At 41.1% G+C, this 288,358-nt stretch overlaps 2 protein-coding genes, 1 long non-coding RNA gene and 1 pseudogene across 7 annotated transcripts; 3 read left to right on the plus strand and 1 right to left on the minus strand.

The window, feature by feature from the left end:
* The first annotated feature begins 20,878 nt into the window (after positions 1-20,878).
* Positions 20,879-163,152, plus strand: HMGA2 (high mobility group AT-hook 2). Of its 5 annotated transcripts, none has more exons than XM_036454829.2 (6): positions 20,888-21,922; positions 24,622-24,708; positions 35,221-35,271; positions 145,839-145,871; positions 157,426-157,503; positions 160,209-163,152. In XM_036454829.2, exons 1-6 carry the CDS (start codon positions 21,812-21,814, stop codon positions 160,254-160,256), a joined length of 408 nt encoding a protein of 135 aa, XP_036310722.1. In that variant the 5' UTR covers positions 20,888-21,811; the 3' UTR covers positions 160,257-163,152. The 5 variants fall into 5 exon arrangements, with proteins under 5 accessions (XP_036310724.1, XP_045444176.1, XP_036310722.1 ...); XM_045588221.1 differs by having other exon boundaries at positions 20,889-21,922; positions 157,426-157,488; XM_036454831.2 differs by lacking the exon at positions 35,221-35,271 and having other exon boundaries at positions 20,879-21,922.
* On the minus strand, positions 161,485-187,182 carry LOC123653201. Its single transcript, XR_006742866.1, has 3 exons — positions 187,169-187,182; positions 176,510-176,517; positions 161,485-161,559 (listed from the first exon to the last, which is right to left on the minus strand). It is a non-coding gene; the product is annotated as an uncharacterized LOC123653201 (long non-coding RNA).
* On the plus strand, positions 172,647-174,028 carry LOC118729511 (annotated as a pseudogene).
* A 21,308-nt stretch (positions 187,183-208,490) lies between the features above and the next one.
* LOC118729512 (26S proteasome regulatory subunit 10B-like) lies at positions 208,491-210,051 on the plus strand. Its single transcript, XM_036457034.1, is given in 1 exon segment — positions 208,491-210,051. A coding segment is annotated over 1 exon segment (1,194 nt). The 3' UTR covers positions 209,685-210,051.
* Positions 210,052-288,358: the final 78,307 nt, after the last annotated feature.

The raw sequence follows: 288,358 nt of genomic DNA on the forward strand, positions 1-288,358 counted from the left end.
AGCTTCTCTCCCGATCCCAGACTCTGCATCCCATGTCCCTTCAAGCTCTGGGAAGGGAGAGAAGGAGAGGAAGATGATATAATGGGGAAGAGGGCAGGAAGATGGGAAAAGAGTGGGGAGAGCAAGTAGTGGGGGTGCTCAGGAGTGTTTAAAACAAAAAAAAAAAAAGGGAAACAGAATAGAAGCTTCTGTGAGTACTAGAGACAAACAAGGCAAATTGAAGATTTCTGTCTCATGTATGATGTGCTTTACCTACTGTTTTTGCTACCATAATCTAATGGATACCACGTATAGGCAGGATTCTAAGCATTTTGCAGACATCACACATTTAACTTCATTCAACCTATAGGGTGAAAGTCACAAAAAGCCTGACCTACACTGTCAAACAAAACAGGAGATGTGATGGGTCATACCTATGAGCAGTTCTTCAGGCAAGGCACAGAAAACATCTTTTTCCATTTCTTTGCTCTACTGCACAAATGACCCCAGGCTCTAGTAGTATACTTGTATTTTCATATATGTGTGTGTATATACATGTGTTTGTATCTAGATTGAATTGCAAGCAAGAGAAACCAATTTAGCCAGAAAGGGGATTTTTTTTGTTGTTGTTGTTAAAGGGTTGACCGGTTCGGAGTCTCGGGAAAGCTGGCTGTCTTAGGTCAGATGCTGGCAAGTGGCACTTGGAAGATGGTGAGTTACTCATGAAGCCAGAGAACCTGGTAAGGGTCTGGGAGTCAGGGAAGGGGAGGGGAGGAAGCCCAACCAGGACGCCATTTCCCCTGGTAGTTTCAGCCTGATCCACAGAGAACTCTGTAGCATCAGTTACTCCTCAGTGTTGTCCCATCATAATGCCTGGGGGCTGGGCTTTCCCACTCTGCACCTAAATGTCACTGGTTAGGACAGCTCCCCAAAGGCAGAGTCCCAGGGCTTTTGGGTCTCCATGCATTTTATCAAAACCTAGCTCCAGGAGCCCATAGAGAGCTACCAAGAAAAAAACGTATACACAGTGGTCCTGTGGTTTCATTTTCGTGGCCTGAAAATATTAAATGGAAACTTTCAGAAATAAATAATTCATAATCCCTGCCTGTTTGGAGTAATGTGATAAAATCTTGCATCATCCCTTTGTCCCATGTAGCCACACTGTAGACCTCCCCACCTTGTTAATCACTCATTGACCTAGTATGGCAGTGCTTGTGTTCAAGTGACCCTATTTTACTTCAGAATGCCACCTTCACATAACTCTCATTATAGAATACAAGAGGCTTGGTGCACGAAATTTGTGCATGGGAGATGTGTGTGTGGGGTGGGTAGGGGCACGATAAGGTCCCTCAGCCTAGCCTGCACCCTCTTGCAATCCGGCAGTTGGACATCTCTCTCACAATATGGGACCTCTGACTCCTAACCACTCACCTACCTGCCTGCCTGATGCCCCTAACTGCTTGCCTGCCTGCTTGATCACTCCTAACTGCTTCCCTGCCTGCCTGATCACCTCTAACTGCTTGCCTACCTGTTTGCATGCCTGATTGCCCCTAATTGCTTGCCTGCCTTCCTGATTGCCCCTAACCACCTCTATCTCGCCCCCCCTCCTCCCCCCCCCCCCCACACACACACAGAACCCAGGCTTTCCTTCTTCTGGCTGGCCATAGGCACTCGGGACATGGGTAACTTTATCTGGGCTGACACCTGAGACCCTGAGCAGCACCACTCGGGCCCCAACTTTGTCAGGAAGGACACCCAGAATGACATCGGGTCTATCTGGTCATTAACATATGGGGAGATTCTTCCCATTTTATATCTTCCTGTAGTATTTGAAAAATTTAAAAGGAATATGTACATATATCCCTAATTTTAAAGAACTGGTTTGATTTTTAAAAGATTTTTCTTGCCCTGACCAGTTTGGTTCAGTGGATAGAGCTTCAGTCTGTGGACTGAAGGGTCCCGGGTTTGATTCTGGTCAAGGGCATGTACCTTGGTTGCAGGCACATCTCCAGTAGGGGGTGTGCAGGAGGCAGCTGATCGATGTTTCCCTTTCACTCTCATCGATGTTTCTAACTCTATCCCTCTCTGTAAAAAAAAAAAAAAAAAAAAAAAAAAATCAATAAAAAATATATTTTAAAAATATTTGTCTCTTTTTAAAGAACTGCTATTATGAGGCCACAATGCTTAATTATATTACATATGTTGTTTTTTCAGATTTGGTGGCTATCATTCACTGCTTTCATTCATTTATCAATGATTCATTGAATTGTATGCAAGGCCCAAAGAATATAAAGATAGAAAACAGCTTCTGCTCTCAAAGAAGAATGAATGGTTGTGGCATGAAATGGAAATAAGATGCTTTTAAATGTTTGGGGGTTTTATTTCCCTAACTATTGGCCAGACTTTAGCTTTAAATAGTGAATGCCTCAACTATTAGGCTTTAACTAGCTTTACTGTTTTCTTTTGCTATAAAATAGAATTGGGAACTGTAAGTTGTGTATCTTTAAGATGATTTCCAAGCTAAATACATTGAAATTGGGTCTCAAAAGAACTGGTGGCTCAGAAAGAAACTCACTACAGACTGATTCATCTGCCTTTCAGCATAACGATTATTGCTTGCCTTATTTTTTATTCTTATAAGTATATTTCCAGTAGGACATGATCTCACTCATCTAGGGGAAATTGTGAACAACATAGACTGATTAACAAGAACAGACCCAGAGATAAGGAGCCATGGGTCAGACTGTTGGATCTCAGAGGGAGGGTGGGGATAAAAGGGAGAGATCAACCAAAGGACTTATGTGCATACATATGAGCCTAACCAGCAGTCAAGTATAATAGGGGGGTGGGGCATGAGTATTGGGGGGAGGGTTGGGATGGGGGGCTGAGGACAAATATGTGATACCTTAATCAATAAAGAAATTTTTAAAAAATAAATAATGTTGGTGTCTTTTAAAAAAGTTGTTGCGGAGGTATTTTATGCTCTTGAATTAAATTTTTTAAAGATTTCACTAGAGTTTTGTAACATTCCCTTATGTTTTGTGTTGGAGTGTAAACAACAATTGCTATCCAGAAGTATCCCTTTTGCTGACAGTAATATAAGCATTATAAAAGTTCATATTTCTAAGAGTGGATTTTAACACATAGGTAAGAAAGATGTATAGCCGAAACCGGTTTGGCTCAGTGGATAGAGCGTTGGCCTGCGGACTGAAAGGTCCCAGGTTCAATTCCGGTCAAGGGCATGTACCTTGGTTGTGGGCACGTCCCCAGTGGGGGGTATGCAAGAGGCAGCTGGTCGATGATTCTCTCTCATTGATGTTTCTAACTCTCTGTCCCTCTCTCTTCCTCTCTGTAAGAAATCAATAAAATATATATTAAAAAAAAAGAAAGAAAGATGTATAAAATCTAGCATCTGATGACTGTTTCCCTGACATCTAGTTTTGATCTATGAAACATTTATGACATGGTCAAGTCAAGTGGTGGCTTGAAGAGGGATGCTTTATGGGGCCTCCAGCATCATCCTCAGCTCCCAAAGCCACCTCCAGCAGAAAGCTATGTGAATGCAGCCACAGGACCTGCCCCTGCTTGCCAAGGGCTGCCTGCCCAGCCCCCCTCTCTAGAAGCTCTGGAGCCGCCACTGCTTCCGGAAGCCATCCTGGTTGACAATGGTCCAATTAGTTGATTTAAACATAAGAGTAGCTAACATACTTTGATTTTGGGATTAATTTGTTATGTCAACCCTGTTTGAAAATCCATCCTTACATTCTGAAATATAACCTGTGAATTGGGTTGATTAAAACATTGGTTTCCAACCTGAACGCTGGGACCTAGGGCTCCACGAAGGTGCCTTGGGGTGGTGAAGGCAGAGGTTGAGAGTGACGCTGAGGGGCTAGAGCTCCAGGGCTCTACTTCCCGGTTCCAGACCCATGCATTTCCTCTCTTCACTTTCTATATATTGGGCTTCCATGTGAAGGTTAATTTGGAAATGTTTTCGACTGATAAACAAATAAACAAACAATGACCTATATTTAGAACTCGTATTCTCTTCAACTCAGAAATGTAACTTTCTTAGAAACTGTCCCACAGATATACTGTACACATGCTAAAAATTGGCTATATCAAGAGCTCCTTTATCATTGTTTTGTAATAGCAGTGCATTGGGAACAATCTAATGTTCTTCTTCAGGGATATGGACAATCAAGCTGCGGTAGAACCATACTATGCTAATACAATACACGTGATAAAAATGTATAGAAAAAAATCTTCCGAACATGTTAAGTTTTTAAAAGCAGGTTTTAGGACATCTGCATAGTATGGCCCAATTTGTGCAAAACAGGGCTGTATATTTGCCTGTGTATTTATGCAAATACTTAAAATAAAAAAATAGAATGCTATCCATCAGCTGTTTCCAATGGTTACCCCTGGGAAGGAGAATATTTAGTGTTAGTAAGTTGGTAAAGAAAGACTTTCCCACTTCCATGTTTCACTTCACATATTTCTGAGCTGTTTGATTGTTCTACAGTTAAATTTTATTTAAGTATGGCTTGTGTGCATAATTAAAGGAAATATTTATTACATAGAGTTAGATAATGGTGCTAATGAAGCCATGAGAATCCACTAGTATATGCCTTTCTCCAACTAAGGCAAGTAGGTAGGAGAAAAATCTCTGACAAAGGTGGTATCTGCTAACCCAGCCAGGTTTTATAGTCGCATCTGCCATTTGCCACAGTCACATCAGGTGAGTGAGTGGGATTGGTTGCTTGCTCCCAGCTCCCAGCATGTGTCTTATTGGTAGCTTAGGGGCTTTTTCTTTTGTTCTTTGTGTTAAACCATACCATACATTTTATCCATTTACAGTACACAATTCAATGGTACTTATATCAAAGGGTTGTGACACCATCACCACACCAATTTAAGAACATAAAAAAGAAGTCCCTTACCCATTCGTAGTCATTCCTCTTCCCTCCCCCCATCCTCTGCAAACCATAAATCTATGTTTTTGTCTCTTTAGGTTTACCTATTATGGATGTTTTATGTAAATGGAATCATACAATATGTGACTATTTTGGTCTGTCTTCCTTCAGTTCACCTAATGTTTTTAAGATTTAAACATGTTGTAGCATGTGTCAGCATATCATTCCTTTTTATTGCTGAGTAATATTCCACATTTTGTTTATCCATTCACCAATTGATGGACATTTGTATTATTTTCACTTTTTGGCTATTATGAATAATGCTGCTATCCATATTCATGCATAAGTTACCAATGTTACCATGTCTCTAGTAATCTAGGAGTGATCTTACAGGGTCATACAGAAAATCTGTCTTTAACATTTTGAGGAACTGCTAGACTATTTTCCAAAGAGGCTGTCCCATTTTACATTACCACCAGCAGTATATGAGCATTCAAGTTTCTCCATGCCCTTTCCAAAACTACTTTATCTGTCTTTGATCATAGTCATCTTAACGGGGGTGAGGTAGTTGCCATATTTTCTTATGTCTTTGAGAATGACCAGCAATATTAATTAGGCTTCTCTACAATAGCATTGCATCACAAAACCACCTCAAACTTCAGTGGCTTCAACCACAAGCATGTATTTCTCCTCATGGGTTTGCACATTGAGTTTGGCTCTATGGGCTTGGTTGGGTATTAGTCCTGATTTATTTTATGAATCTTTATCCCAGGACCAGGGAGTATTCTTTTCATAAGTAAGCGTAGAATGAATCTCAAGCAGAAACATTCTAGCCTAAAACTGACACATGTCATTTCTGCTCTCAAATCATTGTCCAAAAAATTCATGTCGCCTAAGGCAATTTAAATGGACCTGGTAAGTGAATTTGGTTTACAGTGGCAAAGAGCATGAGTGTATAATTTTCTTAACTATGAAAAAGAGTTGGAAACAATAATCCAATCTATTTTATTACTCAACCCTTTTTCTCCAGTTCTATCTTTTTTCCTATTTTTCATCACAGCTTAGCCATTATCACTCTAAATTCAGTATGTGTCAAATGTCAGAAATCCTCCTCATTCTTTAAATAACTCCTCCTCCCAACTTCTCCACCTGGACAACAGCACCCAAATATAAAATTACTAGACTAAAAATATTAGAGTGCTTTCTCCCATCAAGCTTTTTCCTTTTTAAATCAAATGCTACTAGATTCTACCCAATAATATTTTCCTCTTCTTTCTTAAAAAACAAAAACAACCTAATTTTATTCAGAGTAGCCATGTGCTTTTTCCTAGCCTCTTTCTTTTGCATGTGAGGTTAACCTTGTGGTGAAAATCTGCTGTGGATTTCTGGAAAAGTTTGGTTTCTTGGTCATTTTCTTCTTCTTACTTTGGTCTAGAATGGAGATGAGATAAGACATGGAGTGGACAAATTTTAGCCACAGAGAAGAAAGCCAAGTGCTCAGAACTGGGGTAGAAGATGGAAGAAGAAACAGGAACACTGACAACAGCCTGGAATTCTGCTTCTCAGGGCTTGACCACTTCTGGAATTTTTGTGACATCATCCTGTTGTTAATAATGGATCAGTGTCTCTACGTGAACTATCAAATAATTTAGAAATGTTTTAATTCGGTAATTAAGAAGCTCCAAAGTCTTATGTAAACTTCCAATCTTTCCTCTCATGGTGATTCTTTGCCCTTCTCTTCCCTGTCCCATGCCCTCCCTGGAGGCTGATGCTGGTAGCTTAAGTCACCCAGGATCCCTTGCTTGTCGCCTTGTTGAGTTTGGCCAGTGGGATGCACTGGCTTAAGAAAGCAGAGCAGGACAGAAGTCAGGGCTTTTCTTCCAACCTACTTCCTGCTTTGGTGCATCTTCTCTGGCAGTGGTCACACACCTCCCTGACCTCAGCTCCTACCAGTCACCCCTCCTCCAGGGTTCTCACTAAAGTCTTTAACACAAATTCCCCATGCTTACACCTTCATCCCTAGAATGTTAATGGCTCTCCAGTATTGTTAGTGTCTGGGTGCCTCAACATTCCTTGTTTGTTCCTATGACTCTGGCCAATATCTACGCATGGTCCTCGCAGTCAAGTGCCTTCGTAAGAACCATCTGCAGTGAATTGTTTCCAGCTGGCATCTGACTGATGTAGTAAAACCTTCCTTGGTATATGCGTTTCAGGTTTGCATTTCAGCAACTTTTCTCATAATCCCTCTGCCTGAAATCCCTTTCCTCCCACCTCCATGTCTAGCTGTCCTTCAAGGCCCTCTCAAACACCACTGCTCCCGAGCAGCCTCTCTAATCCCCACACCATGGAAAGCTCTTCTCTCCTTGAACTCACTCAGCACATACTTGAGAGTGATTATCTTTCTCTGCTTTAAATTATAGTGACTTATGTACATGTAACTCTGGCCCGTCTGTAAATTCTTTGAAGTATGAACCCACACCCAGGTCTGGTTTGTTTTTGTTTTTCTCTCTCTCCTTTGGGTTCCTCCCTGAACTTTGCCTCTCTTGCGAAAAACACCTGAAACAAGGCTTGGTACCAAATGACTGTTCTACTATTTGTTTTTTTTGTTGTGGTTTTTTTTTTTTGTATTACTTTCCTTGCTACTTATTGCTGTTTCTTATTGTATTATAGTAGATACTAGTTACTGATTGATCACAAATTTTGATTTATCAGAAAAATTATGAAAATGATGGCACAGGATAAAATTTCCCATTGGTGATAATGCATTTAAAATATGCAATCATCATTCACCTCTGATACATATATGACAGGGAATTTTATTTAAAAGTTTTCAGGTGATAAACCTAGTTTTCTTTCAATACTTTTTTGGCGTATCAAAGAAAAAAATTAACATATGGGCAAATATTCATTTGTAACTGAGGCTATCTCCAACTTGGAATCAGAGTTATAGAGTTATCTTCTAATCTGGTCTTTTTAGGCTCTATTCTGAGAAGTTCTAAAGTGTCTTTCCAGGAGTGGGTATAGATTGAGAAGTCCTCAGTAGTCTTTCACTGGAAGAAAGGGTTCCAGTCTTTAAAAAGAGTGAGAATAATTTCTCTAATCTTACCTCCCACTCCAAACATCCCCACAATGTTCCTCTGTTTAATGGCTAAGTCTCGGCTGAAACATCACTAACTGGAAATTTACCCACTACATAGCACAATTATACGACTAGAGGCTCAGTGCACTAAATTCGTGCATGTGTGGGTGGGGGTGTTCCTCAGTCCAGCCTGCACCCTCTCCAATCTGGGACCCTTCAAGGGATGTCCTACTGCCAGTTTAGGCTTGATCCCTGCATACCTGTGGGATCAGCCCTAAATCAGCAGTTGGACATTCCTTTCACAATCCAGGACTGCTGGCTCCTAACTGCTTGCCTACCTGCCAGCCTGATTGCCCCCTAACCGCTTCCCTGTCCCTGCTGGCCTGATTGATGCCTAACTGCTCCCCTGCCAGCCTGACTGCCCCAAATTTCCCTCCCCTGCCAGCCAATTTATTGCCCCCCAACTTCCCTCCTCTGCTGGCCATGCAATCTCACAGACTTTGAACTCAAGAGAAAGCAACATATAACTGACCATATGCAAAAATGGGTTTAGGTAGGAATATTCCTACTCTGTCTAGAGTTTGTCCTTGTGATTTATTAATTATCATTGCTAATACTGGCATCATGGGAAACTGTCTTTGAATTAACTTAAATGGGAGGCAATGTCAGACTGGGATAAATCAATTCTTGGAATCAGAGCAACCTCTCCTTTGGCAGATCCTATTAATACTTCAGCTTTGATTATGTTAGGTCACAATCATTTGATAATAAATATAGTACCGTTACAAAGACCCCATTTACTATTAAGATTTCTCAGTAGCATGATGACTGCACCTACTTTCTTTTCTTTTCTTTTTTTTTTTAAATATATTTTATTGATTTTGTACAGAGAGGAAGGGAGAGAGATAGAGAGTTAGAAACATAAATGAGAGAGAGTCATCGATCAGCTGCCTCTTGCACACCCCCTACTGGGGATATGCCCGCAACCAAGGTACATGCCCTTGACCGGAATCGAACCCGGGACCTTTCAGTCCCCAAGCCAACGCTCTATCCATTGAGCCAAACCGGTTTTGGCGACTGCACCTACTTTCAATGTTAATCAGCTTAACAATAACCCATAACCTTTGGACCAACTTGCACCTACTTTCAATTTAATTTATGACATGGCATTCCTGAAGCAGTAATACTATTAAGAAATTCGATGGGAAATTTTTCCTTTTCGGAATCATCTTTTGAATCGATGGAATCATCACTCAGATAGGTTTGAAAATGTCCATTGAGTATATCCAAAATTTCTTCATTTAATTTATTAATGTGCTCATTTTTAGGACAAAGAATTGCACATTTAGATATATTTTAATATTATCTATAGATATACTATTTTCAAAGGTAGCTTTAATAACAGATCTGTTATAAATCCTTTTATGGGGGTTTTAATAGTATCCATTTCTAAATGAAAAGTGCTATTAAGTTTACCATCTCCAAGTTTTAGTAACCATTCACTATTAAGCAAAGTCATCTGATCTCATATTTGTTTCAAGAGACAACTTTCTGAAACATCCCCAGACACTACAGTACTTTAAACTTGTTTATACTATGGGTGACTGCATAGCATATGGCACAATACTTAGACACTGTCGAAAATCCCCTCCAAGAAGAACTTTCTCACCAAATACAACATTCAAATTCATAATTTCTCTTAGTAATCTATGGCATTTATAACATGACTGGATGCCTTGGTGCATTCATTAATAATGAGAAGTTGGGTCTTTTCAATGGTTTTAGCAAGTTCCTTCTTTATACTAAGTCTAGAAAATGAAGTTTCATTTAATGAAATTGGTAATTTATATTGGGAATGAAAGGTTCTTCCACTGAGAAGTAAATTTGCAGCAATTCCTATAGATGCTGGGCTTGGGGTGCCAGTGCTTTGAAGGCTGACCATGTCCCCGATCATTGCAGGGGTCCCCTCACGGTGATCAGTTGTTTGGTTGTTTTGGTCGTGATGCCTCTTGGCCTTTTATTATATGGCTAGAGGCCCAGTGCACGAAATTCATGCATGGTGAGGGTGTGTTCCTCAGCCCAGCTTGCACCCTCTCCAATATGGGACCCCTTGAAGGAGTCCAACTGCGCATTTAGGCCTGATGACACCTAAACAGGCAGTCAGACATCGCTCTCACAATCCAGGACAGCTGGCTCCCAATCACTCACCTGCCTGGTTGCCTGATTGCCCCTAACTGCTTCTGCTTGCCAGCCTGATCACCCCCTAACCACTCCCCTACCAGCCTGATCAATGCCTAACTGCTTCTCTGCCAGTCTGTTTGGCCCCAACTTCCCTCCTCTGCTGGCCTGGTCACCCCTAACTGCCCTCCCCTGCTGGCCTGGTCACCCCCAATGGCCCTCCCCTGCAGGCCTGGGTCTCTCCCCCCCGCCCTTAACTGCCCTCCCTTGACAGTCTGGTCACCCCTAACTATCCTTCCCCGCCCTTGCAGGCCTGGTCACCCCCAATTGCCCTCCCCTATTGGCCTGGTTAGCCCTAACTGCCCCCCATTGCCAGCCTGTTCTCCAATAACTACCCTCTCCTGCTTGTCTGGTCACCCCCAACTGCCCTCCCCTGCAGGCCTGTTTGCCCCCAACTGCCCTCTCCTGCAGGTTTGGTCCCTCCCAATTGCCTTCCCCTGCAGGCCTGGGTCCCCCTCAATTGCCCTCCCCTCCAGTCCTGGGTCTCCCCCAACTGCCCTCCTCTGCTGGCCCAGTCATCCATAACTGTCCTCCCCTGTAGGCCTGATCACCTCCAACTGCCCTCCCTAGCAGGCCTTGTCCCTCCTAACTGCCCTTCCCTGCTGGCCTGATTGCCCACAACTGCTCTCCCATGCCAGACATCTTGTGGTGGCCATCTTGTGTCCATATGGGGGCAGCCATCTATGACCACATGGGGGCAGCCATCTTGTGTGTTGGAGTGACAGTCAATTTGCATATCACCTCTTTATTATATAGCATGTTTTTAAACAATCCTAACTTTGTAATGTTCTATCTTATATTTGGCTACAATCTGGCTACCCATCATTCTCTTACTTGAATCAATAAAGAATATATCTAAATGAACTTCCTCGAAATGGCAGTACTCTGATGGTGATCATATTGCCACAAATCTCTCTTTAGGCTAAAATCTCCATTTGTGTCAAATGGTCTTCATAAGACATGTTTGGAATACCCACTTTGGTCACATGTTATTTGTCAAAATCTCTCTTAAAACATGATGCCTAGAATTGAAGATAATTTTCCTGATGTATATTGACAAGGGCACAATGGAGTGATATTATTACCTTTATTTGGGGGTATTTAAAAGCCCATTACAGATACTGCAAATATCTAATCTGTCACATAAGGAGCTTATACGTTGCCACTCTATTCTAAGGAAAAACCTAAAAAAGAATTATTCTGGGATGCAAAAGAGAAGGAAACCACAGCACAAACAGCTGCCTCAAAAATTAGAGAGACAGGTGAGTACAAAGAATCACAACATTGCAGAGCTGAAACCACTGCAGAATCAACCCTGGGGTAAGGAAACTTGAACTGTAATTGTTATGTAATAAGACAAGAAAAGGAAATAAGAAGTATACATATTGGGAAGAAACAAAACTTGTCTTTACACATGACATGATTATCTATGTAGAGAATCCAAAATAACTGACCAAAACACTCCTGGAACTAATAAGTGATTACAGTAAGATAGCAGATTCAAGGTTAATATATAAAAGTTAATCACTTTCCTATATACCATCAATGAAGAAGTGGAATTTGAATTAAAACTCTTTACTATTTATATTAGTACACCCAAAAATGAAATACTTAGATATAAATTTAACAAAATATGTACAAGATCTATATGAAGAAAACTATAAAACTCTGATAAAAGATATCAAAGAAGTAAGTAAATGAAGAGGTATTTCATATTCCTGAATTAGGAAGACTCAATATAGTCAAGATGCTAGTATTTCTAACTTGGTCTATAGATTTTACATAATATTTATAAAAATCACACCAATTTATTTTGTGGATATTAACACTCTTGTTCTAATGTTTACATGGAGAAGCAAAAGACCCAGAATAACCAACTCAAAATTAAATGAAGAGTACAAAGTCAGAGAACTGACATTAAGCAACTTTAAGACTTATAAAAAGCTACAGTAATCAAAACCGTGTGATATTCACAAAAGAATAGATAGCTCAATGGAACAGAACAAAGAGCACAGAAACAGACCCTCACAAATATAGTCAGCTGATGTTTTACAAAGAAGCAAAACAAATATAATGGAGTAGAGGTAGTACTTTCCCAGAAGTACTTTTCAAAGTCTTGCTTATATTTCATTAAAGGGAGGCTGGGAGATGCAGTTTTATGGTTGGGCATATTGCCATACTCAACACTGTAGGTGTTCTTTTCCTAAATTAGAAGGGCAGAATGAATACTAGGTGTAAACCTAGCAATATCACTTCTTAGATATATATATTTTTTTTCTTTAGCTAAATTTAAAAGAAAATGAGGCATTGTTGACATATAACGTTGTTGATTATATATATATATATATATATATATATATATATATATATATATATATATATTTGTTTTGTTTTGTTTTGTTTTGTTTTTACAGAGAGGAAGGGAGAGAGATAGAGAGTTAGAAACATCAATGAGAGAGTCATCAATCAACTGCCTCTTGCACACCCCCTACTGGGGATATGCCCGCAACCAAGGTACATGCCCTTGACCAGAATCGAATCCGGGACCTTTCAGTCCCCAAGCCGATGCTCTATCCATTGAGCCAAACCGGTTTCGGCATGTTGACATATAACATTGTATTAGTTTCAAGTGTACAACACAATGCCTTGATATTTGTATCTGCTTCTTAATCTTATGTGTAATATTAGGAATTATTTTTAAGTCCCTTTTCCACCTTATTCTGGTATGGCTGATCCCCCTAACCCCCCTTATGAAATAATTGCATACCTCATACTCATCTTTTTAAATTGCAGTATAGCTTAAGATCTTTTTGAATCTTAATTTGCATCAATAGAGTGAGCTATCCCTTCTACCTTTAGGATATCTGAAAATTAGAAAATTATGCCAAGATGCTGATAGAAGAGACCACCTTTGAAGTTAATGTCAGCAGAATGGAATGCATAACATCCAAGCTATATTTCTTCATCTTTTCACAAGGATGTCATAAAAATTTTTATCAAATGCTTACTTAATTCCAGGTGTTCTAATCTATGTCTATGTCTATGTCTATGTCTACGTCTATGTCTATGTCTATGTCTATGTCTATATATCTATATCTTTATCATCTATCTATCTGTCTACCTATCTATCTATCAGCTTTCTAGATATATACCATAGGAAACAATGGAACACTAGAATATTCATTGACCTGAAAAAATATTCATGAGACATTTTTTACACAAAAATAAACATGCTTAGAAAGAGGGAGGAAGAGAGAGAGACAAAAAGAGAGGTAGGGGAAAAGAGAGGGGGAGAGAGAGACAGAGAGAGGAAGAGAGAGAGAGAAATATCAAAGCCATTTTGGACAGGTTACAATGCATTTTATATTACATTTTGGTAAGAAAAAAAGGATAATAAAGATAACTTATTTTAAAAAGACATTCTAGAAGCATTGTAGAGAATGGATTTTTTAAAATGTAAGACTGAAGGCTAGGAAATTAGGGAGAAAGACATTGGAGTTATCTAAATGAGAAACTGAGATAGCTCTAACGTAGTGACAGTGGAGGTGGAGAGCAGATAGATTCAAGAAATAGTTAGAAGACAGAAGTGGAAGGACTTAGTGATTATTTGAGGTGGAAAGAGAATGAGGATTTAGAGTGAATCCCAGGTAAGAATGGTTTCTAGCAAAGCAAATTACCCATTTATTAATTTGGCTGAGGTAAAAGGAGAGAAAGAGAGAGAGACTGATTTTACCCATAAATCTGTAATTAGGGCAGCGCTTAGCAAGAGTCTCTCCACTCTGATCCATTTCACATCAGCTTGAGGTGGTTTAGAGGTAGGGATTTGGGGAACCCGGAATTACCTGAATGTGTGACTTCTCTCTATGTGTGGTTCCAGCATGGTGGCTTAAGGAATTCTAAGGTATTGAGATAGATAGAGACAGATCATAGCTGACAGATAAATAGGTGATAGATAGATAGATAGATAGATAGATGATAGATAGACTATAGATAGATCGAGAAGAGAAAGGGAGAGAAGGAAAGGGGAAAGGCTGGAAAGTAATGCAAGGTGATGTGTTTTCATGCTGGTCATTGCTTCACTACAAGCCCAAAGAGACACAGTGAGTGGCTTGGTAGGTAGGTGTGGTGCAAGCACTTGGGACTTCTCCAGAAAAAGTACATGCGTAATTTGTTTTTGGAAGTAGTCCATCAGATGCAGAAAGGAGGGGAACTTTATTGACCAGATCCCTCTTATATCAGCTTTCTATTAGTGTATAACAAAATTACCACAAACTTAATGACTGAAATACGATTAAAATATTCATTTATTAGCTCATAGGTTTGTGATTAAAATATTCATTTATTAGCTCATAGGTTTGGCTGGGTCCTCAGCTGGGGGTATCATGAGGCCAAAATCAAGGTGTTGCCCCAGCTGAGTGTACTTCTGGAGGCTCTGGGGAAAATTCCACTTTCAAGCTTATTTTTGTCAGCAGAATTCAGTTCCTGTGGTTCCAAAAAGGAGGTCTCTGTTACCTTGATGGCTGTTGCCTGGGGCTTCCCTCAGCTCCTATAGCCGGCCCACATCCTTTGCCATGACTCCTTTTTATCTTCACACCAATAATAATGAATCAAATTCTCTTGAGCTCCAAATCTTTAACTTTTCCCTAAAACCAGCTACAGAAAACTCTTTGCTTTAAAAGTACACATATGATTAGGTCGAGCTCACCTGGGTAGTTTTCTTATCTTAAGGTCAACTGAAACATAGTCTAACAACAGGAGTAAAATCAATCCTATCTAATAAAAGAGCAATATGCAAATTTACTGTACCTCTGCTAAACCCACAAGCCAAGCCCATCAACCAATCAGGAGTGAGTATGTAAATTAACCTAATCAAGATGGCTACAGCCACAGAGAGAGCAGGATGCTTGCATTTCCCTGGCAATGGAAGAAGACAAGCTTTCTGCCTGCCCTGGCCTGCCTTGGCCTCCACTTAAGGCTAGAAAGTTTCAATTATAGAAGATAAATAAATCCCCACAAAAATGGCAGCAGCCATGGAGCTGGAAAGGCTTGAGTTGCCCCGGTGATGGAGGAAGCCAAGTTTCCACAGCCCTGGCCTGCCTTGGCCTCCGCTTAAGGCTACAAAATTTCAATGATAAAAGATAAATAAATCCCAACAAAAAAAGCTGCAGCCACAGAGCGAAGAGGAGGTTTGGCTCTGCTGAAGGCTACAAAGTTTCAATTATAGAAGATAAATAAATCCCATATACCAGGGCCTCCACTTGGGTTGACAGGGGGTGTGGCCCACCTGCAAACTACCACAGGCCCCTAGCCCAGGCTGCCCCACACCCTAAGGCACATGTGTCAAACACAAGACCCGAGGGCCAAATCCGTCCCGCCAGGCCTTGCAATGTGGCCCGCACCGCGCTGTCATCACTGCACTCCGCTGCGTTTCCATCACAATGACAGTTTATGACTGTTCAGTAAACCATTCGGCCCGCGATTTAGGCTGGATTTTAGATTTTGGCCCCTTCTCTGATTGAGTTCGACACCCCTACAAGGGAACCCCCACCCTGATCTGGGACGCCCTTCAGGGCTAACCATCCAGCCCCCATCCATGCACCAGGCTTTTGTCCTACACACAGGATGGCCACCACAATATGGCTAGCAGGGGAAGGCAGTTGGGAGGGGCCAGGTCTGCAAGAGAGGGCAGTTGGGAGGGATCAGGCCAGTAGGGGAGGGCAGTTGGGAGGGATCAGACCTGCAAGGGAGGGAAGTTGTGGGCGATCAAGCCTGTAGGGGAGGGCAGTTAAGGGTGACTAGGCCTGCAGGGGAGGGCAGTTAGGGGCAAACAGTCTAGCAGGGGAGCAATTAGGTACCAATCAGGCTGACAGGGGAGTGGTTAGGGGGTGATCAGGCTGGCAGGCAGGCAGGCAAGCAGTTGGGAGCCAGCAGTCCTGAATTGTGAGTGGGATGTCTGATTGCCCGTTGAGGGCCTAAATGGGCAGTCAGACATCCCTCAAGGGGTCCCAGATTGGAGAGGGTGCTGGCTGGGCTGAAGGACATGCCCCCCCCCCCCAATTATATGATATAGTTCCAGGAATTATGCACATTTAGTACACCAGTGGGGCAGGAAACCTTAGGGGCCATTTTATCATTCTTCCTACCCCCCTCCTACCCCCAAATCTGATTTAAAAGCCCATGTTCATCCAGCTCTTCAAAGCTGCTTAATAGTATATCTAGACTAAGGTTGTTTGGGGCTGACAGTATAATGTCAACAGATGAAGACAGAAATGAAATCATTCCACTTTGGTTCTGCTTCCATGACTTTCATCCAGAAGAATGTTCTGTGAATTCTAGCACATTGTGGGTACTCAATAAATATTTGCTGAATGAACTATGGATTGGATAGAGTAGAATAAATATTTGTAAGAGTAGATTAAAGGTTTAACATAAGAGGTAAATAGATTTTAAATGATTACCTCACTGTTTCAGAAGAGATTCTTTCCATTTCTGAATGAATTACATTCCTGAGTCCTGAGAGAAAAATAGGTGAGATTACTGCAAAACCAACTCAATATTTCTTTGTTGAATAAGTGAGTGGACAAATTCATTTTGTTTGGTGATCTTCTGTCTGTGGGACAAGAAAGCCTGTTCACAACACTCTCTCTTTACCAACCACCAAAATGTTAACTTGACAGCATATATTCTTTCTTGGTGATACCTGTACTGTAGGAAAACTCTTACAGATGATCTCTCATACAGCTCATTAAATACTAATCACATTTAAAAGACACAACCTTTAAAATTGTGAGCTTGAGCAGTACAAGTGAGTTCCTGTTAAAACACTGGAAATGTTTTTCAGAAATATGTATTTACCTTATACTATACTGAGTTTTTATATATTATACATTCACACATGTATTTTTATATGTGCTATGCATTGTTCCATAAATGTTATAGTTTTTCTATGGCCTCTATAAATTCACTTTCAAAACTCTGGTTATAATAAATCTGTTTAATTACATAAAAAACACATCGATCCAAAATTAATTCAATCAATTTTAATCGGAGGGAATTCTCAAATTATTCTTTAATTTATGTATAAATATAATGTAATAAAGTGTAGTTTGAGAACTTCAACCACTTCATCACAGATACATCTTCCTTAGTCCAAATAATTTTGAGGATATTTTAACATATATAATGCTTTTCTCACCCTGTGGAACATTTGTAAAATGGTAACTTAGTAAGAGTAACTTTGTCATAGCAATCAATTAATAAGGACGAAAAGTCTATTGTGAATGGAACACTACCAACACACAACTAGTACAAAGAAGAGGCATTAGAAATACTATCTAGTTCCATGGAACTTCCATGCAATTTGTATATAGACAATATATATAGAGAATAGAGAATAAGGTAGTATAGACATGTCTTAAAGGCTATTAGAACTGAAGAACCTTCGAATTATACTGATCTCGCATTTTAGAGATGGGGGCCTGGAAATTCAGAGAGGATAAATGGTTGACCAAAGGCTGCAGAGCTGGTTTAGTGAAGTCATGAGGAACCCAGGTCTCCCAACTGTCTAATTCAGCGTCCTTGACTCATGTCACACCACAACCCACACTAAGAAATAGACTTGACATACACGTATTCTCAGATCTATGGTGCTGTTGGTTATAAAATACATCAGTATTACATATACCACCAAAATGGAAAAGAGACTGTCTAGTTAGTGATAACACAGTGCTAAGATTCATCCCACTTTCCAAACTGTAAAAAGATGAAAACAAGCATCTGAATACAACTTTTACACACATATGTAAAACAGAACTTTTACATGTGACATTACCTATTGCATTCAATTTATTGTTTCTAAATGATGTTATGAGTCTACTGAGCTCATTTACCACCCACTAATGAGGAGAGCCGATCTAAACACTAAATCATGTATTGCAGATAATAAGAAATCTTTAACATACACAACCAAGGTGTGAACTGTTCAGTTTGATAGTAAGTGCAGAAGAAGAAAAAAATATAGTTTTATGCGGACTAAACCCAGCTGGAAAATTTTCAAATTAGAAATAAGACTTTAGCTTGAAATATGTTGAGATAAAGAAGTGGAAGTGAACAACTGAGCAACTTAAACTGGAAAAGCAAAACAAAAACTCAAATGTAAGAAAAAAAATCTATTCTTTAAATGAAAATATAACCATTTAACTTAAGATATATAAAAGCATTTTTAAAGTTTCAAAAATCTTCCTTAGAGAAAATACACAGAAACCCGAAAAAGTTAAATAGAAAACTATTTAGACAAAACTGGATACAATATTTTCCCCTCTATTCTTTTTAAAAATATATATTTTATTGATTTTTTTTTTTTACAGAGAGGAAGGGAGAGGGATAGAGAGAAACATCGATCAGCTGCCTCTTTCACACCCCCTACTGGGGACATGCTTGCAACCAAGGAACATGCCCTTGTCTGGAATCGAACCTGGGACCCTTCAGTCCCCAGGCCAATGCTCTATTCACTGAGCCAAACTGACCAGGGGTTTCCCTCCAATACTTGTTACAAATTCAAAAGGGGTCAAACAGTCTGATAGCTAAGTGACAGGGGCCTGAAAACAAGTGGCTAGACAGTCTCCCAACTCCAATTCTTCTGTGCTTTTCTTAGTCAAGGATAAAAAAAAAAAAAAAAAAAAAAAAGTAAATAAGTAAACACAAGCATCTTGGAATCCCCTCCTTGTGAATATTTTTTTTTTTAAATCAAACAAACAAACTAAGGAAAAAAAACTAAGGCTATAATGTATCCAGTATAAAAGTTGCTGGCTGAAATCTTCAATGATCACTCTTACAGTGCTCTCGGAATGGTGTCTACAGTCCCAGCAAAAAGGAAGCAAACAAAAACATACCCAGAAGCCCAGTTAGCCTGTGTATGTAAAACGTGCACCCCCCAATGCGAAAGCGATCCAATGGGAAAAAAAAGAAAGAAAAAAAAGCATGCAAACTTGGCAGTTAGGCAATGTCACTGCAATGGTTAGAACTCAAAATTTCAAACCCTTTGATGAAGATACCATCTTTCAGCCAAGCCCTGGCAGAAAGAAAACCTTTGATTCCTGTGAAGACCCTCCCTCCCCAGTCAGCTGCTGGGCTCCATCCGGAGGGATGGGGGCTCTCCCTCCCTATCACTGCTAAGCGTTCCCAGACCCAGGAGAAACCCTGGGTTTCTGCAGGGCACTCCACGTGCAGCGAAGTGTCCCAGCTCTGCAGAGGGCAGCTGGAAATGAATTTAAAATGGCAACGCGGACCAATCAGCGCTGCCTCACCGCAGCAGACGTGTACACGCACCTCCTCCGCCGGCTGGCGGAACCTGGCGGTGCCTAACTCCCTGCTAGGGCTATAAAGTAGGCGTTTTTTATTCCACGGTGGCCTGTACTTAAAAAAAAAAAAAAAAAAAAAAAAAAAAAAAAAAAAAGAAAGAAAGAAAAGAAAAGAAAAAAATTGGGGGAGGAGTGTGCAAGTTTTTTTTATTTTTTATTTTGGAATTAGTCCAAAATAATTTTAGGTTTGATGTATGAAAATCTAAACCTGTTTTTGGGGGTGTGTTTTGTTATTCAAGGATGAAAAGAGGCACATTTTAAAATGTACTCCACCTTTGTAAGCTGGACTGTGGTCATTATAGTGTTCACGTAACTCTGAAACATCCTAAGTTATAAAATGAGGACTTAGCAGAAAGGGAGTTCCTAAAGAGAAGGTTAAATCGAGGTAAAATGGAGAGAGGGTTGGGCAGTTGGCACAATTGTGATGTTAGGCAGCGTAGGAGGTCCTCTCTCGGGGTAACCCCTCCACCCTGCTAGCGTTGGGTTTAGCGCCAGCTGGGTAGGGTAGGGTGGGGGGGAGACTTCCTGTTGCCTCTCTTCTTTCCGGGAGAAAAAATTTTCAATGAAGAGACTGGCGCGCTCGGCGCGCGCGTGTGTGTGCACATTGTTTGCATATGTGCATGTATCCGCTAATGCGCGGATATACATCCGCGTGCACGGGTACATGCAAGTTCGCACATGTTTACGTGTGTGCTTATTGCACGTATGTGCCTGTGCAAGTGTGCACATGTATCTCCGTGCACGCAGGTATCCGCGTGCATATCTGTGTGTGTACGGTCCTGTGATCTGTGATGAGGGCATTCCCAAGCAGAGCCGGGCTGCCAGGGGCCAGCTCCTACTCCCCTTCAGTTCCTTCTCACTCACGGGGACCCAGAGCTCCGCGGGGCGCGCAGCTAAACTCTTCCCGCAGAGTGCTGGCTCCGCATGGTGGAGGCGCAGGTAAAGGCCAAGCCCCTGAAAGGCTCCCGGGCAGTTCCATTCCCGCGCCTTTCCTAGGACAGCCGCCCAGGGGCGACCCCGGGCGGCGGGAGGGGCGCGGCCCGCGGCGAGCCAGCTCGGGACCGCCGGCCTGTCCCTTTCACCTCGCCGCCGGGCGGGAGCACGTGAGCGGGGCTCCGGGTGGCACCCGGGCGCCGCCGCCGCCGCCGCCGAGGCAATTGTATGGAGAACGCTGCCGCTGGCCCGCGGCCAGGCGCCTCGGCTCGGCGGTCCGCCCGGCCCCCCTCCTCCCTACACTGCTCCTCCCGCGCAGCCCCCTCCTCCCCATCCGCCCACGATTAGAGGTGGGCACTGCCCCCACCCCGGCCCGCCGCCCCCTCCCCAGGCGCGCGCGCACGCATACACACACACACACACACACACACACACACATCCCGCTCGAATCCCGGGGCAGGAACTCAGAAAACTCCCAGCCGGGGCAGAGCGCACTCGGTGCAGGACGCAGGAGCGAGCAGCCGTCCCCCTCCAGCTCCCGGTGCCGCCGCCGCTCCGGCCCCCGAGGAGGCGCGGTGCCCCCGCTCCCCACCCTCCTCCGCGCTCCGCGCCCGACCCGCTCCCGTCCCGGCAGACGCTCCCCGTCCTCCTCGGCTTCCCGACTGCCCGGGGCGCTACTTGTTCGTTCTCTCTCTCTCTCTCTCTCTCTCTCTCTCTCTCTCTCTCTCTCTCTCTCTCTCTCTCTCTTTTTCTTGCTCTGCGAACTCCGCCGAGCAGGGGGGAGAAGAGGAGGAGGAGGAATTTTCTCCCCCTCCTAACATTTCAAGGGACACCCTCATTCACTACAAGTCTCTTCCCTCTCCGAGCTCCTGGCGAAGCGCTCCCGGGGATCGCAACTCCTGATCCCCAAACCGAAAGGGGTGCCTTCCCAACTCCAAACCCTCTTTTTCTTTTCCCTCGCTTTCCTCTTCCTCCTCCTCTCGCCACCACCACCGCCACCTCCACCACCGCCACCAACACCTCCACCAACACCACCTCCACCTCCACCTCCACCTCCGGCACCCAACCGCCGCCGCCGGCAGCGCCTCCTTCTCTCCTCCTCCTCCCTCTCCTCTCTCTTGGCAGCCGCTGGACGTCCGGTGTGGATGGTGGCAGCGGCGGCCGCTTAAGCAGCAGCCCTCGCAGCGCGCCGGCTCTCGCTCCCTCCGCCTCCTTCTCCAGCCCCAGCGGCTCCTCTCCCCGAAGGTGCCGGGCCGGCCGGGGGCAGCGGCGGCAGCGGCGGCAGCAGCGGCGGCGGCGGCGGAGGCAGGATGAGCGCACGCGGGGAAGGCGCCGGGCAGCCGTCCACTTCAGCCCAGGGACAACCTGCCGCCCCCGCGCCCCAGAAGCGAGGACGCGGCCGACCCAGGAAGCAGCAGCAAGTCAGTACCCCGGGGGGTGGGAGCCCCGCGCCCTCCGCGGGGGCCCCCGCGATGTGCAGCCGCTCGGATGCAGGAGTCCCGGGCGTCCCGGTCGCTCTGGTCGCTCCGGTCGCGCCGGCTGTGCCACGCGCTGCCCGCCAGCCGGCCGGGGGAGGGCTGCGGAGTCCCGTGCGCGGCTGAGCACCTCCGGGCGGGGAGGAGGGGAGCCGGGCCGAGAGGCGGGATGCAGGCGGGAGGTGCGGTGGGGGGTGAGAAGGGGAGCGGGTCCTCGGACTTTCGCTATTGTGCACCGTCCGGAGGGTCGAGGTGGCTCCAGGTCCCTGGAAGCGGCCGGCCGGGGTCCGACCCTCCGGGGCTCGCGGGCGCTTTCCTTAACCGCGTTGCAATGGCCCCGGGGGAAGGAAGGGCGAGGGGCTAGGATGCTCTGGATGGGGCTCAAGTTCTGGGGGGCCGTTCAGGGCTCTGTCTCCCGCCATCCCGGGCGGCTAGCGGGCCCGGGGCTGGGACTCCGCAGCCGCCCCCTTGGCGCCTTCCCCGAGTGCCTGGTGGCCGGAGACCCGCGCGCTCCCGACAAAGAACTCGCGGGCAGCCCGGTCCCCTCTGCGCTCTTTGAACGCGGCGGCGCCGCCGAGGGATCCCCGGGAAGGGGCACCCGGAGGGGCTGGGTCCGCCGGGGACGGGATGAGCCCGTTTGGCCCGTGGTGCGAAGGAAAGTGAATGTCGGAGGGAGAGTGCCCTGAAGCTCTAGGGTCACTTCCTCGCCAAGCGCCCAGGCTCCCTTTTTTGCCCCTGGATCCCGCGCCTCCTCAGCGCTTCAGACATTCAATGTGTTAGTGACTCCAGGGCCATTGGCTGGGGGGTTGGGAGGGGAAGATCGAGGGGCGCCCGGGACCCCGCGGAGTGGAGGGTTTTGTCTGCGGATGCAACCAATTAAGCGTGCAGCCGGCGCTTGCAAGGCTTGCGCGCAGCAGCGCCCAGGGCGGGGGGTTTTGTACGCTGCAATTTCCAAGCCTTGGCGGGCAGGGCTCCGGAGCGGGACATGCCCATGGAGAACATTTAAACTTCGCTTCCGCGGGCTTTTAAAACGTCTTCATCCCTTAGACTCAAAGAGCTTCCTTCATGGCACAGAGGCTGGTTATAGAAAATTATCCCGGAGTCGCAAAGCCGCTCGAGAGAGCGCGGTGGGGAGAGCGAACAATGTTGGCTGGCCTGCGCGTTTTTTTGAGGAAAATGGAGAGGGCTGTACCTTTTTTAAATCATCAAAGGAAACAAGCCCATCTAGAGGCCCCCGGGTTTTCCCGCTCTGCCTCAGGCGACACCTCTTACCGCGCTCGGACCCCGTTTTCCACCTCCCAGCTAGTCCCTGCCGGTCCCCTCCCGCCCAGTTTCCCACCCGCCACCCAGCTCTCTCGAGCTCTTCTCCTTGCCTCCCGCCTCCAAAAAAATAATGGAAAAGAAATTGCTGTGTGGTCTGGAGGTGATGGGAGGTTTTTACCTTTGAGTTAAGGCAGAGTTCACAAAGAAAGGGAAATGGGTCTCCGATGTGTGTGCTCCGGATGTGCCCACTGGCGCTAGTGGTCCCACGGAAGCTTTCAGTAACCTTCCCCAGATTCTCTCAGTAGGACGCGAATTTTCATTGAAGACTTTCACGAGGAGTTTTAAGTTAATTAGTCTCGTTTAATCATCGAATCTGAATGAAGTGTAATTTGATGATGCACTAGGTAAATATTTAGGAACTGGAATATTAATCATCACATTCTCTTAACCACTTGAGTATTTACTAACTTGGCATAGAAGCCATTTAAAGTTTTTGCTAAAACCTATTGATAGTTTCAATTTCTCCTTCCCAGACACTTCCATTCCTCCTTAAGACTCCCCACCCCCTTATTTTTCTCCAGTTCACCCCCATAGCAGTTTTCTCAAAAGAAAGTTTTGGGGAGTTTCTTCATTTTTATCAAAAGATATTTAAATTTAGACTAGAGACCATGCCTGAATCTCTAAAAGGAAGTGGAGAATTGAAGCAATTATCTAGATAATTCAAGCAAAACCTCCCACAACAGATTTAACATAATTATTTGGAAATTTTAAGGGGAATGGAGTTGTTTTGAGTTGAAGAACTTGGATAATTGCTCCAATATTTCACTCAATGTGTTGACTACAATGCAGATATGTAGAGATGATTAAAAACCATCTTTCAGTAGGGAAGATTGTTGAAATATTTATGATGTTAGCTTCCTTTTTCTGTTAGAAATTTTGATTTCTAACAGAAAAAGGAAGCTAGCATCATAGTATTTGTGTAAAATGCTTATGGCCAGTAGTATTTGTGTAAAATGCTTATGGATGAATTGCCAGATGCATAACCATGCAACCTTTTCACCTTAATGTATGCCTTTCCTTCTAGAACATGCAAACTTGTCATCCTTTGTTACCTTGGTAGGGTTGAAATGGAATCTAGGTTTCATATGTAAAATATGTTTCCTCTTTGAACCCTTGGATTTAAAAGGGTCCTCATTGCCCCTTTCTGAAAACTCTGCATCATCCCTACTATTTAAGCTTTAACTGAATGTGTTCCAACAGTTCAGTGGAGCAGCACATGCAGAAAATGTAACTATGGGGTCAGGGTCAATTTCTTGCAGACCTCCTTGCCACAACAACATTTTTATTTTTATTTTATTTATTTTTTTCTTCTCCACAATTAGGAGCCAACTGGCGAGCCCTCTCCTAAGAGACCGAGGGGAAGACCCAAAGGCAGCAAAAACAAGAGTCCCTCCAAAGCCGCTCAAAAGGTGAGATTTCTCAAGTCAGGTCCTCCCAGCTTTCCCAACTCCCACAGGAACCTCCCTGCAATTTTCCCATCCTACATCCACACTCAAGGATTGGTCTTCACTGGTCAGCCCAAGACGCATTTCCAACCCTGGAAAGGAATAAGATTTCCAAGCAAGTGCTTAGCATAAAAAGTTCATAAAGAGGCTTCCGTGTTGTGTTTAAACAACCACCAAATAAGATGAAACTTAAAATGGGGTTGGGAAGGTGGGGAGGGGGAGGGAGTGGCGAATGACACATTTAAGGTTTGGGCCATTTATGAGATAGTTAAATACAACTCAACACAATAGATTTTGTAATTTTCTTGAAAAGTAATAAAGATTAATTTACTTTGTGCTTATTTAAAAGACTACTGTAAAACCAAATTCCACTATTAAAATTAAGCACTTTATCAAATAGATGGTAATTAGAAGTAAATCCAATTATCAAATACTGGAAAAAATAGGACTTTTACAGCTTTAAATTTGATGATAAAGTATATTGCTTGCTTACAATAAGCTTGCAATATATTATAATCTCTCAAAAAGCCTTTCCATCAGGTGATATAGAAATGCACTCAATGGAACAATGACAAATTTTCTAAACAAATCTTTGACTCACTGTATTTTTTTGGGCAGGATAGAATCCAGTCAAGTATAATTTCCAGTGTTATCCTTTATAAACATTGAATTGTAGTGTAAAATAACTTATGTTGCTTTTATTTGAGCTAGAAAAGAGAAAGAATCTCAGTATCAATTCATATATAGAGGGTGACTATACAATTTACATGTTTTAGCCTTATAAATAAATCTGAAAAAAAAATTCTGTATTTTATCTTTAGGTTTGTATACTAGTTAAAAACAAAGATTCAAAATTCAGGAGTACATTTGAGTGTATTTGTTAGAAAGGACTCTATGGTCATCTTTTGGGGGTTAATGTTTTATGTGGTTTTTCTCTGATTATGGGCACTTACCATCATATATGTGATGGTTTTCATATTATAAACTGTCATAGCAACCAGTGATACATATAAAGTTATTTAGGGTATAGCTATTATGTTTTTGTCTGTTTTATTTTAATAGTCTTAAACAGAGTTGAAGGAGCAGGTTTTTAATATATTTAAATCTAACACCTCAGAATGAAGATGGGTGACTCACATTTAAATAATAAACTTTCAAGTAGCTCTAAACTACCTACTCATTTAAAAGTGACAATACATAATCTTATATTCCTGACCTAAATACTTTCAGTCACAATTTTATTGATTTATTAAATTAACTAAAATAAGGCTCATTTAACAGGTGTTTTGTTTTGTTTTGTTTGTTTGTTTTTATGTAGCATAGTGTGGGATTTACCTAACTTGATTTCACTTAAATGAGATGACAAAGGGATAGCTTGGTAGATAGCTAATGTACATTTAGACTATGATGTACTTGCTCTAAAAGATGCATCGTAATAACATCTCCCAGAAAGAAGCCTGTTAATCTCATCTTAAATTATTTAAAATATAATACAAAAGAAGGAAAAGGAATTACCTTTCGGATTTCATTGTATTACATGTTTTCCAATGTAAAGAGATGCTTCTATCACCATTCATTTTTAACAGTTTAACATTGACTAACAAAATCTTCATTGACAAGGAGAGCTGAGACTTATGCCTAATTTACCACCTAAAACCATATAACAAAAATGTTGATCTCTTCCAAAGTAAGGAAGGTTTTTTTTAAAATTACTTTTATGATGGGCATTTACAATGACCCAAATTAGACCACTCATCTCTCTGTTAGTTCTGTATGCATACATATTACAACTGCCAAAACAAAAGTGGACTTTCTTTTTCCCCAAAGAAATGCTTCCCTGAAATCTCTTATTCTTCCAGACAAAATTATTTCACACAATGGTTAAAGTCCCCCTTCTAATAAAAGTGAATAAATATATTTGCCAATAACATGACTGTTATATTTCTTCAGTTTTATTAATTATGCTTCATTTGGAGAAGATAATACTTTGCAAAACAGTGAATGACATTGATGAATTGTTCATGGCATGTGTAAACTTAAGGTATTTTCACTTTGAAGTCAGTATTTATCAAGTTTGCTGCTACCCAATATAAACATAATTATCAAACATATTGTATTCTCACAAAACACAAGTTTGTAAGTATTTTGAAAAGGACTCTTTTTTAAGAAATAGTTATATTGTTCATAATGTGTAAGATAAACATATCCTGCTAGACTGACCAGAGTAGATATGAGCAATCTTCTATGATTAATAAATTGGTTATTCTCCTGAACACTGTGACTCATCTAAATGAAAACAGTGTAACAAAAACTGGTAAGTATATAAGAGAATAGATTCTAAAACTAGAGAAGCTACAGTGAGCATTAGAATCCCATGATGTGTGCTTAAACTTTCTTGCTGCTTGGAGTTCCTTTACTTACAAAGTTTATGTTTGGGCTCAGTAATTGGCCTTGGGGCATTTGAAAACAAAACTGCTCCTGGGAAAATTAGCAGTGTGAAACTTGACAATGCATGCAGAGCCTGGCAAGACCAAGTGCTTGACTGCTAAATTAGCTATCACTTTAATTGCAGGCCATAGTCAATATAAAGTTGATCTGGTTAATATAAAACAAACATTTCTAAAAATACTATGTGTTATGCTTGGAATTTTTGGGAGAGAAGATAATTCTTACATTTGCTTCTATTCCATTATGACAAATTCCCATAGATGACCATTATGTAGCAATTCTAGTCCTTAGAATTCCAATCTGAGTTCTCAAAATTTGTCCCTGAACTAGTTTCGTATTGTTATCTTAAAAGAAACTGGGAGCTAATGTTTTCCTGAATACTTGATTTGTGTGTGTGTGTGTGTGTGTGTGTGTGTGTGTGTATTTTACCCTTTTATTTATGTTTTAGTTTGAGATATACCTGTAACCAGTTGCCTCTGAATTTCCTTTTTGTTTTGTTTTGTTTTCCTCTCATTTGTGCTGGACGGAAATATTTTCTATTTTCACATTACCCACGTTTGGGGAAAAGAAAGAAATCCTCTCCTAATGTTTGGTTTAGGGTTTTTGTGGCTCTTTAATTATTTTAATTATGAGAGAATACTAGAGGGGTTGTCATTAATTCTCTAGTGTTTAACAATATAGGTCAAATTCATCAAGTCTCAAGCCAATTCTCATTTATGTATTTGTAGGGGGGAAATTTTTAGATTGAATTACATTTTTTTTCTTTATTGATTAGGGTATTACATATGTGTCCTTACCACCACTTCCCCCCCCCCCCCACGCTCATGACCTCACCCCCCTGGTATCTTTGTCCATCGGTTAGGCTTATATGCATGCATACAAGTCCTTTGATTGATCTCTCCCACTTACTCCCACCTTCCCCTACCTTCCCTCTAAGGTTTGACGGTCTGATTGGTGCTTCTCTGTTTCTGGATTTGTTTTTTGTTCATCAGTTCATGTTGTTCATTATATTCCACAAATAAGTGAAATCATTTGGTATTTATCTTTCTTTGACTGGCTTATTTTGCTTAGTATAATGCTCTCCAGGTCTATCAATGCTTTTGCAAATGGTAGGAGTTCCTTTTTACAGCAGCATAGTATTCCATCCTGTAGATGTACCACAGTTTTTTAATCCACTCATCTGTTAATGGGCACTTAGGCTGTTTCCAAATCTTAGCTATTGTAAATTGTGCTATGAACATAGGGGTGCATAGATCCTTTCTGATTGGTGTTTCTCTTTTCTTGGGATATATTCCTAGAAGAGGGATCACTGGGCCAAATGGGAGTTCCATTTTTAGTTTTTTGAGGAAACTCCATACTGTCCTCCACAGTGGCTGTACCAGTCTGCATTCCCACCAGCAGTGCACGAGAGTTCCTTTTTCTCCGCATCCAGATTGAATTAAATTTTAATAGAAGGAAATTGCATACAAAAAAGATCTCATGTGTGAGGTAGCCCCCTTCATAATGTCATAGATTTTCTTGAGTTGCATTTTGACCAGACCTAGAGAGCAAAGCGAGGAATGAAAATATATGGGTAAAGGATGTATGTATGATTCAAATAAAGTGTTCAGATTAAGATTTAATATATCTTCTATTTACCTGATATTAATTGGGTACTATAAAAGCAGATTTGTGCTCCTTCTAATCACATTCCCAGAAGTGTGCTTTAGTTTTGATAAATGCTTACTAATGCTCATCATAGATATTTACACGAGGGTGAGAGATTGTGAGTTTTACTTGTCATTTTAGATAAATATTGGAGCATAATGCTAAGTGAGGACAAGATTCCCCCCCCCCCCCCCCCAAATATAGTAGGCTCAATTAAAGAGAGTAACCAAAGGCGTCATTAGAGGTAAGTTGGAGAAAAGATGTTTTGGGAAGTTATCATAGAATTCCAGCCAATGGTTTCTATGTTACTAGTATGATTTTGTTTGATTCCTTTGTGTTTTAGTGGGGAGGTAATTCCCACTGACCCTGATATGCAAATGAATCCAGGCAGGTAGAATTACGAAAAGCCCAGTTATTGTCTCCATTGTGATGATACTTTAGGCTGACCTGCCTAAACAATTGACTCATGTTTTTCATTTCACTTTTCCAGGGAGGACCAAGCCTTACTGCATCAGTAAATTTTGTCTGGCAATGCCTTTGAGTCATCATAGAGTATGAAACAAATATGAGAGAGTCAAGTACATCTGAATTATTTCATGAAGTAGTGTAATTTCAGGGAAGTCATAATTCCCATTCTCTGCAAGCTATCGTTCTTCTCAACTTTTTTTTTTTTTTTTTTTTCATCAATAGCTCCTCATTACTTTGACTGACCTACAGACAACCGTGGCTTGTCTTTACCTCCCAAGTCTCAGTAGATCATTTTGCTAAGGAGGTACAACATACCAGATTGGTATTCTGTTGCATTTCAGTTCTTCCTTGAGAATAGATGGATGCTAGAGAGCATTTTAGTAGTATGTCAGTTAAGTCATTCAAACCTATCTTGTCTTGTTAGTGACTTTCCAGAAAGTCACCTTGGGACCACATAGCTTGGCACAATGGTGGAACAAATGAATTTCACTATTTTAGATTCTGAATTTTTTAGTTATGAATTCTTGTTCTGCCAACAGGAGGAGAAGGTGAATGAGAACTTATATTTTAGGCTGTTGTTGTATTCAATATTGCTTGAGTATACTGCACAGTTTTGAATGACACCTTCTAATTCATTTATCGAGGAGTAGTGCAGTCATTTTCTTTTTTCCCAGGATAAAGCAAGGGGCAGTTTGCTCAGAAGGTAACCCCTATAAACTCTTGCATCATTGATGCTGATTTTTCTGATTACAAAGGAGGTGGAGGGACAGTATAAAGAAGAGAATCTTAAACTTCGAAGATATTTTTTCTGGTTATTTTGGCCTTGGTTTAATTTAGGGTTTGCATAGGTGAAGATAGAGGTGTGTAAATAATGATATGAGAGTTGACTATTAGGGCTTCCTTGGTTAAAATGAGCACAAACTCCAGTGGAGGATAGAATGTACTGACAATGTCTATTGGAAAACATGGAGTGATTGCAAACTTGCAGTATCTTTTTAAGACAAAAAATGGTTGGCAGTTAAATTTTGGAAACCCATAGGACTGGATTATAAAAAATGTAAAATAAGAGTTACTCAGTGCTTAGTCTGACCAATCAGTCCAGGTGATTTTAATGCCACTGTTTATATTTGTAAAGGAACCACTGAAAAAAAAACAAATGTGTCTTTCTAAACTTCATATAGTTGATTCCATATGCTCTTCAGTCTGCAGGTCTTAGTCTAAACTTTTCTACATATCTTCTATCTATCTATCTATCTATCTATCTATCTATCATCTATCTATTATCTATCATCTATCTATCATTGATCTATCAATCATCTAGCTATACCTATATACATGCATACAAGTACATTAAAACCAAACAAGGTGCTACTACCCCTAAATAGCTCTTTTTTGTTGTTGTTCAGATGCACTCATTGATTAAGGAAGGGAGAGTTCTGGCTTTCATGCATTATCACAATACATATAAACTATGACGAGAGCATTTAGATTAGCAAAAAATTAATAGCTATCTAAATTTGATCCAGAAGTTCCCAATTCCAGCTCCTGTCCATGTCTTTATAGGAAACTTAGAAATGTTGTACTTTTAACTACTCACTTGTTTCTCACCCTAGAAGGTCTTTATTTTTTTTAATTCACCCATGGCTGTTTTACTTCATATGGGAACATCTCCCAAAGTAACAGACCCCCGATTGCCTTGAAATCAGATTGGGTCTCAGTCATACTTACACATGTAGGCAGGTGGCTTCACCTCCCATTTGTGAAGCAAGGGGAAGATGATGCTCAGGAAACCACTATGGGAACATACAAAACTGCGAAGTACTTTCTTAAGGTAACAGTTTAAAATGTGGAGGGCAGAACAGATTACATTTGCATACCTTCTAAACGTTGTCACTCATTTTACAATATGCTATGTTAGCTCCTTTCATCCTCTGATGTAGGCATTTGGTCTTCATTTCACAAATGAGAAACTGACACATCTAATGTTCAACTCGAGCAAGTGGCAGTGCCTGGATTTGAATCCAAATCTCCTCCTAAAGCTTGTGATCCTTCCTGTATTACATGCAACTTGTCAAATATTTTATAAGATATTTGCCAGGAGACTGTTATCTTCAGTAATCGGAAATGCACGTTGAAAGTTGGGTTTTGAGAAACCTTTGGATGGCAGCTCTTTACAAACTTATAAAGGGGTTGCAGATGTGTGCCACAGAACTCTGTCCCCCAGTTAAACCCAAGGGCTATGCTTTTGGAGGTCATTAGACACCCAGAAATTTTCTTAACTTGTTAAAGATGAAATGCTTTTTTAAAGTCTTACCCACAAGTCCTACCAAGCTGAAGAATTCTGAAAGCAAGAGGGAAACAAGACACATACGTGACATAAACAGCAGTGTTTCTTTCATTCCTTCTTTCTTCAGTAAATACATAGTAAGCATGTCTTGTGCACCAGGCAAAGCACTCATTCAAATTCAAGAGTTATACTTGCTAGATGAATTTCCTTCATTATTTTTTAAGTACAGAGTGCACTTAGAAGCTTGGAGTATCAGAACTCATTAGGGAAAGAAAGAATTACATTTCCCATTTAGCATTTCTCCCAGCTCTTATGAACTTGCTTCTGAGTATATAATAAAATTAAAGATTCAGGTCTGAAGCTAAACTTTTTGAACAAATCAGTATGAATGAGGGCAAGCATTAACACTTTTAACAAGATAGGATATGATAGTTGCAAATAGTATAACAATGCCAGTCATGGTCTGAAATTTCAGTTCTCACAAATGTAGAATTTCTGCTTTCTCTCCCAGATAAGCAGGAAACATTTAACATGAGTTTTTGTGTGTCAAATTATATGTGTTTGCAGCATAGAACCCAATTCCACTCTGGCAGAGGAAAACCAAATAGACCCCTCCATGGTATACACATATTGACATATTAAAAACAAAACAAGATCCCAGAATGTTTTGTTTGTCTTCTATGGAAAAATAATATCCCGGAGAGCATTAAACACAGGGCGGGTAGGGGGACGGGGGAAGCTAACGCCTGTGCTTTGCATTATGGAAAAGCCCCGGATTGATGCTGGTTTACAAAAGAAAACCCTAACCTGTTTTGCAGCGTCTGTGAGGTTTGATCGGAATGATTAAATAATGTGGGTTGTAAGGAACAATGAAAACCTCCCAGATCGAGGCCACACAGCACAGCTAATGTGTTTCTTCTAGATGGAGTCTCAGAAGAGGGTTTCGGTTTACATGTAACACTGGCCTGAAGACACGCAGCCATTCTGCTTTTTTACAGGTGACAGTGTGATATTTTGGCCCTTTGGAAAATGGTGCAGAATTTTTTTTCTTGAATAGGCCTTTCGTGAGATGCTCCCTTTAAAGTCCTCTGGTTTGCAGGGCTTTCTTTCTGAGAGATTGGCTTCCTCTGGCTTTTGAAGTGCAGTGAAACCCTTTTAGGAAACAGCCCTCTCTTCCACAGAGTTTAGTTAGATGCATCCGGACCCCACCAGGGCCCCTGACACCTCACAGCTGAGCTGGGAAAGCCTGGGGTGCAGCTAGCCTTGAAGGTCAAAAGCCCCCTCCCCTCAACTCCACCTCTCATCACCAAGCCTATTAGGAAGGGTTTCTATCTTCCATGTTGGCGAACTTTACCACTGGGTAAGTTATACCAAATCAGACACTGCTTCTGTATTAGGCAATTTTTGTGCTTGTGTAGCTCACTATGTCCTAGCCAAAGGGTTTCTTAAAAGCTTCATTCTAAAGGTGGCAGGTGGGTGTAATGGAATATTTGCATTGACCGAACCTCCTGTGAGATTGGACCAACCTGAAGAAAAACTTTCCCTTCAAGAGTTCCATCGCCTTAGGAGGGAAGGAACATTTCTCAGCACCTCATTTAGGGCGGGCATTTAGGGCGGGCAGGGCACTCCTCACAGGAGGCATTATCTCCAGTTCACATAGGAAACCACATGGGGGTTTTTCAGGGACCTGCCCAAAGCCCTAACGCTAAATGTCAGAGCAGGGGCTTGGGTCTAACCTTCCCAAAGAGGAGTCTGTTTCTGTTAAGATACTACCCTCTCTCTCTGAGAGCCCTCCCAGAAAGAGCGTGTGGCTCACTGGGCACTCCAGGCTCTCACTTATCCAGTTCATGCCCTTATGATTGAAGTTAAGACACCACCACTAACCCCTGACAATAAGCGATGCCTCTGTGAAGCGACTAGAAAGTAGGAGACGGCGATTCAGAGCAGTCAGTCCCAGGGGTATAGAAAAAGGCTCCACCGGGTTTCCTTCTGTTCTGGGAAATTAGCTGAATCTGTGAGGGCTTTAGTTAAAGTATCTCCTCCTGGTAGCAAATGCCTGTGGGAAGGTTGCAGCCCTGTTGGGAGGTAGGAGCCAAGTCCTTAGAGCCCAATGGAACTGTGTTCAAACCCCAGATCTGCCATTTACCAGCTTTGTGTGTGCCCTTGAGTTGTTTACCTCCCCTATCTAAAATTTAGTTGCTCATCTGCAAAATAAGAGAAGAAAGTAATACTTACCTTGCAAGGCTCTTGTAAGGATTAAAATAATAAGTGAGTGATTTAGCCCTTTGCCTGGGGTATTTTAAATGCTAAGTCAGTGTGAACTAACATTATAATTATACAGAGTTTGAGTTAAATGCATGGGACCTGTTGGATACTAATGCCAGGCCAGGGAGTTACTATTTAGTGAGAAATCGTGTGGCTTATTCTGTATCTATCTATCTATCTATCTATCTATCTATCTATCTATCTACCTACCTACCTATCTGTCTATCTGTCTATCTACCTATCTATCATCTGACTCCACCTATTTTTACCAGGCAGATTGAAGCGAGAAAGAGGAGATTCTCATTTGGCAGTGTAGACAGTTATATCAGGTAATTTTAGTATCATTGTATTAAGTGCCTACTGGCTGCTACCCCAGGTAACAAAAGTAAAATGCAAAACAAATTATTATGGCTCAGCTTACCTACATTTTTGTGTTTAGATAGCCTTGGAATGATTCTCGTACACAAAAGAGTATGAACTAACTGTTCTTTATCCTGTTTTTATAGAAGGTGTATGTAATGTGTATGTATGTGTGATGTGTGTGTGTTGGTGTATTTGGGGATTGGAATAGGGTGATTATAGGGGGAAATACTTGATAGAAAATTTTAAATTTTGAGTCAAAGGGAAAAAATAACCATGATACCAGAAAAAAAATCTATGAAGTAAAGCAATAAAACAAACTTAAAATAGAAAATATATTAATGCCATCTTTGTGTTGAGTGAAGAGTTAATGTGCACATTTATTATTATTTTAATATCCATAGTTTCCAATTCAAGGACAAATACGGATGCTTTCTCCCAGCTACTTTCCCCTCTGCTGTAAGTGAACTTATTGACAGGTGATTGTTTTTTGGTAAGGAATAGGAAATTAACTGTAGAAATAAGCAAATGTTTAAAAAAAAAATCAGCATCCTACGTCTTATATATGTTTAGACTTGTTTTTGACTAGCAATGTAGATTAGAAGTGCCTTGTAAATTATAAAGCAATACACTAATATTAAATTTTGTGACTTTAGTGACATGGAAAGGAAATCATCGCTTAAGAAACATTAACTTTCTAAAATACTTGACGTAATTGTGGATATGTGGGAATCATTCTTTATTATGGATGGAAACAAAAGAAAATCACTTTAGGGGAGTTTTTTGTGGTGAGGGATGTATCTATTGACATCATACAATGAAAAAAAAAGAAGAAGAATCAAGAAAGGAGAAGATGAACCTAAAAAAAGAAAGAGATGGTTGAAACAGTTCTTAATATCGCCTCTGCAAGTCAGGGCAAGCACACCTCAAATGTGTGCCTTGTGAGTCCTGGTGCATGGTGTCAGGTAGGCAACCATTTGACTTCTTTTTTCATTTTGCAGAAAGCAGAAGCCACTGGAGAAAAACGGCCACGAGGCCGACCTAGGAAATGGGTGAGTAATAAGAAACAATTTCTACTTTTGTCTTCTAATGAAAAGTTTCTGCTTATTCAAATGAAAGTTACTTTTACTTTTTCAGTGTCATGCATGTCTAACTCCAGGTGCCATGAGTCTTGAATGGGTTAAGGCGAGCAAGCGAAAGATTATCACCACTCCTTACCAGTAGGCTCCAGGAGCTGATTCAGAACACTCCCCCCCCCCCCCCCCCCCGGGAGTGACTCCTTTTCCTATCTCTTATCAACACGAAAAGAGTCTCCCCTCTTCCTTCAAGCCCGGTAACAATGAGATGACTTGTTCAGTGGGTTGCGTAACTAAGGTTAAAGGGTATTATGAAACCTCAGAAGTTGATTACAAACGGTGATAAAGTTCAGATGAAATGTGCCTGAGATAACTTTTTAACGTTTTCTTTCTTTTTTGTTTCCTTTGTGGCTTTGCTCTAGACACATCTCATTTTCTAGGTGGTTTGTGAGTGCTGTTTTTTTTTTTTTTTTTTCCATATTGGCCATTGTTTTAGAAAACCAAGTTTTAATTTCCAGTGTTTCTTGCTTACCTTAGTCTTTCTTAAGTCCCGACGTTTATTATCCACAGTGGCTTCCATGCCTATCACTTGACCCTATAGGCACACACATCTATTTGAGGCTAGACACTCTGTGATCACTAAAGAGCTTCGCTCATTTTGCCACTTGAACCTCCTCCCCTTTGCTGCTACGCTGCCATGTTCTGGTCTGTCTTTCCCACAGACAGAAGAGAAAAGTCTTAGAAATGAATCAAACTGTTTGCCAAGAAAGAAAGAGACATCCTCTCTACATGGTATTGCCACTGATGGAAATCTTTGTCTTTCCTTTTCTCTCTTCCTTGGTTTGTGCTTCAAAACATTCCTTTGCTGCTGTGCTGGATTCTATTTTCCTGTTAGTTTGCCATTTCTACCTCTGAAGTTCTGCATCACGTTCTATTTATACCTGGGTATTGCTTTTCATTTATCTTATTCATCTTGTATTTTTTCCCCCCTCTGCTCAACATGTGTTGGGATTAGATTTCTTAGAACAAGGAAATGGGGTTGATCTTTAGATTAAACACATCTCAGTGTTACAGCATAACCTTAAAGTAAGAGCATTTCATTCAAACTTCTGGTCAATAAATGAATTCTCTCCAAACCCACCCACCGGGCGGTGATCATCTATGTTTGATTACCTTGAATGTTAGGGAACTCACCACCTCCTAAGGCTGCTTTTTCTTTCCGGAGAAGCTCAGAACATTAGAGAATTCTTCCATCTGACTCCCTCTAGCTTCTGCTCATTGTCCCCAGGCCTCTCTTCCTTGAATACACAGAGTAATTGTTTTGATTTTCACTCATGATAGCCTTTCCAATATTTGAAGACAATGGACGTACACCCTTTTTCTCTTTTCTGGTTTGAATATCTCCAGTCCTTTCATTTATACTTTCTTCCCTCCATAAATGAACATTCTTGTTACTCTCTTCTGAGTATGTTTGATTTTTAATCTTTTGAAATACACCATCCAGAATTAAGAGTCTGGGCTCTACAACCATTGGTTTATCACCTCTCTTGTACATAGGATTCTAGCTATCTATTATAACTTAATCAACCACCCCCAAACTTAATAATGTAAAAAACAAAAACAAAAACAAAAACCCCCTTTTATTATGCCCGGGGGTTCTCTGGGTCAGGAGTATGGGCTGGGCTAGCAGAGAGGCTTGTCTCTGCTGCGTGATGTCTCAGGCCTCAGCTGGGAGGGCTCCAGCAGCAGGGGTAATGTCAGTGCTTAGAGCCTGGCATCTGGAGGCTTCCTCCCACACAGTCTGGTGTTTTCGTGGGATTTGCTGCAAGTCTGGGTGCACTTGGGAATCACTGGAGCACCCACCCATGTGCCCTTCCAGCCTTCTGACATGCACCCAGGCCTGCTGGAGGGAGTGTTCTGACCAGTGAGAAGGAAGCTGCAAGGTCTTTTTTTACTGACTCAGATTTCAAAAAGTGCACCTGGCATTCTACTCTCATGAGTTCTCTGTTAACTAAGGTGGTATTGGCATGCATATTGAATATAGATCTGCCATTTTCAAGCATCAGAACTTTGAAAGGATATCTTATCCCATTGAACTGATCAATAAGAAAGACCTGTATAAACTTTCTAGTAGGCAGAAAGAAAATAGAAAATAAACTCTTTGAAGTCATGAGATTAATTTTGCTAAAATGCAGTGAAATAAATTATAAGCAAATACAATGGAATTTAGCACAACAGCTGTCAAGCTCCTCCAGCTTTATTGTGATGTAATTGACATATAACATTGTATAAGTTTAAGGAATACAACATACTGACCTGATACATTTTATACATATTGCCAAATGATTAGCACAGTAGCATTGGTTAATACCTCCATCACCTCACATAGTTACCATTTCTCTTTTTGTGGTGAGAACATTTAAGTGCATAATACAGTGTTGTTGACTATAATCACCATGCTAGATCCCCAGAACTTATCCTGTAATTGGAATTTATGCCTTTTGACCAAATCTTCTCATTTGCCCCCCACCTACCAGCCCTTGGCAACCACCATGCTACTCTCTGTTTCTAGAAGTTTAGCTTTTCTAGATTCCACATATAAATGATATCATACAATATTTGTCTTTTTCTGTTTGACTCATTTCACTTAGCACAATGCCCTCCAGTTCTACGCACCAAAATGGAAGGGTTTCCTTCTTTCTTTTGGCAAAGACAGATAGATAGATAGATAGATAGATAGATAGATAGATAGATAGACAGACAGATAGATAGATAGATGATAGATAGACAGACATAGGTATATACATATCTACACACCCAAACACACTACAGCTCCTTTATGCATTCATCCATAGACAGACACTTAAGCTGTTTCCAAATCTTGCCTCTTAACTGTTCTTTCTACCTTTCATCTCCCCTACCTTTGGGCTATCCTACACTGTTTTCCCATTGATCTCCATAGGTGACAGTCATGTCACTGCTCTTCTCAGAATCTTTCTGTGGTTCCACAGCTGCCCACTGAGTTAATGACAGCCTGCCTTAGCATTTTGAGATCTCTACAGTTTATTCCTCCTATCTTTACAGCTTTATTTTCTACTACTGATCTCCACACAACTGATGTTTTAGCCAAGCTGGAATAAAACATGGGCTTATTAAAGGATCTGTGTGTCTTTTCTTCAATGAATTCTTGCTCATATGGGGGAGATCTGGATTTCAGGCTGCTCATCTTCTGCTGGATAAGAAGCTGATGTGAGGCATCCACCACAGAAACTCTTGCCTTTCTGAGAATCATTGGGTTGTCCTCATGGATTCTCCTGGTTTCTCATTGTTTCTGGCTGTCAGAATGGAAAATGTTATGTAGTGAATTGTTATATGCTCCTGACTTGTTCCCTAAAGAAGAGGTGTTCTACTCAGAAGGGGAAATAAAAGGAAATTGTATATTTTTTTTAGACAGCATGTTTCCTCTTTGCTTGTATATATTCTGTTGGGTAGAGTATGCAGCCAGTCAGAGCAATACATCCAGTTTAATGGCATTCTTCACTGGAAAGCTTGTACCAAGGAAATAAATTACTGCATTTTCCCTAGGAAATGGGTTTGTACTTTATAGTAAGTTCAATGCTTTCCAACAGTGTCATTCACTGATTTCCTTGTGTTAAGAGATATATTTTTCAATTGACTGGATTTACTAAGTACATGGTCTAAAAGCCAAACTGCTCCCCTGTTATTCTTTTGGGTGGTTTGTTTTGTTTTCAAGTTCTTTGCTTTAAAAGAGATGTCTTGTAAATTTTACAGTGTGGTGTAATGGGCCTGGAAAAACATGCCTACAGTGTAACCCTCCCATCTGATGTGATTGGGATCTGTATTTGATAGGTTATTCAAAGGTTGATTAACCAAAAGTGTGTCCTAGTCAATGTAGAAGAGAAAGTTGTGTGAAGGAAGGAGAGAGAAGTAGGACCTAACTTTTCTCCTGCAACTAACAGTTGGGAACTCAGGGTCTAGATTCCGATGGTTTGGGTTCAAAGTCTAGACCTTCGAGTAACTAGTTATAATCTTGTGCAAATTGCATGCCCTTTTAAAGGTCCAGTTTCCTCATCCTTAAACATTTGGTAAGAGCAGTACATTTCTCAGCATTGTTTAGAGGACTAAATAAGATAATGCTTGCAAAAAACAAAAAGTCTTAATAAAAGGCAAGGCACATGCCAAGTGCTCAATAAATGTTAGAAATTATGCTTACTGCCAGCACCGGTTTGGCTCAGTGGATTGAGCGTCAGCCTGTGAACTGAAAGGTCCCGGGTTCGATTCCGGTCAAGGGCATGTACCTTGGTTGAGGGCACATCCCCAGTAGGGGGTGTGCAAGAGGCAGCTGGTCAATAATTCTCTCTCATCGACGTTTCTAACTCTCTATCCCTCTCTCTTCCTCTCTGTGAAAAATCAATAAAATATATTTTAAAAAAAAGAAAAAGAAATTATGCTTACTTCCACCATACACTTTTATGTTTTAATTACTTGTAGCTACTGGTAGTTACACATGGGTAAAGTAATAATAGCTGTGCTTCAAATTAACCAAGTGCCTTGGTGGTATCATATGTCTTCAATATATGCTGAGCATCATCAAGTTTAAGAATTGCTAATAATACTTAAGTACATTGTAAGTCTATTTACAGTTAAGGGAAACATTTTAAATTACAGTTTATAAGCCTTCTAATTATAGAGCTTTGGTGTCCTGTGTTGTTTGTCAATTTGAAAAGAAGTAGTTCTGCTGTTTGCCTCACTACGAGAGATATTCTGGTTTCTCACAACCTGTATTGGGTTCTGCTAGTCCCTTCTGCCAATTGAATCGATGCATTTAATATTTGCATTTCTCATTATTTGCCTAGAAAAGGGATCTCCTGACCTGTCTGAGTTAGTTGAGAGTGTGTCCCCCACGTCCCACGTGGTTCAGGGTTCAGGTTCAGGGTTCAGGTCATGGAGGAGGCCACAAACAAATGAGAGACAAGACAAGAAAACACTAATTTGGGAATTGGGGGCCAGGTGGAAGCCCAAGAGAGGACTCCACTTGGCTCAGGCCCCCTGATCCTTTCAGGTTTGGGGATATACCTATAGCCCTTAGGCAGGCACTTTCTAGCAACAGGCAACTATCTTATCAGTAAGGATTCACATGAGACTAAAAGGTGGAAGTTGCTTCAGCTCCCTTTGTCTCACTAGACAGTGGTGTATGCCTCTGACCCTTGCCGGAGCCTCAAGGTTGACCAGCCTTCCGGACTCCTTGTCCGCACCTTTCTGCTAGTGGAGGCAATAGGCAGCTTCCAACGGTTAGTGATGGAAATATTTGGAGAATGTTTTTAGACAGTGAAACTAAGGCTCAGGATACAATGGAATAAATAATAAAGATGTTACCCTCATATATGAAATGCTCCATCCAGATGTTGCTTAGTGAAGCAACTGTTACTTCTGGGGGAAAAGAAGCAAGGACAAAATAATAAAGAATAAACCAATGAGAAAAAGATGTGTTTGGGTGTTTTGTTTTCAGAATATCTTTTTTTAGAAAGGAAACTAATAACCAAAGGGAAATATTCTCCAATATGAGTGAATGGTTTTTAAAGAAAAAAAAAAAAATCATTCTAGGGATACTGAGATTGACTTAGACATTGACCTAAGGACCAGATGCTGAAGTTTAACTTTGGTCACTAGGAACTAACTAACAGACCCCAGCTGTTTCCTGGGGCTGCTGACTTTGCTAATGGGGTGTGTGCACTAGCATTTCTCTTTATTTGCTAATGGGGTGTGTGTGCTAGTATGTCGATTTAAAAATATGCATCCTAGTTCATCTGTTTCTGGGGACAGTTGTCTTTCTTTATTAAAGAGCTTGTGATATACAGGAAAGTGATGTAATTTCATTTGTCAGTCAAACATATGAGGATTCCAGATAGCACAATAAGGGCTTTTTGTTCTTCCAAGTTTATGGAAATCTAGAAATGTAAGTGATGATTTGAAAATCAAGTAAGGGGACTGAATAAGAATTCACACCTATTTAACTAGCCTGATTGAAACTCTGGATTTCTTCTAAATATCCCAACCATTAATGTTTTGAAAATTTAATGTTGAAGTTAAAACCTTAGGTCTTCCTTCCTATTACTTTTCCCCTCTAGATGTTTGCTACTTAAAACAAACAAACAAACAAACAAACAAAAAAACTTTTATCCATTTGTAATTCAACACTGAAATATAACTTCGATGTTTAGAATGGAATATTCAATAATGCATACTGCAAATAATTATAACTTCTCACTGGAATCAGTGAGGAAAGAAAAGACTCTCCTAGCTTCAAAAACTGTCTGCTAATGGAGTTTTTGAAGGCGAAGTCATTTCCCCTTAGAAATGTGTAATAATAACGTGCTTTAAAAGAGGGAGATGGTCCCTCTGAAACACATTTTGGTATATGCTTAGCAAATAAAATATACATATATATAACGTGCTCAAAGTTAGTGAGTGGTATTTTCTGAAATTATCTCCTCCTTTGCAATATTGTGTGATAAAGTGAAATACTTTGCAGAACAGAACCCTGTGGGAGAAAAGTGACCTGTTTATTTTGCTTTTGAATAGCATACTGTAAAAGTCACTAAAATGATTATTTAAAATTGCAGGATTAAATGTGAAGACACTAATAAATCATACTCAGAAGGCAAGAATTGGGTTTGATTCTTAACATTTTGTCTCGAGATTACTCTCTTTTTTGTTTGTTTAAATATTAAAGTGCTGTTCTTAATTATCCTGTTAAAAGAAGTCTTAAACAAAGAGATGGATAACTGTCCTACTTGGTCATCCAGTGCTGTTTGGCATGGCCAACTCCTACCAGATCCTTTAAATTATAAAAGCATTGGCCTTGGGGTCGGCTGCTTAAGTGACCCCACCACAGGACCACAATAGCCATGTGTTACTAAACTATGACAAAGGAAGAACTTATTTTCCTCCCCACAGTGGTTGAATGGCAAAATAGACAGGAGGTGGTTCCGATAAATGTCCTGTTTCTCCACAAAAATGTAATCAGATCGATAGAATGTGGGCCATGAAAGTTATCTCAATTTCATTCTAACTACGTGACAAGTATTATGGAATTCAATGACCATTTTATATGACAATAAATGTGTTTAAGATTTTATGCTACCGTACGTACACATATTTACGTATGCTTATCCAAATCCAAGTATTCATGGTAAATGTTTCTAAAATTGTATACCCTCATGCTCTATATAAATAAAATTAACATACGGTATGTCATATATTTAACTAGGCAAGATAGGTAAAACTGTTACTCCATATTTAAGAGAACACTTGTTCTTTTTTTAAGAGTGGAGTCTGCCTTTAAGATTTTTTAAAAAAATCAAAGAATTTTTCTAAACTCATCAGTATTTGACATAACCATTTTTGGGGGGCAAAATTTCAATCCCATGGAATTTCATCTAGCTGGACTGAAATAAGGACCTCTGCAAATGAATGAATGAGCTGAGCGCCTCTGGGCAGCTTGCTTAATGTACCCATGCTTTTTCTCCTGTTTAAGTGTCTGTCAGGAATGTTCTATCTGTAACTGATGGCTTCCAAGTATTTAGGGGTGTAAACCACAGACACCTTTCTTACTACAGCCAGCTCTATTATCCAGGGACTGCTGATTGGGTTTGTAGATGATCCAGCCTCCTGTCCCCTTCTTTGTGTTGTTTTCCCTGCTCCCACCTGATGCCTGCCCTTTGGCTGATTCACTGCTCATTAGCGCTTCCACCAGCTGAGGGTGGGGCCAAGAGCCGGTTGTCAACTCTGGTAAAAGAGGTTTGGGGGAAAGAGGCTGGGAGTCTTGGCAAACATAAGGTTTCCAGATTATCTGTCAATTTGATGCATCCAGGCTCCCCCCAAACTCTATCCTCTGGAGGAATTCAGTGCAGCTAGGACACCGAAATGTGACTTTCATTCATTATTTATTCATTCTTATAATAAGCATGATTTGGAAAGATAAGACATCTTTTTCAGGTGTTGATGAGTGGCTGCAGGATAGGTGTGGTTTAGCAAGTCCTCACCCCCTGTTCCAACCCATAAAGATCACACCAAGTTTACTCTTACATTAGAGCCAGGTGGTGGAAGGATAGTTCTTTCAATGCAGGCCGAGGAAGGCTGCCGTATGATGCTGGAACAGTCCTGTTTGAGTGTTAAAAAGATCATATAACTAACGCTAGCTGTGTGACCCGGGGGAGCCCATGTTACCCCTTCGTGCTGTGGCTTCATTGCATTAACCCAGAAAATGCACGTTGAGTGTCTCCTTGAGCTCAGTATTGTGCAAGAAGGCTCAGCATGTAAGACGGACACCTGGGCGCGGCAGATGGAGAAGAATCTGCTTGAACCCCTTTGTGTTGCTCATTTGTTTGCTTCTCTCTTGCTTGGCTCACCACAGAAACACTAGGGCTCTGGTTGTGAGGCCCTTTGTTTCTGTGATTGTCCATTTGTCTGAAGGGGTTGCTCAAGTCTCTGACAGTATCATGGGTCAAGCCCTGCGGTAGGTCCTGGGGGCGCAGAGGCCAACTGGCTGCCTTGGGGGCGCTTACAGTGTTGGGATCTGACAAGGAAAATCCGATACCAGCCCACAAGATTACTGCGTGAGAACTGTGTTTTGAAGTTGGGAAGCTAAATTAAATCCCATTTTTCAAGTATTTTTGAACGCTTTAGAATTTAACAGTTCCTTTGATAGAAGTGATGATGTTGCTTTCCAAATGTTAGCAACGCTATCATTATTTGAATTTAGCTATATATAATCCATGAATGTGTTGTGCTAGTGAGCCTGAGGTTACATTCTCTCATATACAGATTTGATTTATCGAAATTGTGGCCAAATTTTATCTGATTAAGAAAAGCTGTAAAAGATAAGGTATTTCAAGCAGAAGACAGACTCATAGATAGAAACCAGGCAGACAGCTCTGGTGGTGGGAGATGGGAGGAAGAAAACGGGGGTGTTGGGAAAGTGGGAGAAAGGATTGCACAAAAAAGAAAAAAAAGAGAGAGAGAGAGCCAGATCTTATGGACATATTCAACTGTGGTGATGGTGGGGGTGGAGGTGGCAGCGGGCATATAGGAGGTAAATGTCAGATAATTAAAGTGTCAGTTCTCTTTGTTCATACTGCATACAATTCATGTGTATCAAATCACTTTTAACATCACTAGGTGTTAAAGCAACGAATTATATACTTTAATATTTCTGAAGCGTGTCCTTGGTATTGAAAATGAGCTCTTGGAAAGTGGAAAGCATATCATTTCTGTTTTCCCTGGGCACCTGTAAGACATAGGAGGGAATTCAGCAGAGCGATAAAGAGCTCAGGCAGCCTGGGTTTAGTTATCAGCTTATCAAGGCAACTTGCTTATTGTCACCAGCTCCGGTCTCCCCGTGTGTAAAGCAAAGGGTAATAATAGTTTTCATTTCATAGGATTATGTTGTAAGGACTAAATGACAAGCCATCAAAAAGCTTCATTCAACGTGTAGCAAGCACTCCATAGATCACAGTTGTTGATGTTAGTACAGTTCCAGGCTCGTAGCAGGATTTAATAAACGTTTGGCGAGTGGAAGAGCACTGCAGCAGTGTGCATAAAGCGAGGTCTTTGCATTTTTGTTTTCTGGTAGTGAACGTGGGTTTGAATGGCCTCCTTTGGCTTTTATTTTTAACGGGATGACTTGTATTTTTAAAGACTCCGCACCAGGGTTGAAAGCACAACCTGGGTGCATCAAAGCCGTGTTTGTAATAATTTTGAATCCCAGCTTATGACTTTCCACTTCAGAGGTAAAGCTGTGAGCCACTATCACCCAGGCCCAATACAGACGCTGAATGCCTTGCCCTATATCCGTGTTTCCATTCCCTCACTCCTGGAAATAGCATTCTGCTTTCCAAAATAGACTGCGGTACTGCACCTTAAAGGGATTTTTGTCGCCGCGTTGGATCATCAGAGAAACAGAAGAGAGCCTTGTAGGCATAGAATCATTTTCTAAGGTAGTTCCTATTTTTTTCCCCCTACAAGAACACATTTTAATTGCCTGTCTTCCATTTCCTTTACTCCTAATTTCAGTCCTAACGTGGAAATAAAGAAAGGAGGAAAACCAGCTCATAACGGTTGCCTCTTTGACTTCTTTCAAGGGCATTCTGAAACCCTCCGAGTGACGCAGAGAGCGGCGGGGTTCACAAGTAAGGCTTCATTGAGGGGAAAATCCAATATCCGAGGCTGACGTCACTGCAGGAATAAGGACCTCACAGTCAGAATAACATAGGTAGCAATATCGCATAACTCCGAAGTTAAAACATTAACATTACCAATAAAGGAAGTGCAGACCTGCCAAGTTTCCAGACAGTACAAATATTTTCAGTCTTGAGGGAGCACCCTGTTCTAGGAAGCACCAAAGCCCAGGGAGGCGAGAGAATTACAGTCTGGAAGACCAGGGGCTCCTTAGGTGATACCTGATGATGGTCTATGAAGTTTGGCGGCTCTTCATCATTTCCTGTTCCAAATGATTCTGATGTCAGAAAGGACATAATTCAGAAGCTGATCCTGGAGTGGAATTTCCTTGTTACAGAGTCTCTGGCCTTCCGTTCCCTTTCCCGCTCTTCCTCTCTCCGGTGGTCCAGCGGTCGGGTTCTCTAGATTCGCTGTTGGCACTGATGGAGCATCTGCAGGCCTGGGCCCACTCTCTGTGGGTAGGTGTGCGGTGCTGTTGGACTTTCTGAGCATGGCCATCTCTGCAGCTCCCTGTTCTCTTGAGAGATTGGCATGCAGGAGGCAGGGCTGGGTGTGACCCTGGGCATGCCCCTTCTGAGTTTAACGGAAGGAACAGAGAGGCAGTGTGTGATCATGCTGTCCATCCTGTACAACATTATGTACAACGTTTCAACTTTCCTGTGCCCATGCTCTATTTTTAATTTGTCTTAGGAGCAAATAAAGTTTGGTTTTGTACAGTCTGCATCCCTCTTTCTTATCTTTGGACACTGTATTTCCTCTATGTATAGGATGCAAATGACCTCATTTCTATCCCCAATCCTCTTCCTCAGCTCCTGTCAGAGCAGCGGTGTAGGGCTTAATGACGTTGTGGTTGGGGTGGCCATTTAGAGTGCTCGTTTCCAGGCCATCAAACCAAAGCAGCGGTGGGTTATGTGTTTTCATTTAGTCATGTTCTCTCAGGGACAGCCTGCTTCTTTGGTGGACGTTGACATTGACCAGTGAACCAGCCAGGCTTGTGATGCTGTGCCTTGCTTTGCCTCCTGCTGAGACCATTGATGAGCTATACGAAATCATTTAAAATCCATAATCTTATAAACATTAAAATGGTGGCATTTTCCAATACATAGTCTTAATCTTTTGCTGTGAAATCACTAAGCTCAGTGGTTATCAGTTGGATATCATAGTTAGCACTTCCAGGAACCAAACAAAATCTTTCAAACTCTTAGGGATTCCTTCGTGTTCACAGGGACTGATTCATGCCATACTGCTTTGTACCCCATAGTGTCCTGCTGTGATAAAGCAAGTGGACTTATGCACATGATGGGATTAATCGGATGCTCAATGTGCAGGGATCGTATACTGTGACAGGGCTTGGCCATACATGGTCACAGTTTAAAGAATTCCCTTGTGACTGAAAATTTTTTTGGTTGTTGTTGTTAAAAAAAGTTTTCTGCCCAGGATCCTTATAATGTGGTATGCAGTCAGCATTGCTATTTGTGATTATTTTAAGAGATGTAGATGCTCCCACCCCCATTTCATATTCATAGGAAAACTTTCAAAATTTGTGTGAAAATATAGGTGTCCTATTTTATGGTTTTATTATTTTTCGAGTCTGAGAAAATACTTAGATTTATTTACTTACAGTTCTGCAGTTATCTTTGGTAGGAAAAGCTGCTTATATAAAAATACCCTTCAATATCATAGAGAAGTCTCCTGTACGTGTAGAAAGGAGATTTCATGAGAAGCCTAGGTAATGGTGTGGCAGGAGGGTCTCAACACACTCACACTGAATTTCTCCTTATATGGCTCTAGGGCCATTTCCTCTTGTCTCAGTCTTAGTGGTGACAGAGAACATCTGGTATGTCCCTCTTCGAAATAAATCTCCCTCCTTGGGGCAAAGTATACACTCTTTAGGTCCTAACAGACCTGGGTTTGAGTCTGAGCCTTGTCACTTACCAGCCTTAGGCCACTGTTACCTCTCTGAGCCAAAGTTTCTTCTTTTGTAAAAGGAGACGGGTAATTTCTCCCTTACAGTTTTAGCTGCAGTGTTCAGTTCCTAGTAACTACTCAAAATATGCCACCTTGTATCACTATTGTTGAGATCTGTGAGAATTTATTAAGTCGGGTTTTCCATAATAACATTTCCAGACCTTTCTGGCTGCGTCCTGTTTTTCGAATCCACTATAAATGGTTCTGAATGAGATTTCAGATGGTCTGGTAGATGGAACACTGGGTTTGACTTGCTTTCTGATTTAATGAGTTTCTTCTGTGTGACCTTGGACCAGTCTTTTAACATCCCTGAGCCTGTTTGCACGTGTGTGAGACGCGGGTAATAATTAGCATCCCTTCTGTGCCTTTCTCTCTGGGTTGTAGTGAGGATGCCATAAGAAAGTAATTTGTAAGTCACGAAGCGCCATACAATCATAAGGTGATACCAGTAAATATAATCAGCAATTAAAATGTAATCCTTCACAGTAGGGTTGATGGAATCAGTCTTGCTATATATATGACTTTTCAAAAACATCGGTCACCATCTTCAGCCTCACCCTTGTCCAGCATGGCAGTTATGAGGCATTTACTCTCTTTTTAAATATGCATTAGTAATTTCATTTTATTTATTTATTTTTAATTTATCTTTATTGTTGAAAGTATTATAAATTCCCTTCCCGCCCCTTTTCCCCCCTCATTTCCCTCTCCACCCTCCTCCCACACCTCAGGGCTTCACCACACTATTATCTGTGTCCATGCATATCAGTACTTTGGTTAATTTCTCTCACCCCCCCACCCACACCCCTTTTCACCTGCTTTTATGGTTGGAAGGCTAAAACTGACTTTCAGATGTATGACTGACACATATTTAAATAGTTCCAACATTAAAGGCATCGAGTTTGTGTGTGGAGAGCAAGTCAAAAACAGAATTGAGTGAGGCTAAGAGAGGGCCTTGTAATCTGAGTGGGAACCAAGAGGCGAAAAGTGACCTGGGAGAGGTAGGTGAGCAAAGAGATCTCTTCAGGGATGGACATTCGCAGAGAGGAGTGTAGGCCTGTGTTTCCCAATATAGTCACTGCCAAGTTCCAAACAGAAGCATGGCACGGTCAGAACATCGGGATAAGAAGGGAACTCTGGGACATGGGGGATTACTTAGAGTGGCTGTGACCTTGGAGGTTGCTGTGATCCCCGGCAGGAGAGGGCAGTGGCCGTGTCTGCACTCTAAGGCGGGAGGTCAGGCAGCCAACTGATGGGTGGAGAAGTGAGAACGTAGTGTTGGAGAAACCAGTTCCAGTGGGAAAGTTGAGTGTCCTAGCCGTGTGAGCTGAACCGTGCGGACTGTTCACAAATGCTGAAACTGGGGGGAGGAGGAAGAAAGTACATTTATATAGTCATGCTTAAAAGAATCTTCACATGTGCTGTTGGGTTTCGTTTTAAATCTATGGAAAATAGTGACAGTTTGTAGAAGCAAGAAACTTCTCCCCATATTTGTACTGTATATTTGTTGTTATTTTGTTGCCTCCATTCAGTTTGGTTTCCTATTTAATGGTGGGGCTGAAAGTACTTAAGTTTGAGTAGAGGAGAGTGGAATTTGTTGAAATATCCCTGTTGTTCACTTTCTATGCTTCTATATTCTAAAAAAAAAAAAAAAAAAAAAGCTAGCCACAGTTATCCAACTGTCCACTTGGGATTTGTAGATGATGTTGCTTCCCTGCGGCCCTTTCCTCCTGTGACCTTGGCCATGTCATTGGTGTTGGCCTCCTGAGTCACTGGCTCTGAGTGGGCAGAGTGGTGGGTAGTGTGATGTCATGTCTGGGGCATGAGCCTGTACCCTCCCCGCACATGGGTCCCTCCCTTCCTGGTCTAGGCAGCTCAATACACAGTGCTTGGTCCTTTGAGGGTGCTCAATAAATTTAGTTGTTTTTCCTGTCGCGCTCTCTGGATTTCAAATAGGAATATCCAAATCTGAGAGCACCACCCTAGGATTAGGTTCCCCAATTAAAGTCCGCAGTGAAAGCCGAGGCAGATGTGTGGGGAAGCATTTCCAGGCTCTCGTTAGTGTAGGAGAGATGATTGCCCTGGGTTTACAGCTAGGCTTCCGTGCTCATGAATCATAATATCTCTTCGGGGATTAATGAGTTTAACTTAATGTAACGCTGACCAACTGTGTGTAATATTGTGACATTTGAAAGTATTCAGTATAAAAAGTAGCTGCTGGGAGTGTGTGTATATATATATATATATATATATATATATATATATATATATACATACATACATACACAGACTCTGTGTTCTACCAAGGTTGATTGGGTTTTATTGACCTCTGCCCCAATCCTCCACCCCCACCCCACAAACAAAGGTCAGAAGGAAGGTTCTCCATATTATCTCCAAATTCCTAGATAGGAAAAATATCAAACTATTGAAAGTCTTGCACATTTATATTTTTTAACCGGTTTGGCTCAGTGGATAGAGCGTTGGCCTGCGGACTGAAGGTCCCAGGTTCGATTCTGGTTAAGGGCATGTACCTTGGTTGCAGGCACATCCCCATTGGGAGGTGTGCAGGAGGCAGCTGATCCATGTTTCTAACTCTCTAACCCTCTCCCTTCCTCTCTGTTAAAAATAAATAAAATATATATATTTTTAAAAACTATCTTGCTTTTTCTCTGGTAGTCTTCCTTTCTCCTTTACCTCAAATTCCAGCAAATATATCCTCCTCTCTCTTTTTAATTCAGATAATTACAGATTCACATGCAGTTGTAAAAAATTATACTTAAAAAATCTCCTGTACACTTTGCCCAGTTTCCCCTCACTGGTGGCATTTTATAAAACTATATAGTTCTGTTTCTCAAATAGAATATGGAGTGAACACAATCCACCCATCATGTTCAGGTTTTCCCAGTTTTGTGTGTACCTAAGTTCTGTGCGGTTCACTACCTGTGCTGATTCACGTATCCACCACAAGAGGTATTCTCTTTGAAGACTGCAGCTGCTTGAGAGTTTGGGCACATCCTGGGCAGACAGACATAGAGATGTGTCTTCTCCTCTAAATACACAAGAGCTTTGCATGGCTGGAGAAAGGTGGGGAGTGGAAATCTGGCCCGCGGTTCCTGTCTGTGGCTGGGTGGTAACTCTTTCACAGCCCCTCATTAGAAAGGGCTGGCTGGCCCAGGCAAAAATCATAGGTGGGCTTGGCACAGGGCTAACTACTCGCCTGGAGTAACTTAGGCTTTTGTACTGTGTTAAGAGTTCTGCCAATTTCAGAGGCCAGGAAGCAGAGAGTTGGCCTAGGCGTGTAACACACCTGCTTTTCCTGAGGCCACGTACTGCAGGCTGATTTGAATGCCTGTTTGCCCTTCTGGGATATGTATCTCCAGAGGCCTGAAGATGTGGAAAATGGCCCCCGTCTCAAACCCCCAGAAATTTGTTTCACACAGATTTTAAATGTCCACCAAGACTGATATTTATTGGGGGGAATGTCCTGTGAAGTGTACTTTGCTCTCTGGCCCAGTCTCTAGAATGGACTTCAGTGGAATTCTGCTATGCTGACACCTTTAGGGACAATCCCCATTCGACAATGCCACGATAACATTAGGTTCCCCGGTTTTTAAAAATTTGCAATTATCAGTCTCTCTCACCACCACCCCCGCCAAGCTGTGCTGAGGTGCAAACACTTGGCAGATGGCCAAGCTGCCTCACCAGCTAGGTATCTCAATCCTGTCTGAGAAAAACTGAATTTGCAAATAGGTCAACCTATGGTTATCAACATTTGAGATTGACAAAGATCTGTGCATACCACTCAGCGCTCCTGCAATCTGTTTAGTTGAGCAAAAGTTATGATGATGCATAGTAACCAAATGATGAGCATATACCTATATTTGATCACTATGGGATCCTTTCAGAGTATACATTTTATAAATTTTTTGTCAATGTCCTATTGGATTCTAAATCTCAACTACGCCTTGGTATATAAACATTTATATAAGCATTTCTTTTCCTTTTTGGATTAATACTTTTCCTGTTAGCACTTTCAGATTTCATGATTTACAGGTGACAAGTTTATTTTTGGGGGAGATGATCTTATTTAATCATGATCTTAATTTGTAGTCAGCTGGAGACATTTTGCAAATCTTAGAAGTACAGGAAAAAAACACAGTTGTATTAAAGGAAAAATTATAAAGGATTATCTGGGTAGCCTGCTATTACCTCCATAGCATACTTCTTTGGGCTTTACTTGGTCCAAATAAATGTGGTCGAACTGCTGGTGTGGTCATGGGAGTGGCCATGGGAACATAAAGTTCTGTTTCCTGTGTCAGTTTCGGTCACTGAGGCCTTGTCTAAGCAATGTCCCAGCAGGAATTTTTTAAAAAAATATATATTTTTATTGGTTTCAGGGAGGAAGGAGAGGGAGGGAGAGACAGAAACATCAGCGATAAGAGAAAATCATCAATAGGCTGCCTCCTGCACGCCCCACCCTGGGAATCGAGCCCACAACCTGAGCATGTGCCCTGACTCGGAATTGAACTGTGACCTCCTGGTTCATAGGTCGATGCTCAACCACTGAGCCAAGCCAGCTGGGCACAACAGTGATTTTTAACTATGAAAATGTTCATCTGTTTGGTGTTTGATCTGCCTAACAATAACCCTAGAGTTAGTTTTAGAGATTTTGTAGTTGAATTCTCTCATATTCTGCAGGTGACAAAATGAAAATGGGGAGGGGGGCGCGCAATTAAATGTGTCCAGCTCCAGGTTATACAGCCCCATTAGCTAGGACAAGCCCCAGTTTCCTGGCTCCCAGTCCATTGCTTTTCTGCTATAGGGAACAACTTCCTGTCACCCTACCCGTCTTCCCTGGGTTTTCCATTTGTAGCACTGACAGTTGTGACAAACCTCTTCCGCCAGGTCCTGTATTGTTTTCCTGAGGCAGCTGTAGCAGAGGAATGCAAACCTGGGTGCCTTAACATGAGGGAAATGTGTTCCCTAATTCCCGCAGCCAGAAGTTCTAGTCAAGGTGTCGGCAGCTGTGCCACCTCTACATGCCGGGAGGAGAGGCTGTCCTATGCCTTGACTTTGGCCCCGGATGTAGCTGATGATCCTTGACGTTTCTTGGCTTTTGGGGGCATCCCGCCACGTTCTCCCCGTGTCCTCCTCCTACGGTCTTCCTGTGTGTCTGTGTGTCGCTTCTTCTCTTAAGAGGACACCAGTCATATTTGGTTAGAGCCTACCCTGAGGACCTCGACTTAACTTGATTACATCTTCAAAGATTCTATTTCCAAATAAGGTCACATTCATAAATACACAGGGGGTTAGGACTTCGACATTTTTTTCTGGAACACGGTTCAACCCATAACAGGTCTCGTTAGCTTCAAAACCATTTTTAGAACCAGTCAGGTTATTTGTAACGCAGAATGAGAACCTGCAATGAATTTCATTAAATGTAGAGCATCTTACCCAACATTTGTAGTTTGTTACAATAACACATTGAAAAGATTTATGGACTGTTTTGGGTGTGATTTTTGGATTAATTCCCTGCTTTGAAACCGTTTGTTGGACCCCCGTTTATTTAAAGGAGGGAATGAATAGACCTGAAAACACCTCATTTTCATTTTCATTTCAGCTTCAGCCTGGAATCCAGTTTAAAAAAAAAATTTTTTTTTTAAATGGAGAATTGAAAACTGTTGCAGAATACCAGCAGGTTTTTCTTTCTTTCTTTCTTTCTTTCTTTTTTTTTTTTTTTTTTAATCATCTTGGTCTTCAGTTATTAGATACTAGTTTGCATGTGCTAATCCTTTAGCTAAGATTTTTTTAAAAACTACTGAACTTAAACATTTTTTATAGTCCTAAAGTCTAGAACAAAATATTTGCTATTTAATATTTAATGGTGTATCTATATATATTTTTGGGGATTTCTTCTTTTTTATCTTTATTGTTGAAATTATTACAGATGCCCCTCTTTTTTCCTCCAGCTCCCCTCTACCCGGTTCCCACCCTGCCCCAGGCCCTTGCCACCTATTGTCTATGTAACGTGTACATGCATATAAGATCTTTGTCCGATCTCTTCCTGCAGCCCCCCTCATCCCCTCCCCTCTGAGAATCGTCAGACTGTTCCATTTCATGCCCCTGATTCGTTCCATTCACCAGTTTATTCTGTTCATCAAATTCATTTGATTTTTAGATTCAATTGTTGATAGGTATGTATTTGTTGTCACTTTATTGTTCATATTTTTTATCTTTACTTTTTTCTTATTCCTCCTCTTCTTAAAGAATACCCTTCAGCATTTCATATAATACTGGTTTGGTGGTGATGAACTCCCTTAGCTGTTTCTTGTCTGTGAAGCTCTTTTATATATAATTTTTAAAAAGCCCTGGCTAGTTATGCTCACTGATTAGAATATCAACCCTTGGACTGAGGGGTCACAGGTCCGATTCCAGTCAAGGGCACATACCTTGGTTGCAGGCTCAAACCCCACCATGGTTGGAACATGTATGGGAGGTAACCAACCTGTGTGTCTTTCTCAAATAGACACTTCTCTCTCTGCTTTTCTCTCCCTCCCTTCCACTGTCTCTGGAAATCAATGGAGAAAACATCCTCAGGTGAGGATTTAAAAAACTACAAGAAAAACAACCTACTTGTACTCAGCACTCTCAACTGTTTGCTTTCCTTTGATGGAGTGTAATAATTTGTACTCATAAACAATCTTTCTGTCCTCATTCTTTTAAATATTATCTAATCAATTTGGGAGGCCATGTTCATACAACCTTAATTTGCATCTTTAAAAAAACATTTTAAAACAAAGTAATGAGAATGGGTGCCATATCTTTTATTAACTTTTATAGAGGTGATTGCAAATCTCCCTTTAAATTAATGTCTTTTAGCTTCAAATACACCTCTTTCCATAAGGCTAGTCCCCATTTCCTATAACCTTACATACCTAGGAGAACAATATTTTCCCTTCTGTCGTTTTGATAATTACGTCCTCTGTGCTCAGTGGTGGCCTGTTAACTAACATGAATACCATGGGCTTGCATAATAGCCTCAAATTTCCATATATTGGAACTGTGAGAATTTTCTGTAATGGTGCTTTAGCAATAATGATGGAGGTACAGGCATTTCCTGAGGATTAATGACCAGCTGGGAGGAATCAGTGGCCCTTGGCTCTGCCTCCCAGCCAGCCATTAATTTGAAGGAAATGTCTTTTGCTGAGGTCGTTATTGCTATTACAAGCTTAAAATGGAAAAACATAATAGGCGTATGAGTTATTTTTATGGGTTGATGCAGTTTCCAATGGTATAGACTAATTTGAGAAAATGAATGTGTATACATACAGTAGTAAGTCAGATTGTTTGAATCATCCCTCAGTATTCCATGTTTTATGACTGACTTTACAGTTCTCTACCTTTTCCACTTAAAAAAAAAAAAGAAGAAAAAGAAGAAAATTTGATTCAGTAAGTTTTGCATTGGCTCAAGGCTTAAAAGTGTTGAATTCAGTGACATATTTGGAAACACCAGTTTCTGTTATCAACTTCAAGTAATATTCAGGCTTCATGTATGGTCTGAATAGAAAAAATGTCTATTTTATATTTTTATAAAAATTCTTTTTCTGTTAGAATAAAATGTTGCAAGAATTTTTTAAAATTCTGTAATTTTTTGTTGTGCTTCTTTGATTTTTCTCTCACTTATTTGTATAATAGGCAGCCTTAGATTTATGCTTTTACATTTGAATCCAAGAGAAAGCAATGCACAACATTCCAGGGTGTTTTTTAATTGTACATTAAGTACTGCAAAAATGGGGAACCCACCCAGCCATCATGGCTTAGTGATTGAATGTCAACCTATGAACCAGGAGGTCACAGTTTGACTCCCAATCAGAGCATATGCCTGGGTTGCAGGCTCGATCCCCAATGTGGGGTATGCAGGAGGCAGCTGATCAATGATCCTCTCTCACCATTGATATTTCTATTTTTCTCTACCTCTCTTCCTCTCTGAAATAAATAAAAATATATTATCGATTATTCTCCTCTCTCTCTCTCTATCTCTCTATCTCTGTTGCCATCATGCTCCTTTCTGATTCTTTTTAAAAAGCTAGCCCTTTTGTTTTTTAAAAGACTATATTTTATTGATTTTTACAGAGAGGAAGAAAGAGTGATAGAGAGATAGAAACATCGATGAGAGAGAAACATCACTCCGCAGGCTGACACTCTATCCACTGAGCCAAACCGGGTCAGGGCAAAGCTAGCCCTTTTGTATTTCTAATTATGTTCTTCATCAACTGACCTATTGAATTCTTTTTAGTCTACATTACTAACAAAGCTAATCTAGAAATATTCTTAAACATCATAATAGGGGGAAATTGTGAGAATCCTGAAAATTGCCATCCTTGACCTTGTTGATGTAGAGAGCATCACCCAGGCATGATCTTATGACCATTTTTTATCTCTATCACCAGTTAATAACTCCACATGTAACAGGCTTCCGCTATGGAGGCTTGGCTCTCGGTAGGAAAGGTAAACAATTACAGGACACATATCTGCACAAAAGAAATAGAGGAGTCACGCTTGGAAATCTTGTTCTGCTGGGCCCTCAAGTTCTGGTCCCACTTCTTCCCTTATCACCACTCACTCCCAAGCAGCTGTTCACACTGGTAAATTCATTTGCAGTCAGACTTTCTTGAGCCCACTTTATCCAAGTGTCCCCAGCCTGCTTCTCCTTCCTCTCTCCTGGCGTTCGATGTCCATGAGATGCTTCGATGCTGCTCTGCCTCTCAGACCTACACCTCCACCTTCTTCCTTTTTGTTGAATGGGTGCTAGGGTTCTCCTCAGTTCTTCCGGAGCGACCTGGCCCGGAGAACTTTCTGCAGTAGCGGGAATGTTCTATAGTTACGCCATCCAGTACGGTAGCCACCAGCCATGGGTAGCTACTCGAACACTTAAAATGAGATGAGTGCGACTGGAGAACTGAATATTTGGTTTTTTTTTTTTTTTAATTTGTTTGAATTTAAATAGTGCCACGTGACTAGAGACGATTGTATTGGCTGGTGCAGTCACCTCTGGATCCATTTCCCACACAGCCATCCTTTTTACCTTCATAGGACTTTATATGGACTCCCTCCTGTCGCTTAACTCACATCTTGCTATATGCTGCCCTTGGTCTTTTGCTTAATTCAATATGACAAAATCTAAATATGCAAGCCTCACCGTGCATGGTCCTGGAGGAAGGACAGAGATGTCCTCAAAGAGCTTACAGAATAGGAAGAACCAAGGTTTTCTTGGTGGCAGCGAGGAGCCAGGCTGTGATTCATTAATAGTCCGAGGGAAGCCAAGTGTGCACTGTTAGGGCTTGCAACTGGGACGTCTTGGGGGAAAAAAAAAAAGAAAAAAAAAAGTGACTTTTCTGAAGAGGTTAACTTGCAAACAATTTTAAATATTTTTTTAAATATATTTTATTGATTTTGTACAGAGAGGAAGGGAGAGAGATAGAGAGCTAGAAACATCGATGAGAGAGAGTCATCGATCAGCCGCCTCTTGCACACCCCCCACTGGGGATATGCCCGCAACCAAGGTACATGCCCTTGACCGGAATCGAACCCAGGACCTTTCAGTCCCCAAGCCGATGCTCTATCCATTGAGCTAAACCGGTCTCGGCATCTTGCAAACGATTTTAAAATAAGGTACTTTATACCGAGATGATAAAACTCTTTCTTACAGTGCCACACTAGTGCCCCATAATTGAGATGAACACATGCTATGGATTGATCAGGACAGTCCCAGTTTATATCCATTGTTGCAGTGTGCCTGCTAGTAGCACCACTTTCACTCCCCAAAGTGCCCTCTTTGGGGAAGAAAAAGTCTATGATCACCCAGCCTACTGTCTCTCTAAATTCTTCTCACACACCTTGCCCCTCCCTTCATTTACTCTTGTTTTCTTCCAGGGTGTTCTTCCAGGGCCTTTTCCTACCAGGTCATTTCTCTGTCCAGAAACTGCTCCTCCTTAGTGACTGAGTAAATTACTAATTGTTCAGTTCCTATATAGAATTATTTAGTGCTCTGTTTACCATTTTCAAATGTGTACATGTAAAACGGACGCCTAGGTAGCAGAGTGAGTAAACGTTCTATTCCATAAACAGAACGATTTCTCACCATCACTTTCACATGGGATTTCTTTGGCCACCTTCAACCGCTTAAAATCTTTCATCTTCCATGTCCAGTTTGGTCAAAGAAATTCCATGTGAAAGTGATAGGGCTGTCCTGGAAGGAGAACACACATTAGTGCCTTGTTTATAACATGCTATCCATTTTCCTTGCACTGATAATGTTTGAACTCTCTTATCTTTGTTTACCAATTAAATTAACTTTGAGAAAAGTTACCACATGCTTTGAATTTTCTTCAAAATCTATGACAGTGGTATACAGTAGTTGCTTAACACACGTATTTGTTGAATGAAGACAAAATGTATATGGCTAGGCTACTTTACATCACTCCTGCAAGATAATTTCTTAAAACTATAATTAGAAGCTTTTTTTTTTTTAAAGAAGTATTTCTACACTATTATGTCATTAATTACTATACCCTAAGGAATTACTGCTGCTGCTAATCTCTTGGATCCAGTACTTAGGGACATAAATGTAAGTGACATCAGCTCTGCTACTGCATTCAATGAGATTACATGAAAGAAAGTTGGCTTAGGAGCAGATGTTGAAAAGTACCTTCAAAGCTAACAAAATGGAGAATGTGTTGCTAGGGTTAGCTCAGGGGTAAAGATTTGGTGTGGTATTGACAATATGCTGGCATGTTCTTCTGCACAGTTGGAAAAAGGTGTGTCTATTTGGGGAGATTTCCTCCAAATACAACAACAGCAGCAATGTGTCTATGATTGATTTTTTAGAAGATCATTTAGAGGAATAACACTTGCTGATTGGGATGGAAAAAAATTGTTCGCATACAATGCAAAGCTTGTATGTGAATGTATTTCTTATTTTTTTAAATTATCTTTCAATTTGTGGAAGACTATGAACACTGAGTTCAGAAAATAAGTTAGTTTTCTTTTTCTAAACCTCACATCAGTAGTTTATCTCTTTGTGGATTATGTCAACTTATCTCAAGTGGGTAAAAACCTAGATACTCTATGTATTTAATTTAAGCACCTTGTATATCTGTGGTAACAAAATGATATAATCTTAGAGTAAATTCAGAAAAGAAATATTGCAACTATTTTCAAATAGACTATACTTTTATTTTAATATACCAATATAATTTTTGAAAACAAAAATTAATTTATGCATGGGCTTGTTCCTAATTCCATGCTGTGACTTTAAATTTTAAAGGGTGATAACAAAAGAATAAGTATTAAATTTCTTTATTTTTTCTCAGAAGCAGGGCTGAGAGGATTGGGCATTGCCATCTTGTGGCTATGGGCACCACCATCTTTGTGATAGAGTGACAGTTAATTTGCATATTATCCTTTTATTAGATATGATAAGAATTAAGGGAAGGCTAAATATGGCCCTGATCAGCATGGCTTAGTTGGTTGAGCATTGTCCTGTGCACTGAAAGGTTCCTGGCTCGATTCCCGGTCAGGGCACATACCCAGGTTGCAGGTTCAATCTTTGGTCGGTGTGCATGTGGGAGGCAACTGATCGAAGTTTCTCTCTCAAATCAATGTTTCTCTCCCTCTTCCTTCCTCTCTCTCTAAAATCAATTTTAAAAACTATATAAGTTAAAAAGAAAAAAATAAATATGTCTGAAAAGCAAATTTAAAATACCTTTTTAGAACAATCTGTGTGGTTGTATGAAGAAGTTGGAAGCCAGTTGTTAGAAATATCTTGTACTCCAAACATTTGAAAAGTGGTGTCAAGGACTAGAAGCATGGGTCACTTGGAGGATGGCCACATCCTCAACTAAGAGAAAAAGTCAGGAAAAAGAAGAATGGGTTTTGAGTTCCAGGTGGACACGAAACACTCATGTTCTTAGTTATGAAGTTTAGGAGAAGGAGCTGAGCTTCAGATAAAGATGTGGGAGTCACTGATGGTAGTGGTTGCAGCCATGGTTATGAATTGAAGATCTCAAGAAAATGTGGGGGGAAAAAAGGGATGCAGAAAGTAGAGAAGGAAGGGAATATGGGGATCATTGTGCACAAAGGATAACATAGGTGGTCAGCTGCCAGGAATGATACATGAACCAGTAGTCACCACTTCATCCTCCCCCAGTTGTCCCACCATACCAAGAGCCTACAGTGGCTCTTCTGCCCATTCCTGCCCCATGCTCAGCTCCTGATAATTACATGGTTGTTACCTCTCCATTAGCTCACTAGACTAAGCTCACCACTGAGGCATGCCATGGACAGCAGTGAACCCTAAATCCTGGCCATGCTATCAGTACTCAAGGAGAACAGGAAATGAAACCAAGGAGAGTCCGTTTTGGGCCAGATCTTTAACTCATATCGAGTGACATCCTGTTTCCCATCTGAAAAAGTTAAAATTCTGTTGTGCAATTGCTACGCAGAATGGAGCATGTCTGGTGGTTTGCTGAAACTGTTTAGCAAGGTAGGGCACAAGTGCAAGGCCTGTTCCCAGCAACTGACAGCACCTTCCTTTCTGAGGAACAAAGCGAACATCTGTAATGAAGAGTGAATTGTTCCCGGTGTGTTTAAACCAACAACCTTGACTTCAAGGATCATTAGATTTCAAAGACAGAAAGAAAAAAAGAAAAAAATCAAGGTGATATTCATTGCATGGATCAGGTGATGAGAAACCCAGTTGTAATTTGGGATTCATTCACAAGGAAGTGTCTGAAAGGTTTTCACATGAATAGGACCGTAAGAATCATGAACTCCAAGCTCTGTGCCCAGCTCATGCTCTCTGACACGCGAGAGGACATGGTCTTCAGGCCACTCTGGTTGCCAACCTACACAGAGTGGGCAAGATGAAGTTTTCAAAGCGTTTGAAGGGTGTGGAGCCTCCAGTTAAGCTGGCTGGGCACAGGATTTGTGGTTACACCCGATTTTAGCTGAGCAGTTTTAGTAATCCACCAAAAATGCTCCATTCTGTAAAGCTAATTGCAGAACAAGACTTTAAGGTCTCCAGATGGAAACTGGGATTAGTCAAATCCACGAAGGAAAGAAACAGATTATTTCATGAGCTGTGCCTCTGCCATCTTAGAATAGTCCCATCAATATTATGTTTGCGCAGTAAACATGTATGACCATATACGGGTCCAACCAGCATGTGGGGTTTTGCTGATGAGTACAACAAATAGAAACCCTTTATATCTACGCATCCATAGTGCCTAACGAGGCACATTTCCAGCTTGCTTACTAGCTTCCAATTTGCCAGCCACGCTTAGGCACTGTGAGCTACAGCATTCTTTTTTTTTTTTTTTTTTTTTTTTTTTATATATATATTGATATATTTTATTGATTTTTCTACAGAGAGGAAGGGAGAGAGATAGAGAGCTAGAAACGTCCATGAGAGAGAAACATCGACCAACTGCCTCTTGCACACCCCCTACTGGGGATGTGCCCGCAACCAATGTACATGCCCTTGACTGGAATCGAACCTGGGACCTTTCAGTCCACAGACTGACACTCTACCTCTGAGCCAAACCAGCTTCGGCGCATTCTTAATTCTTATGACAGTGCAGAGTCGTGGGTGAGTGCTTGTCTGAAAAGCAAACTCAAGCAAGGGATTTTAAGAGATTTGAAGAATGCCACAAAGTAGCCAAGGTGGTCATCTCACATGTTAATTGAACTGAACAATGTTTAAAGCCAAAACTAGAATGATGAGTATTAAGAAAAGATCAGTATTTTCTTGCACTTCTTTAAAAACTTCTATTATGTTACAGACTCCATTGCTGGCTGTTTTGTAGATAGTACACATTCAGCTTGCATTTGTCAGAGCTCACCTGATTTCCTATGTTCATGATTTCTTAAATAGAGAAATATTCAATGTACTAGAAAAATCACTTAAATTAATGGCATTAACATGGTAATGTTATTATGTCCTCTTTTTTTCCCTAGGGCACACGACAAATGATTCCATAGTGTTCAACATACATGGTAGATTTTCCTTAATTTGTATGGGCAATGGCCATTTGAACACCAGCATAAAGTTGTCTGAATTTGTTAGCTTACTTACCAGCGATTAGAAATATTGTGATCCATTTTATTCACTTCAGCTCTTTTGTTCATTAGTGTATTTTTATTTAATTGCATGAGGCTGAACTTTTTGTACTATATGTTTAACAGGTAGAAATTAAAACACTTTCTACTAATTAAATGAATATACACTGAAAATATTATAGCTGTAGTTTTAAATAATTGTTCTATTATATTTAAACCTATTAGTCCTCAGTCTTTCTAAAGTTTTCATATTTGAATGGAGTACACCAGAGTGACATTTTTTCCATTTCTCCACTGTCAAGATGGGAAGGCACTTGTTCCGAGCATCTCTGTCCCCATCTGTTTTTCACTAATGTTCAAGCTGTCGTTCCTAGCTAACATGATAGAGAATCAAATTTTCAAACTCTAAGGATCACACCAAATATATAATTTCTATGTGCCCAATGTGGGTGGGCCTCTAGTTAGGAGAGAAAAGCACAGTTCACTAACATGGGAGAAAGAATGGAATCTGAGAACTACCCCTAAGGAGACATCTGTTTGTTTGCTCAGCTAACGTTCATCGTGTCTAGGCTAATGCTAGGCCCTGTGCTAGATATTGGAAATACATGGGTGAGCAGTTCGAGGCCCCTGTTCTCATCGATCTTACATTCTAGAGAGGAATTATGAGCTATGGTCTAGTTGTTGAAAAATAAAGGTGATCATTTCCAACAGTGATAAGAGTTATGAATGAAAGTGAACCAAGGTAATATGAGACAGATTATTGGAGTGGGAGAGGTGCTTTACACTGGACAGTCTGGGTGGGCATTATGGCGGAGGTGCTGTGTGAATTTAGAGCCCCAAAGACAGGAAGATAGATTTATCCGTTGGCTGACATTAACAGCAGATGGGGGGAAGGAATTGGGAGAGGCTAACTGAGCATTCAACTTTATTTTTCTTCTCTCCTGGGTTAGGAAAAATGTGACTGGGTAGAACACCCAAGGATATGTTATAAGTATTGTAAAAGGCAAGAGAATTCATTACATCTATTCTTGTGATACCTATATAACTGTCAGCTTCAAAGTGAAGTAAATATCGCCTCTGCCATTTTGGGCCACTTTTAATCCTTCAGCACAGATTTTTTTTTTTTAAGCCATCAATGTGATCATTAATGAAAATAATCATTATTTTTAACAGTTCTGATTAGAAAAAAAAAATAAGTGCGCTTAGCCGAGAGGTAGCCAACTTGTATCAGCACTTCTTGGCCTGGTGCTCTCTTGACCTGTCTGAGTCATATTGTTGTTTCTGCTGCTGCTTTCCCTGTAGAAATGAAAGAGACAGGGAGAGAGTGTGTGTGTAGGCCTAGAGGGAGAGAAATCAGTTCTGCTTTTCTGGTTTCTAAACACTGCAAAAAATACAGTAAAATAGAAAACAGAAGAAAGGTGAGAAGAGATGCGTGTGCCTCCTTCACTGTATGTTCAATTACTAGTTCACATAACAAAGAAAGGTTGACTTGGTGAATTGAGGACGTGCCCGTGTTCACTGGTTCTCCTGAATGTAGTTAATGGCACAGACTCGGTGGCAGCAGCCACTGAGCCTGTTGTTTTGAGGAACGGAGGTCCAGCCCACAGAGGCCCTGTTTCTAACTGTTTACTCTGCTGAGAATCTCTTTTGTTTTGGATACAAAGGCGGCATGAGAACTTGGAGACCTTCTCAGGAAGGGAAACCTCTTGGAACGTAAGCAGTCACGGGGAGGAACTGGCACCCTCGGATTGGTGTCTGAGCAGGAGGCCTCAGAATGGGCTGGCCCTCCCTCCCTGAGTGTTTATTTTGTTTAAGCTACGGAACTCATTCCTGTGGAAGGACAGAAAGGAAAGAAAACCCAAACCCTATCCTCATGACGCTGACAAATCGGTTGGACTGAGCACACTGGAATCCACTGATGAGCACTTCTGCCTTTGGTTGTGTGAAAGGGGAAGCTCTGGGCCTTGTGGGGAACAGAGTGAGGCAGGAAAGAATGATTAGTGGGATTGCAAGGCTGCCTGCGGGAGACCGATTTTGGGTGATGCTTTGAAGGAAGTCAGGACAAGACTGGAGTTCCTACACACAAAGCTTGTCACTTGGACAAGACTGGAGGCACCTGGAGGGCAAGGATGTGGCTTCTCTTCCTTAAACATTTCCCAAAGACCCTTGCTACTCCGTTGCAGCATTTCCCCAGAGCTTGAATGACTGGACTTCATGTCTCTAAATGGATGAAAGGTTGACCATCCACTCTGCCATGGAGAGGCCACCACGCAGAACAGAAACAGATGTCACAGGCACCTGTAGACCTGTCTGTTTTGTCTTCCAATGTCCTCTCCCTTTTGAGCTCTTTCTCCCTCCAACATTGCTCACAAAAGAGTCCCTCCATCTGAGAAGGAACGCATATCCAGTAACCTCGTGGGCCTCCTCCCTGAAAGGGGAGACCTGCTGAATGCCACTGGAAATGCAGGCTCTCTTGTGACAGTGAAGTCTCAGGAGGAAGCGGCTGGTTAAATTGCTAAGTTCTTTGAGTCCGAAGCTTTTTTTCACTTGAAGTGCAGATAAGTGCCTGATCTTGCAATCTCAGGTTTCCGACTTTGTTCTCTTTTTTTTTCTCTCCAAAATGCCATTTTCATTTGTTGTTAAGAGTTGAAAACATGTTGAAGAGCTTCTCGGAGCGGTAGGTGGTATTACAGAGCACACGGAGAAGGAAAACTCAATATCATCCTGGAGGCGGTCGGCTACCATCAGGGAGGAGTCGGGTTACTTTCCAGTCTTGGCTGTGTCTGAACTTGAAACAGGAAAAGGAGAGCCGAGGCCAGGAGTCACCTCATTTGGGCCCAAAGCGCCATTTACCTTGATGGAGAAAAATTGAAACAAGAGTTTCTCTGCTATTTCCTCCATGGTTCTTTTCCAATTCAATATATCATAAATAATGCTTCAGGGAATGGTGACAGGGCAGAAAAACCCAAGTAGTGTCAGTCAGTCTTGCTTGTTCTCACCTAAATCTTTTACCTACATCCTCATCAGTATCTATGGGAATGCCAGCATCAATTTTAGTAAATTATCAATAGGTGAATAATGGTTTTTCTTGGTTGTTCTTGATGCAATAATGGGATTGTGGTGTTTTGAAATTTAAGAATTTGGGTCCAGCCTGAGCAGCGAGGCTCGGTGGCTGATTATTGACCTATGAACCAGGAGATCACAGTTCCCCTTCAGGGCAAATGCTTAGGTTGCTGGCTTGATCCCCATTTGGGGGTGAGGGGGAGGGATGTGCAGAGGCAGCCAATCAACGATTATTTCTCATTGATGTTTCTCTCTCTCTCTCTCTCTCTCTCTCTCTCTCTCTCTCCATCTTCCTTCCTCTCTGAAAGCAATAAAAATATTTTTTTCAAAAAGAATTTGGGTCGAAGCTGGTTTGGCTCAGTGGTAGAGCATTGGTCTGCGGACTGAAAGGTCCCGGGTTCGATTCCGGTCAAGGGCATGTACCTTGGTTGTGGGCACATCCCCAGTAGGGGGTATTCAAGAGGCAGCTGGTCGATGTTTGTCTCTCATCGATGTTTCTAGCTCTCTATCTCTAAAAAAAATCAATAAAACACAATATATTTTAAAAAAAAGAATTTGGATTCAAACCAAATTATAGACACAATCATATTAAAAATAAAAGTGCTGTCCCAAACCACCAGCATATCATGATCTAGTGAGTCTAATAGATTACCGCTGATTTCTTGTAACATATTTTAAGAGACAAGGTATTAGTAAGCTGTTATACTTCCTTGAGCAAAAAGGCAGAAACCTTTGCAACACATTCTGTTGATAAAATGGTTAGCTAAAATGAGTCTGGGCACTATTTCCTAAGGATTCTACTTACTTAACTCATACCAAATAGTCTTTGATTCATTTTTGTGTGAGGCTCACTGGGCCAACTTAGTTTAGATATACATCATTTAGAATCAGGTACTATAACCACCATCATCATGTATATATACCTAACTTAAAGCAAGACAGGAAAAGGAATGTGATAGATCACAGAACAACTCAAGAAGGTGACAGTGATGACTAAGAAGTGAAACACAGAGGTTGTATTCCAGGGGTCCTACCCAGCAGATAGTTACTATGGATCTTTAAGTTCCACCTTATAGATTGATGGATCCTCAAGTCTGATCTGACACCATGGTCTGCACTCCCCTGTGGCTACCTGCTGAGGTCAGCAGGAAGAAGTCAAAGAGGGCGCTGTCAATAGGTAACTCCTCAGAGATCACAGTACACTACCCTCATTGTGCTGGCTCTTCCCCACTAATGGACTGCAGATCACTGTTCTACTTATGTATTTAAGAACAAATGGCCAAGAAATACAGTTATCATTTTATTCTGGTACATACTATTTTGAGCATCAATTCTCACTGTAGTTAATGAATGGGGCAGCTAAACGCAGTCCTGCTTAATATTTAATCTTTGTAAGAGCTTTATACAGTAGGTATTTTATAAATATTTTGCCAAAGTGTAAACCATAAATCATGAGGCCTTTATTCCAACTAGGTGAAATAAAGAAAGCTTTATGAAGAAGATGAATGGCACTTCACCTGAGCCCTACAGGACGAATAGGGTTTTAATAGGATAGCTGGAGAGGGATAAGGGAGTGGGGGGGTAAGGGAGGGAAGAGAGCCTTCCCTGTTGTGTGAAAGTATGAACAAATCAATGAGGCAGGCAAGTGTTGGGCATGCTCATGTCACACAGCTAGTTTGGGTTGCATAGTTATATTAAGGCTGTCGCATAGGGAATAGGCAGACGTGAGCAATGAGCCTGAACACTAGTGATGCCAGATCATCAGAGCCACACATAGCATGCCTAAGGAGACTGGGCACCATAGAAAATGGGAAGATTTCTGAGAAAGAGAACGATTGGTCAGATCTGGTTTGATTTATAAAAAAAAATATAGGCTCACTCAGAAGTCCGCATCACCAGGCATAGACATTCCCATGACAGATGCAGTAGAGTTATAGTCTTGCAATGCGTAAGGACATTTTGATCAATGACAAACCGCATATATGACAGTGGTCCCAAAAAAAGTATAATGGAACTTAATTTCCTATAAGAAATGAGAAGATATGTAGTTCAGGAGGAATTTATTTTTCTCTGATGGGAGCAGTGTCTGTGGAGCAATCGATCTGCTCTCACTCATAATACCTTAATTCTGAGTGTGCAGATTACATCCCAATCAGTCAGCACCCAACATATTTCATCACAGAGGGGCCTAAACCCACAGTGCTGCATATAGTGAGAGGATGCTACATAGTGAGAGGGTGTACAGCCTCTCAGATGTAGCTTGATGGGCTTCAGAGTACACTGTTATAAATTCCCTGTCAAGGACTGAAGATCCTCTGCAAGGACACAGGCCCACAGGAGCTACCTTAACAAGAATGAAATGCCACTTCCACTTTGGTAAAAGCTCTCTGCTGTGTATGCAGCCAACCTGACCCTGGGCTTTGTGAGTATTTTCAGGTTGCAATGATGTAAAGCACAGATAAGTTAAAAAAAATTTTTTTCCCCCATTCAATGCCAAAGAAAGCTCTTTGGCCAGATAGAGTCAATGGACTAAAAACACATTTCCAAAGTCAAAATATTCAATCCTCAGTTCTATACCCTTTCCATGTGAAACGAATACAACAAAGTTCCTTAATCTGACCACTGCTCCAATGTGTAAGAGCCAAAACCACATTGCTGTGGTGATCTCCTTTAATTAATGAACTTGTATTGAAATTGCACCACTAGTTCAATGCAAGGGGTCCATTGTCTCAAATAGATGTTGACTTCTAGAGGACATGGGCCTCATTTTTTATTTATTTACCGTCTCTCACAGCGCTGGAGAAATTATTACTAAGTGAATACTTGTTAAATGAATGGAGAATTGAATGGGTAGCCCCCTAGCTTAAGTATAACTTTCACTCTTATTATCAGGGTGAGTGATTCACCCAGGATCACAGTGAAAACAACTTTGAGACTTCTAAAGAATTATATTTCTATAAATTGCCACATATATACATTTCATGGTATCTACGGGTCAGTGGGTTCCCCAGCCAGAAATTATAAACTAGGAAATCTGGGCTGATGGAAAAGGTTGAAATAAATGAGGCTCTTCTAGCATAGGAGTCAGCAAACTGTGGCCCACAGGCCAAATCTAGCCCATTACCTGTTTTTGTATGCTCAGCAATCTAAAAACAATTTATACAATTTTTTAGTGGTTGAAAAAATCAAAAGAATAGTGAAATCGGTGACATATAAAAATGATACGAGATACAAACTTCAGCATCTGTAAATAAAGTTTTCCTGGGACACAGCCATGCTTATTTATTCATGGGTTGTCCGTGGCTGCTTTCACATTGAGCGGCAGAGTTGAAGATCCTAGTTGCCTCAGGGGCCACCTGGCCTGCAAAGCCTAAAATGTTTGCTGACCCTGCTCAAGTGTGTCTTCCTGGCCCTTTGAATCCATTTCTATGCAGTTCTTTCTTTAGTGTGCAAATGGAAAATGAATTTACGTTCATTAACAGAAGCAAGACACCTTTTGCTTTGCCTCCAGATGTTATTCTTTCCCTTCTCTTGAGAATCTTGAATGTTCTGTATCTAGATTCTCAAAGCTAAAGAATAATGAGGTAGAATATGTTTTATCCATTACCATATTGCTTTACTATGGGGATCTTGAAAGTGTGGTTTTCCCTGTAGGGTTAGAGAGCTACAGTCTTTTCCTGGTCACACTCCATTTTTAGTTCACACTCAAGCTGTCAGCTCTGCAGAACAATGCCAAATGAGCTTCTTAGGATCTCTTAAAAATCTCTTCCGGTTTGGTTTCTGTCCATATCTCATTCAGGTAGTTTTCCTCAGACAGCTCAGGAAGAGTGGAATGACCTTTGGTTATGAGCAGTGTATTGAACTTCTCTATGAGGTGTGTTAATGTCACAGTAACCTACCAGCTGTCTTCTGTGCTCAGCAACATCATGGCCCCCTGGTTCGGGGCTCCGTGGGTACAGCCAGAGGAGGTGGGACAGCCTGTCCTTAGTAGACTGAAGCCATTATGAAGTGGCAGGGAGCAACTGGATGCAAAGTGAAAAATAGTCTCCCCTCTCCATGTCCTCTATTCCCTCGTGAGCCCAATGTGATCTGGCCACCAAACCCTCATCCCTCCAGTCCTTTAAATAAGGTCTCCGGTAGCTTCTTAACTTTCACATCGAAGGGACACGTCTCAGGTATCATGCTGATTCTGAAATATCCGACACATTAACCGCTCTTCCCTATTCCAAACTCTCCTTCCTTGGACCCCAGAACAAAAACCAATCCTATTCTTTCTCCTCTTCCTGAAAGCTCCTTGTATCTGGTAGGCTCTTCTCTGTATACCTGCCCTTTCCACATTGTGCATCTCCAAGGTCACAACGGAGGGCCTCTGTATTTCATTCCTGGTGCCCATTCTGAGTTAGCCCAGGGACGCTCTACCTACACTTCAGTGACTGTGTTCTTAGCTTACCTGGAGTGCCACAATGCATCTGGTCATTCTCCACTCTTTTCTTTCTTCGTTTTCAACACTCACTGTTGTTTCAACTGTCATTTATTGCTCCATATGTTGGAGCTTTCTTATCCTCAGTTCCCACTGCTACCCCTCTTTCCAGCGCCTTGTCATCCCTCCCTTACAAATAGTCACTTACGAAGTTAGATGTGGGAGGAATAGTATTTATTTTAATAAAACGGTAAAGGAGAAGAGAAACTTCCAAATATCACTATTAACGAGTTGCATATATTAGAGATAAAGTTTAATTTCACATAGTAATATTAAGAAAGCTGGTATGAAGTCAGTGTCTTTAAGTCATATAAAGAATTTATAAAATGGGGAACATCTGGCAAAAAAAATGTATTTTTTAAAAGAATTTATATATGTGCAATATAAAGTATATGTATTTCAATATGACCATTGCCACATCACTCTATTTTTCCCCCTCACTTAATTATAAGAAAATTCTCATTTTAAGTTCAACAATAAAGACAAGGACTGGGCAGGACACCCCTGGGGTTTGATATATGTTCCCTGCCTTAATGGAATTCAGAAATCTCAAACATAAAAAGGTAAGTAATAATGTAAGGCAGTTTGAGGTATGCCAATTAATAGCAAATAATAAGTGAGATTCCATTTTGTATCTCTTTACCCTACTATACAGATTTACATATACTGGGTGTTGAATAAGTATTTGCTGAATGAATGAAGTGAAATGAAATGGAGGCCACTTTGCAGTAATTTTTCAATTGCTCTTTCTTCGCTGTGTGCATTAAAATGGAGTTGGGTCTCGGTCTATATTTATTGACACCAACAAGCGGTGAATAAGAGTAAGAATTTATTTTTAACACTTTCATATATCTCCTTTATTACCTATGAGGATAAGGTTTATTTTTATTTTTCAAATTTAAAATCAAAATTATTTTTATAAATAATAAAACATGCATAAGTAATAAATATATAAAATGTGTATAATTTAAAGCTATGTAAAATCTGCTATGTAGATGAATGATTTGTCAGTGCTGTTGAAACCCACTGGGTAAAAATATAGGTAAAACTCTTTAAAGATATTAGTCAAATACTCATGAAATTTTAACCATCTATTTTTGGTGGGAACAAATTGTTTTCATACAACAAAGCCTACCTTTCCAGTAGGAAGGAAACCATCTGAAGATGTGGTTTCTTCTAGAAGTTGTGTCAGTCTTTATCAGAAGGAGGTGTAGGTGATTTCAGATGCCGGTGCAACTTCGTTGTAGTGGAGCACAGGTGCCCTGTGTATCATTTTTCTTTGGGCTGGTTTAGTACATGCAACAAGCTGCCCAGATTTACCCACAGAACCTACGTAAAGCTTCACAAGATACCTCTTTAAAAACAAAAAACAAAACAACAACAAAAAAAACAAAACACAAAGAATGGGTGATCATGATTCTAACTCATCTTTTTTTCTGCATCTACATGTGGAGATTAATATTTTCACAAGTTTGCTAAAAAAAAAAAAATATCAGAAGATTTTAAATGGTCATCCTTCGCTCTCATCTTTGCCTTATCTAGTTTTGAGCTCCATCTCGGGAGAATAGTCACATTTTTAAGCAGATGTAGATCTTTCTACAAGTCTTTCCAGGGCAAGAAAATTAGAGTCTCACAAATCTGCATGTACTTATTCTGTCTTCTCTTCTCCCTTTATTCAACCAGAAATGTTTTATCCCCCTAGTTACTTTCTTGTAGAATTACCATGTACCTTGACACTATGGCCATAGTAAGTTTTGTGTTTTCCAAAATCACACATGTGTAAAAATAAAAGAAGTGTTTCCATTTAAGAAAAGTTCATGCAACAAGTGATTCTTGCAACGTAGTCACAAATTGAATGTTCGCTCCTTCACTTTCATCTTAGAAGATGCCCTGGCAGTGGCTTAGTACATACTTTCTTCAGTTGTGTCTTATTGGCAGTAAATACCAGATATACTTCACTTAACTGGATAACAGCTGTGTCTTGAATGAGTAGATGATATTCACAGTGTCTTTTTTCATTCGTTAGAAGAACTTGCCATTTATAACAACCTTAGATGATTATTTCAAAGATCATACTGCAAATTATTCTTTATTCTGATTTTCATATTATTTAGGTTTCTTTTTAATACCATGGCTTACATCAAAAGTCAACTAGCTTTCTATGAATTTGAACTACCAACTAAGTGGATGTGACTATTTTTTAAAATTTGCCTTTTCTTTGAATTATTTTTACTATCCTGAGAGAATGAACAAGGTTGGTTAGCAGATAATGGACTCCTTTCTGCTGCTCCAGCTATTTTTAGAATCTTTGATTTTGAAAAAGTGGTTGGAGGGAAGAAATGGACCTGCATTCAACCAGGCTGACCCTGGTTTCCATTAGCACAGCATCGGGGAGCTTATTCTCATTTGTTTTTGTCTCTCGTTTCCAATTACACTGTTTCTTTGGAAGTTCCTTCTTTTCATTCTGAACTTGTTCTGTAAGAATACAGCGGCTACAGGTCAGCCTGTCATATGAATACATGTTTATAAATGATTTACGTGGCTGTTCTAGTCTTAGTTAAATACGTATCTAAGATACTATTTTTTTTCTTTACAAACGAAGTTCTGTATCATGTTTTTCACAGAATAGATTTAAAATTGCTGCAAATTTAGTCACTCCTTTGCAATGAAATATTTTCAGGAGTTTTTGCATCAGGAGTTTACACTGTGTACTGATGCCCAAATAAATCATGGTGTGAAGTATAAGTCAGACATAGTAAAACAGTGAAGGAAAACGTCTTATTTTGTATTTCTGTATTTTCCAGTAAGTTACTTTGCCTAAGACAATGTTAAATACTCCCATTCCCCTCCTAATTTTAGTATATGCAACTATATATCCCGCTTTTCCTTCAAGAAAGCCGCATCCTTGGAACCCCGAGAGGCATTCCAGATCGGTAATTCTCAGTTTCTCTTAGTATCATTCAAAAAGCAGACAAAACAATTTCTGGCATCCAGTCTTTGAAAACCATAAAATCATTTCACCACTTAAGCCCAAACTTTCTAAATCAAATTTTGACTTAAGCACAAATACTTTTGCCATTTATAAAACCTTTGAAATTAGGGTTTCGAGTTAGAACTTTCCAGACAGCCTTCCACAAAGCCAGGTCAACACACATCTCTGAAGCACATTGAGTTATGCAGAGCTCCTCCGTGTGTGAGACGCAGAAGGAAAAGAACTTAACCCTTGAGCAGGCCGGTTTGGCGGTGGAAGGGTGACAGGTGCAATCCAAAGGGTGCCGGAGGAGGGCGGGTGTGGGGTGTGCAAGTCTGAGGGTGCAGGGAGCTGGCATTCCGGGGGCTCCGGGCGGCGGGGCTCATTCTTTGCAGCTCGGGTTTGTGAAGTGATTTATGGGCATTGCAGCCCATAGGCCATACATCACCTTCCTGGTTGGCTTTGTTGACACCTTGTCACATTCTTGCAGGGCTTGAGGAATTCATTGTTCTTGTTTGAACTGATAAGAAAAAAAAAAAAAAAAGGAGAAGAAGAAGAAAAGAAAGGTTTTCTCACTGAGACCTTGGGAAAGGCGGAGGGGTGGAATGTTGACACGGAGCCGGAGCCACAGGGCTGCACTTTCCCAAGCGACGCAGCCCAGGGCTGCGTTGGCCACATTCTTCTGTCCAGGGACGCCCTGCCACGAGGCGTGCCAGCTGCAGTGTGTGTGCCCTCTGAGAGGAGGTTTCTGGTTGCGAGGGGTTGGCACTGTGGAGAGGGGCTTTGGGAGGAAGAGAGGAGGAAGGAGTTTTCTCCGAGACCAGACGTGGGAGATAGAGTGGCTGGGAGGAGACTGCAGGGGGAGGTAAAATGACCCTGGCCGCTGGGGGAATGTAAAACATGCGGTGACTTTCGATGTGAGCCTGTCTCCTCGAAGTTCATCCTTTGTACAGCACGCTCCTCGGGCATGGCGCCACGCTGACCTCTCCCCTCCGATGTGTAGTGCCCCATTGCGTCACTCCGCCTTTTGGCAGCGGCGGCGGGGCCTGGCATCTGAGCCCAGCCCTGGAAGGCAGCGCAGTTTCAGAAGGAGAGCTCCTCAGCCACTAGGTAAAGGGTGTGTGATGTGTATGGAGGGTGTTATCTTGCACTTCAGTGGAGCAAATGAATCATCTGCCTGTTTTTCTTAGATATATTTAGAATCATATTTTTGCTTCAAAAAATAACGGATTAAACTCCTTTTCCAATGAAATGTATTGAAATGGTTAGTAATTGCCGAAACCGGTTTGGCTCAGTGGTAGAGCGTCGGTCTGCGGACTGAAAGGTCCTGGGTTCGATTCCGGTCAAGGGCATGTACCTTGGTTGTGGGCACATCCCTGGTAGGGGATGTGCAAGAGGTAACTGATTGATGTTTCTGTCTCATCAACGTTTCTAGCTCTCTATCTCTCTCCCTTCCTCTCTGTAAAAAATCAATTAAAAAAATAAAATAAATGGTTAGTAATAGTGTGTAGGTTTTGAGAGTACAATTCACATATTGTGTTGTGTGCCCACCACCACCCAAGGTCTAGTCTGCTTCAGTCGCCATGTATTTGACCCCCCTCTACCCTCTTCAGCCTCCTCACCCCCACCCTCCCCTTCAGTAACTACCCTACTGTTGTCTGTGTCTGTCTGTGTGCATTTTTGTTAAACTTTTCATCTAAGAAAAGTAGCAAGTCAGATCGTAGGTACCACAATCTGCGCATGTTCATACTTTCTTTGTGGAAATATTTGTTTTCTTTGAGAACGGTTTAGCACCCACACATTTCAATATTCACTGGTCTTCTCTGTCCTCAGTTTTGTTCACTGGGAGGAGAAACCCATTCACACCCCCACCAAGGGATGGGTGTCCAGGGAGCGTTTGCATTTTTGTGTAGCACTGTTAACAGGTTCCTGTGTAAGGACATAAATCACTCTACCTGGAGGTGACATTCACACATCCCCGCTGTGAGCCTCATTTTGAATGGGAGCCATAAGGAGCCATTTTCCAGCTTCTTACATGGCTCTGTGCAGCCCCATTCCTGTGGAGTGCCTGTGAATGAGCTGCTATCCCACAGGATTGGCCAAACAGTTACCATGCTGCGGACAAGTGACAAGGAATGCTTGAGCTGCCAAGGTGGGTGGCCTGAGACTGGGATGGAAGAGCTGACAGTGATAATGCTGAATGTAAGTGACAGTGACCTAGTAAATATATAATAACACAGTAGTTTCATGATTAAATAAGACACTCATTAGGGAAAGTATGTGCTTCTTCCTTTCTGACATTCGCTTTGCTACAAGGTGCTGTTTTGACATTTCAATGCCCCAAATCATGCAATGTTGTCAACATTGGCATCAAACTTAACACATCTCCAGTTTTTAAAATCTCCAAGCCCAGTCCTTACCGCCTCCACTCCCCACTTTTTTTTTCTTTTCTTTTTTTTCAATTCTGAGCCTACCAGTTCTGTCTTTGCCTTTTTCTCAGCTTGAGGCGATGTTGGTCTCCAGAATTACGTTTACTCACAGTGTTTCACTGCTCTCTGCTGGAGGAGCCCAAAGCCAGGCCAGGCTCCTGAGCCCCAGTCAGTCACTTGCTAGGAATGCAGGTGAGATGGCTCAGCTGATAAACCCTGCAATCCAACTCACCAGGAGGCTGACTCATCTGGCCTCAGATCACAGTTGAAGGGCCATGTTGCGCAGGTGGGTGGCAGGTGTCTTAGAGAGGAGGATGGTTAAGATGAAATGAAGCATTTCCCCGTCTCCAGCCTCTTACTACATAAAGTTATCCTGTGTAATGATGTACAGACTGGGAGGTTTCCCCGGCCAACTGTCTTCGTTCTGTTTCTGACACTAGAGAGAGATTTTATTCTGTTACGTACACCTGAGATGGTAATCCCCAATCCCCCCCAAAAAAGAGAGGGAGCAAATCTCTTTTGATCTCAATTTTATATTTTTTTTTTCTAAACTTACTCTTGAATATGTGCATGACTGGAGAAAAAAAAATCAAGGGTATTTACCAAGTAAGTTGTGAATGTATTAGGATATTAAAAAAAAAAAAAATTTTCTAGGCAGGAATAATTTACATCTCCGTTTTCATGAACACAAAGCTTTACCTACTTCTCAAATAGGAAACAAAAGTACAAGTACAAAAAACAACCCAGCAGACACTTTAGGCAGATATTGTTTTAATATATGTATGTACAGAGTCTGCATATGCATGCACATGTGCATGTGTGGTTATACATATGTGACACGTATATATTTTGAAGGGCCCGGGTGAGCAGATATAAGCATAACACATCTCCAAAGCGTTTTTATGTGCTTTTCAGTCTGGCATCTTTTAACTAGAAAAAAACAAAACAAAAAAAACCAACAACAACAAAAAAACCGCTTGATGAATAGAAGTCATAAGAAGCGAGCCTTCCAGCAGCATTAAAGTGCTATTCTATTCTACAGCATTCCAAGTGAATTATTGCTGTGCTGTCAAAGAAAACAAAAACATTTGGGAAAGACTGTTTATTTTACAGTGGTTGACCAAAAGTATGCTGAGTGGTTATAAAAAAAAATGTAGACAGCTAACGAGGGGAGGTGCCACTGGCACATTCTGAAGTCCATTCACAAACCTTCCGCACTCGCTCCCCATCACTGCGGCTCAGGTCGGAGGCGAGAGCATTTTCCGTGGGGACATTCCCGGCACTTCCAAGCCTCCACCCCCCTCTGTCTCCCTGGCATTGCCTCACTCCCAGAGCCTGGTGGCACGATTTTTATTTTTTATTTTTTTTCCCCCAAGAAGAGCAAGGGACATTTTGCAAAACTATTTCTCTCAGAGGTTATGGCAGGGGGATATTTGTGAGCTGCACAGCACGTATCGCCTTTGTGTGTGTCAAGATTAAAATAAAACTGCCATGGACAACATTAATAGATTTTTTTTTTTTCGCTAAACAAATACTTCACTTTAGAGCCAGATGAGGAATTAGAAATCCCTAACATAGTCCTTTCATAGTAAAGATGATAAAATGTGCACTCAGAGAAGATAAATGACTCGCTTAAAGCTGCCTAGCGAGGCCACGAGGAGGGAGAAGAGTTAGAAATAGGAGGTTACTGTTTGCGTGGTAGTGTGTTTCACCTGAGAATCGGACTCTATATAGTCAGGACCTCACTGCTGTCTCCTGGTAAATGCTTATTTTAATATTGAAGGATCTCTCCTTGGTGAAGAGATCCTTTTTTCCGAGAGTCTAGGTCTTGAGTTTTAGGTTTCTTCTCTTTTTAAAAACATTCACTGATAAGTCGGGATCTATTGAACTCTCTGGTAGATCATTAGATAGGTGTTTTTATCCTTATCACCGTGGGAGTAAAAGATATGAAAAGCTCCTAGAGCTTCGGAGCTGGATTCTAATACACAACACCACTTAGTAGATACCGGTGGGAAGAATGCCTCCAGGGAAATGCTTCCGGTTTCCTTTCCTTGTCCTCTGGGTGGTGTGTAAACTGGGAGGAAGGCCGCACGTTTTAAGTGTCTCCACGTGAACTGACAGTTTACCACCCCTCACCCGGATGAGATAGATGCTCTGGGAAGCCGCTGGCCTAAAGCTTTGCCCCCAGAGTGGAGAGAGAGAAAGGAAGGGAAGAGATGGAAGCTGGACTGTCTGCCTCTGTGCCCTACCTCAGCAGCTCCTCCTCCTCCTTCTTGTCTCTGAGGGTCTCCAGAGTCTGAGAGTTTTGTGAGGTGTTGGCCCAAGAGACAGTTGTCCTTGCGACAGCTCAGCTGCTGGTGTCTTCTAAACGAAACAGCATCCGCTGTGTGTGTGTGTGTGTGTGTGTGTGTGTGTGTGTGTGTGTTTTCAGATGTAACATCTGCCTTCTTCCCTCCATGACACCCCTGGGTCAGTCATGTGCTTGCTGGCCAGGATATGTAAATAGAACTTGGCTAGAAAACATTTAAAGGATTATGAAGCCATCTTGCTTAATAGTAGCAAAACAAAACACCACTCCAGCAAATCCTCCTGTGTGCTCCTAAGAGGTGGAAAGATCCAGCCAGGACTGGTGGAATTGTCCCGGGCCTGAGTGTTGTCCTAGACCAGGGGAGTGCTGGGGAGAGTGGCAGGGAGAGGAGAAACTGCAGAAGGACGGACCCGCCGCACACCGGCGCTAATGAGATCAGCCTGCGGTGCAGCGAGCCTGCCACCCGGGAACCGCCTCTCACACATGTGCTGCGATGCCTGGGTCACTGCTGCTTGTGCCTCCTTGGACCTCACACCTTTCCCCCTGAGCTCACAGGTGGCCCTGGTCCTGGGTAGGTCCCCGAGGAGGTTCCGGGCAGCAGGATGCCTTGAGAGATCAAAAGATGGTGGGGTTCTCACAAGGCTTTTGCAGTCGAATGTCTCCATCTCCTGTCCCCGGGCAGCCCGTTGCAGGTCTGCCTTGGAGTTGTCTATCACCAGCGCTGTCTGCTCGGGCCGGAGGGAAATGAGCGTGGAAACCCCCGGTGCCTGTGCGTGCCAAAAGCAACCTCAGTCAATGAAAGAGCTCTCGGCAGACAGCGGTCCCGCCTGCAGACCTTTCCGCCGCTCCTGGGAGAATCATGCGCTATTTCTGTGGCTCCTGCCAGCTGGCCCCTGCCCACCTTTTCTGTTCTTAGGAACGCGGCCAGGCACTGAGCGAAAGAGGAAGCCTCGGCTGTGCTCAGCAGCGCTGCCAGGAGTGCGTCTGTAGTAGGTCCAGCAGCAAAAACAAAACAGGGCAGAGCCCAGCGAGGCCAGCCAGAGCAGCTGAGCGTGGAGACAGAGGGGCCTGCAGCAGCAGCAGCAGCAGCAGCAGCCCGCGCAGGAATGGCAGGGGACTTCCAGAGGGGCTGCGACCTCTCCAAGGTGGGAAACGGAGGCCCGCAGAGGACATGCCATGTCTGAGCAGTGGCCCAGCAAAGATCTCCTGAAGGCCGTTTGACTTTAGGAGCTCTGCTGTTCATGATGGGATGACCCTGGGCAACGCACTCTGCCTGGCCTCAGTTATCTCATCTGTAAAACGGGGGTGAGAATATTGCCTTCCTTAACTCTAAGGGCTGTTATGAGAACTAAAGGAGAAAGAGTACCGGTAAATGAAGGCCTGGCTCCTAGGAAGCCTTCAGTAAGTGTCTGCTTGTCTCGGGTGCAAGTGATGCAGGAAAGGGAGGGAGCTGTTCACACACACCTGGTTGGTTAGCAGAATGATTTTCCCAAACCAGGGCAGCTTTCGCCAGGAGAGGTAAGCACCTCTGAATTGAGATCAGGCTAACTGCATGACTTGGGTTTAGTGGCCGAAGTTACTGGAATGTTTACTAATCAAATAGCGGGCATGCCTCCCCCTTTCAGGAAGAGCCTGACTATAATAAGGAGGAAGCAGGTAACGTGAGCCGTAGAATTGTTGCCGTTCAGACTTCCTGAATCTATGTTTATCCCCTTTGTGAGAGCGCTTTCTGAACCTGCCTGCCCCAGGGTTTGCCATGTTCAGCTTCCAAGTTGTATTCTGTGGGAAAGCACCTCCCCGGAGACTGAAAGGTTGTGCTGGGGGCAAAAGAAAAGAGGACGAGGCGCATTATGCCACGTTTGAGAAAGCACCAGTGATATATGATTTTTCTTCTTTAGGCCCAGGTATATGGGAGAGATAAGGAACCAGCTTACAATACCACTTATCCCAAAAGTGCTTACATCCAGGTAGGATACTAACTGGTCATGAATCACCTAATAAAGATAATGATACAGCCCTAACCGGTTTGGCTCAGTGGACAGAGCATCGGCCTGCAGACTGAAAGGTCCCAGGTTCCATTCCGGTCAAGGGCATGTACCTTGGTTGCGGGCACATCCCCAGTAGGAAGTGTGCAAGAGGCAGCTGATGTTTCTCTCTCATCGATGTTTCTAACTCTCTATCCCTTTCCCTCTTCTTCTCTGTAAAAAATCAATTTTATATATATATTAATATATATATATATATATATATATATATATATAATTTATAAAGATAATGATATAGGCTGGCTGGTATGGCTCAGTTGGTTGAGCATCCTCCCATGCACCTGAAGGGTCCCAGGTTCAATTTCAGGTCAGGGCACATACCCAGGTTGCAGATTTCCATTCCTGGCTGGGGAGTATACGGGAGGCAAGTGATCAATGTTTCCCTCTCCCTCTAAAACCAATAAAAACATTCTCAATATTGATACAACAATGACGACCATTTATTGAGCCCTTACCAGGTGCCAAGTGTGCAAAGGACTCTAATATTTTATGCAACATTTCACTTCATTTACACAACAATCCCATGAACTGCTTCCTGCTTAGCAGTGAGGAACGTGAGACTGAGAGAAGTTAGGTAGCTTGCCCATGGTCATTCAGCTAGATGCTCCTATTCTCTGAGCAATTGGGCTATGGCCTGCTCCCCGCTTAATGTGAATCCTAACCTCTTTAATGCTAAGCCTAACCTGAACTTAATCTCTGTGGGTCACTGTCTTCTCCCATGTAAGCAAAGGCTGAAGATATTATTGCTACTTCTTCCAAAATTCTAAATGTTTCCAGAAGGAGGCAGTTTCGAATAAGCAATCCTGCTTTCCAACTAAATTCTACTCTTATTTTAATCAAAGAGCCAATTGTCTTTTCCTATGAATGTATTATTTAAGTTACAGAAGTCAGTAAGGGATTAAAAACTGGGAAAAATAGTTGATGTTTTGATATCTATGTATGCCCAGTAGCCAATGGTAAAATTTAACATTTTTATCAAATTGTAGCTGCTCAGTCGATAATCACTGGTCAAGTGTGTTTTCTTTTGTTGTCAAGGGCAAATTTTAAACTTTATTTGTGCTGGCTTTTCCTCCATTTCTAAGGAAGGTTATGAATCTATGTATATAGGGTGGGGCAAAAGTAGGTTTCCATTGTGAATACTAGATACAGTTTATTCTTATGCTATTCTTTATTAATTTTTGTATTTTTTTCCAGACAAACTACTGGAAACCTGCTTTAGTCCCACCCTGTATAATTTGTATCCCTCAAAGAAAGCAGTCCAAATAGTTCAGCATTATTACTTTACTAAGCAAAATTTCTTTATAAAAATACTAGAGGCCCAGTGCATGAAATTCATGCATGGGGGGAGGGTGTGTGTGTTCCTCAGCCCAGCCTGCACCCTCTCCATTCTGGAACATCCCTCTCACAATCCAGGACTGCTGGCTCCCAACCATTTGCCTGCCTGTCTTCCTGACTGCCCCTAACCGCTTCTGCCTACCAGCCTAATCACCCCCTAACCACTCCCCTGCTGGCCTAGTTGCTCCTAACGGCCCTCCCTTAACTGCCCTTCCCTGCAGGCCCAGTTACCCCTAACTGCCCTCCCTTGCCAGCCTGGTCCTCCCCTAACTGCCCTCCCTTACAGGCCTGGTACCTTCCAACTACCCTCCCCTGTAGGCTTCATTCCGACCCCCCAACTTCCCTCCCCTGCAGGCCTTGTCCCTCCCAACTGCTCTCCCCCACAGGTCTGGTGCCCCCCACCCAATTGCCCTCCCCTGCAGGCCTTGTCCCTCTCAACTGCCCTCCCCTGCAGGTCTGGTCCCCCTCCCCCCCGCCTCGCAATTGTCCTCCCCTGCAGGCCTTGTCTCCCCCCCACCATAGCCCTCCCTTGCTGGCTCAGTCACCCCGAACAGTCCTCCCCTGCCAGCTTGGTCACCCCTAACTGCCCTCCCCTGCTGGCCATCTTGTGGCAGCCATCTTGTGTCCACATGGGCATGGCCATCTTTGACCACATGGGAGCAGCGATCTTGTGTGTTGAAGTGATGGTCAATTTGCATATCACCTCTTTATTATATAGGATTCATGTTCTACTAGAATGATGCTTCTAAATTACCGATTTTTATTAATATCTTTGAAATTTTGTTAGCCTCAACTAGATTAATATGTGCTAATAATCACTGCCTGTGTAACCTTGGACATGCTTCTAGATTTGGCTGCCTCAACTATAGAATAGGAATGGGCGTGGAATCATCATATTATTATAAGGAGTTGTTATGAACATTAAATGATTTAATTATGTAAAATGCTGCAAATTGTGCCTGGTACATAATAAGTGCTATCTGTTAACTAATATTGTTAATCACTGATGATTTCCAAACTGGAATTTTCTTTAAATTGTTCCAAATAATTTTTAAGTCATAGTAAGCCTTCCAACTGATGATTCTATTTTGAGTTAATATTCAGCATTATAAAATTTATTTTCATTTCTCTCTGGTAGCTCTGTATTATACTTGCACAGGAAGTCTTTTTAAAGAAATGCTCATCTTCTACTATCCTCTCTTTAGTACTACAATAAGTGGTGACTTACTGTTTGATTTTTTCTTTAGAACTTTATCTAGAGAAGTTTCTTATTTTTAAGCTGTGACATAAAGTGGGTCACATTCTCCTCATCAAACTGATTTACTTGGAACTGCAGGTTATTTTAGGTAGAATTTGTCCTCTAGTTCTTTCTGAGCGTCTTGAGTTTCAGAGAAACATGTTTCCAGCCCTAGTCATGGTAAATGACATCACGAGACACATATCTCAGATACAAAAGTTTGTTGTTCTGTTCTTTTGGCCAGGAGAGACTCTTCTTCCTGGGAAATGTAGCCACAGAATGCCTCGTTGGAGTTTTATTAATATCCTTGCAGATTGAAAACAAAATGTTTTCCCTCCCTGTTTTTGTTCTTTTCCACTTGGTAAACCCGGTGATTGGCCACATGAGCCAATGTGTGTTTCATTTGCTTATTTTTTTTGTGCACCAGCAGCCCTGGTGATGTCATCTGGAATGTGTGCAATCCCTGGGAATACATAACAGGCTGAAAAATAGTTTGTTTTGAGGCAACAAGATCATTTGTGCACCTGACAGCACACTCCTAATATCTCAAACCGATTTTCTTTTCCAGAAAATAATGCCAAGCTAGGTGACCTCTCCCACAGTTCTTGATTCAAATGATAATAGTCACAACAATGGATAGGAAAAGATTTTTATAACTAATGACTAGGAGAGTCACATTTTCAAAATTATTTTGAAATCTGATTTGATGATAGCAAATATTTATGCCATGAAAATGACTTTTTTTTAAAAAAGGCAGGTTACTACGTTAAAAGATCAGACTTCTTAAACTTGGCTCACATTTATATTTTTGTTCTATTGTCACCATTCTTTACAAATGTTTATTGACTGAAAAAGAGTGTGAGTGTTCAGAGATCAGATTGCTGAACGGAATTTAAAGTGGATTGTCCTCAAAACGCTTTCAAGCCTACAGTGCACTAAAGGTTAAAGATTGTCGGGTACCCTGAGTTCTTCGGTCTCCTCTAGTGAGGAGCATCTTCTGACCTATCGTTCTTGCCAGGAATTCCTGCGAAGGACATTGATCCAAAGACAACACAGGTGTTCTGGGAAAAGGGCATACATCCAACCAGGGAAAACCATTGAGTTCAAGGGAAATTTCCAGACAATGCATTTCAGTCTGCCAGCCAAGAGCCAACTGGCAGTGGCCACGTTCACTCTCTGCCTTATCTGCAACACACTTTTGCTGTAGGAAGGCACAGTCCATTGAATTCTTCATTTCCCGTTTTATTCATTGCCTTCCTCCCCCAACCCCTCATAAGAAATAATAATTAAGCAAGACTCTCTTCAACTGTGGGTTGGATTATGAAATTCTTGGGCTTTTTAAATGACTTTGAGCTCTTCCAGAAAGTAATGCACGTTCCTTGTGGCCCAGAACTGTAGAAGGCCAATTACCTCACTCTATTTATTTGGCAATTTAAATTATGCCTTTTCTATAAAGGGCTCATTACGCAAATGGCCCCCTGTGCAATCAGGGTTGTTTTAGTGGGAATTTCAAAGACGCAAGTTTAGTGACTCGCTCTAAGGCCAATTTGATGAAGGCAATAAAAATCTTATCTTCACTCTTCTTTTTAATGGGCATTCCAGTGAATCACCATATGGAAGAGTATTTAGAAAACATTTAATATTTGAATCTGTGAAATTCTAAAAGTTTTAGAGAGGGATAAGTCTTAACTTTTATAATTAAAAAAAATTAAACAGTAAACATTCTTTGATCACTAGGACCTCTGTAGGAAGATAATTATAGGCAATGTAGTCTACTATCAATCAGCTGCTTCTGCGTTTATGATTCTAATTGTGCTTCCTTGCCTTTTGCTCCAAGGCATTGTGTCTTTGGGTCTCCCTCACTTACACAAGCACACACATACACACCTGCTCACACCTTCACAAAGTGGACTTCCTCAGGTTATCAGTGCCCTTTTCCTTAAGGGATTAGGGGCATAGGATGTGTTTGTGAATTAGGACGGCACAGATATCTTCTTAAAAAGAAACCTTTGAATAAAACTTAGTGTGCACTATTGACTCGTTGATTCACTTACCAATATGTATAGAGTGCCTACAGCATGCCAGGCATTTTGGTTAGATTATATCACTCAGCACACAACAAAGATGGCTCAGGGACCCAGGGGGACCATCACCCCCTTCTAGAGATGCTTGTCTGACTTCAGAGTCTGCGTTCTTTCTTCCAGTAGTGAGCTGCCTTCCAGGTACTAGCAAGAAGGTCCACACGCTTGAAATCTTGTTTTATTATACTTTTGAATTTTACTGTCACCCTACGCTAGGGGTGTTGAACTCAATCAGAGAAGGGGCCAAAATCTAAAATCCAGCCTAAATCGCGGGCCAAATGGTTTACTGAACAGTCATAAACTGTCATTGTGATGGAAACGCAGCGGAGTGCAGTGATGACAGCGCAGTGCGGGCCACATTGCAAGGCCTGGCGGGACGGATTTGGCCCGCGGGCCTTGTGTTTGACACATGTGCCCTACGCCAACCAACACCAAAATTTCCAAAGTATTACACATTTCTTAAAAGAAATATTCACTGTGCTCATTTTAATCTCCTAAACTTTTTTATTACTCTTGTCACATAAACTCCAGTATCCAGCTAGATATTTAAGACTTTTACTTGGATTTTATAAGAATTATTATTAGAATTAATATGGTATTACCATTATTTGTTTGTTTGTTTTTTCTCAAGTTTCAAGAAAGAAATGGGATTTTTTAAAATAAAAATCAAACAATCTCAGACCCTGACCAGTTTGGCTCAATGGATAGAGCGTCAACCTGCAGACTGAAGGGTCCCCGGTTCTATTCCAGTTGAGGGCATGTACTTTGGTTCTGGGCACATCCCCAGTGGGGGTGTGCAGGAGGTAGCTGACTTATGTTTCTCTCTCATTGATATTTCTAACTCTTTATCATTCTTCCTTACTCTCTGTAAAAAAATCAATTAAAGAAACTTTTTTTTTTTTAATCAAACAATCTCAGCTCATCACAAGCTGCCTTTTATCTGGCATTTATTCCTTCTCTTTCCCAATAAGATGACCTGAGCACTGAGTTGATGGTGCGCAGATACACTGCAGGTCTGCAGACAACCTGTTACAGAAGACATATTCTAAACACATAGACAGTACAGGTGAGTACTCCAGAGAGTTTCCATTACAAGAATGCTAACTGAAAAACCAGTACCCAAGGCCAACAATGTGTGTGTGGGACAGAATAGTCTAGTTGTGCTGCACGGTGAATCAATCAGAGTATATGACTTTAAAGAGAAAGGTGGAAAGCTATTGACAAATCTTTGTTTGAATGTGGTTTAGGTTGTGGGAAAGTACATAGCGGGATTGTTATGAGGATTGTCGTCTCATTTCTTTCTCATAGTAACTTAATGAGATAGTACTGTTATCATGCTGGTTTTCTGATGAAGAAACCAAGGTACAGATTGAAAAGGTATCTAGAGAATTCAACAGCTACTACCCAGAGCCAGGCAGGGCAGGTTGGCTCCAGAAATGTTACTTAACTACCCATTTCTTTCTAAACTATAGACCCACTTAATGGCAGACCACCGTGAAAATTTCTTCTGCCTTCTTCACTAAGGAAGGTTCAAGCTGTCTTCCCCCTAATTCTTACCCACTTTCATTTCTTCCATATAATTATTATAGATATGGATCCCTACAGCAACAGCATCACCAACTCACAGAGTAGTTAAATAGCAAAGAACCTTAAAATTTTATCTGGCCTATTTTATCAGCAAAAACTTTTAAGGTTAGAGTTACTCAAGTCCAGAGAAGTGTCATAGCACCAAGGTTAGTTGTTACCAAGTACAGGTCACTAGTTAAGTGTAGCACTTAAAACATTGTTTTATACAGTTGTACTCCACTCCAGTAGGTCAGAGATTTTATTTTATCTATCTTTATATATCGAACCCTCAGCATATGTATGAGACATAATAGCTGCACAATTCATGCTTGTGAATGATGGAGTGAATAAAGTAAAAGGCCTTGGTTCTGAGTCTTTTGAGAATCCTACTTAATCTTTCATTCATAGATTCTTATGATTTGATCCATGCAAGACAATCATCTAGCATTATTCAAAATATGATAGTCCTATAATGCTGCTTAAGATGTAAATCCTTTCCTTTTATGGCAGCCATCCTACTCTACTGACTCAACCCAGCTACCTAGGCCATGGAAGTCCACATTCTCCATCCCCACCCCACCCCCACCCGGCTATCAGGTAGACCAGAACTCCTTTCTTCACCGCCTCTTTCATGTTTTTCTCTTCCCAGCCATCAGAATAAGTTGTCCTTTCCTTGTGAGGCATAGAAACTGAGCCCCTCCCACACTGTTTCTGATTCCAACCCCTTATACCTTGCAGGCCTTTTACAAGACTAGGATAAACAAGCATTGTAACTCCAGGGAGTTTCCTGATTTCCTGATCCATTTCTGCCTCGTAGGGGCCAGACAATGCTAGGCTTATGGGAAGCTCGGCCAGAAAACTGGCAGGTGGACTAATCGGCAGTTAACCACAGCAGTAAATGAACACGAAGGAAATGCAGATGTAAGTAGGGGATAAACGTTCCATCAGCAGTGATTCATGATGTTGAGCTACAATCATGTTTCCCTCCACGCACTCTCCCAATTTCCTGTCTGACCCAGGCAGCAGCTGGGGAGGGTGGGGAAGCTTCTGTGACTATGGAAGATGGTGGGTCCTATGGATGTTTATCTGGCTGACCAACGGGACAGATAATTTCATAAACCTGCCTTGTTGAAAGTGGCCCTATGTGCCTTTAAGAGACAGTGGTAGTTAAAAGAAGGACCTAAACATTAAAAAGCCCCCAACAGCAGAAGAGCGGTTTCTCTCTTCTCCAAGTCTGAGCTGCTGATCAGAGGTGGCGGGGTAAAGAGGGAAAAGTGGCAGGGACACCAGGTTGGGTTTCCTCAGCATAGCCGCCTTTTGCTATGTGATATGGGTCTTCGTTTCCTCGCCCGTGATATCAGTGATCATTTCGCAAGAGTATGCATGTAAAGGGCTCAGTCCCATGCCTGGCATTGGGGCCACCCACACAGGAAAAGGGACCACCACACAGGAAAAGGGACCACCCCTCTTCCTGTGTCCCATCCTTTCCCTCCAGCCTCTCTGCTTCATCTCCCTGCGGACTTTCACCCCCTCCTGCCCGCTCAGTCACTCCAGCGATTACAGTTTTACGATAATGTGCCTCCTCGTTTCCAAGTTGGTGAATGGGGAGCTGAGCGTTCCGCCTGCCCGCCAGCTCGCTCACTCGCTCGCACTGATGGTCTTGGCGAGGGGACAGAGGCTGCTGGCAGAAGCCGGGAGGGAAAGCACTGTGGTAGCAGCATGAAAGAATTTGGCAAGGAGGTGCTCGCCACATGACTGTGATTCATACTGTACTCTCGAAATGTGGCAGGAGGTTAGGAGAGGCTTTTCATGCCAGCACATAGAGAGCAGACACGCATTTTCAAACATCACATTCTTTTTATAGTACGGGCATACCTCAGAGGGAAAATATTGAACTTGGCCTGCCAGCACCAGAGAGTCATCCCAACTGTGATTTTATTGCCTGAGTCACTCGCTGAATCAGATACTGGCTGCACGGAGGAAGTCTTCTATTAGGGATGCTTTGAGATTGTTTTTCATTCATTAACACCAACTCTGGGCCAGTGTTTCATTGACGTCTAAACTGACTCTCTTTTTTTTTTTTCCCCCCCTTGTCTGAAATTGTTGGAGACATTTCCTCACAGTTTCAGTTGGGTCATTTTTAAGGATCTTGATGAAAGAGTCATCTGTGTGGGGTGAATAGTGCAAGGGACCTCTTCAAAGTGGGCTCCATCATCCCTGAGTGAATCAGATCCTTGGGAACAGTTGGGCCGGGGCAGGGTCCCTCTGAGTCCGGCAGGACGCTTTCTCATCCCAACAGCAGTCCTCCGCCCATTCATCCCATTGTGCAAACTTAAAACCAGAGCTGACCAGCTGTTGGGAAAAGTCCTGGGTTTTATTTTAACCAAACGGTGCTGCCTCCTGGGGCTGGAAGAGGGCTGACTGCAAGCCCAATTATAAACGTGTAGCTCTTGGGAGCAGCAGAAACCTACAAAATGGCCTTGGTTCACAGGGCCCCCTGGGCTCAAAGGCGCTCCGTTTCCCGTGGGCCATAAATCTGTGTCTGTATCAGAAAGTGTGCAGGCTGCAGTGTGTGGAAGTCCCTCTTCCTCTGCAAGTGTCTGTGACAGATTTACACCGGTGGCCCCGCAGCCCCGCAGTCGCAGATTCCCTCCTCTAGTCATGCCCCACTGCCTCAGCCGCGTTTCCTGTGGAAGAGGGGGGCTGGGTCCTGCAGAGGAAGGGCGAAGCAGCCCCACTCTCTAATTGCTAGGAGGACAAGGGGACCTCCAAGGGCCACAGCAAGACCCGTTTGTTCACGGCAGCGTCCACCACCTCCTCTCACGGGTGCAGTTACAGCCGAGGTCCAAGCCCCCGAGTCTCAGGATAGGATCTGCCGGGGCCGTGCTCCAGGCGTGAGCATGGTGGGAGTCCAGGCCCAGTGCATACATTCCAAAAGAACAAAGGATCGATCTGGGCATAGGTTTTATGTCGTCAACGTGATTTTTCTCTTCCAGAGAGCACACGTTTAAGATGTGAAAAAGCAAAAGGTAGCCTTCCATCCACTTAGGTTTTGTGCATTGGTATTTGTCAATGGACGCAGAGCAGAACTTGTTTTTACAACAGCCTGCTGGTTGGAGATGTGTGTCCTTAGTGAAAATGACCGTGTTATAGAGACATGGCTGGTGGGAACCCTTGTGTGGCCTCCACCTCCTGGTTCATGGCTGGCTTGACAGTCCCTACTGACACAAAGCTAAGTCAGAGCTCTCATCAACCAGAAATGTTGTGAGCCACCAAGCGACAAACTGCTTAATTCATCTAATTTGGGGGGAGGTGGGGAACGGGGATCAAAAAGCAAAGATGCCGGAATGGTTTTGAGTCTTCCACGAAGAGTAACAGCCATTCTGATGTCTGACTTCTGGCTCTCACAGTCGAGCCTGCACAGCGTATCTGCTCCTTATTGTATGTGTTTTTGCTCAGCGTACCCAAACACGACACTGGCCGAGGTAGAATGTTTGTGATGCCATTTCTTAATTCGCTATTGTTTATATCGCAGTCCTACAAAGAAGTGTTATCAGGGAATGCAGAGTTACACAGCTAAAAATTAATGCCCTGGTTTTGAATTCTCAATTCTTAATTTTTCTTCTCTTCCATGGGCTACCTTCACACCAGCATGCTGTGTGCCCCTGGTGTTGGTATTATATCCATCGCACATTCTTCCTTTTAACATGCTAAGGATTCTGGTTTAAATTGAAAATAAAATTGCAGTTAGAAAAATGTAGTTTTAAAACTCTACCATCTGCTAGATTTTTGAAAGAGGGTCTGCTAAATGAAAATTGTGTGTGTGTGTGTGTGTGTGTGTGTGTGTGTGTGTGTGGTTTATTTTATAGGCACTGCATATTTCTTTGATGATCTATTTTCCAAGCCCATCCTTATCTCTTAGAAGATGTTTTCAGTATTTATGCATTTGGCAAGATTTCAGAGAACTCGACAGTGGTGGAGAGGAGAGGTATACTCCATTTATAGGGGATCCTGAGTCAGGGTCAATGAGCATTTATTTTGCTCTGTGCTTACATTTACTTCTGCTCTGGACATTTCTTTCAAATGGAACTTTTTATTCCTTTTTTACACTGGCAGAACTAAGCATTTTATTCCTAAGAACCCTAGTAATAAACCTTTTCAGTCCAGACACAGGAGGAAATTTGCAAAATGCATCAGGAAAGTATGCCAATTGTTTTTCAAGCCATCATGTATGTTGGAAAAGTATTGTATTTATTAGTGTTTGCAAAACTATATATTTAATGATGCAGAGTAAAACGGACCTCTCCCTTTTGGTGCACAGATGTATAAATTTTATGAGAGTACACTCCCAGCTAGAGACTTATTGGAATAACTCTTAGAAAGAGCAAGGTTGGTCATAAACAGTGATGCCATAACCCCACAATTATGTATGCTCAATTATTTGGAAGGGACATCTGGGAGGAGTGTTTTATATGGTGCAGGGACAAACAGAAGTGAGTATGGAGAAGCACAATCCAAAGGCTTACATTTTTTTGAGTATCCCCAAATAATATCCTCATGCAGCTTTATAACGTAAATCCGCTGGTATCTGTAAAATGGCATTTAAAACAAATAATAAAGTGAACAGCATTTGCAAAGCAATAAAGATATCACCCCTGCAACCACTTTGCTGCAGTTTTGAAAAATGTTAGTGGATAGCTCTCCAATGATGCAAATAAATAATACTTTATTAGATTTCAGCCCAGGAGAAAAGGGAGGAAAAACCTTCAACTAGAATTACATGATTGCTACTTTGCTCCTCCCTCGACCGAGCGGACATTAAAATGGAACATAAACTAAGTCTGTAACCAAGATTTATGAGGAAAGGTATTATACTTAGGGGCACATTGGGCAGTAAAGTCATTAAAACTGTTTGGGCCTTGAGAAGGGGGGGACACTTTTTTAGAAAAATGAGAAATTCAGATGCCTGACCTAAGGCTTAAGGCTTACAGCTCTGATTCATCCTCCATTATGTCGCTTCTTCTCACCAAACAAATCTGGACGATTCCGTTTTTTCCAAGAAAACATAGAAGTAGTGTATTGGCCTAGCGTTCTTTTTGCATGCACTGGGAGACCCAGGTTATTGAACGTTAAAACAATATAAGGCATGTTCTTTCTGCCATTCTGTAGTTAGAGGGGTTCTCAGTAAACAAACATTTCTCTTGTACACAGAAAAGTGAGAACAGGGCTTACTGATGTCTAGGGTCCTCACACCTTAACTTCCCTCTGCATCCTATTTAGTCTGTCAGGCATATTTGCTTTCCTGCTGGTTCTATATATATTTTCACAAGGGCGAGGGCTCAGCATGTTGTTTATGCTCTGTTCTGGTTGGAGTTTGGTTAATATACTCAATTCAATATTTTACGCTGTCCTGTTTCGTTGGCTGATGCCTTTTATGTTATAGTCAATCTCGGTTGATTCTCTCAGTTATAGTTGAGGTGAGTGAGTGAATAGGAGCGTGTTTTCTTACCTGTAAAGTTTTAACTTTAGCTTAATGTTTAACCCGGAAACCCGACAGGACAAAGGAGGTCTGCCGCAACTCTATTCCTAGTGAGAATCTCCAAGGTTATGCAATCTTAGGAAATGGTAGTTTGGGTAGAAGTTCTGTAGTTCCTCTTTATCCGAGTAATAGCTTTTGGGTTATTTTTTTTTTTTTTTTTTTTTTTTTTTTTACGAAATGTTTCAAGGAGGTCTTTGAAAAACATTTTCTTCAAATGTAAATTGCATCTAAGATCCCATTTTTGTCCCTTTATTTGCTCCAGAATTCCGCCAGCCTGCCAACAAAGGAGGGCCTGTGCTCCCAGGAATGTTCTGCATTCCTCTCTGGAGTAGGCATTTTTCTCAGCTACAAAGGCCCTTTGGCGAATTCTCTCTAATCATTGGACTTACCCTGGGCTCTGATAGGTGCCGTTCATGGAGGGTCTGCTGGGTGATGGGGCTGAGACATTAATGGGATCTTTTCAAGATAAACAACCATGGGGTAACATTACCAGCGGGGTCACAAAGCTGCTGCTGTGGGAGGTGTAGTGCGCCTCTCTCTCTCTTTCTCCCTCTGTCTTTTCCTCTTCCTCTGAGTCTCGTCCTCTTCTTTCTTTTTATGAGTGTACATACGTATCTCTGTGTGTGCAGCATGGCCATTTCTAGAAGCAGATCTCCTGAGAGTGGCTGCTGTTTGAAAGCCAGTGGCCAGTTGCAGGCCTTTGTCGGCATTAAGGTAGTTCCATCAATTGATCTCCAGTAGTTTCGCAGCCTGTGGGGAGGTGTGTGTTTTCCTAGTGGATGCAACACTGGAGGAGCACTGCATGAAGAATCTATCTTATATGCTGGCATTTCATTACCCCAAATATCTGGTAGTTGTGAAGAATGAGTCTGGGAGCAGACACCACTACCCTTCACGTGGCTGCTCTGCCTGGTGCATCGTGTCGCCAGGGTCAGATTCTAGAGCAGCTCCAGCCACTGGTGCTTACTGTTTGCCTTTGAGAAGAATGTAGAATGGGCTAGTTGTAGAATTGGTTTGTTGGAATCTGATCGCTGCAGTAGCAAAGAAGTGAGAAGTATGGGTCAGAATTACCTTAGTTTTTGCTGAAAATAAACTGTCATACATAATAGACCATTAGTTGTGCTATCTATATCATTTTATAAGTTTCAAGGAAAATTAAAGACTGCTCCTGGAGAAATAAAGTTAAATGATTCATCCATGGGAAAGGATAGCACATTGGTTTCATGGTGCCCAGAAGCTATTGATGTTAATTCTTTATTTTATTTATTTTTTTATTTGAGAGAGAGAGAGAGAGAGAGAGAGAGAGAGAGAGAGAGAGAGAGATTGAGTTGACGTTCCACTTATGCATTCATTGGTTTCTTGTATGCTTCCTGAACAGGACTTGAACTCACAACCTAAGGATATGCCCTGACCGGGAATCGAACCCACAGCCTTTTGGTATATAGGACAACCAGCTGAGCCACTGGCCGGGGTGCCAGGACCTATTTTAATTTTGATGGGACCTGGTTTAGCATGGGTTTCAGCATGCGCTTCAGTCCCTAGAAGGTAACAAACATGACACCAGGCTTCTTTCTAGCTAAAGTGTGGTGCTACTGTTTAACAGCTTCAAAGATGCCCACCTCAGTCCACTTGTAACTATATAAGTACTATAGTTCCGGTGGGGTAAGAGTTTGACAGCTAGCACAAAAGGGTAGAAAATCATTATGTTTTATAGACCTGTGTTATTCATTTCCTTTCAGGTTTTGTTTGTTGAGTAATGCTATTTGTTATGATCAGTTCAGTACAATCTATTATAAGTCATGAACCAGTGTTCAGATCTTCTCAGTGACTTCTGAAGCTCTTGAAGGAGGTGCTCCGCAGTCTCAAAGGAAGCCTGCAGTGGTGGTGTTTCCTGCAAAGGCCCATTACACTGAAAAGGTGCTGGCTGGGCATGGTTAATTTTGTTTTTATTAAGAAAGCTTCATTGAGGAAGTTTTAAAATATCTATGTTATATGCCATTCTTGTGTTTCTTATTGAATATAGTGGACATCCTTTCAGGACTAAATTTCATTTATATATACAACTAGAGGCCCAGTGCATGAAATTCGTGCACAGGAGAGGGGATGTCCCTCAGCCCAGCCTGCACCCTCTTAAATCTGGGACACCTCAGGGGATGTCTGACTGTCGGTACTTCAGTCGGACATCCCTCTCACAATCTAGAACTGCTGGATCCTAACCACTCACTCGCCTGCCAGCCTGTGTCCCACTTGGGGGAAGCCAAATGTTGGTCTGTCAGCGCCAGGCCCATGGTGCTTTTTATTTTTAAATGGCCAGTGCGCGTCATGGCAGCTCCTGTGTTGAACATCTGCTCCTCGTGGTCAATGCATGCAATAGCTACCAGTCGGATGGATGGACATATATATTAATTTTTAACAACTTCTTAGTGATTTCTTCCTCAGTACTTCAAATGTCTTTTGTTCTTTTATTTTTCTCTTTCATGGAGCCATGTTCTTTGGAAGCTTGTTTAGACCAAGTTAATGGCCTTTTAGGCTTCCTCTATGTGAATAGAAGCTCCCTTTTTGAATATGAATTATATGTCATGGTAGAAGGAGGGCATCGGGATTTTAGAGATGCTTAGGTGGTTAATGGCCAAAAAAGGTTACTACTGCTCTAAACTCTATATGATGAGGCTCGTTATGAAAGCACTATGTCCCAAGTTACTCATGGCTGAGCGTTTTTCACACCATTATCCCGAGGACTCATTTTTGTTCTCAACCCCGGAATATAGTTGGGCTCTCTTCCCAAGATTCCTTTCCAGGGTGTTCTCAAGCTAAGTGGAATAGGTTCCCGGTTCAGAGCATAGCTGAGTGCCAGGGAGCAGAGCTTCCCAGCCTGGGACCTGGTGCACAGTCCAAGTAGGACCAGACAAGTGGGATTACCTTTTTCCACAGCAAGCACAGAGCCACTAGTCAGGGACCACTCTGTGAAGGGAGGCTGCCCACCTTGTCCACCTAAGAGAATGGTAAGAAATGCACGGAGCAGGGTGCGGAGAACACAGTCACAAATGCATGGTTTCCAGTTCTGGAAAAGGCAACAACTACGAACAAAAGTAGTCCAATTTTTATGGTAGCAGCTCTAGTCACTTGTGAAGACTCACTAGTAATTCACCTGTTTACAGTTAAAGCTAGGTCGTCTCAAACTAGCATTATTAAAGGAGATTGTGTGGTATGCAGGAGCCAATTTATAGCAGATTATTACATTTTCAGAATCTTGTGAGCACAGTGAAAATCAAAGTATATAAATTAATAGTTAAAGTATTACAAAGAAACTTAATCATTTCCAAATTATTTTACTAGATTTTACTATTACTCATGCTCTTGAAGCTTGTGTGTATTTTATCTGTCTGGGGAAAGTGGAATATGATCTGTGCCTCTGTGCCTCTCTTGCCAGCTCTTTGTTCAATGATGACACATGGTGGCTTGAAATTGACTATGGTGAGAAGAGCATAGATGCCATAGAAATTGGCAAAGGTTACAAATAGGATGTGACATCTTGCTCTGATGACTGTCCAGATTTAAGAAAGTTACTGAGGACATTTTAAAAAGTCTGTTTCAACTTAGGAATGTTGTGTCTGTAGCCTTCACATTGTGAATATAGCCCATAGATAATTGAGGAAATATTATTGAGTATTCAAAAACCATTATCCAGTTCAGCAAAGAATTGCTTCGGGTTACTGATGAATGAGTGAAGGTCTGACTTTATTGTTTCATTTTGGTCTTAATAATATAAAGAGAAATATCAATCCATGTTCATGTTGGCACTGCAATCATTTCTTAACGACCTAGCTATTTCATTGCTGAATTGAATAATAACCTAGCATTGATTTATAGTCTGATTTTGTGACACACTATATTTGGTGATAGAATTATAAAAAATTGATAATGAATTTTGCAAAGAAGAGCAAGTCAAACAGAAGTTACAGATGTTTTTTGTTTACAGAGTATTGTATATTTATTATTATTTGACATTGTTTGCTATAGGTCTTGATATCACAAAATTTATAATAACTCATGAAAGTATATATATGAATACACATTTACTTTCTCCCAGAGAGCCTGGTGTAAATCATTAACTAGATAATAGAAGACAATGGAAACCATATAACCTAAATCCAGAAAATTTCTACAGACTTCTGTTGAGTCCTATTTTTTTAAGACCTTATTTAAGGACACCAACAGAACTTTTCAAACAGCATGAAAAGTCACACACACATGCACACACACCAATGCCTAAGAAAGAAAAGCCATCACTACTAACCAACCTTGTCTTTGAAAATCTAATTGAAATACTTATATCTGACATATACTGAATATATCAGAAAAATTGAGTATTTTTTGTTAGACCCATAGAACTTCTTAAAGTATAGTAAAAAAATTATAGTATTAATTAACTTAATTTTTGTTGTTGCTATTAATCCTCATTCGATGATATTTTTTCCAGAGAGAAAGTGGAAGAGGGGAAGGGAAGGAGAGAGAAAGAGAAACATTGGTGTGAGAGAGACACAGCTATTGGTTGCCTCCTGAGTATGCTCCGACTGGGGTGGGAATCAAACCTATAACCCAGATACATGCCTTTGACCAGGAATTGAACCCACACAACCCTTTGGTGCACAGGCTGAGACTCCAACCACTGAGCAACACCAACCAGGGCTGACTATATATATATATATCTCCAGCTCTGTGCCAAACTTTGTCCATGGTTTCACACAGAGATATGAGTCTTAATACCTGTTTTCCAAGTCAAGTTCAAACATTTGTTCACAATATGGGTCATCCCACTTTAAATATGTTATTTTTCCATTTCAAACAAGCAATGAAGTTAAGGAGCCAATCTCCATTGCTTAAAGAGAATTGGTATACATCTGTGAAAGTTAATGATAATCTGAACTTAAGGGTTATTCTGGCAATAAATGGTGGAGGTGGGATTTGAGTTCAGGTCTTTCTGATTAAAAAATTCTCTTTCCTGAAGAAAATATTTAGACCAAGAACCCCTAAGCAGTGAAGTCAAACTAACAAATAAGTAAAAATGATGTTCTTTTCTACATCGTTACTGAACACACACCAAGCCTGCAGAAATGCTTTTCCAACAAGTATGAGAACAAAACCAAGCGACTACTGGCTGCCCTGACCTTCCCATGTGGGGTGAGCAACAGCTGGCTGGAGCTGAGCGAGTGGAACCGGCGATGGGGGATTTGGTGTCTTTTACATTACGAGGAAAGTGGAGAATCATATTCTGATCTTGCTGGCCATCTCTGATACAACCAAGTGTTTGACTCGCTCATGCCATAGGGTTAAATTATTAAACTCACAATGCAGCCTGACGGAATTCCAACTTTCTCATGCTCCTCTTGGCCCAGGTGAAATGGTAATGTGCTACTTACTGATAGTAATTCAAAAATTCATATCTCAACTGTGTAGAGGAAGATGGTCATACAACACAGAGACTGTGATTAGAAAGAAAATAAAACAAGCTGAAGTGAGAGATAAAAGAATGAAGAATGCATTACTTACAAATAATGGTCCAATAGTACAAAAAATAGGTTATATATGTGTGGGTTCTTGGTGTTTTGTTATTTTTAAAGCACTAGGACGTGAGGTAGATTGATCTAGAAAACTTACTCAAATATATGTTTTCCACAAAACACATAATTAGGAACTTGTGGCTTTGCTGTTAAAAAAAAAAAAAGAGAGAGACATGAGACACTTGACTGATGTAGTGACTGCAGCATTACATATACAAATGACCAATGTACATGAGAAAATGAATGGAAATATGGGACGTTAAAAATTAATTGGTTTAAGTCATCCGTTTGAGGCAATATAAATTGCAGTGTATTAGGAAACATCTGAGAAATGCCAAAACACACAGTAAAATGATCTAAGGGTGCAAATACCTTTGGGGGAAACGGCAAAGACTATAGTCACAAGAGCATACCAAGCAGACTGAGACATCGTGGGGTAGTCGGAGCTGAGCAAGGTCCCTGGTCAGCCCGAGCCACTGTAAAAAGGATAAAAGAGTAAAGAGTGTCACAGTGAGTATTTGTTTAGGTCAAATGTTAGTCCAGTGTTTCCTGACAACCCTGTCACACACTGCCTCGGCGGGCTGAGAGGGGCTGCATCCCAAGGGCAGTGCTCCTTCATCTTGCAAATGAACACGGATTAACTCACAGACTATTATCCCATAGTTATGTCCTGTCTTTTGGCTACTTGATTGGTGAGATACAGGCGTGTGTGGACAATTAGCAGATAATAGCTAACGTTCATTTTTATTGCTGGAACGAAACAGGCCTCCATACTGACAAGTTCACGATCATGGTAAATGCCTGGAGCTGCTTGATTTCCTGGCGGAAATAAAGAGGCAGTGTTTTATTGGGGATGGGGTGGAAGGAGTTATATGTGCCAGTAATAGTGAATAAAAAAACCAAACACATCCCACAGTGATTACCACAAGTAAGTAGCAATGATAATATCTTGAATTTGTAGAATAATTTTAAAAGCACCACTCATTCAATACATAAGTCATTTGCTTTGTTCTCCCAGGATCACGGGTCAGGGAGGGCTGGGAAATGTGTCCAGGGTCATAGAACTCATAGCTTGAAAGGTTAGGATTAGAATTTGGGTTTGCTACTTCCACGCAAGGTTGTCCTCTAGTTCAAGCAGTCTGCTGAGTAATCAAAGCATTGAAGTCACTATATCTGCTTCTAGACTATTCATTTTTCTAATAACTTCAAGTTGCAAGGCAATTCATTTTTAAATTACTTATTTTTAAAATATTTTGCATTGGTTTCAGAGAGGTAAGGAGGGGGAGAGAGAAATAGAAACATTAATGATGAGAGAGAATAGTTGATTGGCTGCCTCCTGCACACAACCCATGTGCCCTGACCAGAGATGACCTCTTGGTTCATAGATTGACGCTCAGCCACTGAGCCACGCAGCTGGGCTTAAAATTACTTCTAACATCAAGTACTGTACATATGTCAGGTAATATCTTTCAAGATGTAATTGTGGAATATCCTTTTCTTCCCATAATAGAAAGCATCTGGAATCAAGATAACAATGCAAGCCACTCCCACCCCCAATTCTTTAGCAATAATAGTTCTTTAATAAATTTTGTTTGTTACAATTTTACAGGTAAAGTGCATACAGAATGCTTCTGATATCCCCAATTGGTTGTTCTGATGATTCTGAAGGATGTTATTTATTAATTAATTCAAATAATTATTTTGATATGTTGCATATTAAACTGCCTGCCAGTTTGACTATTTATTTTAAAGCATCTTGTATATGTGTTATTCTATATTCAAGTCAGCTTTGGAATAGGTGAATTGTGGAGGGAAACAGCATTTTAAAAGTCCAAAATTTAACTTGGTTGATGTGGTTCAGTTGGTTGAGCATCAATCTATACCTCAGAAAGTAATGGTTAGATTCTTGGTCAGGGCACTTGCCCAAATTTTTTACTCGATCCCCAATTGGGGGCATGCAGGAGTTAGCTGATCAATGATTCTTTCTCATCATTGATATTTATACCTCTCACTTTTTCTTCTTCTCTGAAATCAATAAAAATACATATTTTAAAAGTTCAAAAACTTGCAGATAAACAAAAAGTCTTTTATGTCAGGCTTTGAAATGTATATCCTAATTTTTCTCTTCAGAAGTTTGACTTTCTGATTATTTTGGGAGTAGGTTACATCAAATGGACTTTATCACCTAAATAGATACCTATGGCAGGGCATATTGGCATGCAGATATTGACATAATTTGTGATATTGACATACAGTATTCAGTTAAACCAAATGAAATTGCTATTGTATATTGTCTATTTTGTATGTGTCAGCCTGCCTGATTTTGTTTAACTCTTCACCAAGCTTCTTCAATAGCATTAGATTTTGAAACGGATTTCTCTTCCAGGGGGAAAAAAAAAAAAAAAATATATATATATATATATATATATATATATATATATATATATATATATATATATATATATATATAAAGTATGCTATTTTAATACTTGTTCAATTATGGTTTCCCAGGTTGGGAAATAGAAAGAAAAATAAACTAAAAGCTTCATAAAATACTTCATATCGACACCTGACCTGTATGTGGACACTGGCTATATGACACAGCATGTGAACCCTGGGCCACACTTACTCTGAGAACAAGCCACACATCACCAGTAACATGCATAGAAGTGCTTGCCTCTGTTTATGCACAGTGTTCTTTACAAGTTTCTACTTACATAAGGAATATATTTATTAAGTGTATTTTCCTTATGTTGTATAAGGAATATATTTATTAAGTGTATTTTCCAACATATTTTCTTATGTTGATTATTAAAGTAATGCATTCGCTACACTAATTTTGGAAAATTTGTAGAAGTGCAATAGGATAAAATTGTTCCCTTCATTCTACCATCCAGAGGAAGTCAGTGTTGATATTTTGGTTTCATTCTTTAATATCGTATATGAAGTAAAATTCTTTTTAAAGCTAAATACTATGTAGAGCCCATCTTAGAACATGTGGATTACACTTTACATATAATTTATATGCAGCTTTTTACCCTTTACGGTATATTGTGAGCATTGCCTATGTCTTTAGATATTCTTCTAAGTAACCGAGTAGATTGGCAGTAGTTAACTTAAAACAGTGAACGAGCTGCATTAAACATCAGCCAGAGCCTTCCCAAAGAGCTGACGCTATGAATACCAACCATAGTTTAGCTGCTGTTCCATATGTTAATTTAATTTGACAGAGTAAGAGTCTTTGAAATCCTGATTCCTTTTGCATCCAATAAACCAGTTTTTATAGCGCCTGAACCTTTAGACATCAGCCTGCGGCGAAACTCATGTCGGGAAGTTGCCATGAGGTCACATGTAACAATTGCCAGAAGGGGAGTTCCTTTGGAAGCCTTGTGAGAGAGGTGAGAAGGACTGAGAGGGGTCACGGCCGACGGGGAGTGGTGGGAGGGGATGGAGGGTGTCGGTGCCTCTGGTGACAGTGTCTTACAGGCATACAGATTGGTTGCCATTTTATGTGAGCCTTTGAAGGTTGATTCCTACAGAAGTGGGTGTGCAGTAGCCCAGCAGCATTCCCTAGTAAGTGTTCATACACATCTTTGCATGCATTAGTGGGCTCTGTGGTGGTAGATGGGAAAAACTGAGCAGAAGTCTCAGTGGTGTGTGGTTTTGCTTCCCGTACTCGAGCAGGAAGGTGACTCCCGAGTGTTGCCCGCCATCAATGCTTAGAATGTGAATGTAAGTGGATTCTGTTCACAGAATGTGTTTGGGGAATATTTTTGTTTGACTCCGATTAGAGTTGGTGGTACTGGCGAGAGGGGTGGAAAAGGAAAGAGCAAGAGCATTAAAGAGGAAGATTAAAATGCAGGAAGTTACAAATTATGCAGACTGTTTAAGTCTCATGGAATAAGGATTTTGAATTTCCTTTTTGTTATCTTTTGATTGGATTGGAAGTCTTTTGAAGACAGAAAAACCATGATTACAAGCTTCGGGAGCTATTAGGTCTTAATACTCATTCCAGTGGCTCAATATCAAATACAACGTCATTGCTTCCAACATGAAAGATCAAGGCCTCGTTACATTGGGTGTCATTTGTAATTACCGATCGTTGCAAATGTGTCAGCCCTGTGCCAGGTCAGCACCTGGTGCCAAAGATGAATGGGCAGCCCCTGGAGCTCAGGACAAGTGACAACCTAATATGTTAGCGGTTAACTTCATAAAAGGGGTAAGTGCTCGGGTGGATCCTGTGCTGTTTTGGACCTCACAGCGTTTTGTCCCAAGTTAGGAGATCACCTAAAATGATGGATAAAATTTTAAAGGCATCTATGTCCCTCTTTGGAAGCACCTGGAAGGTCTCTTCTTTGGGGAGTTCTTCATTAATGACAGCAATCAGGGAGTGGGGAGCGGAAAGATGGAGTGGCCACTCAGGAGGTGCACGCGCCAACATTTAGGGGAATTGGACATTAACGGGAAATTAATGGACAAGTGTTTAATTTTTCCAGTAAGGATGTTTCTAGGTAACAATCCTTTTGTGGCCGAGTGGTTCTGGGATGTGGTAGATGTGGGATTAAGCAGCTGCGCTAGACAATAATGATGTCATTGTGTTTCCCGTATAGTTTCCAGTCCTCCTGCTTCTGGGTGGTATCGACGACTGCTGTGACCCAGGTTCCCCTGTGCAATCCATTTCAGTTTCTCCCCTGCTTTCCAGTCGTTACAAAGGCAGCTTGGCTGTCTGTCTCTTTACACTAAGTTGCTCGACGTATATTCCTTTAAATAATGGACACTATACCAGTCTTTGTTTGGGCTGCTGTAACGCAGTACAGACTGGGGAGCTTACTGTCAACAGATTTCCTTCTCACAATTCTAGAGACTGGAAATTCAAGCTCAGGACACCAGCTTGGATGAGTGAGGGCCCTCTTCCAGGTTGCAAACTTCTTGTTGTATCTTAACGTGGTGGAGGGGGAAGCAAGCTCTCTGGAGTCTCTTTTATAAAGCACTAATCCCATTTACCATTTACGAGGGCTCTGCCTCATGACCTAATCACTTCCAAAGGCCCCAGCACCTAATACCATCACTGTGGGGGTTAGGATTTCAACATATGAATTAGCAGGAGAGGGGGGAGGCATACATATTCATACCATAGCAATACCTATAGAGCCTGCCAATTAAGCATTTAGAGGAAACAAAATACTTGTGATGGAAAAGGCCAATGTAGACAATCCAATGGACAAGGAATTTGCCTACGATTTGGTATAAATTTGCAGGAGCTTCCCTTGTTTTTATGGTGCGTTACGTATGCAATAAAAGGCACTCTGGATTACCTGTGCTGGACTTCATAACAGACATTACACATTACAAAGGACAGACCATCAATGGCCAGGCTTCCTCTTCTGCCTCAGGAACAGGCACAGGGAACTGTTGGCATGAGACATGAGCCATTAGCCCCAACTTGGAAAAATCCCACACACACATTGTAGTTCTGTTCTTCAGTCTGTCTGTCCTCTATTTTGTGCAGTTTCTTAAACATTCCAACGTGTTTCTCTAGATCTTTTTTCATCTCATTAAAGTCTTGTTTACTGTCTTCTAATATTTCCCTGCGCCACATCCCTTCTCCTTTTCCTTCCTTTGTCTCTCTTTATTCTTTCCCTCTTTGCATTCTCCATCTGAGGTAAATCTGGCCACAACTTTACTGAGAGGCAGAGTTCGATACTCTCTTCATTCATCCACAGCAACTTTCTTAAGGTGCAGGGTTGACGCGCTGTCGTCGTTTGATTACGCAGATGTCTCTGCCTTGACGGGACTTTCCTGGCATCTAATGGGGACCTAATAAAAGCTCCTGTTTTTAACCATCGTAAGAACATTTATTCTGCTTTCTCAACAGTCAGTTTACAAACAGACTTTTGGAACTTAACTCCTGTGTAGGCTAAGAACTTCCTACAACATGGTCACATAATAGCAAAAGGCTTTTTGCTGTGGACTGTAATCTTGATGTTCTTTGACCCCACCTGAATTCCACTGTAATTGCCTTTACAACATATATCCTGCCATCATCTTCAAACACTGTAGCTCTCAACGCAGCCGCTGGCAGAGGATTTGTTTTGCTTTCTTTTCTAGGAAGCTGGAGCTTAGCAAACTCTTAGACTGTCTGACTTTAATTTTTCTTACCTTTTAACTTGATTAATTTAAAAAAAGATGAAATAGACTAGTTTGTATATTATACTCAATAATTACATGCCAGCAATTTAATAATTTTAATAGCTGAATATGCATCTAAATCTTCTGTTTATCTGCATGGAAACCTTGTACCTGAGACCTACAATACTTTCAAAAGGGCACATCAAAGTCATTGTTTTGCCTGGCACCAGTACAAACTTCTGCTGGGACCTGTCCCATTTAATATAAATTATATTACCTGTGGAATTTAAGAGGATGTAAGGTGTAGCATGCCCTGCAGGCAGGAAATTTAAACTATAGATTGCTTTAAACACACACACACACACACACACACACACACACACACACACAAACACTCTCATTTGTTCCTGTAAATGGGATATTAAGCATGCCTAATTTTTGTTTAATCTTTTTACAAGCATAATTTGAATTTTGCATTCATATGGAAGGCAAGTCCAAAAATCCAGTTATTCCCACAAGTTAACTTGAGAATGAAAACTATCTAATGCTAGTGGAGGTATGAAGGCTTTACTTGATAGGTGAGATGGGAAAGAGATGCCATTATCTGAATAACTATTTAGAAACAGAACTGTTCCAACCCCCACAAAAAAGAATAATGAGAAAAATAATTGACCTAATTTAACCAAATCATCGTGCTTTAAGCCTGATGTCATGTCTCTGTTTTGTCTATATCAACATTAATATAGGAATAGAATATCCAGGGGAAGGAATATGGAGATATAAAGCTCATGTGTTTAAATCCATTGAACACAATTTTATACCCTGCTAATAGGACCAACATGTAAAACTTTCAACATGTGGCAGATACACAAGCCAGCTCACGTGTTCAGATGGAGAGCTGGCTCCTTTCACATGCATTCACACCCTTGGGGACCCCATTCTCCCAGCTGACATCCCTGATGCCCTGTGGTCAGCCCCTGTGGCCCTTGGATATAAGATTTCTATATACATGTCATCTTGGGTTTTGAATGTGTAGAAGAAACACTTTCACTAGGACCAAAAGACATATAAGAGATAGTTAATAGTGCAAAATAAAATATATTGAGAAAAGGTAGAGAGGAAAGAAGGGGCAAGAGAAACAGAGATAGAGAGGGAGAGAAGGAAGCAAACTAGGGAAGTTAAGACCAAAACAATAAAAGTCAGCTCTAGTCCATCTCCCCTCTTTGTGCTCCTGAGGATTCTTACGTTCTGTTATGCCCGGGCCATAGCCTGGCCTTATGCACTTGTCCATAGGACACCACAGCTAAGCAAATGCTCCCTCCCTGTTCCCAGCAGAAAGAAAGGACTTCTGCTCCATCTTTTAATTCAATTTCACCATTCTCATGAGATAGATCCCCATCACAAGAAACAGATACTTTCTTAGGATCCTCCTCCTTCTCCCTCCCTACTCCCATCCTCTCCCCTCCCCCCCCAACCCAATAATCCAGATATTCCCTAAAAGACAAATACTACAATCATGAGCAGTAGTTACCACTGCCTGGAGCACTGTGTTATCTCTTTCAAAAAAAGATTTTACAGTTTACTCTGGGCTCACTCCTGTTAGTTTGTTCCAGTTTTACAGATTATTGAGCAAGATGTTATATGGCTTCAGCCATGATTATAAGCAAATATAGTGATCATTCTACACAAGACCTTACTGTTTTCCCCTTGCTCCTGCATGCATTTTTGTTGTCTCTTTTCTGTGGTCCCTGATTCCCATGGATATCTTCAGGTAGAAACTTTGGGTACTGGATCCTGGGCCACTTTTTATACCTTAGGGTGCCATCCAAATTAAATGGAAACGCACAACCCCCCTAGGTGGTTGTTAGTTTTTTGTTGTTGTTATTGTTTGTTTGTGTTGTGTTGTACTTTTTGCTTTATTACATGCTTCCTGTTTCTTAAAAAAAAAATAAATAAATAAAAGGCTGATTGAATTCAAAGACCCAAATTCAACTCTTAAATTTTTGAACTGTAGAGACTAAGAAGTAGCAATTGGTAGTCGCTAAATGATAGTAGTGAGACCTGAATTTTAGCCTGCCCTTGTCCTTATCCCCCACTTAAGTTTATTCCCTTTAGCATTGGAGCTCCCATGCAATCACAATAAAGGTTTAGAAGTACAAGGGATATTTTTTTTAATCCTAAAAACTGATATATAGAATCACAACCTTGTATGCATTTCCAAACAAGACTCTGTATATCCAGTATCTGACTACTTCAATAACTTATATTAACAAGCTGAAGGTACAAGCAAGTTTAGAAGATGCCACTGTGCTCAAGGGTTCAGTCTGGGAAAGAGCTGGTTTTGTTGTTAGGAAAACAGATTTTCAAAGGTTGGGATAGCAGGCACTCTATCTCTATCACTTGACTTTAAAGTTAGTTTCAGATAAAAGGGGAGCTTAATAATAGAGCTGGTTGTTGGGAGGATCAGGCTTCTAAAAGCCTTAATATGCTTTCAGCCTCCCCCGGAAGCAGGTGACAGGGCAGTTAGCATCCACATCCTCTGCTCCACGCCTCTGCTGGCACATTGCTTGGCGGGTCTCCAAGGAAAGCTGTGTGATGACAGAAAGATTAGGATGCAGGAAGCAGGGCTAGGTCACATGCTCTCAGTTGTCAATTTGTCCTATTCCCTTAGCAGTGTTGATTCTACTGTCACGAATTATCCCTAGAGCCAAGTCTCCAAATTAAACACTTGGCCATTAGAATTCCCACGATATCAAACCATTTCATTTGAGACTCATCTTCTTTGTCATACTTGGGCTGATGTAATCCCTTATGCTCTAGCCTTCCCCAATCCTTTCAAATATCAGCGTACCTGTGCAGAAATAATACCATACCATGATGAAGGTTCAGGATTATTGAATCTCCAACATTTGGATTCACCACATTAAGCTGTATGTTTTTCAACAATTTAGTGCTTGAAATTATTTTACAAGCATGTCTAAATAGGAATGCTGCCATTGTGGTGCCACTTCTATATTCAGTTCTGCTCTCAATGGATCTGGGAATATCTACATGCACAGATAATACATCATATGGAGTCTCTAGTATCTAAATCATGGCTTTTTGATGGGTGATTCCTGTGTAGACACACTTTAGCTTTATAGTTTATTGCCTATAGCTATATTTTCTTCCCATTAGTTTTTCTGTTTATGATCTCTTTACAATTGCAAAACACCCAATTGTAGCAATCCCGCCCCCATTTTCCAGGGTGTGTCTTAAGGTAAATTATATAATAAATGTTTAAAATTTTTCTTTAAATGGTTGCTTATTATTTTGGAAAGTTGAATAATTAAAATTTTTTAAATGTTAAAGTGAACTTGATAAGTTTTTAAAAATATTTTGGCATTTATTTCTCTATAGGTTACAAAACTTTTAGAATTTTATCAGTGCTGCAAAAGTAGACCAAAAGTCATGACCTCATCTTCTTAAAATTTGAATAAAGGAATGAACAAATGAAGGAATGAATGCTTTGAATGCAGTCTTCACAGTAAGCTCCAACATAAAGAACAAAAGCTTTTAGACATTGCTTCCCTTTGACTGCAACCAATATAAAACTAGTCTCATCAGTGTGTCTATAGAGGGGCATTGGTGTTTGTAGATACTTGGGCGCTTTTTAAAAAATTGTTCTCTTACTCTGAATTGTTAGTTTTATTTAGCAATTCTTGACCTTTGCAAGCAGTCTCTAGAAGTTACAAGTGATTCACATCGAAGTTAAGGGAATAATCTAAGGCTGACAGATAGCCAACTCTCAGAATGTGTTTGAAATGCAGGTGATGATTCTGGAAAGACTCCTAGATTTGGAACTTGTTCAAGGACTTACTGTCAAGTCTTAGCTCTGTCAGTTACTAACTGATAAGTCCTTTAGTCTCTTTGAGCCTCAGTTTTCATAACTCTATAATGTAAATTGTCATTGGAAGATAATACCCAATACATAGGGCAATATGAGAATTAAGTGGGGCACTATATTTTTTAATTGAGATCATTATTAAATCTATATAAAGTTAAAAAATGAGCTGCTTTGCCCTGGCTGGTGTGGCTCTGTTAAAGTGTCGGCCCATCAACCAAAGGACTGCAGGTTCGATTCCCTGTCAGGGCACATGCCTAAGTTGCAGGTTTGGTTCCCCGTTGGGGTGCATCCAAGAGGCAACCGATCATTGTAGCTCTCTCACATCAAACTCTCTCTCTCTCTCTCTCTCTCTCTCTCTCTCTCTCTCTCTCTCCCTTCCTCTCTCTCCCTCCCTCCCTCTCCACCTCCTCTCTCCCTTCCTCTCTCTCTCTCTCTCTCTCCCTTCCTCTCTCTCCCTCCCTCCCTCTCCACCCCCTCTCTCCCTTCCTCTCTCTCTCTCTCCCTCTCTCTTCCTCTCTCTCTAGAGTCAATGAAAAACATAACCTTGGATGAGAGTTTAGAAAACAAATAATAAATAAGTAGCTTTGGGGATTGTGAAGGCCCTGATGGCGATGTAGCCCGGGTGTACTCCTGATGTGAGGCAGCGCCACCCTTAAATTCTTCCATTCGATAAAAATCTTTATTGCTTGTAAATACTTTCAGAGAAGGAGATGCTGTAGAAATTTGCTCCACAAAGATAGCTGCAAAGAAGAGACATGAAAAGGAAAGATTTTTTTTCATTAATTATTTATAATCACAATTCTCTTGTTTCCTCTTCACCTCCCCCTCTGACATTCCTCCTGCCACCCTGTGCCATGGTGCAGCATGCCATCCCGTGGTAGGATTCCTTCTTTTCCTTCATTCCAGGCAACTCCTTCCGTGGCTTCCTCCACTCTAAACAAACTCCGCTTTCATCCTCTTGTGGGGGTCATTTGTCTTACCTCCTGCACAGGAAGAAGACCCCTCAGTGCTCCTCGGCTCCTCGCCCCGATACACGCAGCCCTTCCTGTAAGGAAGCTTTCCCTCAAGTCGCAGTGGAAGCCCGTTTCCTATTTCTATTTCTTCAGAACATGTTTCAGGAACAGCTGGTCACCATCCTTTAGTTTCGTCCTTCCTCAACAGTACTTCAAAAACATTATATCACTTTTCAGTCTTTTTTGTCAAGTGTGAGTTATAGAACTTCCTTTAGCTTTTTCTCGTCAGGCACATTGTTCAGCCCTTTAATAAGCGGCCCTGTGTAATTGAAAGAATATGGGCTTTGTAGTTAGACCTGGGTTTGAATCTGAGCCAGGCAGCTCACGAGCTCTTTGACTCCAGTCCGAGCACCTAACTTCTCTGACCAGCAGTTTCCTCATCTGTCAGGTGGGGTTAATGGGTCCTGTCTCACAGGGTCCTTGTTGGGCTTGGCGAGGCGTCTAACGTTCCTGGGCATGTAAGCAATGCTCTGATAAATGTGAGCTCACTTTCCCGCTCCCTGTCTTTGTGACTCCTCACATCTGCCCGCTATTTCCTACTAGTTGCAGAGGCTAGAATTGAGCAGTGTTAGGAATTTTAAGTAAGTCTGCTTACCCACCTCCCAAACATGCTTTCCCCCTACCCCCTTCTATTATGCTGTTCTATCACTAGAGCTACTGAGGTATTCATGCCATTCCCATATGCCTTCTGATGTTGTGACCACAGGGATAAGCTACTTCTAAGAACCAGCTCTGAGAAGGGAACATTCAGAGGAAATCATGTCAAAAGAACTCACTTAGTTGGCATAGGAGGAGTCCAGGATAGCTCTTAAACTTATTTCACCTTGAAGAATTTTCTCTGTGGCTTTATCTGTGACTCTCTCCAATGTAGGACTCATCATGTGTTCTTCAGATTATTTCAAACACTGATTAGCCTGGCTGGCATAGCTCAGTGATCGACCTATGAACCAGGAGGTCACAGTTTGATGCCCGAGTTGTGGGCTCAACCCCCAGTGTGAGGTGTGCAAGAGGCAGCTGATCAATGATTCTCTCTCATCGTTGATGTTTCTCTCTCCTTCTCCCTTCCTCTCTGAAACACACACACACACACACACACCCCTGAGTTACTCATTCTTGTGTTTCATTGCTGCCTCAGTGGCACCCTTGTGCAAATTAGAGACAGGCACTGCTCTCAGCAGGGGCGATGCCAGGATTGGGAGGATGGTATAGTGCAGTGGTCGGCAAACAGCAGCTCGTGATCCACCTGCAGCTCGTTGGCCCCTTGAGTGTGGCTCTTCCACAAAATACCACCGCCTGGGCAAGTCTATTTTGAATAAGTGGCATTAGAAGAAGTTTAAGTTTAAAAAATTTGACTTTCAAAAGAAATTTGGCTCTGTTGACTAATGAGTTTGCCAATTACTGGTATAGAGAGTGGAGGATGGACTGAACTTCAGACACCCTTGAATAATATAACCTTTCTGTAGAAGCCATAGTGTTGGCACTGGTGTGATTTAATTTCATAAAATAGATGCTCAAAAAGTACTCATTGTCTTTGTCTCTTTGGTGTCATCTAATACCAACCCTCCTTACTCATTCCATTGACCTCCTCCTTGTCTTATATCTGTTATTCCCTATGCAATTTATAAATAACATGTAATTCTCTGCTTCACACTTGCTCTGATTACTGCTATTGGATCTAGTTGTTGCTTTACATGCACCTTTGAATACCTGCCTTGACTTATATTTTTTGTGGATTACTTTTTGCGTTTTAACTTTGGGCAATTTGGGATAAGCCAAATACATATTCCTAAAAATTTAAACATTATCTAATAGATTCTTATTAAAAGCCAATTGGCAAAATCTATATAATTGATTCTGTCCAGTTTGCTTCCCTTCTTCTCCACTTTCCCTCTGGAGATGATTTTGATAGCATTTAAATTGCCTAAACCAAGGTAACCGGAGAGAAGGGGAGAGGGATTGCCAAGAGATTAGATAATCCATACACTAACTTTCACAGGCATGGAGAATTCACAGGTTCTTGTCCTTTACCGGCAAGAAGATCCTTTCATACGAAGCTCACACTTTGGACAAATCCCACAGAACAATAAGAGAGGTGCAGCGAACAATTAGATTTTCCAAAGCTCAGCCAGGTCAGTTCTGGTGATCCAATGAAATTACAAGTCTCAGCGAGCTTGTTTTCATGTCCAGTAACTGATATTTATGCTTAAATTCATCTCAAGTAGGTGGAAGAATACTGTAATACAAAAAAAGCTGTGTAAGAAGGCATAAAATTAAAAAAGGAGAAACTTGCCCCGGCTGGGTGGCTCATTTGGTTGGAGTGTTGTCCCTACACCAAAAAGGTTGCAGGACTGATTCCTAGTTAGGGCACATAATTAGGCTCTGATTTTATACCTGGTCAGGAGGTAACCAATCGGTCTCTCTCTTTCCCCTTCCTCTCTCCCCCTGCCTCTACTTCTTCTCTCTTAAATCAATGAACATATCCTCAAGTGAGGATTTAAAAAAAGAGAGAGAGAAAGAGAGTAACTTGAAGATCAACCAGATGCAAAATTTACTGACATCATGATGTTCTGGACAGCAAATAAGTCTTGATAATGGATATGGTTGGAATGCCATTATTAAATTTGCCTTGTCTCCATTTTTCTTCATCTATTTCTAATGTGCCTCCTAGGCCAGAGCCTCCCTGGGAACATAACAATAAAACAAACTATGGAGTTAAGTAAATAAAAAACTGAAGTTATTCCTATAACTCCAGCGTGAATCATTTCTTCTGTGCTCTATAAATCATTAACAAACATGTGACAGGAACTTTCCTAATCTGTTAAGAAGTGCAGGGTACCCCAAGAAAGCTTTCCTGTTTATTACTTTTTTGACTGCATGTATACATGTCACTTTGAGATATTTAATATTTGGGATAGTCCTTTGGCTGGGGAAGAATGTGGGACTGAGGAAGTAATGTAGAACAAAGGTAAAAAGGGCTTAACTGAAGGAAGGATGCAGGCAAAAGGCGCAGTGAATGGGAAGAGGAGACGGGTGGAAGACAGACCTGGGATCTGGGCACTAGCACTTCTGCAGCAGAGGTGGCTTTGGAGGAGAGAGAATAAAATCTGGTTTTGACCTGTTTGCTTTAGATGGCAATAAAATGTTGAGTCTGTATATTTTGTGGACATTGAGAAATATGTGACTGGAGAGAGGTGAAAGGTCAGGCTTGGAGATAGGGATCTGGGGCTCATCTGGGCATAGGTGCTAATTGAATTCATGTGGGTGCACTAAGGAAGTGAGTAGACAGGGAAGAGAGGAGCAGGGCCCTCCAGGCTGAGCCCAGGACACTGGTACTGCCTGGAGGGGAGGGGTGTCAAAGAAGAAAGGAAAACAGGTGGAGATGTGTGAGCATTCCTGTGGCCTATGTCCCATGCCACTGAGGCCCTGAGGAAGCACATTGCAAGGCAGTCCAGATTTCTAGAACTGAGAAGCCACTAGGTTCAGTAATGAGCTGCAGTGTTTGATGGCTCTCAGAAACAACAGCAAGGATTGCAGAAAAAGCGGCAAAACGAGCAGAATCCGGGTCTGGCCACCTCCTTCCTCCATGTTGTCCAGCACCATCTTTGTAAGATAGCCTTTTTTAATGAATGAGTAAATGAATCAGTCACATAAGCAGATATAGGTAATCATGACTTTTTCCCCCATAAAATAGCATAGAACTGAACAGTGCCTATAAATATTGCCGATGGGCCTAACAGTTAAAACAGGCCGAAAGGAGAAAAGAAGTTGAGAAGAAAAAGGAGAAGGCAGACCTTGGGAAGAGGAGGCAGGAATAGTGAGCGAAGAAGGCCAAGGTTTCCTGGAGTGTGAAGTCAGAGAGGCAAACAACCTCGGCTTATGAGCTTGGCCTTTAATTTGCTTGTATCTCTGATCATTTCTCCAACATTCATCTTGCCTCTCTGATGGACCGGCACACTTCTTGGCAAAGACAGGAGCTCCTTCCGTGTGTCTCTGTAGTGCCTCATGCAGTGCTACACACATTTACTGTGTACTTAGTGACAGCTTGAAGGAAAGAGAAGCACGTTTTCAGTGATTTCTAAAAGTGTTTACTTACCCAGAAATTTACTCAGGGAAAATGTTCAGTTTTGATAGATCAAACCAAAACATCCCTGTCCACTCAGAGGAGGCTTTTAAACTTGGATTTCCCAAATAATTTACTCAAAGCCCTCCCTTGGGAAGGGAGTCGAGATACATTACTTGTGAAGTTTCACTCAGGGCCATTTCTACAGACATCCTTCCTAAGCTTAGCAAAATGCAGGAAAGGACAGTACCACTCAAGAAAATACAGCAGTAGGCCATGTGCTCCTGGCCCAAAAGAAAGCTAAAGTGAATTAGGCAAGATATCTGATAAACAGAGGGCAGGGTTCCTGATGGAAAAACCATCAAATAGAATTTAGGTAACAGAAATTGAACATGATTTCAAAGGCAAATGCAACCATTCTTATGTAAATCCGCCATTTTCACAACTCCGGAAAGATGAGAGCATTGTGGAAAGTTGTGACATGTTCTACTACTTTCCATTAAATTGATGAGAATTAAAATGTCTGTGAAGCCATCAACACCACTGAAAGACGTGCCATAGCATCAATAGGTGGTCGACTCTATAATAATGAAAGTGTTATATGCTTGACCAGACATCCTTCTGGACAACCTTCAGGGGCTGCGAGGGAAGCCTGGGTCCCGGGTGCCAGAGGGAAGCTGGAGCTGGTAGCCGGAGGAAGCGAGGCATACTCTTGCACGAATTTCATGCATCGGGCCTCTACTACGTATATAGATGATGAACTGTAACAAAAAAAATTCACCAGGTGGTGTTCAGATCTGCTACCTGTTTCTTTGTGGCTTAGTATTGTCCTATTTTACCTCATTCCCTAGGGGAATCAAAGCTGCACGTGAAGAACACAGTGGACCTCGGGTAACCCTGGGTTTTCAGTGACCAAAGATGGGCTCTGAGGTCCATAACATTTGGTAGTTTGTCAATTTTCCCAGACAAAGAGTTGAATTCTGGCTCCTGGAAGCTGATGTTTGGGAGGAAATCATTATTTTGTGAATGAAGTAAGCCAACACTTAGCCAGTAGCCACATCCCGATGTGACCTTGTTTGCATAGTAACTCCCTTTAAGAGACTAAAACAGTTGTTTTAGTTTCTTTGTGAAAATAGCCATTGCATGAGAGATGGATCCTTGGTGAAGGGTCGGAGATGGAGTGAGCCTTGTTTGGAGGATATGCACAGGAAACATTTGACTCTAGATGGTAATCATTTCAGGAGAAATCTCCAAACCTGAGCAAAACGTTTTGTAGATTCCCAAATTTAGAGACTGTGAATTTGGGGGTTTGCCAGATCCCCAGAATCATCAGGGGACTGCTAAAATATAATAGGAAATTATAGAGAAAAGAAAAAGAAGACAAGGAAAATGTAAAAGATTTATTTAAAATGTGTGTTTTAGATCCAGTTCTCCTACTGCAAACCACATGGCCTTGGGAATGACCTGTCTGACCATTTCTTTAGTGGGAAAGAGGTTGAGGTGAAACTTAGCACCAATTTATGGCCCCAAAGAAAGATAGTTTCCTCCTCTGGCTCATTTACAAGGTAAATGTGGGCCCAGGCAAGTAAAAGCAGTGAAAAATCCCTGTGGCCATTCTTATGAGAAAACTCCTCAGGGAATAAGATAGCAAGATTCTGGGTTCTTTCCCTCTCTCAGGCCAGGGAAGCTCTGTTTTGTACCATTCATGTAAGTCTGTGTACTGAGGGCTGGGGGTGAGGAGAGGGAATCTTGGATGAAGGAACACTTGTCATCCACTGTGGGCTTCCCTGTGCTCCATACAGGTCACTATAGGTGCCCAGGCTTCCAGGCAATAAGCTGGAATCGCTGTAGGCTCCCCTTGCCAGCTCAAGTACTTGAAGAAACAAAATACATGATGATGATGCTGAAGATCAAGCAGCTCCCTCACTGAGTTCAAGTTCCTGTAGGTTCCTATACACAGTGGAAGTCCAGAACAGTAGGTTAGGATGCTGGTATAGATGCCATTTTATGGCTTCAAATGGGAGCTCAAGAGTTTTGCTGTAATTAAGGTCTATTTTGTTTTGGTTTATTTGGGGGCAGTGGGAGCCTGAACCATGTTCTATACTCTGTCCTTCATGTTATTGAAGATAGTCTTTAATTGAACCTATTCAAGTAAAAAAAAAAAAAAAAATTAGTTTACCTTCATTTGATCTGCTTCTAATCCATTACTCTTTTTGCCGTGCCAACTTCTCCAGTATGTTAATTTCTGGTTGTAGATTGGATATAGAACAGGTACTGAGTTTTTGTAAATACTCTGGGGTTACAAATCACAGTTGCCCTCAGTCTTGGCTCAGCCTTCCATAACACACACACACACACACACACCCCTACCTTGGAAGTCACGCTGGAGAGTAACTACTATGAAGTCTTTGGCAGGGGGCACTTTGCTGTGGACTAGAACAGTGTCGTGTGGCTCAGAAATTTTTCCTGCCTTTACATCCCCTCAAAAGAATAGCCTCACATACATGTTCATATGCACAAATGCCAATTTGCTTCCCTTTTCCTTCTCCCTCTCAGCGCTTTCCAGTTCTTTCAGGGCATGTCTTCCGACTTCCTTCTCTGCCACTTTTATGTACCATTTTGTCATACTGCTAGCATGGCCCTGGGAATACACATATCAGAGAGGAGAGAAACCATATGTTTTGAGGTAAAATTTAATAGAATAAAGTAAGAATGCCATTAATCTCTAGTCCTTGAAAATGCCCAGAAGCTCCCATTCAGATCCTCCTTAAAAGTTTCCATCCACTGTCTTTTATTAAAACCCTGGTATTTTTCAAATGTCAAATTTTAAGAGAAATTTTTTAAAAATATTTCTTGCAAACTTTTGTTTAACTCTTTTAATTAACTGTGAATAGTTCCAAAGTATTCTTTTCTGTAATTTCGGTTGTAAATGCGCTACTTTTTAGTGTATAGGTGTTTGTCATCCAGCCTGAGAATCTACCACCATTTTATACCTTTTATCACTCAAAAGAAAACATCTTCCAAATTTGAAAAAACTGACTCCCAACACAACTGTGGGACCACTTCTATTCCAATGAGGACTTGCTTGGCTCTGAGCAAGAGGAGATTTCTTCTAGCTTGAGAAACACAGCTAAGGAAGACAGTGTAGAGGTAGTAAGGGACTGGCATTTCTGAGACCTTGGGAAGTAACCTGCCTTGCAGTTTAGGTGCGTGACTAGGATTGACCTTGAGGCCAAGGTCTATGTTGCGCCTGAGGCCATCTTCATTGTTAGGGTCGGGCTTTGCCTGCAGCTCACCATCCTTTACCACTATTGGTGAACACTCTATTTGTCTTTGTGTCTGTCTGACACAGCTTCATAGCAGGGCACTTAGTAATTGCTTCCTGAACTGAATGTAACCCAAGGCTCCTCACCATCAGATTTGGAGGAGCAATGAAGTTAAGTGAAAAGCATTGTAAAGTGCTCAGGTTTTTCAACTGCATCCAATAACAACTGGGTTTTCAAGGAGGGGGAGAATCCGACTTCAGCTTTTTCTGTTGTGCGGGCGGAGAGCTGCGATGTGAATGTGTGGGTGTCCTTACACTCGTTCTTACACGGGAGAAGGAAGGAAGTTGTGAAAGGGGAGAAAATAGAGCTATTGACTGAAGATTCGCATGGCTGTTTTTAGAATGACTGCTTCTGTTGTATTGGGGAATGCTTCCTTTGAGAAGGGCTATATTATGCATCCTCTTTCCATTAAGTCTATTTTGGGAAGAAATTACGAGGATACTATATTACCCACTCCTAGGGAATCTCATATCCACACAGCCTCTAGTCTCATTACACACCTGCTTAGAGCAAAATAAATTAAACCTTCTGTTCTCCGGGATACCGACTCAAGACAATCAAAATCTCCACTAAATCATGCTACTTATTAGCGAAGCTGCTAGTTTCTTTTTGAGAAGTGTCAACTCCACCGCAAAAGCAGTAAAGTGAGAGCGGGACAGCGAGTGGTGCCTGTGGTCCGAGCATTCAGTCATTTTCAACAGTGGCCACGTCTAGGAATTGTTTGCGAAACAGCGTGGGGCTTCCTCCTTGGTGTGAAGATTTATCTGCATTTGGCAACTGCTTTTATTGCTGTGGAACAAAAAGTTTACATCTCAGTAGTTTTACAAATTACGTGTTTAGCTTTGTCTCTGTAGAACTAATTCCTGGGAGGCCAATAGGAGTGGTGGAGGGGAGAGTTGCAAGGCTAGTTTACACATTTGAGTTTTGAAAGTAAGAGTAGCAATCTCCTTCTCCCCTCCAACAAAGCACAGCAGTGTGATAAGGTCCTGTTTCAACCCAAATGCAGTTTGCATCCTGCATGTACATTAGCTTAAACATAAAAAATAAAATAAAAAAACTTCAGTATACCAGTTTAAAAAAAAAGTGTTTAATCATTAAACAGCCATCATTTTCTTTTGCCCTTTAAACCTGCATTCAATCCCCTTGAGTGCTGGTTTACAGTCTCTTTAAACTGCACAGATCGCAAAGGAAAGGTTTGCAGATTACCACCAGCAGTGGGAAGCTCTGAAACACCAGCATTGTCTCAGGAAACATTCAGCTAGAGGCTCCTTCAGCTGTTTCCCAACTCACGCTCTGCTCGCAGGGAGGGATGTGGTGAGAAAAATGCAAACTTTAATTCCAGGAGCAGCCCTGTGTTCATTCAAGGAAAGGAAAAAAAAAAAAAAAAATGGTGTTCTTGCACTTAATCTTCTGCAGGGCCAGGCTGATCATGTTGCCTGTGAACTAAGCAGGGTCTTCTCGCTGGAGTGTAACTGGAGAGAGAGTGTCATTGCGGACTGCGAGGTGGAGGGCCTGTAAAGGAAGAAGTTTCTGTATTTTATTGCCGTCCTCCAACAGATGGGAGGTTTTATCACTCATTTTAAAAATAAAACAACACCGTTTTCCAACCAGCCTGAGTCCCAGCCCTAGGTTGGTTCTAGGTTGACACAGCAACAACCCATTATTTGCTAGACTTGTTAGGGATTGAATGTAGTCTCTTCGTGGTAGGAATAAAAAACAAAAGTGTTTCCTGAAATTTAATTTAATGAGCTGTAATCCGCGGTCACATCAGGCTCTTGGAAGAGATCACAAACTTCTAAAAAGATAAATTGTTACTTTACCTCAGGCTGCTTTGCCTTTTGATTTCTCATTCTACTTCTGTTGGGTGTTCCTTTTTTACTGCCAAATATAAACCGCTCGGAAAAAGACAATCCTGCACTTTTACGTGGCCAGGTTATAGAAAAATATTGGTCATTGTTTTCGTTTTGAAGACGGCGAGGACCAGCAGTTCTTGATGTTTTATAGGACAGTGAAATTTGATAGTGAGCTCTGTCTGAGATGGAGTAATGGAAACCTAGAGAGTTCAAAAAGACTTGCCCAAGATCTTAGAGCTAGTTAGAGCAGAAAATGGGTGTGTAGCCAGAATCTTGACATGCAGTTCATTATGCTTTCAGCCATCCAGATGCCTTTCCTGATTCATTCAAATGGTTGCTGATTTGCCGTAATGGAAGATAAAGGCTTGCCCTTGGTCTCTGTCATATATATATAATCTCTCCATCCCCAAGACAGCTCTGCACTCACCAGCATTCTTACTTTTTTCAAACTAAACTATTTAGTTCTTTTTCATTTACTTTGAGATTTCTATTTTCCAATCTTTCACCATTCTTAACTCAGTCAATGCACAACAAACTTTTGGAATTTGAACCAAAGCATTCAGGGTATGGGCCAAGTTTTTACAGAGCTATTTGGATGTTGTGTAGACAAGTTTTACATCTTTCTGCTCTCAGAGCTGCTTCCCAGATGCATGCCAGGTGTCCTTGGACCAAGTCTCTCAGTAGCAACACGGCCCCATGTTTTTCATTCTCGCCTTTCAGTGATGCATTGGAACACATTTGATTGTTGTAAGCCGTGCTTTGTTTTGTTAGCCATAGTATATCATGACCACAAAATTTAAGTAATTTCCATCTCTGAAGGGGAAAAAGGAAGCTATTGCTAATTTTAAAGACCTAGATCAATTCCTTCTTATTTGAAAGTTTTGAAAAGGCTTATCTCCTGATCTTTCCCGAAGAGATGCATATTTATGCAACTAATTGACACAGGTAGGTTAACAGAATAAACCTAACATCCTCCGTTCATCAAGCACTTCAGCAAATACCCATTTCTACTCAATTGTCAATGAAATTCTGTGGAAAATATCTCTATACTTTAAAGTGAATAGTCGATCAACTCAGGGAGGAAAACCAATGGATTAGGCCCGTGGTCGGCAAACTGCGGCTCAAGAGCCCATGCGGCTCTTTGGCCCCTTGAGTATGGCTCTTCCACAAAATACCATGGCCTTGGTGAGTCTATTTTGAAGAAGTGGCGTTAGAAGAAGTTTAAGTTAAAAAATTTTGACTCTCAAAAGAAATTTCAATCGTGCTGTTGATATTTGGCTCTGCTGACTAATGAGTTTGCTGACCACTGAATTAGGTTAGTTGCTTGCCCTTTGTCAAATAACATCACTGATTGACTGGATGAATTTAAAGGTTGCTTTAACTGCCGTGCACAGTAAGTATGGGATACAAGGCAGGGAATAGAGGGTTGTTCTTATATTATAATCGCTGTGGAGAAAGAAAATCCATGAAAGATAGAAAAGAATGAGGGGAAAGGAGCGATGATGAACTAAAAAAAGTTAAATCAATGGGAGGGGGGTGCAGGGGGTGAGTTTCAGAGTAAAAGTGTATCGTGTAAAGAACAAATCCAACATAGCCGAGTGCTTTTCGAGGAGAGGTTTTCGGCAGCTCCTTTGTTCCCTCATGTCCGTACTGTACCTGAGCATAATGCTTCTTTCCTGTGAGCTGGACAGTGGGAAGTAATCTATCTTCAGCCTTGTTTAGTTTGTAAATAACACTGGAGGAAAGGTCTGTTGAACTTTGCAGGGGCTGTCTCCACGGGCTCGCTCTCACTCTTGGAGGTCAGTTAAAGGGCATGGCCACGGCCGGCACCTTAATCCTACAGGGATTGTTTACAAAAGATTGAAAAATGTGCCCAGGCCCCTCAGTAGATCTAGCCCCACTCAAGTGAGCTGGTGAGCAAGCCTGTCTTTAATGAAAGCCAGAGAGAGTTTGGGTGAGCCTGGCATCTTTCAATGCCTGCTTTTTGCCTTCTACTACATTTTTTATTTCCATAAAATGTCAGTGGGACAATGGACACTGGCCTTCTTTCTTTCTCTCTGCTGCTTTGGCGCTATTGGGATGCTGTGCTTCAGTGTAATGAAGTAGGTTGTCATTTCCTCCCCCAAATAATGCATTACAAAGTTGGAAATGCAAATTTCCTGTGGAAGCTCTAAGTAGCAGGTGGTATTTCCTTAATATATTGTTTTTGACCTTTGGGGAAATTGGTATTATGAGCTGACTTTGGAAAATTAAAATAGCATCAAGGTCCTACATTGTAAATAAAACAGTCAATATCCTAGTTAATTTGAGAAAAATTAGAATGGGGTACTACACCAGGAAAAGACATAACATATTTTACTTTGATGTGTTTTTCAAAGGTTTGTAATTACAAAGGACAAGAAAATGGAATATGCCACAGCCAGATTTCCTTATTCATTGAGAGAGAGAGAGAGAGAGAGAGAGAGAGAGAGAGAGAGAGAGACTGTGTATTTTTAAGTTTTCCTTTAAACCTTTGCTGTTACTGATGCTTTGATATATTTAGTGAGTTGCACAAAGAGAAGCATGGAACTGCTCAGATGGCAGATCTGGGTTGAGCTGAAGGTAAAGACATCTGTATTTTTTATTCATTTGCTCAGCAGCACTAAATTTGAAGCTTGTTTTTTGTTCGGCATCAAAGAAAAACTTGTTTTATGGTTATTGGATTTTTTTTTAAACTCACATATTTCATGAAAGGGACTCAAGTCACTGGGCCTTTGTATTACTTTTCTGCCCAACAGCCCTTCTGTGTGCCATCTTGTTGAATAAGGAAAACATAATTTTATTTTCTTTCTCTGCCTTTGAAGAAAAAATTTAGGAGCTTTAAATACCATACACATTTTGGAATTTCCTTTTTTGCTTCCTCTCAAAACCATCATCTCACAACCCCATAAAGCGATCCAATGTTGAAAAACTTAAGAGATTCTTAATCCTATAAATATCCTTTATGTGATTATGACTCCTGTGTTTATTAAGAGCAACAAGAATGGAGCTTAGGAGCTAACTAAGTGTATGTGTGTGCGTATGCACACATGTATACAGTATAAGTGTGTGTTATATACATCCAAAGCTCTGTATACACAGTATTTTTCACCTACTAGTTGCTGACTAGGCATCTATATTCTTCTCTAAAAATTGGGTAATTCAAACTTGACTAGTTTAAACTATTTAAAGCAGATTACTTTAAGTAATTATCTTCATTTTTTAATTGTTTTCTAGTCTAAATTTGGCTTTAAGTCCAGTTTTCTAAGTGTAAGAAATCTACATTTTTTATTCTAAGATGTATAAAGCAAGATACTTATATCACTTAAGGTTCATATTTATAATCACTGCACCTCTTCCCAGAAGAAAGGGGAAGTGAGAGCTGGGGTCCAAACCAGAAACAGTGAAAGTTCAGCTCTCAGAAAATATTCATTTTCCAAATAGTTTAATATTAGCATATTTAAATTTTACCATTAAATTTTGATAATATGTATGAAAATCTTGCTCGTGTGTATGGTGCATGTGTCTCTGGCTAAATTTATAAGTGTGCTGAATGTCATTTTATGTGTTTCTTATGTTGAGACCTTGGCATAAGTGCCACTAGACTGTCAAGTGGCAAAGATCATATTGTTTCATCTTTCTTTTCTCATTTCTTAGGTGTTTACTTTATGAGAGGATGCACTCAGTGAATGTAGGCAGAAAAAATGAATGAATGAATGAATGAATGAATGAATGAACAAGTTCAATGAGTAATCAGAGTAGATTCAATTCAGTAGACCTTGTTTGGGATGTAAGACCAAGCATAGACCTAGCTGAAACTATAGGTAGAGCTATATGGTAGTAAATAGGATGGAATATAGATGTGAATATGTTCATTAGCAGGCCAGTGGAGTCCTGTCACCTCCTTGAAGAGTACTCCAAACATGAGCGTGCCTTTTTTTTTTTTTTTTTTTTTTAAATCAATGGCCACTTTCTCATGAAATTGAAAGAAACCTGTGCAGCTGCAGGACTCTCTGGGCCTGTGTACTTACTGTCTGCAAAATGCATGCTCAAGTCAAAACCTAAAGCAAAGCAAGCAAAGCCACACCCAAAGGGTTTCCCCCCTTTCTAAATAAAAAAAAAACAAAAAACTACAGTTGTAACAACTCCAGGCAATGATTCAAAACACCCATGATTTTGGCACCCTGAGCATACACCACAGATACCAACTTGCTGGTCTACTTGCCATGCCTCTGACCCATGTAGACTAGCTTGTCTGGGGGCTGTGACAGATTAACATTCCTCACCACTTTGAGAATTTGGGCTAGGATATTGAGGAGGATGAATTAAGTGCATTCATACAAATACTTTATCATCATTACATTCCCATCCAGTGTACCGTGGAGGGAAAGTGTGGCCTTGGGAATAGACAAGCATAGGTTTGAATGTCTGCTTCATTCATTACCAGCTGTTTGGGTAACCTTGGGGAGCCCTGTCTTTCCTTATAAACGTGGTGATATATAGAAAAGGCGTTTGAAGAGCTCCGGGAGAGCTTGTTCTTTTTATTATTGTCACCTTTATCAGAAGATGACATACAACTGACAGGACACACCAGGCTAGGATGTGTGTTTTTTTAAAACTTTCCTGAATATTTGTCCTGTAAGTATAAGCAATACAGCAGAGTTCTCCTTCACTTATCCCACCTAAAACAATCTCTATAAAGTATGCAAATAGATTTGATTTCTCATTAAATCCAATTTCAATAGCATTTTATGTAGTGAACGGTCCATTGAGTGAATCAGAGGTAATTCATGCTAAGAGATAAATGGATCCCTATACTCTGCTTTCTCATGTAGCCATTCATAGGTAATTCTGCTGCTCTGAAATATTGTTTACTGAAAGAATGAATATAGAAGATGGTGGGGACTATCCATCAAACATGTCTTTATTCTTTTTACTAGTAATATTAGGTTATATAAGCAATAGAAAAATTTTTATTTTTATTAAAAATAGAATATTTTCTAATCAGCAAATTTTTATTTGCCATCTCTAAAAAGAGGTAACTTGTCTTTAATCTGCTTGTACACATGGGAACATGGTTTGCTAACTTTGTGAAACTGCCCTGGGCATAGCATAAGCACAGAAATGAGTTCTCAGAAGCTGAGTTCTCAGAAGCAGGCATGGAAATCTTTTGTAAACTCCCAGATCAACCCTATCTTACCTCTTTTCTGCCTCAGTTTGCAAAGGCATTGTCTCTATCTTTCATAAGGTATACAAGTCTCTGTCAACCATTTGAATTCCTCAGAAAATATTTACATTTGTTTGTGTGTTGTCTGGACAGGTAACCCTCAAAGATAAGGGAATTCTTCACTTCTTTATAAGAAGAGACACAAAGAGACTATGGTGTAATTGCTCTGGTTCACGTTCAAATGGTAGCACTGTGAGATATTATTCCACACAGTTTGAGTAATTGGGAATTTAGACAGATTTGCAGCAGTGGAACTTTAAATACAAGGTAGATAAATCAGTGTTGCATCAATCCAGTAGCATTTCCTATGCTCACTCTTTTCACTTAGATAACAGTGACCATATTTTTTTAAATAACAATAACATCTTTTTATGCTTTGATCTTTTGCTTTTCGTTGGAAGTGAACTGATATGCATGATGTGGTGTGGTTCCTTGTAAGTCCTAGGTGGGCACTTACACACCCATGATCTTGCTACCTAATGTGTTGTGGCTGTAACTGGAGGATGAAAATTGGCCTTCATGAGAGACTCGTCCTCTATGTGTTCTGCCAGATCAGGGTTCGCCGTGCCTCCATTTTCTCCATAGAAACCCCTGAAGTGCGACATCCCTTAGTGATGAGCAGAACCAAGGCACTTTTGTTTGGGAGCTTACCTTTGTGCATGAATGAAACTTTCCACGTTAAAAGTGATCTGCAAAGAGGCTGAGGCACTGGTATTATAAACACTCAATTTAGAGGTCTGCATTCTTTATTCAGGCTGTTGTCTCTTGTTTTCTTCATCTTTTCCCTGAAGACTTTAAATGAATGGTGAGCATCCATCAAAGCATTAGGAGACTCTGTCTTGGGCACTTTGGGCAGCCAAGCAGGCATTATCCTGCAGGACTTGGAGGGATGTGAGAGCAAGAAAAGGGAGTGGCTTCTCTCACCAATGGTCAGAGCAGAGAAAGCAAAAGAGCGAGTTACAGGTGGCTTCTGAACTGAGTAGCAACCAAGCTGTCTTCTCTCCTCCGTTCTTCTACCCTCAGCACCACAATTAGAATCAAGAGCTTTACTGCCCCCAAGGAGAAGGGAACTTATAGTGTGTGTGGCTTAGCATATATTGTAGTTGTTGCATCTTTTGGGGGGGAACACTGAACATTTTCAGTGTTCAGACATCCAAGCTTTCACATTAGTTGTATTTTTTTAAAGACATGTTTTATTGATTTCAGAGAGGAAAGGAGAGGGAGAGACAGAAACAATGATAAGAGAGAATCATTGATTGACTGCCTCCTGCATGCCTCCTACTGAGGATCGAGCTTGCAACCCAGGCATGTGCATTGACTGGAAATCAAACCGTGACCTCCTGGTTCATAGATTAATGCTCCAACACTGAGCCACACCAGCGGGGCTCACATTCGTTCTATTGATGGCAAAGTATAGGTTGGAAATTTGACTTAGCTTTAAAATTAATGTTTCTACGGGGAGTGTTATCAATTATTAGAACCATTAGAAGTGTTGCTAAACAATAAACGTACAGTCAGATGTCATTTGATACTAGATGGCTGCTTAATAGCTGTTGCAGAGTAGTACATCACCTCAGGCACAAAGAAGCGACTCAGGAATGTGTTGACTCAATGAAGTCTTTCTGACAGAAATATTTGCTTAATTGCAGTGTGTCATGCATGCTCCTCATAGTGTAAGAACATCATACTGCGAACACTTAACTGCTATTATCTTTAAAGAAAAGTGTGTCCCTTCACTCTTCACAGCCTGAGCATCCTAGAGGTAGTTTGCAAGCAACAAATAACTTAGAAGAAGATTTAAAATTGCTTTTATTGAAGTTAGAATTTCGTAACTTTGTGAAAGTTATTTTTGGAGAGAGAAGTCATTGTCAAACAAAATAAAGTGTTGGATATTTTTATTTTTTATTATTTTTTTATTAAATTATTGTCTGTGTACATATTTTAACATTGCCCTCCCTCCTATACATACCCTCCCTCCCCAGAGTTTTGTGTCCATTGGTTGTACTTATATGCATGTATACAAGTCCTTCAGTTGATCTCTTATCTCCCCCAGATCTCCCTACCCTCCCGGCTGTAATTTGACAGTCTGCTTGTTGCTTTACTGTCTTTATATCTGACTTTTGGTTCATCAGTTTATAATGTTCTTTAATATCCATAAATGAGTAAGGTCATGTGGTATTTCTCTTTCATTGACTGGCTTATTTCACTCAGCATGATGTTTTCTAGTTCTATCCAGGTTGCTGCAAATGATGAGAATTCCTTCTTTTTTATGGCAGCATAGTATTCCATTGTGTAGATGTACCATCGCTTTTTGATCCAATCATCTGCTGACGGGCACCTAGGCTGTTTCCAGATTCTAGCTATTGTAGATTGTGCTGCTTTGAACATAGGGGTTCATATATCCTTTCTGGTTGGTGTTTCTAGTTTCTTGGGATATATTCCTAGGAGTGGGATTACTGGATCAAATGGGAGTTCTGTTTTCAGTTTTTTAAGGAAACGCCACTGTTCTCCACAGTGGTTGCACCAGTCTGCATTCCCACCAGCAGTGCACGAGGGTTCCTTTTTCTCTGCAACCTCGCCAACACTTGTCGTTTGTTGATTTGTTGATGTTGGCCATTCTGACAGGTGTGAGATGGTACCACATTGTTGTTTTGATTTGCATCTCTCGGATAATTAATGACTTTGAGCATGTTTTCATGTGCCTTTTGGCCTTCCTTCTGTCTTCTTTTGAAAATATTCTATTTAGGTCCATTGCCCATTTTTTAATTGGATCATTCATCTTCCTTTTATTTAGTTGTATAAGCTGTTTGTAGATGTTGGAGATTAAACCTTTATCAGTGGTAACATTTGCAAATATGTTCTCTCGCACAGTGGGCTTTCTTGTTGTTTTGTTGATGGTTTCTTTTGCTGTAAAAAAGCTTTTTATTTTGATGTAGTCCCATTTGTTTATTTTCTCTTTAGCTTCCATTACTCTATGGACAGTATCAGTGAAGAAGTTCTTTTGGCATATGTCTGAGATTTTGCTGCCTGTGGATGCTTCTAGTATTTTTATGGTTTCCCGTCTTATGTTTAAGTCCTGTATACATTTTGAGTTTATTTTTGTGTATGGTGTAAGTTGGTAATCTAGTTTCATTCTTTTGCATGTATCTGTCCAATTTTCCCAACACCATTTATTGAAGAGACTGTCTTGACTCCATTGTATATTTGTGCCTCCTTTGTCAAATATTAATTGAGCATAGTGATTTGGGTTGATATCTGGGTTCTCGATTCTATTCCATTGATCTATATGTCTGTTCTTGTGCCAGTACCAGGCTGTTTAGAGAACAGTGGCTTTGTAATACAGCTTGAAGTCTAGTATTGAGATCCCTCCTACTTTAATCTTATTTCTATTAGGATTGCTGTGGCTATTCGGGGTCTTTTATTGTTCCAAATGAACTTTTGGAGAGTTCTTTCTAGGTCAGTGAAATATGCCGTTGGTATTTTAATGGGGAGTGCATTGAACCTATAGATTGCTTTAGGAAGTATGGACATTTTGATGATGTTGATTCTACCAATCCATGAACAGGTATGTTCTTCCATCTGTTTACATCTTCCTCTATCTCTTTTTTCAGTGTCCTGTAGTTTTCCATGTATAGGTCCTTTACTTCCTTAGTTAAGTTTATTCCTAGGTATCTTAATTTTTTTTGGTGCAATGGTAAATGGAATTGCTTTTTTAGTCTCCGTTTCTATAAGTTCGCTGTTGGTATATAAAAATGCCATAGATTTCTTGGCGTTAATTTTGTATCCTGCTACATTGCCAAATTCATTTATTAAGTCAATTAGTTTTTTAATGGAGTCTTTTGGGTTTTTTATATACAATATCATGTCATCTGCAAATAAGGATAACTTTACTTCTTCTTTTCCAATTTGGATGTCTTTTATTTCATCTTCTTGTCTAATTGCGATGGCTAGTACTTCCAGTACTATGTCAAAGAGGAGTGGCAATAGTGGGCATCCCTGTCTTGTTCCTGTTCTTAGAGGGAATGGTTTTAGTTTTTGCCCATTGAGTATGATGTTGGCTATGGGTTTATCATATATAGCTTTTATTATGTTGAGGTATGATCCTTGTACTTCCACCTTGTTGAGAGTTTTTATCAGGAAAGGGTGTTGGATTTTATCAAATGCTTTTTCTGCATCAATTGATATGACTATATGATTTTTATCTTTCAATTTGTTTATGTGATGTATCACATTTATTGATTTGTGGATATTGTACCATCCTTGCATTCCTGGAATAAATCCTACTTGGTCATGGTGTATGATCTTTGTGATGCTCTGCTGGAGCCGATTTGCTAGAATTTTGTTGAGGATTTTGGCATCTATGTTCATGAGGGATATTGGCCTGTAATTCTCTTTCATTGAGTTGTCTTTATCTGGTTTTGGTATTAGGGTGATGCTGGCTTCATAGAAGGAGTTTGGAAGTGTTCCTTCCTCTTGAATTTTTTGGAATAGTCTGAGGAGGATAGGTTTTAGTTCTTCCTTGAATGTTTGGTAAAACTCTCCTGTGAAGCCATCTGGCCCTGGGCTTTTGTTTGCTGGAAGCTTTTTGATGACTGTTTCAATTTCTTCCCAAGTCACTGGTCTATTGAGATTTTTAGATTCTTCTTGATTGAGTTTTGGAAGGTTGTATTTTTCTAGGAATATGTCCATTTCCTCCAGGTTGTTCAGTTTGTTGGAATAGAGTTGTTCGTAGTATTTTGTAACAATCCTTTGTATTTCGGCAGGGTCTGTTGTTATTTCACCTCTTTCGTTTCTGATTTTGTTTATTTGAGTACTCTCTCTTTGTTTCTTTGTTAGCCTGGCTAGAGGTTCATCTATCTTGTTTATCCTTTCAAAGAACCAGCTCTTGGTTTTGTTGATCTTATGTATTGTTTCTTTGGTCTCTATGTCGTTTATCTCCCTCTGATTTTTGTTATTTCCTTCCTTCTGCTTACACTGGGCTTTTCTTGTTGCTCATTTTCTAACTCTTTGAGTTGTAGAATTAGATAATTTGTTACCATTTTTTCTTGTTTTTTGCAATATGCTTGTAGGGATATGAACTTCCCTCTCAAAACTGCGTTTGCTGTGTCCCATAGATTTTAGGTATTTGTGTTTTCATTGTCATTTGTTTCCAGGATGTTTTTAATTTCTTCCTTGATTTCTCTGGTAACCCAGTCCTTGTTTAATAGCCTGCTGTTTAGTCTCCATGTGTTTGATTTCTTTGGATTATTTTTATTGTAGTTAATTTTCAGTTTTATGCTACTATGATCTGAGAAGATGCTTGATATGATTTCTATCTTCTTGAATTTGAAGAGACTTTGCCTATGTCCCAAAATGTGGTCTATCTTTGAGAATGTCCCATGTGCACTTGAGAAGAATGTATATTCTGTGGCTTTGGGGTGGAATGTTCTGAAGATGTCGATTAATTCCATCTGGTCTAGCGAGTCATTTAGGATTGATATTTCTTTGCTGATTTTTTGTTTAGATGATTTGTCCAAGGGTGACAGTGTGGTGTTAAAATATCCTACTATGATTGTATTGCTATTAATCTCTCCCTTAATGTCCTCCAGCAGTTTTTTTTTTTTTTTTATGTATTTGGGTGCTCCCATATTGGGTGCATATATATTTACCAGGGTTATTTCTTCTTGTTGGATTGCTCCCTTTAGTACTATGAAGTGGCCTTCATTATCTCTTGTTATGCCCTTCACTCTGAAATCTAATTTGTCAGATGTAAGTATTGCTACCCCAGCTTTTTTTTCATTTCCATTCGCCTGGAAAACCTTTTTCCATCCCTTCACCCTCAGTCTGTGCATCTTTTTTTCTGAAGTGGGTTTCTTGTAGACAACAGATATATGGGTCTTGTTTTCTTATCCAATCTGTTACCCTATGTCTTTTGATTGGAGCAGTTAGTCCATTTACATTTAAAGTTATTATTGATAGGTACTTCTTTGACACCATTTTTATTCTATTTATTCCTTCTTTGCTTTCTATTTCTTTAATTTTACAGTAGACCCTTTAGCATTTCTTGCATTGCTGGTTTGGTGGAGATAAATTCCCTTAGTCTGTTTTTGTCTGTGAAGCTCCTGATTTCACCTTCAATTTTGATTGATAGCCTTGCTGGGTACAGTATTCTTGGATTCAGACCCTTCCTTTGCATGACTTTGTATATTTCATCCCATTCCCTTCTGGTCTGATAAGTTTCTGTGGAGAAATCAGTTGCTAGTCTGATGAGGGTTCCATTATATGTAACTTTCTGTCTCTTTCTGGCTGCTTTTAAAATTCTTTTTTCATCGTTAGTGTTTGCCAGTTTAATTATATTGTGCCTTGGGGTTGGTTTTCTGGGGTTCACTTTGGTTGGGATTCTGTGAGCATCTTGGATTTGTGTGGGTTTTTTCTTCTCTATCTCAGGAAAGTTTTCTGTCATTATTTCTTGAAATACGTTTTCCATGTCTTCCTCAGTTCCCTTTCCTTCTGGAACCCCTATTATTCTAATATTGTTTTGTTTTGTATTATCCCAAAGTTCCCTTAGACTTTCCTCCTGCTTTTTATTTATTTTTTTTTCCAGAAGCTGTTCTAATTGGGTATTTTTTTCCCATCTTATCTTCTAGCTGGCTGATGCGGTCCTCTGCTTCTTCTAGTCTACTCTTGATGCTTTCTATTGAGTTCTTTACAGTAGCGATGTCATTTTTCATTTTTTCTTGGTTCTTCTTCATTTCCTCTTGATTCTTACTCATATTGTCAAAATTGTCTTCCATTCTTTTTAGTCATCTTATGATCATTACTCTGAATTCTTGCTCTGGTAGGTTGCTTGCCTCTATCTCGTTTACTTCCTTTTCTGGTGAAGCCTGCTTTTCTTTCATATGCAGGCTGTTTCTTTGTCTCCCCATGATCTCTCTTGTTAGGATGTCTGGTTGTGTAGTTCTCTTTCTCTTGCTTTGATTTAAAGGCACAAAATACAACACAACCAGGTACAACACACAAGGCACTGAATAGAAATGTGTTTGCAATATTAATAACTACCAATAAAGGTGACTAGAACCCAGTTAACAAAAACATACAATCAAACAAAAAGAATAGGCAAATCAATCTTATAAAAAAAAGCATACAACTTCAGTATAGTTAACATTCAACATACAACTTCAATGAGTTAGAGAGAAAGACTTTTGTTTTGTTTTGTTTTGTTTTGTTTTGTTTTTAGGACAGCAGCAAGGGAGGTGTGAATGGGCTTGGAGCAGGGGGTTGGAAATTAGATATATACAAGTAGGGTGAAATTTTAGGAGGGGGTAGACAGAAAGAATGAGGAAAATCTAGAGCAGGAAAGGGTTAAGATAAACAGGGTACCAAAGGAAAAGGTTGGAAAGAAAGTGAAGGCATAAGGGTAGGGTTGAGATAGAATAAAGCACTGGAGATGGAAAGATAGGTAAAGAATGTAGAACTGTAATCCTGAAATAAAAAAATATATATAATAAAATAAAATAAAAATAAACAAAAGAAAATAAGATAAAAAAGGTAAAATAGTAGTAGTAATAATGTTGATTACATATACAATGTAATAATTATAAAGATAAAATCAAGTGAGGAAAAAGAAAAAAATAGTTTCTTGAGTAAACGTTACAAATAATGAAAAGAAAAATTAAAAAATTTTAAAAATAATAAAATTTTAAAAATTTAAATAAAATTTGCAGTAATGAAGGTCATTCACTTCCTCTATTGTTATGATCCAGTCCTGATTTTTAAGCAGGTTTTGCTTTATTACACTAGAGTCAATTTGTGAATTAGCCTCTGGGTGGCAGTGTTTCTAGGTTGACTTCCCAGACTCTAAAGCCTCTCCAGCTCCCCCACCCCCACCCCCACCCTCTCTGCAGCAGGAACTATGGAGGGGGGGAGGGGGCAAGTCCGAGCAACTGCAATCTCCTGCAACTCTCTGATACCCCTCCGAGCCAGATCCAAATGTGTTGCTCTTTAGATATCTCCCCTGTTAGGGGCCCGTCCACTTTCACGGGTGACACCTGCCCAACAGCTGGGGCTTCTACTTGTAATCACCGCCCTTGTCCTCCAGTTTCCGTGCACTCTGTGTGCGCAGGCTTTGTCCTCGCTGCAAGCACTCACCACCCTCTCCGCGCGAAATCTGACCTTTTCCCATGCGGTGGGGCACTCCTGTGAGGCCAAGTGTTTGCTCCGCCTGGGATCCGCGTTATGGGGGTCACAGCTGCTTGTTGGTTGCTGTGGCTGTGGATATTCAGGCCTCTGACACGATCCAATCTTCCTCTCAAGATGGCAAGATTTCCCCATCCAAGCCAGTAGGTAGCTCCGGGAAGGGACGTAGCCCCGTGTGGGTGTTTCCCTGTGAGGGCTACCCCTGTCAGCGGCCCCCCAGCAGTTTCTTCTGGTGTTCGCTGACTCCCAGCTTGCTAATAAACACTCACAGCGCAAGAACATCAGCTGCTCTCTCTTTCTGCTTCGGGACAGGGCTCAGAATCCACCCATCTATTCTTCCGCCATTTTGTCTCCCAAGTGTTGGATACTTTTAATCCTACAATCTAATTGATAGTCCTTAATTCAGTTTAATAAAATATAGGTTCCTTTCCAAAGAAATCCCTGATAATGGTACATTGAACACCTGTTTCCCTTCCCCAGCAGCCCAGGAGGACGAGGGAAGTACTTTAAGCTGTGAAGTCTAGCGGGATTGCAGTTAAGTGCTTTGGGTTCTACATGCTTGATGCAGCATTTATTACCGGAGTATTATGAGAGGAAGCTACAAGAACTCCTCATAATGCCTAACACATGTAGCTCTAATGTTCATATGGCTGGATCCATTCAACAGATTGGGTCATGTGCAGCTTGGGAGCCACTGTTATTAAGCCGTTTTGCCGTTAAGTAATGGTGCCTTGTTAATACGGTGGACGGGTGTCTTCTTTGCCCTCTGTAAATCTTTTTGTTTGTTTGTTTTGGCTCTAAAAGAATGTGCAAGAGGACATACCTCTCCACAAATTAAGTGCTTTAAATAGCCACGCTGGCACTGAATGAAGGAAATCAGGCTAGATAAGATCTTTGTAAAAGCATATGCCTATGAACTCTACATCACACCATCACACAATGCAAAGGAAATTGCCATTGTCCTGTGCAAATTAGGTGAACAAAGCACATAAAACACCCTGTCCTCGTTGCCAGGCATATTCCTGTGCTAATGAAGCTGGAATCTTGAAGGCCGAAGAAACGGTCAAAGTGACACATAGGCCAATCAGAGAGAGTGGATGTTGATTTTATAATGCAGTCTGGTAAAGTTCACCAGAGTGATGCCCGATTGTTTTATAATGAACAATGCAAATCATAAGCAATGAGGAATGCTGCCGCTGTATTGCTGCTCCTATTGTTACCACTATTGCTGTTCTTGCTGCTACTGCTACTACTACCACTATCTCTATTCTTACAGCTATTATGACTACCCTGACTGCTGCTGCGTTACTACTACTACCATTACTGCTGCTGCTATTGTGACTCTTACCACTACTTCTGGTACTATCCCTACTATTATTACCATCCCACCACCCCATCCTCCTTAGTGCTATTAAATAATGTTTAAGTTCTTATAGCCATCAATGTTCCATGTATTTTAGAGGCATTCATTATTTTAATCACCTCAACAACCTCACGAGGTACCCACATTATCCAAATTAAGAAATTGAGCTTTTTACAAATTGCTACCAAGTCACACAGGGTGCGTATATTTAGTTGAGACCTGATTTCAGAGGCCCTTCTGGCTCCAAATCCCTGTTCTCCCCTATTACCTCAGGCTTCCTGTGCTTGCCGGCCAAGGACATGGAACTCTGCAGGTATCGAGATGCCGCCTGCAAACTCTTATGAAGTACATTGAGCTCCTAGGGGAAGAATTGCCTCAACGCCAAAAGCTGCCTCTGGAGTACTCCAAAGCAGCTTCCATATCCTGGAAACAGCAACTACAATCAAAGATAGCACCTTACAAACATCCTTCCTTTATTTAAAAAAATAATAAAGTAAAATAACTACTTCCATCAACAGGCCCTCCTAAGATCAGATACCTACATGTATCTGGCAATAAGCCCAGACATACCAAACCATATATTATCTAGAGCCAAGACTTGAGTCTCACTGCATCTGCGGACAAGCACCTCATCTTAATAGACAACCCATTCACAGAGCAGGGACACTCCCCTGTTCAAGTGTCAAGGAGTCCGGAGAGCAGCATAAAACAGAGAGCAGCTATTACCTGGCCGCAAAGGCCCCAAACACACCCCGTGGTTCTGCTGGCCTTCAGTTTAGTCAAGCAGAACTCTGATGGACTCACATTAAAAGTCAGTAGATATTTAGCTGACTTCTAAAATATGGGCAGAAGCTCATGCAAATTATTTACTGCCTATCCCTGGCATTCCTTTTGGACCTGATCAATGAACTACAGCTGGTTTCCAGGCAGCATGGCACGCTCATTCTCTAGCAGTGGGGGAACAACTAAACCCTCCTGTCCACAACAAAATTAACTCAATCTAGATTTATCAGAAGAAAATTCCAAACAGACCAGGAAAGCAAACACCACCAACATCATCTCCATAATAACTATAAAACAGAAATGGGTTCTGTCTACAAAGAGGCTGTTCTTCTACCTCCTCTGAAACATCTTGACAAAAACAAGAGCTTTATGTACTAGCACGAGACAGATGATGCAAAGAAAAGTCTTGTGCAGCCGATTTCAGGGGCAGGAGGGCACTTCTTGCCCGCTCTCAAAAGGCAGAGCAGCACAGGGAACCATAAAATGCTCAAAGCCAAAGTGGTTCTCCATTCATTCCCCACCTTCCTTTATTCACAGAAAGTGGCCTGTCCCTAGCCAGGGGCAGATCTGACTTCTCAGAGGTAGTCCTGTTCTCCTCGCAGGGCAGGTCTGGCCTGTGCAGGAGACCAGACAGTCTGCTTAGTACCATAGGAAGAGGCCAAGAGGCCACCCCTCCTGCAGGACATTGATATTCCTGGAAGTGCCACCAGGAATGGCTGTAACCATTCTGTGATTCTAAAGGAGGTAGACTGAGAAGAAATCTAAAATGACAGAACAGAAAAACAGACACAATCTGAAGCCCTAAGGATTTTACCTACTGCATTTAGCCTGCTGAGCGCACCAGTCTGGGAGGTATATTATCACCAGGCTCTTTGATGCATTGAGTAAATTATATCCTTATTATGTCAGTTTGAGTTGGACTTCCCTGTTGTACCCAAAAGCACACAAGAGGCATTTTCTTTGGGATACTTGAGATTCATCAGAATTCATTATCAACATTTTTATAAATCTGTTGAATTTCCATACCCATCTCCCTATACACTGATCTACAGGTAATATGGGGGAATAAAGTCACATTTAATATGTCTCCTCACCCATTTCCGTCTCCCTCTTTTGGATCTCTGAAAAAGTATTATAGCTCCTCAGAGCACCAACCATAGGATCAGTTGCCCATTTTAAAAGTAGTAACTGGCCCTAACCAGTTGGGCTCAGTGGATAGAGCATTGTCCTGCAGACTGAAGGGTCCCAGGTTCGATTCTAGTCAAGGACTTGTACCTCGGTTGCGAGCACATCCCCAGCTGATTGATGTTTCTCTCATTGATGTTTCTAGCTCTCTATTCCTCTCCCTTCTTTTCTGTTGAAGTCAATAAAATATATATTTTTAAAAAATAAAATAAAAGCAGTTACTGGGTCCCTCCTGAATCCAGGAGTGGAGTCAGGTACCTGCATTTTCAATTAGCACCCTTTGATGAGCTCTATGGAAAGGGTGTCGCTGCCCCCCGAGGAAGAGGGACTAGGGGAGGAAAGGGACTTCTTCCAGGCAATGAGAGGCTTAGAAAGCAGTCAAAAACCTTTTTTGAAAATGTGCTCCATGCAAAAGACAGGCCAGGCGTTATCGGCTGAGTCAGGTGGGTGGCAGTTTAGCTTCCCTGTTTTTGAAGAGGCTCCTGGGAGTTTTCCAGGGGTGGTGTACTGTGCTCAGTGCCGGCGCACACAGCTTCTGTGAGGTGGGAGCAGGAGTGGTCGGCGTTGATAACTTTGACTAGTAATTGTGCCTTAATGTAAATATTATACCTATAGGTGCAGGCTTTAAATGACTCTGTCTGCATGGTACTGTGTATTTATATGTATCCTGCATTAAAAAAAAATAAGGGTAACGGGTGGTCACATTCCAAAGAAATGAACACATCACCAAAGCGCCCGCCAGTGAATGCAGCCACCACACAGAACAGAGGATTAAAAGCAGGAGACCTACAGATTTCCTGGGCAGAAAGCCACTGGGAATGAGAAGGGGAGATGTCTGAAGATGCAGAAGGGGAGCCTGTATGGGAAGCAGACATCTCTTCTCTTCCTTACATATTGCTCACAGACAACAATATGTAACACTTGAGATTGTAAACAACATAGATACAGATACTGTGTCCATGTATTTCCTATGTTGTAGACCCCACAGAATTTATAGCTAATGTTTTTAACACAATCACATATTAGAGTAAGTGATAAGATTGGAGGGGAAGAGGGGAACAAAAGGAATCTGTTAGCATTTATCGTGGAAATTTTCTTTGGTGGAATACTTTAGATTCATCAGCATTCACAGTCTTGCCTGAATTTTTTTGCCATAGACTTTTTTCCCCCAAATATATTTTTATTGACTTCATCAAGAAAGGGAGATGGAAAGAGAGGTAGAAACATCAATGATGAGAGAAAATTGTTTATCGGCTGCTCCTGCATGTCCCACCCTGGAAATCTAGTCTACAACCCGGGTATGTGCCCCAACTGGGAATCAAACCATGACCTCCTGGTTCATAGGTCAATGCTCAGCCACTGAGCCACACCAGCTGGGCTTCATAGACTTTTGAAGAGAATAAAAGAAATAAAAGGATGAAGGAAAATATATAATATAAAGATGAATGGCAGGATGGGATTTCTATTTGATAGAAATTTAGTGAGAAATGATGCTATTTATATTCCTAGACACATTGAGCTTTTTGACAAAAAAACTTTTTTTCAGAGTGAAGCTGTTACCTGTGAGAAGAGTTTTCTAATACCGATTTGTCCTGTAAAGGCATTAGAAACGTTCCTTAGAGTTAAGATCTTTTCTTACTGGTGATTTTTCTTCTTGGTGAAATCATAATCCTAGAAAGATAGATTTTTATTATTTTTCCCAGGTGCTCTTTTATGGATGCACAAAGCACTGATATTTCATAAGCAGATAAGCACAGAATAAGCATCTGTTGGAGCAGTGTTGCCTGGTGGGAAGGGCAAAAGCTGGAGAGCCAGACAGCCTGGGTTGAAGTTGTAGCTTCGGTACCTACTGTTGTCATCCTTCGCATGTCATTGACTATCTTTAGCATTTTGCTTTTTCGTGTGTAAATCTGAATGGCAGTGCTTCCTTCAGATGGCTGTAGTGAGGTAAGTCAGACAGTACACATTAAATCAGTTTGTAAACTGTTTATTCCTGTATTATTATTATAGAATCAATATACAGTAGTCCCCTATTTTTCTCAGTTTGAGTTACCCAGACTCAGCCACAGTTCAAAACTACTGAGTGGAAATTTTCTGAAATAAACAAGTCACAAGTTTTAAATTGCACACTGCTCTGAGTAGCGTGATGAAATCTCGCTCTGTCCCCCTCCATCCTGCCTCGGACATGAATCATCCCTTTGTCCTGAACATCCACGCGGTGTACACTCCCAGCCCATTAGTCATCTAATAGCCATTTCGATGACCAGATCAGTTCTGAGAGAGAGAGAAAGACCATGTTTACATAATTTTTATTATACTATATTGTTATAATTGTTCTATTTTTTATTAGTTATTGCTGTTAATCTTTTACTATGTCTATAAACTACACTCTATCATAGGTTTGTACATGTAGAATAAGCAGAGTCTATATAGGATTCAGTACTACCTGCGGTTTCAGGCATTCTCCGGAAGTCTTGGAACTATCCCTCCCATCCTGGATCCTTGAGAACAACTTTAAAGTTGTCTATATCATCTTATCCTGAATTGTAATTATCATCTTATCCTGAATGGTAATTAAGGAATATTTGATTCAGTGGTTGTGGTAATAAAGCAGAGTTCAGAGAGACATTTCTGGAATAGTCTAAGCAAAGATAGGGTTAAAGGTGACATTGTACCAATAGCGAAACATCCATTTTTTAGAGCAGTTGGGTAAGTTAGGTAGCTCAAGGGGTTGCCTTGAGGCTCCATTTGACAGAGAGATTTTGGAGACAAGCTGAATGAAATGCTTAGTTTTCTGAAGAAGGAATGGAGACACTTTAATTTATTGATTCTGCAGAGAGGGACCTTAATCCCAAGAAAACTTGAAGGAAGATGCAGGAAGAAGACATTCTCTGGAAAGACCAGGGTGCTGGGTGTACTGTGAAGTGCAAGAACATGAGGGAAAGAGAACTCACTTCTACAACTACTTAAAAAGTTAAAGGAAATCAGCAAATATTCAAGAATAGTTAACATTTCTCAGAGTGAATATTAAACTTCCTCCAAGGAAAACAACTCAACAGCTAAAGTTAGCCCTAACTTGGTGCCAAGAAAATAATGCTAAATTAAGGTTCTAAGAGAAATATGACTCAGTTAAGTATCATACAGTTCTCAACCCATAAACTATCCCTTTGTAGTTAAGAACATAAGAGGTTACAAATAAATTTACTGATTCTTTCCTTAAAGAAAGGAAATACTTAAAATCGTGATTCAACTTTTTAAATTCCCATGTGCAACTATTATAGTTGCTGGGAAATACTGGATCCTTAATCATTTTTGTAAAGCCATTTTTAAATGTTTTAGTCTTAGATCCAAACAAATATTCCTAGAACTGAAGAAATTTTCTAAATATTGGTACTAAACCTCTTTCGTCGAAATAAAAGTAACTAGAACTACTTTTAAAATCACATTATTTCTATCATAAACATAAGGGCAAGCACACAAGAAAACATATACATATTATGTGAAAAATTGTGTGTATAAAGTTCAAATCCAATTTCATATAACCACTACCTAAATAATAGCTCTAATGTTAAGAAGATGCCTATCTTAAAAGGACTTTCAACAAATATAGAGTATTAATTATTGCTCATCTCCAATTAGGATATAATTTCATTTTCATTATCTCATAGATGTCTACTTTCACCTATTAATGAACATTACTCTCTCTATCTGACTAAAGTTGACCTTAAAGTTTGGACTTAGTCCACAGCATTTATGCACATGTGTTTGATTTGTTGAAACATGGTGTTCCAAATATTTATTCATTTTACTTTGATGCTATTAACCCTGTGTGCATATGCAAAGTGAACTAGCTTTGTGAATGGCTACATACAGAAAAAAAGAAATATTTATAGAGAAAAATAAATAATTTGAGCATTTGAAAAATACATAGTGTTTTTGTTTAAAAACTTGTAGGATAAGGAAACAGGACTGAAACAGATTGATTTTTTTTTAAGTGACATTAATCTTACAATTTTTATTCAGCTTTTTTGCCTAAGGGTGAAATTTTTCCCAAATCTTAGGAAATCATAAAAATTGAGATGAAACACCAACTCAAGAGACTATGTATTTCTTTACCGCCGCCAATGTGTGACTGCTCAATTCAGAATGCTTTCTATCCCCAAAGTACAGCCATCTTTTATAAAATAAAAATGCCTATTAAATGCAGTAACTCCATAGTACACCAAAGTATCATCTTAAAACTACCCATGGTTTTGACAACATTTCCTTCAGAACTGCATCTTTTGTCGCTCTATTTTATGATTTTTTAAAAAGCTTAATCATAATCTTTAACTTTCTAAATTTCTTTAAAATAAAGAAATTTACTTTCTACCTGTATTTTTTGTGTGTAATAAGGAAGAAGAGATACTTTTTTCTAGATCAAAGTCTTCAAATTTCTTGTATTTTTTTCCCTTCCATGAACTCATCTTCCCTATAAGAAGGAAAAGGAATCATCTCTTCTTTTCTGTGATTATTCTCTGTACTTCATGATCATGCCTCTCGACTCTTAAGATTACCTTGGACATGAAAGATTACACTGAACATGCGAAAATTGGTCTAAAATTGTATTCTAAAGTCTCTTTTCTCATTTGTCGCCCACGTTAAACTATAGGCTCTTTGATACCAGGAAACATTTCTTATTCATTTTTATATCCAGGACCTATCTGATCCACAGTTTATCAAAGACCAATTGCAATTAGATGAGCCACCAGGTCAGAGTATAGAAGGTTGGCTTTTGACACTCATTAGGACATTGAAATCTTTAAGGATTTCTCATTGATCTTTCCCCTCCATTCTAAAGGTGTCTGGCAGGCAAGGGCTCCAAAGTATTACCCCAAATCTGTTTGCATGAGAACTGCTTTCAGATGGCTTGTTGCCGTGCACACACGGCCTGATGTTAACCAGCACTAACTACTAGATGGGAATGTAACTATTCCCATCCTTGAACTGATGAAATGAGGCCAGCCACAGTGAGGGCATTTGTTCTAATAATCCAATAAATGCTTTTGAAATGAAGCTTATTTTTGTCTTTTGCATTAAAGTCTAAGATTAAAGCCAAGTAGAGTAGGAAATAAAGAACATCTCACCTCCCTCCCAATACCAAGCAGAAGTTCCAGGGATTTTGCCAAAACTCCCCATAGATTTATCACTTCTTAGGAGACTTTGTACATGGCACTACAAAATCTCCTTTGCACTATAAGGGCCAGATGTTTCGGTTAAATTATAACCATACAGGGCTATATGTATACACATATAACACAGTCATCTCTTAAGTGCACACAGAAGGCACAAGAAATAGAAATTATGATCCAACCCAGGCTTTTTCTAAGCTGGAGGAAAATTACCACTAGTTACTCACGGTGGATGGTTTCTTCTCTTTTCCAAGGCCTCCCACCACCAGGGGGCAGGGTTGTTCTCAATTGAGGAAGCTATAATATTAAACAGGAAGACTTCCAGCCCAGTGAGAGAGGTAAATGCAAAAGGGATGAGATTTGTATTAGTGACAACTGAGTCTCATACTCACCTTGTTGACCAACACTTGATCTGAAATAAATGCTTCAGACTTCAGGTACACCTTCCTCTTTAATTACCCAAAATATTTCTTAGGTAAGTGAAATAATTTTTGGACCACTTGGTGTTAGAGAATATCCTGAACTCAACTCCCTTGTATTGGTGTCAATAACTGAGAGCTGACTTTATTTTAGACTAGAGGCCCAGCCACAAAATTCATGCATGGAGGGGGGGGAGGGTCACTCAGCCTAGCCTGCATCCTCTTGAAATCCTGAACCCCTCGGATATCCCTCTCATAATCTGGGACTACTGGCTCCTAACCACTAGCCTGCCTGCCTTCCTGATCCTCCCTAACCACCCTCTTGCCTGCCTGATCACCCCAAACCCCTCTGCCTGTCTGCCTGATCACTCCTAACTGCTCACCTGCCTGCCTGATCACCCCTAACCACCTCTAACTCGGCCCTTGCCACCACAGCTTCCTCAGAAGATTGTTAGGCTGTCCAGTCTAATTAGCATATTATGCTTTTGTTATTATAGATTGAGTTAGAAATCAGTTTTCATTCCAAAACTTTTTTGAATAGCATCGATAATTGTTATACGCAGATTATTGGAGCCATCCAGTTTCAGTGAAGAGTTAGAGTTCAGTAGGACTTGAAGTGGGTGTGAGAAGTTACCTGGCTGGTCAAAAGGACAGCCATGATGTTCTTGAAGAAAGGCTGCAGGAGGAATGAAAAAATGAACCTTATCTATGGTATGAGCAAATTCCTCCTTTCACCACCGAGTCTGGCTTCCTTTGGCGAAATAGGTGTAAAGGAAAGGTGAAATTGAGAGCAGGACCTAGGTGAATTGAGAGTAGGGCCATATGATGTTATTGTTATTTGACTGATTTTGACTGACAAAAATTCCAGTTCATATGGTGGTTCAATCTAACTGTAAGTCACACTGAATTAGTGCTGTGAAGAGGCTCTGCCTCCACCAACGCTGGTGAGATACAAGTCTGATGGAGGATTTGCATCTAGAGATCAGAAACTTTTATGTGACCTTCCCTGGACCTCTTGGTGTTCCACTGAAGGGCAAGGAATGTGTTGGAGCATCAGTGTTCCAGACAGAAGTGCCATTTTGTCTGCTTTTTATTGTAAGATTCCACATAAGATCTGATTTGGAAAAGAAAATGAAGAGGTTCTTATGCCTTTTAAAAAGTGGCTCAGCCTGGCCAGTGTGGATCAGTGATTGAGCATCAACCTAGGAACCAGGAGGTCATGGTTCGATTCCTGGTCAGGGCACGTTGCAGGCTCCATCCCCAGTAGGGGGCCTATAGGAGGCAGCCAATCAGTGGTTCTCTCTCATCATTGATATTTCTGTTTATCTCTCCCTTCCTTTCTGAAATCAATAAAAACATATTTTTTAAAGTGGTTCAAAGCCTATAGAGCATAAAATTCATCTGTTGAAGGGACCCAAGTATAATTCTTGATATTCTAGAATATTGAAGCTTTAAAATCGTAAGTCCAGAATGCCATGATAAGTGTGTTGAACACATCATTTCACAAAAAGCAGGGAAGAATTTCCGTTCTTGATGATGGTAGCTCCCCTTCAGTTGGGTTAATGTCATGAAGAAAAGACGTTCGGAACAGCACTGTGAAACTTCAGAGAGGGAAAAGCATATTTCTCCGCGCATAAATGAAAGTCAATCTTGGCAAATGGTTATATACAGAGAGGGAAAGAGAGAGAGAGAGAGAACCTTTTGAGCCTTTAAACTCCTTGAGACAAAGGGTCCAAAGGATGTTGTTCAAACCACAAGTTGAAAAGCACTCCTGTCAGTGTGCACACTGCTGGCCTTCGTGGTGCCTAGCCATGTATGGAGAATTTACCATAGAGATGGAAAATTACTTGTCTTGAGTCTGAGCTGCGTCTACTTATTCAGTTTGTTCGATATTTTTTTTTTTTTTGCTATAAATAATTAATCAATCTGGCCCAGAGAGCAGTTGAAGTAATTGAGCAATAATAGATCGATGTATTCACTGAAATTTCCATCAAGTGGTGGAGATACACTCACCAGTGAGTTCGGGCAGAAGGTGAAGCTGTGTGCACTTGTGTGGATACAAACATAATTATAAGCCCCACTAATTCAGTGCTCTGGCTTCGGCATAAAGAACACCTTTGGGGGTTTAAAAACAAGTATCATTTCAGCAAAATTTTTAGTTGGCTCCCATGTTTAATTTTAAAAATAACTGAGCCTATCTTGTGAGATGTTACTTAGTTGGCGAGCAAATTTAGAAATAAGAAATGAGAGTTATATTTTAGGGGCCTTTCATGTCCCCTGGAAGAAATGAGGGTTTTTATATTCTTCTTTAGTAAATAGCTAGGGGACCTGTCTTACCCTATGCTGCCATGAGAATGAAAAGCAATCACACGGACAAAGGCACGGAAGTACTTCTTGATTCAGTGAAGGTCTTATGATTTTAAAACAAAGCGAGCAAAACTGCCTACTACTGGCTGCCAAACACCGGATATAATTAGGTTAAACTTCTGCTGAGAACAGAGATCCAAACGAAGAGCTGTTTTCTTTCACAAGTCAACTTAAGTCCCTTTGCATCATGATCATCCTCACTTTACTACACATTGTACCTCATTTAAAAAAAATAAATAAATAAGTTGGTAAGCCCAGTTCAAGCCTCTTTTCATTTAATGTTGAGATTAGTAGTCAAATGAACTAATAATGTCTAGACCCTTTGTTAGGAAGGATTTTCTTTAAATTCCTACTAGAAGGGGTGGCTTAGCTGTCTAAGCAACAGCTTTGAAATACCTAGACTCCCAGGAACCATAGGTTGGACTCTCAGGAGGCGAAGAGAGCCCCTTAATTATTCTGAAACAGCTGGGGTGGCAGGCCACTTCCTGCAAAAGTGTCTTTCTACAAAATCTGAAAAACCAAAATAGTGTGTGGACCTTAAAAACGCAATAACATTTCCCCTTTCATTTAGAGAAATCTGGTTTGCTGTATGATTTCAGAAGTAACTCTGAATCCTTTTGCACTTCCTTGGCCTGCCATATCCCTAAGCTATTTGCAGGCAATAATATTTATTTGCTTAAAGATTATACTTTGAATTTGGCTAAGGATTAACCTGCAGAGAACTACAAGTCCCTGTGGTTTGAGAAGGCCCTTCTTAATCTACTTTTGATTGACAGGATACATTAGTTCTCAGAGTTTTAGTTTAACATCATATTAATCCAAAGCATTTCTTCAGTCTTTTGTTGTTGTTGATGTTATGTCCTGGGAGGAGGCTCTCTTTCGCCCACTGTATTTTAGAAGTTTACTAGTGGTAAACACCACTCCTAGAACGAGAGGTTTTCATTACAGGTTTCTGAAAAGTATAACCATCTCTTAATATATAGAATTCAACATCTTAGTGCTCGGTGAGTTTTGCGAGCCAAGTCGACAGGTGCTCAAACTCTCCAAACTTACCGTGTGCACCCACTTATTAGAAACAGGATCTTCAGAATTGTCTAAATAAGCAACGTGGAGGGCTTTGCTCTCCATGCAATAGAACGGTTGCTATGAAATCCATGCCTTCAAAAGGGATGGATGTCCTCAGACTCTCCACAATCAGTAACTGAGGAAGAGTCTCCAAGGGGACAGGCGGTCTGTGGGCCTGCCTCTCGTCCTCGGGGGTTCACTTTTTGTCAGAAGCAGAGCTTTGCTGAGGAAGCGGGCTCCCAGGGCTGCAATGGCAGCAGGCTCCCCGAGACCCAGTGGAGGAGGAGAATCTAGAGGTGGAAAGCAAGGCCACGAGGCCTTGCTAACCCCCAGGATTTGGTCAGATTTGACTCTTTTTTTTTTTTTTTTTTTTTTTTTTAAGGATGTGAGTGAGTTTCCTCATTATTCAGCGGATGAGGAGAATTAGAAGACTTGAGTATAGAAAATGGTCTTGGGGACATTATTTAAGTTCCCTGTGCCTTAATTTCCCTATGAGCCAATGGGCATATTCAGGCCTGGGTTCTTCCAGACACAAAGGGTCCGATGTTAAAAAATGGAAAGGATTTTAAGTTTTTATGTGGGAAATGCATGTGCAAAATATTACTTGTTTTTTAAGGTGCTGGATAATACACTGCTAACCACACTAAAGATTAACATGCATGATTGATATTATTTGATTCTTCATATAAAATATATAGTGATCAACCATGTTTGTAATGATAGGGACCCTGAGGGGCAACTGGTCTCTAGGTAGCAGCGTTCAGCTCTGGGCCAGGAGATGCCCCAAGGGAGACGGGAGTCCTGCAAGCTTACTCTCCTCCCAGAAGATTTCCAGCCAGCGGCTTGCTTCCTTTCCCTTTTTTATGAATGGCAGTAGTATTGTGCTTCCGTCTGCATTTTTTTCTCCCAGAGCCATTCATAAAAAAATAAAAACAAAATAACAACAACAGAAAGCTTTCCCGGCGCAGTCTGGAGCCAGTGGGTGCCAGAGGCTGGGAAAACATCCTGGCAGCCGTCACCCCGCGCAGCATTGAGAGCCTTCAAGGGTCTGTTTGTTTGGTGAAGTGCCGTGTGGAAGGGCGGGCAGCTGGTGGAAGCTGTGTGACACGGACTAGGCCGGGCGCCAGGGCTGGGAGCGTTTCAGACATTGTCTTTCCCCTCATTGAAGTGTCAGGACCTAATTCATGGAAAATTGGGGGAGCTGGCAGCCCTTGCAGAGGATTTCATTGAGCCTGCAGAGTGCAGGCGTCACGTGAGTGCAGGATCCAGCCAAGAAGAGGGGAGGGGGGTTTGGGGCTGAGCAGTAGGAAGCCGTCAGCCTGCAGGAATGCGTGCGGGTTTGAAGCAGTTCGGGAGTAAGTGCGTGCAGGTGGGAAGAAAGAGAAGGAAGAAGAGCGGCCTGTTCTGACACAGGAGTCTTTTGAAATAAACACTTCTCTCTCGGCGCACACTTGTGAATCCCCAAAGGCAAGGAGTCCTCCTCGTCCGTAGTTCATTCATTCCACCTGGAGAAAACATCATCGCAAAGCCTGGGCTTTTATCCTGTCAGCTCTCCTGTGATTTAACGTCAAAGGGGAGAGCTTTTTTTTCTTCTTCTTCTTTTTTCAGGGCACAAAAGCATTTTGCCGTGTCTTTTCTGTTTAGTTTGTTCATCTTTAAAAATAAATAAATAAATAGCATCCCGGTGTTTTTTGTTTACATGCACTACAGCAGCAGTAAGACATACACCGTCACAGGAATTCTGAGAGGGGGAAAAAATGAATAGGCACTCTTATCCCTTCCATGATATAGTGAATGTATTCTAACTTCTGTTATTTGGGAGAACTGTAGCAAATTTTTCCTCCCATTGGAACCGTGACAGCATGTCACTCTCCACATCAGAGTGGCTCAGGGGTGTTCTCAAACCTCAGCGATGTATAGACAGAATAAGGGGGACTTAATGGGATTCAGACAGGAGGGTGAGTACTGGAAGGAATCCATCGGAAAGTGGGGGCTTCGGTCTGCCTTTTACAATGCAAAGAATAGCTTAAATATTTTTTTAGTACTCTAATTCTCGGGAAATTTATTTAGGCTGGGTAGAAAATTTCCCTCAGGTGTTTGACTTAAAAGTGGAGAGTTTTGCTCTGCAAACAGAATTAAATAGGTATAGATAAGATAAAGACATAAGAATTAAATGGATATACAGAAATAAGACATTGGCATAGGTTGTATTTGCAAGTGATACCATCAAAAAAGGGAACAAACCCACCCGCAGAATGGAAGAAAATAGCTGCCAGTCATATTCTGATGAGACTTGTACCCAGAACATATAAGGAACTTTTACGATTCAGTATGAAAAGACAAGTAAATTTTAAAAAGAGCAAAAGATTTGAATAGCTACTTCTTTAAAGAAGATATACAAATGGCCAACAAGCACACGAAGAAGAGATGCTCGACATCATTAGTCTTTAGAAAAATTCATATCAGAACAACAATGATATCCCACTTTACACCCAATAGGATGTTTAAAAGGCTGGCAGTGACAATGTCTAGAGAAGTTGGAACCCTCATGTATTGCTGGTAGGAATGTGAAATAGTGCAGCTGCTTTGGGAAGCTACCTGGCAGCTCTTCCAAAAGTTCAGTGTAGTGACCTGTGTGACCCAGAAATTCCGTTCCTAAATATAGATGTTCATTTTTAAGAGAAATGAACGTGTATCCACATGATCACTTACGTATACGTATGTCCATAGCAGCATTATTTATGGTAGCCAAAAGGTGGAAACAACTCAAATGTCCATCAACTCGTAGATGGGTAAACAAAATGTAGTGTGTCCAGAAATGACATGTTATTTGGCAATGAAAAGGAAGAACTACTGATACGTGCTGTGACATGGACCATCCTAGAAAGCATTGTGCTGAGTAAGTGAAAGATGCCAGACCACAAAATACCATTTATTGCATGTTTCCATTTACACGAATGCAAATTTATAGAGACAGAAAGTAGGTTAGTGGTGAGTTAGGGATGGAAGGGCAGCTAGGGAGGCAAGAAGAAATGAGGAGTGGCCGATAAAGTGTATGAGATTTCTTTTAGATGAAGTGAAGATATTCTAAGATTAGAGTTTGATAATGATTGCGCAGTCCTGTGAATATACTAAAGGCTTTTCATTATACACTGCATATGGGTGAATTATATGGTGTGTGAATTAAATCTCAATAAATCTTTTTCTACAAAACACAAAATATTAACAAATTAGGCCCGTTCCCTCCTCAAGTGTTTTAGTATTCTGAAAAAAAAAAAAGAAAAAAAAAAAGGAAATGAAATAAGTTAATTTTGATGTAGCTGGTATGCATGCCAGACTTTAATGGAGAATTGTTTTAACAGAGATAATCTGCATTTTTTTCCTTAACATTTAGAGACCATGAATAAAGAAATATTTCAAACCTTAACATTTTCATCATTATTTGCAGATGCATGTCCATATTTAAAATATGCATACTTAATGTTTTTTATTACATATGTTTTCTCTTAAACTATAACAGTTCTTTTTTTGTTGTTGTTTTTTAGCCACAACAAGTTGTTCAGAAGAAGCCTGCTCAGGTAAGAGATGGTCATTATGAGTTTTCCTACCAATTAATATATAAAGTAAAATGAAAGACAAGTCCCCAAATTAAACCTTTAGTTCATAGTTTTCTAGTTGGATTACATCAGCATTGCAGTATTCCTGACAATTTGTTGTGTCCATCAGAAATGTACAGTAGGAGATTGTCATTTAAAACCTTACAAGATCAAGACCTTTGCTTAAGTGCTCCAGGCAAAGGTTTAAAAAGAAAATGTTTATTTCACTGCCTCGTGTCTAAAACATCAAATTGTTATGTGTTTACCCATCCTTAAGCATCTAATTGTGTTCTTCCACCAAACTATCCATGTTTCATTGACTTGATATGGGACTTACTAGCTGCAAAGTATTTCATGATTCATGCCTGGAAACATATCTGTTTGTTGAACTATTCCATAACATTAAATGATCCCCAAATGCCCCCCAGGGAAGGCTGGGAAACTGGGAAATTAAGTTACACTGGTTTTGTAGATTGATGATTCTCAGGTCTTGCTTCGATGACTGAATCATAGTCTCTGAAGTCTTGGGATACATCAATATGAAGAACCAGCTTTCCTTCTCTTGTCCCAAATGACTGGAATTCCTTGTCCTGACTGTAATCCATACATGGAAACATGAGAATCATGCTTATTGAGGAAGTATATCTTGAAGAAACCAAAACTGAAGAATAGATTAATATATTGCCAAGTATGTGAGCTGTTATTAATGTATAAGGCTCTCCCCTTCTGGGTTTAAGGAGAAAGTCAGGAGATCCAGTTCTGTAACATGCAGAACTGGCTGAAGTAAGTTATTAAGCAGCATCATGGGTTACCAAGTTCTTTGTAGATCTCTGTCATATAATTTAAAATATATATGGGCCTTGGCCAGGTGGCTTAGTTGGTTGCAGCGTCGTCCTAGTGGTTTGATCCCCACTCAGAGCCAGCACGGGAGGCAACTGATGGATGTTTCTCTCTTTATCCCTTCCCCTCTCTCTAAAATCAATAAATATATCCTCAGGTGATTATAAAAACAAAATCTATGAACTCTTTCCTAGAAACCCCAAAAATGTATCTTGGCATCCTATTCTTTTGGGACAATGTCACCTTGTCTGGGAAAGATCACCCATATAATATTATGGGTTCACTGTTTATATTTTACTTTGTTAATATTTTTATTGATGTCAGAGAAGAAAGGAGAGGGGGAAAGAGAAAGAAATATCAATGATGAGAGAGAATCATTGATCAGCTATCTCCTGCACACCCTGCACTGGGGATCTAACCCACAACCTGGGCACTTGCCCTGTCAGGGAATCAAACAGTGAGCTCCTGGCTCATAGGTTGATGCTCAACCACTGAGCAACACTGGCCTGGCTGTCTGCTGTTTTGTAAGAATGCTGCTTGGAAGAGAATTGAAGCTTCTAAATATGTATTAGCATGTAGGAAATATATATCAAAAAAAATTACACACCTGCTCATGGCGACTCCCATACCTAAAAACTGAAAGTAGTAGGAGGCACTAAAAAAATACCCAGTGTTTGAGTATTTGTACACAATATTTAACAAAATGAAATAATAACAAAAAACTTGGCATGTTAAGTAGTATGTACCAAATATATTGAGCCTCTCACCCTTTATCAGTAAGAAAATCAAGAGAAAGTGAATTTATAATTCTGTGCATTTGAATCAAGGAATACTGCAGTATTCACTGTCGTATCATAGGCTGTGAACCATAGCTTAATACCCCTATGTGGTTCCTTGGCAACATCTATTTAGTTGCTATTCTTGGTGTTATAAGGAAGATGTAACAAACAAAAACAGTCACTGTATCTAAGAAATGTGTAATCTAGTTCAGAGGTCCTTAACCTCATCTACATAGTAGAATAACCTAGTGATTATACATAGACACAGTAGATCCCCCTTATCCGCAGTGGATAAGTACCAAGACCATCAGTGTCCTGGCCAGCATGGCTCAGTGGTTAAGCATTGACCTATGAACCAGGAGGTCATGGGTTTAATTCCCAGTCAGGGCACATGCCCAGGTTGTGGGCTTGATCTCTAGTGTGGGGTGTGCAGAAAGCAACTGATCATGATTCTCTCTTATCACTGATGTTTCTATCTTTCTCTCTCTCCCTCCCTCTTACTCTCTGAAATTAATAAAAATATCCTATATAATAAAAGCCTAATATTCAAATCGACCAAATGGCAGAATGACTGTTCTCTATGATGTACACTGACCACCAGGAGGCAGACACTCAATGCAGGAGCTGCCCCCAGCCTATAGGCCCCTGGCCAGCCAAGGTGGGTCCGAGCAGGGGCCCCTGATTGTCCTGCCAGCCACCCTGCAGAGAGAGGCGAACTGGTGGCAGCAGCAGGAGACAGGCAGAACCAGTGAACAGGCAGTGCCAGGTTGACCAAGGCAGGTGCCAGCCAGGGGGGGAGAGAAGGGGACGACGACACACACCCTACCTGTGCATGAATTTTGTGCATGAATTTTGTGCACTGGGCCTTTAGTATTAAATTTAAAAAGACCACCAGTGGGCACCTGAAACTGGGGGTAGTATTGAACCGTATTATATACTTGCACTATGTTTCCTCTTACATATACACACCCATGATAAAGTTTATAGTATATATTAGGCACAGTAAGAGATTCATGATGAATTATAAATACACAATTATAACAATATATTATAATAAAATAACCATTGTGATCATCTGGATGGCTACTAAGTAACTAAGTGGGGGAAGAAAGAGAGGATATTTTGGACAAAAGGATGATTCACGTCCCAAGCAGTATGGAGTGGGATAGCATGAGATTTCATCACACTACTCAGAGCAGCGTGCAATTTAAAACTTAGTTTATTTCTGAAATTTTCCATTTACTATATTAGGCCAAGTTTTACTGCAGGTAACTGAACCCACAGAAAGCAAAACCACAATAAGAGGGACTATGGGTGTGTGTGTGTGTATCATACACCTCACGTGGTGTGCAGTGTGTGCTGGAACCAGTTGTGAGCCTCTCTTCCATGGTCTGCATTCTGCAACATGTTGGTAGCTTAAAATCCACTACAGTGGCAATATTTGTGCCATGGAAATTGATAAACGCTACAAATCAGGCCTTTTTTTTTCTTCCCCTGGAGAGCAAGTTGTTAAACACACCACTGGCCCCGTCCTGCCGTGGTTCTGACGGTTTAGTCTGACTCCCCCAGCGATTCTCATGTGCAGCAGGGAGGAGAGTGCTCAGCGAACACACAGGACACTAGGTTTGAACATTTGAAACACAGAATATTGATGAAGTACACGAGGGATACAAAATGCCACATGGGGATGATTCCCGGAAGAGTTTTGATCTTGATGTTGTTTAGTTGAAAGGGGAACATGGAGACTAATTAGGGGAAAGATCTTATGGGAGAGATGAGTGACATAGTCAAAAGTAGAGAGGCCACAGGCGGAGACTGATTGCAAGTTGGGCAGCAACACACTGAGAAATGATAGAAGTGAAATAACAAAATGTCTTCCCAAGGCAATCCGGGATATCCAAGAAGCCACGGATGCATCGGATTGGTCTTCACTGATCTTCACTGTCTCATAGACCCCGCTCCAGATTTGCCCTTGAGAGGAGAGTTCAGACTCAGAAATAGGGAGGGAAAGGGAACAGGAGCTCAGTGGACTTCTTAATCTCCATTGCCTGAGGACAGTGATGAATTGCATCAATCCAGGGACTACATGGAAGTTCATGGAGGATAATGTAAATTTTACACTACATTCAAAAGAATTTCTTCCTTTTTCATCTCTTTCAAAAGACCCTCCCAGATGGTTTCCCAGGTGGCAGTCTAGGCTCATATCCTTTCTTCATCAGCAGTGTTTGAGGGGTTACTTTTAGATCCTGTTGTGAGGTGGTGAAGATTTTAGCACAAGTAAATATTTTACATATCAAGAAAAGGGCTCAGAAGTGTGTAAGGAGTCTAGGTTTTGCTTTCTAACCTCTTCACTGGGCACACTAATCTCTCTGCACCCTGTTTATCCACCTTTGGAAAGGGATAACAACAACACTTCTTCCCTTACTCTCAAGAACATTTTGGGAGAGAGCATTGTTATGTTGTAACTTATTTTGGGGTGCTAGGTGTCATTTTTATTTCCAGAGGTGGATATTCTTGGAAATTCTAGAATTCTAATTCATTTAAACTACCCTTTTTACTGCAAGGGTTTTTGTTGCTTGTTTTAAAACAAGAATGTTTTTAAACTCAGGGGAAATGTGTTCCTGTATATAAATACATGTGCGAGAAATAAAAGTTTAAGGGGAATTCTCCTGGGGGAGGCGGGGTGTGACTGGACAATTCATCAGCCACACACCTCAAGTGTGTCACATAATCCCCGATGGGAAAGTTAGAGTCCCTTATAAATCTAAAGGGGGAAATCTACAATATTCGTATTAACTTTTTTAAAATTCCAAATCCAGTAAAAGCAAAAGCTTACTAGTGAACTCTACTATATATTTTCATTCTTAAAGCGACGAAATAAGCAATAAATAAAAATTAATTAATTTTCTAGGTTTTAACAATTTGAAGTGGTTGAATCTTCAGCCCCATGGGTCACATTCTTAACTTTAGTAGGAAATAGTGGTAGATTATGTTGCTGTCATCATTGTTTTAATTTAAAAAAAAAACACTATAAGTGTATCAGGTTATTGCCCCTGATTGAGGGAGCTTTGTTTCTCTATTTTTTTTTAATATTTTTAATTTATTTTTTACAAAGAGGAAGGGAAATGGCTAGAGAGTTAGAAACTTGATGAGAGAAACATCAGTCAGCTGCCTCCTGCTCACCACCTATTGGGGATGTGCCCGTAACTGAGGTACGTGCTCTTGAGTGGAATCAAACTTGGGAACTCTCTGTCCTCAGGTCTACACTCTATCCACTGAGCCAAACCAGTTAGGGTTCTAGTTTTTATTTTGATAAAAATACATTTCGCCCTGGCTGGATGGCTTAAATTAATTAGAGTGTTGCCTCCTGCACTGAACAGTCTTGCCTCCTGCACTGAACAGTCTTCGATTCCCAGTCAGGGCATATATCCAGGTTGTGGATTTGATCCCCTGTTAGGGTTTGTATGGAAGGCAATGGATTGATGTTTCTCTCTCTCTTTCTCCCTCTCCCTTCTCTCTTCTGTAATCAATGAAAAATGTATCCTCAAGTGAGGATTTAAAAAAAAATAAAGAGTGCGTCTCACTCTCTCTAGGACTTCTCACAAGATTTTGCTGGTTTATCAGATATTAATGTTTCTCAATTTCCCCCTTTTAAGGCTTTAAACAGAGATTAGAAGTGAATCCTTATATGTAATTAAGACTTTTTTTTCCCCTCACCAGAGCCCTACCCACAGGATAAAAACAGGTTTTTAAAATCCCCACAGTTATCCTTCCTTTCTACCCAGTTTCCTCATTGTTGTACAGCCCTGGCAAGCTACACCTCTAGCAATGAAGACAGGTCTAACCCCACTCCTTTTCCACTTCCCATTGAGGGAATTGGCAAGCTTTCTGTTTCTGAAAGATTGGAAACAAAGCTATCTGTTTTGAAATAAGAGTTTTTACCTGCAAATACCATCTCTTGCGGGTGCTGTGTATCAGGGAGGAGAAATCTCTCTAAGCCTTGGTTATCAGAAGGGTTTTTTTTTTCTCCCCTTTAAAAAAAAAAAAAAAAGAAGTTGAATGTTTTTACAGAGACTTCAAGGGCAGTTTTAAGGATGTTTATATTTCAGACAACCTAAACATTGTTTGGAGCAAAATGAGAGATTTCATTTTGGGACAAGCAAGTTGATGAATTGCAGTCAGCATCGTGTTCTCAAAGAAGGCATTTTTACTGGGGGCTTTTAGTCTAGACATGCTGAGGGAGAAGGAGGAAGGAGAAAGAGGGGAGGGCATTCTCACTGTAACACTCATCTTTTACATGGCACCCTGGCCAATGCAGTAAATAGTTCATAATAAATCAGACTTGCAAATAGTCCGTCTTCGGCTCACTCGGGAAGCCTAGTGATTTACATTGCCCAAGTCATAAAAAAACACTGATTTATTTTCCTACTTATGCTCTTTCAAGCTGGTAAAACATTTTGTGGGTCAGCCAATGTTTGGTATCAACTGGTAAAACATAAAGAATTATATCAAAGTCCGCCCTACGTGGCACTGTTTTGCTGCATAGGAAATACTTTTTTTATTTCACCCCTGACCTCTGACACTGCAAAGGTCAAGGGAGAGGGAGAGAGCAAAGTAGAAACCAATGTTTAACCCTGCAATAAAATAGCTCCAGGATATAATAACACAGGGGTAGGGCAGAGGAAACATGTCAACATGATCATTAACTGTAAACATGTGGAATAATTAGCTCACAGTGGTAATAGAGGAATATTGGCAGAGATGAATCTAGCTGTGTGGGTGGCAAATGTCTTGTAGAGATGACATAAACTTCTAACAGAAGTGAGAGAATACCACTCGATTTGGGGAAATATATAAAACTCCAAAAGGAAAAATTTAGTGTTTCTGGGCTTGACAGATTTCCTATAGTTTTTAGTTTTCAACGTGTGGTGAAGTCTGTGTGTTAGACTAGAAATAAAATGGCAATGACTGCCTCTTTTTCTCTACACTCTGATGTGAGTTGGATATAAAGCAACATATTTATTAAATATGTAAGCTTCCTTATTATTAGCCAAACTTGCTGGCCCAAATTAATATAAATAATTGTAATCCTTAATCTTTGAATACAAATGCTTTGCTTTATCCAAGGTACTTCCTTTACATTCAGGAAATGTTTGCTGGACACTCCGATGTTCATGAAATAATTACTTATTGGCTTACTATTGTTATTGATATTTTCATAATCTTACTCAAAAGTCCTAGGATAATGACAAACGATTGGTGCAGTCATGGTTAAAATCCAGAAATGTTCTGTTCCCTGGCAACAAATACAAGTTATGCAAAGTTTTATACACATAGAAAACAAAAAGGTTTCTCCTAGTCTATTAATCAGTAAACACATCTGGAATATAACCATTAAGCAACCTTCACCACAACCATTTTTTAAAAGTACTTTGCACAAAAACAAGAATATTCCTCAATAGTTTTGGAACTGTTGAAATAAATTTCCTCCTTCTGAGTGCTTCCTTCATGCAAAATCCTTTTGCTATACCTTTAGTTATTTATTTATTTTTTTTTAATATGTGAGGGCTCCTTCAGTGAGAATTAGAAGTGGCTTAGAAAGTTGATTATGCTGTCCTAGCTGGTTTGGCTCAATGGATAGAGCATTGGCTTGCAGACTTGATGGGTCCCAGGTTTGATTCCAGTCAAGGGCACATGCTCAGGTTGCATGCTCAATCCCCAGTAGGGGGCAGGCAAGAGGCAGCTGATCAATGATTCCCTCTCATCATTGATATTTTTAGCTCTCTCTTCCTCTCTGAAATCAATAAAAATATATAAAAGTAATTTAAAAATAGGAAGTTGATCAAGATCATGATCCTCAGAAATCATGGCTTATAATGTCCTGAAACTTTCAATTAGTTTAAACGTAAAATTACTTTCCTATCTGAAAAAGATATGACTCTAGAGGTATTTTTATATATCCATTCATCCCAGTAAAGGACTTTGTAGTATTCTAAGGATCTGTGATCTGTGTTTGCCATATTTTCAGTGATGAAACTCTAGTCGAGGGCACAAAGAAGGCAAACAGAAGTACATTTTAGAAACTTAAGATGTCTTGTTTTTTGTTTCTATTTGTTTTATTTGTTTTATTTGTTTCTATTATTGGATCACAGGTAAAGAAATAAACACTGGACGAATAACTGTAATTAATAATCACAGTTAATTAGTACACTAATAAAAAAAAAAAAGAGAGAGAGATGCAAATTGACCATACATCTGTGACACCCACCAGCCATCAGGAGTGAGTATGCAGATTAACCTGACAAAGCTGGTGGGTTCATTTGCATACATGGGCTCCAAGTGGCCTGGGTCCCAGGAACATCCTCAGGACCCAGACCGCTCTGAGCCTATAGGCCCACAAATATGCCCTGAGTGACCAGGGTCCCAGAACACCCCCAGCCAGGAGTGGCCTACAGACACCAGTGCCAAACAACCTGGGTCCTGGGACAAGCAGCACACCCCCAGCCCAGCGAACACAGCAAATGCAAAGTAGGGACATGCCCCTAGCCCAGTGGACACAATGCAGGGGATCCTCTGCATATGGGCTACAGAGGAAACACCTTCTTCTTTTAAAAAAGAATATATATTATTGATTTTTTTTTTTTTTACAGAGAAGAGGGAAGAGGCATAGACTGTCAGAAATATTGATGAGAGAGAAACATTGATCAGCTGCCTCCTGCATACTCTCCACTGGGGATGTGCCCCCAACCAAGGTACATGCCCTTAACAGGAATCAAACCTGGGACCCTTCAGTCTGCAGGCCCAAGGTCTATCCATTGAGCCAAACCAATTTGAGTGTAAACACCTTTTCTGACCGCTCGTTGGCTAAGCTCCCTGTACACCACCACTTGCAGTGTTCTTGGTAACTTGGGTAATAAGAATCCAAGAAGTTGATCTAGGGTTTTTCCACCTCACTCCTGGAGGAAAAAATGAAAGTCTGCTACTGGAGGGATTAAGAAGTGTCATACTCCGCCCTAGCGGATTTAGCTTAGTGGATAGAGCCTTGGCCTGCTGACCACAGGGTCTGGGTTTGATTCCTCTGTAGCCCATTTACCTAGGTCACAGGCTCCTCCCTGGCTGGGGCACAGGTGAGGGCTCATGCAGGAGGCAACCAATCAAAGTGTTCCTGTCACACTGATGTTTCTCTCTGTCTCTCTCTTCCACACTCTCTAAAAATCAATGGAAACATATGCTCAGGTGAGGATAAAAGAAAAAGAAAAAAAGAAATGTCACATCTTATGAAAGACACATCTTGAAAATGCCTACAGAAAGTTGTCATATTTTCATGGTGAAGGGACTAGAGTCCATGTTGATGAAAACACCTGTGGTGACTGGCAGTGACTGCAGCAGCGGGGTGATGGGCTGGCACCTTCCCCTGATCAGCCCGGTTGCCTTCCACAGAGGGAGGCCAGACTGTGGCTTAGGCCCGCTCCCCATGGACATCCCCTGAGGGCACCCAGTCTGTGAAAGGAGGCAGGCTGGGCTGAGGGACATCCCCCCAACAGTGCACGAATTTCATGCTCTGGGCCCCTAGTAGTCTTATAAGATTTTTACTTTTTTTTCCCCCCTTTGATTGTCACATTGTTCCTCCCACCCTGAGTGGCAAGTAGATGGGTTTTATCCCTACCAGTCTGACACAGTGGGACTAAGACAGGTTAGACAACCCATTCATTCCAGGGTTGGTGCTGTGGTCAGTGACATCTAGGGTCAACCTTCTTTTGTCACCAACCCCCAATAAGGCCTTTGAGCAGACTACAGTAAGCTGATGCTAACACATACAAGGTAGTCCTTATACTTTTATATTTTTATATACATAAAGCTACCATAGACAAAAGATGGGGAACAGCTGCCATAAACATCTCAACTTCTTATGTCTCCTTTTGCAAAGCAGATTTGCCTCCTAGCATTTCCACCAGAATCCTTGCCAGATTCTATGGTTTATATATGATCCATTTAATGTATTTTCTATAAACCTGATATAAAGTTTTCCTAGTTGGAGGAAGTAATCACTTTCCATTACGTTAAACGGTCCTGATCCACTGGAGGTTAAAATATCTGACAGAAAAACAGAGACAGTTGGCTTTGTGGTCTTCTGGGCGGAGACAGAATGTTAGTTGATTTCTGATCATTGTTGCTGACGAGGAGAGCACATGATTTCTGCTCGGACTGGTCTGACTCAAGATAGCCGTGGACATGAAAATATCTTAAAGGTGTCATTCCAAGTCCTTAACAAAAATTAAACATATGAAGATGACAAAAGGAGTCTGTCATGAAGCCATTTCTAGATTATCAGATATTTGTAGGGGTTTTTTTGTTTGTTTGTTTGTGGGGGGTTTTTTTTGTTTGTTTGTTTGTTTTGCAAGGTAGCTTAAATTACAAATTTTACTTGTGTTTTTATCCTACAGTAAGAGTTGCAGAAATTCTTTGCAATCAGGGGGGTAAATAGGAAAAAAAATTGGTTAAAGCCAACATAGACTCCTTACTACACACAAAGAGGAACATCCTGGTGACAAAACTCTGCAAGTTTGCAGGGAAGCTATTTCCATTTCGTGGTTCTCTTTAGGATTCAGTGGCCTCCCTCCCACTGCAGACCTGTTATGTAGTCTGCACGTGAACATTAAACCCAGATACTGAGCTTTCCTCCAGCTCCACCCCTCCCTTGGCTGGCTCTGTGGTGAGATCTAGGATTCAGCTCTTAAGACATCTTAAAATTCCATCAAGCATTAGGAGATGGAATTGGATACTGGGCTGTCTTCCTCCTTTGGAGCAATCCGTGGAAGCATACCCAAAGGTATATGCCATGTGCGTTCTTTGGCGTTAAAAACAATTAATGCCATAAATTAATTAAAATTAATGAAGATAGGTGCAAACCATATAAAAAAGAATGAAGATAGGTGCAAGCCATATTTCTACGATGTAGTGTGCTCTTTTCTAAATTTAACCAAAGCAATAAAAGAGTTACATTTATTAAATTCCTTCCCCCCCCCCCATTTGCAATAGAAAACTAAGGCAAAATGAGTGCAATTTTTCAATAGTCATAATAAAAATACAGTTCTCGAACTCTGTCCACTTTTCTTTCCCACTCACCAATTTTATGCTAAAAAAATTCCCATGTTTCGCCCCGGTATGGTGCAGCCTCAGTTGTCTTTGTGAAACAAGTGTGTGAATGGCGAGCAGCTGTTCAGTATGTAGAGCCCTTAGTTGGCTGGTGCTCATAAAAATGTCACAGTGCACTTCCATTTTGAAAATTCCTTTTATCCTCCATTCCAGAAGCGCCATTCCAGGACTGAGCCTTCTTTCTTTCTTTTTAAAAAATATATTTTTATTGATTTTAGAGAGGAAGGGAGTGGGAGAGAGAGCTAAAACATCAATGATGAGAGAGAATCATTGCTCGGGTGCTTTCTGCACTACCCATACTGGGGATCAAGCCCACAACTCAAGCATGTGCCCTTGACTGGAATCAAACTTAGGACCTTCCAGTGCGCAGTTCAATGCTCTCTATCCACTGAGTCAAACCAGCTAGGGTGGACTGGGCCTTCTTGTCCAAACTGCTGCTATTTGGCCTTCCCACCTTGTTGACAAGCCCCTAATGAAATGTATATGATGTCTGGCTGCTCTTGTGGGGCCACACAAGCTCAAAAGTCCTTTGGCTTATGTGGCAAACATGAAGCAATGTCAATATATACCTCAAGGTGCAAGCTGTGTCTATAAGAAACTTCAGTGTCTTCTACATGAATGAAGAGGGCTGCATCTGAGGGGTGCCTAGTAGCTACTCTGCTATGGAAATAAGATTCTTTGGGGACAGAAGCCTTCTGGGAAGTCTGCCCAGCCAGGACACAGGGCAGCTGAGAGTGGGTTTCCAACTTTCTTTCTAACAGGGAGGACTTTTCTTCTCTCAACCATATGCACACTTTTGTCACAGCAACCAAGTCCCTGGAAAGGTGAGGTTTATAGAGGTGAGTGCCATACGCCCTGCCCACACCATCTGCTTGGCAGCCAGGCTGTCCTGTGGAGAATGGCCAGTCAGCTATGGGAAGAAGAGAGAGAGCTCTCCGCTAAGTAGCCTATTGAGAACACTATCCATTTGAGCGTGTGAGAGCCACACTACCTCCAAAAGTCCACACTACCTCCACCCTCTGAGATCTAGCTATGGAGCCAGTGCTGTAACTAACAACTCCCAAGCAGAAGAATTTCAAGGTCAGTGGAAAGAGACCTTCGTAAAACAACCATTTGTGTTGTCTTAAGGGCTGTTAGGGAAACAGTGCGAGGGACCATCCTTTTTAGGCTGAATTGTGTCTAAGGGGTTTGAATAAGCCGCTTGCATATCAGGAGCTTCAAGAGCTCAAACTAAACAAAGTTTCTGGGAATGTTCTGAACAGCTGATCACATTCCATCTGCCACGAGGTCTCTGTGAGTTCATGGCCTGGAAAATTCTGTTTCCTTCTGGATTTAGAAGAGGTTTCCAGATAGAATAGAAACGCTGAGAAATGGAGTCATTATGGTTAGATCCAGGAGGCAGATTTCCAGCCTTCCTGAGTCCTATTAATTGATTAACCAGGAGAGGTAGGAATAAAGGAATACCTGTCGGCCTGTTTCAAAGTCATAGCCTCACTCCACACTTCGGGTCATAATGAGAAGTGAGTCATTTGGGGATGGGTGAAGGGAATATCTGCCAAACAGCTTAGTGGCTTTCTGGAGTTTAAAATGCTACGTGAGAAGAGAAGGTCACAGGGCAGCTGACCTCAGGCCTGTCTTTCTTTGGTCTGTCCGTGGCTTTGATCAGGATACATCCTCTTTTGTGGCCAGGACTCCACAGAGAGTCCTGGGGTCATGGCCCGCTGCCTATCAAGAGGTGGGAACGTGCTGCCGAAATGGTGACGCCCGAAGTTCCGGGGGTTGGGAGTCGAGGGGAGGTAGCTTCACAGGTTCCACATTTCCCACATAACCCGGAGCAGACTAAACAAAACGGGTGTGAAATCTCGTGGCTGGATACTGCCGCGGTTATATTTTCTAAGCCGTAACCCATCCATGGGTAGGTTTCGTCCCAGGATTTACAGCTCTCTCCATCTTGCGGGGGGAAGAATGTTTGAAACCTTTTGCAAACGGTTTGCAGTAAGCAGAGAGCTTTGTGATTAAAGCCCAGGATGGAGTTCGTGTGAGTGTGTGTGTGTGTGTGTGTGTGTGTGTGTGCGCGCGCGCGCGCATTCATGTGAAGTGAGTGCCCGCTCACGTGGGCTTTCTTCCTCCCATTTGCTGCTTTTACGCAAAAGCGTCACACATGGTAGCAGTTAGGAGCCCTTCACAGCTGAAGTGTTTCAAACACTAATGAATGGAAGTTTGGTCATATAATGCAGACAAGCTCTAAGGCATGCGTTACTGAATGGTGTACTGTGGTGACCTGGGGAAGGAAGAGAGGTATAAATTGTGTCAGTTAGCCACCCAGACAAAATGAAGCCATGTGGAAAATCAAATCTATTAAAGTATGAAGACTGTTCTAAGCTGTTTTAAGCTGGCCGTTCATAAAGGGGCTCGGCTTGCGGCCGGGGTAAATGTTTACCTCTTCTCCCAGATCTTTTTCACATGCTGTCGCAGGAGACAGTGTACAGCGTTTGATAAAAATCATCCTCTCGCTAACGACGCTTTTATCAACAATGTTTATTGTCTCCGCTTTACCACCCATGTCCTGAGAGGCACTGCACATTTGTAAAATAAGCAAAGGGAAGGGAGCTGTGCGGCCCAAGCTGACTTGCTGAAACGCCAACAAATTCCATAACCACGAGGAATCAGGAGAGAGAGAAAAAAGGAAAGAGAAGGAGCAATTAGATTTATAGGAAGACGAGGCCCTGCAAAAACATACATATTAGATTTTCTCTGCTTGGCCAGCCCAGCGTTAAATGTTTGGTTGGTGTGGATCTAGCACTGAGAGTGAGCAGTGATGCCAAATTTCGGTCATTGTCTTAAAATGGAGTTTCGTGCACCGAGGAACCCCGTTTAGAGAGGACGTGAGGAGGCGGCACCTGCAGCCTGAGCTCAGGCTCCCGCCTTCACTCAGGCTAACACTGCATGGTCTCGGGTGCTTCGTGGTCGCACACAGGTTCCGACGCCCATCCGACAGCCCTCATCCTGGCCCTTGGTACATTGCGTTGGTTTTCTCACCTGTGCAATGGGGATAATAGCAGAGGGTCCCTAAAAGCATTTAGGAGTCACCATAAAAGCATCAGCTATTATGACCAATATCTGAAGGACACCTTTATTTATGCCTAAGTAAGGATCTCCCGGACTCTCTTTTTCTTGCTTGCACGCGGGTTTTGAAAACTGATGAGTGGCATGCTGTGGGGGAAAAAATTGACCCATTTCTTTTTTTACCCTCATTTGGTGAGGAAGCTTACACTGGCCTGACATTCTCTGGGCGGCAAACAATTGAATTTGCTGACCAGCCACCTTGATGTCAAGCCTTAAGTCAACAGGGGCTCATGACTGCTCTGGGGAAAAACTACACCTCAGTTCCTTAATTACCGATTTAGAAGCCCTGGGAATGCGGAGCCTGCCCATCCGCCGCATCCTCTAGTGAAGGGGGCACAGGGTGCTGTGGGCACGGGTACCCTCTGACCCGTGTCAGAGCAGCCCCCGCGTCTCATGCTGTGGCCTTTGTGTATTCCAGGAGGAGACTGAAGAGACATCCTCACAAGAGTCTGCAGAAGAGGACTAGGGGGTGCCCACGTTTGATTTCTACCTCAGCAGCAGTTGGATCTTTTGAAGGGAGAAGACACTGCAGTGACCACTTACTTTCTGTTGCCATGGTCTTTCCACTTCCATCTGGGGCGGGGCAGGGGGGTGGGGGAGGGGCGGGGCTGGGGGAGGAGAAATCACATAACCTTAAAAAGGACTATATTAATCACCTTCTTTGTAATCCCTTCACAGTCCCAGGTTTTAGTGAAAAAAACTGCTGTAAACACAGGGGACACCATTTAACAATGCAACTTTTAATTACTGTTTTCTTTTCTCTTAACCTACTAATAGTTCCTTGATCTGATAAGCAGGAGTGGGTGGGTGAGGCAAACTTCGAATCAGGTTTAGTCGATCGCTGCACTGCACAAAGACCAGAATCCTGTCACCCCCCGTGACGCCGGGCATTCATTCACGTAGGAAAGGCGCCGTGTGTGACGCTGCGGCCCCCAACGTCACCCACCCCGCTCACGTAGTGAGGCTTCTGTTTAGAACCAAAGATAGGAATAGATACGACTTCTCTCTCCCTTTCATATAATCTTGTAGACACTTGATGATTTTTTGTTTTTACTCTTTTATTTCTAAACCAGACGAAATGCTGATGTGTCCTTTCATTCAGCTAACAGACCAGAAAAGGTTATGCTCATTTTTTTCAAAAAGGGAAGTAAGCACACGAGTGTCGCCAGCTCCCATATGTATGGCTATCACATATCAGTAGGGGAGCCCATTGCCCCTGTCACGCTCTTTCAGGAGAAACACTCATCCGGGCAGGATCTGCTTCCCACAGAGCCAAAAGCCATTCGGCAATCCATCACACTTGTCAGCCTCCAAGCACTGAAGGAACCTAGACAAGTAAAACCGTCTTCTTTGTAATTTAATGAAAAGGTACAACAATAATGCATGATGAACTCACCTGAATGATGAGTAGGAGCGAAATCTAAATTTCCTTTGCTATAGTTACGCTACAACTTTAAAAAAGCAAACAAAAAAAAGCAACCTCTCTCTCTGCCTCTTTTCATTGTGTATCACTTTCCGTGAAAGACCTGTATACCACTTACCTCAAACTAAGTTTATGTGTGTTACTTCAGGTAACACGTTTTGACATAGGATGGTTGACTGAGGTGTTTCTCTTTGGCTTCAGCTCACCGTCTTTTCATTCAAACTGCACTTTTAGCCAGAGATGCAATATATCCCCACTACTCAATACTACCTCTGAACGTTACACTTAATTTACAGTCTAGTACTTTTTACATGCTGCTATACACAAACAATGCAAGAAAGACAAACTTCATGGGCAGGTGAAGCTAACCGCGGTTCTTTGTGTACACTTAAACCACAGTTAACAAAGCAGTCTCCTTACTGTGTTTCAGCATGGCTATGTATTTTTCTATGGTTTTTTTTTTTTATTAAAATTTTGCAAATACTTGTTTCAGCTTCTCTGCTAGATTTCTACATTAACTTGAATAGTTTTGTTGTTGTTTTTAACCAAGTCGCTCCTAGGTTCTTAAGGATCATTCTCCTCAATCGCACACTACACAGCACACAGAATTTGACTGTAATGTTTAAATATCACCCTCCAAGTTTGTACCTCCGATGAATTGTTTAAGGAAATGGACTCATTGACTTGCAAAGACCTACCTCCAGACTTCAAAAGAAATGAACTTGTTACTTGCAGCCTTCATTTTTGTCAACGTTTGACATAGTTCAAACTGCAGCTATCCCTAGTCAAAGCTATTTTTGTAAAAAAAAAAATAAAAATGTTTGCTAGAGAGGAACACATTTTTACATACTTTTGCAAATAAATAAATGAAAGGAAGCCAACCTTCAAAGAAACTTGAAGCTTTGTAGGTGAGAGACAAAAAGCTTGGGCTTTTGCGATGCAATCAAAAATAATGTGTTTTTAAGATTAGTGGAATATGAGGAAATGCTTGACAAAGATTTTCATGTACTTTACACAAATGTGATTTTTGTAATATGTCTCAACCAGATTTATTTGAAGCGCTTCTTATGTAGAGTTTTATTCTTTTCTCTCCTAGTGCGTGTGCTGACTCTTTAACATGGTATTATCAACTGGGCCAGGAGGTAGTTTCTCACGAGGGCATGTGTCAGTGTGGCTTTTAGTTCTGAAGCCAAATGAAACCCAAAACCATCTCTCTTCCAGCCACTTCAGGGAGGTAGCTTCAAAGACCGCATACCTCTCTTGGACAGGCAGATGGCTCACTGCGGTGAATCACCAGAGGAGCTATGGAGAGAATGAAAACTCAACATCGCTGTTAACTGTGCATTAAATAAGCAAATAAACAGTGGCTCATAAAAGTAACAGTCCCGTGTCTTTGGCTGGGCCTTTCTGAAACCTCATTGGCCAGCTCATAAAACTGACACAGTTGCTCATGTTGGCCAAACTCGGAAACCGAGCAATTTCCATCTCTGGTGAAGTTACTCTTTTATTTCCTCTATGTTGTACAATCAAAACACACTGCTACCTCTTAAGCCCCAGTATACCTCATTTTTCATACTGAAAAGAAAAAAGCTTGTGGCCAATGGAACAGTAAGAACATCATAAAATTTTTATATATATAGTTTATTTTTGTGGGAGATAAATTTTATAGGACTGTTCTTTGCTGTTGTTGGTCTCAGCTAAGTAAGACTGGACATTTAACTTTTCTGCCATTTCTGCATGTTTGCAGGAGAAAAGTATCAAGACGTTGAACTGCAGTTGACTTTCTCCCTGTTCCTTTGAGTGTCTTCTAACTTTATTCTTTGTTCTTCATGTAGAGTTGCTGTCTATGATTGTACTTTGAATCGCTTGCTTGTTGGAAATATTTCTCTAGTGGATTATCACTGTCTGTTCTGCACAATAAACATAACAGCCTCTGTGATCCCCATGTGTTTTGGTTCCTACTCTTTGTCACAGCTCCATTAAGTAAATTTTAGTCAAAGCAGGTCAAGGAGAGAGGCAGTCCCTTTGGAAGTCATCATGTCACCCTTCTGCCTATTGTGTGTCCAGACTTCTACACACACTGACACAAAGCCTTCAAGTATCACACTTCTTCAATCGGCTGCCCTGAATTCATCTTTTGTGGCCTGACATTTCATTCTACAAAGATGACCTTCAAAGAAAATGTAAAGAAATAATAGTTTAAAACTAGAGAATTTCTAATGAAGGCTGGCATTGACAGTGAAGTAACTGACATACAGGTTATCTTTCAAGTAACATTTGCAGAGATATCCAACCATTTGGAGAAAAGAATAAGGAATGAAAGGCACTACTACATAGAAGTCTTTCATTTCACAAATACCATAAGCAGGGGGGTATTAGTCCACCACGTTCCAAATCACTTTGACATCTCAATCACTGATGATGGATGAGAAAATCCAGGATTCTCAAGAGACTAAAATCTCATGGTTAGTGCTACTACCATTGTCATGAAAACTTCTGCATTTAGCTTCTTAGAAGGACTTACCCATAAACATCTCCTGTCAGGAAATCTATTGTCAGGTTTTACTCCACTCCTTCCTTCATTTATTTTCACAGCAAATATTTTGTGAGTTCCTACTTTGTGCTGAGCTCTAGACCAAGAGGCCCTTCAAAAGATTGTCTCCTTGGAGAAAATTATGCAAGTGTAGAAATACAGGCAGCACTTGAAAAGAACCAACTATATTGCTTATGCAACAAGTTTCAAGAATTCAGAGGAGGGAAAGCTATTTCCTGCTGTGAGGGAGATAGGCCAAATGCATTTAATAGAACCCGCATTTAGTCTTTTTATTTTTATTAATATAGAAAAGCACATAAGGAGAAATTACTTTCTGAAAATGAAAATAAACCCAGAGGGAATCTTTGGATTGAAAAAGAAAGAATAAAAAAGGATATGTCCAGAATAGGATGTGTCGGTGAATAGGATAAAAGTTTTAACACATTTTGGAGTCGGTTACTCACTAAGCAATATCTGAATTAGGTTTTCTAGAAAAATTAAACTAGTGCTTTCACACAATAAGCAGTACACTTAACAAAAATTACTGTGAGAAGAAACCTTTTAAGTTTAAACCTAAGTTCAAATAGCAGTGGGGCCTCTAGTTTGTACAGGATATTGTTTGGGACAATAAAAGTCAATGAGACTTCATCCCCACCCACAAAGCCAAACTTCTCAGGAGGGAGGTGGACCCCAGGGAGAGATGTGTAAATAGAACCTTACTGCAAGTGGTTGGAGGCACTCCCAACTCTGTGAGTACCAGGGAGGAATTGCAGGCCCTCCCACAAAAGGGCTTTAGCGCCCCATCACAGGGGACCCTGAGGCTGCCTGGGCAGTGAGTCTCAGCCTACATAGCATTTCATATGAGTGATTGCTTTTCAGTAGGGGTAGGGGCACTTGACTCTTGTGAATTCAAGAATGCTAAGTGGTCTAGAAGCACGGGCAGTAATAAAACCACAACTAAAGAATAACATTCCAGTCAGTGAGACATGATGCAAACTCAGACTGTAGATTAGGGAATGAAACTTCAGGAAAGTGAAAGAAAGAAGAAGAAGACTAGACAAGAGGGCAGAAGGAATGTACTTTATATCAAGTGTATTTTTTTACATATGATGACTTGTTAATCCAATATTTTTCTATTGATTTTTAGGGAGAATGCAAAGAAGGGGGAGAGACACAGAGAGAAACATTGATATGAGAGACACATCAATTGGTTGCCTCCTGCACGTACCCTGGCCAGAGTCGGGGATTGAGCCTGCAGCTGAGGTATGTGCCCTTGACCAGAATCAAACCCAGGACCCTTCAGTCCTTGGGCTGATGCTCTATCCACTGAGCCAAACTGGCTAGGGCTATACATGATTACTTTTTACTGAACAAGTGTAGTTCTTAAAGTTAGGTAATGTCATCCTTGAGCAATTACTGTTCAAAGCCCAGGGACACTGGGAAAGACCTCCCATTATACCATCTGATGTAAAAGGAGTGGACTCCAAAACTAGACAACCTAGGATTGAATCCTGGCTTAGTCACTAACTGGCTGGGGGGGGCCCGTGGGCAAGTCACATAATAGTTCTAAGATCAATTTTTTTCATTTTCAAATAACAACAACCACCTAGAAGTATTGTGAGGAGGATTAAATACGTAGTGTGGTTCCTCCCCTCCTTATACACAGCTTCTGGGAAGATGCTTGTCCTGCTCCCAGTCCTCTGGCCAGAGACCCTTCCCCTCCCTCTGCAGCCAAGGAGCAGATACTGGGCTCCCATTGCCTGGGTGATGCCTTCAGCGTCTGCTATGAGCGCCACCATTTTTTGTCACAGAGTGATGGCTAATTTACATAGATATTATTCTTTTATTATATAGGATTATTATTATTATTATATATTTACTTTACTGGTGGGTTAACTGAGGCTCAGAGAGTATAAAAGACAGAGCTAGAGCCATAATGTAATCTCAGGTCCCCCCTGACTTTATTCCCACGCTCTCACCTTTAGACTAATGAACATACATAGACTATCTATGCAATCGCCGCTCAGTATCACCCTTCTCTTGGGTGCACACCCCTAGCACATTTAATCCTAGCTTCCACTAAGGACGGCTTTGGTTTTCTAAAGCCGTTTTTCAGGGAGCACACTAATAACAGTGCACTCAGCCTGGGTCTCGGCCCCCATCAGCTGGAACGCTTCCATCGCATTGTAGAGCATCTGAACCTAGCTGTTCGTCCCATTTATCAATCCAACAATATATTTCAGGAGAATATGAGCTCTAACCGATTTAAGGGATTATCAAAAGTGCAGCAAACAAGCTGGTTATAGGACCCAGAACATTCTACAGGGTCACCAGAGTTTAAAGCCCCATTTCTTTACTTTAGTCACCAAATCTGTGGGCTCAGTAAAGTTCCCAGTGGCCTTGCACTCTTAAATCAAGCACTTGGCAGGCTGATATATGGCTTTTATTTATTACAATGGGATACCCTCGGCCATAAAGCAATTATGTTCAGCCTAATCCCCAACCGATTTAATACTGTCATGGAAAATAAAACCTACAATTCAACCAGCTAATGAAAATGTGAAACGTCCACAAATCTATAAGTCAATTGTACTGCCTGTCCAACTTTTGCAGAAGACATCTTTACAAAACTCGGAAATTCAAGAACCCCTGGAACACAGCTGCTTTCTCTTCATCTCTGCTGTCACTACTTACAATCCAAGCCACTATCACCTTGAATGTTCTGTCTGTGTATCCCGCCCTCCCCCTCCCCAACCATCCTCGGCCATTTCAATTGTTCCTCTATTTGCAGCAAGAGTGATCATACCAAAAAACAAAAAAACCTGATGACAAACCTCATGCTCTCAGATCAAAATCAAAATCTCTCCTAAAGCTCAAATCACGTGGTAAGGCCTGGCTCCTGCTCCCTTCTCCCGCTTGACGTTTGCCCAGCCTTTTTCTCTGCCGCCCACCGCACTGGCTTGCCTCCCAGGGGAGCTGCGGATGCACCATTCTCTGTCATCTCAAGCATGTTCCCCAGGCTCTAGTACTCTCTGCCTAGAATTCTTTTTCTTTTTTAGGACCCTTTTGCACCCTAGCAACCCTCGTTCTTCAATGTTCTGCTTTCTAGGGCACCTTCTCTACATTGTTCTCCCTGCCATATCCTTACCTCCACATGGTCAGGTCCTCTAGGGCATTTAGTCCACAGAGCTAAATATCAACAGTACAACGACTGAAATTTCTTTTGAGAGACAAGTTTTTTAAACTTAAACTTCTTCTAACGCCACTTTTTCAAAATAGACTTGCCCAGGCCGTGGTATTTTGTGGAAGAGCCACACTCAAGGGGCCAAAGAGCTACAGTTTGCTGACCACGGCTCTAGTGTATATTCTTCTGCTACACTCTGGGCTTCTCCCTGATACCAATGACCACAACTGTCATTATCCTTTGTGTAAGGTGGACCCCCGCTGATCATGAAGGTAGATCTGTCTTGCCATGTTTGTATCCTTAGCTGCTGTCACAGTCGCTGGCCACAGTTGCCCCTCCAGAAGTGCGTGAATGAATAATTGTGACCAGTCTCCCTGGGGTAAGCAGATAGGTTCTTTCTTTCTTTTTTCTTTCTTTTTTAAAAATATATTTTATTGATTTTGTACAGAGAGGAGGGAGAGAGATAGAGAGCTAGAAACATCAATGAGAGAGAGTCATCGATCAGCTGCCTCTTGCACACCCCCTACTGAGGATATGCCCGCAGCCAAGGTACATGCCCTTGACCGGAATCAAACCTGGGTCCCTTCAGTCCCCAAGCCGATGCTCTATCCATTGAGCCAAACCGGTCTCGGCCAGATAGGTTCATTCTGGCAGTCTCTCACATGACATAGCTCCAGATCTAGCCTTCATTGAGGCTTTGCTTCCTTTCTGCTACTCGGGGCCCTGGACTCCAAACCACCTGCTACACCCCCTCTACACATCCCACAGAAGCTCTCCTATACCCCATCTCTGTAGGTTTAACTTTCTGCCAGCATGTTCATTTTGAAAAATCATCTGATGAACAAATGAATGAACAATTGATGCTATACCAGAGACAGACACCCAGCTCAGCGCCTCAGACATAGCCTGCCCTGGGTGTGTACACTGGTGGCTTTAAACTACTCAGCCCTCCCGCACCCCCCCTTTTTTTTTAATCTTCCTCTGGTAGGAGTGCTCCATTTTATTTATTTGTTTGTTGGTTTGTTGGTTTGTTTGTTTATGAGGAAATTCCTCTCCTTCACTCTTAGCCCATGAGATTTAGCTGGCTCTGACATCCACTCCTTGATGGCAGAGAAGGTATGAGATTGAAGCCGGGGCAGTTGATTTCTCTCTATCCTCTGATTGGTTCAAGCAGAGGCACAACCAAGGGCCACTCCATGAGATACCAGGAAAGTGAGCCTTTCTCACTCTGGTAGGGTGCATGCCTATAAGTCCTGCAAAAGCCCAGGGCAATCAGGCCTGACAATGAAGCCAGCACCTAAGGAAGCACAGATAAGACCTGTAGACAGAGCAGGTGCTGAAGACATTGTCTGAGCCACTGGACTCTATTGTGCCCAGAGGCTAGCGAAGTTGTTTCTTTTCAGGTGTGAAAAGTCGGGCTTTTTTCACTGCATCCCAGAAGAATCCTGGCTATGCCATCAATTAAAGGAGGAATAAAGGGGCCCTGGCTGGGATGGAGCATCGTCCCCATGCACTGGCGTTGTGGGTTCAGTTTCAGGTTGAGACACACACAAAAAGCAATCAATGAATACGTAAATAAGTGGAGTAACAAATCGATGTTTCTTCTCTCCTTTCCTCTCTCTAAAGTCCATGGATAAAAGAAAAAAACACACATTAAGAATGTATAACTGAAGGAACACCGTGAAAGATGGTGGAACTGACCCTCAGAGAGCCTTCTTCATTCTAGCTTGGTTCTACGACTCCCAGACTCCCAGAGTGCAGCAAACCCTGGCCAGAACTGTTTCTCTATCTGAGGACAAGGGTTCAATTAGATGTTTACTATTCCTTCTAGGTTTAAAATTCTAGGATTCTAGGATACTATGGTCTTCACTAAGGAATTCGTCCCAAATGGTGAAAATCAGGATACGAGCCTGTAAAGGAAACGGTACTGGCCGGGGGAACCCCTCCCGGCTCTTCCATGTCTCACAGAGCACAGATTCCTGCTGGGCTTCCCCCTTAGAGAAATGGAAAACTTCCTGGGCTGGAAGTAGAACCACGTTTTACTTTGTTGGAATTGGAAACCAACAAATAGCGAAACTGCAAACCCACAGTCAGCAATGGAATCTCATGAAAGAGCTTGCCTATTTCACAGTCACAGAAGATGTGTGTGTGTGTGTGTGTGTGTGTGTGTGTGTGTGTGTGTGTGTGTGGTGGGATAAAAAAATATTTTTTTTCTTAAATGTACGATAATATAAAAACATAGTCATTCATATAAGCATAAATAATAATTATTGTAATAATAATTACAATTCTAGTCAGAAGCTAATACACAAAATACAGCTAGTCAAGAAGTAAATAGCACATTATTATCTCATATGGATAAATGAAAGAAAATATGGCTATTATTGTGGCATAATAGATAATATGATTTGTGACCAAAACTGTTTCAACTTTTAACTAAATATGTCCCTGGAACACCATTCTACTCAAAGATACATCCTGTTTAAAAGAAGCACTTTTCAGACCAAAGAAATAACTTTCATATGAAAACAGACATTGAGCCAAAGTCTAATGAAAATGCTCCCAAAATTTATGAATAGCATCCTAATTTGTCCTTTCCCCTAACCCAGTGGTTGGTAAACTCATTAGTGAACAGAGCCAAATATCAACAGTACAAGGATTGAAATTTCTTCTAAGAGCCAAATTTTTTAAACTTAAACTTCTTCTAATGCCACTTCTTCAAAATAGACTCGCCCAGGCAGAAAACCAACTTCTGTGCATGGGCCACGAAGTTTCAATCACACTGTATGTGCAGCACATGGTATTTTGTGGAAGAGCCACACTCAATGGGCCAAAGAGCCGCATGTGGCTCTCGAGCCACAACTTGCCGACCACTGCCCCCAACCAAACCAAAAAGCTAATATCACATGTTAAACACATAAACCATCCAAGTAGAATAATTCTGTTTCTTTTTACTCATCATTAGTATGCCCAAGAGGTAATTTCAAGGAACTTTTGCCTCCATGATTTGTTATTCCTTAGCCTGTCACACCACTTGAGTTAAAAAATGAATTTTTTTTCCTGCTTCTCCATAATCACCAACGGACCACACCTCCTTAAACAATCAACTTTCAACTAGCCTTTGATTACGCTTTTAAAGCCACGTTTAACTTCTCTTTCAGCTTTTTCATATCCTTCGTGAGGGCATTCAGGGCACGTTAGCTCTAGTCCAATGAAGAGCAATAGAGAAAGCATGAAGTGACTATGACCCTCTGGGGCATCTTGTGCCCCAGCAGAGGGGTTGAGGCCGGTGGGGGAGGGGCTGTATTGAAAAAAACGTTTCACTTCGCATAAATCCAGAACCTGATCTCATGAGTGATAAGGCAAATTAAGTTTTCAATGTGGTCTTTGTTAACCATTTTTCAAAGGCTCTGAATAAATAGGAAAATATAACAACTTTTCCTCAGCTATTTGTCAAGCCATAAATAAGAGGCAGTGTTATAGCATGTAGCACACACCATTTTGAAAGCATTTTATTTTCTTCTTTCATGGGGCTATAAAATTATATGGCACATTTTCAATTTACGTAGGAAATTGCTGGAGGAAAAGAGCTTAGGAAATATATGCGTTTCCTACAGGACACGGGAAATGTGCACAGCCTTCTCACTATCTCTTTTCCCTTTAACTCCTGGACCTAGGCCAACCTTTTTTTAACTCATTAGCCTTTAGCTCAGTAATTGTTAAGCACAATTGTGCAGTTGTTCTGTTGTTAATGTTCACACATATTCCGTATGTAGGCATACTCAGTATGCAAATTGAAGCGAATTTGAATACATGGACAGTTACTTTCTTTCCTTCATGCATGCATACATTTATCCAACAAATGTTTATTTGCCACGTACTGGAGCTAGCAGACAAATAGCATAGTCTCTCTGCCCATGGAGCATATGGTCCAGTACAGGAGACTAAAAGTAAATGGCAGCAACCACACAGTGTCTAAAGTGAGATGTCAGAAGGATGCTCCAGGGGCTGCGGGAGATGTGGGCTCCCCACGTAGGTGGCACCCGTGTTGTGCAGGGATCCTACAGGGAGGACCCCTCTACGCTGGAGCCCGAGCAATGGGAAGGAGTTGAGCCAAGCACAAAGGAAAGGGGAAGGAAAGGCTGCTCCCAATAGATCCCTAGCCCAGTCTAAACACCAGAAGCATCAAAGCAAAAGACTTGTGCTAAAACGAATGCTTTTAAACAACTACTAATGTTTACATTTTACCTCTGGAAAGTGTGAAGAATGATTTGCAGTGGTAACTGGCTCAGTGTGCCCCTGGTCACCAGTCCATGACATCGTACCAGAGAATTCAGGAACAGGCAGAAGGAAGCAGGTCAGAGCTGAGGTCCCCAGGTGACCAGAAGCCATTTCATGTTGTGAAAATCTCTTAAGTGTCCTGGCACAAAGGTCCCGTTCACGTCAGGTGAGCAGGCCGAGAGAGTGATGGGGAGCGGAAAGCAGGGTAGCGGGAGAGCAAGCAGATGGCACTGATGTTTTCCCCTTCACTTTCTTCAGTTCCTGTTGCTACAAATTCCATTGACAAATATTTTTGCAGTTCTATGAGGACTTCCAATAAATAAAAATTTTATTTTAAAAAAGTATTATAGGATGTGTTTTATTCCTTGCATTTTAGGGACCTGAGAAGGCATAGCAAATGTATACCTTTGTTGTGAGCATTGAGAAGCAATTGAGTTTAGGTTTCTAAATATTAATATTTTGGAATTGAGGGTTTTCCCCCCCTAATTTTGGGTTAAATACAAATGTTTTTGACCCTTGCAAAATGACAGCAGATATATAATACATTCTTCAATGATCCATATAAATCTTAGCACAATGCCTGGCATACAGTAAGTGCTCAATAGCAGTTAGGTTTATTATTGTTGAAATGACATATTTCCAGTAAACAAATAAAACTGTTTTTCTAAGACATATACACTGTTTGAAAAAAATAAACAGTGCAGGTGCGTGGTGAAAACAGCAGTTTGCACAAACTAATGGAAAGGACAGTGACTCCCCCCCCCCCCCCCCCCCCCCCCCCGCCCCACTCCTGCTCTCTCATCCTAATGCTCACTCGCACCTCGGCCCCTGTAATTCTTTCATTCATTCCTTCAGGTGGCTGCCCGTTCTTTCTAAAGTATAGGCTTAGGGAATGTTTGATTGATGAACCAATTGGAGGCACGATCAACTAAATTCTTTCCCTGGCAGATGAGATTTTAGATCCCTCGCATCATTCACTTGCTCATTCACTTCACCAATAAGGACTGAGCACCTCCCATGCCGAGCACTGCTAGCTGGGCCCCGAGGAAGCCACTCTAAACAAAGCTGGCTAAACTCCTCGCCTGCATAGAGCCTTCCTTCTAATGGGGAGGAGAGACGTAAAATGCATAGCATGCCAGGTGCTTATAAGTTCCGTGGAACAAAACAAAGTGCAGAGGAAAGGCAAGGAGCGCAGGGTGGAGGAATTGGCCAGGAAAGGCTTCCCTGAGAAATTGATTATTTGAACAGACTCTAATCTTGGGAAATTTCCTTATGTGGTTTCTATGATCATTTCTTCACCTTCACTTCCTTTATTCTAGCTTTTTGGATTGCAACCAGTCCGATGTTGACCCTGTTGGTTTAATCCTCTGTGCTGCATGGATGTTTTAAATGTTGTTTTAGAGTTGTTGGGGTTTTTTTTGTTTTTGTTTTTGTTTTTCTCTCTTTATCTTTCTGTTCTATTCTCTGGGAGATTTTCTTGATTTTATCTTTTTAGTTCTTTGTACAACAAGTATGTGGAGGCCTTTTCTCTAGGAATCTTGAGGTCCCCTGGGAAGTCACCTCTGACCTCTAGGCTTAGGACAGAAACCAGGCTGCTGACATTTTATGCCCAAAGAAATGGATGGCAGTCAACTGAACCATAAAATCTCCATGTTTTCAGCCCTAAGCCTCAATACCAGCCACTACCTGGCATTCCAGAATCCTAAGTCCTTCTGGGATTCCTCTGGGCAGATCTGATTTCTTTTGTCTCTGCTCCACTTTGCGTGCAAAGAAGCCGTTTCTCTTAAGCTTCTGAATTTGCCGAATCTGCATTCCAGAAATGGGCGGAATCTCTTATTTGCTCTTGACTTCAGTCCCATTCTTTCTGCTCCCATGAATCTCTATACCTTTTATATGCTCTTACCGTGGTTCTGACAGGGACCTAGGGAAGAAGAAGAAACGACTGTATTAGCTAATCCGCCTTCTATAATCAGATATCTATGTACAATTTTAAAAAGTGTTTGTTGGCAGTGCCCTCGGAGGTCCCGTGTCTTCTCCTGCTTCAACAGTGTTTGGATGGAACAGACCCAGGGACACCCCTTCTTCCAGCCTCCGACCACTTTCCTGGGTCTCATCCAGTCACCACCTTCAGAACCACCTCCAGGACCAGCCAACACACCAGGTTTTTTCCTAGCTTAACTCCTCATTGCTGAACAGCCATGAGCTCCCAAATTCATCAGAATTATTCCAACGAGGTGGAGGCTGCAGTTAACTGCCTGCCCAACCTGCCTCTGCGGGCCTCCTACACCTACCTCTCTCTGGGCTTCTATTTCAGTCTTGATGATGTGGCTCTGGAGGGTGTGGGCCACTTCTTTTGAGAGTTGGCGGAGAAGAAGCGCGAGGGCACCGAGCATCTCTTAAAGTTGCAAAACAGGCATGGTGGCCGCATTCTCTTCCAGGACCTGCAGAAACCTCCCCAAGATGAATGGGAAAAACTCAGGATGTCATGGAAGCCGCCCTGGCTCTGGGGAGGAACCCGAACCAGACCCTTTTGGAGCTGCATGCCCATGCAGACCCTCATCTCTGTGACTTTTTGGAGTACCACTTCCTGGATGACGAGATGAGTGACCACCTGACTAACATCCGCAGGCTGGCCGCCCCGCAGGCTGGGCTGGGAGAGTGTCTCTTGGAAAGACTCACCCCCAAGCACAGAGGCCCCTCTGTATCCCCTGGCATCTCTGGCTTTTACCTGAGCCTCTTCCTGAAACTACTAGTCATTCTTTTAAACACCCTGGAGCCCTCTCCAATGAATTGGACAAAATGAAACAATAAACATTTTTGCAGCAAAAGTAAATAAAAATTAAAAAAACATTTATTAATTCTTATAATTTCCACTATATATACATATATTTTCTAGATATGTATATGTGTGTGTATATACAAAAGGATGTATGTGTATGTGTAATCTTTGACTAGTGGAAGGACATAGCATATTTTAAGACCTACAAGAATGCCTAGAGTGTAGATTCATTTAGAAAGAAGGAAATGACACAGGAGATGCTGAAAAAAAATTTTTTTTAAATGGAGCCAGACCCTGTATTCGTTTCAGATTGAATGTAAATTATAATTGAAAAATAAAAATTAATTATTTTTTTAAGTGGAGCCAGATGCTAAGGGGCCATGTAAGCAAAGTTAAGAACTTTGAAGTTTATTCTGTGATCTATAGAGTCCTACTGAATGAGCTGAGCAGAGAATGATGTAATGGGATTTATATTTTAGAAAAATCACTGGCTACAGCAGAGAATTTAGTAGGAGGCAAAGCAGACATGAGGATCAGTTCACAGGCAATTCGAAGGATGCAAGCAAGAGGTAAAGGTGGTCTGAACGAAGGCTGTGGCAACAAAGACTGAGGGATGGGTACCAATTTGAGAGATATTTGGAAAGTAGAGTCAATGAGTCTAGAAATGGGTGTGCCAGTGGGAAGATGAGTTCAGGATAATTCCTAGTTCTGACCCAGGCAAGTGTGTGCTGGTGCTGCTCACAGAAACAGGATCCATAGCAGGAGCAGGAGGCTTAGAGGCTGAGGAAGAGACAGAAAAGACAAGATTCAGAAACCTGCTCTATTCACCAAGGCCGGCCATAGCCAATACAGAGCTTAGCATGGAGGGAGGGCAACCTCACCTGGGAGCAGACTGAAGCATTGATGGACATTTCCTGCAGGACCCTGAGAGGTGGTGATTTGGGGACCAAAGTGGAAATGGGACTCTAGATTATTTTGTAGGAATAAAAATACATTTCCCACAATTTATATCTAGGAACAGAGGAAGTTCACTCCCACTGAATAAAGTTAAAATTATATTTTTGTTGTAGGCCATGCCTCATGGATTGAAATACTTATTATAGCTACATGAAACTCCTTGCTCCCCAAATCAAAGATGCACATCCCATTCAGGCACACACACAACGCTTAACAAAATCAACCAAGTATCAGACACAAAGGACAGCCTAAAATTTTTCAAAAAATTTGTCAGCATAGAGATTACTTTTTTAACCACATTGTCACTAAGTTAGGCATCAATATAACAATATAGAAAGGGAGAAACATCACATTTTGATTAAGCACATCTCCAAACAATTCATGAGTTGAAGAGGAAACTACAATGGAAATTGCACATCGTTTAGACCTGAACAAGTATAAAAGTGCTACATATCAGAACATATGGGGCACAGCTAAAATGGTCCTTAGATATAATTTCATATTGCTTTTAAAAGTATTAAAATGAATAAGTATTTACTTCAAGGAACTGCATTAAGTCACTTGAAGAAAGTTGGGTATCAAAGTAAGATCTCCTCTTTCTTTATATAAAAACTTATTGGGTAAAAAGTAGATGGGCATTATTGGGTAAATAAACAAACACCTATTTGACCCTACTAAAATTTATATCATCCAAGTAATATAAATGCTGATTTCATTCATGCTACCCTCTTTATCTTTTTTACAACTGTATTGACCAAAAACTTCAGTGGGTTAGTAGATATTTGGCTTTCTCATATGCATTACCTGTATATAATATGAATATATATATATACACACACACAATATGATTCTCTGTGTGTACATATTTTAGTCCAACCAGAACATTTTGCCTCTAAATAGAAAATAACTCTGAGAAAAGCAAGATGGAGGGATAGATAGGACCATGGGCCCAGGGTCAGACAGCATTGAATTCTGTCTCCACTTTACCTCATATTAGCTGGGTGACTCAGACACATCTATGTAACCTCTGAAAACTTCTGCTTCCTTCTCTGTAAACTAGAGTTGCTGGAACACTGGTACCAGCCACACATGAGTGTTGTCATGATCCTAAGTTACTGCATATGCCATGCTTACCTCACTACCCAGCAGAGCCAGCGATAACTAAGTAGTAAGTTATTAGGATTAGAAGAGGGGTGATAATACTTTATTGTGGAAGGGGACTCTCAATGTTAACAAGATCTTCAATGTAGACTTTTCATTTGGCTTCTGACATTCCTAATACTCCATGAGATAGGGTTGATCAAGCTTTATTTCCGTTTTACAGCTAGAGCAAGCTGAGCCCCAAAAAGCTTAATAACTTTGTCTAAAATAAAAAATAAATAAAAACTAGTTAGTGACAATCTGTTAGGGGAGCCTGCTTTCCTGACTCCTGGTTTGTGTTCTTTCTATGATACATTTCAACAAAGAAGGTACTTAGCCATCTCTTGTAAAGGAACTTTATTTTATTGGATTCATTTAACTATCTCTTAAGACAGTAGGAAAAAATAACACTCTAAAAATACAGACCTTTCTTGGACCAAAAAGACCTATAGAATCTGTTCACATTCTTTTTAGAAAACTTAATGTTTACAGAGACTAAAAATGTAGCCTTTCTAAGGTAGTTCTGAATTTAGACAAACACCTCCGTAATCGTAACCATCACCACGTTAAGATAAAGAACAATCCCGTTACCCGAAACATGCTTCTTGTCACTTTGCAGTCAACGCCTTCCCTCACCTCCAGTCCTTAGCAACCTCTGATCTATTTTTCTCTATATATGCCTTCGTCTTTTTCAGAATGTCACAAAATGGCAGCAGCATGTAGCCAATTCAGTTTGGATTCCTTCTCATAGCAGAGTGCATTAGAAATTCATCCACTTTTTTGCATGTATCAGAGGTCTGTTCCATTTTTATTCCTGAGTAGCATCCCATTGTATAAATGTACCACCATTTGTTTATCCATTCCTCAGTTAAGGGATATTTGGGTTGTTTCTAGATTTTGGTGATTACAAATAAAGCCACTATAAACATTCACGTACAGGTTTCATGTGAATATATATTTTTATTTATCTTTGGGTAAACACCTAGAAGTAAGATTGTCCCACGATTAACCTTCTCAGGCTGTGGGTCAGAGTGGCCACCCCATTTGCATGCTCACCAACAATTCTCAGCTGTACTCATTCTACAGGCATTTGGTATTATCAGGGGTTTTTGTTTTCAATTTTTGTTTTATTTTAACCATTCTAAGAAGTGTTACATGACATTATGTTTTATTAAGAGACTGATATAGACTGAATGTTTTTGTTGCTCCAAAAGTCATATGTTGAAATACTATGTAATGATATTTGGAGGTGAGGCCTTTGGAGTGATTAGGTCATGAGCATGGAGCCTTCATGAACAGATGAATGTCCTTATAAAAGAGACCTCAGAGAGCTCCTTTGCCCCTTTTGCCACGTGAGTTCATAGGCGAAGATGGCCACCTATGAACCAGGAAGCGGACTCTCACCAGTCACAGCAAATCTGCCGGCACCTTGATCTTGATCTTGAACTTCCCAGCCTCCATAACTGTGAGAAATAAATTTCTCTTGTTCATAAAGCTACCCAGCCTTTGGGACGATGGTATAGCAGCCCAACTGAACTGAGACAGAGGCATTAGCTAGAATTACAACCTAAGGATCCTTGTTCAAACAAATGGCTATTTTAGTTAACAAGGGAAGTATAAATAAGTCCTTAACCAATAACTTTGCTACTGAGTTTCTCTTCCTTATCCACTTGGGTGCATTGCTTACATATAGGTATGAACACACAAACATACACAGACACATAAGTAAATCTCACTACCTTTGTCAAGTGCCACCCTTTGGGCCTATCAGAGAGCACGTCCTCCTAGGACTTGAGTAGTATGTACATTTTCCCAAAGGGGAATAAACAAGGCTTGTCAGGTTTGGTAGGTCAAATACTGACCCCCAAAGAGGTCAACCCCTATTTTACTGACCCTGTTCCTATGTCATGTTTCATGGTAAGGGGGAATTAACATTACAGATTGAATTAAGGATTAAGGCTGCAAATCCTGAGATGGGGAGAGTATCCCTGATTACCCACGAGGACCTAATGTAACCATGGGGGGGGGGGGTCCTTTAAAAGTAAAAGGGGGAGAAAGGAGAAAGGAGAGTCAGTGTCAGTGATGCAGCGTGAGAAAGACTTGACCTGTCATTTGTTGGCTTTGAAGATGCAAGCAGCTCATAAGCCAAGGAATATGGGCAGCCTCCGGAAGCCAGAAAAGGGCAGGGACACAGATTCTTCTCCACGCTTCAGAAGGGGTGCAGCCTTGCCAGCACCTTGTCTTTAGCCCAGTGAGACCTATTTTGCACTCTGACCTCCAGAAACTCAAGAGAATACATTTATGTGGTTTAAGCCACTGAGTTTGGGGTAAATTGCTATTAGTGCCTAAGAGTTCATTACAAGAAGAACCATAATCTGGGTTGTTTTCTGAAAATCTTCCCTCTCATTAATTCACAAAAGTCTGACTATTAAACCAATGGTTGTCAAACCATGGCTCGTGAGCCACATGCAGCTCTTTGGCCCCTTGAGTGTGGCTCTTTCACAAAATACCACGGCCTGGGCGAGTCTGTTTTGAAGAAGTGGCGTTAGAAGTTCAAGTTTAAAAAATTTTACTCTCAAAAGAAATTTCAGTTGTACTATTTGTTGACTAATGAGTTTGCCGACCACTGTAAACAAGTGTGATTCCTGCCTTTGTTATAGTTTCTCAGGATTTAGCGCTGGGGCATCTCATTTCTCTCACTTCCCCTTAGCCCTGCAATGGCATCCACACTCATGGCTCCAGATGCCATTTGTCTGTGCAGACGGTTCACAGATTTGCATCTCACTCTGCCCCTGTCAGAGCTCCATTCCAAAGTATGTCCCTGTGGATAACTCACAGGGATTTCAAACGTGATACGTCCAATCCTGAGCTCTTGATTTTCTACCCCACACCCCCCAACCTCGCATCCCTATCTGACCTTTCCCTGGAGTGTTCCACTTATTGCTAGAAACTAGTAAAAAACATTTCACATCTTTGCTCAACCTCCAGTTACCAATTCTTATCAAGTATGTCTTCAAATACCTCTCTCCACCTTTTATCGTCGCCCTCATCCAAGCTATCTATCATCATTTCTTTGGTGAACAGCCTCCTAAAATTTTGCTTCCCACAGGATTCCTCCAATTCATTCTCCACTCTGCAGCCAGAGTGACCCTTTAAAACATGAATGACATGATGTCATTCCTACTTAAAACCCTTTAATGTCTTCCCGTTGCTCATACAAGAAAATCCAAACTCTTAAGCACGGCTTGAAAGATCCTGATGTGAGAGGGGGGGGAAAATTGATGGGTTGCCTCCCACACGTGCCTGGACCTGGAATAAAACCATAACCCTTCAGTCATAGGACAACTCTCCAATCAACTGAGCCACACAGGCCAGGGCAGAGACAGCTCATGTTTTTAGTTATAATATTTTGCTCCCCTTCTGGATTGAGGGCTCCGTGAAAAATGCTAAGTTTCTCAACCAGAGAAGAGAGTCAGTAAATAGGTGTTGAATTAACAACTGCAAACTGCCCTGGTTATATTTATGAATTCATCACTCCTGAATTTAGTAATGGACTTGATTAATATATATTAGTAAACAGAGGTGGATTTGGAGTGTTTATTTTAGGGCAAACTTTTGGTTTTCTACAATAGAAGTTGATGATTAAGATAAAAATACTGAGAAAACAAATTAGTCTGCAAGCATGAATTAAAATGGAATCTGTACCCCTACTGGCCATAAAAGGGCAGGGTCCCTGTGAACTGTGACAGGATAGCCAAATTTTGACAGGGCAGGAAGGTTTCAGAGCATGTGGTACTGCCTAGGAAATGTGGGAGTAAGTACAAAGGTAATCTGATGGAGGACAGAGGAAGAAATGCTCTCTAATAGAGGATAGGATAGGAGAACTTTTAAAATTCTGTTCATTTTATCCAAATCCATCATTCATGTATTATTTTATCTTTTCATAAAAATTATTGAGTACCACCGAAACCGGTTTGGCTCAGTGGATAGAGCGTCAGCCTGTGGACTGAAGGGTCCCAGGTTCAATTCCGGTCAAGGGCATGTACCTTGGTTGCGGGCACATCCCCAGTAGGGGGTGTGCAAGAGACAGCTGATCGATGATTCTCTCTCATAGATGTTTCTATCTATCCCTCTCTCTTCCTCTCTGTGAAAAATTAATAAAATATATATTTTAAAAAATTGAGTACCTACTATGTGCTGGGCATTGTGCCTGAGACTATCAATACAGAGAGGAACATAATAGACATGGGATCTGACCCAGGGAGCTTACAGGCTAGTGAGAGTCACAGAAATTAAACAAACAAATGCTTGTATAATTTAAAGATAAAAACTATGAAAGAAAATAACAGTATGCAATGAAAACTACTTTAAGTCAAAGGAGATCTCTTTGTTAAGGTGAAAAGTGAAAGTTGGGAGAAATGTATTCCAGGCAAAAGGAATAGTTTGTATGAAGGCCCTGACATTAGAAGGAGACTGAGATGCTCAGAGAATTAAAAGGTTAATGTGCCCTGGTCAGGGTACCTCAGTTAGAGTGTCTGCCTGTGCATCAAAGGGTGGCAGGTTTGATTCTCAGTCAAGGGCATGTACCTGGGTTATAGGTTCCATCCCTGCCCAGGTTGGGGCACATGTGGGAGGCAACCAATCGATGTCTCTCTCTCTCTCTCTCTCTCTCTCTCTCTCTCTCTCTCTCTCTCTCTCCCTCTCTCTCTATTTTCCTCCCTCCCTCCCTCCCTCCCTCTCTCCCTTCCTTCCATTCTCTCTAAAAACCAATGGGGGGTGGGGAACCTCGGGTGATGAGTCATTTATAAATAAACAAATAAATAAAAGTTAACATGACCTCACAGTTTTCCAGGAAAACATTTCTGTCTTATAGGCTTAGGTGACATTGTTTTTGAGACTCATTGGTGCTTATATGTGTGTGATCCAATAGTTAAATAATTGCTGGACAAGGAAACACACTTGCTGGACAGGGTGTCCGCATCTCACCCCAGTATGGAGACCTAAATAGTGAGTAGTCTGGATATGGAATATACACGAACATCTTGGGCTGCCCCTTGTGCAATTTTCCGAAAGATGGGTGTGGTTATCCCATGGGAATTTAAGAAGAAGAGCCTCCTTTTTATAGAGGCACATATCTGAGGACAGGGGAGTGAGGTTGGGGATGGTGTACCCATGAGGACACACCTGTGACTTGCCCAATTTCTTGGCTAAGTTTCCCTTAGATTGTAGAAAAAATCATATTTAGTGCAAAATTTTAGATTATTGCTTTATTATATTACATAAATATTGTTATATTATCAACATAATATTAATACTAATAAATTATATCTTATTATTACTACCACTCCCCATTTGGTAATTCCCTTTAGATACATCAAATCTTCAGTAAAATCTAACTTACCCATGTACCTATGTATGAATGGTAAGGCAAATATAAAAGTAATGCAGTATAAAAATATGTACCAGAATATTTTGGTTGCTGAAAATCAATTGGTTTAAGTGGAAAATAAATTCTTTAGATCAGTGTTTCCCAAAGTGTGGTACACGTACCCCCAGGGGTACGGGAAGAGTTTGGTGGGGGTACGTGTTGCACCAGAGTTTGGTGGGGATATGCACTGCACCGTGCTTAGCTATGCCTAATTCTACGTTCTCATGAGTACATAGCGTTACTCTGCATTACGAAAATTATAGAAGGGGTACACATATGTCAAAAGTTTGGGAAACACCAATCTAAAGAATTCATTGAACTGAAGATCCAAGTGCTCCAACTATGTATTTAAGGATCTCTCTTTCTTCTCCTAATGCTATTTTCCTCTGTTGTCTTTACTGTCAAGCAGTCTCTCCCACAGATGGGGGAATGACACTATAGTTCCCAATTTAGCAAGTCGACAAAATTAGGGTTTCTCTTTCCAACATGTTTTAGTACTAGGCAGATCCTTACTTGCTTCACTTGTCGAATCCCAAACCACTCGCTGTGGCCAGAAGTGACCACACCTGTTTAAATGTCCATTTCCAGAGCATAAGGTGCATCAGGCCCTTGAACCACATAAATCAAATCTAGAAAGACAAGTCTGGATGGCAGACACACAGCATTAAAAAATATATATGTGCCCACGAGTGTGGCTCAGTGGTTGAGCATTGACCCATGAACCACAAGGTCATGGTTTGATGCCAGGTCAGGGCACAGGCCGGGCTTGCAGGCTCAATCCCCAGTGTGGGGCATGCGGGACACAGCCAATCAGTGATTCTCTATCACCATTAATGTTTTTCTCTCTCTCTCCCTCTCCCTTCTTCTCTCTGAAGTCATTAAAAACTTATTCAAAAGAAAAAATAGTTACGTAATATTATACCAGGTGATAAGTCTTCTAAACAAAGAACATATCAAAGTAAAGGACTATATCAAAGTAGAGGAGGCCAAGTGTGCTTTTTAGAAAGTGTCCGCAGGAAATGAGATCACAGAGCTAGTCTTTGACTCTAGGTCTCTAAAAACCAATGGGGGGTGGGGAACCTCGGGTGATGAGTCATTTATAAATAAAGGTCTGAGGGATGATAGGCACAAAGGTCCTGAGGGTGGTGTGTGCTGAGAATATTTGACAGACAGCGGAAGTCCATGTGTCTGGAGTGAATGACAGGAGATGAAGAAAGAGAGGTTAGACAAGAGGCAAATCCAGGACAGCCTTGTAGACGACAGCAAAGACTACGGACTTTATTCTAAATGTGACAGGAAAGTATTGAAGCGATTTGAGCACAGGGCTGACATGATGTTACTTAGATTTTAAGGGGATGACTGCCTACTGTTAAAGACTTTAGGAGCCATCGGGGAAGGGGGAGAGAGGAAACGGATGAGTTAGGAGGCTCAGTGTGCCAAGAGATGAAAGACAACAGTGGCTTGGGCTACAATGGTGGTGGAGGAAGTTGGATATATGGTTAGATTCAGGAATTATCTTTGAAGTTAATGCCAATTAGATTAGGAAATGAATTTGATATAGGATGTGAGAAAAAGGAAAGAGTCCGGGGTGATTTCAAGGTTTCATGCTAGAGGAAGCAAGGGTTTCATTTAGGTGACAATATGTAAAGAATAACGGCACTATGTCAATACACACACACACACACACACACACACACACACACACATTTTATTAAAGAGCTCATGAACTCTGTTACTGGGGATCTGGCACTCAGTGCCTGCACATGTCTGGTAATTCTAAACATCCTTCATTCCTCCAGGGAAACATTTCTCAGTATCTCTTGCCCCCTATCCTTAAACTATAAGCATATGACTGCCCTCAGTGTGTGCAGGTTGTGCCATTGCCAGTGCTGGAGAGGAAACCCTGCTTTTGAGAAGAGGACTTGAGCAGTGAAAGTACTGAGGTAAGAAAGACAAATGAACTTGTCACCTCATTTCTCTTGCATAAATATATAGCATCGTTTCCCAATAGGCCCGGGCATCCATTTTCTTGCTTCTTTTGATGTCCCAAATTGTAGTCTGGAAGATGCTCACCAATTAGCTCATTACTCAAACTGCTGCACATGGCTTCTGCAGAAACCAATTTGCAACATTTAAAAATTCCCATTACTCTTAAATGTATGTGCTCCGACTTAGATCTGACTGGCGCATGAAATACAGGCGCCGGGATGAGTTCTGAAAGATGCATCATTAAGTGATTTTGAGTCATGCTAACGTCAGAGTGCACTTACACAAACCTAGATGGCATGACCTACTGCACACAGAGGCTATCTCAGAAAGCCTACTGCTTCGAACAGGCTATATGCCCATACAGCGTGCTACAGTGCGAAAGGAAAACTGTAGGCAATTGCAACTCAATGGTAAGTACTTAAGTATCTAAACTCATTTAAACAAAGAAAAGTTATAGTAAAAATAGGTTATAAAACATTAAAACATGGTACACCTTTTAGACCACTTAACAAGAATGGAGCTTGTAGGACTGGGTGAGGCAGTGAGTGAGTGGTAAGTGAATGTGAAGGCCCAGGACGTTGCTGTACACCACTGTGGACTTTATAACTACCATACACTAGGCTACACCATGAGATTAAATCACACACAAAAGAAATAGTGCAATCAAGAAACATGGTAGCCGAAACCAGTTTGGTTCAGTGGATAGAGCATCAGCCTGTGGACTGAAAGGTCCCAGGTTCGATTCCAGTCAAGAGCATGTACGTTGGTTGTGGGCACATCCCCGGTAGGGGGTGTGCAGTAGTAGGCTGATCAATGTTTCTCTCTCATCGATGTTTCTAGCTCTCTATCTCTCTCCATTCCTCTCTGTAAAAAAAAAAAATCAATAAAATATAAAGTTTTAAAAAAGAAGCGTGATAAACTTGAGATGTATGAGGCTGTTGCTAGAGTAACAGCATACTGTTTTACAGCAAACATTTTTTTATATTATTATAAGAAAAGATATACTCAAATAATGTTAAAAGCATGGTATGGTAACTGTACAAACCAGTAACATGTCATTTATTATCATTATCAAGCATTATGTGCTACACATAATTTTATGAACTATACTCTTACATGACTTTCAGTCAGTGGGTTTGCTTATGCCAGCATCACCAAGATGTAACACAAGAGTAATGCATTATGCTATGATGTTATGCAGCTATGATATCACTAGGCAATAAAACATTTTGACTTAAAGTTTTGATATGCATTAATTATCATGTACTTTGCCTTTTAATTTTGTAGCTAATTTAAAATATTTAGAAGAATATTTCTTAAAAGCACACATAGCTTTAATTTATTGATTTTGCATTTACTTTAATATTCAGACAAAATATATTCCAATTTTGTATCCATTGACTACAACCACATTTTATCGTTTAATCCTTTAAATCATAATTGTCAATATAATACAAATTAAATGGAAGTCTTTATTATAATAAAATAAATGATTTTTTGCTAAAGTCAAGAAAAAATCTTACTTGTGGAATAACTACAAAAATGTCCACAATGATGCATAATAATGTGTGAATTATATTTTTATTACTCATCCAAATGTTGCTAGTCTATAAATTAAATAATGTTTAATACTGGCTGTTCAATGTGATCTTCTGCAATATTTTGTCAACTTTCCATCTTATAAAAACAATGTTTGCACATAATTTTTATCCTGTTATTATGATGGTATATTTGACAAGGGAGACTAGAACATATTTTATTCAACCATTGATTAGCTTGATTTATAACTTCTTAAACATTTGGACATGTGGTATGTAGGCCTCCATCTGTGCTTTTTCCTGGGCCCTATAAATGTTATGTTCAGAACACCAGGAGAGCACTGAGGAGAGTGTAATTAACTCTGGGAGGTCTGGAAGGTTTCACTGAGGAGATGGTGCTTGACTGGATGGTTAGGAGCTCACCAGGCAAACGAGGAAGGGCATTCAGAGAGTGGGAACAGCGCATGGAAGGCTAAGTGATCATGTGGCACGAAATGCAGAAAGCTTAGCATGTTGGGGCATAAAATAGTGTAAGGACATGGGAATAGTTGGGCATGGAGCTGGAGATAAGACTCGGAAAAAACTCTCTAGAACAGATATACCTATCTCATCTACAGCTTTTATTCATTCAGAAGGATCTTTCTAAGTGTTTACCATGTGCCAGGCACGAGACTAGAGGCTGGAGGCACCATCTTCTCTCCCCAGGAGTTTATGTGGAGGGAGTCCAGGGGGAAGGTGTGTAGCAGTCACTCTGCACATTTTAAGAAGGTCCATGAGTGAGGGATCCTGGTACAAGTTTCTTTGCAATTCCACTCAGCCCAGGACCAGGTAAATACTCCATGAATATTCAACTCCTTGCTGAATTGAAGTGAAAAAATTACAGCTGGGATATCTTAATTTATTCTTAAGGCTACATTGTAGCCAGCACATTTGTGAACTATTTCTTGAGGCCTCAAGTCTAAGGAATGCTAGGACTCCATTAGCTCATTGTTAGAAATGCTGTGAGAGAACTAAAGTCTTACAAATAATAAAATATTAATTAAAATTAAAATAATAAGAAATTATTATTGCCAATCCTAACAGCTGCCATTTATCAATCTCACACTGTGTGAAGTTCTCTGGATGAACAATCCCTCTGATCTCTTAATCCTCACACCAACCCTATGACAGAGATGGAGATACTGAAGAGCAGCAAAATGAATTAACTTGCCCTGATACCACTGACAGAGACAGACCAGAGGTTCAAATGCAGGTCTATCAGGACCTACTGAGACATGGAAGGTGTCCCTTACACACACACACACACACACACACACACACACACACACACAAAATAGGCAGTGCTTTTAAAATGGTTCAAAGAGCTGTGATCACCCTCAAAATGCACCGCCTTGTGGTTTTTTTCTCTCCTGATGATTTTACACAATTTGGACAATGGCCACATCTATATGGTAAACAGATGGAGCACGGACTCCTTCCATCTGGTCCATCTCTAAAGCATGCTCATCTCAGAAGACTAGTGCCGGGGATTCTGTGGTAGGTCAGGCACTCTCCAGCCAATTGGAAGTCAGTTCCTCCATTGACAGGGGTTCCTTTGAGGGTTTCTCAGTCCTATTGCCTCATCAAGGAATACATTTTTTTTCAATTAGAAGCATTTCCGTCCATTAGAAATGTTTAGAAGAATGTAAATATTAAGAGAAGGGAAAGAATTACTTCTCTGGATACAAAACCTTGGTGTAGAGATTTCTCTACAGATGAGTCTTAGTTGCTAAGAGCCAGAAGGTGGTGAGACCATTGAAGGAAGTGGGCCGCCATGGATGGCCGGGCTGCTGGTTCACTGTGTAAGGGTACCCGGCCCAGGTGGCAAGAGAAATTGAAATCTTGTGAGCACTGTGCTGACCCAGCCATGCATACTGGTGCAGGGTCATCTGCCCAGAGGGGCACTTTGTTTGAATCTATACTAATAGCAGCTCTGCCCCAGCCTCCTTCCATGCTGAAGATGCTAGTGGTGACTTCAGGTGACCATTCCCACTCTTCTAACTTTCTCCCAGAATTTGGAGCATAGACACTGTGGAGTAGTAGGTAGACCCCCAGCTCTACAATCCTATTCGGGAGCCATGAGCCACCTGGGTAGGGTTCTTGATCACTTAGAATGTGGCTAATACAAATGGAGATTTCTTTAAATGTAAAATACATATCATTCTTTGAGACAGAATAAAACAGAAGTTAGGTATTCCTTAAAATTTTTTATATTGATTACATGCTAAAATAATATATTAGGGTAGAGATTGGGGTGATAAACACCCAATGGAATATACTGATGTTTTGTAGAATTGTATACTTGAAACCTATATAATTTTATCAACCAATGTCATCCCATTAAATTCAATAAAAAAGCAGCCTTACTTGGTTTGGCTCAGTGGATAGAGTGTTGACCTTTGGACCAAAGGGTCCCAGGTTCAATTTCTGTCAAGGGCATGTGCCTTGGTTGCAGGCTCCTCCCCGACCTGGGCCCTAATCAGGGCTCATGCAGGAGCCAACCAACTGATACATTTCTCTCACACTGAAGTTTCTTTCTGACTTTCCCTCTCTCTTCCACTCTCTCTAAAAATCAATGGAAAAATATCCATAGGTAAGGATTAACAAAAAAATTAAATTCAATAAAAAAGCAAAAAAAAATTTTTTAATTTTACCCACTTCTTTTTACTTTTTAAATATGGCTACAAGAAAGTTTAAAATTATGCCTGTGGCCTGCTTTGTACTTCCCATGGTCAGTGCTGTTCTGGAATCAGGCAGAGGCGGTGAAAGTACCCTCCCATCCACTGACCAGCTGGGCTTCTTCAGGCACGTTCCTTAATTAGCCTCTTTCCTGTAAAAGTGAGATTATAATGTCATAGGGTTGTTCTGGAGAGTAAATGAAGACGTGCATGCATCCTAATACTGTATCTGGCACGTGAATATTTGCTGTCACTATCGTTTCCTGGTCACGTGGTTCCAGAGGGAGGGCAGGAGGAGCAGGTGGGCAAGGCCAGGATCCCAAAGCACAGGTGGAAGCTGGGTGCCAGAAACAAGTCTTAGTCTCTAATGGGGAAGGAGACCTTGCAAAGGACCTTGTCTTTGAGTCCGATTTTCACTTGTCAGAAATCCTGCCTTTTGTTTCACAGAAGCTTGCTCGCACTAAGGAAGCCTTCTGGCTGGAGCTTCCTGGTGCCACCGGCCTGCACCGCACTGAAGCGTGGGTTCTCGGGGCCAAGATGCAGATCTGTAGCAGGCTCTCCTGGGCGCTCACTCCCAGGCTGTGTTTTTATCAGCACCACTCTTTAACTGTACCACAAACACGCCACTCTTTTCCTCTCTCAGGAGTGCAACATCAAACAAAAACAAGCAAACAAAACCTAGCTGTTCTGAAAGCACAGTAGTCAGTTGCATGCATGCTTGCTGGGCCTGTGTCTCCAGCTTTTTCTTGGGAAGGGAAAGATGGGAGGCAATCTTTATAGTTTTCATTTTGAAAAGGCCTCAAAAATCTTCCTGTCTCGGTCCAGACAGATTTCTTTGTGGGTACACTTACAGTGTTTTTATTCATAAATAACAAAGCGAATACAGATATGTTCATACGAATGCTCAATTTCTGAACAAGACTAAATGTTTATCATCTATTCATTCCACATTTCAGAGGTGTTGACACCAAATATCTATGAGCAAACAAGTTGCGACCTGCATCAATTGCCTATATCACAAATATCATTTTTCTCTCAAACACTGCCTTGGTGCCTCATGGTCATTTCTTTCGTTTGTTTTCCCACTAAGGCTTGTCCTTGGAAAGGCACAACCACAAAATTTCTCACTATAAAGGTAAACTAAAAATCAAGTGGTGTTTAAAAATAGCAATTTTCTAAAACGGGTAATTATCTGTTGATTTGAACTGTGCATAGTGAGCCATGCAATGTTCTAACTTTTAATTTTTTTCTAGCCAGACTCGGAAAGAAGAGTGTTAGGCTATGTGCCACAGAAGGGGGAAGTAGATTAAAATAAAAGGCAGGTAATGAATATCATTTCTTTTAAGAAATCTGGGCTCAGTTGACTGCTGTGAACTTGGAGAGTTCTGGAATTGCTTAATGCAGGGCCGCACTTAGTCAAAAGGCTTCCGCCCCTTTCTCTCTCTCTCACTCCTTCTTTTTCTCTCCCTTCATTATCCTGTTCTGTTCCCAGTATTTTTTTAGCTGAAAAATATTTTATTTTTGAGTTCTGAAAAACAGGAGGCATGGTCTTAAGCCACAGGCTGTTTTCCATTGGGAAAATGTTTAATGAATGTTTGGTGGGTCCAAGACACTCTCCAGAAATCAAAGCAGACACAAAGATAAATGAGCGTCGAGTGTGCCCTCAAGGAGTTTCAGTCTTGGAAAAAAGCTTAGACATTTATCCAATCATTCAACAAATGTTTATTAAGTGCTTACCGCATGCCAAGCATGTTCTAAACATCAGAGACATCGCAAGAAATGAAGTAAAGGCATTGCCTTTATGCAGCTGAAAACCTGAAGGAAGGAGATTGACAACAAAGAAATAACTACACAAGGTGGGGCAAAAGTAGGTTTAGACTTGTGAGTGTGCAAAGCACAGAGTGAATGAAGCTATTGTAATCATCATAACCTGCATGTCTTTCTCCATACGAACAACTGTAAACCCACTTTTGCCCCACCCTGAATAATGCATCTGATATTAGAGTGCCAGCTTCGTGCTGGTCACGAAATATTGCCAGTTGCATGCATGCTTGCTGGGCACATGGTGACATCATTCTTCCTTCCCCCTTTTGATGTGAGGCCATATGCCTTGTTATGACCCAGGACTCAGGAATGGAAGTGATATGTCACTTGCCAGCAGAAACTTTAAGAAACAGCACCCAAACCACCACACTCCCTCACCACTGCCACAGTGCTCGTGGACGAAGCGTGTGGGTGAGGCCTCTCGCTCCTCTTCGGGCGTGCTCCTTCTCTGAGGCTGAAACTTTGTGATTCGCTTCTCTGACCCAAGCTGGGCCCTGCACAGCACTGGCTGCTCCGTGGGGTCATCGTGATGCCTCCTTCAAAGGCATGCTCTGTGGGATTTTTCCAGGCCTTCCCTCCTAAACCTCTCCCAGACCCAGCTGCTCATTCTTCCAACTCTTGGTTTTATCCTTTCTGTGCGCTGCTTGGGCTTAATGTTTTAGACCTAGCCACGTTCCCAGCACCATGTTTTGCTTTGAATAGCAAAAACTTATAATTTGGGGCCCTGCTTTGATAAATCTTAGTATCAGGACAGCCACCTAAGCCAGAGCCCTGGCCCCTCATGCAGGCAGCGGGGGGGGCACTGCTCGCCTCAGTGCAACAACTGTTCCACGCGGGATTGCAGAACTGAGCTGATTGCACCTTGCAGACAGGCCTCACCTTCCTTCTTCTTCATCGTGTGCCCTCCAACCCCCATCAATCTCTACCTGGATAAAAGCAAAGTTTCAAAATAGTTGTAAGGTGAGTGGAAACATCTTCCCATAGCAGTTTGGGTGGCCCCCAAAGGGCCCCCGGCGTATTTTACCCACCCTCCCTCTCCTCCTCCTGCCCTGTCGCCTTTCTCCCTCCAGTGCTGGAAATGCTTTCAGAGCCATCATTTAGCAATAGAATTAGTAGAATTTGTCCAAGCCTGTCGGAAAGAGGGGCACAGAAACCACAAGAATGAAGCTGTGTGTGTTTTCTATTTGGTCCTTGGCAATTCTTCTCAAATATGCATGCTGATCCAGGCGCGGGTTGGGATGAGCTGTACTCCTTGTCAGGCTCCGCTCTGTTAGCAGGAATCTCCTCCTGGGGCCATGTTGCCCCAAAGCGTGTGTTTTGAATCTCCTTTGTCCTGGGAAAACCCACATGAGCTGTGAGTAAGGATGGCGGCATGCGGGGGCCTGGGTGTGGGCTGGGATGGCTCTTGCCTGCCGGCTCTGGAGTTTCTGGGGAAGCAGCATAATTGTCTTCAGAGTGATTTCTAGGCAATGCTGATTTCAGAGAATAAAGGTTAAAGTAAGGGGAATATAAATTTCAGAAATGAAAACAAAGATTGTTTTTCGATGACTTGATTGAGGCCCATTACTCCCTTATCGGCAGAAAGATGACCCGGGTAGGAATTTTGAGCTTCTGCTGTCCATGAGGGCTGCATATCTAGAAAGCAAAAGGAGTTGGAGGAAAGGACGTCTAAGCAGATCGGCGATGTCATGTTTAGTTGTAGATCTTACAAAGGGAAGGGAAGGACTGGCCTTGTCTTATATTAGAAGACTAATGGCAACTAAAAACATCTACAAGAAACATTCAAATGGTAGGTGACTGGGCAATTGACATCTCCGCTTCCTTATTTTGACATGATGACTTATGGTAACATTAGACAGTGCTTGTTAAAACCAGAACTACCTTCCCTTGAATTTTTCCCTTTCCTCCAACTCCCTTTGCTTTCTAGATATGAAACCCTCATGGACAGCACAAGCTCAAAAATCCCCAACTGGGGTCATCTTTCCACCGATAAGGGAGTAATGGGCTTAATCAAGTCATCAAAAAGAAAGGTCATTTGATCTTTGTTTTCATTTCTGAAATTTATATTCCCTTTACTTTCACCTTTATTTTCCGGGTGAAGTGTATTCAGAGACCATTGAAGATGGATAGGATTCAAGTGGAAAGGTGTAAAAGCTGGTTTTCATATAGAGCTCCATTGCTCTCAATGCTTGAAATAAGTCCTAACTCCCTAGCAAGGTGATATCCCAACCCTCCCAGTGAGCACCGGAGAAACAGGAGTGTCTCTGAGGCTCAGTCAGAAGGCTAGGTCTGTATTTCTCAATACACTGAGATCACCTGAGAATTTTTTAATTCCCAGAGGACATCACAGTTTCTAAATGAAAAACTGGAGCAATGGCGGAGGAGCTGTAATATAGCTTCTGCCTCAACTGTGAGGTAAGAGGGAGATATTAAATATTAAATTTTCATTTATATTCATCAAAAGTATGAAATACATTAAATTAATGAATTATACATTATTAAATAATTATATTAATTTAATAATCCTATGTAATAAGAGCCATATTAATATGCTAAGTGTCCAACTGTTCGACCATTTGACCAGTCTCTATGATGGGCACTGACCACTGGAGACAGACGTTCCAACTGGTAGGTTAGCACAATTGGGACTGGGCAAGATGGGCTGGACATGCCCTGGAGTCCTCCCATGGTCCCTCCCTGGCCCCCATCGTGCACTGGTGGGGTACCTCCTCCTGGCCTGCATCCTCTCACAATCTGGGGGATGTCAGATCACATCAGTGCATGAATACATGCACTGGGCCTCCAGTAATTACATATACCATGATTATATTATTTTTCTATTGATATAATATATTAATAAAATTGCTAATATAAATTATATACTAATTTAATAATTATTGATATATTAATTTTATTAAATATGTTTAATATATATTTTAAAGGTATTAGATCAGACATCACTAAATCTTTAAAAACATAAATTTCTATTTTATATAATAGTTCTAAAAACTTAAAAAAGGGGGAAGTTCCCTAATTCCTTTTATGAAGCTAGCAAAATCTTAAAATAAAATTCCACAAAGGCATGATAGCATTGCAAATTTATGTGCAAAACATAACATTTATTCATTATTTTTTTTACCAAAAAAAGTAAGGAAGCGATAGAGAAGGAAAGAAAAGAGAAAGGGGGAAAAAGAGAGAGCTGAGAAAGAAAAACAAAGAAACATACAGTAAATTTGGAATTTAAAAAAAAATTTTCATAATCTGATGTAGATACCTGCCAACCACCTAAACCAAGCACATACTTAATCTTTGAAGTCAGAGACAAGGCAACAGTGTTCCCTATTACTGGTTCTATATAAAACAGAAACACAGAAACAGGGGGGAAAGAGAGAGAAAGAAAACTGGAAAAATGAAGCAGTATATTACCCAATGACATGGTTATCTATCAAATAATAGGGTAATATGCAAATTGGTTGGGATGCCATCACGTAACAACTGATCAGCAGGCTGTGTGCACAGAAGGAGTGGGTGGGCAGGGACTTGTGCTGCCTGGGACATAAGGCTTGTATCTCCACCCACTGCTCCGGCCCAGGATCATGAGGCTCACATCCCTGTCCCGGCAATGGGCCAGGATGTGAGGCTCATGTCCCTGACCCGTGCACCTGCCCAGGGGCATGATAGTCACATCCGCACCCTCAGGAACAGGCTCTGGGACATGAGGCTTGCATCCCTGCCCCCAGCAATGGGCCTGGGGATGTGAGGTTCACGTATAGCAATATTAAAATATTTCCTCTAATTAACTGCCTTTTAATGTACATGAATTTCATGCACTGAGCCACTAGTTTATATATAAAATTAAAGGGAATCCATAATTAGTTTAATAAAATTAGTGAGGGCTCATCAAAGTTGCTGGGTAGAGAAGCAAAAATATATTAAAATAGTAGCTTTACTCTACCTAATAAAAACATATTTAGAAAATTGAAAGAAAAATCTCATTCACAATGGCAGCAAAAAGATCTAAGGCAGATAATAAATTTAATAAAAGATGTACAATATCTTAATAGAAAATATAAAAATGTATTAAAGGACATAAGACAAATAAATGGAGAGATATAAAGTATTAATAGATGGTGAGACTCGATGTTGTAAAATTGATCATTAAAATTAATCTTACCTAATAGGAAAACATGTAAATTGATCGTACTTCCACTACACCACCAGCCAATCAGGAGTGATATGCAAAATAACCCAACAATGATGGCAGTTAAGTTGCATACACAGGCGCTGAGTGACAGGGGCTGGCGGGACACTTGCGTCGTCGCCATGGTGACGAAGCAGGTGTTCTGCCCAACCCCCAGTCTCTCAGGGCCTCTGGGCAATGTGGGAAGGTGAGGCTGGAGTGGAAAGAGGCAGCTCCTGGAGCAGAAAGAGACATCTGTGGGCCTGAGTGGAAAGGGGCTGGACCAGAGTGGAAAGGAAAGCCCTTTCTAGCACGAATCTTCGTGCATAGGGCTTCTAGTCTATAATAAAAGGGTAATATGCAAGTTTACCCTAATGAAATGACAGGTGGCTATAACACACACTGACCACTGGGGGCAGATGCTCAATGCAGGAACTGCCCCCAGGTGGTCAGTGCACTTCCACAGGTGGAGCACTACTCAGCCAGAAGCTGATTTATGGATGGCCAGTGCAGCAATGATGGCAGCAGCACTAAGGATGTCTGGCTAAAGGCTTAGGCTCTCTCCTCAGAGGGAGCGGGCCTAAGCCATTAGTTGGACATCCCCCTAGAGTTTCCAAATTGCCAGAGGGATATCTGACTGCCAGCCTTGGCCCAATCCTCTAGGGAGCAGGCCTAAGCCAGCAGGTGGACATCCCCCGAGGAATCCTGGACTGTGAGAGGGTGCAGGCCGGGCTGAGGAATTCCCCCTCCCCACAAGTGCACAAATTTTCATGCACCAGGCCTCTAGTTAATCTACATGACATGCTAATCCAAATTTTAACAGAGTTTCTGACTAAAGTTGACAAGCCAATCCTAAAATTCACATGGAAGATTAAAGGATCAAGAGGAATCGGGATAATTTTGAAAAATAAGAATGGATGGGATATCTTGCCTTCTCAAATGTCAGGTTTCATTCTAAAGCTTCGGTAGTAAAAACAATGTGATATTAGCTTGAGGGTAAATAGATGGGCTAACGGAGAATTTGGTATATGTACTTCTGGTGCCTTGGGGCTCCTAAAAGTAGTGTAATACAGCGTTTTTCAACCGCTGTTCCACGGCACACTAGTGTGCAGCAAGATGTTGCCTGGTGTGCCGTAGGTGCAGACAAGACAAGAATTTTATAATTTTTCACTATTTTGTTTACTTAATATTTCATAATAAAGTAATTATAAAATACTTTCTTTGTGTTTATTTGATTTCTATTTAAGAGAATTACTTTATATATAGTCAATATAGGCACAGAGTTAAATTTTTTAACATTTTCTAATGGTGGTGTGCCTCGTGATTTTTTTCATGAAACAAGTGTGCCTTTGCCCAAAAAAGGTTGAAAAACACTGGTGTAATAGATTGAATAATGGGGAAAGAATGGTCTATCTCAATGGTCGGCAAACTCATTAGTCAACAGAGCCAAATAGCAACAGTACAATGATTGAAATTTCTTTAGAGAGCCAAATTTTTTAAACTTAAACTTCTTCTAACGACATTTCTTCAAAATAGACTCACCCAGGCCATGGTATTTTGTGGAAGAGCCACACTCAAGGGACCAAAGAGCAGCATATGGCTAGCGAGCTATGGTTTGCCGACCACAGGTCTATCTCATAAATGAAGCTGAGAAACTTGACATCCTGATGGTTTTTAAAAAGTCCCTACATAATCTCTCTATATAAAACGAATTCAAGGTTAACAGTCTAACTATGAAAAGCCAAATTTTAAAACATGAGAAAACAATGTGGAGAGTATCAATATATAGGAATATCTTTAACACCTCTAAATAGAGGAAAATTACAATACCTCATTTAAGCAATTAAATTTTCAGTATGCCAAAACCTTCTAAACAAAATGTAAAGACAGCCCTGGCTAGGTGGCTCAGTTGGTTGGAGTGTCATCCTGAACACCAAAAGGTTTTGGATTCAATTCCCAGTCAGGGCACATACCTAGGTTGTGGTTGGATCTTGGGTCAGTGTGTGTAGGGGAGGCAACCAATTGACTTTTATCTGTCTCTTTCCCTTCCTCTCTCTCTAAAATCAATAAAAAACATATCCTGAGTGAAGATTTGAAAAAAAATAATAAAATAAAGAGATGAATTCCAAATGTAAAAACCACTATTGGAAGCAGATGTAGACAATATAATAAAAAATATTGGTCTCTGGCCAGTTTTTCACAGTGGTTAGAGCATCGGCCTGAGGACTAAAGGTTAGAGGGTTCCATTCCTAGTTAAGGGCATATACCTGGGTTGCAGGTTCGATTCCTGGCCCTGAATGGAGGACATGCAGGAGGCATTCAATCGATTTCTCTCTCTCTCTCTCTCTCTCTCTCTCTCTCTCTCTCTCTCTCTCTCTCTCTCTCTCTCTCTCTTTCTCACCTCCCTCTCTTCCACTCTGTCTGAAGATCAGTGGAAAAAATGACCTTGGTGGGGATTTTAAAAAATTTAGTATACAAAATGTCTATTTTAAAAATCTATGAATTAACAAGAAAGAGACCTTTGGATAGAAAATGGGTACATGATATGAACAGGAAATTCAGAAGAAAAGGATACCACATGGCAAATAATCACCAAAAGATTTTCAACTTCCCTAGTAATTAGATGCACATTAAACAAAGTGAGCACTTTAAGCTAAATAATTTGACAAATATTAAAAAGTCTGACAAAACATATCCTATACAATGAAAATCTAATATGCTAAGTGTACGGTCATCTAGTCAGCAATTCAACCAATCAAAGTGTAATATACTAATGATATGCTAAGGCCACTCAACTGCTCACTATGACATGCACTGACTACCAGGGGCAGACCGTCGACCAGTCAACCAGTTGCTATGATGTGCACTGACCAGTGCGGGGGCAGATGCTCTGACTCTTAGGTTAGCTTGCTGCTGGGGTCTGGTCAATCAAGACTGAGCTAGATGGGCTGGACACACCATGGAGAACCTCTCATGATCCCTCCCTAGCTGGCCAACCTCCCATATCCCTCTCTGGCCCTAATCATACACTGGTGGGGTCCTTCCCCCTGGCCTGCACCCTCTCGCAATCCAGGATGTCTCCCTTCTCTCCCCCCCACCCCCGCCAGGGGATGTCAGAGATCCAGTTTCAGCTCGACAATGGAATGACCGATTGCTATGACATGCACTGACCACCAGGGGGAAGACACTCAGTGCAGGAGCTGCCCCCTGGTGGTCAGTGTGTTCCCACAGGGGGAGCACCACTCAGCCAGAAGCCAGGCTCATGGCTGGTGAGTGCAGCTGCGATGGCAGGAACCTCTCCTGCCTCCATGGCAGTCAGACATCCCCCGAGGGCTCTTGGACTGCAAGAGGGCACAGACCAGGCTGAGGGACCCCCTGAGTGCACACATTTTGTGCACTAGGACTCTAGTGTAAGATGAGCTCCATTCAAGCTTAAGTTCTGGTATTTTTGCTATGAGTTCAATGTTAATCAACAATAAATAGTAAATAAGGTGTCTTTAAAGAGACATACACATAAGCAGGGTTATATGTTGATCAGTTGATGAAAATATTGACCAGAGGCTCACAGAAACCTAACCCTGCATTACTGCTGGGAGCAATGGTTCACTATTTCCTCACTCTGTGCTGTTGGGATATAGAACATAACTCCTGTGAGTAGCAAGTATTTAACATCTGAGTTATGAATGTGTTTTTAAAATTGTTTGTGAAAAGCACATACTTTTTTGTATACACAAAACATTTGTAATTGTAAAGCATTAAAAATAAATAAATAAAAGGCAATGATGCTTGAGCATAGTCAGTGAAAAGGAGGCTGAGGAGGCAGGTGGGCAGGAACCAGGTCACAGAGGGGCAGTGGGCAAAAGAAGTAAGTGAATTTTTATCAAGGACCAGACTAAGTAACTAATACCAGCAAAGGATTTTGCAAGGTTATTTCTTCCCTTCTTCTCTATTCTTTATTCATCCTTCTTCCTGTAACTTTCACGCCCAGCTCTCAAGAGGCCCAAATAGCTGAATTTTCACATTCAGTGGGACTTACCTAGGATATACATTTCTAGATACTGTGCTTTCACTGAGGATTCTAACTCCATTTAAAAAAAAATATTGACGGCTGACACCTTTCAAGCCTCACCTCTGTCTCTTTTCCTTTGCCCCATATCTGGAGGAGCTGACAGAAAGCCAGAGGGCTCCCTCCTTGGGCTGTGAGGGGAGAATCAAGTCTCCATTCATGCAACCCCTCAGTCTGACCCGCCACTACACACTGTAAAAACCCCAAGCTCTCTCAAACCATTTGCAGGCCTGCTTGGTGTTCCTTTGCTGCTCTCCCCAGAATAGCCTCAATTAAGAAAGAAATAAACCTTTTCCTACTCCTTGGTGTGTCTCTACACTGGAACCAAATTAAGGGTGGGAGCCCATAAGCTTTTTAGAGAATGGCTATCACATTCAATTTGACAGGACTATGCCAGAAGGAACTAACACGATCCAGGGCCATGGGGAAATAAGGATGTTGAGAGATTAATAAGACTAACCATAAATTTTGGAAAAACTAAAGCTACACAATTTCTTTGGTGAGTGACATGCCAAAAAGATTCATTTGGGTTTTTTGTTTGTCCTATTTTAAATGTATTGCACTTTAACCTGAAGAGTATCTTATTCTTGTGTTATAGTAAAAGATAAATAGGAGTCTTTCTAGATTTATCTAAACTATTCATTACTTGTCCAGTGCTATTACTCTTCATGTTCATTGCAGAGTCCCATAGCTAAGGATAAAGAGATAAACAGCATTCCCTGCGGAGCTCTCTTACTTCCCTGAACCTCTCTGTGCCCCCATACTCCATAGTTATGGCTCATGTGGATCAGAGAGGAATATACCTTAAGGGTAGAGCCTTCAATTGCCATTTATGCCATACTAGAGGCTTGGTGCATGTATTCATTCACCATTGGGACCCTTGACCTGGCCTGCACCCTCTCGCAATCCGGGACCCCTCAGGGGATGTCAGATAGACAGTTTTGGCCGAATTCCTGTAAGCCTGACCCAGACAGAAGGAAGCCAATCCTGTGCATTGAGCATCTGTCCCCTGGTGGTCAGTGCATGTAACAGCTACTGGTTAGCCAGTTGTTCAGTCATTTGATCACTTAGGCTTTTATAAGTAGTATGTAGATGCTCTTGTCCTTTGTTGTCATGTAAGAGGCAGTCATTCTGCATATGAGCTAGAAAACTCTTCCCTCAAAGTGGAAAGTACAGCTAAAATAAAGGGCCTATAATTAGAAAAAGGCATTAGTTAAATGTGTATAACAATGTATTTGTGGGATAACAATAGCTACCATATTCTAAACATCCACCATATTCAAAATTATCTTCATCTTCTTTAAGCGGCATTCTCTAAACCCCTTCCTGGGCTACGATATTGGCACGAATGCCAAGAAATATGATTTAAGGAGGGAGAAAGACAAATATCAGATATTTACACAATATTATCCACTGTGTACTTTGTAAAATTCAGACGGGCAGGATTTGAACCTAGATATACCTGCCTCCATAGCCTGGGCTCTTTGTGACATGTGAACGCCACCAAGTACCATTAGTTGATCACCAAACAGACATTCTTCTTTGCTAATAACAGAATCCTGTTTCCTTTCAACTATCCGTGGTCATGGACTTCAGGGGAGTCTGTTCCCTGTCCAGACCAGAGGTGAATCTTATGTTAAATCAAATATGGTAGTTCTATTTCTATTCTGGCAACTAATTGAGCAATGGGCATGTGATCCAATACTGCTAAATAAGACATGTGGGAAGCCTGAGGGGAGGCTTCTTGAGACATTTTTATTTCTCTTGAAAAATAAAGATACAAAGAGGCCATTGACTTTATTTAGACTTTTATGTGCGGTTTGGTGGTTTTCTCTCTCTCTGTTATATGAAGTTCAGAATTTTGGTAGCCACCTTGGGACATTGAAGGAATTTGCCCTAAGAGGACAGCATACTAGCCTGAGAATAGCAGAGTGGGGTGTAGGGAAAAGAAGAACCTAGAACCCTAACAAAATTGTTGACCTGATTTAACTAAAACGTATACTTCTACTTTTCTCTTCAGAGAAGATAATAGATAACTTTTGGTTTAGATATATTAGGTTAGATTTTTTACTTGAAGTGTAGAACGGCCTAACTGACATTTAGTCTATAAAGTAAGATTTGCCTGTACTTGGTTTGAACACCAAGAAAGGACTTTTCCTAGAAATAAGTCAATAAACAGGCTTTCAGACATTACTATGGGATGCAGGAAACAGAAAAGAACATCACCCTACACTTATAACAAAAACAAAAAATCTAGATAATTTATAAAATTAGAACTTCTCTTAAGTTGATCCCAGAGCTGCAGTCAGAGAGCAGACAATTAAGAAATGCAAAGAAAGATAGTTGCAGAGGAAGGAAGATGGCAGCATAGGTAAACGTGGTACCCACATCCTCCAACAACCACATCACAATTACAACTAAAATACAGAACCACCATCATTCAGAACCACCTGAAATCCAGCTGAATGGAAGTCCTACAACTAGAGAAGTAAAGAAAGTACATGGAGACTGGTAGGAGGAGTGGAAGTATTGGAGGCTGGTGCAACACCCATGTGTGTCATTTTTAATCGGGAAGAATGTCTTGACTGAGGAGGCCTCCTGTGAGGAGCAAGGGCTCCCAGCCCAGGGTTCCAGAGCCTGGAAGACAACTTTGGGCTGTAAAAATCAATGTAGATTGTAGCTGAGTGACACTGAGGCTGGTGGAGTTCCAGGTATTACTCTTTTTCTTTTTTTCTTTTTTTTAAAGGAAGAAGGAGAGAGATAGAAACATCACGATGATTTCAGAGAGAAAGGAAGAGGGAGAGAAAGATAGAAACATCAATGATGAGAGAGAATCATTAATTGGCTGCATGCTGCAGACCCCTTACTAAGGATCGAGCCCACAACCTAGGCATGTGCCCTTGACCAGAATCAAAACTGGGACCCTTCAGTCTGAAGACCAACACTCTATCCACTGAGCCAAACCAGCTAGGGCAGCAACTATTATTCTTAAAGAGCCAGTGCACAGGCTTACTCAGACTCACACCCTCTGAGTTCTAGCACCAAGGCAGCAGCTAGAAAGGATTCAGGGACATATGAGAAGGAACTAAATTGTCTGATGTCAAGGCAGCTTTCTCTTAGATAAAAGTGCTGAGACTTTCCTCCCACAGAGCTGTCAGGTGCCATATCTGATTCTCTATCAACCTGGTCCACCCTGATGACTCCCTAAGACCCCACCCCACCCAATTAGCAGCCCCACCTGAGCTGTTTGCAGCAGCTTTTCCATATGAATTGCCTGTTCTGACTTAGGCTTCAGACTTTCCTAAAATCCCTCAAACAATCAGCTGGACTCATTGTGCCCCATACCTCTCAATAAGTAGCCCCAGACCCAGTACTAGCAGCAACTTGCCAAGATTTGTGAATCTTGTCCTCTCCTGGGCATCTCCTAGCCCAAGACAAGTAGCAGCCATCTGTAGATCACTCTGTAGCTCATACTGGGTGGCCCTAGGGAAGGCACAGGCAGTGGCTGGCTGTGCACTTCTCTGGAGGCCCCCAAAGCCATTGCACCCAGTGGACCACTTCAGAACACTCCAGATCACAGCTTTACCACATTCATGAGCAACACACTCAAGGGGTAGACTCAGTAAGCACCAAAGCCCCACTAAAGCAAGTCTTGCTCCAAAGTAGTATCTCCTACACAGTAGCACTTCCACTGTAATTGCAGCTGGTCCTCAGAGCCCATTGGCCTAGGAGTCAATTCCCCCCAGTGATGCCAACAGCAACCAAGGCTCAACTAAAACAGGATAGTGCACACAGCCCACATAGGGGCACACCAAGAGTGCCCAGCTAAGGTGACTGAAGAGACTGACCCACTGGACCCTACAGGACACCTATTCAATATTATACAAGGCCACTCTACCAATTCTGGGAGACATAGAAGCTCTACCTAATACATAGAAACAAACACGGGAGCAGCCAAAATGTAGAGATAAAGAAACATGTCACTAATGAAAGAACAGAAGAAATTTCCAAAAAAGGAACTAAATGAAATGGAGGTAAGCAAACTAATAGAGAATTTAAACAAAATTATAAAGATGATCAAAGAACTTAATGGAAGCTTCAAACATTTTAGTGAGAATGTCAAGAAACTTAGTGAGAATTTCAAGTAAGTTAGTGAGAAAATCAAAGACTTAAAAAAAGACCAGTCAGCCAGCTGGCAAAGCCCAGTGGATGAGCATCAACCTGTGAACCAAGAGGTCATAATTCAATTCCAGGTCAGGGCATATGCTCAGGTTGCAGGCTTGATCCACAGTGGGGGATGTGCAGGAAGCATAAAATCATTGATTCTTTCTCATCATTGATGTTTCTCTCTCTTTCTCTCTCTCTCTCTCTCTCTCTCTCTCTGTCTCTCTGTCTCTCTCTCTGTCTCTCTCTGTCTCTCTCTGTCTCTCTCTCTGTCTCTCTCTCTGTCTCTCTCTCTCTCTCTCTCTCTCTCTCTCTCTCTCTCTCTATATATATATATATATATATATATATATATATATATGAAAAGGACCAGCCATAAATGAAGAATACACTAACTGAAATGAAGAACAATTTTCAGGGGATCAACAGTAGAGTAGAGGATACCAATAATCTAATCAGTAATTTGGAATATGAGAAAGAAAGAAAAAATCAGAAGAGCAAAAAGAAAAAATAGTCAAAAAATGTGAAGATAGTATAAGGAGCCTCTGGGATAACTTCAAGTGTGCCAACATTCGCATTATTTGGATACCAGAAGTAGAAGAAAGGGAGCAAAAAATTGAAAACCTATTTGAAGCAATAATGACATAAAATGTTCCCTAACTGGTGAAAGAAATAAACATCTAAGTCCAGGAAGTGCAAAGAGTCCCAAATAAGATGAACCCAAAGAGGCCCACACCAAGACACATAATAATTAAAATTGTCAAAGGTTAAAAACAAAGAGAGAATCTTAAAAACAGCAAGAGAAAGGCAGTTAGTTACCTACAAGGGAGTGCCCATATGACTGTCAGCTGATTTCTCAACATAAACTTTGCAGACCAGAAGGGAATAGCAAGATATATTCAAAGAGATGAAAATCAAAGACCTACAACCAATATTACTGTATCAAGCAAAGCCATCCTTTAGAATTGAAGATCAGATAAAGAGCTTCACAGACAAGCAAAAGCTAAAAGAGTTCATCACCACCAAACCAGTATTATATGAAATGTTAAAGGTCAAAGAAGAAGGAGAAGGAGGAGGAGGAAGAGGAGAAGGAGGAGGAGGAGGAGGAGGAGGAGGAGGAGGAGGAGGAGGAGGAGGGAAAATAAAAATTATGAATAATAAAATGGCAATAAATATATATCTGTGGGGGCCTGATGCGGCAGGGGCCAGACATGGCGGGGATCTCCCTTTTCCGCATCCCACACGGAAAGAGAGAGGAACGAACCAGTTCTAAGTGGAGGTGGCCAGGGATTGAGAAATATTAGAAATAAAGAGAGAAGACATAGAGATAGATTTTAAGCTGTGAGCTGAATGGGTGGCCATCCTCTCTGCTGGAGAGGCAGGAAGAAGAGTACGATGACCCCTCCCAGCACATTTATTTTATACCTTCAATACCAGGAAGTAACACCAACTTATTTCATTCTTAAGTAGATCCTAGCATTCCTGGATTTACATATCTAATCCCACCCCTGCTGACACCTGGGCTGATATGAAGGCCAAGCTGACAACATGTCCACCATTTTGGGAAACATGTTTCCAAGGTGTGGCTCTGCCTACTCCCTGAGTTCAGCTGACAATAATTAAGGAAAATTGCCCATGTGCCTTCCCAGGCAGTCCTCTACATATATCTATCAACAATTGAATCTGAAAATAAATATAAGCAAATAATGAATCTAATGAACAAAAAAAACTGATGAATAAAATAGAATCAGAGACATGGAAACATGGAACAGACTGACAAATGAAAGCAATTATGAGAAGGGAAACAGACAAAAGTGTTGCCTAAAAAAAATGGATGCCAGTTCCAAAAGTGTTAAATTATCTCACCTGAATGATCATTTTTTTTCTACATTTGCTTCAGTTTTGATTCTCCATTCTGGGTTTTATAATTATTTGATTTTTATATGTGAAGGTTGTTTTTGTGTTATACCTATATATTTATTTTTAGGTATAAAAACATACATTTAATAAAAATTGTTATTACTATACTACCTTGAATTTGTGAGCATTTTTAATTTTTATTTTTTTTATTTTTTTAAATATATTTTATTGATTTTTTACAGAGAGGAAGGGAGAGAGATAGAGAGCCAGAAATGTCAATGAGAGAGAAACATCGACTAGCTGCCTCTTGGACACCCCCTACTGGGGATGTGCCCGCAACCAACGTACATGCCCTTGATCGGAATCGAACCTGGGACCCTTCAGTCCCCAGACCGACGCTCTACCACTGAGCCAAACCGGTTTCGGCTATGAGCATTTTTTAAATTAATGACTTTATAAGTATCATTAAAAGTGTACTCACAACTCCATGGTGAAGGAAGAGAAAATGTACCGTATTTTTCGGACCATAAGACGCACTTTTTTTCCCCCAGAAGTGGGGGGAAAAGTCCCTGCGTTTTATGGTCCAAATATAGCCTACACATATACTTTAAAAAAAAAGTTTTTTTACTTGCCCGGCTCTGTGTGGTCTCTGTGTGCTTGCCCGGCTCTAAAATGATTCTACAATAAATGCTGCTGTTTACTTTACAGGATTGATTACATGTGTTTATGACTGTGATGTTGGGTTTTAATGCACATAAAATATTTTAGGACACTATTTGTTTCAGAATCTTTTTTTCTTCATTTCTCTTCTCTAAAAACTGGTGCGTCTTATGGTCCGGAGCATCTTATGGTCTGAAAAACACAGTAATCATGAAACATAAACATTTCCTTATAAAATGGCAGAGGTTTCTTATTTGTTTTATCCGAAACCTCAATTGTTATCTAAGTCAAGGCCTTGAGTCTTGTGTGCTGTACTTCTGGGTCTGGCTAGTGTTCAAGGTAAAAATAGACCCCAAACTCCCAGGCTAGGGGCGAAATCAGGAGTTGAAGTAAGAGTACCAGGCCAGAACTTGACATGCAGAAATGAAGATCTGAAACAAAGCAGACATAGTCAGTAGAAAGCAAGGAAGGCCAAAAGCTTTGGGAGTTTGACCAGGCTTTTAAGCCACGGTGTGGCAGAGGTCAAAGCAGATACCCAGAAAAAAAAGAAAAAAAAAATCAATCCTAGGCTTTCTATCTAAGAAAGGATAGCATCAGGGAGGCCAATTGCCAGGTGAGAGGAGAGAGCCTAAGGCTGAACTCCCAGTCCAACCTGGGGTGTTTTATACCCTTTCTGATTCAGGTTCACAGATTAACGCTGGCATGCTCAGTTCACCTACACAGCTCCCCCGCGAGGTCCAGAATGGATCAATAAACAGCCAAACAGCTAAATGTGCGGAATAAAAAAGCCAAGCCAGTTAATTGAATTGACAATGTCAGCAATTTGTCAGATATTTTGGTATCTTTTGGAGAGAGTCTATTCCTCATTATTCCTGCTCATGTTTCAAAATAGGGTTTTATGTTGAAAAGAAAACATGGAGTGGCAGAAAGAACATTTTGGAGTTAAACAGACTTGAGTAAAAATCATTGCTGTTTCTATGCATATAACTTTAGATAATTAAAAATATCCAAGTCTCGAGGTCCCCCCATGTAGCATGGGGTATACAATGTCTAAAGAAAAGAAATGATATTTCCAAAGCACCTCACACATAGAAGACATAAAGTATATGGTAATGATAATAATAATAATAATAATAATAATAATAATAACAATAATGATAATAAAAATGCTCATTTTAATAGTTCCTGTGTCAATTGAAACTTGGACATTTCAAAGTTTTACATAATCCATCTAGTTTATTCATAAATAAGCAATCCATCTACTTCATTCAAGAACTATTTACTGAGCACCTACTATGTGCCAAAGATTCTCCTAGGTCCATAGGATTCAATGACAAAGAAAACAAAATCTCTGGCCTCCAGGAACTGGCATTCTATTGGGAGTTTGTATATTATATGCCACCCACCTGGCATGAGCTATTTCTTCCACCGGGAACTACTCCCGCTGTAACTCTGCTGATAATGACTGAGGCCACTGACTTCAATATATTCAAAGGATGGTCTGCAGGTTTCCCAGATAACGTCTGCATCAATGTAATGTTCTCCTAGAGAAAAAAGTCATGTTCTGCAGAGTGAATATCTATTGAAAACTGAACTTGCGTTTTGTAGATTCCCTCATACAGATACACCAGTTACATTGTTGTTAGTTCAGAGTAACCTTATGCTACAGGAGTCATAGACCCAACTGCCAACTAAGGCCATGGGCAAATGAGTCAAGAACACCAGTGGCATGATTAAAGAGAAAGAAAAATTATTTAAAAAAAAAAAAAAAGTAAACTTTCTTTATAAAATGTACAGCCACTACCATTTCTGGTTGAAGCTGGTAGAGAAAATGCCAGTGTAAACATATCTGATTTCTCAAGAGAAGCTGAATTTTTACATGAAATTAAGTGATTTTTCAAATAAAAATCTTTCAGTGGTACTGGTCCTGCTCAGGGAACATCAGTTTGCAACACCCATCGTGGTCCTTAGAAGACTCCATTTTTATAAAGCAGTAGCATAAACAATCTTTGATTCTTTTTCATTTTCCATGCTGAACAGTATTTTTAAAATTGCAGAATGCCAAGTGGCAGAGGTTTCTTGTTTGTTTTATCTGAAACCACAGTTATTATCCAACGTCTAAGAATGTAGAGTGCCCCCAGTGGATCCACTAATTGGTTGGAGCAGCTACTATCAGGGTGGAGTAAAGATGGATTAGAGTGAATGGGGTGCTCTCAAGTCATAATGCTTTCTAGCCTACTGTCACCGCAGACTTCCGGGGACTTGTTTGTAGTTGCAGGTTTTGTATTCTCTGTTGCCTGGCTGCCCTGAGAAAGCACATCTGTGACATGTTTGCCAGCATTTCAAGAGTAACAGGACTCTTTAAGCCATTTCAAATGTCATGTCAATCCTTTGGCATAACATCTTTAAAAAGATTGTTGCTTTAGAGATCTTAAATTTTAAAAAAAGAAAGAAAAGCAATCTGTTTAGTCACTTAAAAGTGGAGTTCTTTTTCATTAAGCAAAGTTGAACTTTTTAAACTTCTTCTTTTTCTTCTTTTTCTTACCAAACAAGCTTCTTTTTAGCATGTGGGTCCTAAGTGCTCTTAAAATAGTTTTACTATAGATCTGTCCACTGTTTATAATTCTTGAATAAAGCTAAAAGTAAAGAAAGCTTTGCTCTGAGGTTTATGAGCATTTTTCCATGAAGCAGAAGTCAAACAGAAGATCAAAACGATCTAACAGAATGCCTCAAACTTGGGCAGGGTGGGCTAAAGGCCGGTGAAAAGAAACCAACCTCTCCAGATAGTTTGGGAGATATGTCTTGTTCTTTCAAAATAAAACAAAAATAAAACCTGATAGTCTGAGTGTATCAAACTGACATTTCTGAACCATGTTGTTAAAAGTATCAGTCTTTGATATTTCACTCATGGTATCAAAGACAATTTAAAAGGGATTAGGCAACTGTTTTCCCAAGTGGCAAATAGGAACAAAATCAGGTGAATTTCCTATCTCTTCTGTCTAACAGCCGTTCTTTCCTAGACTTCTCTGAGTCTTTTTGCAAAGGATAGTCTCTTCCAGGTTCAAAAATTACTTTACACAGTCTTGAATTATCTCAAGCAGTATAATGCATTCTTTACATTGTGTATACTAATTAATTGATATTTTAGCTTTTGGTACATATCCATTTCAGTGCCTACTAACCATTTACTTTAAAAGAGAAATATAAGACAAAAGAAATAAAATGAATATATTTGCTCAAAGAACATAAATCTAGCCAACCATAATTAAACCCTCAAGTTATCTGCTTCTAAGCATCCATTTGGTATTTAAAAATATAATAACTGGTCTATTAAATATACTTATCTCTATTAATGATAGTTATTCTAAATTTAATGTCAGTTGTTTGAAATATATATTCACAGATTATTAACAAGATTTTTAAACCAAGGAAAATGAGTATGAACCCATCAGATGTCAATAAGTCAATTACTATCTATACTAATTAAAGGGTAATATGCTAATTAGGGTGGAGGTCTTCCAGACCACAATTCGAAAGTCCTTCCAGACAAAGCCGCAGCAGCTGCCTGAGGCTCAGGCAAGCTGTGGATGGTGGCTGCTGCTGCCTAGGGCCAGCCCAAGGCTCAGGCAGCCATGGTGTCTGCCAGTGGCAGCAGCAGAGGGATGATGGGACAGTGCCTTCCCCTGATCAGTCAGGTCACCTCTGGCAGAGGGAGGCCAGACTGTGGCTTAGGTTGGAGAAGGAGGCAGAGGTGTTTAGGGGCAATGAGGCCAGCAGCAAGGTAGGGGCAATTAGGCCAATAGGCAGGCAGAAGGGTTAGGGGTGATCCATCAGGCAGGCAGGTGAGCAGTTAGGAGTGAGCAGTCCCGGATTGTGAGAGGGATGTCCCAGATTGGAGAGGGTACAGGGCAGGTTGAGGGAAAAAACCCCCCTCTCATGCACGAATTTCATGCACGAGGCCTCTAGTTTAATATAGGATGCCACAATTATTAAATCAAAACATACCCGATGAGCGGCGGCTTCTCATCACGGCGGACCCTGGAGATAAGGCTCTGCAGGACTACCACAAGAAGCTGCTGGAGGAGTTAAGAGAACAATTAAAAGAACTTACCAAGCAGTATGAAAAGTCTGAAAATGATCTGAAGGCCCTACAAAGTGTTGGGCAGATTGTGGGTGAAGTACTTAAGCAGTTAACTGAAGAAAAATTCATTGTTAAAGCTACAAATGGGCCAAGATATGTTGTGGGTTGTAGTCGACAGCTTGACAAAAGTAAGTTGAAGCCAGGAACAAGAGTTGCTTTGGATATGACTACACTAACCATCATGAGGTATTGGCCAAGAGAGGTGGATCCATTGATTTACAACATGTCTCACGAAGACGCTGGGAATGTGTCCTATTCTGAGATTGGAGGGCTATCAGAACAGATTCGGGAATTAAGAGAGGTGATAGAATTATCTCTTACAAACCCAGAATTATTCCAGCATGTAGGAATAATACTTCCAAAAGGCTGTTTGCTATACGGACCACCAGGTACAGGAAAAACACTCTTAGCATGAGCTGTTGCTAGCCAGCTAGACTGCAATTTCTTAAAGGTTGTGTCTAGTTCTATTGTAGACAAGTGCATTGGTGAAAGTGCTCATTTGATCAGAGAAATGTTTAATTATGCCAGAGACCATCACCCATGCATCATTTTTTTGGATGAAATAGATGCTTTTGGTGGTCGTCGGTTTTCCGAGGGGACTTCAGCTTATAGAGAGATTCAGAGAACTTTAATGGAGTTACTGAATCAAATGGATGGATTTGATACTCTACATAGAGTTAAAATGATCATGGCTACAAACAGACCAGATACTCTGGATCCTGCTTTGCTTTGTCCAGGAAGATTAGATAGAAAAATACATATTGACTTACCAAATGAACAAGCAAGACTAGATATATTGAAAATCCATGCAGGTCCCATTACAAAGCATGGTGAAATAGATTATGAAGCAATTGTGAAGCTTTCAGGTGGTTTTAATGGAGCAGACCTGAGAAATGTTTCTACTGAAGCAGGTATGTTTGCAATTCATGCTGATCATTATTTTGTAGAACAGGAAGACTTCATGAAAGCAGTCAGAAAAGTGGCTGATTCTAAGAAGCTAGAGTCAAAATTAGACTACAAACCTGTGTAATTTATTGTGAGGATTTTGATGGCTGCATGACAGACATTGGCTTAATGTAAAAATAAAGTTAAGAAAAATAATGTATGTATTGGCAATGATCTCATTCAAAGTCATGAATAAAAATATATGTGAATAACAAAAATTAGTAACTCAGTATTTGTACTTTTAAGATTGGTACAGAAGAAATTTGTATGTTTGTTAATGTTGCATTTATTGCAGCAGAAGTTATAAGAGTGTGTTATAACTTTTCATATTTGTTGTGTGAGCATTTTGTAAAACATTGAAAATGGTTTGAGATAGTAGTACATTTCTATGACTTATTTTATATTATTTATTTTCTTCATTCTAAAAAGTTGAATAAAATCTGTTTGATTCACTTCTAAAAAAAAAATACCCAAGTGAGAATGCTTTGAAACCTCACTTGCTGGGGAGGAGAGAGGGAGTCTATCTATGAGCTGCTATTACTGTTTCAGCATTAAATTAAAGATATGTAACTTTAAAGTATATTTACTGTGTATGAAAATATGCATTATGTAAAGCGCATTAAATTTTCTTGATTGGGACTTGATTTTAACCAGAATACCATTTTAACATTCTAAGTCAAGTGGTTTTAATATTTCTGTGGCCACATAAATATGTGCTAAAAATATCAGATGCTATTCTATTCTGGGGATTCACAAGCAGGTTTTTACAAAACATTCCCTTGCATTGAACATAAGAAACGCTTTTTCCAAGTTTTGGTGCCCACCAAGTCCCCACCCCTCACACAGAACAGAGTCCTGGTTCTGCACAGTCTGTTTCTGCCTGCGGGCACTTGCTGTTTCCAATCAGGTGGACTCTGGCTGCATAATTTCCTGGCAAGTGTGAATGGCCCATGCCACCCTCGCATGGCCTTGCCCTTCCAGCCATCCTCCTCCATGTCACTGGGCATTTATTGGGATCAGGAGTAGACTGGCAAGTTCATGTGACCTAAGAATCCCAACCTATAAAGCACATCAGTAGACACTTCGTAGCATGTGCGGTGTATTAGGGTTTCCATTAAAAGTATTATATTTCCATACTTAACAATCATAAAAGAGTAAATAATTTCAAAGGACTGCTTGATATGAGACTTCTGTTTTAAATGGAACTTGGAAATATTTGGGAAATCACTGGTATAAATGTATTTAATAGACCTGATGCTGTGAAGTTCCTTTTAACTGTTTTCTTAAGAACATAAAAAGATATACCATTTCCTCCAACATTTTTTTGAAATAGGTTTTGGTTTGGGGGGTTTTCTCTGTATATTTGATTTATAAATATTTCTTACAATACTCCTTTCTTTCTTTCTTTCTTTCTTTCTTTCTTTCTTTCTTTCTTTCCTTCCTTCCTTCCTTCCTTCCTTCCTTCCTTCCTTCCTTCCCTTCTTCCTTTTTTCCTCTTTCCCTCCCTCTCTCCTTCCCTCCTTCCTTCCTCCCTCCCTTCCTTCCATCCTTCCTTCCTTCCTTCCTTCCTTCCTTCCTTCCTTCCTTCCTTCCTCCCTCCCTCCCTTCCATCCTTCCTTCCTTCTTCCTTCCTTCCTTCCTTCCTTCCTTCCTTCCTTCCTTCCTTCCTTCCTTCCTTCCTTCCTTCCTTCCTCATTCATAGCTGAAGCTGACTTCTTAACATCAGCAGATCCTGCCCCGCTTCACTACTCTAGCACTACCAGATATGCTGAACTTAAAACCAGAAAGTAACATCACAAGCCACTCAAGAAAATCTGCTGCACCACTTGAGAAGTTGGAAAATGTATTCTAAATGCTCCCATTGAAACATTTCCTTTTTCAGAGGATATAAATTCCAAGCAAATATTTCATCAATCTGGGCCATATGTGAAGCCAATAGGGAATTTATTGCATGGGAAAAAATCAATAAGGTCAGCTTCAGAATAAAATTATATATATATATATATATATATATATATATATATATATACCGCTAACATCAAACATTTGAAGAAAAGTTAAATAATCTGCCAGGCCGGTGTGGCTCAGTGGTTGAGCACCAACTTAAGAACCAAGAGGTCATGGCTCCATTACCAGTAAGGGCACATGCCTGAGTTGTGAGTGGTGGGGTCGATTGCCAATAGGGGGCGTGCAGGACCCAGCCGATCAACGATGTTTCTCTATCCCTCACCCTTCCACTCTCTCTAAAAATCAATTAACATATTTTTTAAGTTAAGTAACTATAAAATATTAACCTGTTATAATCCCATTGGAACCATCTAGATTGGCTGTTTCCACAAATCTATTCTCCAGGAAATTACAAGAACTTCTGCTTGATTTTGTTTGCGTAGACATAGCGTTAGAATACTTCCTCTATTTAGAGTCATTATTTAAGAGTGAAGTGCAACATTTTTGAGCACCAGCGACACCAGCAGCAGAGACAAGCTGCTGAGCAAATAGTAAGTAGGGTGAAAATCATCTGATTGACAACAGCAACTATCAGACTTGTATACTAGGCTCCATGCTGAATAACTTTTTCTTTTCTTTCTTTCTTTCTTTTTTTAATATACATTTTTATTTGTTTCAGAGAGGAAGGGAGAGGTAGAGAGAGATAGAAACATCAATGATGAGAGAGAATCATTGATGCCGCCTTCTGCATGCTTCACAATGGGGATCGAGCCCGCAACCTGTGCACGTGCCCCTGATCGGAATTGAACCTGGGACCCCTCAGTCCCCAAGCCGATGCTCTAGCCACAGAACCAAACCAGCTCGGGCCCCATGCTAAATTCTTGAGCCATATCACATCATGTAATTCTTATAGTTCCTCCTCATCTTTATAAATGAGAAAAATGAGGCTCAGAGAGGTTGACTAACTTACCCAAGCTCACAGAGTGAGCAGTGCAGCTGGGAATTTAAACCACATCTGGCTGAGTCCAAAGCTTATGATCTTAGCTACCATGCCCACTATCTCTCATGCATCAGAGTTGAGCAGAACTGGAAGACAGATCCCAGAGCAAAGCCTAGAGAAAGGCCTGATTCTTAGGAGGTGAGGATGCAGTGAAGTGAAGAAGGAAGACATCTGATGACTCGTCACGGGGCCAAGGCCTCATCCCAGCAAGTAGGTCTGCTTAGCAGAGAAGAATAAATAAATAGGACATGCATGAACAGGGTTGGGGCACAGACTTAATTACTGCCCTCTATCAAGCGGGAGAGGAGTAAAAGCTATATGCCTCCTTCTGGTACTGAGCCAGGTGTGTGTATCTGGGTGGCAGAAAGCCAGTAGATTTATTTAGCTGGGACAGGCCAGAAAAGAGAAATGAAGGCAGGGAATGGCAACCCAAGACATGTCTTAAGGTGACCAAGGCCTTGCCCTTCCCATCAATGTCACACGCCCTCACTGAATGAGGACACCTTTTGGGAGAGACTGGGAAAGGGAGCAGGAGAAGAGGAATCCAGGGCAATTAATCACCTTGCCTGCCAAGGAGGTGCAGTTCAGAAACCAAAGGGAAAAACAGGGCTCGCTTCCCCAAAGCACTCAATCTCCTGAAAGAAACAGCATAAATAGAGTCATATTTGCCAGGGAAGGTTTCTAAATGTTTAAACTAGCCAGTAACGCCACACAGATGGAGAAACTAATGCTTGCGGAAGTTAATGATTTGTACTGTAGTCACTCAGTGAGTTGGAGATAGAGCAGATGTGAACCCCAATCTCTTGACTCCCAGATCTGCACATAAACCATCAAACACACAAACCTTCTAGCCCTGAAACCTGCCAAGCCTTTTGTCTACTGTGTGGTCCCCTGTCAACCTTCAACGTGGCACTACACAGAAGAAATTTCTTTCCCCTTACACAGTCTGTAAGTCTCGGTGAGCTACGTAACCAGGTCTCCGTGATTTTCCCTTTATCCTTTCATTCATTTGACAAATATTTATGGAGTGCTTCCTATGAGTCAGGCACGGTTCTAGATGCCGGGGATACAGTGGCGAACAAGACAAAGACCTTGTTCTCTTAGAGTGCAGATTGTCGAGGGGCAGACAGACAGCGAACAAACCAACAAATAAACCCTAGAGGGTGAACGTGCCATGCTGAAAATAAAAGGGCCTGAGAGGATGAAAATTGACAGCAGGAAATACCTTAGAAGCAGTCAATGGAGGCCTCTTACAAGAGGAGACTTATGAGCTAAGACTTGAATGCCAAGGAAAAGCCAGCCATGTGAAGCTTGGAGGAAATCAGATTTCTCAACCAACACACACTCCCATAGACTTACCCAGTTATGCTCTCACTTTAGTCTGTGTTTTGTTTTTTGTTTTTTGTGTTTTGTTTTGTTTTCTTCTCCACAAGATACCTTATTTAACAGCAAGGGAGTAAAAGAATCATCTTACTGGAAATGAATTAAAATATTTCATTCTGAACTTTAAAGTTTCATTAGTAAGCTTTGGTGTTTGGGCTATTGTGAATAATAATTTCTATTGGGCTGAAATTCCTTACACATTTCATGACAGATTAAGACACAGCAAAGTCTTGTATGGGAGAGGCTGCTGTAGAAAGGAGCTGAGAGGCTCACGGAAAAGCTCAATAGCATGACAAGTGCCATAGCCAGATGATGCTCAAATCACTGCACAGTAGAACCTACACACTGTGGCTCACTGCTATCACCATCTCTTCCCGGTTTGTTATAGCAGCCTCCTAAGTGGTCTCTCCGCTTCTCAGCAACGATGCAGGGGGCAGATGATGTTTCATTGAAACTTGTGTGGTTTTGCAAACCAATGTCACTTCAATAAATTCAATAAACAAACAAACAAATAAATGAAGTTATCACATCTCTCCACTGTTCACCCCACTCTGATGTACAACCGTCTGCAATTTTGGATTGTTATGGAATGAATTGCCCTAAAACATCCCCAATATTCCTGTATTCAGAGATAGGGCCATTAAGGAGGGAGTTAAGGTTAAATGAGGTTGTTAGGGTGGAGTTCTAAATCCATAAGACTGGTATCCTCCTGGGAGAGCAAGGGACACCGGATCTCTCTTTCCTCGAGCACATACAGAGGGAAGGCCAGGTGAAGACGCAGGGAGAAACCTGTCATCTGCAAAACAGGGAGAGAGGCCTCACCAGCAACTGCCACTGACAGCACCTTCATCTCGGACTCTGAGCCTCCCAAACTGGGAAAATCAGTTTCTGTTGTTGCAGCCACCCACTCCCTGGTGCTGCGTTAGAGCATCCGTAGTGCACCATGCAGGGATAAATGCCTCTGCCCCCCTCCTTTTCCCTCTGACTCACCTCCTAAGCACTCTCCTCTCTCATTTCCTTCCAGCCACGTGGTGGCCTCTTGTAGCCTGCACTTTTAACACGCCTCCCCAGCTATCCCAGGGTGCTTTTCCTCTCCTCTTCCAGGGCTTTACTCAATTGTCCCCTCACAGTGGTACCTTCCCTGACCACCTCTATTTAAAATTATGATGCTCCCCCCACCCCTTGCCCCAGTGGTTCATGGCAATTCTCTACTTTATTTTTCTTCACAGCACTTAAAACCCGCCAATCCTATCTAATAATAGAGTATTGTGCAAATTAACCATCACTTGGTGACAAAATGGTGGCTCTATAGCCACAAGATGGTGGCACCCAGTCCCCTCAGCCCTGCTGCTGGAGGGTCCGGCCTATCCGCAGGAAGCAGCAAGTCCTTCCAGCTCCACCACTGCTGCAGTGTCTAGGCCTGTCAGCCTCGCCCAAATTGGGGGGGAACCAAGCAGTGAGGATTGTAGAGGGTGCAGGTTGGGCTGAGAGACCCCCATGCACGAATTTCGTGCACCTGGCCTCTAGTCTATCTATATAAACCCTAATAGGCAAATAGACGGATTGAAGGAACAACCAAACAACCAGTTGCTATGACGTGCGTTGACCACCAGGGGCACATGTGGAACATGGCAGGCATTGGCAGCAGGCAGCAGAGCATGGAATATGGTGGCCATTGACTGTGGAAGGAAGGTGGAGCAGGTGAGCAGGGGCGCCAGACTAAGGCGGGTCACCAGTCACTGTCATTGGGGCGAGCATCTGGTGGTTACTGAAAATTCTTTGCTCCCTCGAGCCACGGTCCCACCTGCTGCCGGCGCTGACCCTGCTCACACCCGCTGCCGATGCAGAAGACACCATGTGCACCCACCAGCCCCAATCGCTCCATGCCCTCAGCAGGTGCGAGCAAGGCTGGTGCTGTCTGTGTGGGGGAGCAGTGGCAGTGGGAATGGGGCTGCTGGCAGACAGGGGCCCGGGGGTGGGGGAACAACAGGAGGGGCCAGGAGGGTGTGGAGGATAGGCTGAGACCAGCCCCTGTGCCCACCACAGCCTCTCAGCCCACAGTTCCTTTCAAGGTGCATGATTTGTGCACTGGGCCCCTAGTATAATATATGATCAACACATATTATTTGATATGTTGTCTGTCTCTTCCCATTGTTAGGTAAGCTCCATGAGGGGAGGGATGGATGGCTGTTTTGTATCCTGCCAAATGGGAATAAAATGGGGAGTGTATGGATGTGTTGTATGAGGAAAAGGAGAGGGAGTGGAGGGGGGGAGGGGAAAAAAGAGACAAAGAAGTGGGGAGAGAGAAAGAGCACTCAGATTAAGATTTTGCCTGCTGGAGGAAGTTCTATTGAGTTCTTTAACCAAGTTTCCTAGATGTTGACTTATAAATGCTAATAAAGTAAAATAAGTCAAAATAGAGTTCAAAATGTAATAAACAGGCACTATTGCCTGATGCCTGGCAGATGGCCTGTTACAAAACAGACATTCAGTAATTACTTGTTGAACCCAATAGTCATTGCTGCCAAAACCATTACTCCCAGAATATAGCAGCTCCTCAGCTGCTATGGTCTGATTATGGAAAAGCTTTTCATTATCTGAAAACTTCACAGGCCAGACAGAGCACGATCTTATGCTCAAGTGCCTAAAGTAATGCCCGGCTTTTAGAGGTGCTCGGTTAATACTTGTGATATTAATTGAATGAATTCCAATACAGTAGAAAAACCCAAAACTCTTTTATATAGCCCACTATAAAATTACCTCATTATTCCTTTCTGTAAATGAATATTCTTTATTCTGCTTGGTATGTGACTGAGCAAAGTGCTCAAATCAGTCATATACCAAGACAGAATGTAGTAACAGTATTTCACAATTTGCATTTCACAAGATATGTAAGACACAAATGTGCTTAACAAAACCTTATTCTAAAACAACTTTTTAAGGAAACTTTTTTTTGAGATTTTTAACTTAGTTATCTTGCTTTTTTATAGTTTTTAGTAAACTATTTTTTTTTTAATGCAATGGAGAAAGCTTCTCACTTAAACAAAAAAGATTGAGAATGAGCTTATGTAAAACAAGCACTCTTATTGTCTATCTGCAAGTAATTAATTGTGAGAATTAGGAAAAATTTTCTTTGTTAGCTTATTTGGTTGTTCTTGTTTTATGTAAATGATTTGAATCAAATATACGGTAGTTGACATCTAACATTACATTAGTTTTCGTTGTACAACATAATGATTTGATATATGTGTATGTTACAAAATGGTTACCACAATCTATTTAGTTAACAGCCATAGCCCCTAACAGTTACATAATTTTTTGTCTGCCTGTGGTGAGAACTTTTAAGATCTATTCTATTAGCAACATTCAAATATAGAATGTGGCATTGTTAACGGTAGTCACCGTGCTGTGGGTTACATCCCAGGATTTATGTATCTTATAACCAGAAGTTCGTGCCTTTTGACTCCCTTCTCCCATTTTGTCCACCGCCCACTCCTCACCTCTGGCAACCACCAGTTGTCCTCTGTATCCAAGAGTTTGTGTGCGCTTTTTTTTTTTTTTTTCAGATTCCACATGTAAGTGATATCATACATTTATCTCTTTCTGTATGACTTGTTTCACTAAACTTAATATCCTCAATGTTGTTGCAAATGGCAGGATTTCCTTCCTTTTTATGGCTGAATAATATTCCAACATATATTCCTACCACATTTTCTCTATCCATCGATAGATATGTAGGTTGTTTTCATGCCTTGGCTGTTGTAAATAATGCTGCAATTGGCATAGAAGTAGAGCTATCTTTTTGAGTTAGTGATTATATTTCCTTCAATAAAATGCCTAGAAGTGAAGTTGCTGGATCATATTTTAGTTGTATTTTACTTTAAAATATTTTTAAATTTTATTTTATTATTGACAGTATTACAGATGTCTCCCATTTTTCTTCCTTTTGGCCACCTCCAACTAACTCCAGCCCTGCCCCACTTTTTTTTTTTTTTTTTATAAACCTTCATACTGTTTTCAATAATAACTACACCATCAGTGCACAAGGTTTCCCTTTTCTCCACATCCTCACCAAAAATTGCTATTTCTTGTCCGTTGAGTAGTCATTCTAATAGATGTGAATGATACAGAAAGTGATTTTCTTATATAGTATAATATTGAAATTGGCTGTGTTGCAAATATTGTTGTCAATCTTCAAATAATTGTCTGTTGGTCTAGGCAGGGCATTGGTTCTCAACCTTTCTAATGCCAGGACCCTTTAGTACAGTTCCTCATGTTGTGGTGACCCCCAACCATACAATTATTTTCATTGCTACTTCATAACTGTAATTTTGCTACTGTTAACGAATCGTAATGTAAATATCTGTGTTTTCCGATGGTCTTAGGTGACCCTGCTAGCGGTTCTCAACCTGTGGGTTCTCAACCTAACACCATTGGGAAACACAGATATTTACATTATGATTACAGTTATGAAGTAACAACGAAAATAATTGTATGGTTGGGGGTCACCACAACATGAGGAACTGTATTAAAGGGTCGCAGCATTAGAAAGGTTGAGGACCCTTGGTCTAGGGGATTTTATCCTTTTATACCCATCTCCAAGCTCTGAATATGCTCATGAGCATCTCCACCAGAAAGCAATACAACCAGTCTACCTAAGTCCAGGTATGTAAAAGTTATGTGGGTTAGAAGTAAAAACTATTGTCCAAAAATATCATGCTCTGACATTTTTCATGGATTTCCACGAACCTTTAGCTCTAACCCACTGAGCTGCATGATTGAGTCATATGGTTACATACAACTTTGCAGAGGTTATGGTGGTTTCTCAGTAAATTTAATAGAATTTATATGACTAATTACTTAATATATTGAATATAACAAGTTTATATTTTTTAATTGGAGAGACTGCAGGTGTTATTTTAATGTGTTTCCTGTTTAGTTTGTTGTTAAAGCAAAATCAATAAATTGATTTTATCAATTTTGTACTCAGTTGAATTTTTATTTGCCCAGGAAACACTTATTTAGTAGTGTGTCAGTATTAAAACAGTAGAAAAGCTCTAGCCAGTGTGGCTCAGTGGTTGAGCATTGTCCCATGCACCAAAAGGTCACTGGTTTGATTCCTGCCAGGGCACATGTGGACTCCATCCCCAGTAGGGAGCATGTAGGAGGCAGCCAATCAATGTTTCTCTTTCACATTAATATTTCTCTCTCTCTCTCTCTCTCTCTCTCTCTCTCTCTCTCTCTCTCTCTCTTTCTCTCCTTCTCTCTCTTCCCCCTTTCTAGAATCAATTTTAAAAACACATAAATTTTTAAAATAAAATAAAAATCTTTAAAATAAAATAAAAATATATAAACACTTGTCCTTTATACATTGTTTTTAAGTAATAAAAAAAATGTTAACTTCTGCATCTAGAATGCAGAGAAATGCAGAAAAGTTATAAGAGAAACAGGTGAGTGTGAGCTGAGACCATTTGAGGACATTGGGCAACTTTAAATTCAGTGCTAGAGAAATGGTAGAAGTGAAAAAGTTGGCCTGTCTTTAGAGACCAGAAAACCATCTAAATAGAGGCAGTGCCTTTTATATCTGTGTCAGAGTTCATTTTGGGATTGTTTTCTCATATCCTCTGGTAATTGTTTAAAAAGATAGCAAAGTTGAAACTATAAGTAAGTAATCAAATTAAGTTGATAGGTTATTAAATATCTCTTCCAATTTATCAAACATTGAAATACACAGTTTGAAAAAAATTAAAGAGATACAATATACAGTGGGATTCTATAAATCTCCAGACCTTCATTTCTGAAAAAAGCTCTCCAAATATTCATAAATTTAAGTAACTTCCCAACAGGATAACTCCCAAACAAAGTGTGGCTGAGCATAGAAAGCTGACATACATTAAAAACAAAACAAAACAGGCTTTAGGTATATACTTTGTCTGGAATTTATTAGGAAATAGAAATGCCACCAAAATGGAAATTGCACACAGGAAAAAAATCCAACCATGCTTTTATCCAAATAGGTTGAAAGTGATGTAATAAAGGCACCATAATTTATGTACATAAATGTGTGGGCAACTCATTCAGGGAGTGACAAATGCAGAATTCCAGTTGGGGGGAAAATAGTGGACATCAAAGAAATCTGACCAGCTGCCAACAACCATGAATCTCTTCATGACCTCTTTAATATACAGATGCCAAATACAGCTTGTCATTTTATTTCATCCTCAAAGCAATCCATTCTTACTTATGAAGTTATGAGAGAATATAACATTATACTCCATTTGACATGCATCCACAGAGTATACAACAACCTTGAGCAGATTTCTTTCTTAAAAATGAGACATTGATAAATCAACTGCCAAACACCTCAAGGATAATGGTTTAAGTCTGACCATAGTCCTCAATTTAACGTGACTGTGATCTTCATTCATCTTGCTGTGGCCAGCAAACCACATCACAGAAACCATTGGGTGTGATACATCACCAAAAGCCAGCGTGCTACCCAGGAGAGACTTCAAGTAAAGATAGCCCTGAATTGTTTCAGATGTGCAGGCATGAGAAACCCTTCCGAATGAAGATAGAATACATTAAATATCGCACTAAGAGAAAACATTTGTATAGGTGTCGAAAACCTGAGAATTTTTGGCTGTAGTTACCACAGAATTACAGCATTCCCTGTGTTAAAACATCCTATATAATATAGAGGTAATATTCAAATTGACCTTCACGTCCTTGCACAAGATGGCTGCTCCCATCTGGTCAAAGATGGCCACCACAAGATGGTTCGCATGGGAAGGCAGTTGGAGGAGACTGGGCCTGCAGGGGAAGGAGGACAGTTGGGGAGGACCAGGCCTGCAGGGGAAGGCAGTTGGGGGAGGGGGACAAGGCCTTCAGGGAAGGACAGTTGGGGTGACCAGGTTGGTAGGGGAGGGGAGTTGGGGGCAATCAGGTCTGCAGGGGAGCAGTTAGGAATAATTAGGGGGTGATCAGGCTGGCAGGCAGGCAAGTGGTTGGGAGTCATCAGTCCCGGATTGTGAGAGAGATGTCCCAGATTAGAGAGGGTGCAGGCTGAGGGACACCCCCTCCCCCAGTGCATGAATTGCACTAGTCCTAATATATAAAAACAGTAGGTCCATCACACCAGAGGCTCAACCAACAGGAAGTCAGTCCTGCACTCAGTGCTAGGTTGCCATGGCAACTAAGCACTTACTGTTGTGACTGCAGATGAGTAACCCAGCACTGACTGCTGAGGGGGCTGCGTGCAAATCAGGCCCAGAGACAGGCCTGAAGAGAGAAGCAAGATCTGATCCATAGCCTCTGTGGCAGCTATTGATCAGTACTTGCCTCTCTCTTTCTTTTTTTTTTTAAATAAATTTTTATTGTTCATATTATTACAAATGTTCCTTTCCCCCCCCTTCTCACCCCACCCTCTGCCCTTTCCCCACCCCCCATTGTCCTCATCCATAGGTGCACAGTTTATGTTCAGTCTCTTCCCACATCCCCCTCTCCCCTTTTCCCCAAGAATAAACAGTTCACTCCCCTTCCATACCTCTGATTCTATTATATTCAACAGTTAATATTGTTCCTCAGATTTTTTTTTTTAATTTCCTTGGTTTTTAGATTCACTTGTTGATAGTTACGTATTTGTTGTTCATAATTTTTATCTTTATTTATTTTCTCTTCTGAAAGAACCCCCTTCAGCAATTCATATAATTCTGGTTGGTGGTGATGAACTCCTTTAGCTTTTTTTTATTAGTGAAGCTCTTTATCTGACCTTCGAATCTGAGTGATAGCTTTGCTGGATAGATTATCTTTGGCTGTAGGTTCTTGCTATTCATCACCTTGAATATTTCTTGCCATTCCCGTCTGGCCTGCATGGTTTCTGTTGAGAAATCAGCTGACAATCATATAGGTGCTCCTTTATAGGTAACTACCTTCTTTGCTCTTGCTTCTTTTAATATTCTCTCTTTGTCTTTTGCTCTTGGAATCTTAATTATGATTTGTCTTGGTGTGGTCCTCTTTGGATTCCTTTTGTTTGGAGTTCTGTGCGCTTCCTGGACTTGTAAGTCTAATTCTTTCACCAGGTGGGGGAAGTTTTCTGTCATTATTTCTTTCAGTATGTTTTCGATATCTTGCTCTCTCTCATCTTCTGGGACCCCCATAATTCTGATGTTGGTTTGCTTGAAGTTGTCCCAGAGGTTTCTTACATTATCTTCAACTTTCTGGATTCTCTGGCCTTCTTGCGTCTGCGGAGGAGTGTCTTCTGGCTCTTTATCTTCCAAATCTTTGATTTGATTCTTGCGATCTTCCATTCTGTTTTTAGAACTCCATAAAATATTTTTTATTTCAGACAATGTATTCTTTATTTCTTGTTGATCCCTTATTATTTCTAATTGATCCCTTTTCATATCCTCATAGGTCTTGTTTATTTTATTGGCCTTTTCTAGGAGATTCTTGAACAACCTTATAAGTGTGGTTTTGAACTCTATATCCAGTCGCTTTTTGTCCTCCATTTCTTTCATTTGTGATCTATTTGGTTTAGGCATTTTCACAGGCAGCTTTCCTGATGGGGCGGGGTTTCAGGGTGGAGCCTACAGCCTTGGCTTCCGTTAGCCCCGCCCTATGCAACTCCTGAGACTCAGGGTCCTTCAGTACTTGTTGCGAGCGCCTCTGAGAGAAAGGTGCCCTCGATTTTCGCCTGCTGCCAAACTGTCTATGCTCTCCCCCAATGAGTCCGGTATTGGGGTTCAGTTCAGTTGGTAGTGGGATTGGAGGTGGTGTTCAGAGCAGTCTGGAGCCCCTGTCTCCTTCCCGTCAGGGCAATCCCCCCGGCACAGCCGGCCGGCCCTTCTCTGCGCGCAGTGTGCACGCCTCCGGGACCTCCTTTCGCCGCTTCCCTGGAGTCCCGCCTTACAGCCCGGCTCCCTATGGATGAGCCTGGGTTCCCGATGTCTGGCCTAGAATTGGGGTTCAGAGCAGTTGGAGCTGGGCCCAGCACAGTCGGAGCTTTTCTCTCCTTCCCACTTGGGACCGCCAGCCAGGCACTTGGCCTCCCTCCTCTCCGGCTCTGTCCTCTCCGCGCGCGCCGCGTGTCTCCGTACCTTGGGCTTTTACTGCTCCTCCGCGCTTCCTCCTGGTTTGCTCCTTGCTTCTTGTTGTAGAATTTCCAGTCAGTCGACTTTCCTGTAGTTCTGGGTAATGTCCATTTTATATTTTAGTTGTATTTTGTTGAAATTGTTGTGTGCGGCTGCGGTTAGTTGCATACCCAAGCAGCCATCTTGGATTCTCTCTGCCTCTCTCTTTCTCTCCAACAGCTATGCCTCCATTTCTCTCCAGGTCTCCACCAGGGCTGATGATCAGCCCCACCTTTCAGATAAGGCCCCATTAATAGGCCAGAGATGCTGACTGGCATAAGAACAAACCAATCAGAACCAAATCTGGGTGAAGTGTGAGGAGCCAATGGCTTCCTAGGAGGTGGAGCTTTTGACAATGACTGGCATAGAAACTGACCAATCAGAACCAAATTGGCCAGAGGAGGGCAGTTGGAGGCGAGATCAGGCCAGCAGGAGAAGACAGATGGGGGCAATCAGGCCAGCAGGGGAGAGCAGTTGTGAGAAACCAGGCCAGTAGGAGAGGGAAGTTAGGGGACCCAGGCCTGCAGGGAAGGGCAGTTGGGGATGATTGGGCTGTCAAGGGAGCAGTTAGGTGTTAATCAGGCCATCAGGGGAGTGGTTAGGAGGTGATCAAGCTGGCAGGCAGAAGCGGTTTGGGGCAATCAGGCAGGCAGGCGAGTGATTAGGAACCAGCAGTTCCAGATTGTGAAAGGGATGTCCAACTGCGGGCAGTCAGACATTTCCAGAGGGATCCCAGAATGGAGAGGGTGCAGGCTGGATGAGGGACACTCCCCCCCCCCCCATGTATGAATTTCATGCACCAGTCCTCTAGTTGTTAAATGATAAACCTTTTTAATAATGTGGCTTTACCAGAAGCCACTTAGCACTCTTCAGATTTATGTTTAATAGGTTTTCAAGGAGAGTTTCCCTTAAAGATATTTCCTTCTTTGGGTTTCTATAATTCTACATCTTACACGCCTCAGCAGTAAAACACAATGTGTTTCTTATTACTTCTTCTGCAATGAATAATCAATGTTTACCACCTTGAAACATCACTTCAACAAGATCTAGATCAAAATATTTCTGGACATGAAATGCGGAAGACTCATAAATAATCATTTAAAATTCACTCAAGTAATGGCAATTACTATATTATTATCCCTCCCACTGCAACCTCAGCAAATATTTAGGATCAGAAGTGTGTGGCTGTGTGTGTGAGAGAGAGAGAAAACAGAAAGTCAGAGATTGGAGATTATCAGTCAAATCAAAATTGTGCCCACTGGGGGGAAGCTCTATGGAATTCTTTAACCAAGTTCTCTAGATGTCAACTTGTAAATGCTAATAAAATAACAAAACTTATTTTAAAAAGTTCAGAATGCAATGAGGAGATACTGCTTCCCAGAACCTGGAAGAAGGCCTATCACAAAACAATACTTTATGAACATACTGGTCATTGTTACTATAACCATTATCTCCTTCATCTAGCAACCCCCTCCGCCCTCAGCTCCTATCATCTGATGATGGGCAAGGTTTTCATCATCTGGAAACTGTGCAGGTCAAGCACAGCAGGGTGTCAGGTGTGCACATAGCCACCAGCCCTGTTAGCCTTGAAAAATGAATTTTCCCATCTTCTTTAAAGGAGTTCAAAACTGGTGTTATTTCATACCTTGTGAGAAAGTTATAGAAGACAATGGGTCCTGTTCTCCCCCTTGTTTTTCCATTTGAAGGACAGCCCAGAGTCATAGTACATAAATAACCTGATCCCAAGCCTCCTACAATGTGCTACTATTGGGCCTATAGAGAAAGATGAGGCATTGGAAGTCATGGCCATCCTTCCAAGTTCATTTGGAACATAGACCTGGTCACAGCATACGTCTGAACTTTCCAGGAGGCAAAAAGAAAGTGAAGCCAGAAAAACCCCATCTTCATTTACCAATTTCTCAGGGCTAGTCCTTGTTCCCTTTCTCTTGGTTAGTGACTATTTCTGACAATTCCTAAAGCCAGTGTCATCACTGTGAATATATGCATCATAACTGGCACTTAAATAGGAACCAGTCTGGGACTGTATATTCACAGGTGTTGTAACAGAAACAGAAGGCAGAGTGCCAGAAAGTACTCTCTAGGGGCAAATATGGGGGGTGTGCCCGCAACCAATGTACATGCCCTTGACCGGAATCAAACCTGGGACCTTTCAGTTCGCAGGCCGACACTCTATCCACTGAGCAAAACCGGTTTCGGCAATGGGGCGCATTTTAATAGGTTTCAGCAGCCTGTGTCCAAAGTGCAGAGTCAAAAGTCACACCCCAAGCCTAATGGACCAGCACCCCCAGACCTCCCACTGGGCTCTGACACTGTCTCTACCTGTGATTCAACCTGCGAGAGCCAGCTCCCCTCACTGAGCCTCACAAAGCCAATCCATGTAAGTTTGTTGCCACTCAGTGGATTTTAGTTACATTTTTAAATTATCGATGTGAACTCTCTGCGTGCTCACCACCCAGAATTTACTGAGTCATAATTTCTTAAGATCCCATGCTTTCCAACCACAGAATTCACATGGTTCAATTACTGAGGAACTCCTAAACTCACATTAGTGGCTTGCAACATTTACCTAAAATGAAACCTGCAAAGAAAGAAAGGGAAGACATGGCAATAATAAACTATAGTATTGAAGCAGAATCATAAAGTTAGATGTCAAACAATAGGGTATATTGTAAGTAATGCCCTCCCCAAAAGCTTCCCTGTGATAGCCACGGCTCAGGAAAACATATGATAACAATAAATATGACTTCCACAACGCCGCAGTGCTTTCACCGCTGGCTCCATGTGGGGAAGATAAGCCATGCTTCTGCTCTGCGTTTGTTGTTTAAAAAGAAATTCTTCCTCACAAATAATAAATTTATAGCAAGAGAATGTCTTTGTGACTCAGGCATCCACTGCAACTTACTGTTTTTATGAACTGAAAGACTAGCCCTGTGCGTGGGCAGTTCGTTAGGACAGCTTGGGATCAGTGGGAATTGGTTAATGCTTAAAAGGGAAACATGCAATTCACTTCAGAATATGTTCAGCTCTCTGCACTACCCCTGGCCATTTCAACCCAATGTGTGAGTTAGTACGACTCAGTCAACTCTGGAGTAGCCGGTGGTTCGTATTTATTCATGATATTTGGGTAAAGAAAGATCAATGGAGAAAAATAACACGGCACACACGAATGTGTACATCATTCTGTTCTCTGTGTATGTATTTCAGAATACCATACCCTTATTTACATTGTAGAGACTGTTTCATTCTTAAAACTCTCTCGGTGTTAAAATAGATTCATTCTTCCCGTGTTTGAGGACAAACAGGGCCCCTATGATACCAGAGATACTCCGTGTAGATAGTTTATTTTACTTAAGCAAACATGTCAGTGGTTTTTATAAATCAACAGTGCCCAGGCAATGAAATATTTTCATTCAAAAGAAAAGCATATATTATGAAACCAAATTATTTAAAAAAATACCAGCATTGATCTCACTGTCTGTATTTCAATAGTCTATTAATGGCTCTGCACTTAATCTAAATTATTATCATCTTCATTTTGTTTCTCAGCACAAAGACCATCTGCACTGGTGCTACTCAAAGAGTGTAGGATGGACAGTGCTGGCCTCGAGCAGATTGCCACCGTGCTGCAGTGAGGTGAGCCCAGAACAGAGAGTAAGCATTTAGAAACTTCTATAGCAATTTGACAGGTAATGTTTTCGGCCTATTGAATACAATATTAAACATTAGAGGCTTGCATTTTGCATGAGTTGGGATATGTTTTTTTGTGTGTGTGTTTTTCATTTAATTTTTCTTGTAATTCATTTTTAGTCTGTTTTTCAAAAATGTCAGACATGGCTTACTGGATACTTTAAAAATAGACCTTTGTCCCAGGTAGTTTGAGTAGCATTGGTCTGGACTACAAAGTGATCTGGATGGTCAGGTAACCATCTTGTAAATTAAAATGTACAACATTCAGCATATATATTTAAATATACACACAGGTCTTATCTATATGACAGAAGAATCAACTCAGCAAAAACAAAGCTTGAAGTTCTCTCTGAACTCATTTCCCCAGTCTCTCCAGATGTGCCACAGCTGAGGAGATTTCTCAGAAGTAGGCATGGTTTGATTAGATGATTGAAACAACTGGATTTGTTCTGCCTTGATCCGTTTTATTCCTTCCTTTTCTCGTGCCCTCCCTCTTTTCTTTCTTTTTTCCACACAGACACTATCAACTTCCCTCTCTTTAAAAGAGTGAAACCAAGATCCCACCTTCACTCACACATCAATAAAATACATCAACAGACATTCACTGAGTTGAGGGAAGGAGAAAAGTGTAGGGCTACATGGAAACAAAAGTATGGGTGGAAAATGCGGGTACAGTAGGCTCTAGAGAAAGACAGCCGAAGCAAACAAAAGGAGCCTTCCATCATGGGTCCCCAGGGGATCTTTGGTTAATATATTTTAATTGTCTTGATCTGACTTTCTGAAGAACTCTTACTGGTTGCTCACCCATGAAATTTCAAAGGAATTATAATGAACGAACATTCCTTTAGACTCTTTGGAGAAAAGAATTGGTGAAGTCATTTCTGCGGCTGCGCCCCCCTCACCCCGGCTGACCCGTTGACTTGTGTGGAGCCCACATCATTTTTCCCAACCTCTGAAATATGGACGGTTAAAATAGGATGCCCAAACAACCCACTATGCTGCCCCTTTACATGTACTCAAGACAATGCAGATTTGTTCTGCATCGCCGGTGTCTCATGTTAGACACATGCCCAAGAGTCTCTGACAACTTCTGTCTTTCATTTCACAATGAAGGAAATGTACTGCCCAGGCTCACAGGGAAATGAATCCCTATCCCTTAAACTTTGCAATTCATTTTTCTTCTTTGTCTGTTCTAAAAACAGAATTCCCTGGGTTGAAGTTATATGCTAGAATTTTGTCTTCTGCCCTTTTCTCTACTTCCTTCACCTCCTGGGGTCATTGAGTCCAAATCACAACAGCTTTCAAGCAGCCAGGACAAAGTTCCAAAGCTCCTACATTTGCTAGAGACTTTCCTTCTTTTCTGGGTTTTCCCAGTATTGGTTAGAGGGCATGACTTCGGGGGAAAGAGGGTGTCTGACTAAATTATGTGCCTGGACCCCATCCTGACTACAAAAGTTTGTGTGAAGTATGTTCCTCTTTGCCTGCTTCTTAACTTGAGGCTCAATAGTTTTACAATGTCAACCCCTTCCCCCTCCCCCCAACTGTAATTCAAGAGACAGCTGTCTTTAGAAAAAATTCCAAATAGTTGGTCTGGAAGTGAACTTCGTAGTGGGTCCCTCCTCCATTCTGGCTGACTTTTCCCCATTAATTTCTTTTTCTCTTTCATCCATTCATTGGCTGATATGTCTATAAATACACTTCATCTGCTTTTACTTTGCTTTTTAAGAATAAACTGATACCAAGCACACTGTCTTAATTACATCCACGGGCAAAAGCATAACAAGTTTAAATGTTGTCACAATATAGATTTAAAACTTTACATTGTTAATTAAGCCAGCTGTGGCTTGGCTGGCAAATAAAAATTCTAATTTGCATGTGTAAATGAGTAATTCATCTGAAATGGCAATTTTTATATTATTGGTACGTGACATTGCCCAGAAGCCTACTAAGCAAAAGAATAGAGTTGGACAGGAAACTGGTAAATGGATTGGTAAGAAAGCAGGAAAGCATGGCCCTCATGTCTCTGGTCTCCACATTGCTTAAACTGGACAAGTCAGTCCTCCCCAATTCAGTCGAACAGGTCCCTGTTCCCTTCTTGAGTGTCCATATTGTAAGGTGGCTGCTCATTTGTGAGGTTATGGATCCCAAGGGCACACCAAGAAGGCAGGCCCAGGAAAAATTCTGATTCATTCCCAGAAGACAGTAGGCTCTAGAATGCTCTGCTTTTGAGATGGACAAAACTGAAGGAAATAACTTTTAAGAAAGAAAAGTTTCATAAACTTTGCCAGGTATGAAAATCTTGTCAAAATGTTTCCAGAGGGTCTGCCAAAGGCAGTGTGCCAGCCATCTTCTTCCTGAGGTTACATAAGTTTGTTGTCCATTTTTGTGTAAGTGCCTTTTTCAAATGCACCCATGAAATCATTAACTCCTCCTTCTCTCCACCAGCTGAAGGAAAAAAGACAAGATCTCACGATTGGTCCAGAAAAAGAAATATTAATATCCAAACTGGTTATTTTATGACTTAGCCATTTTTCACTCAAATCAAATACCTTTCAAATTATTAAACTCATATGGCTTTACTTCTTTTTTATAATAGTTTGATATAAATAATGATTGCAATAGTAAATATCATTCATATGTTCTTCATAGAAAATATTGATGTGATGGTACGGCTGATAATTTTTAGATAACAGTAACCCATTGGGATACATTAACATTCTGAGTTTTGTAAAGAAATCCTTAGTTTCCTGAGGTATTCTGACATAAAACACATTCTTATTTGACAAATATCATTGGAGAAATAAAAGTCAATGGAAACTTTGCCAGGTATGAAATTATTATAATGCTCCATTTTTCACACACAAAAGGCCACAAGAAAATAGCAGTTCATATACTTGAGTCATGTGTGAAAACTGGTAGACATATCAAAAAAGTTTTAACTGAGCCAAAGAAGAAAAGACTTACAGATGGCTGAATGGTCTTGACATTGATGGACAAGTATTGGAAGAGTGGTGATCAGATGTTTTACTATTTCTGTGAGGACAATTCAAAACGAATATGATTAAACTTAGTCAAAAAATCAAGTTTGGCAACATATAAGAAATCTCAGACTAGCTGGAACCCATTTATCACTAGAAAAGTTTACTCAAGGAGACTGTGGAAGAATTTATTTTCTTTGAAGAGAATATTTCCCTTCCTTTAAAGAAAAGAAGAAAACCAGTATCTGTGTCAGTACTTCTTAAACCTCATTGCATCAGAATCACCTGGAAAGATCTGAAACAGATTGTCAGCCCCACTCCCAGAATTTCTGATTCAGTAGGTCTGGGTGAAACCCAAGAGTGGATTTCTGACAAGTTCTAAGGTGATGCCAATGATACTGGTCTGGTTGCCACAGTTTGAGAACCACTGGTCAGTGCTAACTCTGTGTTAGATGTGGCCACATAAATATCTCACTGACTCTTTGCAACGACTCTGGAGTAGATGTAACTCTGATAGATATACATATATTTCACAACTTTTCATACATTCAATATTCATCTGTCATGTGTGGACAGCTATAAACTGTTTACTAGACATCAAAACCACTCTTTTATACATCAGTTGATGAACAAACTTTTTGAGAGATCCCCTGAGGCTGCCTAACAACTATAATTTAGTTTGGGCAGTAATGCTGTGTGGCACAGATAGTGTGATGAGTTCACCAAATCATTTTGATTCTTTACCGGGCAAATGGGAAAATTACATCTCTCAGTTCTCTTGTATCTAAATGGAATCTTGTTTCATGGCAAATAGAATACGAACAGATGTGATATACAAACTTATAGTCTTGTCCCCTAGAAAGACCCATGAGATTCTCCTCATTGTCTCTCTTTACTCATCAGCTGGCTGAATATAGCAGATCAAGCAGAGGCCACCCAAGAAGACCCTAATGGATGGTGGAGCCACCCAAAGGATATGCTGGATCCCTGAATCCCATCTTAGAGAAGAGCTACCCAAGCAAGATCACCCCCATTGAACTCTATGTGAGCAAAACAATGAACTAAGCCACTGAGGTCTGGAGATTCTGCATAGCAACAGCTAACAGTAACTATCCCAATAAATAGTTCCTGTGGGTAGAGCAGTCCAAATAAAGTTCAATATTGTGAAATTATTTGAATATTTTATTGCAATTTATTATTTTATATTAAAGTGATGGAAAACAAAATATAAAGGCATAGATACTAGTAATAGGAGTATCACAAACAATATAAACTAAAAAAATGAATATAACTAGGCATGTTAAAAGTGGTAAATCTATATCCTCAGCCAGATCTCACTTAACAGGTTGACTACATGTTTACTTGTAAAGAAAAGTTAACATGGGTGACGTGCTAGAATTTAAATCATTCAAATATTGTCTAAAAGCAAAACTTACATGAAAACAGGATCACTCACCCATTAAATCAATTGTTTCACTATCATACAGTCAACTTGCAGCCATGTTTTAACTATCAAAAGTGCAAAAGCACCTATTTCCTCATTTTTTAAATATGAGAAAATTGAAAAATCAGAGAGGTTGAACGAATTTCCTCAAAACCATGTTAATAAGTAATAGAACTAAGACCTATTCCAAGATTTGCATCAGCCTACAGCCTTGTTCTTTTCATTACACCTCACTGCTTCTCATTTCTGCAAAAAATTTGGATGTCTGCCTATCTTTGAAGTAGAAAATATACAAAATGATCTTATAGCGCCCCCTTTGAGCACTTTGATTCTATGATAAAGATATTGCTATAACTTTCTAATCTTGTTAATACAGGAACCCTGTAAAAAATGTCCCTTTGCTTCTCAGGTGAATGAGTACCCAGAGATAGGGCTCAGGTCAGCTACACTATGCTGCTTCTACAAAACAACAGTGTTCCTACAAAGTGTTTCTATTCATCCAACATGGAAAATGAAGTTACAACAATATTAATGAGTATGCTGCAGTTTCTGAAAACTTGGCCTCTGTCCCAGCATTCTGCCCCAACCACATCTCACAAGGAAAGAATTCCTCCCATCACTCCACAGCAGTCCATTCTGCTTAACTCAGACCCCTACAGACAGGTGGTGATGAAGACAAAAGGTTTCCCCAGACAGAACTGGCAAACAAAAAGGTTGGAGACACTCTAGTTTTTTGGAAAGAATAAAATAAATTATTTATTTATTAACATCATAATGGTCCTTAGAAGAATGCCATAAAGCATCCTTTGTCCCCAGTGACATACCAAAGCAAATATGTATGAGATACTTGAACTGGAAAAATTATTTTGCATTGACCAGCCAACAATTTTGACCTCCTACAGTATTTTGAGAGCCCACTATTACAATAAATCAGTTCCACAGTCTTTTGGACCCAATAAAATGTGTTTGTAGTAGTTAGACTTTTGCTTGTGAGTGGTGTCAATGTAAAAATAGCCTTTAATAAAGTTACTAGCATCCACGTTCCCCTAACCACTTCGTGTCTCTAGCTCTGCCAAGATTCTTGCTTGATGGGTATTTCCTATGAAGGTTCCCTTTCCTTCTCAACCACAGCTCTTCCTTATGGCCTGCACAGGGACAGAAGCAGCCACTGAGAGAAATTATTAGCTAACTTTACTGAGTCAATCAGAAGTTGGGGCTACCCATTGCTTAGGCACCAGTACCACAAGCAATCTACTTCTCTGCAAACCTTCTGGCCTTTCTTGTTCACATCTGTGAGCTGTGTCCAAAAGTGGAAAATGAAATATTAGGAAGAATGGAAGGAAGGGAGAGATCTTGGGGTGAATAAGGGGAAAATCTTGGGGTAAGTATTCATGCCAATACAATGGAATTGTCTGAGCATCTTGCTGCTTAGATTACTCCTGAAGAGAAAGTTGAGCACACTGAGAAGTGCATTGGAAGCTCCAGCCACAGAGCATATGAGCACTGTCAGGAAGGGTGTCTTCAGCAGGATGTGGTACTGTGTGGACCAGTGTTTCTCAAACTTTAATGCAAATGCAAATCAGCTGGGATCATGTTAAAATGCAGGTTCTGACTCAGTGTCTGGGGTGGGATGTGAGATGATGCTTTTCCAACAAACATTAAAATGGTAGTGCTTTGAGAGGCAAAGGAGTAAAAACAGAAAATCCAGTTTTAGAACATATGAACTGTGAAACCTTGGGTTTCAGTCTTCTTATCTATGAAACAGAGATTGAGTATTATGTAGGACTAGAGGCCCAGTGCACAAAATTCATGCACTGGGATGTGTGTCGTTCAATACAGCCTGCATCCTCTCCAATATGGGATCCCTCAAGGTATATCCAACTGCCCATTTAGACCCAATCCCAGTAGGATTGGGTCTAAATGGCCAGTCGGACAGCCCTCTCACAATCCAGGACTGCTGACTCCCAACTGCTTGCCTGCCTGATTTCCTGATTGCCCCTAACAGCTTCTGCCTGCCAGCCTGATCACCCCCTAACCACTCCTCTGCCAGCCTGATTGATGCCTAACTGCTTCCCTGCCAGTCCGATTGTCCCTAACTGCCATCTGCTGCCGTCCTGATCACCCTTAACTGCCCTCCTCTGCAGGCCTGCCCCCCCCCCAACTGCTCTCCCCTGCAGGCCTGGGTCCCCCACAACTGCCCTTCCCTGCCAACCCAGTCACCCACAACTTCCCTCCTCTGCCAGCCTGGTCACCCCTAACTGCCCTCCCCTGCAGGCTTGATTGCCCCTACCTGCCCTACCCTGCAGGCTTGATTGCCCCCAACTGCCCTCCCTTGCAGGCCTGGTCCCTCTCAACTGCCCTCCCCTGCTGGTCATCTTGAGGAGGCCATCTTTGACCACATGGGGGCAGCCATCTTGTGTGTTGGAGTGACAGTCAATTTGCATATTACTCTTTTATTAAATAGAATTATTGTGAGCACTAAATGACATGATGGCATATAATAAGGTACATGATAAGTACTCAATGCATTGACCACCATCAATATTTTACTTTTACTACTCTGAGAATTGAAGCAGCTTCCAAAAAATGATGCCCATTATAAACTTGTTTTTTTTAATGGTGAGCCCAAAGTGTGCAGGATGCAGTGAAAAGTGTGTATATTGAGGGATAGATAGAGAAGGTGGGTTGAAAAGCAAGTCCAGAGAGGAATAAATATAAAGGTCCCACCTATATATCGATTCCTACTTAGATAGAAACTAGCCCTGTAACAAATTCACCTCTGTGACATTACATTAAGAGAGATATTTCCTGGAGAATATGAAGCTTTGTGGTTTCTTTTGATTATTATTCCAAAAAATAAGTGTACTGAAGTAAGATTGCAGCTACCAAAAGAAAAACAAACAAACAAAACAAACAAACAAACAAAAACACATTGCTTTAATCCTCATACTTCTGATTCTCACAGAACATTTCTACCAGAGGGATGGGTTTATGAACTGAATGAAAGAAAGTAAATTTAATAATTTTGATAATCCTAACCAGCATATTTTTCATTTCCAGAGTATCCTACCAAAATTTCAATAAAGAGGTTAACTCCTGAATCTTTCCCCAGGATGCAGATAATCTAAGCTCATTTCTGAAAATATAACTAACTTCCAATTTAATAGGGATTTATTGAGTGCTTCTTATTCCAGGCTAATCTATGTACTAATCACTCAAATTATAAAAATAAATAAGACATGGCTCTTTCCTATGAACAGTTTTAGTATAGTTCAGAGGATACACACACACACACACACACACACACACACACACACATGTGTGTGTGTTATACTTATTAAAATCTATTATAATTTTTGCATATATATATATATATATATATATATAACGCATATAATACATTTTAATAAGTATAACAGAGATACCCACTTAGTATTATGATAGCATAAGTGAAAAATAACTAAAATAGTAGTTGTATCCTGGTAACCCATGCTTATAATATATACAGAAGTTTTTTGGGGGGTTGTTTGGTTTGGTTGAGTTTAATTAGTTGGCTACATTAAAATAAAGGAAGGGTTGTGTTTAATTTCCTCCCAACCACAGTCAGCTGAAGCTGAGTAATAGCTGTTGCTTTTAGATGAGACATACATTCTCCAGTTTACCACTGTCCCCACTTTTTCCTAGGCTTCATTCACTGACCTTACCAATCTGGCCTATACAGGGTGTTGAGTTTGACCTAAGGAGAGATAGAAAAGAAGTATAAAATTTCTTTCTATAATGATTAAAAGGTGGGAAAGACTTGGAAAATGAGAGGGGAGGAAAAACAATTTTTAAAATATTAATCCACATATTTATCATTTGGATTGCTCTTTATCTCTTTCTGTAGATTCAAATTTTCATTTGCTATAATTATATTTCTGCCGAAAAATTTCTTTTAACATTTCTAACAGTGAAGGTCTCTTACCTTTATTGACCTGAAATGGTGTTTACTTTGCCCTCATTTTTGAAAAATATCTTTGCTGAGTATAGAATTCTAGATTGGATGATTTTTCTTTCAATACTTAAAAGATAGCATTCTATTACCTTTAGGCCTACATGGTGAAAAGTCTGCTGTAATTCTGTCTTTGTTCCTCTGTGTATAATGTATTTTTTTTTTTTTTACCTATTGCTATCTAAATTTTCTCTTCGATATTAATTTCAGAAATTTAATTACGATATACCTTGGTGTGTTTTTCTTTATGCTGTTTCTGTTTGGATTTTGAGATTCTTGGATTTGTATGTTATTGATAAAATTTAGATAATTTTCAGCCATTATGTCTTCAAATAGTGTTTTCATTTCCCTGACACCACATTTCTAGGATTCTAATCACACATATGTTTCATAGCTTAATATGGTGCCAGATTCACTGTGGCATCATTCATGTGTTTTTAGTCTTTTTTTAACCTGTGCTTAATTTTGGATACTTATTGTTGCTATGCCTTCACATATGGTGATCTTTCCTTCTGCATCATATAATATGCTGGTAATTGTAACCAGCCTATTTTTCATTTCATCTATTTTCACCTCTACAGGTTACATTTGTGTCAGATAGATAGATAGATAGATAGCTATAGATATATATATATATCTATCTTTTATTCTCCTTTCATCGTATTTGTTTTCTTTTATATCCTTAGTATAAGAGTAACGTTTGTAATAGCATTGTTCATGTCCTTCTCTACTAATCTGCCATTTCTCAATTAGTCTCTCAAAATTGATTTATTTTTCTCTTGTTATGAATCATATTTTCACACTTATAGGCATGTTTAGTAATTACTTTTTGAACTTCACATTTTGTAAATCTTATCTTATTGGGTGCTGGATTTTATTGTCTTCCTTTAAGGAACTTTGGAATATAGGACAGATCAGTTTGACTTATGAGATGCTTGTGCCTAAGTTTTTTATGGTGGGTCTACAGCAGCTTTTATTCTAGAACCAATGTAAGGCATGACATAAGGACTCTGCTAATGCCCCATATATTTTACAGATTCTCCATTCAGGCTGGTGGAAACACAAGCTCTTCCAGTCCTATGTGAGCTCCAGGTATTGTTCAGCTAAGTGCACTCTGGTACTTCTTTCCCAAATCTTGGTAGTTTCTTCATATGTATGTGCAGACAATAATATTCAGCCAAACACATGGGGTAAAGTCTGCAGATCTCTAAAGTTCCCATTTCATTTAGTTTCTTCTGTTCTTGTAGAATGCCCTGAAAATTCTAACCTCCTTGGTTGTCCCAGATTTTTTATCTCTTTCTCCTCAAATCAGTGAGACCACTGGGTTATACTTTAGTTCTAATGTCCTGAGAAGTGGCCTGGAAACTGTCTTTAAGGAATAAGCTATGGCAACCACAGGGCTCACCTCATACGCCCTCTTACTCACAGGAATAAAATCTTGTAGTTCCATATCTAACATTTGTATGATTTCTAATTGTTTAAAGTAGAATGGAGATTGGTGTAGTAATTACTCATTCATGGGCAGAAGGGGAGGCAAGCATAGTTGGTAGAGAGTGAAGGCCTGGAGAGCATTTCAGGCAGAAGTGGTCACATAAGCCAAGGCAAATAGGTTGAGAAACAGCAATCCATGAATATCAGGAAATAACAATTTAGTGTTGCCGCACCCTAAAGCTAAAGGCAGGAAAGGACTGGCAAAATGTGTGACTAGAGCTGGGCCCCAAAGCCAGAATTTGGGCTCTCAGAGATCATGTGATTGAGAACTATGGAATAGGAAGAAAGACAATGGGCAAAGAGTTAGAAGACCTGGCTTTGAGCTCTAGCCTATGCTGAGCTCTGGAACTATAAGCAATTTTGTGTGCTTTTGTTTTCTCAGTTGTAAAGCTGGCCTACGCTGATTTTTTTCCCAGACTATATTTCAAGACAACATTTCTATAATTGAGCTCAGTGGAGGTGAAGGACACTTCAGGCTGCAAACTTCAGAGAATATAGATCATTAACAAATAGTATTTATTGATCACCTAACTACATGCCAAAATTTATGCTCAGAGTTTTAAATACATTGTCTTCATGCCTCACAACAACCAACCTTACAGATTAGGAAAGCTTGTTGAAGTTCACAAAGCAAAAAATGGTGGAGACAGAATCTGAACCCATGTCTGTGTAATTACTTTTTTTTTTTTTTTTTTTCTATCCTGGATCCAGGCATCAATATGTTTTTTAAAGATCCATGGGTAATTATAATGTGGTCAAGAACCACCTATCAAAAATATTAAAAGCAGGTTTGAGATATCCACCTTAATAATAACAAGTAATGCCTACAATACTGTTTCTCCTCCCCCAGTGCACCACTTTGGCATACTGTGGTTATACCTGTACTATATCAGAGCCCTGGGAGGTAGATACATGGGAAAAGCTTTAATTTTTTGGAAGAGTATGCTTTATAGACCTTCTTAGTTTAGCTAACGGTCAGTTGTACTATCTACTTGTGCTTTTTGCATCAGTACAGATTAACTGAAAATATATTATTTATTAATATCGGAGTAAATTCACCCCCTATTTTATGTCAGTTAAATTTAGGAGCACGATAATGGCACTGGGGCAAGATTTTAGAGTCCTCATAGCAAATGATCGAAACCTTACTAAGGTCTAGGTACACTGCTGAGCAATCTACTTACATTATCTTGGCTCATTCTCACAACAATCTCGTGAAGTAGGAACAGTTATTATTCCTGTTTTACAGGAAACTGAGGCCCACAGTTATACAGTGGGTCACCCAGACATGAGGCCGAGCAGTCTGGCTCCAGATCCTAAGGTCTGAGCTTTGTATTGTGCTGCTCCTCTCCTTGAAATTGTTGCTGGTAGTAGGGACACGTTCTTTATTTCTTTTTAAGTCATAAATAGTGAAGCTAGAACAATCAAAAGGGTTAAAAAATATTGCCCTACCACCCTTTTAAAAGGTAGAGTAGGACAGGAAAGGAAACTCTTGGTACCCTGAAGCCAAACTCTTACATTCTTCTGTTGTATTGTAGGTGAAACCTCATTTTTGGCACACGAGTCATTGCTCTAAAGCAATGCATGCCTTTATCTTTTTGATCTGTGTGTGGTCTCAGTAATGTACGTGTGTTATGGGCCATGCCACAAATCTGGCTCTCCCTTCCCCAGCAAGGATTTTACTACGCAGACCACGTTAACGTGAAAAATCTGGAACAAAGAGAAACTTTGACTAGCAGCATTATGTCCACAGTTAAAGGGCCTACGTGATGAATCACCCATTGATAAAAAATTTTTAAACATTTTCTTTCAGTGTGGGAACCACTAACATCTAATTCAGAGATGAGTGCCTTTTGAAAAGACCTAGGGAGCTGAGAGGCCAATAAACACAAATGTGTCTCACTATTAGGTCTCAAATATGAAGCAAAATGATTTACAGAAAGCAATTGAGACAAGTATTGATTATGTAGCATGATACAGGGTTCTAAGTTTCTCCAAGGGACAATAAGCACTTTTCCACCAGCATGTGAAGTAACTTTTCACTCTTCTAGAAAATATAGGGGGGAGGGGGGGATTGCTTTCCTAGCAACCTCTAATCATAGATTCCCACGTCCCTCCCAGCAAGTGTGGCCATGAAAACAGTATGCATGAGAAAAATGCATGGGGAGGGGTGGAGGATTGGAATGGGGGGGGTGAGGACAAATATGTGATACCTTAATCAATAAATATATTTTTTTTAATTTTAAAATTTTAAAAAAATGCATAGATGACTCTATTGTTTCATTTAGGTATTAGTTTCAAGTTCTCTCAAACATATACAACTCTTTGATCAAGCTTACTGTAAAATATGAAAATTAACATATTATTCCACCCATACCCCCAGTTCCAAGTTAAAGGAGGCTAACAGAAACAGCAGAAGAGAAGCCAAATACAACATAATCAGAAATTGGATATTAGCCCAGAACAATAACTGATCGACCTTAAATTTCTATCATTTTTTATTTAAGACACTCTTGACTCAGTATAAAGATTGTTTACTCTGTGGAACTCTGGAAGGAGTGAGTTCTTGGTCCCAGGGCACAGTCAGTGTCAGTACTGTAGGCAGGATTCCCCACTGGGCAGACGTTTGGACCAAATGATTCTGGATTTCAGATAGCACATGCTCAATTTGACAATGAGCAGGTCCATCCAAGGACAGAGCCTGCCCCAAAGCTAGAGCTGCATATACTTCCACCAAGGTTTCATGGTGGCAACTGAAGGTGGGCTAGTTCAGTGGTCGGCAAACTCATTAGTCAACAGAGCCAAATATCAACAGTACAACGACTGAAATTTCTTTTGAGAGACAAATTTTTTAACCTTAAACTTCTTCTAACGCAACTTTTTCAAAATAGACTTGCCCAGGCTGTGGTATTTTGTGGAAGAGCCACACTCAAGGGGCCAAAGAACCACATGTGGCTCTCAAGCCGCAGTTTGCAGACCACTGGGCTAGTTCCTTCTGAAGCAAAAAGCATCGTGAAGCTCCTGGGTGCGACACGGTGAGCACTCACTACATTGGAGGGCAGGCGGTCTCAACACCCCAAAAACAGTGCTGGCGCTGCTCTTAGTGCCCTCTGTGGGCTGCTGGCAAAGCCAAGTTCCGAGACTCAATGGAACATCCATCCCACCCAACACGCTGGAGGTCTTTGCTGGGTCTCTATGGAGTCTGATGCAGAAAGAACACTATGACGCTGCAGGTTCCAGGGATGATGTCTCAACCACTGCTGTATCATGTCCCTGCTGGCCTGTATCATTTTAGCAGCTGGGCACCCAGAGCTATTGCTCTGTTCCTGTTGGAGAATCAGAGAGGCCGGCCAGCAGAACCAAATCCATTTGAATTAAGGTTTCAGGTTAAAACATGAAATCTCTCTGAAAACAGTCATGAAAGCATTTTCTTTTGGTCTTGCATTTCAAAGTATTAAAATAAAAAAAATTAAAAATAAAAAACTAATAACTGCTTTATTCCCAAAGTGATGGCGTGAGCTTTACAGCTCACTCTATTACAGATGCAGGGCCTCCAAATCCCACTTGAAATCTAAGCCTTGCAGAGAGCCTGCCACCAGCACATGATTGGCAGCTCTGAGCCTAAGAGAACAGCTTCTTCCTTCTTCCCTGAGCGGACAACACCACGGGGCTGCGAGGGAAGCCGTATGTGTCCAAGCCGATGATGAGTGCTGTCCTGCGCTTTTATCAAAACCAAAGCCAAGACCAAAAGATTATGTCAAGGAAATCGCATCAGACAGTGCCCTTTCAACATCTAACCTCCTGTGCCTTTAAAACACTGAATAGAATTGATGATTTCCACCCTCCTGAAGCTATTTGCTCTAAGTTCCTAAGGAATGCCAGGAAAGCAAGAAGCACTGGATGCGAAGGACAGGCAAGAATCAGTTGGGGACAACATTCATGAGACAGCATAAAGCTAAGTATGAGTGTGGTGCTGCTCTCATTTTTTGGCTGTCGGTGGAAGCAATTGGAACTAATAAAAAATAAAATAAATACAGTTGTGGTGATGAGAGGGGCCAAGGGTGAAGAAATGCTCTTTCTGCTGCTCTTCGTTACTAAGCAGCTAGAAGCTGCTCCAGAACATTGCTTCTGATTGTCTGGCTGCATCCTCTTTCCTTTTTTTTTTTTTTTTCTTTGTACCGGCAGCAGCGTGAGATGTTTAAGAGGAAAGTCACTGGAGACCTGAGTTCTAGGATCAACCCCGCTACTATGCTGTGTATGGTTGTGCTCATAACTTTGGACAAAAATAAAACTTGTCACATGTACAGAGTACCTACTATGTGCCAGGTACTCTTCTCAGTGCTTTGTGTCTGTTGGCTTAGTTAATCATCACAACGATAGTAGGTACTATTTTCACACCACATTACAGAAGAGACAGCAATTAAGTCCCTTGCCCAATGTCATGTGGCTTGCAGATGGAGGACCTGGGACTCAGATCCAGACAGCTGGGCTCCAGAGCACAAGCCCTTCATGACCATACTATCTTTCACCTGGCTGAGCAGCCCCTGTTGACTCATCTTTTAAAAAAAAAAAAAAAAAAAAAAAAAAAATCCACCAGCCGGTTAGCTCAGTTGGTTAGAGCGTGGTGCTAAAAAAAAAAAAAAAAAAAAAAAAAAAAAAATCCTATCTAATAAAAGAGTAATATACAAATTAACCATCACTCTGCTACACTCACAAGCCACGCCCACCAGCCAATCAGGAGAGAATATGCAAATAAACCCAACCCAGATGGCTACAGCCACAGAGAGCAGGAGAGAGGCTTGGGTTTCCCCAGCAATGAAGGAAGCCAAGCTTTCTGCACACCCTGGCTGGCCCAAGCCTCCACTTAAGGCTACAAAGTTTCAATTATAGAAGATACATAAATCCCAACAGAATTGGCTGCTGCCATGGAGCAACCAGAAGGCTTGGCTCTGCTCCAGGCTACAAAGTTTCAATTGCCCCAAGCCACAAGGGAACCTGCACCCTGATCTGGGACATCCTTCAGGGCAAACCAACCAGAACCACCCTTGAATCAGGCCTCTATCCTATCTAATAAAAGAGTAATATGCAGATTGACCATCACTCCAACACACAAGATGGCTGCCCGCCTGTGGTCAAAGATCCTGCCCCCATATGGACACAAGATGGCCACCAAAAGATGGCCAGCAGGGGAGAGCAGTTGGGAGGGACTAGGCCTGCAAGGGAGGGCAGTTGTGGGCAATGAGGCCAGCAGAGAGGGAAGTTAGGGGTGACCAAGCCAGCAGAGGAGGGAAGTTGGGGGTGACCAGGCCTGAGAGAAGGGCAGTTGGGAGGGACCCAGTCCTGCAGGGAAGGGAAGTTAGCGGGGAAAAGGCTGGTAGGGGAGCAGTTAGACATCAATCAGGCTGGCAGAGGAGTGGTTAGGGGGTGATCAGGCTGGTAGGCAGAAGCGGTTAGGGGCAATCACGAACACAGGCAGGCCAGCAGTTGGGAGCCAGCAGTCCTGGATTGTGAGAGGGATGTCTCAGATTGGAGAAGGTGCAGGCTGGGCTGAGGGACACCTCCCCACCCCATGCACAAATTTCATGTACCAGGCCTCTAGTCTAGAGTATAGACCTCGTAGATTTATTGTTAGTTAATGAGACATTGTATATATACTGAGTACAGAGCTTGGGGCATAATAAGCCATCAAACATGCCAGCTATTGCCTTAGCTAGCCAGTATGGCTCAGTGAATAGAGCCTCCGCCTGCAGACTGAAGGGTCCCAGGTTTGATTCTGGGCAAGGGCACATGCCTGTGTTGTGGGTTTGATCCCCAGTAGGGAGCATGCAGAAGGCAGCCAATCAATGATTCTCTTTTATCATTGATGTTTCTCTCTCTCTCTTTCCCTTCCTCTCTGAAATCAATAACAAAACAAAAAAAACAGCTATTATTATTTTTCTTTCTTTCTTTCTTTCTTTCTTTCTTTCTTTATTTATTTATTTATTTATTTATTTTTGCCTTTCTTTTCTTTGTCTTTCAGCCCAGGCCCAAAGAGGCAGAACCAGCAGGCAGGGAAAACTGGCAGAAACCTTGCCAGTTTCTTTACATCCCCACCCAGAATGTCCTGTGCCCGTACACTATTGTGCTGCTTAACTAATATTCACAGCAATAATATTCAGGGCACTCGGTGCCCAGAACCTGTGAGAAATTACACAAAACCCGTCGTTTTACATGTTTGCTTTCCAAACCTGGCCAGGCTCTGATGTGCGGGGTTTAAGATTACTAGCAATGTATCCATTGCAAACCCTTTAATCCGGAGGGTCTGCTGTTTTGTCTTGTGGGCTTTGACTCTGCAAGCATACAGGACTCTTTGATTTCAGCTGCAGGGGTGTTTGTCTGGGCAGCCGCCAGAGCCTGTAACATTCGGGGTCTTAAAGCCTTTCTGCATCTGTTGTTTGGCCATCACAACTGTCTGCCTTGACTTGGTTGGAATTACAACTCAATTTACACCCTATATTTCCCCTTTACTTGTTCTTCATCATACAGGATGCGAGACTTAACAGCGTTTCTTTGACTTTCTGGCCTCCTCTCCACGTTTTATTTGATTTCTACAAGCCATATAACTGTGTTCCCTGCAGCCAATAAGGAGTTTTCAATTGGATACTCTAACCAGGCCCCCTCCTGGCAGCAAGCTTCTAACAGCTTTCTCTTCTACCCTGCAGGGGAGAGAGACACTGGGGCTGGTGGGGGGGGGGGGGGGGGAGTGGGGAAACAGGGGGCTCCATTTTTAGAATGAGGCAAAGCTGGCTCATCAGGTGAATGAAAGCCAAGTGTCCATCTGTCCTCAAGGTGGGGAGGGTGCCTCCTCGGAGAGGACAACTCCCCTCAGTAGGCACTTGCTTGCTTAGAGGGCGAGGAGGCCGGAGAGAACTGGGTGTGGTCCGGAGCCCTGAGTGTTGCCCCTGACGCTCCGCTGTCACAAGATTTCAGGCAAGTTTTTTTCTCCTCTGGGACTCCGTTTCCAAATCTGCAGGACGACATTCTCTGGCGTTTGGACCGCAAAGCTTAAAGCAACTCAGCATATGTTACCTCTTCCTTCTCCCAGCCTTGCAAGTCGGGCGCAGATACTTTGTATTAGGGCTCTTTTGAAAAGGAATCAAAAGAGCAAAGAATGCTAAATAATGTGCACCAATGGCAGCGTAGGAAGGACCGGCATTCACCTTGTCTGAATGCTAAGGGCCGTTGTTTCCCAGAAATGTCTGTGCCAGAAAACGGAATTCTTCACATAGAAAGAAACCACCTCGCTTGCCTGTCACTTGACTTGGGTATATAAATGAACTTAGGGGATTTGAAAACCCATCCTAATAGAAATTATTAATGCTCAGCCAGGAAAAACAGGTCCAACAGCGTTTCCCGTTATAGAAATACTAGTATTTCATACTCGGGTCTACTGCCTTGAAACCCTGACTACTTAATCCTCACAGTTAGCTTGTGAAACACATTATTAGTCATCTTAGTTCCATTTTACAGCTGGGGGAACGAAGGAAGAGCCTTGGAATGGCTTCTCTGGGGCCTCAGAGGAAGTCAGTACTGCACTGGAGAAATTCTTGTGTTTGCTCTCTCTTTTCTCCCTGCAAATAGAGAAAACAGGTTGTCTGGAGAAGTTCTCACAGCCAAAATCATTCTTGCAATGAGAGGCGCATCCACATCACGCTAGCTTTGGAGTACAGTAGCAGCTATCAGATTTCTAAAATACAAAATGAAAACAAATGTGGGCTCCGTGTTGGGAAAACACCCTTGAGGGTGTGTTTCTCTAATTGTAGTCATTGGGCCGTCAGGAATTTAAATCACTCACAGCCTATGACACGCTCTTATTCATGCATTAACTATTTAGTTGATGGCACTCAATTAAAAGCTGATGTCGCCCTAACCAGTTTGGCTCAGCGGACTGTGGACTCAAGGGTCCCAGGTTCAATTCCAGTCAAGGGCATGGGCCTTGGTTGCAGGCACATACCCAATAAGGAGGCAGCTGATCGATGTTTCTCTCTCATCAGTGTTTCTAACTCTATTAAAAAAAAAATCAATAAAATATATATTTTTAAAAACTGACGTCTTCTTAGATGTATGTGACTAAAGAATAGTGTCAAGCTTCCCATTAGTTTTCACAATGTAGAGGTGTTTGTGTGTGGTGGTGAAGTGTGTGTGTGTGTGTGTGTGTGTGCGCATGTGTGTGCGTGTGTGTGTGTGTGTGTGTGTGTGTGAGATGTTAACTAGGCATTTACTGAGCTTTAACTACACTGTGGTTACTTGTTGGGAAACAAAAATAAAAATATTCTCTCTTCCTCTAAGGAATTTAAAATTTAAGCAAGGAAACAAAACAATATACTAGGCTCTGGTAAAACCTGTAACTTAAATATGTGTTATTTTTAATTTTTGTGAAACACTATGTGTTTGACTTTTTGAACGCTGAAAAACTTTTTTTCAAAAGCACCTAATAACACCACTATAATTAGTTCTTCACATTTAAAAACTGATTTTTAAATCCTCACCTAGAGATATATTTATTGATGCAAGGTGGGGTGGGGGGAGGGGGAAGATAGAAACCTGGATGTGAGAGAGAAACATTGATTGATTGCCTCCCATACATGCTTGACTGAGGCTAGAACCCCAACCCAGGTATGTGCCCTGACCAAAACTAAACCCACAACCTTGTTGGTATTGGGACAATATTCCAACCACCTGAGCCACCTGTCATGCCGGAAACTTAATTTTTTAAGCTTCTGTCTGGGGCTGAAACTTAATTTTTTAATCTCCCAGTCCATATTCAAGTTTAGAATTTTCTAAAAGGTCTTTTACTTAAGCTCCCTTATAAAGCAATTACATCATTAAAATGCAAATAAAGACTGCTTGCTTTACATTTATAGTCTTATATAATGTCAGGTTACATTGGAGCCTTCTACCTTCCAGGTGCTGTGGGAGAGAGACATGTAAGCCAACGATTGCTGTGCATAGGGTGAATGCCGACTGATATACCTACAATACACAACATAGGAGTGCCTTGAGACCCTCCGTGCTACCACGTGGGTGCATGGTGGGGGAGGGGCCGGCTATCTGGGAAAGGAAGGCTTCATGGAGAAAGTCATGTCTGAGCGTTTCTCAAAGAACAGGAGGTCCCAAGAGGAAGATGAGAATGTTTCCAGTCAAAAGGAGAAGCCTGGGCAAAGTCTAAATGGCCTGATTTGAGAGTTTCCTGGGGGGTTTTGAGAGAAAACCTCCTGAGAAGATTAAGATGTGGGGCCGTGTCTGTAGGGCGCTTTGCACAGCCGGCTGAGTCAGAAACCAGTAGGCTTTAGCTAATGAGATCTACCACCAGCATCTCCTCCCACCAACCCTCGGTCCCTGACACAGCCCTAACTTCTCCTGCCTCCCCCTTTTCCTCTGTCAAATAATAGGAGTAACGCTTCTAACATCTCAAACATGTGCAAAAAGACCTTGAGCTCCACCAGTGAGAAGATCAGCTAGACATGAAAGAGCTTCCTTGAACAATAACATGTAGTCAAAATTCCAGGACATGGTTGCTTAATTTGTGTATGAGCCATGACTCCAGTTCCTCCTCCTGTTGCTGACCATCTGGCGATTTCACCACTGACAGTTATGCGCACAACTGGTTGTGTGATTCCACCCCTTCAGCTGCTGTTACTTCTTGTGGGATAAAAGTTAGAACTGAGGATTGCTAATAAGACTTGGGAATAGTCTGTGGGGTTTCTGTTTTCAGTTTGATCTACTTCATAGAAAATCAACATACTTGTTTTGTTTTATGGAAAATTAACATTCCTGTAAAAATGTTCTTTTTTTAAAATATGTTTTATTATTATTTTTTTTTTTACAGAGACCAAGGGAGAGGGATAGAGAGTTAGAAACATCGATGAGAGAGAAACATCTATCAGCTGCCTCCTGCACACCCCCTACTGAGAATGTGCCCACAGCCAAGGTACATGCCCTTGACCAGAATCGAACCTGGGACCCTTTAGTACACAGGCCGATGCTCTATCCACTGAGCCAGATTGGTTAGGGCTAAAATGTTCTTTTACAGTGGTTTTCAATGAAAAATTTTTTTAATCTAGTCTCCAAAATTGTTGGACCATTATACTTTTGCTTAATGTCTTGAGTACTAAGAAAAGTCTTACGTCCCTATAGCAAGCAGAGGGTTTTGAAATTATGAGCAAGGGAAAATACTGAATAGAGATAATTATGTGAGGCTAAAGACCTACCTTAGGCTAAAGTCCTTGAACTTAAAAGTTATAAATATCTTTGTTTGAAGTTTTGTGGTGAAATAATCATTGGAGGCTGAGGTATAAAAGTCTTGTTTGATAACTATCCTATGAAAAAAAAGGCTGAGCTTTTGCTAGGTAAATCAAAGTACATTTTAAAAATTTCAATTTGGTGAAAGTTATATATTTTCACTCAGCAAATAATTACTAAGTCTTTCATTTGTGTAGACACTGTCAGATATAAATACTTGTCATTAATATAAGACTAAAGGCCCTCGTGCAGGAAGGGGGAAGGGTTCCCTCAACTTAACCTGCACCCTCTCCAATTGGGGACCCCTTGCGGGAAGTCTGACTGCCATTTCAGGCTGGATCCCAGGGATTAGGCCTAAACCAGCAATCAGACATCCCTCTCACATTTTGGGAGCACTGGCTCCTAACTGCTTACCTGCCTGACTGCCTGATTGCTCCTAACTGCCTCTGCCTGCCAGCCTGATCACCCATAATTGCCTTCCCCTGCTGTTCTGGTTGCCCCCAACTGCCTGCCCCTGCTGGCCAATTTGTTTCTGATTGGTTGGTTCCTATGCCAGCGTAAAGAGCTCTGCCTCCTAGGCAGCCATTGGCTCTCCACAGCACCCATATTTGGTTCTCATTGGTCGGTTCCTATGCCAGTCAGTGTCAAAAGCTCCACCTCTTAGACAGTTATTGGCTCCCATAGCACCCACCTTTGGTTCTGATTGGTCAGTTCCTTTGCCAGTCATCATCCCCAGGCCTATCTCTGGGTCTGATCAATGAGGCAACGGAGGCCGGAAGAGAAATAAAAGCCTGGCTGCTGGCAAAGATCAAAAAGAGGGAGAGAAAGGGAGAGGTAAGTACACTGATCAACAGCTTCCACTGAGGCTGCAGATCAGACCCTGACTCACTTTCTGGGTCTCAGCGACCTGGGCAGTCAGTGCTGGGTCGCCAGGCTGCAGCTGGGCAATCCAGTGCTGACTTTCAGATGGTCAGCATTTGGTCATGAGCAATAGTGACAATCCTGGGCTTTTATTATTAACATTATAGAAACTTATAAAACTTAGTAGTAATTAACTAAGCCTAATAATAAAGAATCAAATATTTATCAGTCCCCATGAAATGGTAAGTTTTACTGATTAGAAGATATATTTACCTTAGTTTGTCTATTTAATAATCTTTCAAAGAGTGCAGACTCTTAAAAATTATAGACGACTTAAAAATTTTTCACTGTTTTAATGTGAAAAGGGGGGGATTTTTCCAAAATGAATTGTTAGTGAAAAGTCTGAAAAGATAATGAAGCAAAAGACCTTTCGATCTAGTTAGTTCCAGAAGTTGAAATTTTTATATCTAAAATGGAGAGGAGAGAGTAAAAAGGTAGCCCTTTGAACAATGTTCAGAGAATAATATCATTCAAGAAGTCAGTGCCAACATAGCATGTAGAGCAACAAATTCCCCTTCCTTGGTTCGTATCTGGAGAGGAAAACAAGTCAAAAAGAAAAATTCCAAAGAATTTTCCTCCAATTTATTTTTTTATTATTATTATTTTTTCAAATTCATTCCCAAACCTCAGAGCCTAGCTCAGGTTTGTCTGTGTGGTTTTATTGCTTAGTTCACACACACAAATTAGCACTGGCAATCCTAAGAGCCAGCTTTAAATTTATTTTTTTTTTTTCCTTCTGGTGTTGATGAAAGAAAATACTTTCTCAAAAACGTGATTATTTGGTTCCTCACAAGTTCAAAATGTGTGAAAAGAAAGAGGGGAGTTTCTTAGCTTAAAGGAACTTTCTTCCACCACATTTTAAAATGCTGCTCATTTGTCAATGATGGGCAATCAGGGGCTTCTAAAAGCAGGAAAACATAATGGCATCTTTCAAATTAGTCAACAGGGAACTTAGTGTCAAATTATGTATATAACCAGAAGACCATGGAGTTGCTTTCTGTAGTTACTTCTTTATGGGGGGAAAAGTAATATAATAATTTACATTTTAAATCTCTGGGATTTAACACTGACTTTTACTACAGTAAAATCTCATTGGGAGAAAAAAAATCTTGCTACAGCATTCCCTCAAGAATAACTATTTATAGTTACAGTCAGGTAAAATATGATTTGCTAAGAAGGTGAAAGCTACTGCTATGCCCTACCATCTGCATTATATATTACTGTGAAATTATATTGAAATAAGGATTAGAATAACACCAATTGTCTAACCAAAGAAAACATTCACAAATCTAACAGTTTAAAAAAAGGATATGAGAAATGTAAGGTATAAAATGTATACTTTGCTAAAGTCATTTAATACAATGGTCAGGAAAAGAGAGAAAATTGCCTAGAAGTACAGGAGCTGGGAGCCCCTTGCTGAGCCCTTGGATGGGTAATCTCTCTGTCCTGGCATAACCGTGCCAGTCACTTGTAAACACGCAATATGCATTAGCATTTGAACTTTATCTAATGCCTTTCAACACTTCAGAAGCCACTACCAATCGTACTAGTTTTTTAAAAATACATCGGATCTTGTTTTTCTTAGTCAACCTAGTAAAGGTTTTTGAAATTTTTTACTTGGCGGCATCCACAGTATCTGTGTGGGTTTGAGAAAAGAACAACCTTAGTACTCAGTTGTTTACTCCTTAAAACAGATGCCAGCCCCTAAATCTGTGTTTTCATTCAAGTTTGCTCATTTCTAGTTATTTTATGTTAGCATCTTTTTACACTTTGTAGATGAAATTTTTTGTCTTGATCAGACATGGTCAAGAGATAGAACTTACTATATATTAGATGTGAGGATTTTGAAACTGCCTCTACCATTAGAACGTATTGTTTACATCTCAAAGAACATACACCCCCAAATGTTTTTTAAAAATTAAATAAGCACCCCAAAACAAGGCACAACATTATGCCCACTAAGGATTTTGAATAAATCTTAATATTTAAATGATTAAAAAAACAAACCATGTCCTTTTGGCTGAACCTCACATGACCACCTACTCTGGGTAGATGAAATGAAGTTGAGGTATGGGGGTATGACATCTGGCAAGGACTCGTGAATTACAATTTTCTTTTACAACTGAAAACCATATCCTGGTCAGGTCTCAGTGGGGTTTAATGCTGTCAGAGAACACAGGGTTTGTTTTGATCTGTTATGGAGTTACACACATCGCTTTCCTTTCACACTAATGACATCCCCATGTCTGGTATACACCAATCCAGAGCCTACTAATTAAAGGTTGGGATTAACCAAACACGGTTTCCCTACAAAACATGTGAAACTTATTAAAACTTAAAAGTAACTGCTGATTCTCAATATAGGCAGAACTGAAGAATGTGAGTCTTGTGAGGTTACTTGAGCAAAAATTTTAAAGCATATTCAAGATGCTTTGTGTCTGCCTGTTCAGTATGCAGTGTGTTAATATAGTAGAAAAATGTGCTAAACTTTTAAGATTACTAAAAACCAAGAGATAAAAAGAATTCATCAGGGTTACCTCCTACTAATTTTTGGTCTAACAAATACTTCCATATACAGTTGTTATCTGACCCATTTCTCACCAGACAACTGTTTGTTGATTTGGAAATGAAAGGGGAGTGGTGACCAGTGGAAGATATAAAAGAGGACATGCATTCCAGCCACTATCCTATATAATTGTATATAATAAAGGAGCAATATGCAAATTGACCGTCACTCCAACACACAAGATGGCCACCCCCATGTGGTCAAAGATGGCTGACCCCTTGTGGACATAAGATGGCCACCACAAAATGGCCAGCAGGGGAGGGCTGTTGGGGGTAACCAGTCCAGCAGGGGAGGGCAATTGAGGGTGACCAGGCTGGCAGAGGAGGGCAGTTAGGGGCAACCAGGCTGGTAAGAAAGGGCAGTTAAGGGTGACCAGGCTGATAGGGGAGGGTAGTTAGGGGTGACCAGGCTGATAGGGGAGGGTAGTTAGGGGCAATCAGACCAGCAGGAGAGCAGTTAGGCATCTATCAGGCTGGCAGGGGAGTGGTTAGATGCGATCAGGCAGGCAGGCAGGTGAGCCAGCAGTCCTGGATTGTGAGAAAGATATCCCAGATTGGAGAGGGTGCAGGTTGGGCTGAGGGACACACACACACACCCATGCATGAATTTCATGCACCGGACCTGTAGTGTTACATAATTCAATATAAGGCAACAGCTTTATTTTTTTATTTTTTATTTTTAACTGGCTCCTGCTGGCTCCCACTGGCTCCCACAGAAGTGGCAGGGGGCCTACTGTGCAGGATATTGTGCTATGGGCCACTAGTCTTTAAAACAAATGGTATTGGGAAAAATTGGACAGATACATGCAAAAAAAAAAAAAAAATGAAACTAGACCACCTTCTTACACCATACAAAAGAACTCAAAATGGATTAAAGACTTAAATGTTAGCCTTGAAACCATAAACATCTTTAAAGAAAGCATAGGTAGTAAAATCTTAGACTTTTCTCATAGCAATAGTTTTTCTGATATCTCTCCTTGAACAAGGGAAACACAAGAAAAAATAAACAAATGAGACTACATCAAGCTAAAATTTTTTGCAGAGCAAAGAAAACCATCAACAAAATTAAAAGATAACTCATTGAATAGGAGAACATATTCACCAATGATATATCTGATAAAGGATTAATATCCAAAATTTATAAAGTTCTTATAAAACTCAACACCAAAGAAACAAACAATCAAACTTAAAAATAGGCAAAGGTCCTGAATAGACACATCTCCAAAGAGGATATACAGATAGCTGGTACACATTAAAAAAAATGTTCAATGCTGCCGAAACTGGTTTGGCTCAGTGGATTGGCCTGCAGACTGAAGGGCCTCGGGTTCGATTTCAGTCAAGGGTGTGTACCTTGGTTGTGGGCACATCCCCTGTAGGGGGTGTATAGGAGGTGGCTGATCAATGTTTCTAGCTCTGCCTTTCCCTTCCTCTCCATGAAAGATCAATAAAATATATATCTATATGCTAATCATTAGAGAGATACAAATAAAAACCACAATGAGATATCTTCTTACATCTGTCAGAATGGCTATAACCAGTTAATCACAAACAACAAGTATTGGTTAGGATGTGGAGCAAAGGGAACCCTATGCATTGTTGGTATAGATTGGTGCAGCCACTGTGAAAGAAAGTTGTCATTTTTTCATGGTGAAAGGACTGGCGTGCATGTTGATGGAAATATCTTGGCAGCTGCAGTGACTGGCAGTGGCTGCAGCAGCAGAGTGAGAGGGCTGGTGCCTTCCCCTGATCAGCCTGGTCGCCTCCTGCAAAGGGAGGCCAGATTGTGGCTTAGGCCCACTCCCAATAGGAGCAGTCTAGGCCAGTGGTTGGCAAACTGTGGCTGGAGAGCCACATGCAGTTCATGAGCAGCAGTTTGCTGCTCTGTTGACTAATGAGTTTGCCGACCACTGGATTAGACTAAATGTTACCGTGTAGTTGGAAGCTGGAAGTATTAGGCAATTGTGGCATATTTTGTGCAGAGGTAAAGGATAGTTTAGGACAGTGGTCGGCAAACTCATTAGTCAATAGAGTTGCAAACGGCGGCTCTTGAACCACATGTGGCTCGCAGCTGTGGTTTGCCGACCACTGGTCTAGACTGAGTAGTCAGTATTTACAGTTGACACTTTTCAAACATTAAAGGATTTTTTTAAAGAATAAAAAAATAATTTTTCAAATGTGGGTTGCTGGCTTTCATTTCAGATAGATCATTGATATATTATTAAAAGTCCTAAGCAGAAATAAGATGCTAATGAAATTGGTGGAGTCAACTCAATGCAACTTTAAAATTCATGAAAACAAAAATAAGATTTCTGCAAATGAATAATTGTAACATTTTTCTCATTATGTTTTTCTGTTTCTTGAGCATATATTCCTTGGCATCTGACATCCTCTCTTTTTTTTTTTTTTTTTTTTTGGAGGGGGGGGGAGCGGAGGGCCTGGGTTGGGGCATTTTTAGTTCTTATTGTTTCCTAAAAATAGGCCCATCTATACAAAAGCCCAAGTTATTTGTACACTAGTGGTCTGGTGCACATTAAAAAGAAATTATTTTTCTTTTTAAATAAATCTTTATTGCTCAGATTATTACAATTGTTTCTCTTGGGCCCCCCCCCCCCCATAGCTCCCTTCCACCCGGTTCCACCTGGTTCCAGCCCCACCCTCTGCCCTTACCTCCCTCCTCCCCCCCCCTCACCCCCGCCATTGTCCTCATCCATAGGTGTACAATTTTAGTCTCTTCCTGCACCCCCCTCATCCCTTTCCCCCTGATAATTATCAATCCACTCCCTTTCTTTGCCCCTGATTCTATTATATTCACCAGTTTATTCTGTTCCTCAGATTTTTAACTCACTTGTTGATATATATGTATTTGTTGATTATAATTTTTATCTTTTTTCTTCTTCTTCTTCCTCTTCTTAAAGAATACCTTTCAGCATTTCATATAATACTGGTTTGGTGGTGATGAACTCCTTTAGCTTTTCCTTATCTGTGAAGCTCTTTATTTGACCTTCAATTTTGAATGATAACTTTGCTGGATACAGTAATCTTTGTTGTAGGGTCTCGCTATTCATTACTTTGAATATTTCTTGCCACTTCCTTCTGGCCTGCATAGTTTCTGTTGAGAAATCAGCTGATAGTCGTATGGGTGCTCCCTTATAGGTAACCAACTGCTTTTCTCTAGCTGCTTGTAAGATTCTCTCTTTGTCTTTTGCCCTTGGCATTTTAATTATGATGTGTCTTGGTGTGGTCCTCTTTGGATTCCTCTTGTTTGGGGTTCTGTGTGCTATCTGTCCTTGTAAGTCTATTTCTTTCACCAGGTGGGGGAAGTTTTCTGACATTATTTCTTCAAATAGGTTTTCAGTATCTTGCTCTCTCTCTTCTTCTGGCATCCCCATAATTCTGATGTTGGTATACTTGAAGTTGTCCCAAAGGCTCCTTAACTATCTTCAACTTTCTGGATTCTCTTTTCTTCCTGCTTTTCCAGAGGAATGTCCTTCAGCTCTTTGTATTCCAAATCTTTGATTTTATTCTTGTGTTTCTCCAGTCTGCTGTTGGATCTCTGCATAATATTTTTTATTTGTCAGTTTATCTTTAATTTCTAGTTGGGTCTCATTAAATTTATTGGCCTTTTCTGGAAAATTCTTGAAAAACCTTAAAACTGTTTTTGAACTCTATATCCCATCTTTTGTTCTCCTCCATCTCTTTCATTTGAGATCTATTTCCTTGTCTTGGCATTTTTGCTGCTTCCCAGAGTTGGTAGGATAGCTTTGTGTGTTTGGTGTCCTATATGGCCCAGTGGGTCAGCCTCTCCAGTTACCTGAGGTAGACACTCTTGGTGCTCCCCTTTGTGAACTGTGTGGACAGCCTTGTTGTAGTTAAGACTTAATTGTTGTAGGTATCACTGGGAGGAATTGACCTCCAGGCCTATTGGATGTATCAGCTGTGTCTACTCCAGGATACCTTCTGTATTGGAGATAGTCTTATAGGATCAGACTTGCAAAATTGCAAAAGCCTCTGTGCTCAGCTTGGATGGGGTGGAGTCTCAGGGCTGAGCTGACAGTCTTGCCCTTGTGCGCTCACCTGAGTTTCCGCCTGACCATCCCAGATTCCCCATGTAAGAGTATGGGTGCCCCAGGGGCTCACCCAGAATAGGGTTGGGTCTCTGTAGTCTGGAGCTTCTGACTCCTTCCACTAAGGAGAGGCCGTGGCAACCTCCGTGGTCAGACCTCTCTGCGTGCACTCACTTGAGCGCCAACTGTAGACCCTGCCCGCTGTGGCTCCCGGCTCCCCCAGTCTCCCAGTCTCTGAGTCTCTGGGTGCCTTTCTCTACAGTTCTGACTCCACCTGTATGAGCCTGGGTCCATGGGGTTTTGGCCGGGGTTGGGGTTCAGTACAGTCAGAAAGGGTTCAGTGCAATCGGGGACTTTCTTTCCCCTCTCACCAGCCAGGCATCCGGCTGCCCTTCTGCACACTAGTGTCTCCCTACCTTAGTGCTTTGTGGCTCCCAGGCCAATTCATGAGCTTCTCTCCTTCTTTCTAATTGTAGATTTCCCACTCCGCCAGCTTTCCTGTGGTTTTGGATGATGTCCATTCTGTCTTTTAGTTGTCATTTTGAAATTGTTGTGCGAGGTGGCAGCTTAGGTGCTTACCTAGGCCGCCATCTTGGTTTCTCTCCCAAAAGGAAATTAATTAGAGGAAATATTTTAATATTGCTATTTGCCCCTTATCTATAATAGAAGTATCAGAGATGAAAGAAAATTAGTAAAATGTATATGAAAATACCCTCCTGTCAGAGTCTGGGGCACGCTGTGAGACCCAGAGTCAAGTCCCTACCCACCCATGTGCACCTCAAAATCATGCGAGACCCAAACCCAGCCAGCCCCACCCCCACCAAGCCCCAAAGGGTTTGGGGTGCAGCTTCAGGTCCCCTGGCCCTGCTACAAGGGTGCAAGGGCATGATGACCATTTTCATATTAGCTTTTTATTATATAGAATGTGCTTTTAGAGACATATATTTATATATCTTGAGATAAGCATACTTTATTGAGAAAAGGACTTCTTCCTGACCTTCATACTCCCCTTCTCTTTCCTTATTGTCATCAGCATCACCTTATTCAGTGCATAGTAAATTATGTTCATTTTCTTAAAAGATATATTCTTCAACCAAGTTGAAATATAGGTCTTTCATGAAAACAATTTGATATTCTTAAGTGAAACTGAAGTTCAGATTATAAGTTTAGTTTTCTCTAGTTGTGCTCAATAAGCACTTATATAGGACCTACTATGTTCCCAATTCCATTAGGGCTGGCTTGGCTGTTTCCACAAGTTGGTGGGAGAATAAAAACCACATTGTGCGGAAACATAAGTTGGAATAAGGGCAAGGCACTAGTTCTTGCCACCAAAGAAGATCTCCTAGTAAATCTGAGCAGCTAGAGACAGATCATTCAGCCTCAACACATTTTAATTTACTTTTATGGAACCAAATCATTTGCATTTTCTTTCCCAGATGCCCAGATTCACCATTTACTTTTATGGAACCAAATCATTTGCATTTTCTTTCCCAGATGCCCAGATTCACTAATAAATTCTTGCCCAGAGAACACCATTGTTGGAAACTCTTCTCTTACAGTTTTAGTGGGCCCACCCTTAGCCCATGGCCTGACATTGTCACATTTGCCTGCTTTCCTAAGCAGTCCTGAACCAGTTTATTTCTAAGAAAGCATCTGCTGAAGTGAGAAAAAAAAAAAAGAAAAAAAAGGCTCTGGAGCTAGATAAAAAAAATATACCAGAATCAGTGCTTTTCTCGAGGAGAAATATGGTTACTAGTAAGTCAGTGATTTTTATGTTCTCTAAATTTTCCATAATTAATGTATTACTTTCATAATTGGAAAAAATGACTTAGCAAAAGAACAAGGAAAAGTGCATCTTAAATTGGGATGCCCTGCCATTAGAAAGTAGAGTGCAGAGCCATTGTAATTGGTGCACTTATCAGACATTCTTATTTGTATTCTAAATCCAAGTGCATACTAAGTTCAAAACGCAGTCACTTTGAAAGAAAACCCTTGATAGAATACACAATTGTTGTTGTTTTTTCTTCAATATCAAGATCTCAGGCATGAATAAGATCAAAGTTAGTTTAGTTTTCCTGTAGGAAGCGGTTATAGGGTTAAGTCTAGGACTGATCTGCTAGCAAAGTCGCAAACAAGTCCCAGCGTGGAGGGCACAGTCCTCTAAGCATAATGAAGCTTGATCTTGTGACTGTTCCCTAGATCTTTCCTGGGTAGCTAGTGGGCTGTGGGAGGGGCAGCAAGTGCTACCAAAGCAAGTGAAACTTACAACAACATTGTAAATTACCTTGTTTGTCCCTGATAATAAAAAAAAAAAAGCATCAGCTTTGCAGTCTGAATTTGTTCTGAGGCCTCAGCCAGGCACAGAAGATCCACCTAGACCCAACTTTTTCTCATTGTCTATCATTTCTCCATCCATCGTCACCCCGGCTCAGGCTTGTTGAACCCTTGGCTGTGCTGGCGTGGCACATTTTCCTCTTTTTTCACCTCAAGTTTTCGAAAATAAACATTAATAACTTTTATAATTAGAAACATCCCAATAAATGTTATTATTTAGAAAGAAGATTTTAGACTCATGGACGCCCACACATAATTATCTCTGCCCAAATTTATCTCTACACTACAGTTGTCTAAATGCTTTCAGTGTGGTAGTCAATTTCTTCCCATAACATTCAGTGAAATTTGTTTGCTTTAATGATTTTAATAATTAGGTATCTTGTAAATATTCTTGATTTTTAAGTCTATCTGGTGTTGGTATGAAATGAAACCAGGAAACTGTACAATTAACAAAATTCCATCTTTGTTGACTATGGCCTTTTAAGTAAGCAAATGTCAGATTTATAATGTGGGACTTGTGAAAATGTCCCATTACTTAGAATTATCATAATCCTGGTAATGACAATTTAAAATTTTGTAAATAATAATATAATAATATAATAAATATGCATTTATTATATTATATATATATTATATTAAATAAATAATATATATTATATTAAATAAATATAATAATATAATAAAAATATAATAATAAAAGTGTAATATGCTAATTAGACCGGACAGCCGAACAACCTCCCGGATGTCATTCCAGACTTCCTTCCAGATGAAGCCGCTGTGGCGGGGGCTGAGGCAGAGGTGGTTAGGGGTGATCAGGGATGCAGGTGAGTGGTTGGGGCAATGAGGCAGGCATGCAGAGTGGTTAGGGGTGATCAGTCAGGCAGGCAGGCGAGCAGTTAGGAGCAATTTCTTGGATTTCAAGAGGGATGTCCAACAGCCCCCGAGGCATCCTGGATTACCAGAGGATACAGGCCAGGCTGAGGGACTCTACCCTGCCTCCATGCACAAATTTCGTGCTCTGGGACTCTAGTTTTAAGATAACAGAGAAGGATGAAAGAAGGAATCTATATTTATTGTGATCAGGTGTTCCTGGCCCACCATCTTTCATAGCCAAGCTCACATTGCTCTATCCCCAGAGCTCTGATCAGGAAGTCATAAAAAGTATGAACATCTGAGAGGACCTGGTAAACTCTTCACCCAATTGTTCAAAGTTCCTCATTCTTGGGGTAGGGCTTAGCAGCCAACTAAAGGTGAGAAGTGCTAAGATTTCTGAAAGCAGATGTTGAAGTCAGTAAACTCGGTCTATATCTAACACTTCATCCCATTGGACAAAATAGGAGAATCAGAAATTAAATTCCTTCAAACAACGTACATGAGAAGACAAACAAGCATGAAAAACAAATGATAGAATTGGATAATCCCAGGGTCAGCCTGAGTAGAATTCATTTTTATGAATGTATTTCACATAGAAATCATTTTTATTCTTATGTTTCCTTCTTAGAGGCAATATTTAATATTGAAAATGAAATTTAAGACATATGACACTTTAAAATAATATCATTCAGAGAAAGGAGAAATATGTATATATCTGTATGGTTTAATATACAAAGTCCATATTTGTAAGCCTACAATGATGTATATTTTTCCGAAACCAGTTTGGCTCAGTGGATAGAGTGTCGGTCTGCGGACTGAAAGGTCCCAGGTTTGATTCCGGTCAAGGGCATGTACCTTGGTTGCGGGCACATCCCCAGTGGGGGGTGTGCAGGAGGCAGCTGATCAATGATTCTCTCTCATCAATGTTTCTAACTCTCTATCCCTTTCTCTTCCTCTCTGGAAAAAATCAGTAAAATATATATATATTTTAAAAGATGTATATTTTAAATATAACTAAGGATAATTTTTTAATTGTTTATCTTCATTGTTGAGGATATTACAAATGTCCCCTATTTTCCCCCCATTTCCTCTTCCACCCAGTTCCCGCCCCACCCCAGACCTTCCCTACACTATTGTCTGTGTCCATGGATTATGCATACATACATATAAATACTTAGGTTATTCTCTGCTCCCCCTTCTTCCCCCCTTCCCTCTGAGATCCATCAGATAATGTTCTTAGATGAAACTATTGCTGAAAAGAAAGCATTCTTACTTTATCTCTTAACAACCTTGTTCATGAAGATTGAGTTGCTCTTTAAAGGTTTACTACTTTAAGCCACAAAGCAATGAATGAACTCTAGTGCAGGGCATGTGAGCAGATTGTTCCCCAATCCGGAGATTCAGAGGCCGCTGGCTGCCTTGCAGGGAGCTCCAATAACTTGCATAGTCCTTGGGTGGGAGCTAGATAGGCCCTCTCCATGGTGCACTTTGCACAGACTAAGTTTGAATAGCAGCAGAGCAGATCAGTTACTGGCTGGAGCCAGACTGCTTGAGTTCAAATCCCATCTCCCCAGTTCACTAGCTTGTGACCTTGGGTGACTTATTTTAGTTCTTTCTGCCTCTGTTCCCTTGTCTATAGATAAAGATAACATTACTACTCTATCATAAGATTGTTATAAGGTTTCAATACAGTTAACCCACACAAAGTTCTTAAAGTAATGCATGGCACATAGTAAATTGTAAGTATTAACTGTATTCATAATTACAGTGAACATAGAAATGAAAGAAATCAAGAAGGAAGAAAGAACAATTGCCAAATAGTATCATGAAGGTTATTTTAGGAAAATTGTGTGCAAATGTCATTCATTGCTGTACTTACGTAGTTTTGGAGTTTTCTTGTCTTGTCTTTTTTTTCTCTTGCATCTGGGTGCAAGTCTCTAGGAAATCTGAGTGGAGACTTGTACATTGTCATCTACAACAACCAATCTCCCACAAGGGTGAGATGGTGTGTTTAAAGAAACAGCAGTTGTTTGTGAAGCAATTCCACATGTAAAAGTAATGGTCAAAACTTGTTCTCAATTTCGCTTAGAACCATCGTGTTAGAAGTGAATCTCTCACCCTAACCGGTTTGGCTCAGCGGATAGAGCGTCAGCCTGCAGACTGAAAGGTCCCAGGTTCGATTCCAGTAAAAAGCATGTACCTTGGTTTCCGGCACATCCCCAGTAGGCGGTGTGCAGGAGGCAGCTGATCAATGTTTCTCTCTCATCAATGTTTCTAACTCTCTAGCCCTCTCCCTTCCTCTCTGTAAAAAAGCAATAAAAATATTAAATAAATAAATAAAAAGAAGTTAATCTCTCGAGGCCTGGACATCAATCGCACGCCGGTGGAAGAAGCACTTTTAAATGGCATGTCGCCATGGGAAGTGGTACCGAAGAAGAAGGAGGCCGCCTAATGAATGGGAAGCACAAAGATGAGTCTCATTCATCAGATTTCTCATATAAGTCAAATGAAGGGGAAGGTAACCGTGGATTACTATCTTTCACTCAACACTTTCCCTGCTGCCAAGAATTTTTTAAACGTCAGTAGACTATAACTCACATGCTTCACAGATTGTGAGCAGCTTTCTCCAGACCTCCAATCATGTGTGCAGCAGCACCCACGCTCCATGTCATCCAAGCAGGACAGCAAATGGCAAACACCATCTCGAAGGCCCCAGGCTCTGAAGGAGTGGAGGACCCCATGCAACACTCACCCACCGAGAAGGCCAACCCAATGCTGCTGGGAATGGCGCACTGGGCACAAACACACTGTAGCTCTGCCAAAGCATGGGAGAGGCTGGGAGCCACCAATAGAGGGAGCACAACAGAAACTCCCACTGATGGTCATCTTATCCAGGCGGCTGGTTGTAAAGAGGAAAGATGCTCTCGGGCACGGCAGGGCCAGTCATTTACAAGCCATGGACTCATAAGAAGGAGGATCACTTCCTTTCAGCCTTTGGATGGTCAGAGTTGAATACAGTTCCTGACGTCTAAAAATAATGATAATCACTAACATTGTTGAAAGCTTACTGTATGCTAGGCACTGTGCTAATAGCTCGACTACAAGTATTACCTCATTTGATCCTAAGAAACCTATTTTATATTTCGGGAACCTCAGGCACACACAGGTTAGTATTTTGCCTGTCACCCATTAGCAGTTGTGACTCACATAATCAATACTCAATATGTATTCACATGAAAAAATGAAGTGAATGCGTTTCAAAATGGAGTCTAGTTTCCCGACACACAAACTCATAGGTATGCACATAGTACTGGAGCTGAAGGGAAAGAATACCAGAAAGAGGCTGAGCCTAGCTGTTGAGCATCGACCTATGGACCAGGAGGTCACAGTTCAATTCCCGGTCAGGGAACATGCCTGGGTTGCAGGCTGGATTCCCTGAAGGAGGGCGTGCAGGAGCAGCCGATCAATGATTCTCCCTCATCACTGATGTTTCTAGCTCTCTATCCCTCCCCCTTCCTCTCTTAAGTCAATAAAAAGATTCATATTTAAAAAAGAGGCTGGATAATTTTAAAATTACTAGGTTCAAAGGGCTTTATAATAATCATGTTGTGGGAAAAATCTTTGAGGTAGGTCACTATTGTTAACCTCATATTTTTGTAGTAAACCTGAGATTCAGAACTGATTGTGTGGTTTCAGAAAGGTATTCTGAGGGAAGGGTTGTCCATGCTATAGAAACACTGAGGATCTCCAAGGCCATGGAACCTCAGGTGTGTTGTAAGAGGCAATGTTGTTCCTCTAATTTGAGACAGTTCATGCAAAAAGAAATATACAAATAGCCAATAAACATATAAAAATACCTTCAACCTCAACAGTAATCAAATTTGAATTATATCAATTTTTTTAAAAAAATCACTAGGATTGCTTAGCAGAGGGGAAGAAACATTATTGCATACTACAAAGAAATAACGTGGTTATCACATTCCCTTCTTGTTATTTTCCTTTTAATTCAGTTTCCCACAAGTATACTTAGACGGGCTTTTAACTATTCTGAATAACCTTTATCATTATTGCTTGGGTTTCTTCCTCTTTTTGGAGCTAACAGTTTATTTGTCTCAAAAAAATGGAAGCAATCCCTTTCTTCTTCCAGGAGCAGCCAACTAGTAGTAGCCCAAGCACTCGATTATCAGTCAGTCATTCATCCTACAAATATTCCCAGAGCATCTATTGCATGGGGTGAACCAGACACAGTCTTCCTTCCAGCATCTTACAGTCCAGTAGGAAACCTAGCAGTAAACAAGTAATTGCCCACATAGTTAGCAAATCATAATTAAGATACATGCTATCAAGGAGAGATGCATCACACATGAGGGATATAGCGATGGTACATGCCTCTTCCTGGAGGAGTCAAGGAAGAGTTCACTGATATAAGCTGAGACCTGAAAAAGAAATATAGAATATGAATGGAAGTTGGCTGGGGTCGGGGGACAAGTAAAAAATGTTCCAAGCAGAGGGAACAGCCCGTGACAGCAGGTATAAGGACCATGAGGCAGGAAGAAACTGGAGTTAGCATGGATATTTGCTGTAATTATTAAATATTGACACTTCATTGGTTGTCATTCGAGCAATATCTTCTAGAAACTTCTATGTAAACTACATGTTAGAAAATAAGGTGCTACAAGGTAAACCGAGAAAAATATTCAAACCCTGAACAATCCACCATTGTCCATGGTGTAGGAAATTGTTTGGAAGTATTTGCTCTAAGAGCAACCTCTAAGGCAGTGGTTCTCAACCTTCCTAATGCTGTGACCCTTTAATATAGTTCCTCATGTTGTGGTAACCCCCAACCATAAAGTTATTTTCATTGCTACTTCATAACTGTAATTTTGCTACTGTTATGAATCGTAACGACCCACAGGTTGAGAACCACTAGCAGTCACCTAAGACCATTGGGGAAAACACAGATATTTACATTACGATTCATTAACAGTAGCAAAATTACAGTTAGGAAGTAGCAACAAAAATAATTTTATGATTGGGGGTCACCACAACATGGGGAACTATATTAAAGGGTCGCGGCATTAGAAAGGTTGAGGACCACTGCTCTAAGGAGTTCCTAAGAACATCCTGTTGTCTCTCTGAGGCTCTCCTGCCCCCTCCCATCATATAGAATGAGAGAGAGAGAGAGAGAGAGAGAGAGAGAGAGAGAGAGAGAGAGAGAAGCTTATGGAAGAACCTCTCCCAAAACATTTATCTGATGCATAGCCAGGTCTTCCAGCAAAACAGTGTGGCATTCGGCCCCAGTGCCTTTCCATTTTCTCCCCACTCATACTTCCTTCCCCGAGGCCTCCACCCACCTTTAACTTAGAAACTTAGACTTACACATCTGCCAAAGTAAACAGAGATACCTTTTTAAAAAAAAAAAAAAAATGAAGAAGAAAGAGGGAGAAGAGGGAGCATGAAGAAAATTAATCCCCTCAAGACGTCTTGCACTTTGGGATCCACCCAGCAAAACTATCTGAACGCCAACCTGACTCCTGTAGCTTTTGAAAGCACACAACCACCGGGTCACCCAGCTTAAGTGGCATAAAAAGCAGGCCCACCAACTGATTGCTTTCACCGTGTGTGGTCCAGAAAGTTAATCCATTTGGAGGACAAAGCCCACACCTCTTCTTTGCAAGTTCATTCAGTTTCCTCACTTATTGTGTTCTCCAGGTAATGCCTGCAACCTAAGTAGGGTCAGAAAAGTAAGTAGCTCTTGATAAAGGGCAGGGAAACATGGGTGGGAGGGAGAGCATGGAGGGAGGTGCGAGGCGGAGTCAGAGAGCCTCCGTGCCCTGGAACCCCAGGAAAAGTCGGATCAGAGCCTGCAGATGCTCCAGTGAACTCTTAAGGTGAGGATAGGTAGTACAGAGCTAAATGTTACTTTTTACTTACACATTAATATAAAGCTCAATCACAGAGGATTCAATATTTTCCTAGTTTTTGAAACCCACTCTGATGGAAACAGTCCCAATTTGGCATGGTAATGGGGTGAGGGCCCCCCCCCCCCCGACCCCTGCCCACGTGGGCTTTTCTATAATCTCAAATCTCTTAAGAGGTCAGGCAAGGGTTTCATCTTGCCACCTATACTCACTCACAGTCTACAAGTGGCTTTTCAAAGTAAATTCTGAACAAATTGTGTGCTGTGTAAGTTTATCCTGAGCTCTGTTTTGAGTCTTACACCAATCTCATTGTTTTAAACAAACAACACATTTTTTAATTGAGCCAAATAAATGTTACCTGTATATTCCTTTTAGGTGTGTGTGTGTGTGTGTGTGTGTATGTGTGTATGCATGTGTGTGCTGTGGATCCAATCTCTCTCCTCTGGAAGATTCCCTCTGTCAATAGTTCCTAAAGCAGGAAAAATCAGAGCGAGCGCTTCAAGGGTGATGTTCTCACCTACATGTTGTCCCCTTGTTTCCACAAAACATAAGCCAACCTCCTCCGTTGTCCAAGTGCAGGGAGCACCATGTTCTTGCAAACCAGAGTAAGAACGGCACACCGTGGCACCACTGTTTCAAATGTAGACCGAGGTTAGGGGGTTACAGAGTGTTCTAGAACGTTTGCCAGATGTGCACCAACGTCTGCATGCACACAGTGTTTTTCCCCCAACCCCTCTCCACAGTGAGCCCTTTTTGTCACACTGTCCCGTGTGGTGGAGGCGGTGGTGCAGGCCTAGGGGAAGCAGGGCCATGGGAGAGGCGGGTTTGCTCCAGCACCTTCCTTCAACCTCTGAACCACGAGGGTCCTGAAGCCCTAACACCCATTCACCTTTTATTTTCTTTGATCTTCTTCAAATACAGTATGTCCGTCCACTGAGTGCCATTCCAGCCACCCTCCCCGTGACCACTGCACAAGACCCACACAGTTCTCAGGTGCTGCACAGCTGAGACCTCCTGCGTCCCGCATCGGTCAGGGTCCTATTTCCCCGGAGCTTTTGCTCCTCAAAGAGGGACATCGTTGGGCAGCAGCACAAGGCTTACTGATAAAGTTAAGCTGACCCTCATTGACACCGGGCAATTTGAACTCACCGAGAATTCGAACAGCGGCAGGATAAGGAGAGGTGCGGAGGAACTAATGGCCTGCCTTCGGAGGGCTCAGTTCCCAGGCTGCACCCCAGGGAGGATCAGGCTTCCCGGACACTCAATACGCGGGAAGGGTACCCGCCTCCGCCCCGGGCTGCGGCCTAAAGCAACCGGAGAAAAACAATTTTCTCCGGAAGCACTGGGGAATGCAGAGATGCATTTAATAATAATATTGGATGGGGGTGGAGGAAGAGGGTTTTTTTTTGTTTGTTTGTTTTGTGTGTGTGTGTGTGTGTGTGTGTGTGTGTGTGTGTGTGTTTTCTAAGGAAACTTTCTCCGGCACCACAAAATTAAAGGAATTTCTAACCCCGGTCTTCTTTTCGTCTTTCCCAGAGGAGGAAATTGTAAAGGCCGGCCCTTGAAAAATAATGTAGTAAAATCTAACTTTATTCCCCTAATCTCTTAATAACGCTGCAGCTGGCCATGATCTATTTAGCATAGCACACACACACACACACAATAATAATAATGTATTTGTACCAAGCAGATTTGGAAATGCTTTAAAATAGGGAAAGCTATTTACTTGATTGATTAAGTTAAAGTGTTTACATAAAAGTGTCGTATTTTGACATCAGTCCTACAACACCACATATGGTACTTTTAATTAAATTGTGTGAAAAAGACTGCGTCTTACATTCGATCACAACACTACGGCTAACGGGAAGCACGAACATATTTGTCATGCCCAAACCTGGGAGCCGAGGTCAGGGCATGTGGCTGCTGAAATCCCAGATTCGGATTGTTAAAGCTTTCATAGCCTCCGGCACATGTTTTTGCCTGAACAAAGACGAAGCAACTGGAGCCCCACGTCTGTGAGTCAACGGTTCTTATTTTTCCTATTTTTGATTTAAACCTCTCCAAGCGCCATCAAGTGAACGAAGATAGACTGAGAATTAGGAGCAAGTTATCCTAAGGAATTGGTGCTCAGAGCCCAGGTGAGGCGCTTTGTTTGGTTAAGCTTTATTCCCGAGGATTAGGAAATCAACTCAAGAAACTCTCCTGGAGAAACAGGGGCGGGAGACCCTCTGCTTCTATCCGAGCCGGAGCTCATTTGTATCTTTGAAGTGTGGGACTCATACATCCCTTGAAAATGGCCTGCTCCTTCCTTCCCCAAGCACTTGATTTAAACCACTGCCCTCCCTCCCTCCCCCCACTTTTTTTTTTCTTCCTAAATTAAGATGAAATATTTTAAATATAACAAAGGACAAAATGGCTTGGCTTGTAGAGGCATGCTGACTTTGCTTTTAATATAGACAAATAATACTTCGAAGTTCTCTGTGTGTGTGGGTGTGTGTGTGTGTGGGGGTGTGTGTGTGTGTGTTTAAGCTCACTTATGTCCACTCCATGTGCAAATTCCATTGACTGACTAAGTCCACAGCCGGGGTGAGCCTCCCTAGGAACCATCCATTTGCTATGAAGGTAGAGGAGACACTGCTGTATTTTCTTAAAGAGATTCCTGGCATTTTTCTCCCCCTTCATTTCGCCTTAAAGACTACCTTGAGAAATGTTGCCCAGCAGTAAAAGGAAAATGAGCCCAAGCTTCAAAATCAGGAAATTTGGGTTGTAAAAATGTAAGTTATAAAGCCAATGTTGATCGGAAAATAAATTGAGCTCTTTTAAACGGTGGGTGAAGTGTCAGCCCTGAGAAGTAAAGACCATTCAACTTCCTGTAGAACGTATGCGTCCTTCCTCGGCAGACGCTGCCTCCAGCAGGCTCTTAATCTGTTGGCCCAAGTGGGGAAGTATTTGAACACACATGTGGGGCATGCACTTATTTACCATGTACTATGTTCGACGTAAAGAAAATAAACGTGGAGGCAGGAACCATGAACAACTGGAGGGCACGGTTTTCCGTAATTGCAAGGAGGCTTAGGTAATGCTCTGCTCGGTGTTTGATTTAAAATGTTAAAATATTAACAAAAGTTTTCTATAGCAGAGTGTTCCTATCACAGTGAAATGACTCATAAGAATGCTAAATTCAAACCAGATGGGCACAAACATTAACTGGGGGGGTTGGAGGGGGAGATGTTAAATTTTTAGGGGTCAGGGTGGGTCTTCACAAAAATGAAGACCTCGTCTGGGTTTGTGAAAAATGAACTTTCTATGATAAAAACTAAAACAAGAGAAAATATTAGTGACTTTATTTTAATTATACAAGCCACCATCAATTAGGAGAACTAACATTTACAAGACTCTACATCGTCATTTTAATTTGAAAAAGGTGACCAGGGTAGTCTTGAGACTTCAGACAGCACACAGGGACTTCAGTGTCTCCTGTGCGGCCTGAGTCAGGGACCCACAAGTTCAGCTGTGTGCCACACTCCTCTGCAAGAATCTCTTCGCTTCCCACCGTGAAGTTCCCCTCATTGAAGATTTGTGTGGTACAGAAACCTCCAACCGTCTGTCCCCGGCATGAGGCCAGCCTCTGCTCCTCTTTCAGCAGACCACAGAGGAAAATTCTCACCGCTGGGGCAGACACCTAACCAAATCTGCTCTGCTCTCTTGTTAAAAATATGTTCCCTCGCATTTCTCCCTCTTTGTTTTTTTTTTTTTTCCTCCAGAGCTTTTTACCATTTACAGATTGTCTGCAACATGTGCTGTGTATAAATGTGTACATACCCTACAAGAAGAAAAATATGTGGGCTCAGAATTAATATTGTTTTTGACTTATAGGGAAATTCCAGTTCTGTTTAACTTGGACTGTGGGATCCAGGAACATTACAGAGAGGAGAAACGAATGTGTTTTGAGCAAAAAAAAAAAAAAAAAAAAAAAAAAAAAAAAAAAAAAAAAAAAAAAAAAAAAAAAAAAAAAATGTATGGGGAGTTCCCTACTGTTCTGTTGCTGGAATCTTGGGCAACAAGGGGAAAAGTGACAAGCACATAATTCAGTCTGGCAGCCGTGCCACTCTGTGCTGTGAGCCTGTCAGTTTGTACTAGCTACGTACGGACTGGCCTGCTTTGGTGTGAGGATGAGAGACCTCCCAGGAACAAGTAGGTACTTCAGGAAATGGTGTTGCTCATTCAGTAGGTGGCCTCTCCTCTCCGGCCTGTGTGAATCGATGCCCTGCGTGGTGTTGGGGGCGCTGTGCTGCACTGAGCTGTTTACCTTTTGGATGAAACCTAAAACCACAGACCTAACCATTTGTGGTCACCAGAGATCTTATGGCAGACTTTCTAAGAGCAGTTGTGTTAACTCAGGAATCCTGGCCCAAGTCCAACTAAAGTAATTACATTCTGCCTTCCTGAAATTCCCCCTGCAGTTTCAATTGAATACGATAGTCTCACGGCATTGCTAGGCATGGCGGCTAGCATTCCGTGGAGGCGCAGCCCGCGAGCCCGTGCTAGAAGAAGTGACTCCCTATTCCTCAGCAAGGTGTGGTGAGGCTTAATTAATGCGTATTCATAAAAGCATGTGGAGGGCCTCAGTGTAAAGCGGGAAGAGTGGCAGGAATGTACACATGTTCGGTTGCCCCCATAAGAGCCAGGGGCCAATGCACTAGGTGACTGGTCTAATAGAAGCACAAATTCAGGACAAGAGAGGGAGAGTTAGAGTCCTCCTGCCCTCTGACCTGGAAATAAAACATTTGGGCTAGTGTGTTCGATTCGGGGGATGCTGTTAAATGAGGCCTCATCTGCAGCCACCTGAATGATGAGGGCGTCTAGAAGTGATGTCATGCTTAAGCATGACAAACATACTTAAAGGAACTGAGGCTGTTTAACCAAAAAGAAAGGGAAGGAAGAAAGCAAAGAAGGAAACTGAAATTTGAAGATCAAACATACTTTGTAACCTAACAGAACCAGTGGTTGGAGGTTACAAAGAGAGAAAGCCCTTCCTCCCACTCCTTGCCTAGAATCTTTTCCCACCACCTCTGGGCATCAACTCTTACCCATTCACCAAGACTAAATTACAGTCTATCTCATCAGATGAAATTCCTTCCACCAAGAACTCATCTTATACCACCTCACTCAGCACATACTGTCAGAAGCACTAATTTGGCCCTATCATAGGCTCTCAATGGTTAACCCATTAATTCTGAATTTCTTTTCTCATGAATATGTCTCTAAGATTTATCAGAGGAAGAATCATGCATTGTATTTCACATATGTAACAGTAGTAAGCAAAATACATTTAACTCAACTTTTCACAATAGCTATTGATTAAGAAACTAGGACATGTGTCCCGGGTATACAAAGATGAATATGATAAACCTACCATGAGGGTTGACCTCCCTCTGTATGGCATAAATTATTTTAAAGATAAATAATATACAGGGGGAAAACATCAAATTGGAAGGTTCAGTGAAGGTTTTTATGAAAAAGTGATATTTGAGGTCCACCCTTGAAGGAATAATATCTTTTTAATAGGCTAGTGTCAGGGGAAACAACTTATAGGAAAGGAACCTTAAAAGCAAAGGTCTGGCAGTGGGAAAAAATGGAGTAATTTCTTAGAACAAGGTAAAGATGTTTCTTGAAATAGAGACTATAAGTTAGGGAAGGGGCAAGAAACAAGGAAAAGCTCATTGGAAATACATATTTGGAGGACTTCATGAAATTAATACTTAATAAATACCAGCTTGCTATTGAAGAGTATATTTTTGTTTCAATGGGGGCTATTAAGAAGAGACTTATGCTTTACAATGCTGATATGATAGGGATGTGATAGGTGAGTTACAGGGCTGAAGGCCGAAGTCTAGGTCAGGGTAATTGTAGATCCAACCAAGGAGTAGGCTATGATGCTAAAGACATGGGGAAGGGGGAGAATTGAAGAAGATAGAGATTGATTTTACAGAACTCCAACAAGTTTGCCACAGGGATGTAGAATAATATCTCTAAGTTGGAATCTATATTTTAAAAAATAAAGAAATGAGGTAAGTAACTGGTTTCCCAGGAAAATAATTAACTTGGTTTTTCACATATTAAGTTTAGGAACTTGTGCTGAATCCAGGTGAAAAGTCCTCGCATGCAGTTCGAAATGCAATACTAATCCTCGGAGCAAAGGAAATAGTGATATATCTACTGCCTCTATTGACATGGGGAAGGGGCCAACGGACAGAGCATATAGAAAAGAAGAATTCCTCAAAAGGGGGAAGCAATCTGTCAGGCCCTCTGCTGTACAGAATTCAGACATGACAAGATGGCATATGACTTGATGATTAGAAGGTTACCTATAAGAGTAGACTTCAGTAGAAAATTGAAGGTGCAACATCAAAGAGGAAAATAGAAGTGAGAACAAATATAAATATTTAGATTCTAGGAGGTTTAGAAAAACTACCATAAAGTATATGATAAAAGCAGAAAAAACAAGAGATGGATTTTAAAATGTTGAGCAATAGTGAATAACTATGGGAAATTGTTGGGATATTATATGCACCAAAACAAAATAAAACCACAAACAATAAACACTGTCTTCTTTATTTCCTCAGTATTATACCACATTCTGGGAGTGCACCAACTACACAGAAAGTAAGTGTTGGTCTGGGTGGGGATTTGATTATTAGGGAACTGGGGAGTACATTTTGATAGCAAGGGCAACATGCATTGACTCTCTAGGATGGAATCCAATGAGGCTTGATGTGAACCTGGCCACATGATCAGGTTAAAGTTAAGATAAGAAAGCAGGCATGGTAGACACATTCCCTGAAACCTGCCCAGCACCAGGGCAGGTGCTATGGGTGTGGAGATGGGAATGCATGTATCTCTGAGGGAGTGTTGGAAGAGGACAAGCATTTGCATTGATGATGACATACAGGTATGATGATCAAATCCAGCGTCCACCTCTTCCTAGCTATTTTATCCTAAGCAAGTACTTAACCTTTAAGCCTCAGTTTCCTATTCTGTAAAATTGGGGTGGTAACCTTCCTCACAGAGCTGTTAAGAGAATTAAATAAAATAATCCATGCACTTGTAAGCACCTAAAGAATTTCCCCAAGGTTACCATGTGCTCCTCAACCTACTCCAATCTGCAGCCTTTTCATCTATCTATCCCTTTCCCCCTCATGCTAGGTCACCATTCTGTCCTGTAAGTGGCTTTCTCTGACTACTGTCTTGCTGCACTCTCCTCTTCTCCCCGACATGTCCCTGCCACACATACACTCATGACAGAATAACTGTGTGGTACACTCAGGGCTGTAGGTTAATGGTTATAAGCTCAACCATACTAAGTCTTAATCAATTTCCCAGTCCTTTATCTGTCTGTCTCCAGGAAGAAGTTCAGATTCAGAGCTGAGGGACTGTACCCAAATTGGAATTGGGTGTGCACTGACTAGAGGAAGTTGATTCTCTCTTTAATTGCTGGGCCTGACTTCAAGATTTCTCTTTCCTCAGTGGAACAACTTAGCTATGAATCACCCTGCAGGAACATGTCCTCAGGGAATTTGATGAGGGAGGAACTTCAGAAGCAAGCCCCTTGAAGACAGCTATAGCAGCTATAGTGTAAGTACAGAGAAGGAGGAAGGCAGTACGTGGTGGGGGGCCCAGCCCCTCCACTCTGTGCTTCTCTTGGGCCCAGAACTTTTCCTTTGTGAACAGTGTTGACTATACTTTGGGTGGGTAAAAACTTAGCTCTTTACTGTACTTTGAGGAGACCACAGTGCATTTTGCCAGTCTCACAGTCTTTAAATTTCACTTCCAATACCAAGGTTAAAAAAAAAAAAAGAATAAAATATTGTCTGTTTGTTATATATATATATTTCAGAAAAGAAGTAGGGGAGAGAGAGAGAGAGAGAGAGAGAGAGAGAGAGAGAGAGAGAGAGAGAGAGAGAGAGAGACATCTATATAAAAGCCTAATATGCAGTGTCCCCTCAGGAGTTCAATCGCTGGCATGCACTGACCACCAGGGGGCAGCATGAAATGAAGGAAGGCCCTGGCCAGCAGCTGCCAGTTGGCAGCCACTAGGGACCCTACCTGTGCATGAATTTCGTGCACTGGGCCTCTAGTCAATAATGAGAATAAATGATTGGCTGCCTCCTGCATGCCCCCTACTGGGGATTGAGCCGGCAAACTGGACATATACCCCCTACTAGGGACCTTTTGGTGCATGGGTTGACACTCAACCACTGAGCCACACCAGCAAAGCAGGTAGCCATTACTTTTCATTTTTCTCATTTTTTCCCATCATGGTACCAGTAAACCATTTCCTAAACAAAGTGAGCCACAAACTGACCCAGGGATGAAGGCAAGGTGGAAAAATGGGATCCAATCAATACCACCTCCCCTCCTAGATGAAGGCTCTTTCCTCACTTAGCCACACCAAAGATAACTTTATCCTGCTTGAATATGAAGGTGCAACTTTTCATTAATAAAACAGCTAGTGCATCTTCTAATGAAGTGGTCAGCAAACTGCGGCTCATGAACCACATGCGGCTCTTTGGCCCCTTGAGTGTAATTCTTCCACAAAATATCACGTGTGGGCCCACATGTACAGTGTGCGCCCACACGTGATTAAAACTTTGAGGCCCACTCGCAAAAGTCAGTTTTCGGCTCTCAAAAGAAATTTCAATTGTACTGTTGATATTTGGTTCTGTTGACTAATGAGTTTGCAGACCACTGTTCTAATATGCTTGAAAAAAGAAGTCCAACCACCAAATTCTATATGTTTTACTGCTTTTGATCATGGGCTGAGGGACTATCTTCCTTTTTAATTGAGGACTCAAAGGCAACAACAAGGAATATTTTCTGAGAGGTAGTACAAATTGTTTTTAATGAAAAGATACATTGCAATGCACTCGGTAATACCCCATCCATTCATTCTTTTAACAAATACTTCAGAGCCAAAACTAATTTGGATCAGTGGATAGAGCGTCGGCCTGCGGACTGAAGGGTCCCAGGTTTAATTCTGGTCAAGGGCATGTACCACATCCCCAGTAGGAGGTATGCAAGAGGCAGCTGATTGATGTTTCTCTCTCATCGATATTTCTAACTCTCTGTCCCTCTCTTCCTCTCTGTAAAAAATCAATAAAATATATTTTTAAAAATATACATATTTTTAAAAAATACTTCTGAGTATTGATTATGACGTAGGCACTATCAAACTTGCATTTTAGCCTCATAATTACAATCTGAAATAAACAAAGGTATAGGAATTCTAACTAGAACTATTATCCTAACATTAAGGTATGTGTATTTTTCCATCTAGTAATGCAAATTGTTAGTTAACCTTTTCATAAAAAAATAATAATAATAAATAAATAAAAACAACCAAACACTTTTTATTATGGGAGTGACGTATTAATACTAGTTGCAAGAAAGAATAACATAAAACTTCTGGACTTGGTAATTTCGCTCAAGCATCCCTGCTTCCCACACAAATATATATCCTGCCACAGATGTAAACACGATCCTCCATAGTCCTGGCATAGCAGCACAATTTACCATAGCTAAGATTTGGAAACAGCCTAAGTGCCCATCAGCAGATGAGTGGATTAAAAAACTGTGGTGCATCTACACAATAGAATACTACGCTGCTGTAAAGAAGAAGGAACACTTCCCATTTGCAACAGCATGGATGGACCTGGAGAGCATTATGCGAAGCAAAATAAGCCAGTCAGAGAAAGATAAATATCACATGATCTCACTCATTTGTGGAATATAATGAACAACACAACTGATGAACAAAAATAGGACCAGAGTCATAGAAGCATCAAACAGACTGTCCATCCTATAAGGAAAGGCAGGGGGGTAAAGGAGTAAGTGATCAACCAAAAGACTTGTATGCATGCATATGAGCATAACCAATGAACACAGACAGCAGGGGAATGAGGGCATATGCTGGGGGGTGGGCACGGCCAGGGAGATTTCAATGGGGGAGAAAAAGAGACTTACAAAATACTCTTAATGATAAAGAATTAAAAAGAAGAAGAAGAAGAAAGAAAAAGCATTTAATTGGCTCACAGAAGTGAAGAGTATTCTATCACCATGCACAGTTGGGTCCAGGAACTCCGATAGCCTCATTAGCATTTATTCTCTCTATCTGTTGGCTCTATTTCTCTCAGTGTTATCTCCATTCTCATGCAAACTCTGCTCTCCTGATGGCAAGACAGCTGCCAGTACTCAAGGTGTACAACCCATCTTCTCTACAACCTCAGTGGAAAAGATTTTCTCTTAGAGCTGCTTTGACCAACACTCTGACTTTCAGGTTCATAGATCTGACTGGGTAACATGTCCCCATCTACAGCCTTCCCTGTGACCAGAGGTGTGCAATGTTCTGACAGTTATTCTGGGACAGTGGAGCCAGGAGTAGAGTCGGCCCCTCACAGTTTGCATGGAGTAAGAATGGAGAAAGTAAGTTAGGGTTCTGTTATCAGGAAAAAGGGAGAATAAATGTCAAATGGATGAAACAAAAACATATGTCCACCACAAAGATAGGATTCTCCTTATCCAGAAGCCAAAAGTATTGAATGAGAGACATACATATGATTATTAATCTTGTGAAATCCTACAACCCTAATGTTTCCCAGAGTACATCTGTGCAATAATTGTTACCGAGAGTTTTTATTTCACTGCTATTTTTGTGAATTGTTGCTATTTGAGGCAGAAAAACTAAAACTGGTTTTCTTTATGTCCAATTCAATAACAAGAAAATGTTTAAACCCTTTGTACACCGTAAGCACTATAGACGCTTAAAAAAAATCATTTTTGTGAGAATTTTCAACTGAAAATATTAAAGAACACTCAAATTGTATGTAACACATTTATTTTTTACAATTATTGCAAATTTTTTAAAAATTAAATTCAAAATATTGTGACCTATGGGGATGGTTTCCATTTTGGATGTGTGGCAAATTAACTGGTTAAGTTTTTGGGGGAAATATACATAATCCCATGCCTTTTCTTTCTTTCTTTTCTTTTTTTTTTTTTTTTTTTTTTTTTTTTTTTTTGTAACTTTATGTCCTTGTTGTTATGCTTTCATATATTTTCATAGTTGAAATCCTAGTGGTAAGCAATGTTGCACATTCAATCATTGAAAAGTTATATAATTATAAACATCTTTTTGTATTTTTAGAAAAACAGCCTAATGATCTGGTTGAGTGATTGCATAATATTCCATTGAGCAAATCTCTTATGGTTCCCTTACCTATTCTCCTATTGTGAGAAATGTAGGTGGCTTCCAAATATTTACTAGTATACACTCCACTGCAATAAATATCTGTGTGTGTAGCTGTTTCCAAAAGAATTGCTTCCTTAGGTTACATTTTCTAGAGTAAAAGTACTGGGACAAAAAGTTAAAGTACACAATGAAGTTAAAAACATGGGATTTTTAATCACATACCCCTGAGTTTAAATTACAGCTCTTTTCCCAGCCTTTCTGAATTTCTGCTCTCTATCTGTAAAATGGGGGTGAAGATACCTATCATTAGAGTTGTTGAGAGAATCATATTGAATAATTCATGTACTTAGCACACTGTTTGACTCTCAGTAAACACCTCCAAAATTATAGTTAATATTGGAATTTCCATCCTATCATTTTTAATAAGATAGTGTTATATTGTTTCCTAAACATTGTTACTAATCTGCACAAAAATCTACCCAGTTTTATTACATTGGTAAAACATTTTCAAATTTTACACTTTACCAATTTAGAATGGTACTACAAGGCTATTTTAATTGGAAGTTTTCTGATCACTTAAATAAATGAAACTTTCCCCAGGTGTATTAAGACCAAGTTGTTCTGAATTCAAAGGATACCATCCTCTCAAACCTCAGTAAGAGAATTGCTTGGGAATAGTGGTTGTCAAAAGCTTTCTAACCTAAAATTCCTTAGAGATGCAGTGTACCTCATTGATAATATTGGCATTTTATGGCAGAGTTTTTCTGAGGATCATGTCCCTTGGAAGTTATACTGAAACTAGAGGCTCGATGCACAAAATTCATGCAAGTGTAGGCCTTCCATCCCCCAGCTGCCAGCACCGGCTTCCCTCTGGCACCTGGGACCTGGGCTTCCCTAAACAGCCCCAGCTTCATCCGGAAGGTCCTTTGGAAGGACATCCAGAAGGACTTCTGGTCTAATTAGCATATTACTCATTTATTATTAATATTATAGATTAAGTTTCCTGGATGATTTGCCTCATTCAATTAAAAATTAGCAATGTAAATAAATATACATATTTAATTGTAATGAAGGCTTAAAATATCAACTCTCACAACTTCATCAGCCTTGTTTTCCTACCTATGAATGTCAGGTTGCAAAGTCTATAAAATTGGAAGAGGGGGAAACAGGCTATATACTGTAGATGGGTATTGAGGAGTGGATCACACTGAAATGGGACCTCAACAACATCCTTGCTCTCTTAGTGATCATCAATATAGAGACTTAATGTTACTCCCTACTGCATAACTGTTGTGGAAGCCGGCAAATAATTAAGTACCAGAGTGATGAAGAGGACGGTGACGTGCAGTGAGAGACAAAAGGTCTAGTAATATTTGGTGACAGAATGATTGATATCCCCGTCTCTCCCCTAACCCAGTGATAGAAATGGGCTACAATCATCCAGGACCAACACCAAAGGGCCTCTCTCCACATAGAGTCAGTGTTTGGGGCCCAGGTAAGACATAGGGGAGGATTCAGTAAACAAAAACCCTAGTGGAATGACCAGGAAATGGGAGAAGAGAAGCCCATGGAAGAGAAAGACTTAGGACTTCCAAGCAGAATATAACAATATAAATTATTAAAGAAAAAATACGTGACTTAGTATCTTCTTTGCTGATCACTATTCTAGAATGAGAAATCGATATTGAATGTCTAAGTTAATCAGTTGTACTTATTAATATGGACTCCCCAACACTGCTACCAGCAGTCCTCATGCAGGATGAAGAATAGGTTGTAGTTTCTATAGATTGTGCTCACTGAAGATTAAACTGGGTAGCCCTTGAGGTGAAGATGATGGAGCGATGGAGCTGAGCTCTTAGGGGATTTGGAGTTTCCCTGAGACTTGGAAATAGATGGAAGACAAAGTGGCCAAGGTAGATAGGAGGTTGGCTGTGAGATGCTGAGTCTGTGAGCAAGGGAGGATGACTGGAGAAGCACGCTAAGTCAGACCAGAGACAGATCTCAGAGACTAGTAAGACAACTGGGCAACAAACGGAGTGACGGTAAGGGTGACATGCTCCCAGATTGCTGCCACTGCCCATGTTTTGTCACTACTTAAAACCAAAGTTCCTATCTGATAACAGCATGAAAAAGGAAGCCTCCTAAGTGACTCAAGACAAATTCATGGCCAAACATGTATGGGTTGAAACAGAATGAACTTCATCTATAAAAGTAAAGTCGGTTTCTGGTTAAGGATGGCAATAGCCTGTGCTCTCTCCAAAAACCCAGCTGAAACAACAATAAAGAAGAAAAAAAATAAAGCTTATACCCACAAGTATAAAGAGAATGAGAGAGAAAACAACAACATTTTGGAAGTTAGAATGATAATGAACAAATGGAAATACATTTAGTAGATTTAAGAGTTAAATTTTAAGCTAACAACTAAGAATGCTGACAAGCAACCTGAATTACACTGGGGACCCACAAAAGCTTCACATATTAGTGGTATAACATCTCTGGTAGTAGGGATGAGGATGGAGCTAAAAACAGAAGGCTGTAATGAGAATCTGCTTCAGAACAGATTTAATGTCTCACCAGATCTCTCTATCCCACTCCACATAGTTGACCAACTGTCCTTCTTCCCCCAGCAGAAGACAGGAGCCTCTATTTCTGTAGTGTACGATGGAGGCTCTAGACTGGAGGCAAAGGTATCATGTTAAAAACATCATGGTTAATTGAGAAGTGACATGCTTTATGTTGAGACCACTCAGCCTTCTTCTTTCAGAACCCTGATAGCCAGGCAGGATATTGAAAGAATCTTCCCTAGATCATGTGATTAACCAAACATGAAAATCTTCAACTAAATGGTCCAGGCAGCTAACACTCCACATATACCAAGTCCCTCCCACATATACTAAGTTCCAATCAGCTTTTCAAAGTTCAAATATTAAATATGAGCAGACAATAAGGATCTGTGAAGAAATCCTCTGACAAACAAACAAACAAACAAGCAAAAAACAATGTAGAGGAAATGACTGTCAAATATTGACATTGATAGCCTAAGAAAAATAAAGCATTTTTGACACATGAATAGGAATCTACTTTTTAAATCAAAAGAGTGTTCAGAGAATAAGAAATTGACATTGTATATTCATATGTAAGCAGAAATAAAAACTGAATTGAAAGAATTACACTACATTGAAAATGTTTTCAATATGCCGAAACCGGTTTGGCTCAGTGGATAGAGCATCGGTCTGGGTCTGCGGACTGAAAGGTCCCAGGTTCGATTCCGGTCAAGGGCATGTACATTGGTTGCGGGCACATCCCCGGTAGGGGGTGTGCAAGAGGCAGCTGGTCGATGTTTCTCTCTCATCCACGTTTCTAACTCTCTCTCCCTCTTCCTTCCTCTTTGTAAAAAATCAATAAAATATATATATTTTTAAAGAAAATGTTTTCAATATTATTAAGATCATATTTACTATTGGCCATGTCTATTAGGATATGGAATAATTTGAAAATGTTAATTAAATGATTATCTAGTCATCATTTTGAGATACTTGTTAGCAAAGAGCAGATGTGGGAAAGGTCTAAATGTCCAATTATCTTCAGTATGTAGGGCTTTCAAAGAACTTATAAGAACAAGTTTCTTGAATTTCAAATTCATTGAAAGCATGGCTTTATATCATCAAATCTGTATCAAATACTTGCTAATTTGTAATCATCATTACCTCACAGCATCTGACAGTTAAGTGGAACACCCACTTTGGCAGATTACTTTACAGATTCCCTCTCACCCTGGTAGGTTTGCTTTTGTCAGTGGAATGTGAGCTGAAGCAACAGGGCATCAGTTCCTAGCTCAGGCCTTCAAAGTCATCACTTGTATCAATTCACGCCTCTGGGAGCTTCTGGCTTCTGCCATGGAAAGAATATGTCCGGGACACTGCTGTTTCTCCAGTCTGGTGCCCAGAATAAGAGGATGAGCATACCTGAATTTCCACCTGCACCCCAGTCAATACACGGACCCATGCAAGAGTTCCATGCTTATCATGGTAAGCCCCCCATGCATTATGGTTAGTTATTATGTGCTTCTTAAAGGGTGCTTCCAAATTCTGTTTGAAAAAAAAGGCCCCTAAAATTCCACACCATTGAGGAGCTGGAAAGAGAAGAATCAGGCTCCACACTACTCATGCAGCGATACTCATGTAAAAAGTTTTCATTTTACGGACAGCATTTTCTGATTTGAGCACACATTCATACCCATTTTCAGAGTCCTATTACTTACAAACCAGAGCATTGGCAATCCTCCAAACATAGGTAGAACTAAGCCGTTTAAACCAATCTTTCCATCCATGAAAGATAACTAAGGAGCAGAAGTAAAACAGTTCTTCACTAAATAGTGATGAATTCCTGGGCCAAAATCCAGGTGAAGACCCCAGAGAAGTAAGCCCAGTGTTCAAAGCTGTTCTACCCTGAGGGCATTTGCTGATGAATAAGAAATAGTTTCGAAACAAAGCTGGGCTTTGATTAGACTTCAAAGGATCCAGAGGATGAAAATAAAAGTTAGGGGCCTGCCAAAAACAAAGATTCTGATAAAGTCTCTCTTACTTCACATCAGCCTAAGGATTCCTGGAAGTAGCCCAGTCTTCACAGGGATTTATAGCGAGCATCTATCTGGGTTGTTTGGAAAACTTTAAGCCTTCAAAGCAGATTATTATGCCTTTAGATGAGAATGTTCCCAGCCTCCTGGTTGAAGCACAATTATATGCTCTACAGGAAAATAGAGATTTAGGCCTCAAAGTCCTAAATGTGGTGTCTAGCACACATACAAAAATAATTAGGCATATAGAAAGCAAGAGCTTCAACTGACAACTGGGAGGAATAATAGCTAACAGACCCATAAACATTTGAGATACTGAAATTATCAGATGAATACTATTTAAAATATGCTTATATTTTACAAAGAAATAACAGCTAAGCCTGAAACTTTTATTGAGGAACAGGAAACTATAAAAAGTGACAGAGCAACCCTAGTTGATTTGGCTCAGTTTATAGAGTGTTGGCCCGTGACTGAAGGCTCCCAGGTTCGATTCTGGTCAAGGGTAGGTACCTTGGTTGCACGCTGGATTCCAGGCCCTAGTCAGGGTGCATCAGAAGGTAACCAGTCAATGTGTCTCTCTCACATCCATGTTTCTCTCTCTCTGTCTCTCCCTCTACCTTCCATTCTCTCTAAAAATCAATGGATAATATATTTGGGTGAGGACTAACAACAAGAACAACAAAAAAGGTGACTGAGGACTTGAAAATTAATCAAATAAAAAATTCTACAAATTCATGATAACTGCAAAAATATACAAAATCAAGATTTTAGACAAACAAGAAACTATCTGTATCAGATACAGAATAGACTCTGGCACTAGCTTCTTCTAAGTTAACAAATTTCTGAAGTAATAATGCTTGTGGCCAAGATAATATAGTTAATTCTTCTAGGTATATTACTGGTAGGGCCATATGACAGAGATACGCTATATTGAGTAGTGGCACTTTAGCTTGGATTCCCACCCGCTACCCTCACTGAATTATTTCTGTTGATTAGAGTAGAAAGCCAAGTCCAGATCATTGACCTATTCTGTAAGTAGAACCTCCAAATACACAGGCATATTAAGGAGCAGTTTCATTATAGCACGTTGAGTCAAAATCCCCACTAACTATTTCGAATATATGACATCGAATTTCAGAATATAGCAGAAGTGGGTCCAGAAGAGAATTAAGAAAGAATAACAATAAAACACACAAGGGAAATCCAACAATATATCTCTTCCTTTTTTCTCTTTAAAATAATAATAATCCTTTCCTTTCAAATGTTGGGGGTTTTTTTGTTTTGTTTTGTTTTTTATGAGGGAAGAATAAACTCCATGTCTTCAAAAGAGCTGGCAAATTAGCTCTTGCACATTAGCTTTCTCCATTTTGGGGGAAAATAGCTTCTCCTCTGTGATACAAAGTCCTAAAGCAGCATCTAAGGCATAAATAATAACAAAAATTTTTTTGCCCTGTCCAGGTGGTTCAGTTGATTGGAGTGTAATCCCATATACTGAAAAGTGGGTTCAATTTCTGGTCAGAGCAGATACTCAGGTTTCAAGTTCCATCCCCATTTTGGGGGCACATATAAGAGGCAACCATGATGTTTCTTACACCGATGAGAATAAAACTGCTTTTTCCACAGACTAGTTTCTGTTTCCATTTGGTAAACTCTAATATTTCTTTCTCCTCATATTTTGAATTCAAGTGAAGTCAAGATGGCTCCACTCTTAGCCCTTTTACTATTTTCATCTCTGTGCCAAGGCCTTTGAGCTCATGAGAATGTGCCTGCCTCAGGGAAGGGTGGTACAAGGACTCCTGAAGCCTTTGAGTCTGCTTCCAAATTCCAGATGCAAAAGCATTCCCCACACCCCACCTCCCCCAGATCAGTGATCCTGGTGACACTTGAGACCCCCATCACTGCTAATATCAGGCCTTGTGCTCAGTGCCTTTGAATAGGGTTTCTCTCCTGCAGTTCCTGCCTGCCCTTCCCTCCCTCACAACTTCCTGAGGGATTTTCCCAACTTTCAACCCAAGTGATTGAAAGTCCTGCAGAAACAACACCAGCTCACCCTCGCTGGAGACCCCCAAGACTTCTCCCCTCCTTCAATACCAGGTTGCCTCAAAGAACGATGATTTTATTCTTTGTAAGATATAACTCTTGTGTCAAAGCTAGAAGTTTATTTAAACTCTGAATTAATCAATGTTTGTGATTAACAAGAGATAAGTCTGTCAGCTACTTCATACAAAAAGAAGAAGTGCTGTGAAGAAGGGCAAAGAGGCATTTGGGGGCAGATCTTACAACTTCAAATGGAATAAAATTATCAGCAATATTCATACTAGGAAGCTCATCTCATACCCCTGCTCTCAAGCTCTGGTACCATGTGTGTGCACCATTGTCTTCACTCCCGAATGTTACCATGGTTTCTCCTCTTTTGTGTGCCTCTGGAACTTTGGTGACTCTCTCTAATACCCTTCTAATAACTGAACGCTGACTTTGCTTCTGTTCCAAATACAGTTTTGGCATTTGGTTTCAGTCTTTGACCCTCCAAACTGCCCTGTAGTTTTTGCTTGTCCTCCACCACGCCTTGTTTGACTGTCTACCCAGCAAGGAGTACACCAGCAAAGACATAATTGGTTTTGTTCAGACTTCCACCCACAGTAATGGATTGTTTAGTTAAGGAATAGCTTCCTTTCTGAATGCTGTATCTACAACCGAATTCTAAGAGTCATTTCCTACTCTAAAACCTTCAGGTTTGGGGGTGGAGTGGAGTCTAAGGTGGGGGTGGCATTCTTTTATACTAAAACCATATCTGTGTATTTGTTCATCTTGATCAAGAGTTGTATGTACTTGTGTGCATATCCCCATACAGAAGTGTTCATTAGAACAGAGACATTTATTTACATTGTTCTTTTAAAAACACACACACAATGTGCTGCACTCCATTTCTGCTTCCTATACGAGTGAGTTTCCTTTACAGGAATAGGCAGATCATGAAAAACGTTTTCCTGAGTTTTACTGAGCCATAATATGACACATAACCACTAAACCTCATATTAAGAAAAAAAATTAGTTTAAATAAGAAATTGAAAATTTTGCCCACAAATGATACTGTAAAAGTTTACAGTCCATCTTATCGAGGATACTTTCCATAACTTTAGGTTGGTAGTAAAATATATACACACACACATATGCATGTTTCTAATAACAAAGCACCAAAGTAAAATAAACCTGCTTGTCCAAATACAGTTGCGTTTCAGTCAAAGTTTTGCTTAATATTTTGAGAAGAGCTTTGAGAAGATAAATATTCACAGCCCAGGATCTGACATCAGATGCACATGGTGCCATCTACTGGCCATTATGATGTGAGTCTTGATTGGGAGACCTGGATTTTGAAAGTTGTTTTCCGTAAAAAGCGAACTCCCCGTTACCATGTATCTACAGCTCTGATGGTGGCTTGATTTTAAAATATCCGTTGTGCTGGTGGACATCCAAATTCTTGTTTCACTCAAATTATATGACATTTCATTTTTGAAAAGCAATGCTTATAATTATATAAAGCCTGAGCTACAATCTTCACCAGGAACCATAGATTGCCATCAAATTCTAGTGAGACACCTGGCTCTGTCAGAGCATCAGAATGAGAAGGGGAAGCTCAGTGGTTGAGCATTGACCTATGAACCAGGAGGCCGTGGTTCTATTCCAGGTCAGGGCACATGCCCAGGTTGCAGGCTTAATCCCTATTGTGGGGCCGTGCAGGAGGCAGCCTATCAATGATTCTCTCTCATCATTGATGTTTTTGCCTATTTCTCTCCCTCTCCCTTTCTTTCTGAAATCAATAATATAACAATATATATTTATTTGTGGGGGGGGTTTATTATTTTTTTTAAGAATGAGAAAGGGAAGCAGCCTGGCCAACTGTGTCTTCATGGAAACACCATCTCAAGAGCATAGGATGTTCCCAGTAGCATGAAGCTGAGGAGAAAGAGGGGAAGTGTTGGCACTAAAATGACCGTCCCTGTAAAGATAGCAGTTGGCAGGATCTGTTCCACCCCTTCAGAAGTCTCGAGGTTACTGAGGCTGCAGCTGATGGCTCGCCTTCCCCAGTGACTTTCTGGGCCAGTTTTCTCTGGTGGCCCAGTCCTGGAGAGCAGGTCCAAAGTCTTCTTCCTTGGTCATCTCCCCATCCAGTGCATGCTCTTTTCATGGCATATTCCCTTTCACTTGTCTTTCAGAAGCTAAGTTTGTTCTCCTCTCTAGTGTTTTCTGTCTCAGGTGCCAGAGACCTTGGTGAGCATCCCATTCATCACTAATGAGCCCAGGTATCGTCCTGCCTGGCCCCCGGGGAGTGACGCTGACCACCTCAGCCGCAGCAGGAGGGCTACGGAGCCACCACAGCCGCTGGGCAGGCCAGCACTGAGCAGCCCCGGTCCTCTCACACGGAAGTTGCGCACAAACCGGAAAACGTTCTGCAGGTCTCTGCGCGGGGACCGCCTGGTCGGATCAGACTTCTGAGGTCTCTTTTTTATTGACAACTCTGTTATGAAGTTATCCTTCAAAAACTAAATTCCAAACCTGATGTATATTTTGAGGCTGGAACCCAAGTTTCTGAGAGAAAGGTAGGGGGCCCGCATAAACCCAATATTAAGCAAACCCCTTTAAAACATTATGGCTATCTGAGGTCTCTGACAAACATGGCATGAAAATTTTGGTAGAAATAAGGAATCAAAGCCCATTCTTTCACCCCTTCCCATCAAACACAGGTCTATTTGCATGTCCTTAAAAATAGCAGTATGACTCCTGCAAGGGTGTTGGATGCATAATGATGATTTCCCATTTATTCTGGGAAAGAATAAATGGCAACCTAGAAAGGGCCTAGAAGTTGACAAGAGCACACAACATAAAGTCCAAGACCACAACTAGAATTTTAAACAGCAAGTTTATCAGGAGGAGTGATACTTAAAATAAAGATCGTACCCAAATATTGTTTTACTTTAAAAAGGCTAGTCACACCTCAGTTGGCACAGAAAAGGGGCCTAAAAGAAAAAGGTTGTTTCCTGAAAGATGGGGCAACCCTGTCGTCCCTTTGTTGGCATCCAACTGATGCCCGTGTGTCCGTGGTAAAGGGTACATTCCCCAAAACAACACCGTTTTTTCTACCTACTCTATGTGAGCTAGAAGAGAAGGAAGCCTTTTAAAATAGAACAACTGAAGATGGAGAAGCACAAAATAGATTTGCGCAGGACAGAGAAACAATGTAAGTTAAAGTACTGACATCGTCAGCTGGGCCCATTCAGAGCCCACATCTAATTGATAGAATTTAGGAATTTTCAACTTGATATAGTAACAGAGGTTTAGGTTTTCATCTGGGACTTCTGAGGATTATGTCCTTGTTTCAAGTTTTTTTAAGCAAAACTACCAATTTGTCAGTGCTGTTTTTACTATAGGGAGGAACTGGGGTTGTTCAAGAAGGGTGCCCAAAACATGGCACACCCAAGAAATATCGCTTCTATTGCATTGGAACCTCAGTCATATTTGCAATGGCAGCGATGCACAGAGAAACTAAAGTAATGTATTTTCAGTGCCCAAACTTCTAACTATTCCAAATGTTCATTTCTCATTTTTTTTAAATATATTTTTATTGATTTTTTTTTTTAACAGAGAGGAAGGGAGAGGGATAGAGAGCTAGAAACATCCATGAGAGAGAAACATCGACCAGCTGCCTCCTGCACACTCCCCATTAGGGATGTGCCCAAAACCAAGGTACATGCCCTTGACCGGAATCAAACCTGGGACCTTTCGGTCCACAGGCCAATGCTCTATCCACTGAGCCAAACCAGTTTTGGCTCATTTCTCATTTTTGAAAGAGATGTCCACCCATTCTGAATTTCCTTTGAGCAATCTTTCTCTTACTTTCCAAGGATCTGCTTGTAGAGAAACAGTGCAGGAAAGGAAAATATAAGGTGTGCTGAATTCAACAAAAGGAGTGAGGAAGAGAGGGAGAAAAGACAACATTTGAGGAAAAGAGAGACACAGAAAAGAGAGAAGCAAAGAGAGAGACAGACAAGAGGGGAGGAGGAGGTGCAGGCCAGAGAGTGAAGGCACATAGAAAGGAAATCAGAAAGAAGAAGGAAAGAAGATGGGTGGGAAGTCAGGCAGAAGAAAATACCCGGAAGAATAAAAAAAAAAAAAAAAAAAAAAAAAAAAAAAAAAAGCGGGGAGGTGGGGGGAGGAAAAAAAAAAAAGCAAGAGAGAAAATACTTTATTTTTTAAGGGAAAGACGGGGAGAAAAAAATTACAAAGGGGTGAGGTAGATAAAAGACTTGAAGAGTGGGGGTATTGGTAGGGACAGAGTCCTGGAGAGGCTGAGAAACAGAGATAATAATCAAATAGCCTTTTAGGAATTCCACAGGCAGAGCTGGAAGGACTAGTAAAGAACATCTCTTCCAACCCTTCAGAGCACAGATTCGGAAAGAGAGGACCAAGGAGGTTAATAACTAAACGCAAGTCACCCAGCCAGATACCAGTGCTGGGAAAATGCCATAGAAACAAAACAAACAGGCACTTCACGGCAGCTTCTCGGTCATGAAATGCTTGAGCAGCACCCACGCCCTGAGGAAGGGACCGGGGTAGGCAGAGGTGCCGGGTGTCCTGGGACCAGGCGGGAGCCTCTGATTCAGCATCCTCTGACGTTATTCCTGGGCTCCAGGCAAATTCCCAGTGCAGCCGACAGTTCCGTAAGTGAATAGAAGTCTCACCAAAAAAAAAGAAAAAAGAGCAGTAATAACAGAACTCTAATCCCTCTGGTGTTTATTGGGGGATAGGGCTTGAACTCTAGGGCCGGGCTGCCTCCACGCGAATCCTCGCTGAGCCCCTGCCTGCTGACCCTACTGAAGCCTTTTCTTGACCTGTTTCCTAGTCCGTGCATGGAGATCTTAGCAGTATGTACCGCCCATGTTGTCACGAGAATCAAGTAAAGCAGTTCATGTGGTGTGATGACTGCAGTGGCCGGCACACCAAACACAAAAGGCTTTGGGATTCCTCGCTGGGCTGCTGGAGCTTGTGTGCCGCCCAGCTGCGTGGAGAGCATCGGACTGGCTGCACTTCATTTTTGTACAATAACTCGATTCGGAAGTATCTTTGGCATTTATTATGAATAAATGAACGAACGGATGCATGCATGAATGAGAAGGGGCAGAACCAGGCCGGCCACCACTCGGTGAGATCTCCCAAGCGCCACTTACCAGTTTTGTGGGACCCTCAATGTCTAGTGTCTTCGTTAGGGAGAAGAAATTTAATTTTATGTTGGGTGTGCTTGGCTGCAGGCCTGCTGAATGCGATTTTGTTTTGAAGTGAAAACGGGAAACTTAAAAGGAGAGCAGGACTTCCTAACTTACAGGCACTGATGCCGATCTGTGGCGTTGACTATTAAAACAACTCTGTGTCTATTTCAGCCAAGGTGCTGATCTCCCGAGACCACCTCCGAGGCTTTCATGTCACTTTGGAGCATGCTTTTATTGCAGGAAGTGAAGTAAACCAGTGGGGAGGCTGATTAAAATCCCTGCTAGAGGCAAGTGGATAAAAATGGGATTAGGGAATGTGAGTGCATCTCTAAATCACTGCACTTGACCAAACCAATCACAGTTAAGTACACTCTTTGCCTCAGTCCAAGGGAGTAAGCAATGATCCAGCAAAAAGGAGACGCAGACTCTGAAAATGGTAATAAGCTATAGGTATTGACTGTTCACACGTGTGCACACACGTGCACACACACACGCACACACACAGCATGCATGATTTTCCTCAGGTGAAGTGGTATTCCCAACTTCTCCAGATGTTGTTTTGTGATAACAATACCTCCTATTATGGAGTACATTCTAAGTGACAGGCACTGAGCTGGGAATGTTACATATGCAATTTCATTTAATCTTCACAAATCTGTCTGTGGGTAGTGTTTCCCTTATAAGAATGAAGAAATGGAAGCTCAGAGAATAATAGTTACACTTTTTAAAAAATATATTTTTTTTAATTTTTAGAGAGAGGGGAAGGCAGAGGCAGAGAGAGAGAAACATCAATGATGACAGAGAATCATTGATTGGCTGCCTCCAGCACACCCCCTACTGGGAATCGAGCCCACAACCTGGGTATGTGCCCTTTGACCTAATCGAACCCTGAACCCTTTAGTCCACAGATCAACGTTCTATCCATTGAGAAAAACTAGCCAGGGCAATAGTTATACTTCTTAATATTTACATGTGCTACTTGTCTTTACATATGCTACTTTATCTAATCTTTTTAATGATTCTGTGAGATGAATTTTTCCCCATTAAAAATGAAAATAGCCCAGCCAGTGTAGCTCAGTGATTGAGCATTGACCTATGAACCAGGAGGTCAGGGTTCGATTCGATTCCTGTCAGGGCACCTGCCAAGTTACAGACTTGATACCCAGTGGGGGTTGGGGAAGGGGGAGTGCAGAAGGCAGTGATTCTCTCTCATCATTGATGTTTTTTATCTCTCTCTCCCTCTCCCTTCCTCTTTCAAATCAATAAAAATACATTTTAAAAAATAAATATTTCTTAAAGATGAGAATAGGCTATGGCCCAGAAGCCTGGTTGATTAGAGTGTCATCCATATATGCCAAGGTTGTGGGTTTGATCCCTGGTCAGGGCACATACAAAAATCAGCCAATGAATGTATAAATAAGTAGAACAACAAATCTCTCCTCTCACAAACTCAATAAATTTTTTTAAAAGTTTAAAGGTGAGAATAGTGTGGCTCGTAATTATTTAAAATAGCTACCATTTATTGCATACTAAGCACGCGTCACATCTCTTAAATACAGCACATTATCTCCTATAATTCTTACGACCTATAAAATAAATCCTAATCCCACTTTACGAATAAGTAAATGAGGCACAGCAAGG

The sequence above is a fragment of the Pipistrellus kuhlii genome, unplaced genomic scaffold (assembly GCF_014108245.1).
Source record: "Pipistrellus kuhlii isolate mPipKuh1 unplaced genomic scaffold, mPipKuh1.p scaffold_m20_p_3, whole genome shotgun sequence".
NCBI classification, from domain to species: domain Eukaryota; kingdom Metazoa; phylum Chordata; class Mammalia; order Chiroptera; family Vespertilionidae; genus Pipistrellus; species Pipistrellus kuhlii.

Coding starts and splice junctions, on each gene's coding strand:
- HMGA2 (XM_036454829.2), top strand. CDS start 21,812: ATGAGCGCACGCGGGGAAGGCGCCGGGCAGCCGTCCACTTCAGCCCAG. Junction 24,709..35,220: donor CCTCCAAAGCCGCTCAAAAG/GTGAGATTTCTC, acceptor TTCATTTTGCAG/AAAGCAGAAGCCACTGGAGA. Junction 157,504..160,208: donor GAAAGGTGAGGTTTATAGAG/GTGAGTGCCATA, acceptor TGTGTATTCCAG/GAGGAGACTGAAGAGACATC.